The sequence below is a fragment of the Enhydra lutris genome, unplaced genomic scaffold, assembly GCF_002288905.1.
Source record: "Enhydra lutris kenyoni isolate GAN:26980312 unplaced genomic scaffold, ASM228890v2 scaffoldscaffold77, whole genome shotgun sequence".
NCBI classification, from domain to species: Eukaryota; Metazoa; Chordata; class Mammalia; order Carnivora; family Mustelidae; genus Enhydra; species Enhydra lutris.
Window position 1 is genome coordinate 5,651,955 of NW_019154161.1, and position 271,071 is coordinate 5,923,025.

Below are 271,071 nucleotides of genomic sequence, written 5' to 3' on the forward strand. Positions count from 1 at the left end.
TGGCTCAGTGGGTTAAAGTCTCTGCCTTTGGCTCAGGTCATGATCTCAGCATCCTGGGATCAAGTCCCACATCTGGCTCTCTGCTTGGCATGGAGCCTGATTCCCCCTCTCTGCCTGCCTCTATCCCTACTTGTGAACTCTCTCTCTCTCTCTCTCTCTCTGTCAAATATATAAATAAAATCTTTAAAAAGAAAAAAGAAAGAATTGGGTGCTTAAAAAAAAAAAAGAGTTGGGTGCTTAACCCACAGAGCCATCCAGGTGCCCCTAATTCTGAGATATTTGATGTCCCTTCCAGCTATCATAAATCTTATCATTAAAAAATACTTTTTGGGGCACCTGGGTGGCTCAGTGGGTTAAAGCCTCTGCCTTCGGCTCGGGTCATGGTCTCAGGGTCCTGGGATCGAGCCCCGCATCGGGTTCTCTCTGCTCAGCGGGGAGCCTGCTTCCCCCTCTCTCTCTGCCTGCCTCCCTACTTGTGATCTCTCTCTGTCAAATAAATAAATAAAATCTTTAAAAAAATACTTTTTAATGGTTCATTACAGGTATAGAAGTAAAAAAAATCCGAGGCGCCTGGGTGGCTCAGTGGGTTAAAGCCTCTGCCTTTGGCTCAGGTCATGATCCCAGCGTCCTGGGATGGAGCCCTGCATCGGGCTCTCTGCTCTGCGGAGAGCCTGCTTCCTCCTCTCTCTGCCTGCCTCCCTGCCTGCTTGTGATCTCTCTCTCTGTCAAATAAATAAATAAAATCTTAAAAAAGGGGGGGCATCTGGGGGGCTCAGTCAGTTAAGCATCTGCCTTCAGCTCAGGTCATGATCTCAAGGTCCTGGGATGGAGTTCTGCATTGGCCTCCCTGATCAGTGGGGAGCCTGATTCTCCCTCTGCCTGCCAATCCCCCTGCTTGTGCACACTCTGACAAAAAAAATAAATAAAAATCTTTAAAAAATAAATGGACCTCAAATTAACAACCATAACTCAAGGAACTAAACAAAGAAGAACAAATGAATTCAAAGCTAAGAGAAGTGGGTGCCTGGGTGGCTCAGTCGTTAAGCATCTGCCTTTGGCTCAGGTCATAATCCCAGGGTCCGGACATCAAGCTCCGCATCAGTCTCCCTGCTCAGTGGGAGGTCTGCTTCTCCCTCTCCCACTCCCCGTTTGTGTTCCCTCTCTCGCTGTGTTTCTCTCTGTCAAATAAATAAATAAAATCTTTTTTTTTTTAGATTTTATTTTTATTTATTTGACAGAGAGAGAGCACAAGCAGGGGGAGCAGCAGGCAGAGGGAGGAGTAGACTCCCTGCTCAGCAGGGAGCCTGATGTAGGACTTGATCCCAGGACCCTGGGATCATGACCTGAGCAGAAGGCAGTTGCTTAACCACCTGAGCCACCTGGGCGCCCCAAAGAAACAAATTCTAAAAAAAAAAAAAAAAAACAAAAGAAAAAAAAAAAAAAGATTAGAGCAGAGAAAAACAAAGAATAGAAAAATAATAAAGCCAATCAATGAAACCAAATGTTGGTTATTTGAAAATTGACCCTTATCTACATTGACTAAGAAACGAAGAGAAAACACTGAAATCTTAAAACTCAGAAACGAAGATGGGACATTTCTACTGATTCTGCAGAAACAAAAGAATGATAAGTGAGCACTATGAACAGCAACAAACTGGACAATCTAGATGAAACGGACAAACTCCTAGTAACATGAAACCTACCATGCTTGTATCACGAAGAAACAGAAAACTCAAGTAGAACTCTAACTAGCAAGGAGATTGAATCTGTAGTCAAAAACTTCCCAAGAAAGAAAATCCCCGGACAGCTGGCTTTACTGATACATTCTACCAAACTTTAAAAGAAGTAACCCCAAACCTTCGCAAACTCTTCCCAAAAACTGAAGAGGAGTGGAAAACTTCCTAACTTATTCTGAGGCCAGCATTGCCCGGATACCAAAGCCAGACAGACTCTATAAGAAAACAGATCCACAGACCAATACTCCTTGTAAACACTGATACATACATACAATGGAATATTCTTCAGCCTTAAAAAGGAAGGGAATTGTGGCACGTGCTACAAGATGGATGGATTTTGAAAATGTGCTAAATGAAATAAGCCAGGCACAAAAGGGCAGATACGGTATGATCCCACTTACACGAGGTACCGAGAGTAGTCAAATGCATAGAGACAGAAAGTGGTGTGGTGGTTTCTAGGAGCTGGGGGTAAGGAGGAATGGGGAATTGTTGTTCAATGAGAAAAACACTTCAGCGTGGGACATTAAGAAGCTTCTGGGGAGGGATGGTGGTGATGGTTTCATGACAGTGTGAATGTACCCAATGCCACTGAACCACACCATTAAATACAGTCAAATTGTAAAATTCACATGACATACATTTAGCGCAGAGCCCATCACGGGGCTTGATCTTACGACCCTGAGATCATGACCTGAGCTGAAATCAAGACTCAGATGCTTAACCAACTGACCCACCAAGGTGCCCCAGCATGTGACTCTTAATCTCAAGGTGGTGAGTTCAAGCCCCACATAGGCATGGAGCCTCCTTGAAAATAAAAAAAGAAAGAAAGAAAACATAAAGAAAATAAAAGCAAAGAAGTTCCTATACTTGTCACAGCATGGATGAAATTGGAAACATTATGCTAAGTGAAATGAGCCAGACAGAAAAGGAAAAGTAGTCTACAATTCCACCTGTTTGAGGTATCCAGAATCAGCAAGTTCACAGACACAGAAGGTAGACTACAGGCTACCCAGGGTCGGGAGTAGGGAAGAATGGGGGTTACCGTTTACTAGGTCCAGAGTTTCTGTTTGGGATAAGAAAGCTCTAGAAATAGAGAGTGATGATGTCCAGGCAACACTGTGAATGTACTTCATGCCGCTCGGTTGCACACTTTAAAACTGTTAAAAAGGATAACTTTTAGGAGCGCCTGGGTGGCTCAGTGGGTTAAGCCTCTGCCTTTGGCTCAGGTTATGATCCCAGGGTCCTGGAATCGAGCCCCGCATAGGGCTCTCTGCTCAGCAGGGAGCCTGCTTCCCCCTCTCTCTCTGCCTGCCTCTCTGCCTACTTGTGATCTCTGTCAAATAAATAAATAAAATCTTTTTTTAAAATGATAACTTTTATGTTATACATCTCTTATCACGATTAAAAAAAACTATGCTAATATTTCCATGATCTTGGTCACTTGGGGACCTGTTTACCTTGACCTATTTCTTTTGTTTCCAATCATGATGTTTCTTCTATTATTCTTGATTTTGCCGAGTTGTTGGGTGTTTAGTATAAAGAAACGCATTGGTAATTTGAGGCTCTGGGCTGTATCCTTTTTTTCTGTAAAGACGGGGTTTCTGCCGTGCGCATGTGCGTTTGGCTTCTTCCCGGCGGCTAAACTAGGGGGCGCTAACGTATCATATCCCCTTAATCCTCTCGGGATGGAGATCGTTTGAAACCCGGCTTCAGTTCTGAGAAACCTAGTGTGTTTCCGCTTTACCCTAACTCTTGAGACTCAGGGTCCTAACCAAAGCCTTGGGTATTTTCCAAAGCTTTGAACTCCAGTATTTGTGTAGCACTGACAATATGTTGAAAGTTCTGGTTCGCTTCTTAAACGCTCAGCCTCCTGGAAGGGAAATGTTGCTCCAAATGTCAGATTTGCCTTTCTTGGATTCTTTCGTCCCTCCAATCTTGGTGCTGCGAATCTTCGTTGCTTTTGTAGTTCTGAGATGTCTCCAGTGTTTTGTTTTGTTAAACAACTTTTTTAAAAATCATTTTCTTTTTAAAGTTTATTTATTTATTTAAGTAAATCTCGAAATCCAGTGTGGGGCTCAAACTCATGATCGTGAGATCAAAAGTCACACCCTGTACCAACGGAGCCAGCAAGGGGCTCCGAGACAGTTATTTGTAAAATATCTTATCCAGGGGCACCTGAGCGGCACAGTCGGTTGAGTGGCTGACTCCTAGTTTCAGCTCAGGCCATGATCTCAGGGTTGTGGGATTGAGCCCCGCGTTGGGCTCTGTGCACATTGTGGAGTCTGCTTGAGATTTTCTTTCCCTCTCTCTGCCCCTCCTATTCATGCCCTCTCTCTTAAATTAATAACTTAATATTTTATTTAAAAAAAAAAAGATTTTAGGGGCACCTGGGTGGCTCAGTGGGTTAAAGCCTCTGCCTTTGGCTCAGGTCATGATCCCAGGGTCCTGGGATTGAGCCCCGCATCGGGGCTCTCTGCTCAGTGGGGAGCCTGCTTCCCCCCGCCCCCGCCTGCCTCTCTGCCTAGTTGTGATCTCTCTCTCTCTCTGTGTCAAATAAATAAATAATCTTTTTAAAAAAGGATTTTATTTATTTATTCATGAGAGAGAGAGAGGCAGAGGCAGAGGCAGAAGCAGGCTCCCTGTAGAGCAGGGAACCTAATGCAGGACTCAATCCCAGGACCATGGGATCCTGGCCTGGGTCAAAGGCAGACACTTAACTGACTGAGCCACCCAGGTGCTCCAATAAATAAATCTTTAAAAAATATATTTTATCCAGCCTTCCTAACTGTTCTCATTTGCATGGTTAGTCTCAAACAACTTCCTCTAATTCCAGAAGGAGAATACACAGCTAGCCTCTTTCTGAATTTTATAAAATAAGGGTATGCATTACTTCTGAAATAATATTTAAAATTAAAAAATTTAAAACCGTGTTGATCTTCTGTTTGGTCTATATCTGACAGTAGCAGCCAATGCTTATAGAGCATACAACCTAGGTTTATGTGCATTATTTCATCCCATTGTCAAAACAGCAAAAACATTTATTCCCATTTTATAGCTCTGAAACTGAGGCTAAGAGAAATGAAGTCATTTACCAAAGTCACATAATTGATAGAAAACAAGGCTGAAATATCTCCACCCATACATCGTTTATCAGGAGGCTACTGGAGGATATGCTCCAACAACACGAGGGCAAAAACCAAAGACTGCTGTGGTATTTCATATGACACATGAAAACAGGGCCTCCTAGGAAAGAGAGAAGGGGAGGTCCCAGGATTTGCAGCACAGAAGGTAACCAGTCTGGACAGAAGCAAGATGGAAGGCAATGACTAACTCCAAGGAGAATAAAAAGTTGTTAAAGGAAAAGATCGGGCGCCTGGGTGGCTCAGTGGGTTGGGCTGCTGCCTTCAGCTCAGGTCATGATCTCGGGGTCCTGGGATCGAGTCCCGATTCGGGCTCTCTGCTTAGCAGGGAGCCTGCTTCCCTCTCTCTCTCTCTCTCTGCCTGCCTCTCTACTTGTGATCTCTCTCTGTCAAATAAATGAATAAAAATCTTTAAAAAAAAAAAAAAAAAGGAAAAGATCATCACAGTCCACCATGGGACTTGGCCATGGACAGCATTTTCATATGCAAACACTGCGTTATGTGATGCAGCCACATCTGTGAAATACACCGGGGGATGGGAAGCTGGGGAGGGTGTGTGTTTGTGGTGTGGGCACAGGTGTCTGTGAACAGAAAATAGTCCTTATCTTCCGTTGTGGGTAATCACTAATGTGGCTAAAACTGACAAATCAAGATGTATACTATAAACATATCAGTGCTAGGGCGCCTGGGTGGCTCAGTGGGTTAAGCCTCTGCCTTCGGCTCAGGTCATGATTCCAGGGTCCTGGGATCGAGCCCCACATCAGGCTCTCTGCCCAGCGGGGAGCCTGCTTCTCCCTCTCTGCCTGCCTCTCTGCCTACTTCTGCCTACTAGTGATTTCTCTCTCTGTCAAATAAATAAATAAATAATCTTAAAAAAAAAAAAAATCAGTTCTAGTGGGTAGAGGCCAGGGATCCTACAATGCACAGACAGCCCCCAGAACAAGGAGTCATTGGTCCCGAATGTCAGTAGGACAAATGTTGAGAAACTCTGCTCTCCGGAACAGGAAATGAGAAAGGGGAATGCTGTGTTCATTAACAACCCTTGGAACTATTTGACTCTTTAAAATTTTGATTTAAAAAAAAATAACAACAGGGGCGCCTGGGTGGCTCAGTGGGTTGGGCCTCTGCCTTTGGCTCAGGTCATGGTGTCTGGGTCCTGGGATCGAGCCCCACATCCGGCTCTCTGTTCGGCGAGGAGCCTGCTTCCCCCTCTCTCTCTCTGCCTGCCTCTCTGTCTACTTGTGATCTCTCTCTCTCTCTCTGCCAAATAAATAAATAAAAATATTTTAAATAAAAAAAAAAAAATAACAACAAAAATAGTGGTGCCTAACTGGCTCAGTCGGTATGGGGAATTATGTGTACAGGTGATTAGGAGAAAAGAAGCCATGCAAGAATGATCCCAAATAAAAACCTAGAAAATCACACACTCCAAATGTTGGGTGGGTACTCGTTTTTCGCATGGGGGTCATCGCCCCCCTGAAAGTTAGCACCAAGGAATGTAAAAGGGCGGAACCAGACTCAGCTTGAACAGTTGTGCTGGTTGGACACTGCACAAGGGTGCTCCATGGAAAGGGACTTCCTCTGCGCCCTGGACATCGCACAATTGTGATGCTTTTTAAAACAATTTTCCAGCGGAAGGCAACAGAGGACCTAGTTCTGACAAAGCCAGAGGACTGCGTGGGTTTTCCAACAGAGGGCAGCAGCGTAAGCAAGAGGAGCTGGGCACTCGCTCTGGCGGTCTCACACAGGAGCAGTTTTTCCAGCCGGTGTATACCGCACACTCTTCACTGGGGGAGAGAGAACAGATAGCCTGTGTCACTCCACCAGTCTCAGGGAGACCGGGTAGGGGCAGAGGGAAGGCGACCACAAGAGGGCTCTGGGTCAGGGTGACAAGGAGGTAGGTAAGGGCAGGGCTCCTCGGACTGGGCATGGAGACATACCCAATTCCCCAATCTCCAGGTCCTTCAGTCCTGCCTCAGTGGCCCCACAGATCCCCAAACCCTGGATAAAGTCGGCCTGGAGGACGGATCCTGCAACAAAGCCGCTCTGGGGAGGGGGCCAAGGGAGCCAGGCCTTTTGCTGGAATCCAGTTGCACCCCAGCGTCCATCCCACCCCATTCCCGGTTCAACCCCACCCATGTGCCCATCCCCCTACCCACCTGCCCTTCCCTGGTCCGGATGCGGGACACACACACACACACACACACACACACACACACACACACACCCCTCCTCTCCATGCTTCTGCCATAGCCACGCCCCAGGCCATGCCCCCATACAGCCCCATCCTGCCCCCCCCTTCCAGAACTTTCCCAGCCCCTCTGGCTCTTGCACCTGACTCCTCTGCCTGTGGCTCCAGCTCACTCAGGTTTCTCCTGATAAGGCGGATGTGCAGACCTCATTCATTTATTCACCAATTCCACAAATCCACTGTGCTGAGTATTGCACAGGGTCCTCGGCGCTGTGGACACAGAGGAGAGCAAAACAGAAAAGCCAACACCTGCCGGCTTGCAGTGTTCTCGGGAAGAGTATTCTAGGAAGACAGAACAGCACGTGCAAAGGCCCTGGTGCAAAGGCTGGCAGTTTACAGAACAGCATGGAATCCAGTGCACCCTGGGCAGTGCTGCTGGTTGTACAGCAGTTCAGCCAGGAGGGCAAGGGACCAGATCATGGGGCCTCAAGTGCCCAGGAAAGGCTTTCACTGTCCTTCTCAGTGATGTAAGAATCCAGTAATTTGTGTTCCTTCCTTCCCTCCATTGTACATTTATTCCAGATATGCCTGCTCTTTGCTGGGTGGTGTCCCTTCCACCTTCCACTCAGCAACCAGAGGGCTCTTTCCAAAGCACAGATATGCCCCCGCCTCTCCTCTCCTGCTCAGAACCTGCTTTGACTCCCCAGGGCCCTTGGGACAAAACCATGCTCCCCACCCTGGCCCTGAGTGGCCTGGCTCCTTCCTGAGTCTTCAGCTGTACCTTCTCGCCTCCCCTAGAGCAGACAACTCATCTAGCCCCAAAAGCGACCCCTGAAATTTCCTGCCTCTGGGCCTTTGCTCATACTGCCCCTTCTGCCCTCAACACCCTTCCCCTCCAAAGAGACCTGACCCTCTCAGCCTGCATGTTTGAGGGCGACAGAGGATGTGGGACTGAGTGTCCATCAGCTTTGGAGGGAGGCTGGACACAATGATCTCAACAGCTCCATGCACTTCAGAGGTCGATGCTGTGTGATGGTGTGAAGGGTGTTCATTCACTCAACAAACACTTGCCCAGCATCTTTGTGCCTGGCCCTGGACTGGGGGGCAGTGGCCAAGATACCGCTCTGCCCTGCCGGGGCTCAGGGTGCCATGGTGGGACAGATGCCTTTTGCACTCACGTGGCTGCTGTTGGGGCCCTGATCTGACAACACCAATGACAAGAGTTTGGCCAACACACAATTTGTTAGAAAAACTTGACCTCCAGATTTTCTGCTCATGCTGAGTAAAAGCCACACCACTTACAATGGCCTCCGATGTGACCTGGCTCCTCATTTCCTGTTTGCAGATGCTATTTTCCCCCCGCTGTTCTTAGTGTTTATTATTCTTAGTGTAAATATACACAACATGAAATTTACCGCCTTAACTCTATTCAGGGGTGCAATTCTGCTACATTAATATATTCAGTGTTGTGTCATCACCACTATTCGGTTCCAGAAATATTCCATCGTCCCAAACAGAACCTCTGGGCCCATTAAACAGTTATTCTCCATTCTTCCTTCCCCCAGTCCCTGATAACCCCTCTTCGGCTTTCTGTCTCAATGACTTTGCCAATTCTAGATGTCTCATGTGAGAGAAATCATACGTCATCTGTCCTTTAATGTCTGGCTTATTCGCTTAGTGTAGTGTTTTCATTTGTTCCTGTTGTGGAATGTTCCAGAACTCCACTCCCTTTTAAGGCTGGATACAATTTCCTTGTATGGCTAGACCCCGTTTTATTTTTCCATTCATCTGTTGCTGGACATTGGGTTGTTTTCCCCTTTTTGGCCACCGTATTCAAAGCTACTATGAACATTCGTGGGCAAGCATCCGTTTGAGCCCCTGGTTCCAATTGTTCTGAGGCAAAGACCTCAACATGGAGTTCCTGGACCATATGGTCCTTTTATATTTAACTGAGGAACCCCCACACTCTTCTCCACAGCGGCTGTGCCGTTTTACATTCGCTCCACAACGCTTGAGGGGTGCAATTTCTCCACATCCTTGCCAACATTTGTTATTTTTCTGGTGTTGTTTTTCTTAATAACCATCCTGGAGGGTGTGAAGTGGTATCCCGTTGTGCTTTTTTTTTTTTTTTAAGACTTTATTTTTAAGTAATCTCTCCACCAACCTCAGGGCTTGAACTCAGGACCTCAAGATCAAGAGTTTTGTGCTCCACTGACTGAGCCAGCCAGGTGCCCCTCCCACTGTGCTTGGATTTTGCGTTTCCCTAATGAACATCTTTTCATGGGCTTATTGGCCATTTGTACATCTTCTTTGGAGAAATGTCCATTCAAGTCTTTTGGCAATATTTGAGTTGATTTTTTGTTGTTGTTGGGTTGTAGAAGTTCTTTATATAGTCTGGATACTAATCCCCTACCATATATATGATTTGTGAATACTTTCTTCCGTTCTGTGGGTTGCCTTTTCACTCTGCTGATAGTGTCCTTTGATGAACAAAAGTGTCTAATTTTGATAAAGGCCAATGTATCTATTTATTGCCTGCGCTTTTGGTGTCCTATCTGTGAAATCCTTGCAAAATCCAATGTCATGATGATCTCCCCCTGTGTTTTCTTCCTTATAGTTTTTTTTAAAGATTTTATTTATTTATTTGCCAGAGAGAGAGAGAAAGAGAGCGAGTGAGAGCACACAAGCAGGCAGAGTGGCAGGCAGAGGCAGAGAGAGAAGCAGGCTCCCCGAGGAGCAAGAAGCCTGATGCAGGACTCGATCCCAGGACCCTGGGATCATGACCTGAACCAAAGGCAGTGCCTTAACCAACTGAGCCACCCAGATGTCCCTCCTAACAGTTTTTTTAAAGCTATGATTGTCCTCTCATCTTCACAATGATTGATCTAACAATTGTGTGGTTTTAGCTCTCCCCTTAGGTCTTGGACTAGTTTTAACTTTTGGACATCGTATAAGGTAAGGGACCAACCCTCCCTTTTTTAGGGGGACATGTGAATACCCAGCGTTTTCAGTCCCATTTGCCAAAAAGACCATCCTTTCCCTACTGAATGCTCTTGACACCCCTGCTGAAATAACTGACCTTTTTTTTTTTTTAAACAATTGACCACTGTTAAAAAACAGACATTTTTTTTCTGATACTCCCATGTATGTGAAATTAGAAATTAATAAATCTGGGGGTGCCTGAATGGCTCAGTCCATTAAGCATTAGACTCTCAGTTTTGGCTCAGGTTATGATCTCATGGGTCATGAGATCGAGCCCTGCATCAGGTTCCGTACTCAGTGGGGAGTCTGCTGGAAGATTCTCTCTAATACAGAAATCTTTAAAAAAATAAAAATTACTAAATTCATACACCTTTTCTCCTGTGAATCTGCCCATTGTCAGCTTATTTGCAGACCCAGCCACTGAACATAGGAGAGGCCTTCTCTCTCCTGTAGGATCTGGCAATGGGGAGCAGGTGTCACTGGCTGGAACCTTCCGCTCAATCCAGAGGCTGCATTGCAGAGTCCCTGGGGCCTGGCGAGGCAGACAGGGTGAGGATTCTTCTCGGTCTCCTGGCTCTCCACAAGCCAAGTCATACAAAGCTCTGCCGATTTCTTCCCTTCTGAAACTGCCAGGAGCTGAGAACACACGTTTGTGAACCAGCTCTTCGGAGCGGGGGGAGCAGCCCTTGTGATTTTTGTTGGGGTGCTGCTGCTTGTGTCCAATCCCTTCCCTTCCAGATATGGCCACTGTGCTCCTTCCTCTGTGTCTGTCGCTGGTGCCGTTACTCACAGGGAGCATCCCAGGGCAGGACAAAGGCACGGGTCCTGCCGCCTTGATGCTCAAGCCGGCTTCACAGCCCGGCAAGTCCGCGGTTCTCGCCAGCCTGCTGTGGGTCGCCAGTCAAAAAACCAAACTGGAGGAGATGAGCCAGACTCTAACCCCTGGGAATGCTCTGTCTGGTTTCCGCTGGCGCAGGTTGTCTGCTCGTGTTGAGTGGCTAGCCAGCAGGCTAGGGACCCGAGATGCCAAGTGACATGCGGGATTTCAGACAGTGCCAGGCCTCAGGGGACTTCATCTCAGTAAGGGGTCCCAGTCCCCAAGGGGCTGTGTCGTCTCTACTCTCGTCCTGTCAGTGCTGGGTAAGTCCCATCTCAGCATCACCTACCCATTGTCCCAGATGACTACAAGTGACTCATTTTTGCAGGAGACCGAAGACACGAATAAATGCCTTTTTTTTTTTTCTTTTAATCCCCTGTGGCAGTGACACTCTGCTCCCCTGGTCATCTTCTGGGGTGGCCTTTTCGATCTTGGCAACTATGTCTTCTGCACCCATCCTGGGGATGCCTCTTGTTTTCCTGCTGAACATTCATTCTGACTCAGGAAAGTTAATTCTGGGTCTTTCCACGGAAGGCCTTACTGGGTTGAGTCGTTATTGGACCTGGTGTACCTCTGACGAGCCTACTTGTCAACGGCCACAGAGGGAGCCTTTGATTTGGAAAAACTTGCATGTTGGGAAAAGATTTTGGCGAGCGTTCATCTTCAGCAAATGCCTTATCAGTACCTTTAAAAAGAAAGCCACAGGCCCATCCTGGAGCCACTTGATGCCCCCGACATCAGGAAATCAAGATTTAATACTTAACCTAACCGCAGTTTGAACCCCCTCAGAAACGTAGCCTTAACCAGACCCAAGAGGGAATGGAGGCGATCCCCGGAGACCCCTGCCCCCTTAGGAAGATGACCTTGACTGAGCCAAGCCGTCTAGTAAAACCTTCCTCCCTTCATTCCTTTCTCCCCACCCTTCCTCCTCCTCCTCTTCTTTTTTCCTTCTTTTTTCTCCTTCTCCCCCTCCTTTTACTTCTTTTTCTCCTCCCCCGCTTCCTCCTCCTCCTCCTTATTTTACGCCCGCTCTCTGCCTTTATAAACCTTTCCTTTCCTTCAGCTCAGTGGAGCGCCCCTCTGCTTGCTGGACAGAATGCTGCCTGATTCACGAAACATTTAATACAGGCAATTACACCGCCAAGTTTCCTGGGTGGAATTTTGTTTTTTAAAAGTACCTAAGACTGAACTGAAAGGAGGACACCACAGAGCACTGGGGCTGGCCTTAGGGGCTCCTTTAACAAGATTAAATAACAGAAATCTAAACCAGATTTAGAACAAAAATTATGAGCCACGTTCATGGTAAATTCCCCTCCTCCATTCTTCGTATGCCCCTTTACCCCTAACACCCTGTCCCCTGGGTTTGACTCTCGCACCTGCCTCTTCCAAATCTGGCCTCACCTCTTCAGCAAATTCTTTTATTTTTTTTTAAATTTTATTTATTTATTCATTTGACAGAGACATAGCAAGAGAGGGGACACAAGGAGGGAGAGTGGGAGAGGGAGGAAGCAGGCTTCCCGCCGAGCAAGGAGCCCGATGTGGGGCTCGATCCCAGGACCCTGGGATCATGACCCAAGCTGAAGGCAGACGCCTAAGGACTTAGCCACCCAGGCACCCCCAGCAAATTCTTTTAATCCCTAAAATTCCTCTGACTTATCCAGAAAATCCCTCAAGCACCCAGAAGCCAGCATGAACTTTCCTTTCCCTGCAAGTATTTCCGAAAGCATTCTGGCCTGATGTCCGGGCCCAGGGGACGCAGGTTATTCCTGAAAGCGCCAGTGGAGAGGAAGATAGTTTGGAAGAGGCTCCGGGAACATGGTTCTTGCTGCCGCTGCTGACTCTTCCTACTTCCCAGGGCTCCATAATCGAAAACCATCAGCTTTAGGCCTTCCCATGCGATGCCCTTCCTGAAGGCATCATTGAGCATAGCTTTTAGTCCCTGGACAGCAGCAGACCTTTTAAAGTACGAGAGCCCCTTTCCTCCCACTGTCGGAAGACGCCACCTAACCTGGAAAGTTGGAGAGATTCGTGGTCGTTTGTAACCCGCTCTTTGGGAGCTTGACTGGCTTTTACGGGGTGTCCTTCTGGGGGCACTTCCTTACGGGGTGTAAAAAACCCATGATTAGTCTGTGGTTATAGGCCAAGACCTCCTGGAGAAAACTCCCCACCCTGGGGAAACAGAGGCCCAGAGCCCCTCTCAGCCCTCCTCCAGGTGAGCAGGAAGTGACACAGGTGGGCGCCCTGGGGCAAGGCCCGAGGACTGATTCTAGAGGCCTTTCCCCCCCAAAGGTGAGCCTGGCCGGGGGTTCAGTTGTGGACCCCCAGAAGGCCAGCCCCCCCAGCCTTTGCAGACATGTTATACAGGCTTCTCAGAAACACTGTGTTACACTTAGAAACCCAACACAGGCATTGTCTTGTTTCGGCTTTCGCTGGAAATCTTGCCCCTGTTATAAGGAGGCAAATCCAAACTAGCGTGGCTGGCCAGGCCGGACCATCTCCACCATCTCTCAGGGCTGTTACAGACGCTGCTTCTCGATTCTTTGAAAACAGCTTGCAGGGGAGCAGGAAGAAAAAGGAATTAAAAGTCAGCGGTGCTGGCCTGGCAGGTTGCGTCCTCAGAAAAACAGAAGTTGGCCCCAGGAGCGACTCAAAGTTCACCCGTGTCTCCTGTCAACTGCAGAGCCTCACCTACTTGGGTCAAGACCACTGCGGATATGGCAAGAAGCCAAGGTCAAGGGGCGCCTGGGTGGTTCAGGTCAGGATCCCAGAGTCCTGCTCAGCGGGGAATCTGCTTCTCCCTCTCCTTCTGCCCGCCCCTCCCTCCTGCTCATGCTCCCTCCCTCTCTTCTTCTTGGCCGAGGCCAAGGCACTGGGCAAACAACATCCTGCACTGGAAACAAAAGGAAGCTTAACTAACGATGTTCAGGGACCCCAGCGCCCTCGGAGAGTCCATGCTCCCCCTTCTGTGGGCCAAGCACAGTCCCACCCCAGCCCCTGCTACTTAACTTAGATGGGAGCTGGGTTTCTTGATGGGCGCTGGTGCAACTTCTTCTACTGCTGGCCGGGGGCACTCATGTCCAGCCTCCACCTCGAATTTCAGCCACGCCGGCAAAGTCTCCGGACAACCTGTTGCATTGCCTCCCTCGGGCCCCCTGAGATGCTCGGGCCTTCCTTACGCCCCACCAGGCCTTGGTGGTCTTTCCGTCTCCTCACCCTGCAAATCATCTTTCTGGTAGAGCTGTGTTCCATAAATGCAATGGCACCATATATTATAATAAATACGGTTATCAGTCCTGCCCTCACACAGAGCCTCCAACCTCCTACTTCTCCCTGATAGAGGCCCAGGTAAACTCCTCTGAAGAGGTCTCAGCCTTAAAATAGGTCCCAGTTGGGGGTGGGAGGCTGGCTCAATCGGTAGAGCACGTGACTCTTTTGATCTGGGAGTTGTGTTCAGTCCCACTTGGGGGGTAGGGATTACTTAAAAATAAAATCTTGGGGGGAAAATATAAATTTAAATAAATAATAAAATAAATTCTTAGGGGGTGAAAAGGTCAGGACTAGTCTATGGGCGTCATACACAAACAGCTGGAGGACTGCTAAGTGCAGAACCCAGGCAGCCTTGCCTGGGGAAGAAATGAAGCTTTCTCACGGGGGACCGTCTCCCTGCTCCTCCCCCCTCTCCCTCTCCCCAACCACGTGTACAGAATAAGGAACTGACCCCACAAGACTATTAGAACACGATGTCCTGATCTTTACTTCTTCGCCCGGTGGTACCCCAATCTCGCCTATGAAAAAGGAAGGAATATTTGATCCAGGAGAGAATCAAATCTACCAGTTATAAGACCAAAGAGCCAGGAATGGGCGACATTCCGGGGACCCTGTGGCCCGGATCCCAGCCACCATCGTCACCTGGATCCTTGCCAGAGCAGCTCTCTTCCCAGCCCGCTGCCTCCCAGCTTGAGATTTCTCTTTGCGTCCACGTTAGGAGGGGGATGCCGGAACATGGCCTTGCATCCCCTGGGGGTGCTGTGAGCGCTCCCCCGGATTTTCCCAATTCTTTAAAGCTGCCTTAGACTTTGTAGCCTTTACCCCAGCCTTCACCTCCCTTGTTCAATATAGATACACATTTTTAAAAGATTTTTATTTATTTATTTGACAGAGATCACAAGTAGACAGAGAGAGAGAGAGGGGAGGAAGCAGGCTTCCCACTGAGCAGGGAGCCCAATGTGGGGCTCCATCCCAGGACCCCGAGATCATGACCCGAGCCAAAGCCAGAGGCTTTAACTCACTGAGCCACCCAGGCGCCCCTAGATAAGTATTTTATGTATTTTAGAGTATTTTATGTATTTTATAGATAGGGAGAGAGGCGGCGGGGGAGAAGCAGAGGGAAAGGCAGAAGCAGGCTTGGCGCTGAGCTGCTGCTGAGGGGCTCGATCCCACCACCCTGAGATCATAACCCGAGCAGAAATCAAGAACTGGACGCTCCACCGACTGAGCCCCCGGTGCCCCCCTTTGTTCCATGTACTGATGACCTCGTACCCTGCAATCAAGACCAGGCAGGTTGACTTTAGACCCCCTTGTCCTCCTCACTGCACTAGCTGAACGAGGCCATCACGCCTCCAGACCTGACCTTTGGTGGGCACAAACCGCTGTCACCTGCTTCGGCCCCGAGATGTCTCAGAGCGCTCAAAAACTCACCCCCAAATTCTGTCCATCCCTCTCCCCATAACAAAACAGCTGCTTTGCAACTCTCCAGGGGCAGCTCGGGACTGCCGCCCCCGGAAGGCTATGTTTGCTGCCCCTGCCAAACCTTTATGTGCCCTCCTCCCAGATGCTACTCACTGCCCATTTACCGGCCCTTGGTGGCAGGGACCACCTTTGAAACTTGAAAATGAGCCTCGTTCACAGCCCCAGCTCTCAGCCTCCCTGTGACAAACCTTTTCACCTAGGCTACTGGGAGGCTGGTGGAAGGGCGGCGGGTGCTCTTGGACAAGCTTCTCCCGGGTGTGTCCTGAGCCAACGTCTCGTGTCGGACCCCGTGGCATCAGGCACAGCCCAGGCCTGCCAGCGGCAACCCTGACAAAGCGGGGAATCCCCCCGTAGAGTCTCTGTCGCCTCTATGCTCCCGAGGCAGCGCCTGCCCTCTTTCAAGTTCACGGGACTCAACACCCTCCGCTCCGCTGGCAGACCACGGGTGACCCATGGCCTCACCATCATCTTCCCGGGCTGTGACCCTGACACCCAGCTCTCTCCTATCCCTCCCAGCTGGGGTTCCCTGTTCCGTCCACACTTGCCAATGGTACCAAGGGTCTCCGGGCCACCACAGGACCTCTTAGCCCTGCACAGACCCCCTAGACCTGCTTCTATTTCGGGAGGGCTCCTGCAGACGAACTGGCAGGACAGCAGAGCTGGCCCGGCACAGTCACCCTGCACAGAGGACTGGAAGCAGAGAGCTACTCTCTGACCCTCCCGGCGCTTAGCCCAGAGCTCTCCCTGAAGCTCACACAGCGGAAGCAGAGAAAACGGCCACCGTCCACACCAACTCCGGCTGCGTTTTCAGAGTCTGCCATGCTGTCGGCACATGTGGAAATCCCACGGATGCTTTTTTTTTTTTTTTTTTTAAGATTTCATTTATTTGAGAGAGAGCGAGCACAAGGAGGCGGAGGGACAGAGGGAGAGGGAGAGGCAGCCTTCCCACTGAGCTGGGAGCCGGGCGCGGGACTCAATCCCAGGACCCCAGGACCAATGACCTGAGCTGAAGGCAGAGGCTTAACCGACTGAGCCACCCATGTGCCCCAATCCCACAGATTCTTTCTTTTTTTTTTTTTCTAATTTTATTTATTTTTAAATCCCACAGATTCTTAATCTCTGCTGGGACTCCCATTGCCAGTGGGAATAGTAACGCCGCCCTCTTGCAGGCTAGTCCCCTCCCTTCTACTGTGCCCTGGGAAGCCTGGACTGAGGACCCTGAACACTGTATCTCCAGGGAAGGACAGAGTCGATAAGGCGGCTAAACTCACAGTCAGGCAAATGCCGTGAGATCTGAACCAAACGGATGCCAAAGGGTGCTGAGCAATTAGCGGTCGGATTACGCGCTGGCCCCTATGGCCCTGTTTCTTTTGACCTTCTGGCGTGCACCGACCAGTGGCAGATCCCAGGACCCGTGTGCCAATAACAAACAGCAAAGGAGCTGCAGAGGAGCTGTTCTGCTGTCGCAGCCACATTTCTGACATCATTTCCTGGTGCACCTTTTGTGAATTGCACCAAATTCCCAGGGGAGAGCAGCATGCTCGGGTAACCCCGCAGGGCCCACGCTGCCCTTTGAGGCGTTCCAAATGGATCCCACAGATAGACCTCTGGCCTTAGGCTTATCTTACCCCCATCTGCTGGCTGTCTGCACACTTAGCACACAAACGGGACCCTTGCTTTCTTCCAGATTCTCCAAGGGGAGATCTGGGGAAGGGAAGCAGCCACCCAGACTAGCTCATCACATTATCCTCAGGTGTGCTTTGCAGTTTTCGATCGTGTCCTGAAATCTGGGTGACCTGAACCTGCTCTATCTCACCACGAGGCCACTTAGGGATGGGTCCCCTGGCTTCAGCCAGAGCTCACCTTCAGTTGGTTTCTATGCTGGGGGTTTCCTGGCCTGTTCCGCAGCGGTAAATCTATAGCCCGGTCAAGCGGGTGGTGGCAAAGTCCTCGAGGAAACATTCCCTCCACCCGGAGCCTAAGCGGAGATGGGCAAGCTTCCTGGGTGTGCCTCGATGGTATCAATCAGCCTTTTTTCTACCACAGGCTCTCATGGGAGGTGGATCTCTGAGGGACCGAGTTTTACGTAGGGGTCTCTGCTTCCCTCTGATTAGCCTGGCCCAGGGTCTGGCAGCCATGAAATTCCAAGGCCCTGGGTCTCTGCTATGGACAAATATTGTCAGGGCCCCCAGTCTGAAGCTCCTTCTGCAGTTTGGGCTGAGGAGACTTCCCATGCTCTCTTCTGAGCTCCACTGCACATTTAGAGGATGTTTATTTTATTTTTAGAGATTTTATTTATTTGAGAGTGAGCGAGCACGAGTGGAGGGGCAGAGGGAGAGGGAGATGCAGGCTCCCCGCTGAACAGGGAACCCTATATGGGACTCGGTCCCAGGACCCTGGGATCGTGGCCTGAGCCAAAGGCAGACACTTATCTGACTGAACCACCCAGGCGTCCTAGTTAATTTCTAAACCAGCATTTCTGGGTATTTTTCCCCGAGGCAGGCACCCTACAGAAGCACAGTCCAACAATCTCCTTCACGAAACACATACTCGGTGGCACCATTCTCTGCTTGTTTGATAGAAGCTGAGTCCTCACCTGGTTTAAAAGCCCAGCCTAGGGGCGCCTGGGTGGCTCAGTGGGTTAAAGCCTCTGCTTTTGGTTCAGGTCATGATCCCAGGGTCCTGAGATCAAGCCCCGCATTGGGCTCTCTGCTCAGCAGGGAGCCTGCTTCCCTTCCTCTCTCTCTGCCTGCTTGTGATCTCTCTGTCAAAAAAAAAAAAAAAAAAAAAAAGCCCAGCCTCATCTGGCCTCTGCCGGGAACACCACTCACCCCACCTACTTGCCACCCCTGCCCTACTGCTCTCTCCAACAGAACACGGCCACCTTCTTCTGTTAAATAGGTTATGCTCCCTTCTGACTCAGGGGCTTTGCACATGCTGTCCCCCCCTTCCCCCTCCCTGGAAACTCTTCTCCACTCAACCCAGTTTCACCTGTTTACAGCATCAGGGCTCAGCTCAAACTCACGCATCACTTCCTTGGCAAAGCCACGTGTCCTCCCCCCATCTGCCCAGACAAGGTCAGAGAGATCTCGGCTCTGCCCTCACACAACTCTTCAGGGCACCCAACATGGTGCCAGAAAAATCACAGCTCAAGTGTACACTGCAATTATGAAAACTACCCATTTATTTAGGAGACTATTTTATTAATGTCTGTCTCCCCCAGTGGGCTGTAAGCTCTGTGAGGGCCTGGGCTGGCTGCTGCCCCCCCCCCCCCACCCAGTGCCTAGCACAGGACAAGGCGCAGAGCAAATGCTCGGTAACTGTGTGCTGAGTTAACAGAATGTGAGTAAATGCAGAACCCAGGCAAAAAAAAACTAGGGGGTCCCGATTTCCTGGCTAAAGCCTTACCTTTAATAGGCCCGGTAGGAGAGATCTCCCAGGGCCCCCATTCTCAGAGAAATCTTCAACAAACCTACCCCGCTTAGGTGGGGAGACAAGACAAATTCTCCATAGCAGTAAGTGTTTTGAGTTTTAATGAGACGGCATAGAGCACCCTTCTTTACTTCTCTATGGGGGCGGGGCTCAGATCTCAGCTTTGGGTTGGGATTACAAAGTGCGGGAGGCAGATAAATGTGAATGGGACTTAGGGGCCAGGGCTGGGGACAGAAGAAAGGGCAGAGAGTCTGCTAACCCCAGACCCTGAGCTGAGCCAGAAATCCAAGTCCCTGTAGCCTCCAGCCGCCAACCTTGGGAACAGACACTTTGTGTGTGTGGTCCTTATCTGCCAATCGGGGTCAGAAAGCACCAAGAAGATCCATCAGGCCCTGAGTGCCACTGCCAGCCCGGAGAGTCAAGAGGAGACCCATGTTGCATCTAGAACTTGGACACAAAATGCCACCTTGGCTAGGAGGGTGGGGACGACATAACAACTTGGTCTAGTGGGACTGCTGAAGGTGCTCTCTTGGGCCTGGAAAATTGGGAGGACTCCCTTGGGTCAGGAAGGGGCCTCACCTTCCACCGGATGAAGGAAACCATGGGTGGGTGTCTGTAAAGCTCATCATCCGGTACGTAGTATAAGCAGAAGGAGGAAGGCAAAAGACACAAAACTGATCCTAAAGCTACAGCTGGGCTCAGGAAAGGGGATGGGGCCCAGGAGAGGAACTAAGCCCAGGGACTGCAAGCGAGGAGACAGCAGAACCAGGACCAGGAGATGGAACGTGGGCCAAGGCCCAGCCAGTGGAGGCGGGGGGGAGTAGGAGGGTACAAAATTTCAGAGGTGCATCTAGGACCAGAGGCAGAGCCAAGGGAGTGAAGGAGGATGCACCAGATTCTGGGGCTCCTGCGGGAAGCAAGAACCGGCCCCTGAGTAGAACCCAAAGTCAAGAAAGGCAGAGCACAAAGAGAGGTGAGACCCCACGACGCAGAAAGATCAAGAACTACTGGTTACCAGGGGCTGGAGCCAAGCCTCAGGGACAGGCTTGGAACCAGGGAACAGACAGGGCCGGGGGCTGGGGGTTGGAACCAGATGCTAAAGTCAGGGTAGAACCGCACAATATTACCACTCCCATCCCGTACCCCCAACCACGCGGCATTATCCAGGGGGCGAGGCTCGCCTGGAGGGTGACAGCAAGATGCGCAGGGGAGCTACACAGGGTACAGGACCAGGTCCCAGAGGCCTTGAGGACTACCCCCAGGGCGCAGTGTCAGGCGGGTAGTGGCTTCCCGCTAGGCCCTCTGTCCCGGGTCTTGCTCAGGTTCGGTCCCCGGAACGCCGCGGATATCGGGCAGCAGGCGGCAGCCGGCCACGATGTCCAGCCGCTCGGCCAGCGCGCAGAGGTCTCCCCGAGCCAGGCGCACGCTGTGGGCCGCCGCCAACCCTGCCGCCTGGGCGGCCGCGAGCCTACTGGCCAGGGCGGCCACGTCGCGGCCAGCGCGACGGTACACGCCGCTCACCGCGGCCGCCACGTCGTGATCCAGCCGCGCCTGGCTTTCGGCCAGCCGGAGCTGCAGCAGCGAGCGCGCAGGGGCCGGCGCCGGGGTCTCCTCCGCGCCCCAAGCCTCCCCGGCCGTATCCCGCTGCACCACCAGCGCAGGCAGGTCCCCCGGCGCGGCGGTCGGCTCCGGCTCCGAGTCCGAGTCGGTTTCCGCGGCTTCCCCGGCCACCCGCAGCCCCGTGGGGCGGCCACGCGTCGGGCCCGAGGGACCCAGGTACAGCTCCTCCTCCGACGAGGACGCAGAGAGCTCCGAGTCCGTCTCGGCCGCCTCCCCCGGCACTACCGTCTCGGGCCTCCGCGGCGGCCTCCGCCGACGACCCTGGGACGCCATGGCGCCGAACTAGGGAGAAGAGGGGCGAAGGGACCGCATGAGAGGCGTCTGGCGGTGGTTAAAAGGCGCAGGTTCCGGATTCCCAACCCCTTCACTGACTGGCCGAACGCTTTGGGGCCATCTGCGTTCCCTGCCTGGGCCCCAGCTTCCTCTTCTGCAAACGGGCTCATCATCCCTGCTGCCAGACATAATGGACCCGCCACCCTTTCTGTGCACTGACGGGGAAACTGAGGACCAGACAGATGCAGGCTCCGAGGCCGGAGCTCCCAGAAGCCCAACCCCAGCTCTTTCCGATTCTGCCTCCTAGCAGAGGCCACACCCTCCACACCTTCCTCCGAGCCCGGGTCAGATCCGGAAGCACACGGGCTCCCCAGCTGCTCAGGGACCAGCGCCAGGGTCATAGGAAGGGTGACAGCCCCGCTGGACTCCGGGGAGGGTGCACGAGTGGGGGCGCGGGGGCGCGGGGGCGCGGTATCACCGAACACCTTACCTGGTTACCGAAGCTCCGAGCCTGCAGGATCCGCAGCGAAGCCGAAGCGCGCTGTCTCTACCGAATTAGGAGCGGCCATGGCGGCCAAACACGTGAACCGCTCCAGGAAAGCAAACCCCCAAAACCAGCTGTGTGGTTGGGGGGGTGGGGAAGTGAAGAGTCACGTGAGTATAGGTAGGACCAATAGGAAACCATCTGGGCGGGTGCTTCCAGATTCTGCTGCTCGGCGAGTGGGCGAATAGAAATTTTGAAAAGCGAGGTTCGTCTCAGGTTACCAGCGATTCGGCCAATGGAAACGCTCGGCAACCCGGAAATAGACGGGAGACGAAGGAGAAGGGCGGAGATGCTGTCACGTGTGGCCAATGAAAAGAGGCCCTCCTTCTAAGCCTCTCGGGTTCACGCGCGCACCATGTGAGCCCGGTAGGCGGGGCTAGCTTGAAACACCAATGGAGGCGGGGGTGGGCGGGCTCGCACCTGGTGCAGGAGGCGGGGCTTGCCCAGCCAGGCCAATGAGAGCGCGAAGCGCTGGACGGTCGTTGGGCGCGAGGCCGGCGCATGGCGGACGCGGCGCTGTTCGAGTTTCTGCATACCGAGATGGTGGCGGAGCTGTGGGCGCACCACTCGGACCCTGGCCCTGGGGTGAGCGCCGGGCCCCGGGGGGGGAGGAGACGCGGGCCGCGGCGGAAAGCGCGGATCGAGGCCCTGGGGAGCGCCGAGGGCGGGTCAACGGCCCGGGTCGAGCCCCGCCCCCGCCCCTGCCTCGCTGGGCGCAGGCTCGCTCCTCCATGAAGCGAGCGAGGCATCTCCGGCTAAAGCTTACCTCAAGGCCTAGCACAGAGTCAGCAGGCAGTAATTATAATAATTACTACTGTTGGACGTGTACCAAAGACTTACTGCCTGGGTTGAATCCCGCCTGCTCCACTAACTAGGTGTGGGAGCCAGTGACTCAATCCCCTGCGTGCCTCAGTTTCCTCATTATTAAATGGGCATTATAACAGCACCTCAGCCTCAGAGAGGGACATGTACTCTTCCAACAAACACTTATTAGGCGCCTATTGTATTCCAGGCACTGTTTCCCTGTCCTTGCGAAACTTATAGGGGAGTCAAACAAAAATACGCCACTACCTAGTGAGAAGTTCCCTAGAGAAAACTTTCATAGAGGAGCGCCTGGGTGGTTCAGTCCATCACGCCTCTGCCTTTGGCTCAGGTCATGATCCCAGGGTCCTGGAGTCAATTCCCACTTTGGGTTCGCTGCTCAGCGGGCAGCCTACTTCCCCCTCTGCCGCTCCTGGGTATGCTTGTGCTCTCTGCTTGTGCTCTCACTCACTCTCTTTCAAGTAAATAAGTAAAATCTGAAAAAAACAAAACAAAACAAAAACAAACTTCCGTAGAGTCATGAAAAGAATAGGGATGGTGGAGGAAAGCCTTTCAAGGAACAGACTGTAGGAAGTTAGCCCTGTGGTTAAGGCAGGGTGGGGGGTGAGTGGAGCACATTCCAGAAGGAAAGGAACAACAGGTGCAAAGCCCGGAGGTAGTAGCGTGCTTGGCATTTCGGAAGTTGGTTCTTCTGTGGAATAAAATGACTCAAACTTTAAAGCCCTTAGGGTGATGTCAAAGCACCTAATCCGCCCCCAGAACCTGGGAGCTCCTGTTACAAAATCTGTTACCAAAAAGAAAGGGTGGGGGAGAGAGTAAGGTGCTTGAGAAGTGATCGCCGTGATGAGTTTTATTTTCGTTATTATTCTTAGCATGATCATCGTCATCCATATGCAGGACATTTTACCTCGCTTAGATTTTTTGGTTTAGGAGCCCCAAGGAGGGTGTTGGTTCTCAACAGTTTCCAGTTCATTCATTCCTTCCGCACACTTTGTCTCTAACTTACCAAGTGTCAGGCCCTGTGGGAGGCTCTGGGAATTCCTCAGTGAAACCTACAAAACTCCCGGCCCTCCTGGAGTTGCGGGGGGTGGGGTGGCACTAAGATAAATGAATAAAGTCTAGTATGTTGAGGAAATGCCATGAGAAAGATAGAGCATGGGATAGGGAGTGCCCATTGGCATGTGTGTTGGGGGGGTGCTGGTTTGCAGTGTTGAGGTACCCCATCCAGCCTGATTTTCAAGCCAGAAACTCTGGTATCCCCGACATCAGCCTTTTCTCCCTCACCAGCAGCCCCCAAGCGGGCCCTGCCCATTCTCTTAAAACGTGTGTGCCACTTCTCCCCACCCCTGCCCTGGAGTCCAGGCCCCTCTTTGCCCCTGTACCAGCCTCCTCCCTTCTCCCTCAGCTCATTTCACCTGCTGTATCTTCACTGCATTCACATGGATTAATCCTTTGGACCTTGGCTCAAAGGCTTCCTTGGGGAAGCCTTCCCGGAGGCCCCAGCTCAAATCAGGTGTCCTTGGGACGTTCTTACAGCCCCTTCCCATGTGTCCTTGGCAGCCCTATCATGCCCAAGTATGTATCTAAATTATGGGTCCACATGAGCCTTCGATTCACATCCGTCCTCCCCCCACCATCCAGACCGTGCACTGTGTAGGCTCGGACAAGGTCTGCATTGATCACCACACAGTAGGTCTTGTGCACACAGTAGGTCCTCAGCATGGGTTTGTTGAAGTGGACGCAACCCCCTTTGTTGGAAGGCTTGGGGTGGGGTTTGTGACGATAAGAGTGCCTACCACAAATGAATGTTTCCTGTGCACGCTCCTGGGCTTCCCACTCCCGATTTTCATTTGATCTTCCTCCTGACCCACAGAGGTCAGCACAATCCTCCCCGCTTTGTAGGCTTCAAAGCTTGAGAAACCGAGGCTTTGATGGACAGGAGTGCTGGCTCTCAAGTGGCAGAGTCAGGAATGCAACCAGGCCTCCCACCTCCAAAGCCCGCGTTGTAAACTTGGGCCCCTTCCCTGGCACTCTCCGGGAGCATTTTAATGGGTTTCTGTGGTCAAGCAAGTGTGGGAAGTGCCACGTTACTCAGCAGTGCTCACCATGGGCTTTCAAAGCATACAAACGGGCCCAGGACCCAGCTGCCCCTGGGAGTCCCATGCTGGGGTCCTGCCCCAGAGCTCCCCCCAGTGCTTCCGGGGTGCAGCCAGGGGCGAGGTCCGCAGCAGCTCCCCCCACGTGCCTGCCACCTGGGAGCCCCATTTTCAGGGCCATATCAGGAGCACTGCTGTTTAGGGCTCCCGGGTGGCTCAGTCGGTTGAGTATCTGCCTTCAGCTTAGGTCATGGTCATGATCCCAGGGTCCTGGGATCGAGCCCCACATTGGGCTCTCTGCTCAGCAGGGAGCCTGCTTCCTCCTCTCTCTCTCCCTGCCTCTTTGCCTACTTGTGATCTCTGTCTGTCAAATAAATAAATAAAATCTTTTTAAAAAAAGAGAGAGAGAGAGAACTGCTGTTTGCTTAGCCCTGTCTCTTCCACTCCTGGTCCCTCCTCTCTCTTCCTCTTTCTGTTCCTTCTCTTTGGTCCAACAGGTCTCCTGTCTGAACCGAATGCAGGCCTCCTTGTTGGGTACTTCTGGTGTCCCCAGCACCGTATTCTGTTGGATTTAGTCCTCAGAACGGACTTGCAAGGTAGACACTACTGTCCCATTTTACAGAGGGTGTCCTTCCCTGCAGGGGTGGGGGGCAGGGGCGAGAATCCGAGGGGAACATCAGGATGCAGGCTTCGGGCTCTGAAGCTTGCCTGTGGCTTCCAGTCTACCCCCCCCCCACCAGCTGCCAAGTTCCTTGAGCACAGGCATGGTGGCTTGTTCCTCTGTCCCCAGACACACATGCCCAGGAGTCTTGGAGATTTCCATGTCCTGCCTGGTGGTCATCTGTGGCTGCTGAAAGGATTTTTCTGGACGGTTACAGGTGGAGGGCAAGACTAGCCAGAGGAGTCAGGAGGTCAAAGAGACTCTGTTATCTCAGCAGGAAAACCCCAGGGAGGAGCGGGCAGTGGTTTCTCCACCTCAGCAGCTTTAAAGATAAGGAAACCGGAGGAGTTCATTCCTCTGCAGAGCAGAGAGTGTCAGTCAGCTATGACCGGGAGCTCTGGCAGGCAGCCCGGGAGCAGACCTGCTGGGGCCGAACCTTCCCCGACCCAAGCCCAGCTGGTGCCTGTGCCAGCCTGGGCAGCTGTCAGGTGCAGCCCCCGGCCTCATCAAGAGCCAGAGGACCGCCCCCCCCCCCCCCCCCCCCGTCCCAGTCCTGGCAGAGTGGATCCCCAGGACAGAGCCCTGGAGAGGGCGCCGTGCACTTGAGGCCAGGGAGCTAGCCATGGGAGCTCAGGCTTTGTCCCTAGAGGAGCCATGGAAGGTTTAAGCTGAGGGCCGCGGGGTGCAGCCCTACTTTCCAGAACGGCTTCCCAGGCCACGCGAATGAGCCTGAAGGGACATGCGGCAGGCAGGCTGCGGCAGGGGCCTGGGGCCCAGGCAGGTGCTCAGCCTGGGGTGGGAGGAATCAAGTCTGGGGGTGCTTTAGGAGTGTTGGGGGGGGAGAAGGCAGGACCTGGGGGTGTCTGGGACCACCTGGGTGGATGCAGGAGGTGAGTCCAGGCCCACAGGGTGGGCGGCATGCTCATTCTTACTCATTCACTCTCCACGCTTCTGGGGCCATGCGCCTGGGGAAGTGAGGACGTGCCCTCTACCCATGCTCCTCTTAAGGCAGGAGCCCAGGCAGCTCGTCCCGCAGGCCCCCCAGCTGGGCCTGCACTGATCACTGAGGGCCAGGGCAGTGGAAGAGACCGGAAGGAGCCTGGCACGCCGCCCACCCCCAGTCCTGGATGCTCTTTGCGAGCCCAGGGCTCAGTTTGCTTGTTTCCTTGTCGTTGTCGTCATCGTCCTCCTCCTCCTCCTCCTCCTCAGGGCTTGGGCCTCCCTACAGGGAGCACCCTCTTCTCTTACTGTCTCTGTGATCCTTCTTCCACACGATTCCAACGCGTCTTCTTGGCCCTCGGATGAGCATTGGATGGCCTGGGTCCCTTCCATAGGACTTAGAACTTCTGTGCCAGTGTGACAGCCTGGGAGGCTTCATCCCCCTTACAGATGTGTCTGTCTGTCCACTCCCTTTGTTATTTTCACTACTGTACATCCCATTTCCCAGGGCTGCCCCTGTGGCTGCCGGTTCCTCCCAGCTGGGGGGCCGCTAGGAGGGCCTTCTGGAAGGGGCTTCCCTCTGTTCCTGCATCTTGTTTCCTTTCAGTGGGCTGTTGTGCAAACTCATTTGATGTTGGGAGGGAGGGTGGTGGGAGCCCAGAACGGCTCTGGCTCTGGCTCTGGCTCTGGGCTGGGCAGGGAGGAGGAGAGTCCCGCCCAGGCTTCGTGAGAATGATAAGCCTCTAATCCCTGAAGAGCTTTTGTAGGGACTGGGGGAGGCAGGCGGGGATAGAGCCTTGGGGCTTCCCCTCCCTTCCTCCTCCACCCTTTCCCCTGTCACCTGCTCATCCTCCGCCCCTCCCTTTTCTTCTGTTCGTCCCCATCGCCTGGATCTTTCCAGTTCAGCACCTACTGCCCTGGCCCTTACGTGGCCAGAGTCCGGCGGTGCCACGACTGTTGCCCAGTGTGGGTCACACCACCTTTGTGAGGTAGGGCCTGCCATCAGACCCATTTCACACATGGGGAAACTGAGGCTCGGGGCCATGAGATAGCTTGCCCAAGGTCAGTAAGCAGCGGAGCCGGCCCTTGAACCCAGGCAGTCTGAAGTTCACCGAAAGGAAACCTTTCCAGACCGCCCCCCACCCCTGGAGCTCCCTGGCCCGACTGAGGACCCTGCTGAGTCCTGGGCTGTCTGCTGAGGGCTGCTGTCCTGGCTGCGACCCGGGCTTGCGATGCCACCCCACCCCCTTCCCGCTTTGCCCGCCCCCCCACCCCAGGAGCATTCAGACTGGGGCTTTTCTCCTGGCGATGTCCCCACCTGGGCTGAAGCCACTAACACCATTAGTTCCCACGTGGTTGGGGCAGAATGGTGTGCCCTCTCCCACAGCGCCCCCCCCGCCTGGTCTGCAACCCCCCCACCCCCATCCCCATCTGTCAACGCTGTCTCCCACCCTCAAGGCCAGAGCCGCACCCCCATCCCTCTCCCTGCCTCCTTGCCTTGGTACACAGCCTCTGCTGGGCGTTCCCTCCCCTTCCCTGCCCCCTCCTCTGAGAGGCACCCCAGGGACCCCCTCCTGGGGGAGCTGGCTCTGCCCCACTCTGCACTGCCCTGTTCCCATCACCTGGGCACCTGTCACCCCCCACACACACCTCAGGCACAGTGGCCAGCCCCTGGGGGCCACCAGGAAATGTCTGTGGAATGAATGAGAGTCTCCACGTGCCAGGCAGTCCTCAAGGACGCAGATGTGCTTGCTCAGAGAGGAGGCTGGGCCTGCCTCTTTGAGGTGCTCACCTCCAGAAGGGAGGGGACACGGGAGTGCGGCCACCCTGCCACCTGGCAGAGAAGGCTGGCTGAGGGCGTGGCAGGCAGCATTCTGGGTGCTGAATAAGTCAGCCCACGGGACAGAGCCCCTCCTTCCTGGGGCTTTCCTCCCACCCCAGGCTGGTCACTGAGATTGACAGATGCAGAGGCGGTGAGTGACAGGGACAGAAACATTTGCTGAGCCCAGCTGGGAGCACTTGGCCCACATTTAATGCTCACGAGGACACTGGGAGGGAGGCAGCATGGCTAACACTGTCCTCTCTGTCCCAGGGAGGAGGCAGGGGCACAGGGCCCATGTCCCCCTCACTGTCTCTCATGCCAGAGGCGTGCCAGCAAGGGACCAGAGGGCTGGCAGGAAGCCAGCAGGAAGCTGTGTCCTCACCAGGTCCGGTCCCCACAGGAGGAGCACGGAATGGCGGGCAAGGGCCTAGGAGCTGGGAAGCCTGGCCGAGAAGAGGGCCACCTTGCTCGAGGACACAGGCAACCTCTGCTTGGGCCTCCGTACTCCCAGCACTTCCTCCCGAGGTGGGCCACAGCCCTGGCCTCCAGCCAGGGGTGTCGTCCTGGCCACCCCCTGGCCCCTGCCCATCTAGGTTTGGGAGCCAGCCCTGCCTGGGTTTAAAAGGTGCAAGGTAGCCTCAGGTGCCTGTCACCAAGCTCCTCCAAGCCCAGGTTTCCAGGTGTGAACTATGACCTCCCTTACAGTGTGGTTCAGATTAAACCAGAGGTATGTACAAAGCAGCTGGTGCCGGTGCATGCTCGAATCCCCACTTGTCACTTTGTTGGGCTGCTGAGTGGCCCCTGCATGCCGAGGCCACCACTGACGGTGGACGGCCAGCCTGGGTCCCCACAGAGCTGGGTCCCCCTCCACAGACGGCCCAGGATGGGGACAGGGGACCTAACCTGGGCCAGAGGAGGGGAGAAGGGCAGCCTCCGGGTGTTGGGACAGGGCCCTGTGAGTGAGCGGAGAGGTACCTCTCTTGGACTAAGGGAGGCTGTCCCTGGGGGCAGGGCAGAGGGCAGCAGAGGGACAGCTGGGTCCCGGAAGGCCCTCGAGGCCTGCTGAGGAGGCCAGGACAGCGTCTCAGAGCTGGATCTAGCTGGACAGATCCTGTCCACCACTGGCATGGCTGTGCTAATGGCATGTCTGACCCAGAAGGGCTCAGGCCTGGGGACTGCTGCCCCCCCCCCCCCCCCCCCCCCCCCGCGGCCCTTTGAGGAGCAGGATGCTTCCCTCCCTGTGCTGTCCTGGTGGTTCTGATGCCTCCCCGCTCCGTCCTCTTCAGGACACCCAGAGGAAATACACACACGACTACTCTCCTTGGGGCTTGCCATCAGCCCTCACGGGTGCCCGGACACTACCTACAGCCCGCCTGCTGTCCCCTCCTCCTGTGGGCCCCTGGCCTGCCTTCCCTGAGCACCGAGGGCGCATCTCCTGGCCCGAGCCCCTGTGGGGCCCTCCCAGGGTTCCTGGCGGATGTGTTCAGGCATGACAATCACAATCAATTTTGAGAGCTTCTTGCTGGCCGGGCCAGGGGGGCTGTGCCCCGCCCTATGGCTCCTTGCTGCGGCCGCGTGCCTGCAGCCATACAGGCCCCTTCGCGGGTCACCTGGAGCCCTGGCCCGGGGTGACTGGTGGGCCGCCTACCCACAGGGTGCTCTGAGGACTGGAGATGCTCTGATAAGTGGCGGGTGTTCTCAGTGACAAGCATGCTGAGGCTGTGACTGGGAACACCCCCATTTTTCCTGAGGCAAGGGGGCTCTGGTCTCTAGAGCTAATGGCATCTGCGGGGGCATTTTGAGGGACTGAAGGCATCCGAAGGCCTGGACCTGCCCTGGAAGGCGCTCCCTCCTGGCTCTCCTCAGCCCCGAGCGGGCAGGGGTGGGCACACTGGTCTTAGAGGACCCTCTGCGGCTGCTATCCCGGGTGGCTCCCGGGTGGAGGTGGCCACGGGCCCCTGAGCCTCTCTTCCCTGACCTTTTAGGGACAGAAGATGAGCCTGTGTGTCCTAGAGGGCATGGGCTTCCGTGTGGGCCAGGCCCTGGGAGAGAGGTGAGAGCCGGCGCCTGCTGCCCTTGGCCAGAGGCAGGCAGGAGCGGAGGTCGAGTCCCTTCCTGGGCCTGGGTGGTGAGGGTGGTGTTGCTCCAGAGGGGACCCCGGCTGGGCTTCCTCCCTCTTCCTCACCCTGGGCTCCCCATCCCGGCCCCTCCTGGCCCCACAGCATCGGCCGGGCCCAAGCAGCTGCCCCTGCCCTCCAGGCTGCCCCAGGAGACGCTGGCCTTCAGGGAGGAGCTGGACGTCCTCAAGTTCCTGTGCAAAGACCTGTGGGTGGCCGTGTTCCAAAAGCAGATGGACAGCCTCCGTACCAATCACCAGGTGTGCTGCGCGCGCCCGGGCCCAGCTTCTCGACTGCTGGTGGAACCTGACACCGAGAGGAGGCAGGAGGAGAGCCCCCCGAGGGAGGGCACAACAGGCCGGCAGTCACTGGCAGGTGGGGGGGGGTGTGAGTGGGAGTGGCAGGCTGCCCTGAGCCCACTGGCAAGAGCCAGGTTTCCTGATTGGCAACACCACCCCTCTCAGGACCTCTGCCCAGTCTTCTGAGGGAACCCAGGAGGCTGCAATGTGGGGGGTGGGGGTGGTCACAGCTGTTTCCAGAATGTCCACAAGCCTCCCAGGAGGGGCAGCAAGTAGGCTCCTCCGTGGTTGGCAGCATCTCTCCAGGCATGACAGTGGGTCTCAAGCTGGTCCGAGTCCCCTCTAGGTGCCTGCGCTGCGCCAGGCCCGGCCTGCAGATTCTCCCTGAAGCCCCAGTCCCGGGAGGAAGGTCCTGGTCCGCTGTTTCCTCCAGAATTCAGGCTGCTAGAGGGCAAGACCCACACACCCCATGGGGGGATCCCTGGCCCAGCTCAGGAAGCCCCTGGGCCCTTCTGGAGCTTGGAAGGATGAGGCCCACGATGATGGGTTCGGAGGCCCGGGTCCTTCCAGACCGCAGCCCCACGGGGCAAGGGGCTCTGGGTCCTGACCTTCTGTCCCCCAGTACAAATGCACAGGCAACCCCAACCCTCACTGGGTTCTTCTCTGTCCCCAGGGGACCTACGTCCTACAGGATAACAGCTTCCCCCTCCTCATCCGGATGGCCTCGGGCCTGCAGTATCTGGAGGAAGCACCCAAGGTAGGGAAGGCACTTGGACTTGACCTCCCCCTATTTCCTCAGCACCCCTCCCCCGCGAAAGTGGGCCTCTCCTCAGGCCGAGGGGCTGGCCCATGGCCCAGGACCCCAGGGAGGAGCTGCCCCCACCGTGGAGCCCCGGCCTGGGTGTTGGCCTCCCCGCTTCCCTGGGTAACGTGTCCCCCCAACCCCGTCCCCAGTTCTTGACCTTCACCTGCGGCCTTCTGCGAGGCACCCTCAGCACCCTGGGCATCAAGAGCCTGGTCACCGCCTCCGTGGCATCCCTGCCCACCTGTGAGTCATCGGGGAGGGGCCCTCCCTGTCCTTCCGGTGAAGTGGGGCTCTGGAACTTTCCTCTCCCTGCTCCCCCGGCTCTGGGAGGCGGGGCCAGGCTGCTGAGAGCTTAAGTCAGCCCATCTGCACCCTTGGCCCTGTGATGCCCCCTCTGCACCCCCAGCCTACTTCCCTAGGTGTAGCAGCCCTGGAGCAGAGAACCTCCAAAGGACGAAAAGCTGGTCTAGTGGTTGTGAACGTTATTCTGGGTGGACATGACGGAAGTCAGCCTGCTTGATGCTCGCTGGGGGTCCCCAAAGGGCAGTCAGGGCCCGTGGATTGCAGCCGGCCTGGCGGGGTGTCCTCCTGACCCCCAGGCGCCTCCATCGGACTAGCTGAAGCTTCATACCTCCCTCGGACCATCCTGCCCTCTGCTCTTCCCCACACACACACCCCCGCCCTGAGGTGTCTGTTCCTCTGCTGGTCCCCCTGGCCAACTCAGGGCGGGGGACCTGAGGCCAAGTGGGCAGGACCTGAGCAGCACTGTGCCCCGGAAGCCGGGCCCCTCCCCAGCAGCCTGCATGCTTGACCTTCCTGCTTCTCAGCACCCACACGGTGATAGGATGCGGGCCAGGTGGGCGGGGAGCAGCAACCCCTTGGACCACCCCGAGGCCCAGCGCAAGGCCACCCAGTCTGCTGGTGCGGGGCCGGGAGGCGCAGCTCTGAGCCGCTCTGAGCCGTGCTCTCTGCCTAGTCCCCCACATCCCAGCCTTGAGCTGAAGCCCGCCCTTCTCTTCCAGGTAAGTTCCAGGTGGTGATCCAGAAAACCTGAGGAGCGCCCCCGCCTGCAGCCCACCCCGCTGAGCCTCACAGCCCCCGCTGGCCCGGGGACCTCGGAGCCCCACCTTTGGGGGTGGCCAGAGGGCTCGCGCTGGGGACCCCGGGCTCTAGGGGTGATGGACAAGTGGGAGGGGGGATGGTGCAGGGGGCCAACCACTCTAGGGTATCACATGTGCTCCCCAGGCGGGTATCACAGAGAGGTCGGGGTGTCCTGGGAACGAGGTGGCCCAAGTTGGGGCCAGTGTGAAGGGATCCCTACGTTGGGCCCCTTGCTCTGCATGGCAGCTGTCCAGTAAAGGTTCTGTGTGTGGAACCAGATGTGAAGTGAAGGTGGGGGGGGTCACCCTGAGTGCTGCGGGGGAGGGGCATCTGTGAAGTGACTTTCACAGGTCCTGCAGGGGTTGGGGGGGCAGAGCCCCCTGCATGGCTCCCCACCCCTTATTCCCGTCCCTTGCAGGCCCCTTGCCGTTAGGTCTGCCTAAGCCCTGGTGCTCCACCTCCTGCCCTGCACCGCTGGTGGGGGAGGGTGGCCCCGGCAGCCCTGCCTGCCTCAACAAGTCTGGGGCCGTCCTGGCCCTCTTCCTGGGGAGCGGGGCTGAGGCCACCCAGAGCGTGGGCAGGGGCAGGCCTGGGGCTACCAGAACCAACAGAGAGGGGGACATGGGCCAGACACCCTGGGAGAAAGAATCTCCTTGCTTAAAACCCCACCGGTGGGTGCGGGCTCCCCATACCTCGAGTCCTGTGAAGACAGCCCGTCTGGCCCCAGCCCAGAAAGCTGCACCCCACATTTGCTGCCCTCCCCCCACTCCCCAGACTCCTGCCCCCTCTGAGGCACCCAGTTACCCCCCTCGACCTCTGCTGACCACCACCCCTCTCTGCGCCCACAGCCCCCGAGGGGGGGTCCCCTTAGACAGCTTCTTCCTGCCCTGTGTGTTTCCTTAGGTTCCAACGCACTTCTTGGGTCCCTCCGGGTCTCTCTGCCCAGTACAGAGCCTGGCAGACGTTTCCCCGATGAACTGGTCATTCGGCTAAACTGTGGGCAGGTGGACGGGGGCGCAGAGGGTCGGCACTCTCCTGCCCTCAGGAAGCTCTGGGCTCGTCCTGGAGTTTCCCCCACACACTCAGCCCTCACTCAGACATACTAGTCCTGCGCCCCGCTTGGCGGGACTGCTGCAGGGTGGGAGGGGGTGGGCAGAGTTCCCAGCTGGGGGAGGGCAGGGAGGAAACCTTCCCAGGTGAAGCAGCTTGAAGACCTGGGGAGGAGAGACGGGACTGGCCCCCAGCAGACGGAAGGATGCTTGGCTCTGGCTGCAGGGGGCAGGGTCTAGTCACCCAGACCCCTAGAGGGACATCCTGCTGGCCCTGATGGGGTCCCTTTTCTCTTGTCCCGGGCGCTCTTTGGTGGTAGCCTGTCCCATCCCCACCAGCTCACCCAGCTCCCCTGGCAGTGCCTGTTCCCCCCGTCGTGCCAGCAACTGAAGGGACACGGGTCTGGAGAGCAGACCCCACACCCCACGCACAATGGAAAGACCCTCTTACTTAGCCCTGCCCCTGCTCTCAGTGCTCTGAGAACAATCTGCGGGGCATCCAGGGCCTCACGCGCCCGCTGCACAAACCCCAGCTTCCAGAACGCCCGCTGTGCCTCCACGGGACTGAGACAAGGAACTTCAGCTCTTGGGAACCTCAGTTTCCTCATCTGTAAGGGGCATCACAGCCACCCTGCCGGGGTGTGGTGAGGAAGGGGCTAACTAGGGGGCAGGTGCATAAACCATGTGCAGTCCCTGGTAAGCCTTCACCCGCATGCCAGCGTCCTCCTAGGAGAAGCATCTAGAGCCGCCCGGTAAATGGGTCAGTCCGTGCCAGCGCACGTTAGCTGCGGGCGTTCCTAAGTGCCTGGTGCTGTGCTCAGCGGACTCCTCCTGACAACTACAGGACAGTGGTTGTCCCTGGCCACTCAGCAATGAGGAAGCTGGGGCTCAGAGAGGTGAAGTCACTTGCTTGAAGTCACACAGCTGGGCCCTGGAGGAACTGGCATTCGAACCCAGGATTGTTTTCCTCTTTCAGCCCTGGACTCTTAATCCCTGTGCCGGCTTCCCCCCAGCCCCCCGCCCCGCCACTGCCCCCAAGTCCCGTGGCCCCAGGGGTAGAGTCTGAGGACACATGCCCCCTGCCGGCTGGCCACCTCCCTCCTTTACCTGTGGTACCATGCCCAGGGGGCAGCCCCCAGTCCTCGAGAGCTGAGTGCGAGCAGGCAGGGCAGACGCTCCAGGGACGATGGGGACGGGGCGGGGACAGGGCGGGCAAACCGGTCGGGCGGCTGGCACCAGCGGGGCCTCTCTCCAGTGGGGCCTGTGCCGGTGAGGCTGGCGCAGCAGCTCAGCAGGGCCGGCGGGGAGCTGGGGCCAAGAGGCTGCCATCAGGTAGGTCCGGGGGACCCTGGGCGAGGGGTGGGCGGGCAGGGGGCCCCAACCCTCACTGAGCCCCAACTCCTCACCTTTCCTCTGCCCCTCAGCGTCGCTTGCCTCCCCCCTCCCCCAGCATCCTTCTCTCGCTTCTGCTTTCGACTCTTCACAGTTTCAGCCCGTGCGCCCTGTCTCGCCCTGAGTCTGCTAAGGCTCTACCCCATGTGCCCCATCCTGATTGAATGTGTTCCCCCCCGGAATTCCCCTCCCCACTCCCGCCCTCGTTCAGGCCCTAAATGCACCAGCCCCGAAATTTCAGTCACTCGGTGGCGATGGTGGCGGCTCGGGGTCTCCCTGCTCTCCCCGCGCTGGTTACGCGTCCTGTCCTGCGGCGCCAGCCCACACCTCCCACAGTGCACCCCCCAATACCTAGTGGTCCCCTAAGTTTACTCCACCACCCCTGGGCTCCCTGTGTTTCCCCACATCTGCTTGGCACCTCCATTGTCCAGGCCTCTTGGAAACTCCCAGGGGCTCTCAAACACCCAATCACCCACCTGGGAAATCTCACACACCCTGAATTAGCCCCCCAGCACCCCCATAACCCTTCTCCGTTCTCCCCCATCTAGCTGCGCTGGGGGTCCTGGCCACTCACTTTTACTCTGAAGAGCACCGCCACCCCACCTGGTGACCCAGGACCCCAACATCAGGGACGGGGTCTCTCACCTGTCCCAGGTCACATCCCGGGGGTGGGCTCTATCCGGCCGGCACCCGTGCGGGGCACTGAGTCCACCCTCACCCTCCCCTGGAGCAGGTGCCCGCCGCCGCTGCCATGCACAAACACTACACCGTCCGCTTCGCCAAGGGCGCCCTGCCCCTTCGGACCCCCACTGAGGGCTACTTCTTGGACCCAGAGTTGGGGCAGCAAAAAGGTAGGGTTTCAGTCCTTGCAGGGAGTGTGGCCTGTGAGTGGGGGGCTGCTGAGGGGATGGTCGAGCAGAAAGGGAACCTCAGGCCCCAGGCGAGAGGAGCTCCCGGCACTCCCCACATAAAGGGGTCGTGGTGGGGGGCGTGCAGGCCCCAGGGAGCCCGCACGTGTGACCCCAGATGGGAATGTCAGCAGGGGGCCCACCCAGCCTAGCCTCCCCGTCGCCGCATGGGTAAGATGCCCCTACCCCAAATCGCGGGGCCTGTGAGGGCTTCACCCCAACCTGGGGGGGGTGTGGAGAGAGAGCAAGCTCCCCCCACTGCTGAGTGTGTATGAGTGGGGGGACAGTTTCCAGGGGGTGGTGACCACAGGTGCTCCTACTGGGGGGGTGAGGGGTGCTGACAGTTACCTCCCATGGGGCCAGTTCAGCCTCTTGAGGTCCCCGCCTCCCAGGGAAGCCCCTCCTTCCCACCAGCCTTGCCCAATTCTGGGTACGAGGCCCACCCCCTTCAGTCCCCACCCTGTCCCCTCTCCATGGCCACCTCCCATCACCCCAGACTCCTCTGGACCTACCAGGCCAGTTCCTGATGGGTTCCTTTCTGCCCGCCCCCAACTGGAGGGACACCCCCCTCAAGGACTCCAAGGCATTTTTCCCACTCCAGCCCCTCACCTGGCTAAGCCCAGGCCTCTGCCCCTCTCCTCTGCAGCCCCAACAGAGCACAGAGACTGCCCCCCAACCCATATCTCCTCATTTTCTCTGATTTCTCTGGGGCCTCTGTGGAGGGACCAGCCCCAGCCTCCCCTTGAAGCCTCGGACCTGGTTCCTGCCAGTGCCCCCCAGGGGTCAGGGACCCAGGCCCAGTCACCCCCACTTCCTTCCTTCCAGGATGCCGTCACCAGTGGTGCCATGACCCAGCGGCCCTTCGCGCCCACGGGCCCTGTCGGCTGCCCCCACAGGTGTGCTGGCAGCTGGCCTACCACAGCCACCGGGGGGGTGTCAGCGGCTGCCGCCAGGGCCTGCCTCCCAGCCCCCTGCGGCAGCGGCTCTGCTCCGGTCCAGGGGCCCGGAAGGGGCCACCTGCAACCGCTGCGGCCTCCAGGCAGCCGGCCAACGCCCCCCAGCTGCCCCCTGAGCCCACCATCTCGCCCCCCGCGGCACCTGCCATGGCCAGCAGCGGCCCGGCCCCACGCTCTGCAGCTGGCACCCTCCTGGAGCCCAGCAGACACCCCCCCCCCCCCCCCCCGCCTGCCCCCGCGGCCTGTGGCCCCTTCACCTACAGCTCTGGTGCTCACCCAGCCTTCCCCTGGGCTCTGTCCCCGCTGCCTCTCTACCCGCCCGGGCCTCTGGCCCCTCGGCCTGCCCTCCTCGCTCTGCTCCCTGTCTGGGAGGGTGCTTGCCCTTGACTCTGGGCCCCCTGGGCAGCTGCCTCTGTTTCACCTGTTGCTTTACCTGTCCAAAGCTGCCAGGCCAGGTGTGTCCCTGGTGCCTCGTCCTGGGCTAGCGGGTGGGTCCGGGCCCAGGCTGTTTCCCTCTGCTGACAGCCTGACTCTGCTTTCTCTCTGCCTGGTCCGCCCCGCCCTGAACCCCCAGTCCAGGGGACCAGAGAGGACTTGGGGCAGGGTGGGTGACAGCAGCAAGCTTGCTGGCCAGCTCGGGGATGGGAGAGAGGGGCAGCGGTGGGGGAGTGGCCTAGGGGCTGGAAAGAACGATGTGGCAAGGGCGAGGGATCTCTTTACTCACTCACTCACTCACTCATTCATCCATCTATCTGTCCCGTGACTAGGTATTGGACGTGTGGGGGGGGGGTGCTGGGGACTGCAGGGAGCAGGGCAGCACCTGCTGTCTCCACAGAGCGCTGCGGGGAGGTGGGTGCAGGAAGCCAGAATTTTAGTGTGTCACCCAGTGATAACTACGCTGGGGGCAAACAGCAGCAGAGGTAAGGGCATGACAGGGTTTGCAAATTACATCGGGTCACCGATCAGGCAAGCTGCCGTTAGGGCAACATTTGAGCAAAGTCGCGGCAGGATGGGCCTGCTCCTGGGACCGGGACCGTGAAAAGGTCCGCGTGTGGGGAGGGCCAGATGGGGCCGTACCCCGGGGACCCTTGTGAGGGCTGGGGCTTTGGGCCCTGGGGTAAGTGGGAGCCACGAGGAACGTGAGCTGGCATGGGATCTAACAGGAGTGTGGAGCATGGGAAGCAGGAGTTGTGGGGGGAGGTGCTAGTAGCGGGGCGTGGGGCCACATGGCTGGTTTCCAGGTCTGCCTTGAAAGGAGAGCAACCGTTGAACAGGGACTCGGGCTCCAGGTCAGGTGGCCCCTCATCCCTGCAGGCTCTGGGCTCCGCTGTCCATTTTAGATGCAGAAGCAGAGCCCCAGTGAGGTGAGGTCACCCAGCCACCAGGAAGAGTGGGGTCAGAGCTGCCCAGGGGCCACCCCCACTTGGCCGATCTTGCTGGGCCCTCCTGCTGCCCTCCGTGCCTCCAGGCCAGGCCCTGACCCTCCAGGAGGGAGGGATCCCCCAGCCCCCCAGGCCCCTGGGGATGTCAGGTGTATTATCCCCAACACGAACCAGGAGGCTGGCCCAGGGCTGCCCAGAGCTGAGCCCTTCCTTTTTGGTGCCCCAATTCCATTCAAAGAAGTAGCATTTGGTGGGGGGCCCCCGGGGAGGGGGCAGGATGTCCTCAGCCGAGTGGACACTGTGAGGCTTGGTGCGTGGTACAAGGACTTCAACTTGAATTTGCTCCCTAAACAGTCATTCCAGACCATGGCACTGACCAAGGGCCCACCCCAGGCCTGACCCTTTGGCATCCATGCTGCCTGGTGTCTCTGTACCTCCTCTTCATAGGGAAGGACTGAGGCTCTCGGGGCTCATGCAGAAAAGGGGGCATAGCCAGGCCCAAGAGGCGGGTCTGCCTGGGCTCGGGGCGGATGAGAGGCAGTCGGCATGGGGTTATAGAGAGGGAGTGAGGTCAGGGCCGAGGGATGGACAGGAAGCAGAGAGGAGCCGGGGTTGTCTGCCCTGGAGTCAGGCTAGCAACGCAGGCAGGAACTGACACGAGAAACTTCTGGGGCGTGCCAAGAGGCACTTTAAGCATCTGAGGGCTTCAAGTCCCAAGAGAGGCCCATGGGAAATTTCCAGGGGAACCATGGGTTGGAGGCTGAACCTAGTGACCTAGGGCCGGCCCGATCAGCCCAAATCCCTTGGGCCTCTCTGTGCTGGGGGTCAGTGGGCAGTCTAGCCTCCCAGCCTTGACCTGGTGGATCTGGGGTCAGCTCCTCCTGGGGTGCTCAGAGGGACACATCAGACCCCAGAGAAGGGAGTTGCGTGGCTACTGCCCCAGAAACCTCCGTCTGCAGGCAGAGGGGTACCGGCGGAGGGAGGGGCTGAGGGTGGGCTCTGTGGCGGGCGGGCGGGAGGAGGGTGGTGCTTGGCCAGCCTCGCTGACTCAGTTTCCCCTCCTTCCCCCTTCCCCAACCTGGCCCTCAGATATCCTGACAGAAGATGATGTCTACTGCAGCTGTCTGGCCAAGACACTCTGCCACGTGCCTGTCCCTGTGACCGTGGGTTTCTACGCCCCCTTTGGCTGCCGCCTGCACATGATGCTGGACAAGATCACTGGTGAGGCTCTGTGTGTACTGGGGGAAGTGGGAGTAAGGGAAACGGAGGCCCTGGTTCCTGCCCAGCTTCAGGCTACCCCCAGTCCTGCTCACTCCCGAGGCCAGCTGGGTCCCAGTCCAGATGCCTGTAAGTCAGTTTTAACCAGGTTCCTCCTGATGCCCACAGCCTCTGTCTCCATGTCACTGCTCATTTCCTCTCTGGCCTCCTGGGCAACAGTCCCATCCCCTCCCCTGCCAGATCCATGCCAAGGAATCACCCAGACCCACATCTTTTCAGCACTGGCCCAGGGCCCGGTGCCCACAGGAGCCCCAGCAGGTAGAGGTTAACCCATCACACGGGCCGAAAGGTGGCCAGGGTCCAGAGCAGCTCGGACCTGGTTTAAGCTTTGCTCAGACCCCAGCCCCGACTGTGGCCAGAGCACCTACCAAACAAGCCTCCATCTGCTCCTGTGTTGTCACAGAGCGATAAACAGCGTCCCGGGACAAAACTCCCGGTTATAAGGCAAAAGCAAACAGCATTCTGGACCTCCTCCTCCAGTGCTAGGCGTTTCCATTCATTCATTCACTCAATAGCAGATGGACCCTGCCCCAGCCTCTCGTGATCCATCCTTCAGACATTCCCCAACCCTTCCTTGGTGCCCAGAGTACACAGGATGACCAAGAGCCCTGCCCTTCCTGGCCTCACAGGCCAGAGAGGAAGACAAACCTGGCCCCAGAGAGTGATGACCCACTGGGTGGGGGAGCCCAGGAGGCACCTGACCCAGCCTGGGGATCAGGGAGGGCTTCCTGGAGGAGGAGGAGGAGCATTAAGCCAGGAAGATCAGACACAGGCTGATCTGGGCAGCAGACTCTGCTGCCCAGCCTTTCGCTTCCTCAGCCCCTCGCACGCATGCTTTCCTTCCTTTGAGGCTTCCTCCCTCACCCCTTCGGTCCTTTCTCCTCCCGGAGCACTGCTTTTGCCCACCTCGGACCTCGGGCCCGCCCCCAGACCTGCCCCTTCCCCCGCCGCCGCCGCCGGAGCTTCCGTGCCGGCCCGGCCCCGCGCCGCCCCGCCGGTCGCTCCGTGCCGCGCGCGCCCTAACCCCCCCCCTTCCCTCCCCGCAGCGCTGATGCAGCAGGAGGCGGCCCAGCGGGAGGCAGAGGAGCTGCGGCGCGTGCGGTGGCAGCCGCGGCCCGTGCGCGGCTGGGGCTTCCCGCGGCTGCTCTGGTACCTGGTGTTCCTGCAGCCTGTCATCACCGAGCTGCACCTGCGCCGCAAGAACGTCAAGTTCCTCTTCATCCGCTTCAGCGCCTGGCAGTACGCGGGCACGGACAAGCTGTGGGCTGGCCTGGTGACCACGCTGTGCGAGGGCATCCGCCACCACTACGGCGCGCTGCCCTTCAGCGTGTACTCGGTGCTGGGCAACAAGCCGGCCGCCACGCCGGGCTTCTGCCAGCGCGAGTGGCACTGCCGGCGCCGCGTGTGCCTGGCGCTGCTGGCGCTGCTGGCGGCGCTCAGCCTCGGCGTGGGCCTGCTCTACCTGTCGGTGGGCGCCCGCGCCCCGAGCCATGGCGCCGCCGGCGGCAGCCTGCTGCGGGTGTTCGGCGGCGCGGCCACCACGCTGTCGGGCTCGGGGCTGCTCATGGCCGTGTACTCGGTGGGCAAGCACCTGTTCGTGAGCCAGCGCAAGAAGATCGAGCGGCTTGTGTCGCGCGAGAAGTTCGGCAGCCAGCTGGGCTTCATGTGCGAGGTGAAGAAGGAGGTGGAGCTGCTCACGGACTTCCTGTGCTTCCTGGAGATCTACCAGCGGCGGCGGCTGCGCGTCGTGCTCGAGGTCACCGGGCTGGACACGTGCTACCCGGAGCGCGTGGTGGGCGTGCTCAACGCCATCAACACGCTGCTGTCCGACAGCCACGCGCCCTTCATCTTCATCCTGGTGGTGGACCCCAGCATCCTGGCCGCGTGCCTCGAGAGCGCCGGCTCCATGAAGGGCACGGCGGACAACGGCTACCTCTTCCTCAACCGCACCGTCACGCTGCCCTTCTCCGTGCCCATCATGGGCCGCCGCACCAAGCTGCAGTTCCTGCACGACGCTGTGCAGAGCCGCGACGACCTGCTCTACCGCGAGATGACGCGCAAGCTGCGGCCGGGCGGCGCGGGGGGCGGCGGGGGTGGCAGGGGCGGCCGCGGCGAGGGCGCGCAGCTCCTGGCCGTGGAGACGCAGGCGGCTAGCGAGCGCGCGCAGAGCCGCATAGACGCCCAGGCTGCGCGCCGCATCCAGGAGGCGCTCTTCTGCCTGCACGACGAGCGCGACTGCCTCTATGAGTACGTGCCCGACAACGTGGTGTCCATGCGGCGCATCGTCAACACCGTGCCCATCACCGTGCGCCTGCTGCAGCAGCAGGACGGGGACTTCGCGGGCCCCACGCCGCGACAGGCCGTGGCTTGGGTCGTGCTGGCCAACCAGTGGCCGTGCCGCCTCAGCTGGGTGTTGCAGTGCCTGGAGGACCGGCAGCAGGCGGGGGGCGCGCCCGAGGCCAGAGCGCGCCTCTGGAACGTGTTCTGCGACAACAGCCGCGAGCTGCACTCCATGACCAAGGCGTTGCAGAACGTGCTGGACTTGGACGGTGACCCCGAGCTTTTCGAACGCTTCCTGGGCTCCGACTTCCCTTTCACCGTGGCCGAGGCACAGACCCTGCTGCGCTGCACCGTGAATCTGGACCACTCCATCCGCCGCCGCATGGGCCTCATCCGGGCGGTCAGTGCGCTCAAGCCGCCCAGCCCGCCCAAGTCCCCGGCCCACGACGGCCCCCGCGATGCCGGCGGAGCCAACCATGCCCCCGGGGCCAACCATGCCCCCGGGGCCTTCCAGTCAGGTCAGGGCTCTGGGCATGTGCCAGCGCACGCTGGCGAAGCCCACCAGCCCTGGGACCAGGGGCATGGAGGCAAGCCAAGACCTGTGGCCTGAGAACCCTTACAGCCCAGGTGGGCCTTGAAAGAGTTCCCCAGGAGCAGCGGGAGGGAACCGCTGCTCCATCTGCCCGGAAGAGGGGGCAAGGGGGTCTGCAGGGAGGCCAGTGGTGGCCACCCCCACCCCCTCCGGGTGAACCTGTGAGCCACAGAGAGCTGTTTGTGGTTGCAGCGAACAGAGCCAGCATCGGAGAGCTAGCGCCAGAGGACCAGTGAAGAACCCCGGGTTCAAGTGCAATAAATGGAGATGTGAAAGCCCCTGTTGGTCTCCGTGTCCTGGGCTTCCTGCCCCATCCTGCCAAGCCCTGTCACCCCTAGGGAGTCGGGCAGCCTTAGCAGGCGGTCTCATTGCTGGCCTCCCCGGTGGCAGGAGGCGTTGCGGGGGTGGTGGGTGAGGCCACTGAGGCAGGGGAAGACGGATGTGCTGGGTTGACTCAGGCAATGGAGAGCGCCTAGGCCTCAGGGGATCTAGGTCCTTGTCCCCACGCCCTGGCCTGCCCCAGTGCAGGGAGGGCAGGAGCTGGCATTTCTGAGGGTGGTGTCCCGGTGACCTCAGCAGGTTGCTCCACTCAAGGGGTGGCTCCGGTCTGGTGTGATGAATTAATTAGGGCTCACTGACAGCTCTGCTCCACGGGCCAGGGATGGCCTCCAAGCGGACCCAGGGCGGAGAGCTGGCCTGTGACTTCCGTGGGGGCGGCCAGCTTAGCTGCATGGCCAAGCCGGTGGGACAAACCTGCACCCACCCGGAGAGGTTCTCCAATGGCAGCGGGGGGCCTGCCCAAGAACAATGCCCTTCAGAGACACGTGGTCCCCGTGACAGGTTGGTGTCTACAGGCGTCCTACTGGGGCCGGTTAAGTCCCTTCCCTTTGGCCTCCCTTCAGCCCATTTGGCTCGGGCTTCCGTTTCTCACCACCTCCAGTCCAGGCCGACAGACTAGCAGCAGGCGTAGGCAGGTGCTAACTAGCCAGCAGACGGCTGTGGGCCAGGAGCATGGCTGTGGACCCCAGGCCCCCGGGAGGAGCGTGGAAATACCATCTCCCACGCTGCGGCACCGAGATCTTTACATCTAGCCCAGTCACAGAATGGACGCAGTGTCTTCACAAGCTCCAGGGCTGTCTGGGTGGCTTAGCACAGAAATGTGTTCTCTCTGTTCCAAGGCCTGACGTCTGAAAATGTGTCGGCAGGGCCACATGCCCATGGAAACGTGGAGCATCTACGGCCTCTGGGGGCAAAAGCTGGGGCCTAGTCCCCCTGAGCCGTGGCGGCTCATCTCCATCGCACCCTGGGAGCCTAGGCCTGATGCTAGAAGGTATCTGGGGGGTTGCTTCCCTCTGGAGAAACAGGACTGTGAACTGTTTGAGAGGGGAGGTACAGGGGCACAGACACAGCCAAAAAATTGCGGGGGAGTGCACCGGGGCAGGGAGCGTGGTGGGAAATGTGGCTTTTGCCTTCCCGGCCTCCCTGCTTTCCCCTCGCATGAGCCCTGCAGATGGTCCTGGGAGCTGGCTGGCCCCTGCCCTCCCAGCTCCTTGGGCTCACAGCTCCCGCAGGGGGTACTCCCCCACCCCTCAACCTTGCAGATCGGCACAAGCAGAGAGCAGGCAAGTGTGGTGAACCCAGCTCTGGTTTATTAGAAAAGGTGTGAACAGAGTTGCACCAACAGGAGTAGCCCCCCCCCCCCCCCCCCCCCTCCCCCCCCCCCCCCCCCCCCCCCCCCACGGGTTGTAGTGCCTCTCAGGGCGCAGCTTCAAGGGGCCTGGACAGCAGGGTCTCTAGAACCCTGGCTGCTCCCCACCCCAGCTCCCTGATAGATTTATTGCACTTAAGAGAAAGAAAGCTCTGATCCTCTGCTCCCAGCTCCCCCCCACCCCACCCCCAGCCCTGGCCCTCACCCTGCCTGGGGCTGCTCTACCAATTTCCACCACCACCGCTCACCGCCCCTCCCTTGTCATGCCTCCTGCCTGGCCCTGCACCCAGGGACACCGGGGGCCATCCCACCACCACCCAGGACTCCTGCCCTCCACGGGGCAAGCCTGGCCAAACAGGCCATCTGGAAAAGGCGTCCAGCCTTGTGGCTGATGTCCTCGGAGAGAGCGCTCCTCCCATCCCCCCAGCCCAGAGCCTTCGAGTGCTGGACACAGAGATAGTGCTTAAGACAGGGCAGGGAGGCCAATCCCTGCGGCTCCTGCGCTCTGTGTAGTGTTGCTGTGGGGGGCAGGGGTCCCCAGAAAGGCCCCCCACACCCCTGGTGGCCCAGGCCTCAGGAAGGCTGGGGCTGGGGATGAGGATGAGCAGATTCTCATGGCTCTGGCCTCAGCTCATCGAAGACTGACCGGAAAAAAGGAACTTGGGGAGAAGAGGGGGGAGGGCCTGTCAGAGCCAGGGGCTCTACTGCCAGCCCCCAGAACCCCTGCCCTCTGGCTCTTGTCCCCACCTCACCTAAAGTGTCACAGTGTCTCCTGCCCAGATTCCTGACTGGCTTCCAGAAGCAGCTCCTCGAGCTCCTTCTCGTTCTTGGAGCAGCTCAGTTCTGTGATGGGAGAAGGGGCGACCAACCTCCAGTCAGGCAGGCGGGGATGGGGGGACCCCAGGACATCCCCACCAGCCCTGCCCAAGTCTGACCCTCAGGGCAGCACAAGGCCTGGGTACCACTGAGACCGTCAGACTCCAGTCAGCACATCTTGCCTGTTCCGTCCCAGGGGAAGCAAGGTGGGGGCCGAAGATCAAGTCCTCCTCGTTCTCACCCATTCCCAGGGAACACTGAAGCCCACCGAGGGGCAGGTGCTTGCCTGGGGTCACACCGCACCCAGGGCCCACTGTCACCCTGCCCTGGAGCCCCAACTCACCATGTTCCAGGCCACAGCTGCCCACCTTGGCCTCAGGTCCCGGGGGTGGCTCTGGGGGCAGTGCGAGGGCAAACTCAGGCTTCAGGCCGTTGGGCAGCGGTGACCCTGACTGAGGCAGCTCCAGCTGTGACTGAGGCTCCAACACCCCTGGGTCCCGAGTGCCGACGGCCTCAGCCCGTGGCAGGGCAGGTGAGGTGGGCGGGGGGGATAAAGCAGGTGGGGAGGGAGGACAAGCAGGAGCAGGGGGGGAAAGAGGGACGGGGGGAACCGGGGGCTCTGCCCTCTCGGGAGGACTCTCCACCCGAGTCACCACAAACACTTTGTGGCCCCGGCCTGGGCTGGACACAGAAATACGCTGCTCGGTGGGGGAGGAGGGGCTGCCTGGGGGGCTCCTGTCCCCAGAGCCCAGGGAGTCCGAGGGGGGCACCAGGGCGGGGCAGGGGGCCTCAGCCCTCTCCCCATCCTCTTCCTCCCCATCCTCCTCCTCGGAGTCTGAGTCTGAGTCTGAGTCCGGCCTGGCACCAGGGCCCGTGGCCCCGTTCTCCTGGGCCCTGGTGGTGGGCTCGTCCCCGGGCTCCTCGTCGGGCTGGGGCTCGGTGACGGTGATCTCAGGCATGGAGGCGGAGAGCTGCAGCCGCTGCTCCTTCTCCTCCTGCTCGCGCGCCAGCATGAAGTTCTGCTTGCAGCCGTTCTGGATCTCTGCGAGCAGCGCCTTCTGCGTCTCGATGAAACTCTTCACCTGCAGGTGGAGTGGGCCTGGCTCGGGCTCTGGACAGCCCGTCCCTGTGCTGGAGCCCATGTTCGCCCTGGGCCGGCCTGCACCCCCGCTCCCCCTGACCCCAGAGGCTTCGGGGGAAGATCCCACTCAGCTCACCGCCTCTTTCTTGGGCTCACGGTCGAGGTCGAGGCGCAGCAGTGAGTGGTTCACCTTGAGGGCCAAGGACAGTGCCATGAGCCCGCCTGTCTTGATCTCGTTCTCCCGAAGGTCCAGTCTCAGGAGGCGGGGGCTCTCAGCGATGAACTCTGCCACGGCCACCGCGCCTGGGAGGGGGACCGCAGGGGCTGGCCACGGGCTAGCCGCCCACCAAGCCCACCTGCACTGTTCCCCCCACCCGGCCCCACGCCCTACCCTCGCACGTGAGCTTGGTGGAGGTCAGGCCAAGGCGCAGCACGCTGCGGTTGCTGATGAGGCCGTTCTTGAGGTTCCGCACGCCCTCGTTCCCGATGGGGTTGTGGCCCAGGTTCAGTGTCTCCAGGCTGTGTGTGTGAGGCTGGAGGGGGCGGCGCGTGAGAGTAAGGAAAGGCCCAGAAGGCCGATCAGGAAAGACACAAACCCGAGCACTCCCTCTCGGGCAGCGCCACCCCGACAGTCCTGCTTAAGGCCAGATGCTCGTGGACTCGTCACCCCAGGGCCAGCTGCCCTGTCCACCCCCCCAGCCCAGGCCCGGCCAGCATCCCGAGGGCTCAGGGCACACACCTCCCGTTGGTCATTCTTAACGTAGATGTGAGTCTTTGTAGTCTGTGAGCTTGCTTTAAATACCATGTATTTAGGTAAAAAGATGTAAAATGTGCTGAAGGCTTCCAGAAAATTTAACTTTCTATGCAAAACATTTTCACCCTGTGTGCAGTGTGACACTAGGCCATGGTGCCAGACGTGGGAAGACAAGGATAAAGTGAGAAAGGCTACTTCCCTTAGGACAGAGAGGCTGGGGAAGCTGAGGGAGGGCACCCAGTGCCAAAAGGAGGCCTGCAAAGGGTCCCTGCAGTGTAAGGTGAGCGCGAGGGAGGCAGAGGATGGCGCTCTCCCCCTCCCCGCCCGACTCACCAGCGTCACGCCCAGGAAGGCCATGCCAGTGTGCGTCAGCTGGTTGTTCCACAGCACCAGGGTCTCTAGCCCCTTCTTCTGCTCCTTGAGGCCCTCGCAGATGTAGGCCAGACCTGGAGAGGGCCCGTGGGCAAGTGCCCGCTGTGGTCCGAGCACTTCTCCAGGGGACAGTGGTGTGGGAACCACTGCCACCCGAGGAGCATGCAGATCCTACCCCCACCACTCTGGCCCCAGCCACCTCCTGCCTCGGTCCAACACCCACGGCTCCCTGGTGCCCAGGCCCAGAACATCCCTCCGTCTGCTTCAGATCTCTGCTCGACATCAGCCTGCACAACACTCCCCAGCCAGCTCAGCTGCCACTGCTGCTTCTGTTCTCTCCAGAGCACATCTCACAGGTGGCATATTCTATTAATTTATCTTGCAACGTCTCTCCCAAGGGCAGAGATCTCTGTCTCTACAGGCCCAGCACGTGCTAGGTGCTCAGTAAACGTGGAGTCTGGGCCTGGCCATCCTGGAGGAAGGGACTGGCCTGGACGCCCTAGGCTGTCCCTGAGCCCTCTCCTCACACTGAGGCCTGGAGACCTGTTCAACAGGGAACCAGGAGGAAACTGGAGCTCCTACCACCAGCTATTTCCTTTCCCTTCCCGTTTACCCTTTAACCCATCGCGGCTTCCCCTACCCCAAACATCAATTATCTAGGCTCTTTCCCACCTCAGGGCCTTTGTACTTGCTATCCACTCTGCCTGGATTCTTTTCCCAGGCGTTTTTTTGTTTATTTATTTGTTTTCTTCCAAGATTAATTTATTGGAGAAAGAAAGTGGGGTGGAGCAGGGGAGAGGGAGAGAATCTTAAGCAAGTTCCATGCTGAGCACGAAGCCTGACATGGGGAACCTGAGCCAAAACCAAGAGTCGGCAGCTTCAACTACGCCACCCAGATGCCCCTTCCCAGGCTTTTAAAAGGCCTGGTTTCATTCTCGTCCTCCTCACTGCCACCCAGAGCCAAAACCAAGAGTCGGCAGCTTCAACTACGCCACCCAGATGCCCCTTCCCAGGCTTTTAAAAGGCCTGGTTTCATTCTCGTCCTCCTCACTGCCACCCAGAGGTGACCTCCCTGCACCATCTTAGCCTCTACCTGACCCTCTGTCCCAACAACCTTGTTTCCTTCAGCACACTCTTTCCAGAGGGTATTATTTTCATGATCTCTTCAACACCTCACTTCCTCCTGCAGATTCTCACTGGCCTGCACCTCCTCTAGGACGCCCTCCCTGGGCTCCCACAGCCCAGCCCTAGCCCAGTTGGAGTTGTCACCGCCTGGGAATGGTCTATCCTCCCTCCTGGACTGTGAGCCCCATGAGGGCAGGGCCGCAATCGTCCTGGCCACCACCATGTCTCCAGCACTGTGGGGCCCCCGGCTGGGCACAGCGGGTGCTCGGCGGCTGGAGTGGGGTGGGCGTGGGCAGGCCGCTCACGCACCTGAGTCCAGCACATGGTTGTTCCGGAGATCCAGGATCTGCAGGGAGGAGTTGAACTTGAGCAGGTTGCCCAGCTGGGCCGAGTCCTGCAGGCCGTTGAGCTTGTTATCGGCCAAGTAGAGCTCCCGAAGATTGACGTTCATCTTCAGTGCCGTGGCTGGGGGGGCGGTGCGGGAGGAGCACGGTGACTGGCCGAGCCCCAGCCCGCGGCACGTCACTGCGCCACCTCCCTGGGTCCCGGAGCTCACCAAGCAGCATGAGGGGCCGCCCCGACAGGCTGGCATTCTCCAGATGCAGCACTGCCAAGCTGCTGCGGATACGCAGGGCGCGGGCCACAAAGGGCGCGGAGTGGTCCAGCAGGGGCGTGTTTCGGGCGTCCAAGTACTGCAGGCAGCTCGTCTGCTGGGGCGGGTCAGGGCTGGGACAGGCTGGCCCAGCCCTCCTGGGCCCCAGGGGACCTCCCAAGTCCCACCCCACGTCCCACCGAGCGGCAAGCAGGGCAACTGTGTCTGTGAGGGACGGCCCGGCCTGGGGTCCTGCCTGTGAGCAGGCAGGGCTAGTAACAGCTGGGCTCCCAGACTCCCCTGCGGCAGATGTCGTGGACATGGCGGTGGGAGGGGGGCAGCCACAGCCACCCCCCCAGGGATAGGTTACAGCAAGTGAAGGAAGAGAAAGATGCTTGAAGGGAGAAAAGGAGCCAGGGTTGGCCTGAGACAGGGCACACCTTAGCACGGGGACAACAGACTATACTGAGGGCTCAGGAAACCAGGCCCTAAGGGACACGTGTCGTGCGAAAGCTCCTGGACCCCCTGTGGCTGAGCCCCATCTACCCCGGGGAGGCCACAGACGAGAGGCGCCCACCTTGCGCATCATGTGGGCAGCGGCCTGCCAGCCCCGGGTGCCAATGTGCTTGTTGAAGGAGATGTTGAGGTGGGTGGCTGACTCGTAGTACTCAATCATGTCAAAGAGGGCCGAAGCACCCTGGGGGCCGAGGCAATGGGGGTTTAATTACTTTTTAAGAAGGTTTTATTTATTTATTTGAAAACCAGAGAGAGAGCCCAGCAGGGGGAATGGCAGAGGAAGAAAAAGCAGACTCCCCACGGAGCAGGAAGCCCAATGCGGGGCTCAATCCCAGGACCCTGGGATCATGACCTGAGCCAAAGGCAGATGCTTAACTGACCGGGCCACCCAGGGGCCCCGACAACGAGGTTTAGACTCAGGCTGAGGCAGACCCAGGGGGCCCAGCAACTAAGGGATCGGGAGGGCCCTGATGCTGTCCCAGCACCTCTGGGTTCCAGGAACCATCTTCGCCCTTCCTGCTGCAGGCCATCTGCCTTCTCTTACTTGTCACCCCACCCCCGCCAGCAGGCAGACCCATACACCCCAGAACCAGGATGGGCCCCTGGCGTGCCCGGGCCTCAGTTCTCCAGGACCCCACCCCTTGGGTCTCCTGGTGGTCTCCAAGTCTGGGGTGGTGAGGACACCTGGGCCTAAACGGAGAGGCTGTTTTCTGTAAGTTTCTCAAACTCTCCCTTACAGGTGCTGTGATCTCTAGCGGGGGGGTCCTGAAAAGCTTTCTGGTGGCCACACCCCTCCCTCGCTCCCACCAAGGCCCAGCTCCCCAAGTCCCTCCCTGCCTCTGAGGTGGGTCTATGAGACCCCTTTACTGGGCCCTGCCCCAGAACCCCAATATTGACCACATCCACTCTGGTCACACCGGCTGTCTCCTCATCTTGTCCTTCCAGAGACCCTGCCCAGCCTGTGTCCTGCAGGGCCCCCTCCCGCTAAACCTCTAAGGGGCCAGGGATGGGTCATGGCAGTGGCAGGGTCTGCTCACATCCTCATCCAGGTTCGTCTGCTCCAGATCCACGACCCTGAACTGCAGCCTCTTGAAGACCTCTTCCAGGGCCTCGCAGGTCTTGTAGTCGAGCTTCTCACCTGGCACGAGATGGAGTGTATCTCTATGCATGCTTGTGTGCCTGGGGGGGGTGGCTGGAAACGGGGGCTCCAGGCGGAGGGAAGAAGGGAGGGCTCACTGCACCCGCCTCCCCTCAGGGAGGGCACCCACACCTCTCAGGACCCCCACTGCCCCTGGCTAAGCAGCTCTCATGGCAGCACCTGCCGGCCCACACCCACCTCGGGAAGGCTCTGGCCCTGCCCACTACCCAGGGGTCCTGGCCTCTGTCCAGACACGCACCTTTCAGGTCCAGACAGTCGATGCGGTGTCCGAGGTCTGTGAACTCCTGAGAAAACAGAGGGGTCAGTGCTGAAGGCAGGAAGGCACCCTCCAGAGCCAGGCTGGACCCTGACCGTGGGAAAGGCGGGGGTCCGATCTGGCTCCGTAGGCAGTGTTTGGGGGCAGGGGCGGCACGCAGGGCCTCACAGAGTGGGGCGTTCTGTACCCACAGGCCAAATGGAGCATTCTAGGCAGGAAGGAGCCACCAGCACAAAGGCCGTGGAGCAGGAACGAAGGTGAGGGGGGCTGGCAGGCCTGCGGTGCTGGGTGGGCGCCAGGCCCCACACAGAGAGCACTCAGTGAAGAGGGGCGAAGGCAGATGCTGCCCGGCCCCACCCCCCACGGGGTGCCAGGTTCTCTTCTCTGGGCTCCACACACTCACCTGTGTGGAATGTGCTGGGACAAAGCCGCGAACACACATGGCCACGGGCCAGCCCCACCCAAGTCCATGTGCTGGTGAGGGACAGGCTGGTCTGATCTGGCTCGAGGGCCCCCGGATCGACACTCCTGGCGACCACGCTTTCCCTGAAGCTGCCCACAGCTCCTCCTGGGCATTCCCGCCCCCACCCCAAGAACCCTTCACCTCAGGGGCAGAGCCAGGTGGCAAGCATGACTGCTCAGAGCAGTGCCATCTGAGGAACCGACAACCCTAGAAACAAGCAACCTCGGAACGTTCTGGAATGACCCATTCGGAGGGAAGGCACTAAGGTGGTGCTTTACCAACACACCCAGGCCAGGCAGGCAGCAGTAAAGGCACCCGTGGGACACAGCGTCAGGGGACACACCACGGGCACAGCAGCACCCGTTCCGCAGACACAGAACCTGTCTTCGGGTGTGTGTGCTTCTGGACGGCGAGCTGCCCCCTAACAGACGCACAGGCAGGGCCAGAGGATGAATACCTCAAGCTGTCAACAGCGGGACACCCGGGAAATGGGGCTTGAGTAAAAAATGAGAAGTAGATTCTGCTTTTTATGCCTGTAGTATTTTAACTTTAAAAAAATTAGACAATGGATACAGAACATACAGAGATCATAAGGAATAGGTGTGTATATGGCTTTTCCCCAGGGAACAGAATTTCTCTGGGGAGTGACAGACACCTGAAATTCTCACTTTATATCATTCCACACAGTTTAAATACTCATGAAAAGCCTGATCGCTTCTAAGACTGAACAGAGGATTTTCAAGGATGTGTTTATGCGGGCCCTGGGCTAGGTGGCCAGTGGGTGCTCTGTGCACCCTCCCCTGCTAAGGGCCGGCCCCAGAGGTCTGGGGGCTGTGGCATGGTGGGGGTGTTGGGGGACTGCCTCTCCCCTCCCCCGCCCCGCTCTGAGTGCAACCCACCCCCCTGCCCCCGCCGGGTACCTGGAGCTGCCGGAGGAGCTTGGGGATCTGTCTGCAGTTCAGCTTCTGGCAGGCTTGCTTGTAGGCACTGATGACCTCATCCACGGTCACATTCTGGGCTGCAGGCACAGAGGACCCAGGCCTGTGATGCTCCGCACCTGGGCCCCCTTTGCCCCCTGCTCCCCACACCAAGCCTCCAAAACAAAACCCCTTCCGATGACCCACTGAGTTCTGTCCTCCCATGAGGGCCCCTCGCTGCCACTGCTGCCCTGTGGAGGTAGCCCCAGGGCCCCCAAATGAGTCAGCCCTTCCCAAACACCTCCCCACGGCTCCTCGAGCAGCTCTGCACACTGAGCACACAGCTAACATCACACAGTTCTGCTTGTCAGTTGTCTCCCCCACTAGATGGGGAGGGCACGGCTGAGTCTATCCTGGTCACCACCCTGTCCCAACAACACTGGCCAGCCAGGGTGTTCAATCCACGGGGTTTTTTCTTTTTTTTTTTTTTGGATGAGAGAATGTTTCTTCTGTACTTGGATGCTATGACGAAGCTGAGCCCAGAGAGGTGAAGGCCCTGGCCCAAGGTCACACAGCTGGTAAGTGGCAGAGTGGGGAACTGAACTCTGCTCTTAACTGTGATGGACGTGGCCTCAGACTCCCCCCACCGGCCCCAGAGCTACTCAGCGTGGGGCCTCCAGTCTGGGGGACAATGCAGCCGTCAGAGGACAGGGGGCACAGCCTGGGAGCCCTGGGTAGCAGGCGGTGCTCACAGAAGGAATGGATGCAGCCCAGACCCAGCGGCCGAACGGCACAGGCCCCGGAGGCCCAGGCCCCGCCCCCAGGCTCCAGGCAAGGCCCGCTTGTCTGTTTGCGCGGATCCGCCTTCTGTGGATGTTCCGCAGAAACAGAGATAAACAGTATGTGGCCTTTTATGGCTAGCCTCTTTCACAGAGCACAAGGATTTTGAGTTTTGGCCCCTTTACAAGGCTGCACAGTAAAAGTCTGATGTATATGTTTTGTTTATCTGTTCACTGGAGAAGACATTCGTACTGTTTCCAGTGTATGTCTACGAATACTGGATTCTGCCTCAGGACAACGGGGAGAACAGGAAGGAAGGGGAGGGACAGAGTTCCGCTAGGACTGAGAAAGCTCTTGGCGTCAGCAGGATGGAGTAGGCATGGGGAAGACAGGGCAGGCAAGGAATGGAGCAGGAAGAGGGCCTTCTGCATGACCTCAGCCTCCCCTCACTCTGCTGCCATCCTGGCCTGGCCTTTGGGAGCCAGCGGGAGCTCCTCGAGAAACTTCCAGGTAAGCATCTCCCAGGGGACTCTCCCTCCTGATCGCATCAAGCACTACCCTGTTTTCTAGGGGAGGAAGCCGAGGTCCAGGGAAGGAGAGCTGCCTCCCTGAGGCTGGGCAGCTGGTACAGGGCAGAGTCCCGCACTCGGCTCCAGAGCTTTCTCTCCACGGTGCCAGAAGAAAGAACTGAACAGAGACCCCAGCTTCCCCCCTCGCCTCCTTCCTGAGTGGAGCTGCAGGTGACCAGCAGCCTCCTGGGTGCCAGCTGCCCTCCTGCAGACCCAGCGAGGGAGTGTTGTGAGGTGCGCGCATGCGCCTGGGGGCCCCCAGCGAGGGAGCTGGCCCTGGAAGGCAGCCCCCGTGCTCGGGCAGGTGCCCCGCAGAGTCCAGCCACGCTGGGTCCGCTGGTCCCATGGGTGCCACACAGAGAAATGACTTCTCTGCTTCCACTAAGTGAACTGAAATGAAATGCAGCTCTTCCTTCTTATTAACGTGGTTAACACAGAGAGAGAGAGAGAAAGGAGAGGAGAGGAAAGGAGAGGAGAGGAGAGGAGAGGAGAGGAGAGGAGAGGAGAGGAGAGGAGAAGAGAAGCAGTGGTTAGCAGACCCTGAGACTCGTCAACAGGGATGGCAGGTGCTTCCACATCATGTGACGGTTTCTGCACGTGTGTCCGTGCGTCACCACCCTGGAGATGGCAGTCATCAGAGCCGCTGCTCCAGTCTGCTCTTCCCCGTGCCAGTGAGGAAGATGAGAAACACTGGGCTGCAATTAAAAACATTTTTTTAGTTGTTTCTGATATCCTTTCTAAGCCTACTTTATTTTTTGCCTTTAAAATTCATAACTTCAGGGGTGCCTGGGCGGCACAGTTGGTTAAGCGTCCAGCTCAGGTCGTGGTCTCGGGGTCGTGGGATCAAGCCCCGCATCCGCCTCAGCACTCTGCACAGAGTCGGCTTGAGACTCTCTCTCCTTCTGCCTCTTTCTAAGAAATAAATCAATCTTTAAAAAAATAAATAAAATCTTAAAAAAAAAATCACTCCAAGGGGCACCTGATGGCCTCAGTTGGTATAGCAAGTGACTCTTGATCTCGGGGTGGTGAGTTCAAGCCCCATGTTGGGCACAGAGCTTAGTTTAAAAAAACAAAAAACAAAAAACACAAAAAAAACCCCGCACACAAAATCATCACTCTGAGAAAGGGTGAGGCTCCCCTGGGCAAGCTCACTTCAAGAAAGGCCCCTGGGCCAAGGCTGGATTGGCCTGGTCGTGTAAGATGGGAAGGGAGGGCCTGGGCACGCGGGGAGCCGTCACTAGCAGTTCTCAGCATCCTACAGCCTACAGGAAATAAGACTTCTAAGGAAGCTCTCAAGCTGCAATCAATCCTTTAGGTGTTCAGTTCTGATGTCCCTTCCTCCAGGAAGCTCTCCCTGACTGTCCAGGCTCCCGAAGTTGCCTGAGATCCAGCATCCCAGCCCTGCCTGCTGGGTCGGTCTCTGTTCTGAAGTCCAGGATCTCTAACCTGGCCAGCTCTACACCCAACCACAGCTGCTGTCCGGCCACGCCTTCAGCCAGGCGTCCGTGGGGTCTGAAGGCAGCACAGCCTCACACAAGGTCACAGCCAGAGCTCACAGAGGTCTCATCAGCCCAGCTGTTTACAGAAAGCGAAACAGAACTGGGATCAGGAAGAGTGGACATATTCCCAGAAGTGGGAGAGCCACTAAGGCCCAGAGTGACTTAGCGCCCCCTGGTGACACGAGTAACAACTGCAGGTTTGTCACTATGAGGCAGACACTTTTGAGAGGGGACAGCACTGGGGAAAGACACCAAAGGCACAAGAGTGGGGGTAGGGGGGATTATCAGCCAGCCCACAGAAGCCTGAGGGCACCCCCGACCCGCCCTGATGACCCCAACAGCAGCGTCAAGTGGCTCGGCAGTGGCCTCACAGTAATACGTTACAGGTAATATGATACGTATACAGGCTTCATATATGTATTTTTTTTTTTAAGATTTTATTTATTTATTTGACAGACAAAGATCACAAGTAGGCAGAGAGGCAGGCAGAGAGAGAGGAGGAAGCAGGCTCCCTGCTGAGCAGAGAGCCTGATGTGGGGCACGATCCCAGGACGCTGAGATCATGACCTGAGCTGAAGGCAGAGGCTTAACCCACTGAGCCACCCAGGTGCCCCCATACATGTATTAACAAAAGAAACTACCATACTGCATGGGAATGAGATGAAATGTATTCAAGGAAAACAAAACTGACCCTATTTTTAAAAAACCAGTAAGGAAACGGCAGCACAGGTGGTCCCAAGAAATACCATGCAGCGTTCAGACAGCGCTCACGCTGTGCCGGGCCCCATGCCGGGCTCTTCATGAGCCAGCAGAACCCCAGCACCCGCCCCTCCGCACATATGTTCGTTCGTGATGCTGCAGCAAAATGGGGAGAACACGGTGAAGGTCTGAGGTCTGTGGAGTGAGAGAGACAAAGCTCCCCAGACCCAGCGTGGGGCCTCCCGCCTGGGGTCATCCACCCTGGGGCTTCCACACAGGCCTCACCACCACCAGGAAGCAGCTCCCTTCTGGCCTCGCAGCTGCCAGTGCCAGAGGCTGCGGAGGAGTGAGGGCGCGGCTGCTGTCTGAAGTGACCGTGCCTGAATCCTCGCTGCCCCCTTCCCCATCCTCTTGGGTGGGGCACCCAGCGCTCCCTATCAGAGACCCAGGGGCTTGCAAAGTGGGTAAGAACACGGGCTCTGGAGCCAGAATGCCTGGGGTTGGATCCTGACTCCTAATTTAATTACAAAGCGATTTCACCTCTGTGCCTCCATCGCCTCATCCCTAAAATGGGGCGAGGGTGACTGACTCCTCGGCTACCTGTGCTGAGTACGACTCCATCCCTGACCGGCACTCAGCATCCTCACGGGTGCACAGGCACCACCAGCCCCTATGGCCATGTTTCCCCCCACCCCCACTGGAAGGCAGGGACCCAGAAGACACCTGTCCATGATGGAATGGCTGGCAAGGCCGGATGGACACGCATGTGCGGGAGCAGGGGGACACGTGTGCGTGCGTGCGTGTGTGAGGTCAGGGCTCAAACGTGTTCACTCAACTCCCAAGTCCAATGCCCTGAAGGTCCCACTCAAGCAGGGGCTGGAGTTCAAGTGGCTGTCAGCGAGGAGGGGACCGTGGCGAGTGAGGGAGAGCGTGGGCCTGCCTGGCAGGGCAGGTGGACCCAGAGGTTGGCCCGGCAAGGCTGTGATCAACAATCCCAACCACCGCCTCCCCTCTGAGAGGGACACCTGTGGGGTCCCGGAGATGGGATGGGAGGGTGCTTGCTGAGCAGCCGCACGGCACCGGGTCTGACCGAGCAGGAGGCGCGACTAGACCAAGAATGCGGAGGGCGGCGGGCCCTGCTTCCCGACACTGGCACTCACTCTGCGGGAGGCACGATGCTGAGGATTTTCCAGGCACGGGTTCTCTCTGCCAGCTCGGAGACCCAAAGCTGGCAGAGTCACGACTCCATTTTCTAAGAAGGGGAGGCCAGCTCAGCTCAGAGAGGTCAAGTCTGTGTGAGGTCCCGGAGCCAGGAGAGGCGGGACTGGAACACATGGCCAGACCCGCGTTGGTCTGACACGGGAGCATGGCTTCTCACACTACTCTGGCCTGAGAAGGAAGGGATCAGGAGAACAGGCAGACGGCGGGGGCCCAGACTCTGGGTGGGGCACGGTGTAAGCTCTGGGAAGGGACCCTGCCAGGGGCGGCAGTCAGTGGGTGGGACCTTCCGCAGAGGGGAGGCTCTGCAGCTTGCCAGTCTCCCAGGAAGTGGCGGTGAGGCCCGAAGAGGCTGCATCCCGCTCCCAGCTGCGCTGGCCCTCACAAAGGGAGGGAGAGAAACCCGATGACTGGCATCGGGTGACAGGCAGAGCAACATCTGTCTCTGGTTGGGGCTCTTGTCTGCACACAGGTGACGCAAGGAGAGGCTGGGCACCAGGGGCGGCAATGACTCAGGCCATCCCTGCCAGCCTGGAGCTGGTGGGAGAGAGAAGACACAGTCATCCCAGTGGGAGTCAAAAACCAGGAAGCAACAGTGTGGGGGGAGAGGGAAGGGGCGAGGGACCCCGCTCTCCCCTCTGCGGCTTCATATGGATAAGACAGCTACAGAGCAGTGGGTAGTACCTCCGAGGAGAGGCAGGGGTAACAGGGTGGGAGCAGGCCCGGCAGGATCCAGGGCACCAGGAGGTAGTGCATGGGGGAGGCAGGGGTGGGAAGTGAGGACTCTGCTCTCTGCCTGGGACAGGAGCCCGCAGCGTTGGCGCAGGGCAGTGACAAGAGCTACTCAAGGCCTGGGGAGGATTCTATTCTGCAGGAATGGGGTCTCCTGGAGACCTGGGCTGGGAGCCCACTGTGTCCAGTAACAAGAAGCCTGTCAGGGGGGACACCAGAGGAGACAAGTGACTTTTAAGAGCATGGGGCAGCCCAGAGCCAGGGGCCTGGGTTCTAATCCCTTCCTAATCCCCCCACTAGCTCACAGCATGTAGCTGTGACCTCCCAGGGCCAGCCCACCGCATGAGCAGGGCCTACCTTGGGAGCCTGCCCGCCTTGCTCTTCCTACCCCACGAGGGAGAGGCATGATCACATCCACCCACTCGACAGACAGGAAACCAAGAATCTTGTGGCAGGTGGGTGGCCTGGCCCCAGCAGGATGGCAGCTCTCCATGCGGGGCCCAGGAATCGGGCTTAGGGGCTCTCTCCCACATGACTCCCCAGGCTTTGGTGCTCTCACGGCATGAGGTCTGTGGAACGCCATCCTGCCCTAAACCAGGCCACTCTGGGCTCACTGGTTTGGAGCATGAGGCTGGCTCAGAGGGGACCTGGCTGGTGTTTAAGGCCCAGAGAGGCCTACCAAGCCACAGTTGCCCTGTGGACGTGGTCAGGCAGACTTTGTGTCAGTCACACAACCTGTCCTTGCAGGGACAGCTGCCTTGGCCTTGACGCCGGTCAAAGTATGGAATGCCTGCTTCCATGGCCTCCCTCCCAATGGCATCCGGGAACCCCAGTGGGACCATCCACATGACCGCCACTTCCCACCGGCCTCCACAAAGGTTCCGGCGGGGGACAGCAGTCTGTCCACAGCCCCTGTCACAGTGACGGGCTGAGGCTGCCCTCATGGAACCAGCCATAGCCAGTCACGGGGCCACCCTGGAGCTGTCAAGAAAGAAGAGCTCTCCTCGCAGGGGTGGGGCCGAGGTCACCTCTCATTTCTGGAGCTGCTGGTGGCCATCCTGGTGTCCACCCCCCCCAGCCAACCAAGAGGAAAGGTGAGCTCAGACGTTTGAGACCCTGGACCCAGCCAGACCTGAAGCCTGACTATTGAGGATTCCTCAGGTCCATATCCCACAAATCCTCTCCTTCTCCTTCAGCCCCGGAGTTCAGCTTCTACCGGGAGGAGCCCAGCCAAGGTGCCATCTTACCCCGGATTCAGCAAACACCTCCCGAGGCCCACCACACGCCAAGCTGTGTGCTGCACTGGAAGACGGGGACAGCTCTGACCTGGCCCCCACCCTCTGGGGGCTCTTGCTGCGGGGTAGAGGCAGGTACGCCCCAGGAGGGCAATGCAAAGGCCCCACACTAAGCTAAGATGAGACAGTCCGGAGGGAGCCAGCATTCACAGGCCCCCTTTAAGCCTCGTCCATGGCCCTTGCTTTCCTCCTGGACACTGTACTCCAGCCACACCCCCAACTCTTTCTCTCTCAGAAGACCCAGTGCTTCCACACACCTCATATCCTCCCTCCCCTCCCTCAGGTGGGTGAACTCTCAGCACAGATGTTCCCTCCTCCAGGAAGCCCTCCTTGACCCGCGGGCTGGGTCAGGCTCCCTTTTCTAGGCTTCCCCATCTCAGCCCTGCCTGTTCTAAGCTGTCACTGTCTGGAGACAGGCCTGTCTCCCTCCATTGGACTGAAAGCCCTGGGAAGCCAGGCCAGGGGTGTGGTCCAGACTGTTTCCCCAACACTGCCCAGCATGGAGGCCAGGCACAGAGAAGACACCAAGAAGGTGGGGGAGGGCAGTGACAGATACATGGAGGAGCTCACATCTGGCTGCTGTGCTGGGCCTCAGAGTACACAGGGTGCTCTGAGCAGGAGCGGCCCACCTGTCCCGTGGGGAGAGACTACTGTGGAGGCGTGGACTACAGCCTCCTGAACCAGGAAGCCTGGAGGCGGGTGAGGGGTGCCAGGGCCAAAGCCCCGCCAGCAACCACTCATTTTGTGACAGCACGCTCCTTGCCCAGAACAGCGGGAACTGCCCTTCGGTTCAGCCGCTCCCCTGCCAGGCGCTCCACCAGACACCAGGCGCGGAGCTGTTCATCCTCGTGATGACCCTGCAGAGCGGAGAGCTCAGCGCGCTGCCTGCCACACAGAGCAGGAGCCCTCTCGGGACACTAAATGCTCTCCTAACATCACAAAGTGGGGAGGAGGCAGAGGAACAGTCAAAGGCAGGCAGGAGTGTCGTCCCCCACCGTCTGACCCTGGTGCCCTGAGGTCCTCAGGCCCTCAGCTACAAGCTAGACCAATGGCTTTGGGGGCCTAGAAATGCAGCCTTCTCTAATGTGAGGTCAGGGAGGCTGCCAGGAAGATTCATCTGTCCCTCTAGGGTTGCCGGGATCTGAAGAGCCAATCCTGTCCCTTAGCAGCCAGCCACCCTCCGGGGCCCCCTGTGGTGCCTGCTGCGACCCGAGGGGCTGCAGTGGCAGCATGAGACGCACAGGTGTGAGGCCAGCCTGGGGTGCTCTCATCCCGGGAGAGCCCTCTCCCCTCCAACTCCTGCCCCAATAAGTAGCCACCGATCCCCTGGCCCTATCCCAGAGCCTTCCTGCATGGTCAGGGAGACAGAGCCAACAGCAATCACAGAGGAGCCTCACAGGCCATAACAGAGGGTAGGGAGGAAACATGGAGGCAGGGAGGATGGGCAGACAGGGATCTGCCGGAAGGGAACACCTAGAAAAGTCTCAGAAAGGGCTTGAAGAGTGAGACAGCAGGGAGAAAAGCATCCTGGGCAGAGGGAATTTCAAGAACAGGTCCAGGCATAAAGACTGCACAATGCACCTGGGCAGTGAGCCACATGATCAGGAGGGCCTAGGGTGTGTGAGAGGAGGTGGGGGGCACCCATGGAGGGGCTTGGTCACCAAGCATGGAATAAAGGTGTCATCCTAGAGCTGTGGGTGGCAAAGTCTACACACAGAAGAAGAAGGAGAGCAGAACTGGCCCAGTAGTCAAGGCCCCTACTCAATCTTTGTCAGTGACAGAGCCATCTGTTCATAAGGCCTCAGGGCCTTTGCACCTGCTGCCCCTGTGCCTAGAGTGCTCTTCCACCTTCTATCTCCATGGCTCTGTCCCTTCCTCCCTGCCTGCTTGAGGGTCTCTGCTCCAACATCACCTCCTCAGAGGCCTTCCCTGACCACCCTAGATAAACAGTCCCCTTTGCCACTGTCCATCCCTGTATCCTGCTGTTTTCTGTGTGGCACTTCTCACGACCTAACAAAGCTTTATACTCTATTTGTTTGCTTACGAGACAATAAGGATTTTACTGCTCCTGCTCCCTGAAGTTCCCCAGGAGGGTACGCATGGGGCACACTGTAGGTGCACAATAAGCATTTGGTGCTGGAACAAATGAACAGAGATAGGCCAAAGGGTGAGTTTCTAGATTCAAAAGAACAGGAGTCTGAGTCCCCAGTTCCATTCAGGCCAGCTGGGTGGACTCAGGGAAGGTTCCCTCTCTCTCGGGGACCACACGGAGGTGGTGAGGACACAGCTGTGATGAGCTCATGGATGGGCACATGCTTAGCCCCAAGCTGACCAGGGCAAATGCCCTCCAAGCGCTTTCATCAGGCACCTCGTTCCTTCCTGCACTCCTGAAATGCCACACACACCCCTCCCACAGCCTGGGCTGCCCCAAAGGTGGGGCAGGGGGGCCACAGGGGGCAGAGCAACGCAAAGGCTCCTGGAGCCCGACACAGGGAGGAGGCGGCACCCGAGCCCGCCACCCCTCCCTCTGCCATGTGGCCTCTGTCCCCTCGGAGCCAGGCATCTCACAGTGCCCAGGGGCACACAGAGCTGCCCGGCTCCCACCTCCAACCCCCTCCCCATGCCCCTCTGGGCGCACGGGCAGTCTGGGGAACCTCTCTGGGGCTCCGAGGAGCCAGCATCTTGCCCCTACTCCCAGACTGATTTACAAGCCTGACTCGTTCGTGCCTCCCAATAGCCCCGGGAAGCTTTCCAGAAGAGGTCTGGAGGTGGGAAGTGACTCGCCCAAGGATGCTTTTCCAGCTGAAAGCAGAGGGAGGCTCTGGCCTTCATCTGCCGGTCCCCATGCCTGCCTTCCTGACCGCTGGGCTGGCTGGGCTGTGGGCTCTGACCTACGTCTCCAGGCCAGCTGCCAGCACCACCTCATGTGAGCTGTTCCCCAGAGCAGAACACTGAGTTTCAAAACTCTTCAACACTCCGTGATCTCAGAATAAGGGAAGATACAAATGAAACAAAAGTAAGCCAACACCATTTCTTACCTACCAGACAGACTAACATCGCCACGCTGGACAGCGCATACTGGTGCCGCTGGGAGGCAGGCGTGTCCTCAGGCGGCTGCAGAATATGTAGACTGGTGGCAGCCCTTCTGCATGCGGCCTGCCAATACCAGTCAGAATTCCAAAATCCAAACGCATGTACCCTGTGACCCCACCGTTCCACCCCTCGAGACGCAGTCTCCAGAGACCCTTGCAAAGGTGCAAAGGTGCAAAGTCATACACCTCTCAGGGGCAGTTGGTGCCTGCAGAACGGGACCGACAGCACCAGCCGTCAACAGGGGAGCAGCGCACAAAGGCCCAGGCCACTCGGTCACCAGAACGCTCTGCGGCCAGAGAGAATGAGGACACTTGCTCTGAGCCAACAGGGAACAATGGCCAAGATACACTCAATGAAAAAAAGCTAAGTGCAGAAGAGTGTGCTTGTGAATGCTACCTTTTATGAAAAGAGAAAATAAAACTCTGTGTGCACTGTTAGAAAGAAAACTAACACGGGGGCGCCGGGCTGGCTCAGTCGGTGCAGCGTGAGACTCTTGATCTCAGGGGTCGTGAGTTAAAGCCCCATGTCGGGTGCAGTGATTACTTTAAAACAAACAAACAAATAAACAAACAAACAGCCTAACACAAAAATGGAGCAGCAAGTAAAGCGGCTCGGGAATCCGGGAATGAAGGCGCCCTGCCCCTTCACTGGGCCCCCTGGCTGCCCACAAAGCCACAGTAGAAAGTCAAATGCGCCCTTGCCCTCGTCAGTTACAACCCCTGACGGCCTGGGCTCTGAAGCCACTGTCCCTGGAGGACGACCCCCTATCCTGCCAGCTGGGGAGCTCCTTCCAGGACATGGCATAGGTCAGCATACTGGAAGGGACTCCAGGGGACAGCGCTGGGTGCCAAGAGGCCTGGACACACAGTGGCCTGGGGACACAGCCCAGACAGAGGGAAGGAGAGCAGCTGCTTCCGCTAGTGGGTAGAGGGCCAGGGCGGGGGGGGGACTTCTGGCAGCTCTTCGGAAAAACCTCTGCCTGTGACTCCCCAAGGCAATCGAAGGCACAGTGGTCATGAGAGAGTCTTCCCAGTGAACAATCATTCAAGATTCCTCCATCCCCATCAGCCTTTCAGTAACCCAGAGCGACCAGGGGAGCGAGCAGGTCATGCTGCAGCCACCAGAAGGGCACCTTCTCCAGCAGAGCGCGCCCTTCCCACTGATTCGCGCTCCCCGAGTCCAGCGACCTCGCCAGAATGCATGCTGAATGCCATGGCTCACTCTGAGGGCAAAGTCTCCCCTTCTCCCCAGGGACCCAGAGGACAAAGGGGAGCGCACCGCAACTGCACTGGACAGGAGACAGCCTCAGCTTGTGGGTGATTTGTGCTCTTCCCTAGCCCCTCCTGGGAGGCAAGTGGCTCTTCTCCAGGCTGCCTGTGCCTGTGGCAGGCCAGCTGCAGGGGGCAGGCTGGGCGGGGCTGGCACAGCAGCAAGGAAGGGGCAGGGCCCTGGGAGAAGCTGCCCACTCCAGTGAAGGGCACAGATGGCAGGTGTCAAGGGCCTGCCCCACTCCGCCCACCCCCTATCCTGACCTTCCAAGCCACTTGGCCCAACTGAATGAAGATCCTGTTACAGAAACACGTGAGATCAGAGGACGCCAGCAGCCTTCCAAGTCTCCTGGGGCAGAGGAAGGAGGCAGATCACAGGACTCACCTCAGGACCCCTACAGAGCCTCACACACAGCAGGAGCTTCATAAGGCCAGGGGTGCTCTTGGATGAAGGGGCAGGTCAAGGCCCCAGTCCCTGGGTCCCCAGGGGCACCGGGCACACTGAACACCCATGTCCCAGCTGTATGACAGGCAACTTCTAATTCTAAATCATTACTACCGACTACAGCCAACAATATAGCATTTTACACATCTTACTCCATTTACCGCTCTCAATAACCCTCTGAGATGGACTACCCCTATTTTTCAAATGGGTAACTGAGGCAGGGGAAGATTAAGAAGCTTGCCCATGGTCACAGAGCCAAGAAAGGGAGGGGGTAGGATTCAAGCCCAACAGTCTGGCTCCACAGCCCTTGCTTTTAATACACTTTGCCACCTTGCTGATCACAAGCACGGCTCAGGGTGCAGATACCCCTCCCCCACCCTTTCCAGAAGAGGAAACTGAGGCTGGGTGGGGGATGCCACACACACAGCTAGGACAGAGAGGACCATGCAGGAGGGCCTGCTTTCACAGCTCAGTTCATCAGGCGTGGGGTAGGGGTGATGCAGGCCCATGGGACAGGGGTGACATTCAGTGTCCTTAAGCAGGCCAGGTACCTCCCCCATTGGCCTTACTCTCTTCTTCTCTATTCCAGCCCTTGGCTCATTTCCGTCCACAAGCTTCTGTCAGCCTATAAGGGCCCCACTGGCTGCTTGGCTGACTTGTCTCTCTCACCTCCCCTCTGGACAGTGAGCCTGTGAGGCACGGCCGGGTCTGTCTTGACCGCTGCTGTGTCCCTGGCACAGAACTCAGTACTTTTTTAATGATACGGCGACCACCGAGAAAACACATCCAATCTCATGGAGAGCAGAGGCTAACGACTCCCCCAAAACACAAGTGCCCATGACTGCTGCACTAACCCGCATTCTGCTGGGATATATGTGGGGGTCCTCTGTAGCCTCCGAGAGCCCCCTGCTGGAAGGGGCTCCCCGAGGGGATGTGTGCATCTGAGGACACTGGTGATTTGCCACCTTCTCACCACACGGAACAGTTACAGCCTGGTGGCTGAGGGCATGGCCTAGGCACCCTTCTCCTGGACCTTCTCCCTGCCCCCACAAGGAGACATGGGCCCTCTCAGGCACCACTGGACAGGAAGGATGTGGATTTTTGCTAAGCCCACATGAACCGCCCGGGGCAGGCACCTGGACCGCTCGGCCCCGTCCTGGCCACCCGGAAGGCCAGGCTTCTTTGGCCCGTAGCCAGATAAAAAGATAAATAAATCAAAGTGCATGTGGCCCAGGCAGCGGATACCAGTCCTGGTTCTTGCTGGCTTTCAGAACCTCTGGGGCCTGGCAGAGGGCCCCATGTCCTCCCAATGGACACAGCTCCAAGTGAATTCTGGCCCTGACACCTTAAACAGCCCCCAGCTGTCCCAGGAGAGGGCACTAATCTCTTGATGGTTGAGTCTCCTCATCTGGAAAATGGAGCCAATGAGACCGAGATACACATCCAACGAGACCAAGACACACACACTAGAAGAGGCTTCTAGAAGCAACCACTGAGATCACATGCGTAAAACGTCTGGCTACAGGGTTAGTTGCTACTTGGTAAACAGGGGCCGCCGTCATCACTGGGCCAGGGCCTGACACCTCGGCAACAGCTCAGAGCAGGGGCCCCATGAGCAAAGGGCAAACAAATCCAGCAGCTCCAGCCAGAGGCTCACGGCGCGCCTGCCTCCACACTCGCTGCCTCCACCTGTCCCCTGCCACCCGGCCGGGAAACATCAGTGACACACGCTCCCACCGGCCCACAGGCAAGTATTTACCCAGGGCTAGGCTCCCCGGGGCGCTAAAGTGAAGACTCGGAGACAAGTGAGCACCAACAGAGTGGCCAGAAAGCAGGAACAGGGACAGAGGAGGTGTTGGACCCACTTGGGCTCACTGCCTCCCACTCACGTGTGCCTGTGGTGCTGGGGATCACACAGCTCTGTTCCTCAGTCTACCTGTCTGTAAAAGGGAGCTGCTGCTTCTGATCTCACAGCTTTTCATGAGGAGGCAGGTGCGCCTGGAGGGCAGCACAGGGCCGGAGAAGCCAGGCCCACAGGGCGGGCCCCCAGGTGAGCTGGACTTACCCTCTGCGTCTCAGGGTCCTCCCTCATCTGTGAAATGGGACCACAGTTCTATCTCCCTCATAGGATATGGGAAGGAGAGAATGAGCCATAGCACAGAGAGCACTCAGCATCCCGCAGGTCCCCCCCAACCCCAGGGTGCTCTGCAGACACCACAAACACCACGAGCACCAAGTACAACCAGCTATCCCACTTCTGCGTCTGTACCCTCCAAATTCCTGCTCACAACCCAGGTGTCAGGTACCAGAAAGTCCACAGCTACATCGGTTTGTAATACGGAAAAGCAGAATCAGCACAATGGACAATCTGAGGGATGGTCAGATGGTGGAAGATTCTAGAGCACCTACATGGATGAAACTGGGAAACTCGGAAACCTGATCTTGAGGAGAAAAGCAAGACCCAGGAGTCCACTCACTATGCAACACCATTTTTATAAAACTTGAAAACAAGCAAAATGAAACACCGTAATTTTCAGTGTGTCACTCACACACACACACACACACACACACACACACACACACACACACAGAGTAAAACTTAAAAAAGGGAAGCCCAGCTGGCTCAGTCAGAGGAGCACGTGACTCTTGATCTTGGGGTTGTGAGTTTGAGCCCCACATTGGGTGTGGAGCTTATTTAAAAATAGAATCCTAAACAAAACAAAACAAAACAAAACAACAACAACAAAAAAACAAACCCCACAAGACATGCCAGTCATAACCTTCAGCCATTCCGGATAGTCATCTCGGAGCTCCGTGCCCCCCGGCCCACCCAGGAGAGGAGAGTCAACGGCAATGTTCTCATCCCTAAACTGGAAGGTAGCCTAAGAGGTCCTCGTTACATTACCGTTTAACACTTACGTATATATTACATGCATAGTTCATATGCCTGGAAAAGAATTTAATAACACTAATTTAAGAAGCAGAGGGAGGGAGAAGAACGCAGCAGCAGAGGGAATAGCGCTCGCAGAAACTCTGCGGAGACAAGAGCTGATGGTGCCTCTGAGGAACTGAAGGTCACTGTGAGGGTCAAATGAAGCAAACGGGCAAGGAACCCAGCACAGGGCTGGGGGCCCAACGTGCCTGAGAAAGGGTGCAAGTCACCCAGTGGCTCAAGGCTTCTCGTCACTGCCACCCACTGAAATCCCAGGTAGGCTATGGGCCAAGCTTGGTGAAGGGGGCCTCTGAGAAAGTGGGTGCCCATCAGGGGATGACCAGCGCTGCCAGGACCAAGCAGGCTATTTTAGGCTGCCCGCCTCAGGCTTCCGGTCAGGGGCACCAGATGGCCAGCTGGATGCGGAGGCACTGGGGGAGTCTGAGTTTAGAATTAAAATCAAGTTACTGTGAGCGGTTTACTGGTCCAGCAAAGGCTCCAGGGATGGAAACTGGGTGCCCGGAACTTCTCGTTGCCCAACCTGAGTTTCTCTTATCTAGAGAAGGTGAGCAACACCGCTTACCTTCATGAGGTCTGTCTGGTAACTAAAGGATATATTTATTCCTCAATTTTCTACCAAATGACGTAGGCTGGGCAGACGAAGGAGAACAAAACATTCCGATCCCTGCCCCCAGGGAGTAACCGCTAGGAAGACAGACAAATACACATACAATTAAAAACAGCAACTTAGGGGTGTCTGGGTGGCTCAGTAGGTTAAGCCTCTGCCTTCAGCTAAGGTCATGATCTCAGGACCCTGAGATCGAGCCCCGCATCGGGCTCTCTGCTCAGCGGGGAGCCTGCTTCCCTCTCTCTCTGCCTGCCCCTCTGCCTACTTGTGATCTCTCTCTCTCTGTCAAATAAATAAATAAAATCTTAAAAAAAAAAACCAAACAGCAACTTATTAGAAAAAAACACTCTTGCAGGAAAAATAGGGGCATGCACACTTAGACCGAAGGAGGAGCTAGGACAAACCTTTAAGAGAAAAGAACGTATCAGCTGAAATCTAAAAGATGAGCAAGAGAGGGAGATTCATTCCTTCAAATACTTCTCTAGTGCCTATTCTGGGCCAGGCCCTGTTCTAGATGCCAGGTCTGCCAGAGTGAACGCAACCGTCACACATTCCCTCCCAAGCCGCTTACATCGGGGCATGGCAGGGAGTGGGGGTGTGGGGGGTGTGCAGAAGACAATGAGCAGATGTAAACGAACAGCACGCCAAAGTTGGAGAAACCCTCCCAAGGCAGAGGAGAGAGGCAGCGCAGAGGTCTAGCATGTGGAGCAAAACCAAGGGACTGGGGTGAGGGGGATGGCGTGAGACGAGGCAGGAGCTGTGAGCGGGAACCACATGCCATGGGGCCAGGAAATGGTATTCCACAGGGATCGGGGAGCTGCTCAGGGGTGATGGCATATGATAAAAAGGCCCCGCACCTGTGCGGTGCTGACAACACAGCGGCCCTGGCTGCAGGAGGAGCTGGACTCTCAGCTTCTGGGACTTGCTGAGCCGAGCCCCTGCCACTGTGGCGGACTGGATGTGTCCAGGGACCAAGACAGGGCTGTTCTGACTTCCGTCACCTTCTGCAAAGGCACATGACCCCGGGAAGCGACTGATGGCTCCAGGTCACAAAATGAAGGTCCCCACCAGCTTCACCAGATCCGTCAGCCTGGTGCTCAGCAAACAGTGGCGGTGGTTGTGTTTACAGGGACCCTCTTTATAGTGGCCCCGGGCTGGTTGCCACGAAAGCACCCTCCTCTCACGCTGCACAGCCCCAAGGACTCAGACTGATACCCCCTGGTCCACTCGCAGACCTGGCGGCCAGAGCTCCTCCTCTCAGAGGCACTCCAGCTGGGACGGATGCCCTGCAAGCAGACTCAGTGAAAGAGCAAGGGAGACAAGGATTCTTTTTAAGAAGGAAAGAGGGGCTCCTGGCTGGCAGTGGGTAGAGCATGCAACTCTTCATCTCCGGGTTATGAGTTCAAGCCCCACGTTGGGTGTAGAGATGACTTAAAACTTAAAATCTCTTAAAAAAAAAAAAAAAAAAAAAAAGACAGCACCTGGATGGCTCAGAGGTTGGGGCTCTGCCTTTGGCTCGGTCATGATCTCAGGGTGCTGGGATCTACGCCCGCATCGGGCTCTCTGCTCAGCGGGGAGCCTGCTTCCCCCTCTCTCTGCCTGCCTCTCTGCCTACTTGTGACCTCTCTCTGTCAAATAAATAAATAAATCTTTAAAAAAAGAGAGAGCGAGAGAGAAGGAAAGAGGTGTCCTGCTCTGCTCCCTACCCTTTCCTTCAAGGCCGATGACACATGAGGAAAAATACACACCAGTGAGATAAAATTCTAAAGAGCCAATGACTTTCAACAGGGAAGGAGTCCTTACAAAAGGTTCCAAAACAAAAATGGGCAAAGAGCATGAAGAAGGAACTCCCAAAGAATGTAACAAGGTAACAATAAATAGGTTTAACTACCAAAGGGATGCCCATTAAAACAAGATACCACTGGGGCGCCTGGGTGGCCAGCTCGGCTGGGCACCCTGACTCTCGATTTTGGCTCAGGTTGTGAGATCAAACCCTGTGGCAGGTTCCACGCACAGGCTGGAGCTTGCTTAAGATTCTCTCTCTCTCTGCCCCTGCCTCCCCCCCACTCTCGATCTCTCAAAACCCCCCCAAAAACAAACAAACAAAAAAAGGGCTCCTGGGTGGTTCAGTCGTTGGGCGTTTGCCTTCAGCTCCGGTCATGATTCCGGGGTCCTGGGATCTAGCCCTGCATTGGGCTCCCTGATCAGCGGGAAGCCTGCTTCTCCCTCTCCCACTCCCCCTGCCTGTGTTCCCTCTCTCACTGTCTCCCTCTGTGTCAAATAAATAAATAAAATCTTAAAAAAAAAAAAAAAAAAGACACCATCTTGGCATCAAAATACCCCAATGCAAATATTATTCATTCATTCATCCAAAAAAGAAAATCAAGAGGATAAAACCAAATTCTGTCACTCGGGATGAGGCACACATGGTACGTCATCGAAGGCTGCAACTGCTCCTACCCTCTGACCTGGTAAAACCACCTTCTAAGAATTTCTTCTGAGAAAGCTCCCCATAGCGAACATGAAGATTTATGGACAAGGATAAACATCACTGCATTATTTATGCTACTGAAAATGGGAAAGGACCCAAATGCTCAGCAATGTGGAAATGGCTACAAGTAATTACAATGGCCCAATGATGTATTTTAATCCTGCTTTTTAAAAAATGAGAAAATGAAGTGAAAACGAGCTATTCAAACGGATACAGAGTATCCTCCCAGTTTTATTTTTATCTATCCGTGGCAGTGCATCCAGCCACAGAAAAGAGATGGAAAGGAAACGTTCTGGCATTTAATGCTGAAAACATTCCAGGTGGTGCAAATAATTTCCCCAATAGGACTCTTGCATCTAGAATATATATGGAACTCTTACAACTCAGTAATAAAAAGACAAACAATCCAATTTTAAAACGGGCAAAGGATCCGAACAGACATCTCTCCAAAGGAGATATGCAAGTGCCTGATAAGCCCGTGAGAAGATGTTAGACATGATGAGCCATCAAGGGAAATGCAAATCAAAACCACAGTGAGATGCCACTTCATACCCTCTGCGGGGGAGGGGCTAGAAGCAAGGGGACAGATGCTGGGGCGCCTGGATGGCTCAGTCACTGGAGCAGGAGACTCCTGATCACTCCTGAACTCAGGGCTGGATTCTGAGCCCCATGTTGGGAGTAGAAGAAAAGCAGCAGCAGACATTAACCAGGATGTGGAGAAATCGGAAACTTCACACGCTATGAAGGGGACAGCAAGTGTGGCAGTGGCTCTAATGGTTAAACAGAGCCGCTGCGTGACCCGGCGATTTCATTCCTGGAGAAAAGGAAACACACATGCACACAAAAACTTGTCCCTTAGCATTAACTGCATTACTGTTCATCACAGCCAGGAAGTGGAAACGCCCCAAATGTGCACCGACAGATGAAGAGAAACTGAATGGGACGCAGCCACACAGCGGACCGTTCTTCCGTGGTGAGGGACGAGGTTCTGACAGGCCACAATGCGGCTGAGCTCCGAAAACATCAGGCGAAATGAAAAGAGCCAGACACAAAAGGCTGCGGAGTGCGTGATGCCATTTGTGTGAAATGTCCGGAATCTAAACAGACAGCAGATCGGCTGTCGCCTGAGTCGGAGAAGGTGGCGGCTAAGGGGTGCAGGGTTTCTATGGCGGGGGGGGGGGGGGGCGGCAGGGGGAATGAAATGTTCTAAAATCGACTGTGATGATAGATGTACAACTCTGTGAAGCACTGAAAGCCTTTAAATGGGTGAAATATGTGTGAATTACAGCTCAATCGAGCCCTTAAAAAATTCCAGATGGTGAAATTAACAAGTAATTTTTTATTTTCTTCATTAGACTTCCCAAGTTCGTTTTGTTTTTTACGATATACATACCTCACCTTTAAAGGCAGGGGATCAAGGGAACGACCCTCTCCTTAGTGACAACGGTCATCAGCTGCCAGGGTGACCGCACAGCCCTCTCCCTGACTCCCCCAACCAGTTCCACAACAGAAAAGGAGAGAACCAAGACCCTGGCAGCCAACCAGCTCACGGGGCTCCATGCTGGGCCAGGGATGGGGAGGCTCCATTTGCCCAGAGCACAAGTCCTTTCTCTAAATACCAACTTCACACCGCCAGTTGGCGGGATCCAGGCGCACAAGGCAGGTCTCCCTGACTGCCTCCAGGATGAGCCACTCTGCCCCTCAAAGCTACAGAGGTGGCGGAGGAGAGCAGCAGGAACCCTGTCCTGAGCTCCAACCACTTCCCTCCGGCTTGTTGCCTGATCTATAGAGCAAGGAGGTCACCCCCCCACACACACACCCCCGACGATCTGTACTCGGGGGATGGGGAAGGGGCCTGCGCTAGCCCTGGATTCTGTCTGGGTGGTTAGTGAGCACAGGCGTTTGGACCCAACTACTGGCGGTAGCGCAGTACATCAGGCGCCTGCCTTCAGATGCCTGTTCCACAGACAGTCAGGCTGCTGTCGGACCTGGCAGCTCTGAGCAGGGCTCCACAAGGGCATCCTGTTGGGGTCCTGCCCATACTTTCTGCCCCACCCCCAACTCCATCCTAATGCTATGACATTCCCTGAGCATCCGCTCTGTACCTGAGACACAGCAGGGACTGAGAAAGCCTTGGCCCCGCCCCAGCTCACAGTCTACGGGGGAAGACAGACCATCACCAGACAGGGAGGACCCAGAGCCGGCAGGGCCAGGATGGGGAGCCCAGAAGAACACAGCACTGCAGATCCTGAGGGCTGAGCCCAGGCCCAGCAAGGAAGGAGGCTCCCCAAGGGAACACAGCACTTCCTGGTATTTTGAGCAAAGTGGGGAGAGCTGGATCAGGAAGCAAGGACCCCACCCAGGGAAGAAGGGAGTTACAGAGCAAAGAGTAAGATGGAGGCCTGAGCTGGGCTGCTGCCTGCCACTGACATCCTCACCTTCCTCCTGTGACACCTTGTTGTTGGAGGGACAGGGAACAGGGTCGCCTGCCACACAGGTGGAAAGGCAGACCAGTTACCAGAACCTGGGCTCTCTTAGCTCCATGCCATGATTTGGTTCCCTCAGTGCTGGGGGTGATCTATGTAGAGAGATGGGGAAACACACACAGTGGGAAAGGACCTCAGACACCACCTGGCTACACAGAAAGGGCAGTGCCTTGGCCTACAACACACAGCAAGTCAACGGCGAACCGGCTTCTCCTGCGCTCTACCGGGCCGGCCAGCTCTGGGGTCTGCCAAACCTGGCAGGGGACACAAGACGCACCCACCCCTCTTCATACTTCCTTTTCTGGACCCTGGGCTACAAGAGGGCAGGGCCTGTCTAGTACCCAAGACCCCCACCACATATTGTTTCCTTCTCCACCCGCCAAACAAGCTCTTGCTCAGAGCCAGGCACAGTGCCACATGGTGTGGGCGCCAGGGGATAGAGGAGAACCAAACCAACCCCGCCATGCCTCGGTGCTGCTCACAGTCTAGGGGGAAACAGAGATTATCAGCAGGCCTACAGATCAACAGACCACCTGACGGGGGACTCAGACGGCCAGGAACAAAGGACAAACTAGAACCGGGACAGCAAGGCCAACATTCCAGGATAGGAGGTGGGAAGTTCCTCGCACGTTCTGCGAATTGAGAAAAAGCAGCCACTCCTGAACCCAGCAGCCACTCCTAAACCCACTGATCACAGTCGTGGTCAGTGAAGGTGGCAGGGGCCAGGCTTCCAAAGCCGGTGCAGGGACTCCGGACTGGGGGGTACATGTCAGAGAGCATGACTTGAAGCAAGAGAGGAACGAGGTCAGCCCTCCTGAGCGTGCAGGGGGAGTGTGAGAGAGCAGGGGCAGCAGTCAGAACCCCTCTACCTGGCGCCCCACAGGCACGGTGTGTGTGCCCGTGAGGAATGAGCACACAAGTGGGTGAACAAATGATCCCTCCACAGGCATCTTCCTCCCCTGACGCTCTTCAGGGCCCCCGCCTCTCTGAGGCCCCAGTGACTGGGTTTCAAGGGCTTTGAGGCACCCATACTGGGGGCACTTGTTAGCAGATCCACTTTGCCTGGGTCCCTAAGATGCCCTGGTGTGCGCAGGGGTGTGCCTCCTCTGAGGAGCCACAGGGACAAGATGTGGTTCCCCGTGGAGCATCTGAGTCCGGGGGCCGGGGGGGAGAGGGACCCGAACAAGTAACAACAGCCCAAGGCATGACAGGAACCTGGACGAGCGCAACAGCGCTCTGTCTGGGGACCAAGGAGGACCGTGCCAAGGAGGTGACATCTGAGCCAGCCGGGGAGTCGGTCAGGAACGGCAGGGGCCTGGCTAGGGGCACACCAAGCAAAGGAACTCGGTGTCCCTGGGTCGGGAAGGAGGGCACCCCAGCAGGCTCAGAGGTGTGGACTCCATCCTCCGGTTATGAAGCGGCCCTCAGAGGCTTTCTGGGAACACAGCAGAGGATGAGGATGATTTCTGGTTTGAACATGGCTCCCCCTTCTCCACCCCATAACTTGGCTTTTGCCTTCCAGCTGTTTCAAAGATAATATGAGTAGATGCGTGAGAAGAGCTGAGACCTGCTAAGAGCCCTGTGAGAGTGAGAGCGAGCTGCGATGATCACCACTGCCATGGTCCAGGGCCATGACCCCTCCACTGGGTCACCTCCCCGGTGTTTGCCTTCACCTCCTGGCAGCCCCTCCCAGCCACCCTGTTGCTTCAAGGAAAAGAATGCCAGCTACTCCGCCAGGACATGGCTGATGACAGCTGGCCAGAGACTGAGAGCAGAAAGACTCAGGGGTAGGTGTAACGGTGACAAAAAGTCTGACCCCAGTGGGCTCCAGAAGGGGCCCGCCTACCAGGCCAGGGAGGACATCCCAGCTGGGACCCAGCAAGACATCCCGGAGCAAAAGACCGCGCGGCTGGGGACCCAGGCTTCTGCTGGAAAGGAAGAGGGCGCCAGCAAGTCACATGGGCTGAGCGGCTGTCGGAAGACACCTCCCCAGTGCCACCCCCACTGGGACAACAGCTCAGCGCCTGCTGCAGAGTAAGGAAGCGGGAGAGGATAACTTCAGAGCGCCTACTGTGCACCTCCAGCCCCCACAATCCAACCGATGGGACAGCCTGCGCAGTGCCAGGCACCGCAAAGGGTTCTGAGGATGGTGAGGGGAGTCAAACTGAGATGGGCCCCGCCTTCATGGAGCTGTATTCCAAATGCGGGGAGACATAACCAGAGCACGACGACATCCAGCCTCTGAACCCCTTCCTGGAACCGGGGACCCCTCTGCCTCTCCCACACTCATGCCGGGCTCCAGCCTCCTGAGCCCCTCCAGCATGGAGTGCTGCCCCAAATCTCTCCCAGCCGCCAGAGGGGCCGCAGGCTCCGTCACATGAGCAGCACCCAGGGTCAGGACGCACCCAGGGTCAGGACGGGCAGTGCCAGCGTCCGTCCAGGAGCTGCCTGACGCTGGGCTGTGCTGCCGGCTGGAAAGCCCTGGGCCTTGGCTCTGTTCCCGGGGAGTCTGAAAGCTCTGAGATAGACTTGCCTGCCAAAATGGCTTCACCAATGGGGACAGCGTGGCACAGGGATGTTTCGGGACATGCCCACATCCACACAGCTGAACCCACACCTGGGCCTGTCATGGGGAGGGGGAACTGTCCTCCTGCTTTTACAGAGAAGGGAGCCTGGGCAGGCGCACACCAAGGGCATGACCTCATTCTACTTAACCAAATCTTTACTGACGGTCTATAACAGGCAGTCGCTGTGCCAGTCACTTTCCAAGTACGGAAAAACCTAATCCTCAATCCCCAATCAAATGGGGACACTGACACAGAGAAGTTGAGCGATTCACCGAGGGGCAGAGCTAGACTGACCGAGTGGGCTCCAAAGCCTGACCTGGGAGGCCTCTCGGACTGCTACCATTTCACGTTTTGGGAAACAAGGCCCACTCCGTGGTCTCCAAATGCAGGCCCTTGGGCCACATGCGTTCTGGATTCAAAACTTTCTGGAGTTTTTTTAGAAGAGGAATAGGATAGCTCTATCATGCTAAGACCCCAGCAGGGTCTGGGACAGCTTTTAAAACTTCCTGGATCTGGGAAATGTGGGGTCTGAAGGGACTGTGCAGGTGAAGCCACCTGCTGAGGCCACACAGGGGAGGTGGCACAGGTGTCTGAATGCGCAGCCCAGAAGCTGCCCACCACCCCACCCAACGGCAGGATGAACTGACTGGGGGGGGCGGGGATGTGTGCTCGGAGATCCAGGAAGAGAATGGAAATGGGGGAAAACTGTCACGGAAACACCAGTAATGGCAAAACCTTTGGGGGACAGGGGAAGTTCAGATAAAGCCGACAAGTGTATCAATGAAGTAAAATGTTAGCTATCAGCCAACGCAGGGCCACCTCCCTGGTCTCTAAGCCTCAGTTTCACCCCCTTCACACGACCCAGAAAGTTCTGCTAAAAATACCAGGCATGCCCATTCTTAAAACCCTCTGAGGGCTCCCCACAGCCCTGAGGCTAACACCGCCCATGAGGCCCCAGCTGAGTGGTCTCTTTCCTGCCTCGTCCTCCTCACCTCTGACCCTCCTGCCTCCACCTCCAGGAACACTGGCTGCTTTTCCCGTTTCTCAGATGTGCCTGGCTCACTGCCCTTGGTGCCTACTTCCAGTCACCGCTCACCTGGCCGACTCCTGTGATTTCACGGCCTCAGACAGCCTTTACTCCAGGAAGCTCCCTTTGCCCACCTGCCTGCCCAAGGACACCTGTGAGCACTTCCTGGTCAGAGTCCTGGGCACCTTGTTTGATTGGAATTGTTCACCGTGGGTCTCCCTTATTCGTCTGTGACCTCCAGCGGGGCAAGGAGTGGGCCTGTCTCACTCCCTGCCCCCTAACACCTGGCATGGTCATGCCGTGCTAAATGAACGGACGGCCATGGGGTAACCGAGTCACATACTCAGCAAGTAGGTACTGAGCACCTACCAAGGACCAGACACCGTGCGGCACGGGGAGAACTCGGGCCAGGGGTCAGAACAAGGACCTGATGCTGAGGACAGGGGAGCCGCATGGACTTCCCAGGACTCTGGAGCCGCCAAGTGCCACAGCGAACCCCCGTCATGAGTTGTCACGTGGCCTGGGTCCTTCACTCGGTCGGTTTCTCATCCCGGCACCACTGCTAGAACCGCCATCCCCACTTCATAAAGGCTTCTGGGTTTCAAACAAAAAACCCGTACGGCCACAGAACTGAACACAGCAGCACGCCAGAGATCATGTTGCCAGTACACGGGGGTTAAGAGCATAGGACTGTCTGCCCTGAAGCCCCATTCTGCCGCCTACGGGCTCTGTGACCTCAGGTTAGTCACATCACTTCTCTGTGCCTCAACTTCCTCACCTGCAAATGGAAGGACAGCCCCTACCTCCCGGGCTGGTGGTAAGAGGTAACTGAGACAAGATACTTGGCTGCATGGGGGCATGTGGCAGGCCGTGGGGGGTGACCAGTAAGGTCATCTGAAGAGCAGGGATTTCCACCCAGGGCCCTCGACGCGCTACCACAGCAGGCTGCCTCCCCAGCTCAAGTTTCTGCAGTTACTTCAAGTCAGACAAGTCAGTCTGCCCCAGACCAGTCTGGGAGGACAACCCCAGCCACCCCGAACCCAGGGCTGAAAGACAGTGTCGGGACTGAGTACTACTGAATGGGCTGAGCCCTGACCAGAAGGACAGCAAAACCTAGCCAGCCGTTGGAGCCACCTGGGGAGCTTTCTAGAAACACAGATTCCTGGCCCCCATTTCCAGAGGGCTGCCTCAGTCATAGCTAGACCAGCCTGGGGCATCTGGCTCCATGGTTCCTAACTTTCGGAGCATGAGACGAAGGAGAGCCACGCACGGGTGACTTGTTCCCAGACACAGGCTCACGTGCACTTCCCCTGACTCACTCACTCAAGGCCTAGCTACTGCCTCCTGGCCGCTAAGTCTGCGTGCTCTTTCTGGGGGCTCACAGTGGACGCCAAAGCCAGCTTGCAGATCTCTGAGGAAGAGCCCCCGGCACAGACTGCATTACCCCGAAAGCTGTCTCCCAAATACCACCGCCACTGGTTATTAGATGTGAGACAGCCTCACTCCTCTAACATTGATCCAGTGCCCGGGCCCTCCTGTGCGCCAGACTGAGGTCACAGAGGTGACTCGCACACAGTCTTTGCCCTTGAAGAGGGAAATATGACACGAACACAAATAAAAAGTTGGAGGTGGAAAGGAGAAGGGAGGGCAGTCCGCCTGAGTTTTGAGTGTGCAAAGGGCCAGCCTGGCACTGTGGCACTCCCAGCCCAGCACCCGGGAGCACAGAGGGCTAGGCGGTGGAGTCCATGCTCCAGATGGGACTAAGGCTCAGGGAGGAGGTGTAACTTGTCTAAGGTCATCGGCTGTTGTCCAGAGAGGCTACCGCTTAAAGTCTAGAATCTGGGTGCCCCTGCAGCCTCTCAGGCTAGTGGGCCAAGACAGGCTGACTTAGTTTCAGCTCAGAGAGGTCGGGCAACTTGCCCAGGGTCACCCAGCTTGTAACAGATGGGATCAGGCCTGGAGCCTGAGGTCTTTCCCAGGCCTGGTCAGGGTCGGGACAGCAGGGTTCTGACGGGGGAGAGGCTGGGGAGAAAGAGGAGTGCAAACACACAACAGAGACAGGAAGCTGGTGGGGCCTGGCAATGGCAGGAAAAACGAGGGAGACATCTGATGAGCATGCACTATGGACTCTGTGATCTCACTTAATCCGCCCGGTCACCCTACGCGGAGGTACCATTGTCAGCTGTGTTCCAGAGACAGAAAAATCTCGGGCAGGGAGAACAATCGCCCAAAGTCACACGGCCGGTTATATGCCAACGCCGGCCGCAGGGTGTGAAGTTGGGCCCAGAGGGAAATCTGGGCAAAAGCATCAAAAGCTGCTCCCTCATGACCCCACCACCTGCTCTCCAGCAACACCGCCACTCAGGCTAAACCGAGCTGAGTCCCTCTCTCTCCCTCTCTTTTTTTAGCTTATTTATTTATTTTAACCTCTACGTCCAACATGGGGCTCGAACTCATGACTCCAAAATTAAGAATCACACTCTCCACCAACGGAGCCAGCCAAGAACCCCTTGAGCTGAGTCTTTTAACGTAGGGCCTTTTTCTACCACTGACAGGTGCATTCCTACCTGTCAAACCAGTTTCAACAACTAAATCTACAACACAGATTTCAATGAGAACCAACAGTAAAGCATGTCCCTCCTCTTTGATCCCCATTTGAGAACACCATGGCCAATGTCCCCACCGACCCTTCCAACCCCCAAACTAAGGTGGCCAGAGGTGGCCTCATCTTTGGAGCCCCCTCACCCTGTGGACATGTCACGGGAGGAGTTTCCTGGTGGGCAAAACTGCCCCCCCTCACACTGCAGCAGGACTGACTCTCCTGAGCCAGAGGTCCGGGAGTGGGGGAATGAGTCATTGGCCGGACTGGAGGGAGGGCAGATGAGCCTCCCACAGCGTGGCCAGTGTCACGTGTGGGAGTGTCAGTGACAGGTGGCTCTCTGCCACCTGTCTTGCAGAGCCCACATCTCCTCCCCACACGGCCTTCGTGGGACTGGGAAGATGAGCTGAGGCTTGGGTCATTCCTGCAGTTCGGTCTGGAAGGGTCTCTGGCACAAGTCCCCCAGGAGAGCTGGGACTGCAGGGCCTGCCACCAGGGGCTGCGGTGCACCCAGCCAGTCCCTCCTCCCCAGTGCCCACTTCTGCCCCCGGGGACAGTGGAGCCCACAGGTGGCCAGGCCAGCAGCTCTGAGGCAGCGTCTCCCGCTCCCAGTTTCCAACCCCCCCCCCCCCCCCCCCGCCCGCCCAAGCTCCACTTCCCATCCCTGAACAACTGGCTTGTGGAGGAGGCCCTGCCCAGCCAGGTGCATCCCATCTGCTCAGACGGCCTGGGTGGTCAGCAGGGCAGGGATCAGGACTTCACAGATGAGGAAACAAACAAGCTCAGCAAGAACAAGGGCCTTGCTGGAGGCCCCGGCACACGCCGCCGGGGCTGGCCGGAAGCACGCTCTGGCTGCACAGGTCCCACGAGCAGCCTGCTGTTGTCCCTTCCAGAATAGCTGCACACAGGCACCCCTGGCACTCATTCCACCATGATCACCTTGTGCCCTCTGAGAGGCTGAGGAAGTGGAAATGAGGACGGACAGCATCTGCTCTCCTGTTTCAGTGGGGGAGAGACCCCAAGCATGAAAATGAGCATGAGAAGTAACAGCAGAGCCACTAGCGCCCCAAGGAAAATAAGGGCTGGGGGCGGGCGGGCAGAGACACTATGTGAGATGGGAGCCAGGCAAGGCCCCTCTGAGCACTAGGTTGCGTTGCGCCTCCAGAGGCCTGGGACCCCTCCCCCATGCCAAATCGTCTCACCTGCAAGGATCCCCAACACGTGACCTCAGGCAGGGGCTGATGGGGCTCTCGCCCTCAGGCAGACACCCCCAGAGGCTCCTCCCCAGCTGGGCCACCACTCCAGTCTGGGCCTGGCCCAGCTTTCCTCCCTGAATGCTTACCTGTGCTGGGGCCCCCGATTCCTCTAGTTCGGGGGCACTCCTGCACCTCCTGGCTCAAGCAACCTCCCCATCTCTATGATGGAAGAGCAGCTTCCGAGTGACCTCTCTCCCATGAGACCAGCCAACTTTCCCCGCACCCTCGACCTCGGGGTCACATCCCCACAGCAGGCCCCACAGTGACTCCTCCACACCTCCATCAGTGACCTTCCCACCAGGTCCACAGGTCGAATGACACCCCCTGTGCTTTCCCACAGCTTGAAGACCAAGTCCAACATATCTCCCACCCCTCCTCTAAGCCCAGCTAAGTTCTCCCTGCAGGCCCCAGCGAAGACCCTTCGGCCTCCCAACCAGGTAACCACCTTGGCCCAACTTTCTGTCCCTGGCAGGACTCCACCTTCCCTCGTCCCAACCCAGGCAGAAACTCACTGTCCTCCCCAAGCACAGAGGCTAGCCACCTGCCCCCTTGGCATTGACGAGCCTTCCAATGCCCTGTCCTGCAAATCCCCCTGTCTAAATTCACCAACGTCACCCATGATCCCTCCCCTGCTTGGGGACCAGGATCCCCCAACTCCTTCACTGCCAGTCCAAGCCCCCAGCCCCTCTCCAGAGCCAAGAGAGACCCACTCTGCCAGCCCGGAAACTGATTTCTCAACTTCTCCGTGTCACCACCGCTCTAACTCAGACCCACGGACTCCTCCGGACCAGTCCCTGCTGTCCCTCTTTAAATTTCCAGAAAGGCGAGACTCCTCCAGCCTGTAAGCTATTACCATCTCCCCCTACCGGGGAAGACCAATCAGCAACCGTCCCCTCAGCTCCTCCCAGCCAGACTCCAAGGGACCCCTCTTTCTTGACATTCTTCCCTCCCCTCAAACTCCTTCACCGCCTGGGTAAGAGCAGCTGCTATTTCTGTGGCAAGAATTTACAAGGACTATTTTATTTAATCCTCACAACTACCCTGCGGTAGAAATTAGCACCTCCATTTGCAGAGAAAGAAACAGGAGGCACAGGGAGGAAAAACAGCTTACTCAAAATCAAACAGCTGGTTACACACAGCTGTTCCTCTTCTGGGAACCTGCACACCAGAAACTTGCCCCCAGCCCTGCCCCCGACCCTGTGCCAACTCTCCCCCTGCCCCCCCCATGGCCCTCCAGCCCACAAACTGCTCTTCTTCCCTTCTGCTTGTCCCAGGCACACAAACTGACCACCATCTCTGTCCCTCTCCTGAAGGCCTGGGAAGCAGAAACATCCAGGTCCCAAGCATATGAGTGGACCCCTCTAGACGGGCCCCTAAAATGACTAATATCACCAACATCACCCTGAAAATGACCAACAATAACTGCAACTTCACGAAAGCTCATCCTGGCCAATTACTTTTCATACACACCTGTATTTAGCCCTCCCTTAAAGCCTTTGGAGAAGTATTACCACCCACTTCACAGTCAGGAAAAACTGAGACTCCGAGGAGTTAAGACAAGAAGCCTGAGGTCACGAAGTGGGTAAATGGGAGTCAGGATCTGACCTGGAACATCTGCTCTCCACCATCCTACTCAGCCCAGCTAGGTCTTTCTCTCCTCCGCTCTCAACTCCCAGAACTGGGTACCATGCTATGGCCAGGACCTTGTATGACTCTTCCCCTCCCCCAGCCCAAGTCCTCCAACCCAAAAGTGACATCCATCCAGAGCCCAGGGCCCAAATGTGGCTAGCTCTCGACGCCAACAATCATAAATTGCCTCTTTAATGAGAACTCGCCAAACTGGCACTTATGACAGACTACCTATGTGCTCAGCTTCCAGTTATCATGTTTCCCACTCTCACAAAAAAGCCACAATTTCTCCACCGCACAGACTAGCAATAGTGCCGCCTCCTTCCTGGGGCCAAGTCACTTTTCAAGTGACCAACTTCTACTGAGCCAGGACCAATATGTGACCCCTCTCTTCGTGAGCTCCACCCTGGCAAGACAGATCTCTCCAGCACAGAAACAGACTCAATGGGGGCACCCATCTACTGAGTGACTCTCCAACTTTGGCCCTATAGGTAAAACACACACACTTCTCGACTTGCCCTTTCAGCTCCAACACGAATCTGACCTTCAGGGGACCCAGATCTGCCGACCTGCTCCCTCTCCCAACACCTCAAGCCAGCAAACTTCTTCAGGCACTCACCTTCTGGCGACCAATTCCCCATCTCTTTCTCAGGAAAAAAAAATTTTTTTTAAAGAGACCCTTCTATATCCAAGCCCCAAAGCTCCTTGATGACTGATACTGCTTTGCTTCCCTATTGGGGAAAAGAAAAGGAGGCCTGCAGTAACTTTTCTTTTTAATATCAAGATCTAACACCTCCTCGGACTATCTCACCCACCTCCAAAGTGACCATCCCCTCTGCTCCTTTCCTGGGAGTTTGTTTACTCTGACTCCCTTTTCCCAACCCTAGGATTTACCAGCTCCTCCGCAGCCATAGGCCAAGCTGGTTTATTCCTCTTCCTCCTTTCAGCCAAAAAAGTGAGCAACAGGACTACCTCTTGTGCCAAGGTTTGCACACCAGCAACTTAACCTCTTTCCATCCCTATGAGCCCATCAAGCTCCACTTGGCCTTTCAACGCCAATGCTGACCCATTCTTCCCTCGCTGGCTGCTCTCTCTATCGCTGTTGGGGCGCGGGGGGGGGGGTGGTTAGGAACTCAAACACTACCGCCCCACCAATCTCCCATGCCTCCAAACTTTAATTGCTTATCGTCTTAATTCCTAAAACGACCATCTTCGGCGTTGGAGAAGAGGGGGTGCGGGGGGACCAAAAAAAAAAAAAAAAAAAAACAGCTACTTTTCACCTTCCCAACCCAAAAGGCACCTCGTCTCTAACATCCTGCAGCTCTAAACTGACGACAGTCCCCTTAAATCATCATTAGGTGCAATTTAATGAGCACCACCTCCGTGCCGGGCGCTGCACTGACTCCAGGTCCGCCACGAGCCCGCCCCCGCGCCCCGGCGGTAGCTACCGTGTCTCCAGGGGTCTTTGGGTTCCACCGCTCCGGACACGATATCCTCGTCGGAGGGAAACGTGACGCGCTTGGCCGCAGCCTTGAGGCGCCCGTCGGCGGGGGACGATGCGGGGCTGGGAGATGGGGCCTCGGCGGGGGCCTCCTCGGCGTCGCCGTCCGCGCCCGCCCCGGGCGGCGCCTCCTGCGGCGGGATCTCCATCGCCGCCGCCGCCGCCGCCTCCTCACGGGGGCCCCGGGGACATGTCCCGGACCCCGGGCTTGTGTCTCCGGGCCCGCCCGCCGTCCCGGGGCATGGGCTCCGCCGCTGCTTCAGGCGCCGCCTCCGACCGCTCTCCTGGTCGTCGTAGTCGTCGCCGCCGGGAGCTCGAGCGCGCCTCCCCCGAGCCTCGCGCGCGCCTGCTCGTTCGCGGCCGCACTTTCGTTAAGAGCCGGTGCGCACGTCGCGGACTAAGGAAAGCGGAAAATCAATTTAAGCTATCTGCAGGTAGGGTTGTCTCGCGGGTTGCTGAAACCGGTAACAAGAGGCAGAAAGAGCCACGGGAAAAAGAAACGTGAGCAGTGAATCGGCAGAGCCGGAACTGCAGAATACGAGGGGCGGGGCGAGATGGACGCCGTCTCCCGGAGCAGCGCGCAAGCGCGAACCTGAACCGCCTCCACCCCGCCTCCCCGCCTCAATCTAGATATCTAACGTTCACGCTCGCACACATTCGTCACGAGCTCGGGCCACGGAGCGGGGAATGGAGTTGATAAAAATAAAAACATCTGCTTGGCGGGGCTAGGCCAGCTGATAGGGAGAGAGGCATAGGGACAGAGAACTTGAAAGGAAAAGCGATATCAGGCGTACTGAATATATGGATGCTGACAGACGTATCCTCTGCCTGGAGACGAAACCTGTGCCTCTTTGCTACTTATTCTCCAGGCCTCCATTTGTAAACAGCAATTTCATCAATAGTTCTCTGTATCCGTTGAGTGAAATACAATTTAAATTAAAAGACTAAAATAAATATGAGCCCATGAGGAGTATCACAGTCCTGATTAAAAAAAAAAAAAAAATTGAAGAGGAAAGAAATTCCAAAACCCAGAGACGAATCTGCCAACGAAAATAATCGGGCGATGGAGCGGGGAGATCACCAAGTACGGAGCGAACGGGCGAGAGCCCAGGCCCCCGACCTCCCCTCAATTCAATCACTTAATATTCGCCTCCGCACTTTCGCGAGGCTTTCCTAGCAAGTCCGTCGGCGGGGAGCGGAGCTAAGACTAAAAGGGAGGGGGGTTTCGGGGAGGAGCGAGCGACGTCGTTGCCAAGGCAACTCGAGAGCTAGTCCGCGGACTCGCTGGAGGCGGCGTCGCGAACGGACCTATGGGAGCTGAGGCTCTCCGCCTGCTCCCTTCAGCATCTTCAGCCGCCGCACTTTCGCGACTGCAGACGAACAAAGCGAATCTTTATTTAATGGGATCTTCGCTTGCATTCTAAAGTTGATGGGACTACAAAGGGGGCTGCAATTACTTTTTTAAAGCGAATGTGCTGAAAGACGCTAGTGACGGGGATAAGGGCAGCGAATGATCCGGATGGCCACACAGCTGGAGCGACACAGAAAGAGGGTGAAGCTTCACCCCAAGCACTAGTCCTCATCCTGGCCTCAGTGGCGCCGCCGCACAGGGTCCGACGCCTTCCGGAGAGGACGGGGAAGCCGTCTCTAGAGTGAGGTCCACACCGCTCCAGGGCCAGGCGACCAGGTAACCCGGTGCGAGCCGCGCCCCTGCCTGGGAACACTCCCGCCTACCCGAAAAGGAAATCGCGTCCAAATGTCCCAAACCTGGCTTTCGGGTAGTTCCAGCCATTCCCGGACCAAGCCAATCTCCGCCTTCATCCGAGTTCCTCTCAGCCCCGTGATGTATCCTCTTCTTGGCCCAGATCCACCAGATTCAGACCTTGGCTAGCCTAGCCACCCTTCCACTTCCTAAATCTGGCTCCATCCCCGTGTGCTACACTTTAAAACAAACAAACAAACAAACAAAAACAGGAGGCGAATCTTCCTGGGATAATTGGTTCTTTAGTAGGAGGGGAGTATCTTCAGGGTGGCTGAACTTTGCAGCTTCAAGAAACAATTTCCCACTCTGCCATTTGCCTTCCACGCCCAATCCTCAATCTTCGGGAACTGGCAAGAGGCCCTATTCTAGAGTTTAGAGTTCTTTGAGGTAGAGCATCCAGTCAATGGGCTCTAGAACTACTAGGATTGCAAAATTTTACCGACTACACCCTGGAGGTCCCAAGAAGCCAAAGTTGCTTGGAGGTTGGCTCAGAATTCCAAGGGAGTTCCAAACTCTGTGTGCCCCACGCCACGACCATGTGGCAGGTCTGGGGCCCCATGGCTAGGCCCAAAGCCAAAAGGTGAAGCCAGTAGCATCTTCATGGCTTGAAGGTGTACGCAATAATGTCACTACACCGCAGCAGGGCCTCAGCCTGCACACCTATGGGCGTCTGCAGCTGTGACACGTAGAAGTTGGCCACGTCCAGGTCAGTGGCTCCGAAGTGGGCAGTCACGTGCACGCCCTCGTGCAGTGTGAAGCTCACCTGGTGACCCACCATGGCCAGCAGGCTGCGGAGGTAGCGCTCCCGGAGCGCCGCTCGTGCCTGCTGTTCCTGGGATTCCCGAGACTCTTGAACTCCTGCAGACTCTGGGGTTTCGGGACCCTCTGGCATCCGGGGGGCCCTGCGTCCATCTGGGGCAAAGCCTCGGCTCAGGCCATCCGGGCCCCGGGGGAGCCGGAGCACAGGCACAGGGATGGTCAGTGGAGTCTGCATTATCCTGGCTGAAGGGTAAGGAAAGCAAGAAGCCATTACACAGGGAGTGGGCGACGGTAACAAGAGGCGTCTGTCTACCCCACCTCGGCTCAACTTGTCCAAAACCCAGTTCCGGATTCTCCTCCTCCACGCTGTCCCCTCCCTCCGCCGATTACCGCCTCTCCAGGAGCTGCTACCACCATTCTCGAGGTCCACGAGAGCAGGAGCTTTTGACTCCTTTTTTTTTTTTTTTTAAGATTTTACTTATTTATTTGACCGACAGAGATCACGAGGCGGCAGAGAGGCAGAGAGAGAGGGAGAAGCAGGCTCCCCGCTGAGCAGAGAGCCCGATGCGGGGCTTGATCCCAGGACCCCGGGATCATGACCTGAGTCGAAGGCAGAGGCTTTAACCCACTGAGCCACCCAGGTGCCCCTTGACTGCTTTGATCACTTTTATTCCTACTCCCTGGCAATAAATATTTGCTGAAAGAACCAAATCCGGCCTCCTCTCGTCTCTCACACACAGCCCATCCAATCTATAGAGAAATGCTCTCTCCCACATACACTCCCAATCACACGGGAGCAGGCTTACAATGGCTTCCGGGGGCCAGCTCTGAAAAGTTATGAACATTACCATAACAACAGTTACACAGGTCACCTGGCTGCTCAGTAGGCAGAGGCTGGGATTCTTGATCACAGGGTTGTAGGTTCGAGGCCCACATTGGGTGTAGAGATTACTTAAAAATAAAATCTTAGGGGCGCCTGGGTGGCTTAGTTGGTTAAGCAATTGCCTTCGGCTCAGGTCATGATCCTGGGCTCCTGGGATCGAGTCCCACATCGGGCTCCCTGCTCAGCAGGGAGTCTGCTTCTCCTGCTGACCTCTCTCCTCATGCTCTCTCTCTCTCTCTCAAATAAATAAATAAAATCTTTAAAAAATTTTTCTCTTAAAAAAATAAAATCTTAGAAATAAAATAGACGAAAAATGATAGTTGCAGATTATAACCCACTGAAAAAAACAGAAATCCATGAGTCCATTGAAGGAGCTAAAATCCAATGGATGCTGAAATTTGTAGATGAGTGCTGGGCAAGGGCCAGCGTAGCCACAGTCTTAAAGTACTTCCCCAGAAAATATTTATTTGTTGTAAAGAGTAAACAATAAGTTTGTAAGTGAGGAAACTGGTGGACACGACCTTAACTTAGACATCAAAGCCATCATGTGCAGTAGTGGGACAAATGGACCCCCTGGGCCTCCTGACGTGGCACCATTTCTGTGGTATTCCTGCCAAAAATGGATTACCTAAATCTCATTGTGAGGAAACTCAAATTGAGGGACATTCTATAAAAAAGAGCCTGCTGGGCGCCTGGGTGGCTCAGTCATTAAGCATCTGCCTCCCGCTCAGGTCATGATCCCGGCGTTCTGGGATTGAGCCCTGCATCGGGCTCCCTGCTCAGCTGGCAGCCTGATTCTCTCTCTGCCTCTCCCCCTGCTTGTGCTCCCTCTCTCTCTGTGACAAACAAAATCTCTGAAGTGCATTCTCTTTGCCCTTTAAAAAAAAAAAAAAATCAAGGTCATAAAAGGCAAAGAAAGCCTGAGGAGGAAATATGTATCTAACTGACCCTTGAACAACTTGGGAGTTAGAGCTCCAGCCCCCCACACGACTGAAAAACCAGGTATAACTTGTAATTCCCCAAGACCTAACTACTGGTAGCCTGCTGTTGACTGGAAGCCTTATTGATAACATAAAGAGCTGATTAACACATATTTGGTACGTTGTACGTATTACATGCTCTATTCTTACATTAAGGTAAGCTAGAGAAAAGCAAACTTTATGAAGAAAATCCTAAGGAAGAGAAAATACATTTACAGCATTGTACTGTATTTATGGAAAAAAATCCGTGTATAAGGGGACCGATGCAGTCCAAACCGGTATTGTTCAAGGATCAATTGTTGTTTTTATATTCTGAGCCTAACGCTCGTCTCTCCACTGCCCACATCTTGGTCCAGCCACTGTCGCTTCCTGCTTGGACGAATGAAGTCACCTCCTCCCTGAGCTCCTCGCTTCCACCTTCACTGTCTCCTTACCCCCGAGTCTATCCCCACCCACACAGCCAGAGGGACCTGCTCAATACCTGACACCCACCATCGAACACCGGAGCCCGGTCACGCCCATCCTCTGCTGAGAGCTCGCCCCTGGCTTCCACCTGGCAGAGTCAAAGCCAAAGTCCTCACCACAGCCCTCAGCAGCCCCATGAGCTCCAGACCCTGCCAGCAGGCCATGTTCAAGTCCTACCCCCCTCCCTTCCGGCCCTCCTCAGCTTCCCTGTCCTCTGTAGCAAATGGTACTCTTCTGACATATGGTGTATTTACTGTTCTGCTTATGGCCTTTGTCCCCTGCTAGATGCCTGCCTCCCCCATGGGCAGCGGCCTTGCTTTTTGTCTTCTGCTGTACCCTCAGCTCCTGGAACCCTGTGGGGCAGGGACAGAGACACCTGGCCCTTTAAACATCACTCCTGCTTGAAGGAATGCAGTGGAGCCCTGAGCTCCTAGGCCAGCTTCGCTGGGGGACCTCAAGCTGAGAGGCAGTTTCCTCTTCCCTTATAAGGAGAAACGGCACCTAGAGCCTCTCAGCGTGTCATTAGGATGAGCGACAGGCTCCTGCAGGACTGGGGGCCTGACTCAAGGTAGCTTCTCTATAAAGTTGAGTTACAATTGTTATTATTACTATTGCTGTGTGACTGGGGTTAAGTTGCTTAACCAGTCTGTGCCTCGGTTTCCCCATCAGTGAAATACGGGCGGTAAGAAGACCAGCCCCACAGGGCTGGCCTGGGGACTAAAGGCACAATCACACAGGGTTCAGCAAAGGCTTGGAACACATTAAGCACCACTATGATGGGGGCTGCATACAGGGAGATGCCGGTTCTGTGAGCAAGAGAGACAGGGAGAGAGGGACCCAGGTTTCAGGCAGCTGAAACCGTGGCTCAGTCCTCTCTAAAGTGATGACAGATTTTAGGCACCCGTGTCCCACCCCGGGCCACTCACAGTAAGAGGGAGACTGAGATGATCCTTTTCCTCGTTAGGCGATTCCTGTCTCTGCAGCTCACCCGTGGGCTCCTGGCAAGGAAGGACCCTGCAGGGAAATGGGCCACAGCAGTAGATGAGGGTTTCTCAACCTCAGCATCATTGATATTTGCGACAGGGCCCTCTTTGTCCTGCTGTGGGGGGCTGTTAGGTGCAGAAGTGTGAGATTTTAGCAACAGCCCTGGCCTCTGGCCACAAGACGCCTGTAGCATCCCCTACCCCAAGCCGTGACTCCCAAAATTGTCTCCCACTGGTGAATGGTACGGTATAAGAATTACATCTCAATAAAGCCTTTTTTTTTTTTTGGATTTTATTTTTCAGGGGATGCCTGAGTGGCTCAGTCGGTTAAGTGTCTGCCTTTGGCTTGGGTCATGATCCCAGAGTCCTGGGATGGAGCCCAGCATCAGGCTCCTTGCTCATCAGGGAGCCTGCTTCTCCCTCTGCCTGGACTCCCCCTGCACACACGCTCCCTCGCTCTCTCTGTTCTGACAAATAAATAAATAAATACTCTTTAAAAAAATAAGAGGTTTTTTTTTTTAAATAATCTCTACATCTAGTATGCAGCTCAAACTTATAACCCCAAGATCAAGATTTCCATGCTGTACTGACTAAGCCAGCCAGGCACCCCATAAAGCCCTTTTTTTTAAGTTCTCCATATATTGGGGTGTCTGGCTGGCTCGGTCAATAGCAGGAAATTCTTGATCTCAGGGTCATAAATTCCAGCCCCATACTAGGGGTAGAGATTACATAAAATAAAATGAAATAGAATGGAATAATAAAATAAAATAGGTAAAGTGGCTGGATGCCTGGGTAGATCAGCCGGTTAAGCCTCTGCCTTCAGGGCCGCCTGGGTGGCTCAGTGGGTTGAGGCTTCTACGTTCGGCTCAGGTCACAATCCCAGGGTCTTGGGATCGAGCCCTGCATCAGGCTGTCTGCTCAGCAGGAAGTCTGCTTCCCCCCCTCTCTCTGCCTACTTGTGATCTCTGTCAAATAAATAAACAAAATCTTAAAAAAAAAAAAAAAAATCCTCTGCCTCCAGCTCAGGTCATAATCTCAGAGTCCTGAGATCAAACTCCACATCAGGCCCTGCTCAGTGGGGAGTCTGCTTCTCCCTCTCCCTCTGCTTCTCCCCCTTGCTTGTGTTCTATCTCTCTCTCTCTCTCAGATAAATAAAAATCTTAAAAAAAAAAATAGGTAGGGGTCGGGGCGCCTTGGTGGCTCAGTGGATTAAGCCTCTGCTTTCAGCTCAGGTCATGATCTCAGGGTCCTGGGATCGAGCTCTGCGTCAGGCTCTCTGCTCAGCAGGGAGCCTGCTTCTCCCTCTCTCTCTGCCTGCCTCTCTGCCTACTTGTGATCTCTATCCATCAAATAAATAAATAAGTATCTTAAAAAAAAAAAAAAAGGTAGGGACACCTGGGTGGCTCAATTAGTTAAGCGTCTGCTTTCGGCTCGGGTCATGATCCCAGGGTCCTGGAATCAAGTCCCAGATTGGGCTCCCTGCTCTGCGGGGAGCCTGCTTCTCCCTCTGCCTCTCTTTCTCTCTGTCTCTCAAGAATAAATAAATAAAATCTTTTAAAAAATAGGTAAAGTGACAAAGGTTATGTATGCTTTACCCCAATAATTTTTTTTTTTTACTTCAGTGTATATATTCAAAAAAATGATTTCTACCAAAAAAAAAAAAAAAAGGCGGTGGGGTGGGGCACCCGTGTGGCTCAGTCGGTTAAGTGACTGCCTTCAGCTCAGGCCATGATCCTGGAGTCCCAGGATCCAGTCTGCATGGGGCTCCCTGCTCAGCAGGGAGTCTGCTTCTCCCTTAATTAAAAAAAAGAACAAAAACAAACCCAAAAAACTCTCCATACATGGCCCAATGTCCTTGGGAGGAACAAAATAAAAAACGTGTCTAGTTGAGAACCACTAGTGTAGACAAACAGGTGGGAGGGCAGATAAACACGGCTATTCAACTCCTGAACACAGTCACAACCCCACAGACAACCAGGGAAATGCAAATTAAAGCTCCAATGCTAGAAGACCCTTCACTTCCCAGGTGGGGTAAGACGCAAGGCTGATGAGGCAAGGTGTCTGTGCAGCTGTGGAGAAGCACCTTTGGTCCCTTTGGACTAAGGGCGTAAATCAGGGTCACAGAGGGCCAATGACGGTTTCTGTGAACACTGCAAAGGCTGCTGGTCCTTCAGCCCCTGGAAGAGCCCAGGGGAGGGGCCTTTGAACTGTCGACCTCTTTATGACTTTCACAGTCCTTTCACAAAATATTACTAGTCAAAGTAATATTTTTTTCTAAGATTTTATTTAATTCCGGTCATCTTTAGACCCAACATGAGGTTGGAACTCACAACCCAGAGATCAAGAATCCCAGTGCTCTACCGACTGAGCCAGCCAGGGGCGTCATCAAAGTAATTTTTAAATTCTAATTTCGAGAAGGAAGGGGCATACTGTAATGCTCCTATCTCTCTCGAAAAATGTTAGATTCTGGGGCGCCTGGGTGGCTCAGTTGTCGGTAAAGTGTCTGCCTTTGGCTCGGGTCGTAATTCCTAGGGTCCTGGGTCCTGGGATGGAGCCCCCGCTCAGTGGGGAGCCTGCTTCTCCCTCTCCCCTGCCACCCTCCCCATCCCCGCTTGCGCTCCCTCTCACTCTTGCTCTCTCAAATAAATAAATTATTTAAAAAAAAAATATTAGATTCCCAGGGCACCTGGCTGGGTCATTTGGTAGAGTTTGCACAACTCTTGATCTCAGGGTGGTGGGTGGAGACTACTTAAAATAAAATTTAAAGAAATAAAAATAAGAATGTCAGATTTCCCCTCGGGAATGTGAACTTCCTCTCCCATCCTTATCCACTCCCCAAACTTTCTGTACCAGCCCAGACCTTTCCTAGGGACGAGCTGCCAAGCCCTACAGTGGTGGTCAGATGGGATCCTTACTGGAAGTTAGCAAATTTCCTCTGTAAAGGGCCCAACAGTAAATACTTCAGGTTTTGTGGCCCACAGGGTCTGTCACAACTGCTCAACGCTGCCACAGTGGCAAGAAAGCAGCCATGGCCAGATACGTAAACAATGAACGTGGCCCTTCTTAAAACCTTACTTACCAGGAGGGACGCTGCAATTTGAATTCCATACAATTTCATGCACCCACACAGATTTCTTAAAATTTTCCAAGCACTTAGAAGTGTAAGACCCGCTCTTAGCTGGTGGGCCAGGCCAGACCAGGAGGCAGGCCACAGCTTACCCCGCCCGCGGCACAGAGGACGAAGGTGTGGATTCAGGGAGCCCGGTGGTTCTTCGGCCTCCCAGATTCACTACGAAGGATCTGGGCTGGTGACTGCGACTCTATAGGCAGCCTTCAGGCTCCGGTTCCTCATCTGTGAAATGAAGGAGGAAAGAAAAGAAAAAACTGACCTCCTAAGGTTTCCAGGAGAGGGGATCATCTTTCAGAGTGATCAGGCAAAGGACATCCCACGGTGTCCCGGACCCCTCCTCGCTTTCTCTTCCATCCATCCGTACAGCCCCTCAGCTCCACCTTCTAAGTCATATCCAGAACCCAGCAACTTTTCACGCTCTGCCCCACTCTGCTTCCTCTCCAGTCTGGTTCCGCCACCATCCCTAGTCACCTGGACTCTACCAGTCTCCTCCCCATCGGGCCCCCAGCTTCTACCTTCACCGTTCCCTGCGCAGACACAGCTATCAGAGAGATCCTGTTAGAACTAAGTCCCAACACACCCCTCCTTGGCTCAGACCCCCCCCTAGGGCTCCTACCTCCCCCAAGAGCAAAAAGCCCAAGTCCTTCCAGTGGCTACAAGACCCCTCTGACCTCGTATCCTGCCCCTCCACTCTTGCTCAGTCCACCAGTCTTTGAACATATCAAGAACACTCCTGGGGTGCCTGGGTGGCTCAGTGGCTTAAGCCTCTGCCTTCGGCTCAGGTCATGACCTCAGGGTCCTGGGATCAAGCCCCGAGTTGGGCTCTCTGCTCAGTGGGGAGCCTGCTTCCCCCCTCTCTCTCTGCCTGCCTCTCTGCCTACTTGTGATCTCTCCCTCTCTGTCAAATAAATAAGTAAAATCTTTAAAAAAAAAAGAACACTCTTGCCTAGAACCCTCTTCCAGATGGGAGTTTTATACATTTCCGGATCCAGGACTCATCTTCCCCTGCTCACTGCACTCAGGTCATTGCTCAAATGTCACCTTTATGGGGGGGGGGGACAGTAGCCCCTTCACCCTGCATTCTCCCGTCCGCATAGTACTATCCCCTCCTGACAATATGCACGCACTTGTTTACCTGCGTACTGTCGGTCTGCCACAGGACACAGGACTTTGAAAGGCCATGTCTGGTGATTTCACAACCCCATCCCAGCCCCACCCCTGAGCCAGGCAAACAGGGGGAGCTCAGTCAATCTTTGTTGAAGGAACGAAAAGATTCACCCATCCACGTTATCCAAGTGCCTGCTCAGTGCCCCGCCCACCTGACTTGTCTTTAGAGGATGCTGACCCGGAGTGGGCCGGGCTGGAAGGAAGGAGGCTGGGGGCCCTCAGGTATCCAGAGGGGGCACCAGCCCAGCCTAGGGGCGAGAGAGCGAGCTGGCCAGGAAGTCTGTTGCATTTGAGCACAGACCCAAATGGTATAAGGGACGGAGTCACGTAGAGATCTGGGGGGAAAGGTGTTCCCGTCAGTGGGAACAGCAAATGCAAAGCCCGTGGCAGGGAGGCCAACGTGGAGGAGGCAGGAGGCCGGAGCAGGGGCGGATCGTGCAGGAAAGGGCCTTGAAGAAGGAGGTGAGGACCTGGCTCTCTACTCTGAGTGAGGAAGGACAGATAGGACGGGACTTGGATTTTCACATGATCCCTCTGCCTGCTGCACGGGGACAGTGGATTGTGAGGGACACCGAGGGAGAAGCAGGGAGCCCGGTGAGGAAGCCACTGCAGTGGCCCAGGTAGGCAGAGGATGACGGTGCCTGGGACAGGTTGAGGGCCACGCAGGTGGGGAAAAGTGGTCAGATAAGAATTTATTTTGAAGGTTGAGAGCCCTCACTACTTGCTGTTGGACTGAGGGGAGGACCAAGACAGACTCTCAGCGTTTTCCCTGATGGGAAAGACCACAGTAAATGGGATTTATGGGATATATACATTTTCTTCTTTGAGTTTTTGGTTTAATCCCAGTTAGTTAATACACACTGTGATATTAGTTTCAGGTGTACAATATACGTTTTCTTTATTTGATTACTACCACTGCGAATGGGACTCAAGGATATACACATTTTTTAACCTATCGGACCACTGCAATCCCAAGTTTGGTCAAGAATCATCAGCCCCCAGGGCTCTCCTGCAACCTAGGTTAACACTTGAGTGATTTAAAAGAAACGCCCTACTCTCTAGGGCTGGTACTACATAAAGGATCGTTAGGAATTAATCAAGTGGCCACGAATGATGTTAAATCCCTGGATAAAACAAAAAAGCAAGGGTGAACCAGCGTACAGACCTGCTTTCTCCATTAGGGGAGAACAAATGGAGATTTGGTTAGCCCGAGAGATCCCCATTTTCCAGGGGAGGAAACTGGGACTGGGAAATGACAAATCATTTACTGGAGTGAGCTGGCTGAGCGGCAGGAAAAAGGGAGCAAAGCCAGGTTGGTCTGACAAGGGATCCGGCCATGTCCTTAGACAGCACTGAAGGGCCACCGGAGGTTTCAGAACCAAGGTGTGATCCGGTAAGAAACTGGTTTAGGAAAGGTCCTGCAGGGTGTGTTCAAGAAGGCAAAACCAGGCATTATCCATGCTCCCTGGTGATCAGGCTCCAGAATTCTTAATCTTTTCAGTTTCCAAGCCAAGGATTTCCCCCCCAGAAGATTTCAGAAAAATGTCCAAACCCATCCCCCACGACTTGAAAAACGATTTGCATAGCTAAAGACTCCAGAGCTCATCACTTGGGTCGTGGGCGAGGGCAGCAGATTTGCAGACCTCCCTTCCTGGGGCCTCTGGGCTGACTTCCAAGGAAAAGGCAATGGATCCGTTCAGTGGACGCTTCGCTAACTAACCCTTCCGTTACCAGGGCAGGAAACTAGCTAGGTTAGCAGGTTCACAGCGAAGACCCCCGACCCCGGCGAATGAACCAAGGGGCTGACGAGTCCACACAACCAGCCCCCACCCCCAGCTCCCGCACGGAGTCCCTCCTCTCCCCTCTGCCCCCTGCGCGGGTCAGTTCCCTTTCAATTCCGCCCTGGCCACCCACCGCTAGCCCTTTCTTATACTAAGTAGGTTCTCCCGGCCCCCGGGCGTCCATTCCCCACTCCGCCCGCGCTGGGTGTCCTCCCAGCTCAGATCGGGCGAGCGATTCCGTCCCACCACGGCGGGGCGTCAGGACTGCAGCCGCGGTCACTGCCCTGACCGTTGTCTCATCCTCTTCCCGGGAGAGGCGGGCCGGGGGCGGGGGGGTGGGGGAGGCACTGCGCGCTGCCCCGGCTCCTAGCCCCGAAGACCCGAGCGCGGGAACGTGCCGGGATCCGAGTACGGGTGCCGGCGCTCCGGGCGGGGTGGAGGGACCGGAAGGTCCTCCACGGCCGGTGTGGCAGGCGCGGACCTGCCCCTTTCCCGCCACTCCCGGCTCCGCACGCGGACGGGAGCTCCCGCCCCGCCACCAACACCCCGCACTCACCCAGGTCCGCGGCTACTGGCGCTCGCACTTCCGCCGGCGCCCAGGCTGCAGAGGCCCGGGTGGGCCGAGAGCCGCCCAGCCTGGGTTCCGCCCGCGCCGCCGCCCCAGCCCCAAGCCCCAAGCCCCACGTGGTGGCGGGCGGGCTCTCGCGCTCGGAAGCGGGCTCTGCTCGGCGTCCCACTCCGCCTGCGGCCTGGCCCCACGCTGCCCTCGGAGCCGCCCGCCGACGAGGTGGGGCCTGTCTGGGATGCCCGCTTCACGGAAGAAGAAACCGAGGTGCAAAGAGGTGCAGAGAAGACTTCCTCCCGGCTGAGTTAAGCGCGGCGCTTGGTGTTTGCCCCCCCACCCCCCTACACGTGCACACTCTTACCCTTCACCTGCCGTCCAGACCCCAGCCCCCCTTTCCTTGAAACGCCGCGCAGCCACACGGCGGGAAAGAGGCTTGGGAGAGCTGCTGCTGGGATGGAACCAAGGGGTGGTGGTTCTGTCCGGCACACCTCCCTGCAGCACCCCCGTTTTACAAAGGAGGAAACAGGCCTTGAAGGATGGAATGTCTGGCCTGAAGGGCTTGGGAGCCTCGTTCATCTGGGCTCAGACAGAATTCCCTTCTGCCACACTTTTTCAGTAAGGCGGAGGCTTCGTGGACCTCTCCACCCCACCAGATGCCCTGGCACACAGGCCCTCTGCCATACCTATGGAAGACTGTGCCAGATGCCCGGGTGGCTTAGTGGGTTAAGAGTCTGCCTTTGGCTCAGGTCAGGATCCCAGAGTCCTGGGATTGAGTCCCATGTGGGGCTTTCTGCTCAGTGGGAGTCAGCTTCTCCCTCTCTTTCTGGCTCTCTTGCTCGCTCTCAAATAAATGTCTTTAAAAAAAAAAAAAAAAAAGGAAAGAAAAACTGCAGAGCAGGAGCTCAATACAAATCTGTTAACTGAACTATGCAGGAGCAGGGCCCTGTGGACAAGGCTGACTTGGCTCCTGCCTGCTTAGAACCTATATTTTAGAAGGGCCGGTAGGGGCACATACAGGGTCTCCAGGAGCAAATACATCAACAAGATCCTTCAGGGCTTGTGATGAGTGATATAGAAGTTATAAAATAAGGGTCATGGTGGCCGTGAAGAAGTACCGTACCCTTAGGTATCAGACAGGGAAGCCGAGGGCCAGGGAAGAAGCGAGGACAGATGGAGGTCACGGTCCGAGGCCTCCAGCAGGGTGGGGCTACATTAGATACAGTGGTCAGGGAGGTCCTCTGCTCTCTGGAGGACAATTGAGCTCAGCCCTGAATAACAATATGAGGAACCTTCTGGCCTGGAGCAGTACTCTGGGGAGATTAGCATGTGAAATTCACTCAGAGCTGGGCCAGGGACGCCAGGGAGGACAGACCCTGGCCCTGACCTCAGGGGGCTTGTGTGGGATGGGGGTGGGGAGGAAGGGAGGACAGTCGACAGATAGGTCTACGTTCTGATGTGGCTGGTGCCAGGAAGAAGAAGAAACTCGTCAGGGTTGGAGGGTGGGGCTGGGTGTCGATGCCACTTCAAACAGTGATCAGAGTGAGCTGCTTTGTGGAGGGAAGTTCAAGGAGGCCTGAGCGGGGCCGCGGAGGTGGGGGGGCAGTGAGACAGTTGCCTGTTTGGTTTGAATGGTGATTCCAGAGCAGAGATCTATAGGGTCACAACCCTCCTCGCCTTAAACCACTCAAGGCTCTGGTCTCAGGAAACCCAAGACCTTAAAGCGATCATAAGACCCTCTAGGGTCTGACCTCATTTTCTCAGAAAACTCAAATCACCCACGCCTCTCCCCATGCCCAACCCCCTTCCTTGTTATTCTAGAACGCGCAAGGCCGGTCTCAGTTCCACCAGGCTCTGCTCTGGAGAGAAGGGACCCTCCCGACCCCACCCCAGCAACCCCGTCCCTTTGCAGCCCCTCCTAGCTTTATTTTGCCCCACTGCGCTTGTCATCCTGGGAGGCACTTACGTTTTGCAGTCACCTTGAGAATCTGTCTCCCCGACAAAGAAACTGCCTGAGGCCGGGGATTATTACTTTCTGTCTTGTTCCCTGCGATATCCTCCGTGCTTAGAACAGAACCCAGTGCACAGTAAATGCTCAATAAATGTTGGCTCACAGAATTTTTATTGTAATGCATTTAATGAAACCGTCCGGATTACTCATAGGCGCCTAGCGAAAAACGTGGCCCCTACTGTTTTTCTCTCTCGGGGGTGGGTGTGGGCACCCTGTGCCTCAGTTACACCGGCCCCAAGGCCGGATCAGGAATAGCTGTTTGCGCGTGTACTCGCGTGGCCTCGGCGTAATTAAGGTTCGGTCCCTAAGAAAATGCAGTGGTCTCGGCTTTGATGGAGTTTGGCAGCGGCCCGGGGCCCCTGTGGGGGCCGCCCCGTACTCTCCCGTCAGGCCCCGCCCCGGTGGGCGGAGCCACGGGCCGGGCCAGCACGTGTAAGAGTTCGCGGCCGGTCTCCGCAGTCACTCACCTGAGCGCATCGGACTGAGCGCGCACCGCCCGCGCGTCCTCCGCCCGCCAGCCCGCCAGCCCGCCAGCCCGCCCGGCGCTCGACCCATGTCCCGCCGCAAGGCCGGCTGCACGCCCCGCCGAGTAGACCCCGCGCCCGCCTCCAACACAGACGACGAGATGGAGATGCCGGACCTCGTCATCGAAGTGAAGCCCGAGCCAGACGCGCGGCCCCTACAGGCCCCGGGGCTTGGGCCCTTCTCCCCGAAGGAAGTGCCCGCGTCGGGGCGGTTCGACGGCGAACCCCGCCACTCCCCCGGCCCCGCGCCCGCCGGGAGCCCTCTCCACTCCCTGGGCGCGCGGAACCAGTGGGCGCTGTGGACGCCACTGAGCCTCAGCCCTCGCGGTGAGCGCCCTCTACCCCTGCCCCGCCTCTCTCCCCCTTCCCTCGGGGGGTTGGGGGGTGGGACGCCCTCCCTCGGGCGCCGACCGCCGACCCCTTGACCCTGCCTCATTTGTGTTGCGTGCTCCCGGCCTCCAGCCCCCATTCTGACCTTCGGGTTTTCCCTCTCCCTCGGAACCCCCAGGCCCCATCGTGGCCCCACCCCACGCTTACCACCCGCTTCCTCCCAGCAGACCGCCAGCCCTGGACCGACAAACACCCGGATCTGTTGACCTGCGGCCGTTGCCTGCAGACCTTTCCGTTGGAGGCCATCACTGCTTTCATGGACCACAAGAAGGTGGACTGTCAGCTTTTCAAAGGGCCCAGCCCCTGCCAGGGCTCAGGTGAGTCAAGCGGGGATGCAGTCCCCCTCTCAAGTTCAAGGGCCCGGTTTCCTGTGGGAGCAGGAGCTGAGCTGGACAGGCGGGGCAGTGAGCACTACTTCCCCTTTCTCGCTCCCCATCGGGTGTAGCCTAGGCGTGGCCAGGGCCTGCCCTGTCCTAGGGCTGGGACTAGTTGGGGGGGGGGGCGGGGGCTGGGCCTCTCGGAGGGCCGCCCACAGGGTGTGGCCAGCCCCTGAAGACTGGTCTGGGGATTTGCCACACTCACACACCCCCCCCAATCTGGTTTCACTTCTCCTTCCCCTTGGCCAGAAATAACTGGCCAGGTGGCTGGACCCGTGTGGCAGTAGGGGGACCTCTGGGGAGGGCAACAACCTGGGGGAGGGGAAGCTGAGGCCAGCTGGAAGTGTAGCATGGCCACCCCATCCCACCTCTTGATAACTTTGGATTCCAGGCGCTGGTGCGCTTGCTCAGAGCCAGGGAAGGGGCCTCTGGCTTCCCTCTCAGAGGGAATCTCCCAGCCCTGCACACTGGGAAGCCCCTGGTTTGGGCCAGGTCCTGGGTGTCTGGACACCTGGGTTCCTTCTCTTGGGAGGGAACCAAAGCCCTTGACCTGATACTAGACTCATGGTGAGCTTCTGGTCATCAGAGGCTGAGGCGCCTCTGAACCTGCACATTTCCACCCCCTGGCCCATGTGGTCTAGGATATTTGATAGATGGAATTATATTCAGGCCCGGGCTGGAGGCTGGAAGGTCCTGTAGTAGGGGAGGGAAAGGAGGGACTGTGAATTAGCTGTAGACTTGAAGCAGCTGGTGATCTGGTGGCCCAGGGAGGGGCGTTGGTGGAATCACTGAACACCCCAGGTACTTGGACTTGGAGCAGTGTGGGCACACCTCAGCCCTCTGGGCTCAGCTCATGTTTACTGAGGGCTGACATGGACCGGAACTCTCAGCTCTTCTCCATTTGAGGTCGCAACAACCCTAAAAGGAAGAGGATCCCCAGGATCCCCATATTCTGACGAGTAAGAAAACTGAGGGCCAGAGAGAAGGGTTTCTCGCCCAAGGTCACACAGCTAGGGAGCTGGAGAACCAGCTGGAAGTCAGGCTGGGCTGGCACTCTCCAGCTGTCTTCTGAGCTCCTGACCCTGGCTGGTGATGCTTCAGGAAAGCCGCCCCCGTCCCAGACGGTCTAGAATTTGGAAACTCAAGGCAAACACTTTACTGGTAGTACCTGGAGAGTCTAGAGAAAACATCCAATTTGGAGGGTTCTTACTTTCGGGTGCATGAGGAGGGAGGGGGACCTCACTGCCCCACCCCGACCTCTAGGTGGCTGCTTTGCCTTCTCCCCACTTAGGCCTCGGCCCCATCTTCTACATAAGGCAGGGAATAGGAGACCACCCGTGAAATCCATGAACTTGGAGCCTGGTGCAGAAACCCACTCAGTAATCATCCCAACAGTCTTTTTTGAAAATCTGTCTCACCCTCCCCAGGTTTCTGCATTGAAACCCCAGCTCTGCCCTTCTAAGCTTGTGACCTCGGAGAAGTGTATCTGCCTCAGTTCTCCCATCTGGAAGACAGAGGTCTTGTTTCTTGTCTAGGTGGGAAGTTGAGTGGGGGTGGGGCATGGCCCGCCCCCAGCACCCAGAATTCCAGGTCTCCAGTAAGGCCTTCCTGACCCTTTCCCCCATAGAAAATAGCACTCCTCCCATCCCTCGCTCTGCTTTCCTTTTTCTTCTGGAAGACTCTCAGACACCGAGAATCCCCAGGTCGTCGTCATCCACTCCACAGATTTTCCTTGTCTGTCCGTCCACGTCTGCCCCTCGGCTTCTGAGGATAGGGAGTTTCTGTCTTCCTGCAGTGCCTTCTCAGCCCCTGAAACAGGGCCTTCCCTGCAGAAGGCGACCAACTGGCAGGTGTGAGTGGCACCCCCGGCTTTCCTCCATCTCCCTAACACCGGCCCTTCTCTCTGCAGAGCACAAGGACCCCAAGGCCTTGAGCTGCTTCCGCTGTGGGAGACAGTTCACGGGGGCCTGGAAGCTGCTGCGCCACGCCCAGTGGGACCACGGACTGTCCATCTACCAGACGGAGCCCGCGGCCCCCGAGGCCCCGCTGCTGGGCCTGGCGGAGGTGGCCGCCGCCGTGTCGGCGGTCGTGGGGCCCGACGCGGAGGCCCAGAGCCCGCGGGGGAGCGTCCTCCCCCGGCGGAGCCCCACCTGTCCTGTGTGCGCCAAGACCCTCAGTTCCTTCAGTAATCTCAAGGTGCACATGCGTTCGCATACTGGAGAGCGGCCATACGCCTGCGACCAGTGTCCCTACACCTGCACCCAGAGCAGCAAGCTCAACCGCCACAAGAAGACACACCGGCAGCCACTGCCCCAGAGCCCCTGCAGGGCCGCTGCTGGCGGGGAGCAGGCCTCCGCCGCTGCCCCTCCGGAGCCAGCTGCGCACGCCGCTGCCCCGGCCAGCACCCTCCCGTGCAGCAGTGGGGAAGGCGCCGGGGCTGCGGCCACTGCGGGCGTCCAGGAGCCCGGGGCCCCTGGCGGCGGGGCCAGCTGGGGGCCTGCCCCCAAGGAACAGAGAACCGAGCCTGCCAAGAGCCAGCTGTCCCCCAAGAAGATGCCCAAGCCACTGGGCAAGAGCCGAGGGCCCGGGGGCAGCTGCGAGTTCTGCGGGAAGCACTTCAGCAACAGCAGCAACCTGACGGTGCACCGGCGCTCGCACACCGGCGAGCGGCCCTACGCCTGCGAGCTCTGCTCCTACGCCTGTGCGCAGAGCAGCAAGCTGAACCGCCACCGCCGCATGCACGGCCCCGGGCCTGGCAGCACCCGCTTCGAGTGTCCCCACTGCTGCGTGCCCTTCGGCCTGCGCGCCACCCTGGACAAACACCTGCGCCAGAAGCACCCTGGGGCGGGCGGAGAGGCCTGAGCTGTCAGAGCGCCCTCCGTGCTGCTCCCGGGACCACCGGGACCGCCGCTGGGCACCCTCCCTGGCCTTCCTCTGCTGCAAGTAAATTCTCCTGCCTGGTTACACACGTGTTTGGACTCTGGCTTTCTTGGGGTGTCTGAGGTGGGGCGGGTGGCTTCCCTCCTTGGGGTGGACGGCTGGACAGACCGGTTTCGAGAGGGGGAGGGGAAAGGCCAGCTCCCAGCGCCCCGGGCACAGCAGGACTGGCACAGAAAGCCGTGCTCCCGGTTCCCAGTGTGGGCGAGGCCAGGGCAGGGGCCGAGGCGAGGGTGGGGAGAAGCCTGGACCTGTCACCAGAGGCCCCTGGGCAAAGTCCTGGCCCGGCCTCTACATGCTGGGTGCTGGGCCCTTCCTGGCTAAGCCCAGAGTGGGCCCCTGCCTTCGCTGAGCTATGGCAGGAACGGTGCTGCTGACCCAGGAGCCACCACCCTGACACCCACGTTGGGGCAGGACTTGCCACAGAGGCTCCTAGTGTTGGCTCCCATGCCGGAGCCAGCTCCCTCCCCAGCTGCCTCTGCTGGCCAGACCACACAGATGACACCGAGCCCAGGTCAAGGGAATTAAATAACGAGTGATTTTATTTCATTAGAGATCAAACCAGCAGCATCACAGCCTGAGCCCTCACCCCCCCCATCCCCCTGCCCCCCACACTTCTGCCTAATGTCGATAATGGGGACTTCGAGATCGGGACCTTGAGCGCCTGCAGAGAGAAAGAGGGGCCCCGTGAGGGCTGGGAGGAAGCAGCCACATGGTATGCACACACCCCACAAGCTTGTGACCCCTGGGACGTTGGCGATGGGGGAGCGTGCTGCAGAGGGAGGGACATTAACAAGGGTTGAGGCTCCAGCCTGTGCAACAGGAGGGCTGCCGGGTGGAGATGGAAGAATCAGGGCAGGGACAAGGTCGTCTTCCAGGGAGCTGGGCCTGCTGGCTTACCTTCGGGAAGAGCTGTATTCTCGACCTGGAAAATTAAGAGAACAAAGCCAATGCTCAGGGACCAGGCCCCCGGGGCTGCCTCTGGCTGAGGAGACACCTGTGCCTCCAGCCAGTCCCCTCCCCTCAGCACCCGAGGGCCCCACTCCGCAAGGAGCACTGCTTCTAAAGCCTGCCGTTCCCTGCGTCTAAGCCATCACATTGGTGCGCGTGTCTTAAGAATTCTAACCCACGGAAAACCACGGCGGAAAATGCACCAGGTTTCCTGCAGCCCGATTTCGGAGTCTAGCACTCCTGGCCAAGTGGCCGTAGGGATACTCACTGTAACGGGGGGAGGGTGAGCGGCTCTGTCGGCTGTACTGGCGTTCCCATTCTTCTCGCTCCTTCTCTCTACGTTCCCGCTCCCTGCAGGGGGAAAGGGAGGCAGCCCAGGAGCAGGCGTGAGCACGTGAGAACACTGAACTGAAGGGCGCGGCTGGGTTGCCTGGCCAGAGCAGGTGCTTCCAACATCCCGGCCCAAGTAGCAGAGGAAAGCTGCAGGCAGACAGTGCTGCTGTCCTTGCTCGGACACGAGAGCACTGGGCTCAGAGGAATACCGGCTGGGGAGAGTGGGACAGATCTCAGCCAGCTTCGCTTTGAAAGGAGTGCTGAACAGACATGGGACTGAGCTGGAAAGTTCAACCTTCACCCATCACACTCAGGTAGTCTCAAACACAGGGACCCACTAAGTGCTTCATCGGCCTTTGTCAGGATGCCCGGGACTTGTGACCCCAAGGGCTGTATTTACTGGGCCCCCTGTGTTTTCCTGACCTGGATCCACCTGAATCCACCCAACAGCCTGTGAGCTGGGACAACTATTCCATCCCCATTTAGCAAAAGAGCAAACTGAGGTGCAGACACGAAAAAGCTCGTGGTTAGTGGAGGCAGGCTCAGAATCCAGCTCCGACTGACCACAGTGCTGAGTCCCCGGGGCGCCCTGCTTCCCCAGCTGATGGAGGCAGGCCGCACCCTGAGGCCCAGCACATGATGGGTGTGCGCCGAACACAGTGATGAGACAAGCAGCAGCCTGCAAACATGCGGGGCCCTGCGGAGGAAGCCAGGCAGCAGGGACCCCAGGAGAGGAAGAGGAAGGAGCCTCGGCTCAGAGGAATGAAGCTGCTCGTGAGCTCATGAGGACTGACAAGCAAGCCGCTGGAGACATGGCCGTGCTGCTGACAGATGGGCCCTCCTCGCCAGCACTGAGCACTCAGGTCTCTACTTCTGCCCACCGGCCCTGCACAGGCCTGCGCTCTCGGAGCAGGCACGCCCCAGCTACCCTGCTAGGTCGTCACCAAGGTCTGTCCCGGCTGCAAAGGATGAAGTGAGGCCTGAGAGGGCCGGTGCCCACCCTGGGGGCCCACGGTCACAGAAAGGCAGAGCCGGGACCGGACCCCACGGCTGCCTGGTCTAGGATGCAAGCCCGACCCCTGTGTAGTTAAGAGCCGAAAAACAGAAGGGGAGCAGGTAGAAGCTGTCACGGGGCTGGCCTGCTGAACACCACCTCTGATCTGGGGGCTGGGCGCACAGCAGCAACCTCGCAGTCTGACCTGCCCGCTCGTCCCCTCTCAGGCGACATCACCCACAAGCAAGGAAACAAAGCAGGGCATGCCAGGTGGAGGTCAGCGTTCTGAAAAAAACACGGCAGGCTGGGAGGATGGCGGGGCGTGGGGTGCTACTCCAGACAGGATGGTTGGGGGGGACCCCTCAACGAGAGAAGCCAGAGAGGAGAACGCAAAGGCCCCGTGCATCCCGGCCAGCACAGTGGGAGGAGCCATGGCAGCCAAAGCCAGCAGGCTAGCAAGGCCAAACGGGCACTCGGACCTTTTCCCACATGAGGGCTGGGACAGGCAGCAGGGCTAGGAGCGAGGTGGTGGGGGAAAGGAGGGCAGTCCAAAAGTGGGGGGCTGCGGCCCAGATATGGGAACCATGATGGTCTTACTTCATGCGGATCTTGCGGGCCATGGCTCGAAGCTCGTCTTCCCGCTCCTGTTGGGCGGATGTGGCCATGAGGGCGGGCAGGCTGGCACCCGGCCCCACGCCCAGCCCTCACTGCCACCCTTACCTGCCGCTCATGCTCCTGCTGGATCATCTTCTCCTGGGCTGCCTTCTTATCCGCCTTGACTGTGGGGAAGGAGGAACGTCATGGTGGCCGAGGGGTACCCCCAAAAGTACCCCCCCTTCAAAGACAGCAAGACTGAACCCAGAGAGACCAACCAGACGGCCATAGCACTTAGCAGGGGAGCACCAGAAGGGCATGCACAGTGAGTACCCCCCAGAGTGCCACTGTGCGGACGCCTGCCTGGCCGGGAGCGGGCGAGGCCCCCAGGCTAGGCTGGTGGGCAGAGGCGCGGAGACCAGGGACGGGGTGAGGCAGGGAGACATACACTGCCTGTTCAGCGCTTTCTGCATCCTCAGCTTCAGCTTCTCCTGTGGTGTCAGCTTGGGCTGGGGAAGGGGGAGAAGAGGCGGGAGAGGGGGTGGGTGTCCGGAGCTCCTACCACCCACCTCATCCAAGAACCTGGGACTTGCGGGGACATGTGGGTAGCAAGAATTGGCTGCAGACACCCCCCATAAGCGTCTGGGAGGCCTGGGGACAGCTGGAGCCCCAGTGGACAGTGAGGAGGTGAGGAGGACACAGACCTCACAGGTCAGAGGATTCCCGGCCCGCTTCAACCCCAGGGCTGGATCTCCCGGCCCCCCCCCCGGTCCCCCCTGCAGGCCCACCGGGCCCAGCTCTCGGGCACTGCTGCTGGCGGGAATTAGACGGGCGAGTTCCAAATTCTTACTGACTTTGGCAGCTCCTGTCTCTTTACCAGCGGCAGGTTCGGTCCTGGGAGGAAGAAAGGGTGGCTGCCACCTCAGACCCCAAGCCACTTCACCACCGCCCACAGGGAGGGATCATGTCCCTCTCGGATCCCTCAGGACGGGGCCGTGTCCCCTCAGACCCCCCAGGGGCACAGCAATGCCCCCTCAGACATCCCGAGGCAGGACCAAGCTCTCTTCCAAGAGCAGAGCAGAGCTCAGCCACCTTCCCCGAGGCTGCCCGCTCTCTTCCTGCAGCCCTGCCCCAGCTCACTTTTTCAGCTTCTCGCCCACAGCGGGGGACGCTGCCGGCCTGGTCAGCTTCTCCCTCGGGGGCGATGGCGAGCGGCTCTGGCTGCGGCTGCGGCTGCGGCTGGGGCTGCGGCTGCGGCTACGGCTGGGGCTGGGGCTGCGGCTACGGCTCAGGCTGCGGCTGCGGGACGGGCTGAGGGACCAGCTGCTGCGGCTGCGGCTACTGCTGTGGTGCCGGGGACCCCGGCCGCCCCGCCGGTACCGGTCCCCGGAGCGGGAGCGGCTCCTGGGGGCATGGCAGGGCGTGGGGAGCCATGAGGAGCTGGAGACCCCCTCCACACACCCCCAGCCTGGCTCAGAAACTACAGCCCTCCCCTTGGGCCCTGCGGAAGCTCCGGGTGTGACCACCCATGTGCTCCCCGGCTGCTCCCTGGCCTCGATCTGTATCTACACGGAGCCCACCCTCCAGATACAACCACCCGGAGACAGCTCCTGCTTCTCACTCGGGAGACACACACTCCCCTGCTCCCCTGGGATGTGACCCGGCTGACAAGCGCTCCTTTTATACACACAGTGCCCAGCTCCAGGCTCCCAGGGGCTGTGACCTCACTCACACCCCCAGCACACTCCTCACCTTGCTGGGGTCCAGTGGGGACCACACCCTTGCCCACTCTTTCCACCCATCTACAGCACAGACCCATGAGACCCAGTTGGGGCACATGCAGTCCCATCTTCTCTCTGTTTGGGATGCTGGGCACTTCTTGGCAAGGGCTCACCCCCAGGCTGATGTTCGAGATGGGGCCAGGCCCCCTCCCGTGCCCAGCCTTTCTCCTGTGGTAGCCCTGTGTCAGGCTACAAAGAACAAGCCGGAAGCCAAGTCTAGGCCACACACACATTCTACTGGGGCTAACCAAGTTTTTAGAAAACTCAAATTTGTGGGCAACGTTGACAAAATGAACTACCTTTTAAAAACTGACTCTCAACTTCTCTTGAGAAAACAAGCCAGGACAACACCAGGCCTGCCACTGCACAACCGACAACCTGACTAGAGGGGACACGTGTGCCCCAGTCCATCCAGGCCCACCTGGTCCCTTTATTTTACCTGCCAGGCCCTGTAGGAACTGACGCTGAGACGCAGGCCACAAGACAAAAGACAAGGCTGGTAGCAGTGGCACCCGCCCAACACTAGGCCCTGTACCCAGCACTCACGTGCATCACTTGTCACACCTTCACAACGACTCCACAAAGGGAACGCTATCCTTCCTTTACACGGGAACAACCAGGAAGTTTCTGAGCAGGGCCAGGATTTGAAGCCAGGCTCACCCACTGAGACGCACCGACATGAGGCAGCTCCGATCCCACCAAGGGAGAGCCCAGGAAGGCCGCTCCGCTCCTCAGGGAACTCGCTTCCTACCCTGTCTGCAGCATCTCTCTACCGCAGAGGGAGCAACCCAGCCCTGGAGGCCAGCCAGGTCCCCACTACAAGCCCCAGGACACCCTGGAGTGTCCACATACCTCTCTACACCTGGCCCCAGGGAACCGCGCACCCCCACCCCGAGGGAGGACCAGCTCAGTCCCCTGAGAACGTAGCTGTGCTCCAGCCCTCATCACCACATGGGAGGAGTGGGTGGGGGCACATCTCCCCTCCAAACTGAATGCTTCCTCACACACTGGCAGTGGCCCATTCCCCTCCCTTAGAGCCAGGTCTGACTGACCCGGGGCTGTGCCCTCCCCCAGACCCCCCACACATCAGCGCCACACACCTGCTTCTGCGCCGGGGCCCATAACCACCGCGCCGGGCAGGCGAGCGCGAGTACCGGTGTCCATCTCGGGAGCCCCCGCCAGAGTGCCGCCGGCCACGGCTCCGGGAGCGCGAATAGCGCCGGGAACGGGACCGAGAGCGAGACCAGGACCGGGAGCGGGAGCGCGCATGGCGGCCTGAGCGGTAGTAGCCCCCGCCTCGGCGGGAGCGGGAGCTGGAACGGGAGCTGGAGCGGGAGCTGGAGGTCCTCGAGGCGGAAGAGGAGGAGGAGGAGGAAGAGGAGGAGCGGCGGCTGCAGGCGGGGCACGGAGGGCCGGTCAGCACGGGCCTGGGCCAGGGCCCCCCACTGCCCCGTGTCCCCCCCCATGGTGGCCCGGGCGTAGGGCAGGCAGCGTGAGCGTTACCGACCGGGCGCTGGCATTACGTCCCGGTGCGGGGCCGCCGGGCTGGGGGGGTGCGGGGGGCTTCCCTGTGGTGGCCCCTGATGCGGCTGCTGCCGCTGCGGCCGCAGCTGCCTCCTCATCGCTGCCCCCAAAACTGGTGATGAACGTGATCTTCTCCTCACGGCCTGGGGTCGGGGAGCGGGAACGGGAGCGGGACTCGGAGCTGGACTCAGAGGGTGACCTACGGAGCAGGGAAGAGAGGACTCAGCTGCCCGGCTCTCTGGGAGTCCACAGGCTGACACGCATGGTGCAGAGCCCCACAAATGAGCACTGTTGGACACTCAGCACCAACACACCTGGCCGAAGGGCAGAAAGGAACCCAGCTATGCAAGGGCTTAACTCAGCCACGGAGCCTCCGCAAAATATGCAAGAAAGAGAGCGACAACGAGTTGTACTGATTTCGTGTTAACTATTAAAGAATAAGGAGCAGGGGTGCCTGGGTGGCTCAGTGGGTGAAGCCTCTGCCTTCAGCTTAGGTCGTGATCTCAGGGTCCTGGGATCAAGCCCCGCATCAGGCTCTCTGCTCGGCGGGGAGCCTGCTTCCCCCCTGGCTCTCTGCCTGCCTCTCTGCCTCTCTGTTAAATAAATAATTAAATCTTTAAAAAGTATATATATAATAAAAAAGGATGAGCAGATCTGCAGATTTAACCTGGGAGGATCACTTCAACATAGACGTCCATCAAGCAATTCTACACCGTTAAGCGCGGCACAATCCCGTTGTTATAAAAAGAAAGTACCCATGTCCTCGGATTGAGTGTCTACCTGCACTGACCTTGTACCCAGAGGTACCTGTCTCGTCTCCTGTCCTCCCAAGAGCCCAGAGAGGCAGGTCCCTCCCACCGCATTCTAAAGAGGGTACCGGGGTTAGGCTGACGTCTGTCCCTCTTCAAGGCCCACGCCCCATCACTCCCACAGCCCAGAGACACCTGTGTGCGAGGCCGGGCCCTCGTGTGCAGAGTCTCTCGCTGCTTATTTCTGGGAGTTTAGATCAAAAACACTTCTGATTTCTCTAACAGACCTTTTTGCCACGCTTGGTCATTTTTAATACATGACTACATTTTGTTTAATTCAGAAAAAAAAAAAATAAGGTTCATATTTAAAGAAAAAAACACTGGGAAAGCAGAATAACATTGTGGAAATCAGAATAACGATCCAGACCCACAAATGACAGCGGGTGCTGAGAACCACTGCCCCCGCCCCAGCCCTGCCCCTCCACCAGGTTTGCTGGCTGCCCCTCCTTGGGCGCTGGGAACTCACCGCTTATAGGGATCGTAGGTGGGGCTGTCTCGGCGGGCATAGCTATGGAAAGAAGAGCAGAGTAGGACAAACAGGGGCTTGGGATCCAAGTGGGTATAGAACCCAAGTGGGTTCCATTCACCCAACCAAGGAGCCCAAGGGCAGATACTGGGCACTGTGAGTAGGGGGCTGCTAGCCAGGTTTTAGGCCCTGCCTTGATCCCTCTGCCTACCCACCTCTGATCTGTGCAAAGCAGGGACCTTGGCCACACCCCACAAACAATGTCCTGGGCCCCTCCCGACCCTGGGCAACAGAGACTCCAGCAGCCTGAGTCCTGCTTGGGCTCTAAACCCCAGACGGCAGCATCCCTCCTGCCACTCCAAGTCCCTGGTCCTGCAACCTGGATCCCAGCTCGTTCATGAGAGCGATGGTAAAACCAGAAGCACCACGGTGTCTCAGATGCTCACTACGTGCCGGGCACTGAACGCTTCACTTCTATGAACATAGCCACTTTTCATGACAACTCTCCGGGGTCATTCACAGCTCAGAGCTCAGGAAACCGAGGCCCAAAACAGAAGAATCACTTGCCCAGCGTCACACAGCTCATAAATCAAAGAGCTGGGCTCCCCAGCCAGGCCCTGCGGCCCCAAGCCCACACCTTTATGTGCTACACTGACTGTACCCCCACCAGGAGGAGGACGATGCCAACAACCAGTGAAGCTTTCCCGGACCCCACACCAGGCTGCTTAAGGCCCACAGCTACCCTCAGGGACTCTCCCTGCCCGGAGGCGGGGGAGCAAAGAGGCATGAGTTTGCACTCAGCCTCCGGGGCTGACAGGCAGAGGCAGGCTCGTCTGGAGGCCGCTTGACCTGGGCAGACTCTGTGCCACACCAGGCCATCTCCTCCCAACCTGCTCCAGATCTCAAAGTGGACACTGGTGCGCCCCAATCCTTGGAGATCACAGTGCTTTTTCCAAAAGAGAAAACTGAAACTCGAGGGAAGTTACTTGCCCCAAATCTGACAAGGACATGGCCCAGGAGGAGAACCAGGAAGGACTTCAGGGACAGGGCTGTTCCCCTTGACTCTGCCCTCTAGTCTTCAGCTACCCCACACCAACTCCCCACTGGTGCCTGGGACACCTGGCAAGAGTCCAAGTCCAGAAGGGTGAGGGGAGTGGCTGGCAGGGCAGGGTGTCCACAAGGCCATCCCTACCCTAAACCTTCCCCGTTTCCTGCCCTACCATGAAGACTCTGTTCGCAAGTCCAAGCCTAACCCTAAAGAGTCTCCTTGAACCCCAGCCCCTCCCCCAGGGCCCTGAGTGAGGCTGGAAGGGCAGGGGCGGAGGGGAGAGCTCACTCTACCTGGGTGGGCTGATCTTCCGGCCCCTCAGTCGCTTCTCCCGGAACTCCCTCCGCTGGCGCCGGGAGCGGCGGCCCTGGAGGAGGGTGGACACCCTGCTGGTGAGGGACGTGCCTCCCTGAGCCACACTCGCCCCACTCCCCACGCCGGCCCAGCCCTCACCGAGTACATGGCCTTCTCTTCCTCAAGGGCCTTGGCATGCTTGATAGCCTCTGCCTCCTCCTTGTCTTTCCGGAGCATCCTGTAGAGGAAGGGGGTGGTCACAACGGACAGGGAGCAGGCCACAGGCAGAACTGTCGCCGGAAGGCAGAGATCCCATGCCATCCTGGGGTCTCTCCTTCGTTCAGTGCTACTACTGAGCAGCTACTGCATGCAGGCGCTACTGTGCGGACTGGGGATTCATTACTGAAAACAAAAATCCTGGCCCTCGTGGGCCTACGTTCTGGAAGAAGATAACGACCCAGGCAACATGACAAATAGTAAGTTAAACACTGAACACCTGGCCGGGAAGATACACTGCAGATGGGGGAAGGAGGACCAGGGGACGGGTGGAGCTGCAGCTTGCCACGAGAAGGTCAGGGGACTGAGGAGAAACCACAGGGAAGAAGCAACACAGATGCCAGCAGAGCCACCGCGGCAGGCAGCGGTGGGGAAGTCTGAGGGCAGAGAGGAGGCTCAGGAGGGAGGAGGCACAGAGGCAGAGCTGCGGGGGCAGAGCGTGCGGGCTGAGCAGAGGAACAGACAGCACCTCGTGGCCGAGGTAAGGACTCCGGCTGCCCTAGTGCCAGGGCCCTCATGGAGGGTTCTGGGTTCAGATGGGATCCTCCAGATTCACACTGGACACCCTGTCCGCTGGGGCGGCTGTATAGGATCTGCACAAGGTAGGCCCAGGGAATGGGCCGGTGAATGGAGCCTCCTCTCCACCAGGGGGTGCTGTCCACCAGGCCCAGGAGCCCCGGGAACTCTTAGGGGTCAGAGGGCCACAGGACAGACACATGGAGCTGGGCTCAGCCTGTTTGTGCAGAGGCAAAGCCTGGTGCTCAGCACCCATCCCAGGAGCTCAGGCGCCCGTGTGTGTGAAGCACTCGTGCTGAGGAGGGAGGCGGCCGTCCACAGCAGGGTTAACGACAGACGCCAGGCCCTGAGCGTGGAGGAGCGCCAGCCGGCAGGCCTCACCTGACGAAGTCGCCGTCGGCCATGCCGTAGGTGGTGGCCTGCTTGTTGAGATCCGCCACCTGTTCCTGGTTCAGTTCGTCCACATCCACCTCCACGTCTGCACCAAGAGAAATGCTGTCAGAGGCCAAAGCCGAGCGAGAGGACCAGGGAGAAGGGGCAGCGCCCCGGGAGATGGGGGCACAGGGGAGATGCCCACGAGACTGGAGGCCTCTACAGGCAGGGAACGAGTCAGCTCATCTTGGAATCCCCGGGCTGGCACGGGGCTTGGCCGGAGGGGAGCACGACCAACAGCAGGGGCGGTGGGGGGGGGGGGTGGGGGCAGAGAAGATGTGACGAATGAGGGCCCAAGTGAGCATCAGGATGGACAGGCAAGACCAGTGGACTGAGCGATGTACGATGTGCGGATGGGGACAGATTGAGGGGCGGGTGAGGGTGGGCAGGAGGTGGGGGGGGTGGTCACAGGTGTTCAGGACCTAGATGCACTATGAGTAAGTGGAAGGCGGAATGGACACCTTCCAGATGTGTGATAAGCAGCAGTGGGCTGACAGGAGGCGGGGAAGACAGGAGGATGGCTGGAGCCGTGGGTATTTGGGTGGGGGGAGAATGGCAGTGCGGGGGGGATGATTCTGCAACTGAATGAACACTTGCTCTCCAGAGGAGACAGAAAAAGAGGAAGACAGAAAGGCTGACCCAAGCAGAAGAGAACGGAGACAGAACCCAGGTGGGGACAATATCATAAGAGCAGTATCCTAGAAATGAGAGAGGAGAGATACAGAGAGGGAGGCCGGCACAGAGGAGCACACGAGTGAGGACCGGGAGGACGGCAGAGGCTGGAGTGCCCCAGAGCAGGGACGGGAGAGACGGGGCTCGTCAGTTTGGGGCGCCCCACAGAGGGTGAGGAACGAGACACGAAAACGCTGCCCAGGGACTGCGGGGTTGGGGAGGGCAGAGAGGGGACCCCACCGATGTCGGGGATGACCTCATCTTCGTCCGAGTTGCTCTCCTCCTCGGCTGGTGACTCCTCCTCCTCCGGCTTCTCCGCCGCCTTCTCTACCTCGGCCACGGTGCTGTCTTCATAGGTGTAGCCAATGGAGGCCTTCTTCTCCGCCAGCCTGGGGCGGGGGAGCCCATGAGCCAGGAGGGCCCCAGGGAGGATGCAGCCCAGAGCCAAGACTTGAGAGCACATGGACTCCCCGAGCTCTAGCCTCTCGAGGTCGCCCTTGCCCCGGCCCCTCACACATGCTCTCCCTCCGCCTAGAGCCTTCTGCACCTGCCTCGCACTGGCCCCTCCATCTTCCTCTAAGCTCCAGCTCCAGGGTCTCCAGGAAGCTGTCCCCCTAGGCAGGGTCAAGCATCATCCTGAGCTCCTTAGCCGCACCCACATGGAGTCATGACCGTCCGGGGACAGATCTCTTCCCCTGGCAGACTGAGCTCAAGAGGGCAAGACACAGAATTATCCTGGGTAACAGTACGGCCCAGCTTTGCCCAGAACAGACGAGCGGCCTCAGGCACGCATGTGGCTAAATTAATTTAGTCAACGTTCCCAGACGTCCCTCAAGTGCCAGCCTCGTCCTGAAAGTGGGCTCACGGGTAGGCATCAGTCATCGAGAAGCTTCCACGGCATCCGTGCAAACCCCAGATGAAGGAGGGCAACAAGAGCTCAGGCTCACAAAGGGGAAGGCTGGGCAGCAGGAGGGAAGCAGTCATGTTCCAGCACTACTACGGACAGGAGGGCTGAGCACCGCCCCAGAGGAGGACAGGGCCACCCCGGCAGAAGGAACAAAGAGAGAAAGGAGACTGCCCACCAGGGACCTCGCTGAGCCAGAGGCGGCTCCACCTACAGGCCTGTCACCCCCCCACTGCTATTCCTCCAGGGACACAGCCCTGAGACGCCCCCTCTCCAGAGTGACGCCGCCTGCAGATGAGCCCACGCAGGGCGGGCATAGGACAGGCGACCCACAAGTTCCATCCACTGCTGGAATGGGGGTTGCCAGCTAGCCACACTGCAGCTCAGCAAGGGGGTCCTCACAGGCAGGATGCAAACCCGGGCCTGGGTCACCCCAGGGCTGGCTCGACCAACTTCACCTCCTACCGTACCCCAAGCTAGAAATGCAACGCAGAGGCTTCTTGGGAAATCCTCTCCCTCGGCCACCACTTCCTCCTCTAAGTGTTTATTAAGTGAGCACCTACTATGGACCACACGCTGGTCCGGACTATGGGAAAGCTGAGGTGGATAAGCTGGAGGAGGCTGTGCCCTGGCGGGGCTCACTGTCCCCCTGCCTCCCCCTATGCCCTCATGCCCCCAGACGTCAACTCACTTCTTCTTCTCATCCTCACTGGGTCTCTGGAGGCCTCCGTACAGCTCGTCAATGTAGATCTGGTACAGACACTGCTCCTCCGAGACTGCAGCAAGGGGAGAGGCAGGGGGGTCAGAGTGGGGGCGGAGGCAGTGACACAAGAAGGCAGTGAGGGGTAGGAGGGCAGATACAACCCCAGTTCAGCCAGGCGCAGAGTCACTGGCGGGCACAGCACTACAGACGGCGTGCGGAGGACACAGCAACCACAGGAGGACCCTCCGCACGGCCTCGGTGACTGGCGGGGGCGGGGGGGGCCGGGGAGCAGGTAAGTTCTCTCTGGCTTGTTTCCTTTCTGTAAACGGGGAGCCCTGGAAGAGCGAGCTCTTGGCACAGGAGCAACACGACTATTAACCCCGTAAGGGAGGCCTCTGGTCAGACGCTTCAGACCTGCAAACTTCTCCTGAGCGCCGGATGTCACCGGGACTGCAGGGGCCCCTCCACCACAGGCCTCTCTGTGACTCAGATTAAACTACACGTGTTTGAAGCCATCTGGGCTCTCGTTTACCCACAATCTAACATGGGGAGCTCGACGCTGTATCCGAGCCTTCCCTGATCTTCCCTGCAATGAAACGCATGGGCCTGACTGGCCGCGGGGCCTCGGGCAAGTCCCCTTCCCTCTGCGGGTCTCGGCTTTTCCATCTGTGAAGTCAGGCTGAGGGGCTGGGCGGGGAGCACCGTGCCTTGCTCCCGCAGCACCCCCTACACCCCCCACAACTCCGGCCGGGGCATACAGAGCCTGGGAGAGGGCCCAGCTGGCCCGTCTCACACCAGCTGCCTCTTTCTCCCTGCTCCAGCCCCACAGGCTGCCTGTGCCCATCCTCCCACCGGCCTCTTCTGCGGCCCCCCTCTCCTCACAAGAGCGCCTCCCCACTCTTTCCCCGACCCCAGCCTCCGTCAAGCACCTCAGAGAAGAGCCCACCATCTGTGAGAACGCCACCTCAGTCTGCGATCGCCAGCCATGCTGGTGACTGTGTGGCAGCTGCCCTCTCCCCAGTGAGCCCACCGACCCCGGGAAGGGGGGAGCCCATCACACCACAGGCGCTCAGAAGCGGCGGCAAGGAACGAATGCGGAGTCAGACGGAACTTAGGAAACCCCTGGCTCCGTGGCCAAGAACCCCTGTAGGCCTGGGTGAAGGCAAGAACAGCACCGATAGCAAAGACGACAAACTTCCCTGATTCTAACACCTGGCTGGTTGCTAGGATTTTGGCACGCTGTGGTATCAGAGATGCCAAGACAGTCATCTTCGAAACAGAGAGACGCGGGAACTGCAAATGGCTGACCGTGCCAGGCTCAGGGCCGGAGATTCACGCGCCCTCTCGCCGGACCTTTACAACCATCCCGGGGGACAGAAACCATCATGACCACCCTTCTCTGGGAGGACAGCGAGACCCACCAGGCTAAGGGCCTCATGTGGCCCATCTTCTCTTTGACTCAACAGGGAAACCCTGGGAAGGGAAGTCTCAGTTCTCAGGACTGAGCTAAAGCTCGGAGCTGTCCATCAGGAGGCAGCAGTGGTTAAGGGTGGGGTGAGAATCCCAGATCCTCAGACACGATGTTCCCACCAACTCCTGAGCCTCAATGCCCCCATCCATAAAATGGGTGCGACCACTAGAGGCTGTGCAGATGTGACGAGATATTTAACACCGACAAAAAGGTCCAGGTCTGTCAGGTTCTGAAACTCCCTGGGCAAGCCCAGAGTGGGGAAAACTGTGAGCCTCCGTTTTCTCATTTGCGAAGCAACACGGTGACGGCTCAGAGAACACTAACCCGTACAAACGCTTGGCACACTGCCAAACTCTAAATATTCCTGAACAATTCCTAAAAGAAATTTCCTCTTCAGAAATGACATTCTGACCCAAACAGGCTGGGGGAAACATGCAGAGGGAAAGAGTGTGTTCCTGCTATCTTCCCTAACTTTTTAGGACAAAAGGCCAGAGAGGCAGAGGGTGTGGGATACGGAAGTGACCTCCGCAGGACCATCTCACTCAGGAGACACACCTGTACTGGTCCAGAGATGGAGGCCTGAGAGGAAAAGAGCGGGGAGCAAACCCCAGGTCCCGTAGGAGAAAGCACTGGAGTAAAAGCGGTCTCCCCACATCCACGGACGCCCAACCCACTCGCCACGCCCCAGCTCACTCACTGCCAGCGAAGTCGTTCTGCACCAGGCCTCGGTAGCGCTCGTAGTTACATTTCCGCTCATCTGACTCCTGTTCTGGGGAGCTTGTGGGGATGTCAAGGTCTTGAGATCAGAGGAAAAGGGGAGGCCCCACCGCAAGCCAGCAGGAGTGGGGGAGGAGGAGCCTGGCTCAGGCTGGGAGGCCCCCCGCTGACACACCTCCTTCCCAGGAAGGGGATAGACAAGCAAAGGCTTGGGAAAAGGGGCGGGCAGCAGGCAGCTCAGGCTGCCTGGCAAGGATTAGAGGGGCTCTTACATGGTGGTAAGCAGCGGGGGCGTGTAGTCGGGGATGTGATCAAGGTGGGCGCGGACATCGAAGCGGTCAATCATGTTGTTGGTGTCCCCCTGCCAGGGCATCCTGAAATGGGGAGCAAGGAGTTGAAGTTCCCCAGTGCCCACACCTGTTCCCTGTCACCCCAAGCTTGGGAGCCCGGCCCTCAGTTCCCTGTGATTTTCCAGGCCATGGGCCCCAACCTCACCCTTGACTTCTCAGTTTCTTATGTCACTAATCCCCCTGAGTCCACATTCAGGCTCCTGGCCTGAACAGGAAACTTGGGGCCCTATTTCTCAGAACCAAGCAGAAGTGGGAAACTCAAACCAGATCCCAGGGCCACTTGCTAAGCCCTGGTCACCCCGAAGCATCCCCTCTGCCAACACACTTGCCACCTCATCTGGGCCTGCGGTCCCAGCCCCGCCCGCTCCCATCTAAGTCCCCTGAGCACCCGTGCACGCTGCATCCCGACCCCTGCCCGCCCTCCCTGACCACTGTCAGCTCCTCACGCAGGTCAAGCCTTCCTTGCCCGAGTCCCCACACGGCTCTCCACACCCCAGCCCCTCCTGGCCTCCAACCCTGAGACACAGACACCATCCCGGCCTTCTTCTTGGCCTCACATGTTGACGGGGCTCTCGGCGGCCAGGGCGACTGCGGAGTCCAGGTGCACCTTGCATGCTCGGCCGTGCACCTGCAGGAACTGCGCTGGGTCCTTCTTCTGCGGGAAGAGACAAGGTAGATGTCACCACCACGCTGAGCTCCAGCCCTGGAGCTCAACCCAGCTCAGCAGCGAGCTGACCACTGACTGTCAAGTGGGCTGGGCCTCAGAGGTAAACTAACCTGCAGGGGGGTGGCCACACTCACTGGGGCCACCTCAGCTCTAGGAACGGGGGACCTTGAGATGGTGCAGAAAGGCTCTGAGCTCTGGCCCAACCTTCTGTACAGCCGTACCAAGATCTTCTGCCCCCAAAATATGATCCCCCAAATCTTCACCTCCTCACCCCAACCCCAAGTCACTCATTCGGAGCCACGCGTGAGCCCTCTGGCTTAGCCCAGCCTCTAAAACACCGGGCCCACGTGAGCACATTTTAAGATGATCAGGATCATTAACGATCAGAGAAATGCCAACGGGAACCACGAGACACCACTTCACACTCACGAGGACAGCAAAAACCGAAAAGGACAGCAAAAACCGAAAAGGACAGACGTTAACAGTGTTGACAGGAACGTGAAGAAGCTGAGTTCTTCAATGGTTAAACAAAGAACCACCCTAAGACCCAGCAATTCCACTCCTAGGGATACACCCGCCAGAACCGAAAACAGATATTCAAATACTTGTACTCGGATACTCAAGCAGCACGACTCACCATGGCTGAAAGATGGAAACAATCACGTGGCCATCAATGGATGGCCGATGACCCAAACGAGCCAGTTTTAGACCCCGGAACCTTGTCAATAACAAGAAGTGAGGAACTGACACATGCTACAACAGGGACGGACCATGGAAATGGTTCTCAGTGAAAGCAGTCAGTCACAGAGGGCCCCGTGCTGTATGACTCCATTTCTGAGAATCGTCCAGAACAGGCAAATCCAGAGAGACAGAAAGTAGAGGGATGAGTGCCTGGCCAGGGCTGGAAAGTTGGGGGGACTGACTGCTAATGGGAATGGAGTTCTTTTTAGGGTTATGGAAATTTTCTAAAATTGGGCTGTGGTGATGGATGCACATGCTGTGAATATTCTGAAAACCCCAGAATCATACATTAGGTGAACGATATCTCAATAAAGCTGTTAAGAGGGGCGCCTGGGTGGCTCAGTGGCTGAGCCTCTGCCTTCCACTCAGGTCATGATCTCATCCTGGGATCGAGCCCCGCATCAGGCTCTCTGCTCAGCAGGGAGCCTGCTTCCCACTCTCTCTACCTGCCTCTCTGTCTACTTGTGGTTTCTCTGTCAAATAAATAAATAAAATCTTTTTTTTTTAAGATTTTATTTATTTATTTGACAGACAGAGATCATAAGTAGGCAGAGAGGCAGGCAGAGAGAGGAGGAAGCAGGCTCCCTGCTGAGCAGAGAGCCCGATGCGGGGCTCGATCCCAGGACCCCGGGACCATGACCTGAGCCGAAGGCAGAGGCTTTAACCCACTGAGCCACCCAGGCACCCCTAAAATCTTTTTTTTTTAAAGATATTATTTATTTATTTGGCAGAGAGAGAGAGAGAGAGAGCACAAGTAAGCAGAGGGGGAGGGAGAACCAGGATCTCTGCTGAGCAGAGAGCCCTATGCGGGACTCCATCCCAGGACCCTGGAATTATGACCCGAGCCAAAGGCAGCCACCAACTGAGCCACCCAGGCGCCCCAATAAATAAAATCTTTAAAAAAAATAAAGCTGCTAAGAAGGCCCCAACATAGAGGACAATGTTCCCTGAGTCTATGCTCCTCCAGCCCAAGCCCTTGCGTGCAGCTCACAATTCCAGGCGCGTCAGAAATGGATGAAATCCACCACCAGTGCTCCCACGGCTGAGCTTTCTGAGTCCCAGACCCTGGCTGGGCTCCTGCTGCGGGCCACATCAGAGGAACCCACAAAAGCCACAGGGACTGCTGCCGTCCACTGAAAGCTGGCCAAGCCGCAGGCAAGGCCTCCCCGGGGTCCAGGGCCTCCTCCCCACGCCCTAGTCCGGCCGGCCTGTCCTCTCGTCCAGGCCATTTGGCAGCCTCCTCTGGGCTCCCTGCTGCCAGCCCGCCCTCCGCAGTTCATCTCCCACACAGGGCCTGGGCAGGGGGGTTTCTGCTAAAACCTGTCAGGCCGCATCGCTCTCTGACTCCTCTCTCCCAGCTCTGCCCCAGGAGCACCGGCCTCCACGCCACTCCAGGGCCACTGCACTCATGCTCCACTCGGAACCTCTGTGCTCACTCCTCCCCTGGCCTGCAAAGCTCAGGCAGGTGGCTGCCCTCTGGCTTATTTCAGATCTCTTTCTAGAACCTTCCTCACCAACTCTTAAGTAGCTCCCTGCACAAGCCCATACTTACTCCCAATCTCTCCTTAACCCCACCTGCTCTCTTCACAACACCCGCCACCACCCCATTTCCCATCTTCCATTCATTTATCCGTCATCCCTCACCCTAGAATATAACTTCCACAGACAGGGATCGCCGCTCTCTGCTCACCACTGTACCCCCCGTGCCTGGAGCAGACCCGCCCCATAGCAGGCGCTCGGGAACACGGGCTGAAGGGAAGAGAGAATGAACCCTGACAGATGAGGAGCCTGAGCCCCGCCCCAAACACACCAGCATCAAGTTGCCAAAACCCCACACGTCCTCAATGCCTCCCCCACCCACCAGCAAAGAGAAGAGGACAGGCACAGAGGACCACAGCTAACGCCGTGTCCCTCCCGCACTCACCAGGCCCTGGGCTGTTCCCACTCAGCTGAGGAGGATCCGCCCAAGGCCACAGGGTCCAGCAGGGGCGGTGCTGTGGGAATCCAACTGCTTGTCCCACACCTCACTTCCCTCCCTCAGCCCCATGAACAGCCCTTGGCCAAGACTCCCTCAGGCCCCTGGGGCCGCGGCGGCCCAATGCCTAGGTTCCACGGCTATCGGGGGACATTTCTTGCAATACGGACACTGCCTGGTACAGGGAAACCACTGGCCGTGCCAGCAACTGCAGGAAGGAAAACATATCAGGCTAGGAGTAAAAATCCATGTCCAGGGCCTAGCTCTGCTGGAAGATTCTGGAAAAGCCAATGAACTGTCCTAAAAGCCAGGCCCTGACCTGTTTTTTTGTAAATTTTCTCAAACTTCTCAAGCACAGGACAAAGGTGATCAGTGTTCCTGAAGAGGAAACTGAGCAGTGTGGCCCACTTGCTTGGCCAGCAACACACACCATTAGGATTTGAACCCAAATGGGCCTGACCCCCATAGGAATCCATTGTTTGTTTATTTTCAGTAATTTTTTTTTTAACTTTGGTGAAAGGTATATGATAGAAAATCTACTATGTTAACTACTTTTTTTTGAAAAAGATCTTATTTAAGGGCGCCTGCGTGGCTCAGTTGTTAAAGGTCTGTCTTTGGCTCAGGTCATGATCCCAGGGTCCTGTGATCGAGCCCCCTGCATCAGGCTCCCTGCTCAGCGGGAAGCCTGCTTCTCTCTCTCCCACTCCCCTGCTTGTGTTCCCTCTCACAGTCTCTCTCTCTGTCAAATAAATAAAGAAAGAAATAGATTTTATTTGATTATCTAATAGAGCATGGGCAGAGGCAGGAGCAGATTCCCTGCTAAGCAGGGAGCCCCACGCGGGGTTCGAACCCAGGACCCCGGGATCACGACCTGAGCTGAAAGCAGATGTTCAACGGACCGCCTAAGCCCCCCAGGCACCCCATACGTTCGCCACTGCTAAGGGTACCATAGGGTCGCATCAAGGTACATGCACCCTGCCGGGCGGCCGATTTCTAGAACTTCTCCGTCTTGCAAAACTGAAACTCCACAGCCAGTGAAGGACTACCCTTTTCTCCTCCCCCACCCCAGCAACCACCCTTCTATTTCCTGTTCCTAAGGGCACGACTACTTCAGATACCTCCTATATGCAGTATCTTGCATCATCATTTTTTTTTTTTTTTGGTGCCATGCCATCACTGGGCATGATGTCTCCACTGCTCCTCCACGTGGCAGCATGTGACAGGATACCTTTTTCCGAGGCTGAACAATATCCCACAGTACAGACAAACCACCTCGTCTGCCCCTTCCTTCAGTCGATGAGCAGTTAGGTTGTTTCCCCATCTTGGCTAGTTTGAGTAACAGGGCAGGGAACACGGGGTGTACAAATACCTCTGCGACACCCGAAGTCCGCTCTTAACCACTGGCCTATCCTGCCTCCAGGATCAGACGGAGTCAGGGGAGTTCACAGACTCTTTCATTCATTCATTTGACTGATAAACAGGCACCCACATGCTAGGCCCCATGCTAGGGCCACGGCAGTGACGGACACAGCCCCAGCCCTACTCTCAGCGCTCACAGTCCAGGGCTGGGAACAGACCCCCCCCCCACCCTGGATAGTGACGACCCAGAGTGGGCAGTGCTGCGATGGGAGAGCCCAGGGGAATGCCTGACTCAGGCTGGGCAGTGGTGGGGGTGGGGGGGGTGGGTCAGCCTGGGGTTTTCTCGAGGACAGGCTTGAACTGAGAACTATTTACTGCCCATTTTCTTATCAACAGGAAATTGTTTCTTTATCCAAACCACTGATTAAAGAAGAAAGTTGACAAGGGCAACGACAGAACCAGGCTTAGCCAGGGGAGAGAGCTGGCACCAAGGACAAATCAGGAGGAGGGAAGCCAGCCTTGTGCGGACCACCCATTCAGCCTGCCCTGAACTACCTCGGCTTCTCCAACGCTCGCCCCACAGCCTCCTCTCCCGTCAAGACGACGACGAGGCCCATGTGAGCCACCCCATCCCCTCCTCAAAGCAGCCTTCAGCCACTGCCAGCAGCCTGACAGCTCCGCTCTGCATGCTGCTCACGCGCCTGCACGGGGACAGCGGCGGCTTGCACGGGCCCACACCACACAGCGCCCCACAGACACCGCTCTTGTTCTTGACAGTCCTCCCTGTCATCCAGTGAGAGGGGCTCATGATCACCACTGTCCCGAGGGGGAAAATAAAGCTCAGGGGGCTCCCAGCTACCAAGAACAAGAGCCAGAGTGCCCCAGCTCCAGCCCTCTTTCCTCCACACCACACAGATTCCCGCTTTACCCGGTACGAAGAACTTCAGTGGCAACCAGAGCCAGCATTCACAGAGCAAGTCACCCCGGACAGGCCTACGCTGAGGTTGGATGTGCCCCATCTCATCGAGCCGCCCTGCGAGGGAGGCGCGCAGCCCCCACCATCTAAGGCAGACCAGGAGCTGGCAACCAACCTCTATTTCCCCTCCCTCAACAGTAACACGCTCCTGATATGTGTGGCACAAGGCCACCCAGGATAAAGCCTATGCCTCTCAGGCGCCTTTGTACCCATACGTGAGCCTGGGACCACTTTCTGGCCAGTGGGATGAGTGGAAGTGTTAGATGCAAACATCTAGAAACTTTCTTAAATCCGGCATGAGGGGCGCCTGGGTGGTTCAGTTGTCAAGTGTCTGCCTTCGGCTCAGGACATGATCCCAGAGTCCTGGGATTGAGCCCCACATCTAGCCTCCTACTCAGCGGGAAGCCTGCTTCTCCCCCTCTCACTCCCTCTACTTGTGTTCCCTCTCTTGCTGTCTCTCTGTCAAATAAATAAATAAAATCTTAAGAAAACAAAAACCAAAAACAAAAACTGGCATGAGCACTTGGATGGAAGGCAGAGACAGTGGCTGGAGTCTGAGCAGCCCTCTTAGCCCTCCAACACAAGTAAGGGAGCCCACGTTCAGCCAAACAACAAAATGGTCCTTGAGCAGAGCCAGCTATTTCAGGGCCTTCAGGGGGAAAAGAAAGAAACTTTTATCTCCCCAGCCAAACCTGACTCTTCGGGATACATCATTTCACATGCAAAAAAGGAAACGGGCTCTGGCACACAGTCACTCCCCCAAGGTCACACTGTACGTAAGCAGAAGAGCTGGAATTTGAACAAAGAGCCCTAGGACTCAAACTCTGAGGACTGAAGCATTTTACTATTTTGCCTCCAGCCTGTGTCACTTTGGACAAGTCACTGCAACTTTCAGAACTTCTGTTTTTGCAACAGAAAGCCCAGGTGAAGTGCCAGAAGAGGTCAGGGTTCAGAGAGTCTGGGTGAGAATGCCGGCTATGCTCTCTTGCTACATGACTGCAGACCAGGACTTTCCGAGCCTCAGTTCGCTCATCTGTAAAACGGACGTCAATAAGAACCACACCCAAGGCTGCCGTGAGGCTGTGGTGAAGAGTAAACGCCTGGCAAGCACCTGGCACAGAACGGTCAACACATAAATGCTCAGTACCACTGGCCGATTTCCTCAGCACCATCATTAACACGGAGACCAGTCACAACCTCTCAAGGCCGCTCGAAGGCCTCCGAAGTCCCAAAGAAGTGGGCACTGGGTCCAGCTCACCATGAGCCCTCATTATAGCTCACGGCAGCCCTTTCCTCCTAGACACTGTTTCCCTGGCCCACGCTGGGGCCTCAACTAGGACGGGCCCGGACCCGGGCCCTGCCCTCACGGTCATGGTACAGTTTTCTCAACACCACCAGAGTGGGGCTCGCCTTGAGCCCAGTGGTTCCTTTCTAGGTGACAGAGGGCAAGTGAGATGCTCTCAGAGATTCGTTTCCTATAGTAATAGCAGCCTCTGTTTCACTGGGGACTCTCGGGATTCCAAGAAACCACGCATCTAAAACTCTTCTCACAGAGCCAGGTGCCTGGAAGGAGCAATTAAAACGGTAACCGCTACTACACTATTAGTTTACTCATTTACTCTTTCAAAATGTATTTGTTGGCCCCAAGCTTAGGATGCAAAGATGACCTGAATACTAGTCCCCAGTCTTAAAGAACTAGATATATGTGTATTAAATTCCAAAGGAGAAGAACAGGGAGCTGTAATGGCATTTATATGGGACACCTGACTGAGTATGGGGGATGACGGAAGACTTCCTTGAGGACTGAGATCTGACTGAGATGAGCAGTCGTAGTTACCCAGGTATGGGAAGAGCTCACGCAAAGGCCCTGTGCCTATGTAATTCTGAGAGCTAAACTCATACTCTTTATCCATCTTTTGCATTAGAGAAAGTCACTCTAGATAACAAGGAGGCTAGATGCGGGGGAGGGGTGAGTAGTGCGTGTGTGTGCAGTGCAAAAAGCCAGACCACGTCGAGGCTTGAAGGATGTGTTGAAGAGCCTGGGCTTTCTATTGAGGGCATTAGGGAGCCATGGAGGAGTTCAGAGCAAGGAAAGGACAGGGTCAGCCTTGTGCTTTAGAAAAAACCTCCCTAGCCCTGCTGAAGAGGACGGATTGGAGAGGGGCAGGAATGAAGGCCAGGAGATCAGGTAGGAGGCCAAAGCAGTGATACAGCAGTAAATAGGAACACCTATATTAATACCATCTAGCAAGAAAATTGAACCTGGTACACTAGTGCCATTTCCAGCTGAGGTCTCAAGTAGGAGTTAAAGAGGTGAGGGGAGACATGACAGGCACAATGCCCTATGGTGACAGGGATGGGGAAAAAGGGCCAAGGGAGCTACCCAAGGATGACACTGAGAGGCTGGTAGTGGTCAGGTCAACAAGGGCCTTTTAGGTCACAGGATGGAGTATGGTCTTCTCTCTAAAAGCAACTGAAGCATCAAAGAGGAAAGGAAAGTGGTCACAGTCCCCTTAAATGAATACTGATGGCACTCCAACACGGTGCCAAGCCAAACCTCAAGAACAGCTAAGCTTTTCTGGGCACTGCAAATACAACAGGAAGACAGACAACCTTCAGGAGGCGGTCAGTCTTCTATCTGGACTGCTCTGTTACAAAACTTCCCTCCTTCCTGCTAACACCAGCTCTGTACTCTGAGGCCACACCAAACAAGACAGTAGCCTAGAACCAAGAGAATGCCTCTGGTTTTTACCCATGGGTATGCTCAAGAACTGAATACTCTCCTGAGGAAAGCTGGGCTCTTGTCTGGGCATGTTTCCAAGCCCAAACCCCACCAGGATGACCTCCAGGGAAGGTCCCACCCCAGATCAAGGCCAGTTACTCACGATCTTTTCATAGTACTCCCGCCGCCGCTCTGCCCTCTTCTTGTAGTCAACCATCATGCCTCGAAGCTTCCGCTCATGCTTCCGAGCCTCGTGCCACATCGTGGTGAGGCCAAGCTGGGGGCCTCAACCTGGGGGATGAGAGGGGAGTGTCAGATGGGTTGTAAAAACCATATAGGCAGAATCAAAGTCACCTAACTAAGCTGGTGACAGAGCCCATCCCGAACACCAGCTTCAGGGAAGGGAAGTGAGGCTGAAGAACTGTGTGCCAAATGCCGAAGCGTATTCCTGACAACTCTGATCCAGTACCTTGGGCTTCTGAAACCCACCCCCACCCAGGATATTCTGGAGTGAGGAGTATCCCTGGGAAAGGAGTGTCCTGGATTCAGGGCACTAGACTCAAGGATGAAAGCTTTTGGAATGTTAGGAGTGAGTGAGTGAAGTAAGGTCCCGAGGCAGGTCCTAAGCAGGTGGGGCTGTAGTTCAAGTCAGGGAGAAGAGCGGAACTGGGGATACCCGTGTGGGTAAGGAACGAATGCAAGTGAAGGGAACAGAGCAGTGGTATGGGGCGGAGGAGGAGGAATGGGGGGAGGGTGGAGATGGAGGGCAGGTGAAGGGCGTGGACGGAAGACGACAATGCTTGGGGGAGCTGGGGGAACATGGGGAGGTGCTGTAAATAAAGATCAGAGAAATCTGAATGGCGGGGGCGGGGGGGGGATGGTGCGGTGAGAAACCGAGTAGAGAATCAGGGAGGCGGAGCTGGCAAGACAGGAGGGGGTGGGCTGTGCTCAGGGGCAAGGCTTGCGGACAGGGGCGGAGCCCTGGGGTTTGGACTGGGATCCCGGGCCGGGTGTGGGCCTCGAGGTTCGGGCTAAGGGTTTTGACAAGGGGGCGGGCCCTGTGGTAAGCGGCTGGGTCCGATGCGGCGAGTTTGGGCCCACCGCGGGGGCAGGGGCGCACGGCCTAACGCGCCGCAGGCCGGAGGGGTTGCGGGGCCAGCGGCCCTCGGGGCTGGGGCTCCGCAGAGGCTCAAAGCAGCTCGGGGAAAGGCCGAGGCTACGGCGAAGCTGTGCTGACGCCCGCCCGAAAGCCAGGAAGGTCTGGGCCCGCTGCTTGCACTCACCGGCTCGTCGCCGCCTCCCACCGCTGCGCTCGCGCGCGGCCCGCACCGGAAGCGGAAGTAGGAGGCGAAGGGGAGGGGCGGAACGTGGCGAAGCGCGCTTCCGCCGACGCGAAGGGCGGGCCCTGGAGGGGAGGGGCGGGGTCTGGAGGATGCGATTAGGAGAGGCGGAGCCGAGGAGGTCACCGAGGTTTCGTGCGTGTGGGCCCTGGAGTTTACCCAGCGGAGAAGAGACAAGACTCCCAAGGCTCAAAAACTCATCTTTATTGGGAAGACTCAGAACAAACAACCTTTACCCCCCACCTTCAAGCTCGGGGGAGGAAAGCCGAGGATCTGCACCTTTCTCCCATATGTACACTCCAGAATCCGCCTGGAGAAGGTGCCCCCACTCGTGGGGACTGAGGCAGCTTTACAAGCTGGTGCATGGGAGGCAAGCCCCTTTTCCTCTCCGGACTCGGTTTTCCCATTTGTAAAATGGGCTCAGGGGAAACCGGTGCTGTGGAGCTTCTCACCAGCGCTGAAGATGTCCCATTCAGAAGAATGAGGAGGTTGGAAGACCGACCAACGGTGGCCCAAGGGGACGGAGGTGCTGGACATCCTGGCTGGGTTTGCACGGCCCCTTCCACCTCCCTCCCTCCCCACCTAGCGCCTCTCCTCCAGCGCCTCGGGGCTACGTAGCCTCCGGCCCCGGAGACAGGAGGCCTCCCCCAAAGCCCACCTCCCGGTACTGGTTGGGGAACATGTTGCTGCCCACAAGGCTGGCCGTGCCCCCGTCCCCGGGGCCTGGGGCCTGGTATGAGTCCAGTGTCATTGGCTCGGGGCCGGAAGGATCTCCAACTGCAGGCCCTGCAGCCCCATTGCCCGTGACAGCGCTGATGAGTGGCGGCGCAGGGGGCAGCATGTCCAGCATGGTGAAAAGTGTGGGGGCCGTGGCATCATCATAGGCAAAGCCGTCGTCCAGAAGGTCTGGCCCACCGGGGGGCTCCAGGCCGGGGAGGGACACGGTGCCAGAGAAGAAGTCTGTGTCCGGCAGCAGGGCTGACGGCGGGAGGAACGGGCCTGCATGAATGGAGAAAAGAAGTAGGATGCCTTTAGCGGCAACTTCAGGGGCTAACTCCAACAAGCAGTAACTCCAGTGCCCTGACAGTACTAAATGCATTATCACTGTGGCCTCCTTTAATCCCAAGGAGAACCCCAGGGTAGGAACTATCACCATCCTCCTTTAATGAGCAAACTGAGGCAAAATAATTTAGTCACACATAGCTGGCCAGTTGTAGCACCAGAGTTCCAAACATGCTCCAGCAGGAATGGGAAGTTTTTCCAAAAACTTAATAAGTTGAAGAGGCTCTAAAGTCCCTCCTCCTCCAAATTATAGAGACCACCCCAAAAATGAAATCCCCACACACCGGAGACCCAAATGAGAAGTCACCAGGCCCCAAACCGGAAGGTAAAATTATGTGGAGGTGTTAAAATATATAGAGGAGAGTCTTTCTCTGAGATAAGACAAACCTCACCAGCGAAGGCGTCTTATGCTTATCTCAGAAAGAGACCCAGGGCAACTGGGTCTCTTCTCCAGGGACTCTATTTCCCAGCCTCCCTTAGAGCTAAATGTGGTCATGTGACTAAGCTCCTTGCTGGAACACAGGCCTGAAGGCTGGAACTTTGGCAGCCATCTTGGACCAGGAGATGGAAACTATGAGTTGAAAATGGCAGAAGCGTGCTTGGGTCTCTGATGATCATAACAGCCTCTAAACCATCCCAGGACTATCTACCTCTGTTTACCTGAGAGAAGTAAAAGTCTAGCCTGTTGAAGCCCCTGTTAATTTGGGGTTTGCAATGAATACAGCTAAACATGACCGTAACAAACGCAGGTGGCATTCTTATCTGTCAAGTTCCTAAGATCTCCTGAGCACTAACTCTGTGCTAGCCACTATGCTAACTAACTGTGTGATATGACCTCACTAAATTCTAAAAAGGACCCTAAGAGGTAAGGTTTCCATCTGAGAGATGAGATCCCAAAGAGATCCCACAGTGGCAAAATTCAGGCCTCAGAATCCAAACTCAGTCTAATTCCAGAGGGCATGTTCCTAACCATTATGCTATCATGCCAGAGCAGCTTTGTCCCAAGGATTGGGGAGGGGGACCTTTAAGCACTGGAAAGTTGGGGTGATGGAGGAGGTAGATGAATGGCAGATGGCTAATGGGGAGAGGCTTTGGGAATAGGGGATGGAAGGCTGGCAAAGCAGGCTAGGATTGGTGGTTGCTATGGGTGGGGCTCTGAGCAGTGGTTACCAGGGGCAGTGGGTGGGGGAACAACGGGTGATCGCTGAAACCTCCAGGGTGGGACTGGCTGGAGTGGTCCAGGCTCTTCAGACTCTGAGCGGTTGGCTGTCGGAGGTCAGTGGGAGAGCTGGGCGCCCTGGGGTAGCTGGGTTCTTAGGGGGAGTGTTCTTAGAGCCAGTGGTCAGTCAGTGGGGAGGCTTCTGATCGCAGCCAGATAGGGCTGCAGTTCCCAGGAAGTGGAGGCTGGCGTGTGAGTTGAGAAGAAGGCACAAGGAGAACATACCAGAGGGTGGTTGGGCTAGAGACAGGCTCTGGATTAAGGTTGGCTGGCTCTGCCAACCCATCCCGTTTATCTACCATCCACTCCCTGCTACCTGCTCTACGTAGTGTTTCATCACTCGTCTGTACAGCTGCCCGGGTACAGCTCCCTGCTTCACCGCACATGCGGCGACCTCAGCTGAGAAACTTCACCTTTCTGGGCCTCAGTTTCTTCACCAGTAAAATGGGGGGGGGGTATGATACGATTTCGATTCAATGAGTAGACCTATACAACGCACTTACGTGCCGGTGATATGGTGTCTGTAAAAATAAATGCATTAAAATCTGAAAGGCCAATGAGGAAGGTCTATGGTGAAACTTTTCAGGGGAGCAGCTGAGGCTCGGAGAGGTAGAGCAACTTGGTGGGGGTCACACAGCCAGTGAACAGCCCGGCAGAGATCAGAGCCTCCTGATGGTATCCAGAGCTGTTCTTCTTTCTACTTCACGCTGCTTTCTACTCATGCTTTCTGCCTGAGATGTCAGTTCCTGACCTTAGGGGAGTTTTTGGGGAGCTCCCAAAGAGGCCAAAAGCAGGGCTGCAGCTCATACTCATCCCACTTCAGAGAGCAGGAGCTTGCCCTCGGCGGGGACCCACCTGCGCTGTGACCCACCTGAGCTGGGGTTGGGCAGGAAATGATCCAGGAAGGCTGGCTTTTTCTTCCGCCGTTTGCTCTCGATGCCATGGGGGTCTGAGGGAAGGCAGAGATGAGGACCCCTGGACCTTCACGGCCCTTCCTCCCCAGACTAGGGCTTAGCCATCCCCTCCCAAGAACCAGGAGATGGGTGTGGAAAGGGGCAGAGGGGACACACCCGAGCTCTTCAGCTCCCCGAGGACATCAGGTATCCCCCGTTTCCGCTTCTTGTCCACGCCATAACTGTCTGTTCAGGAGATAACAGGGGCGATGTTATCCATCAACAATAATAATTAAGACTTAATTGTAGAGATTGCTTAGGAAGTCATTGAGCTGTTCTAGTTCTTGGCCAACTGATGCAAATAGATATCCACATCTTAATCAGAATGCAACCCAAATCCACTTCTGTGTTGTTCCTGGGACACTGCAGCATGATCCTGCCTCAGGACCTTTGCACTTGCTACTCCAGCTGCTTGAAATCCTATTTCCGAACTCCCATTACTTCCCCTGGAGTACTGCTTAGTCAACCCCACATTCTCAGCTCAACCGTCCCCTCCTCCAGGAAGCCCTCCCTAACCTCAAAGCCTGTGTCAAATGCCCCCTCTGAGCAATCTAAGTCCCCTGAGCAATTCCATCCCCACTATAGGACTGTGAGACTTATGAGAGTGGGGCTGGGGCCATCTTGGGTCACTGCAGTGTCCTAGAACCACCCAGTACAGGGTCGGGCATGAGCAGGCATGCTGAGGGAAGAAATAATCAAATACTCCCCAAATGCCATCAGATAGGTACTATTACTTCCACTTTGTGCAAGAGGAGACTGAGGTTCAGGGAGAGACCAAGGACACACAACCAGTAAGAGGGGGAGCCAGGAACCGAACCCTAGTCAGTGCAGTCACGAGGCTGTGTTTTACTTCTGCCTCTTCTTCCCCTGTCCCCTCTAGGCCAAAGACCTGGCCTCTGGGCAGCGGGTCACCCTGATTGCTGTGGTTACCATGGTCCCGAGGCAGGTACGTGAAGGGCAGAGGCTCACTGCAGACCCCGTCAGTAAGCCGCTGCAGAAAGACGTTCACGGTCACAGGCTCAACGATTTCCAGGTCCTCATAGGGTGGTGTCTTGAACACAATGGCAATCTGGCGGTGCACATCGGCCTGGGAGAAGTCAGCCCGGCCTTCCCAGGAGGCCCTGCTAAACACCACCGATATATCCTCTGGCGGGAAAGTGGGGACATCAGCTGAGCCAGGACGCTGGCCTACCAGGCCCCCAACTCAGTCAGCCTCCCCCCAAATCAATACTGATATTCTCTTAAAAAAAAAAAAAAATATATATATATATATATATATGAAGTTTAAATACATTTGATTTTAAGAGAGCTCCATGCCCAACATGGGGCTTGAACTCACAACTCCAAGATCAAAACTTGCACGTTCTACCAACTGAAACAGCAAGGCACCCCCAATGTTGATATTCTTTTTTTTTTAAGATTTTATTTATTTATTTGACAGATAGAGATCACAAGTAGGCAGAGAGGCAGGCAGAGAGAGAGAGGAAGAGAAGCAGGCTCCCTGCTGAGCAGAGAGCCCGATGTGGGGCTCGATCCCAGGACCCTGGAATCATGACCTGAGCTGAAGGTAGAGGCTTTAACCCACTGAGCCACCCAGGTGCCCCCAATGTTGATATTCTTAACACTAAAACTAATCAGAGGGGCACCAGGGTGGCTCAGTTGGTTAAGCATCTGACTCTTGGTTTTGGCTCAGGCCATAATCTCAGGGTCATGAGATGGAGCCCCCCATTGGACTCCATGCCCAGCAGGGAGTCTGCTTAGAATTTTCTTCCTTTCCCTCTGCCCCTCCCCAACTCAAGTGCATGTGTGCATGCACTCGCTCTCTCTAAAATAAATATTTTTTAAGATTTTATTTATTTTATTTTAGAGAGAAAGAAAGAATGCGTGCGCATGGGCGCCTGGGTGACTCAGTGGGTTAAGCCTCAGCCTTCAGCTCAGGTCATAATCTCAGGGTCCTGGGATTGAGCCCCACGTCCGGCTCTCTGCTCAGCAGGGAGCCTGCTTCCCCCTCTCTCTGCCTGCCTCTACCTACTTGTGATCTCTCTCTGTATCAAATAAAGAAATAAATAAAAAAAAATGTGTGCGCCAAGCAGGAGGAGGGGCAGAGGGACAGGAAGAGAGCCTCAAGCAGACTGCCCACTGGACACGAAGCCCAATGGGGGCTCCATCTCATGACCCTGAGATCATGACCTGGGCTGAAACCAAGAGTCATATGCTTAACCGACTGAGCCACTCAAGTGCCCCTCTAAAATAAATAAATCTTAAAAAAATTAATTAATTAAACTAATCATAGCAGCAGCTAACCTCTTGTTGAGCACCCACTGTGTGCCAGTCACTAAGTATTTTATATAGTTTTATATATTATCTCATTCAAACCTTTTACTAACCTGAGAGGCAGGTAGAGTTAATAACCTCACCACGTCAGATGTTCCCCACCATCAGATTTAGTGATTCACTAAGGGGACTCATGGGACTCAGCATATAGTCATACTCATGCTATGATTTACTTTGGCAAAAAGATACTAGTAACCTCAGTAAAGGAAAGGATGCCTGCATGAGCTTCCAAGAGGCCTCTCCCCGTGGAGTCACAGAGAACACGCTAATCCCCCGCCCCCCAGTAGCAAACTATGACCACACATGGGAAACGCTAGCTATCAGGGAAGCTCACTGGAGACTCAGTTCCCAGAGTTTTTATTGGCGGCTGATTATATAGGCACTCTCTGCCTGGCATATATCAAAATTCCAGGTTTCCAGAAGCAGAGCCGGTGTTCAGCGCAAACCACGTTGCCCATATAAACAGTTTAAGCACCATGAGTCCCTCTCATCAGTCAGGGGATAGTGGGAGTCCTCTCAAAATCCAAGTTCTCAAAAGCCAGCCAAGAGTCAACCTTGTAAGCAGGCCTTTCAAAGGATAACAGTCTCAGACCCGCTATATTAACTCTTTGACATGCCCATTTTAAACATGTGGAAACTGAGGCATGAAAGAGGAGAGAGACTTACCCAAGGTCACACAGCTGGTAGCAGAATAGTCAGGATGCAGTATACTATTCTGCCTGTTATTTCTTTTTCTTGTCTTATTGCATTGCCTCTCATCACACTAATTTCATCTACAGAGGCTTTATATATATCACACATACACAGATTGCCTCTAAGTCACACAACAATCTTATGAAAAAAAGTACCTTTAGGAAACCCATTATATAGAGGACAAAGCAAAGGCACAGAGACATGAAGGCACTTGTCCAAGGTCACAAAGCCAATATGTGGTGGAGCCAAGATGGGAATCCAGGTGGGCTAGAGCTCCTCGCCACCAGATCCTAAGGGCTTGGGGAAATAACCTAATATCTCTGTGTCTAGTTTCCTCACCTAAACAGAAACAAAGTCAGCACACCTATCTCACAGGCTTGCTAGAAGGATTAACGGAATCACTCCAAGTAAAGGTGCTCAGCCCACGTTAAGTATGATTGCTTTTATTAGGATTATGCAAAGTCCTAGCTTCAGGCTTGGCACTCAGAAATTCTCAGTATATACTAATTCTTTGCAGTGTAGTTCTTGGGTAAGTGAGATCCTGTCTCATCCTAACACCAACTCATAAAGGGTAAGGAAACAGAGGCTTGGGGTGGTGAAGTCACCAGCCCAAGGCTGGCCAATGAACAAAAAAATGGAACAGGACTCACAGCTGCTTCTAGTTGTTCACACACATGTGGAACAGCTTCCCTGCCCTCCCCCCAGCTCCCAGGATCCTAACAATCTTCTTGGCATTCCTCAGATCTTGGCTGAAATATCACCTCCTCTGGGAAGCCTTCCAAGATGCCCAGCTCCTACCTGGTCTTCCTACTGTTTTAGTGTTTCTGTCCAGTCTTCGTGCTCAGTCTTCTTCCCTCTCAGCAGAACTCACACTTGTAATTCATGTTTCTTTCCCTACCCCTGCCCCCCACACTAAACTGGGAGCCCTGTGAGAGCAGAGCCCGGGCTCATCTCTGTCATCACCGTGTCGCAGCACTGCCTAACACAAGGGCCCAGCACAGAGGAACCACTCACCCTCCAGGTGCTCATTCACTCAAAATTTTATAAGAATCTCTCTCCCACTCCTGGGCATATATCCAAGAGGACTGAAGACAGGTGATCAAACAAAAACTTACACACGAATGTACGAATGCTTGTAGCAACACTTCATGACAGCCAAAAGATGGAAACCACCCAAATGTCCACCAACTTATGAATGGATAAACAAATCCAATATCCATACGATGGAGTATCATCCCACCATAAAAAGGAATGATGCACTGATCTGTACTATCACGTGAAAGAAGCCAGCCACGCAAGGCCACCTAGTGTAGGATTCCATTTACATGAAATGCCCAGAAGAGGCAAATCCGCAGGCAGAAACAGATCAGTGGTTGCCAGGGGCTAGAGGAGGGAAGATGGTGGCGTGACTGTTTATACAGCAGAATGGAGTTCGGGGTTTCTCTCTGGATGATGAAAACGTTCTGGAACTAGGAAGTTAGCTGTGCTACAACACTGCGAGTGTACTAATGCCACTGAATTTTACACTTTAAAATGTTTTTTTTTTTTATTTTTAAAGAGTGGAACTTGTGGCCCCCCCAAAAAACGAACAAGTAAAAACATCTTTTCTCTGTAAAAAGAAATGTTTTTTTCCCTGAGAACTTCATGGGTGCTTGACCTTGGACTGAGTAGTTTGGGGGACACAATGGCTCCCAAGACAGTCCTGCCCTATACATGCCAGTAGGGGGAGACAGATGTTAACTATAGAATCAGAGAGCATAAGAAAGGATGGGAAGGGGTTCCTGAGGCTGAGATAGGTTCTCCCGTTCTGCTCCCCTCTTGTCCCATTGGCCTTGCCATTGGCCTCCAACGATGAGACCTGCTACCACCCCAGGGCCTATGCACTTGCTGCTCCCTCCACAGCATCTCCTTACACAGTCTTCTCTGGCCCCACTGGGTAAAATTGTGCCCACAACCCCCCCAGCCATTCTTCCCTATCCCCTTCCTCAGAATTATTTTTCTCCAAATACTACTTTTCTCCATCTTCCTGAAGCTTTTTCAACTCTCTTTCTCTTTTATTTTTCCTCCCAGAAGAATGATTAGGAGCACAGACCACCTGCATTCAAATTCTGTCTCTTCCTGCCTAGCTGTGTGACCTGGTGCAGGTTACTTAACCTTTCTGTGCCTTAGTTTCCTTCTCTCTAAAAGAGAGGTAATAATTGGATCTACCTTATAGAACTGTTAGGCAATCATACGAGCTAACGAGTGAAGCGTAGAAAGTGCTTTTAACAGAGCTTGGCACGCAGGAAAAGGAAGAGACATGTTAGATCTCTTAGGTTAGATCATTAGGTGGTGACATTATTCATAACAGAGTCATAGAATAAAAAATGGAGAGGATACAGAAAAGATATATACAGTAAGAGGGAAAGCTCTCTCCAGCCAGGCAATGCTTGTGTGCACCTACTATTGGCTTTTTGCTTTTGCCAGCACTGGGCTTGAATGCACAACCCTGAGGTCAAGACCTGAGCTGCGACCAAGAGTCAGAGGTGTAACCGACTGAGCTGCAGAGGTGCCCACACCTATTTTTTTAAAACCCTATTTGAAGAAGGGACATTCGAATAGACATGAATGGAGGAGATACTTCTCCAGTCTCCATTTTCTTCATCGGTAGCCCTCATCCAGCCCCCATTAAGAATTTATTTACAGGACTCCAAGATTTTAAGGTCAGGGTCCCGGGAGTCGGTGGTAGGGAGCACAGCCTGGCACCCAGCACGGCCAGCACACACAGCTCTGCGTCTTTGTACGTGAACCAGTGAGTGAGCAGCTCCGTGAGTGAATGAACTGATGGGCTGTTTGCAGTCTGACTCCCAAACCAGAGTTCTGGATCTTTCCACTGCACCACCCCCGTTAACCTCATGCTCCCACCTCTGGGCTTCCTGGCTCCCCCATGCAGGGCAAGCCATTCTATGGTATTCCGCCCATGCGCTGTCCCAGGTCCCTCACCTTTCTGCACCTTGTCACACAGCAGGTAGAGCTCCTCGCCACCCGTGCACGGCCCGCTCTCCTTGTTGATTCGGCAAATCCGCAGCTCTGACGTGTTTGTGGACTCTGCAAGTGCCAGAATTAGTGGTATATAAGAAAGGACGAGAATTCAGTCATCAAACCCTCAGCAGGTACCCCGTGGGTGCCCACCGGGCGCCATGCAGAGATGAGAAATGGAGAAGCCGGGGGCGGGGGCGTCTGATCCACCTGGGACCCGGTCCGGGGAGAGAAAGACGATGCTCAGACAGACGAGTTGATGGACAGTCGGGAGTCCTCCAGGCTGAGGGCCCAAAGGGAAGCCATCAGCCCTCAGAGGAGAGTTGGTGGGGTCAGGGGTCAAGACCATTCGTAGACGAGGATTAATGGCCTGAAATCCATAGTGGAGACCCGTGGTTTTCACCCGTCTAGCAATCCCAGACCATCTTCTGTCAACAGCCCCTCTAGTTCCCTTCTGGGAAACCGCCTCCCCGTCCCATTTCAGTCCTGGGGACTGGATAGGGCAGAACCCACTCCCTAGCTCAGCAGTGATCACATGCCCCAAACCTGGCCAATTAGAGCATTGCCTCCACCTGACCATAGCTGATTGGTCACAGAGGAGCACATGACCCAAACCAGGCCAACGAGAAACAGCCCTGAGACTCTAGCCAAAAATACTGGGTAAAGGAAACTCTCTTTGGGCATGGGGAAGAGGTTCCAAGCTGGTAAGATATAAGCCTAGAGCTGCATACAGTCATTTTGTCCCCACCATGGATGGGCTGTGCCAAAAATGACTCTAACTTGAAGAAGTATAGCTGAAAGATGGAAAAAGATCCTTAATGACATCATTGAGCACCTAGATACAGCCAGACCTGAAGCACTTTACTACCTCAGACCCTTTAAGTTAATGGAACAAACAAACTGGTTTGGTTTTTTTTTTCTCCTTCAGCTCTTTTGAATTGGAATTCTGTCATTTGCACCCACCTGACTGGATTAATTTCTCTTCCCATTTTGATACTTGTGGCAGTCACTGCAGATGCTAAAACCTAACAGCCATTCCCAATCTCCTCTTTCATACCCATATCCCTCTGTAGAAGATGGAAACCCTAAATATTTGCTTTCCCAGACTCCCCTGCAACTAGGGGCCACCATGAGACCAAGTTCTGGCCAATGAGACATAAGCAGAAGTCTACTGGGGGAGAGGGGAGATTCTGGTGAATACATTATATTCTGTATAAAAGAGAAAATTATTACTACTCATGTTGCCTCTTCCCTAGACTTGCCTAGTGTAGTGGTACAGATTGTGCACTCTACAATATGAGAAGGCCTCGTTTCCATAGACCACCTAATAAATGCTGACCACTGGACTTGGGCAGTGCACAGCCTGCACTCCATACAGCCTGTTTGTCCATGCCATTGTACGTGGGCCTTTCCAGGACCTGTGGCCAACAATAACCCTGATACGCCCCGCACCCCAGACTCACTCTTGTCATAGACAGGCTCAGAGAGCACGGGGTCCATGCGGCGCATCTGTCCTTGCTGGTCCCTGTATGAGGCCTGGAAGCAGATCCTCACGACATTCATGTCTACCTCCTGATGGTTCTTCAGGGAGCCAGCTATAGGAGAGATATGGGGATGCTGAGGGTGGGGGAGGGAGACTCTGGCGGGGAGACGACAGACAATGAAGGGAGGGGGTTGGGGAGATAGTGGATACTGGAGAAGGGAGAAGCGGGGGAAATGGGGTGGCAGAGGGCACGAAGGGGTTCAGGAGGACAAGACAGTCAGGCTGGTTTCAGGGCCTCACCATTGTAAGGGTCGATGCCCAGCTGAATCTTGCGCTCGATGGCGGCCTCAATCTCCTTCTTCCTCACACACTGGATGCCCAGATTGTTAAAGCTTGAACGGGGAGTGGGGAGGAATGGGTGAAGGGAGGCAGTCATGAAGAGGCAGGTTTAGCCCTAACTCCAGCAGAGAGGCTGCCTCGGGGCTCACAGTCTCAGGGGCCCCAGCATTGGGAGGGGCCTGGGGTTTCGACCTCTCAGAAGTGTTGGGGAGTCTTGAGAGCACTTGGGGGTGCCCTTCATCTTTACTGCACGAAAACATGGGGCTGCCTCCTCTAGAATGAGAAAGCGGCAAAGGAAACATCACTGCGATGCCAACTTTTAAAAAGCCCATCAACACAGCAAGGATCAAAACATCTGAGAACGCTCCCTACTGGGGAAGTTGTGAAGAATCAAGCACTCTCACCCATGGTGGGTGGGACTGTTAACGTAATCAGCAATTACACTGAGGACAATATGGCGGCATTCATTCATTCCACAATATTTCTTGAGCACCTACTGGGTGCTCGACAGCGTGTGGGGGGACCCAGGGGGGACACAGCAGGGAACAAGAGAGACAAAATCCCTCCTCTCATGGACCTTACATCTTTGCTAAATTTTTAAATCACAGAAAGTTTACAGTGAGAGTTAATCACTGAAGTTAGAGCCAGTGAGTTTGCCTCTAGGAATTGATCCTAGAGTAGAAATGATATATATGTAAAGCCACGCATTTAGTAATAGGGCCACAGGAGCACAGAACTATCCTGAGGGCCCATTACTAGGGGGCTTGTTCAAGTAATGGTGTACAGCTGTATATTGGAATACTATGAAGCCAAGAAAAAGGATGAGCTCAAAATGCTTATAGGAATGATCTCCAAGATATACTAGAACTTAAAAACGAGGTACAAATGTCTGCTACCATTTGTAAGGGGAGAAAAAAATAGACATGCATAGCATATTTTTAATTGCCTACAGGAAGGACCACTGATAGCTGCATGATCAAAGGTGGAAGGAAATTTGTTTTTCACTGTACAGTCTTTCTGAACCTTTTATTTTTTTATTTATCAAAAACATATAAATTATCAAGCGAGAGAATGATCTTGCAGTGAAGTCAGGTCTGGAGTCAAATACCCGCTCTGCCATTCCTCCAAGTCTCAGTTTCCGCCTCGACAAAATGGGCATAACTACAACTGTGTGTGAAGGTGGGTGCAGCAGGGCCCCAGGCCCAGGCACGCCCCTCCACCCCGCTGCCGGGCCCAGCCTTGGTCTCCCCACCGAGGAAATGCAGTGGGGAGAATCTGGCCAAGCGGCCCCTTGCCCTAAGGTCTCCCTGGGCACCTCCGTGACCTGGGGTGAAGGGTTGGGGGGGGAATCAGGGGTCGAGTACCTGTGCCGAGGGCTGACATGAGGCCGTAGCCTCACCCTGCAGACGCCGTCGGTGCAGTCTTTCCCCACGAGGCTGTGGGGGTGGACTCGGTGAGGCCAGTCCTTCCACACCAGGCAGGCGGTCACCTCCACCTCCCGAAGCCCTCCACAATCCCGGAGCTGCAGGGAGACAGGTGCATTTTTGGAGTCCCCTGGCAGACACCTGCACCCATCCAAACTCCCTGGGGCCTCCTTCAATAGCTCTCCAAGCTTCTCCCCCAGGATGATGGAAGGGGGTTTGCTTAAGACCCTTCTGAGATCCTAAACCAAAGGCTTCTCTGGCTGCTGGTCTGGGGCCTCATAACATGAGAGCTGCCCCGCCGATATGCTTTCTCTGGTCACTATGAGTTTTGTTTTGTTTTTTAAAGATTTTATTTATTTATCTGACACAGACAGACACAGTGAGAGAGGGAACACAAGCCAGGTGAGCGGAGAGGGAGAAGCAGGGAGCCCGATACGGGGCTCGATCCCAGGACCCTGAGATAACTGGAGCTGAAGGCAGATGCTTAATGACTGAGCCACTCGGGCGTCCCAGCCACTATGAGTTTTTAAAACCTTGGATGCACACAGGGTCTTTGAGTACTGCCCACAGAGAACTTACTAATGACTGGGGAAGGAAAGCACCTTCACAGCGGAAAACCCACTGGACACCACCTAAATCAGGTGACCAAGGGCAGCATCACCAATACTGGGCCCAGATGACCTGGGGAGTCTGACGGGGTGCCCTGGGAAGGCACGACCTCACTTCTGTGACAGCCCTCCAGGAGTATGTCACCTGAATCTCACCGTGATTCCTCAAATGAGCCCAAATCACGGGTCATCAGGTGAAAAAAAATCAGTGTTGCAAAAGACAATAAAAAGATGGGCATCATATTTCGGTGAAAATCGAACAAATAATATCTTTTGACCTGGCTGGTAACCACATGGTGTATACGTATACAAAAATGTAGAGAGCTGTACACGTAAGATTTGATCAATTGCAACTTGATTTAAAAAAAAAAAAGTGCGTGTTGGGGGGAGACCAGAGAGACATGACAACCGAATGCAATGTAGGCTCCTTAACCGGATCCTGGATTGAGGAGGAAGAAGCCACTGGATATTTGGGGGACAACTAGGAAATGTAACACATTGGATGATACAATGGGATATCGTTAGTTTTCCTGAGGATACTAATAATATTGTCACCACGTGGAAGCTTATTTGCAGGAGGTGCCCACTATCCTACTATCCCGCTATCCCACTATCCCGCTATCCCACTATCCCACAGGGAAGTAATGTGATATTGATGACACACGTGCAAATAGTTTATCAAAAACAAGGTGTGCGCGTATCTGTACGTGCACACGCATGCGTTTGGACAGAGGTGTGTGACAGAGACAGCGAAGGTAGCAAAACGACAATTGGCGGATACAGGTTAAGGGCACACATGTGCTCATTATACTGTTCTTCCCGTTTTTGTTTTTGTTTTTTTTAAAGATTTTTGTTTATTTATTTGACAGAGATCACAAGTAGGCAGAGAGGCAGGCAGAGAGAGAGAGAGGAGGAAGCAGTTTCCCTGCTTGAGCAGAGAGCCCGATGTGGGGCTTGATCCCAGGACTCTGGGATCATGACCCGAGCTGAAGGCAGAGGCTTCAACCCACTGAGCCACCCAGGCGCCCCCCGTTTTTTTTTTTAATTAAAAAATGTTTCGTCCAAACTCATTAAACTGGATGCATTAAGTATGTGCAATTTTGCATATACACAAGATAGCTCAAGAAAACTTTTTTTTTAAACTACAAAAAGAGATGACATTTTTGTTCAAATTTGGGAAAAATTTGGAGCCTGCACTTAAAAAGTATGAGACAGGGACGCCTGGGTGGTGTCCAGTCCTCTAAGCCTCCCACTCTTGGTTTCATCTCAGGTCGGGATCTCGGGGTCATAGGATCAAGCCCGCCTTGTCCTCCCTGCTTAGCTCTGAGTCTGCTAAAGTTTCTCTCTCCCTCTCTCTCTCTCTCAAATAAATAAATAAATAAATCTTTAAAAAAAGGGGGGGGTGCTCCCGGGTGACTTAGTCCATTAAACGTCTGCCTTCAGCTCAGGTCATGATCCCAGGGTCCTGGGATCCAGCCCTGTGTCATGCTCCCTGCTCAGCTGGGGGCCTGCTTCTCCTTCCATCCCCCAATCCCCCATCATTCTCTCTCTCTCTCAAATAAATTAAAATCTTTAAAAAATAAAAATAGAAAGTATGAAACATCCTGTTATTCCAGATTTCCGATTCTATTTTTTTTTTAAGATTTTATTTATTTGGGTGGCTCAGCTTATTAAGCATCTGCCTTTGGCTCAACCAAGCCCCGGGTCTCGGGTTCTTCACTCAGCAGGGAGCCTGCTTCTCCTTATTCCTCTGCTTCTCTCTCTTTCTCTGTCTCTCATGAATAAATAAATAAAATTTATAATAAAAAATTTTTATTTATTTGTCAGAGAAAGAGGGAGAGAGAGAGCCCAAGCAGGGTGAGTGGGACACAGAGAGAGAGGTTGAAGCAGGCTCCCCGTTGAGCAAGGAGCCCAGTGTGGGACTCAATCCCAGGACCCTGGGATCATGGCCTGAGCTGAAGGCAGCTGCCTAAACGAAAGAGCCATCCAGACGTCCCATCCAGATTCTCTTTAAAAAATAAAGTTATTCTTTATTTTATTTAAAAAATAAAGTTATTATCTCTTTAAAAAATAAAGCACCTGGGGCAGGAATTTATGCCACGAGCAGGAACAGATAGAAACCAGACCCAGCCCAGATCCACCTGGCTTTTCTGGGTTCCCCACAGGGACCTGTTGGCATCAAAGATCCTGTAAAGCCCTTCTAAAAGGGCTTTTAGAAGTTCTTCTAAAAAAGAATTTCTAAAGCCCTTGCCTACGCACAGACAAATAAGTAAACCAAAAAACAACAGATGAGTGCATCTCTGTGGGGGAGTATCGCCCTCTAGGGGGCATTTTGGATATTGGGGGGGTGATTTGGGTTGACACAGGGATGGGGACCCAGAGCCCACAGCAGGCAGGACCCGGGACAAGAGATGCCACACAGCGTGCAATACCAGGGACAGTCCCACACAAGTCCTGCAAGACTTCCGATCATCCCACCAACACTCACATCGGGGACAAACCTGTTTAAAATGATCAGAGCCAAGATCCTAGCCATTTTACATACATAGTCCTTTTACCCATAATTTTAAAAAAGATTTTTATTTATTTATTTGACAGAGAGAGTATGTGTGAGCACAAGCAGTGGGAGCAGCAGGCAGAGAGAGAGAGAGAGAGAGGGAGGAGGCTCCCCGCTGAGAATGCAGGACTCCATCCCAAGACCCTGGGATCATGACCTGAGACGAAGGCAGATGCTTAACCGACGGAGCCACCCAGGTGCCCCCTCTTTTGTCCCATAATTTAAAAATACACTGAATTTTCCAGGACTGGGGCCATCGTGTTAATTGAGGGAAGACTGGATTTTGTATACACTAAGGGTTGTTCGCAGCTTTGGAAGATCCCATCACCAACCGTAACCCTGGCCATACAGCATTTGATTCATTAAATAACCCCCTCCCCACGGGTTAGGCTGTCTATGGGACCCCTGCATTCACGAGGTCCCAAGCAACTGCCATTTTTATTAAGATTCCCTGGGGCCATGTCGGAGCATTTACACATTGAAATAAAGATGCTTATTATGCTGTATTATTTTCCTTTCATTTCATATTAAAGTTAGGGCATGATCGGGGCGCCTGGGTGGCTCAGTGGGTTAAGCCTCTGCCTTCAGCTCAGGTCATGATCTCAGGGTCCTGGGATCGAGCCCCACATCGGGCTCTCTGCTCAGCAGGGAGCCTGCTTCCTCCTCTCTCTCTCGCTCTCTCTCTCTCTGCCTGCCTTTCTGCCTAATTGCGATCTCTGTCTGTCAAATAAATAAATAAATCTTTTAAAAAAATAAAGTTAGGGCATGATGGATTTGGGATGATTATGAGTAGCCGGATGTCATATTGTCTATAAATTTCACTGAGTCAGATGGGGTTAAAGCTATTCATTTAACCACCTCCCCACTGCACTGTTAGGAGATTAAGAAAAGCTCAGAGTCAACAGTCTCAGAACTCATGAGAACCACAGGGCTGAAACCTTCTCATCTCTAAGACGTCACACAAGGTCTTAGAATAAGCCAGACCTGGTACCAAATCCAGGATAGAGGACAGGCCATCTGCATGATAAACCTCCCTGTTCCATCCTGATCTGTAGAATGGGTATTATTAAGTACCCGGCATACAGGAGTGCTTAGGAATTACTACAGCAAACTTGCTGGGTGCCCCTGAGCAAGTAACTTCCCCTCTCTGAGCCTCAGTCTGCCGCTCTGAAAGATGGGAATAAAAATCCTGAATCCACAACCAGAGCTGGGTCATCCCCTATTGTTAGATATTTCCTGTTCTAACTCCTGGAAATCAAAACTGACACCGAGCCAGAAAAGCTACCTGGAAAGACATAGAAATAACGTGGTGGGGAAAACACAGCCTCAGAGCATCACCCCATAGTAAGTTGCTCATTACAGAGGAAAGCTGTGTCCTTATAACGAAGAGCGGGGCACTTGCTCTTACGGGCTAAAATGCAGCCTCCTGCAACTCATAGGTTAAAGCCGTAAACCTCAGGACCTCAGAATGTGGCTGAATTTGGAGACAGAGTCTTTAAAGAGGTGATTAAGTTCGTGAGGCTATTAGGATGGGCTCTATCCAATCTTCCCGGGGTCCTTATAAGAAGAGGTCATCTGGACACACAAAGAGACACCAGACAAGTGAGAACACAGCAATAGGGAGGCCGTCTGCAAGACAAGGAGAGAGACCTTGGAGGAAACCAGATCTGCTGGCACCTTGATCTTGGCCCTCCAGGCTCCGGAGCGCTAAGACAATACATTTGTGTGGTCCAAGGCACCCAGCCTGGGGCCGTTCGTTATGGCTGCGGGAGAGACTGACACATCGCCTTGACCATGGAATCTGACTCCGCATCACTGAGAGTGGGACTGACTGCCGGCCCGTGTCTCCTGATGTGAGACACCGAGGCCACAGCATCATCACCGGGGTGTCGCCCCAAAAACACACAACCTGATCTCATCCGGAAATGGCCAACAAACACGGAACGTAGGACAGTTGACAAAGCGTCAATCCTGTCCTCCCGCAAATGTCCACATCCCCAAACCCAAAGTCAGATGGAGAAATGAACTCAGGTCGGAAGACACAAAAGACATCTGTCTTCATCCATGCGGGTTGCTACACACAAATCCCATGAACCTGGAGGGCACGTAAGTGACAACAATCCCTCCCTCACAGTTCTGGAGGGTGGAAGTTGAGATGAGGGTGCCGGTGCGGTCGGGGTCTAGGTAAGGCTTCCTGCTAGAAGGGGCCCTCGAGCTCTCTGGAGTCCCTTTTACAAAATCATCCATCCCTGTCTTGACAGCTCTGCCCTCATGACCTCAGCACTCCCCAGGGGCCCTCCCTTCTAAGGCCATTACACTGGGGGCTAGGACTGCAATGGATGCATATTAGGGGGACACAAACACTCAGACCATGGCAAGAACTGCCAGCTAAACGCAGCATGTGATCCTGGACCAAATATTAAACAAGTGACCAACAAGAATAACAGCTCTCAAGCATATTTGGAGGGTGTGGTGCATGGCTGGCTCAGTGGGTGGGGCGTGTGACTCTCGATCTCAGGGTCTTGAGTTCAAGCCCCACGTTGGGTGTAGAGATTACTTAAAAATAAAATATTTAGGGGAACCTGGATGTCTCAGTGGGTTAAAGCCTCTGCCTTCGGCTCGGGTCATGATCTCAGGGTCCTGGGATTGAGCCCCGTATTGGGCTCTCTGCTCTGTGGGGAGCCTGCTTCTCTCTCTCCCACTCCCCCTGCTTGTGTTCCCTCTCTTGTTGTCTCTGTGTCAAATAAATAAATAAAATCTTTAAGAAAGAAAGAAAAAAAAAAGAAAGAAAGGGAGAAAGGAAGAAAGAAAAAGAATATTTGGGGGATTAGAATATGGATTTCATAACAGATAATATCCTTGGAGAATTAAGCTTCTAGAGTGTGGTGATGGCATTTATGATTATACAGCTCCTACACTGTAGGAAAACATTCTTGTTTTTGAGGGACACAAACTGAAATATTCTGGGCGAAGTATCATCCTCTCTCCAACCAACTTTCAAATCTTCCTCTATAAATGTCTGTACAAAGGGAGAGAAAGACATGAAGCAAATAAGCCAACAGGCTTGTTTGCTGTACTATTCTTGTCTATTGCTCGTAGGTTTTAAATTTTTCCAAAGAAAAAGTTGAAAAAAAAAATCCCCTGTCAGGGGCGCCTGGGTGGCTCAGTCAGTTGAACATCTACCTTCCGCTCAGGTCACGATCTCAGGGTCCTGGGATCAAGCCCTGCATCAGGCTCCCTGTTCCCTCTGCCCCTCCCCACCTCTCTCTCACTCTTTCTCTCTCTGTCTCAAATAAATAAATAAAATCTTTTTAAAAAATCCCCTGTCAGGGGCGCCTGGGTGGCTCAGTGGGTTAAACTGAGTGCCTTCAGCTCAGGTCATGATCCCAGGGTCCTGGGATCGAGCCCCACATCAGGCTCTCTGCTCAGCAGGGAGCCTGCTTCCTCCTCACTCTCTGCCTGCCTCTCTGCCTACTTGTGCTCTCTCTCTCTAATAAATAAATAAAAACTTTTAAAAAAATCCCCTGTCAATTGGAAAAATAAACAAAATCCTTAAAGACCTTAAAGAAGGGCCCATGAAAATGCCCCTCGAGGCATCACACTTCCCTAGTCCTGAGAATCCGGTAAACCATTCAAAGTAAACCATTCTTTTAACCAGAACATTCTGCCCTGCATGCTGCTTTTGGCCACAATGTCTGGAGCCAAATCAAATAATAACTACCTCGCTGAGTAAAGAGGGAGCCTCCCCTCCGGTGCTGGTCCACCTTCCTGGTTTCCTCGGAGCATCCTGTGGGAGCGGGAACTCCAACCCCATTTTACAGATGAGGAAACTGAGGCCAGCAGAAGCACTGAACTAGCCTCAATTCATACAGCTGGTACGACTAAAAGCCACATCTTTCTGACTCTGAAATCTGTATTTGTAACCACTATGTCGACTGCTTCCTGGAGGGTGGGGGAAGGACGGGGCTGCTCTTTCAACACCCAAATAAACCTATGAGGACAAAGCCCATCAAGGGAGAGGAGGAGGGAAGCAGGAGACCTTATATGAAAGAGTTTGGACCTGGGGAGGGTGGTCAGGGAAGGCTTCCTGGAGACGGGCTGAAGCCTCACGGTGACCAGGCTTCAGGAGGAGAGCACGGAAGGCAGGAGGAAAAGCATGGGCAAAGGCCCAGTGGCTAGAGGGTGGCCAGTGAGGAGGGGCTGGGTGCGAACTGGCAGCAGGATCAGAGAGTGAGAGCCTCAGAGGCGCAGGGAGGAGCTTGGGCTTCCTCCTGAGGGCACTAGGGAGCCAAGAGAGGATTCTGAGCAGGGGAGAAGAACAGATGTATAACTCAGCAGGGCCCCTCTGGCCGCCTGGTGGGGGAAACTCAGAGGACACTGGGAGCTGATGGCCACGGAGTAGCTTGGGCCGGAAGCCAGGGCTCGTGGAATGATTAGTACACAATTCAGACTCAATAAACACTTGGGCAAAGATCCAGAAGCACACGAAGGCTCCATATCGGGGAGGCGCAAGGAACCAGGTGTCTCAGACACCAGCTAGGAGAAACAGTTGTGGGTACAAACTGCTCACAGAGGGCAATTTGGCAATATCTCTCAAATTACCTTTGACCAGCTGTTTCGCTTCCAGAAGTTACTTGCGTGACACGAGGGAAATAATAGATGAACCAAGTCGTTCTCTACAGGTTTGCTCAAAACAGGCAATGGGAAGCAACCTAAATGCCCAGTAACGGGGGACCTGCCCAGCGGGCTCACACCTACCCGTGCAACGGGGCTCAGTGAAAGAGAAGGGGACAGCTTTAGACCCGCTGAGGTTAGCTGTGCTCCAAAATACATTCTTTGTATTTTTTAGATTTTTTATTATTATTATTTATTTATTTATTATTTTTAGAAGATTTTATTTATTTATTTGTCAGAGAGAGAGAGAGAGAGAGTGAGCACAAGCAGTGGGAGCAGGAGGCAGAGGGAGAAGCAGGTTCCCCACTGAGCAAGGAGCCCAATGCGTGACCTTGCATCCTAGCCATGACCTGGGCTGAAGGCAGACGCTTAACCAACTGAGCCACCCAGGCATCCCAGATTTTTTTTTTAAGTGATCTCCAGGGGTGCCTGGGTGGCTCAGTGGGTTAAAGCCTCTGCCTTTGGCTCAGGTCATGATTTCAGGGTCCTGGGATCAAGCCCCGAATCAGGCTCTCTGCTCAGCAGGGAGCCTGCTTCCTTTCCTCTCTCTGCCTGCCTCTCTGCCTACTTGTGATCTCTGTCAAATAAATAAATAAAATCTTAAAAAAAAATAAAAATAAAGTAATCTCTACACTCAATGTGGGGCTCAAACTCACAACTCTGAGATCAGGAGTTGTGCGCTCTCCAGACTGAGCCAGCCAGGAGCCCCTTCAAGATACATTTTTAAGCAAAAAAAGACCACCGTGCAAAATAGTATATAGATTACACTCCTCTCCATGTACAAAGGGGGGACTGTACATACGTATGTACACATGTCCCTACAGAACCATAAACGACTCCCAGAAGGATGCATGAGATATTGATAAGAAGGGTCACCTCTGGGGGTGCCTGGGGATGTAGCTGGCTGGGCGTCTGACACTTGGTTTCAGCTCATGCCATGATCTCAGGGTTGTGGGATCAAGTCCCACTTTGGGCTAATACTCAGTGTGGAGTCTGCTTGAGTTTCTCTCTCTCTCCCTCTGCTCTTCCCCTCACCCCCGGCAGGTGCCTATATGTATGTGCTCTTTCTCTCTCTCAAATAAATAAATAAATCTTTTTTTTTTTTTTTTTAAGGGTCACTGGGGCACCTGGGTGGCTCTGTCAGTTAAACACCTCCCTTTGGTTCAGGTCATGATCCTGGGGTCCTGGGATTGAGTCCCGCATTGCGCTCCATGCTCAGCCGGGAGCCTGCTTCTCCCTCTTCCCCTCCCTCTGCTTGTGCTCCTTCTGTCTGTCCAATAAATAAAATCTTAAAAAAAAAAAAAAAAAAGAAAAGGTCACCTCTGTGGGGGTGGCGCGGGGAACCTGGGGCCTGGGGACAGGAGTGGTGGACTTTTGTTCAGTTTAATTTAAATTCTGTTAATACATATGAATTAAATTAATTGACATCCTGGAAAGTTTCGAGCCATCTGACTCAAAACTATAAAGCAAAATAAAGATGCGTGTAGTGAAAAACCTTACCTGCACCTTATCCATTCAGCACTACCCCAACCCCAAAAAGTCATGACTTTTTTTCCCCCTTCCAGAGTTTCTGGAGGCACATACCAGCAAATACAAATACAGAATCTTACTTTTCCCCCATTTTAACGCCGAAGGTAGTATAATCCCCTACGAAGGGTTCTGTGCCTCGATTTTTTTGTTTGTTTGTTTGTTTATTAATATATCTTGGAGATGGTTCCACATCAGTACCTGGGGGACAGCTTCATTTAAAAATCTCTCCGTGTGCACCGAATGCATTTGTTTATCGGCACACACACACAGATAGTTTTCGTGGTTGCGCAGGATTCCAGTGTGTGCGTAGATGTGCACAGGTTACCCCACCAGCTGCTGAGTAACTCTACAGTTTCCAACTCTTTACATAACAAGGCTGCGGGGGATCTCTTGCACACCCCTCTTTTTGCCCAAAGGCTGGCATATCCACATCGCCAATTTCCTCGAAGCAGAATGGCCAGACCTATGAGTCACGATGGCAATAATCCTAACCCCAGTTCATCTCTCCTGAGCACATACCATGCTGGAGGCCCTTGGCACGTGTCATTAACTCATTCACGCCTCCTGACAACCCCCGATGGTTAGTTGTTGTTATTTTTATTATTATTATTATCCCATTTTGTAGAGAAGGAAACTGAGGCAAAGAGGGACCAAATAACCACTCCAAGGCTGCCCTGCTGGTAAATGGCAGAACAGGGATTCAAACCCCGCCACTCCAATTACTCTGGCCTCCCTTGTGGGCCAGGAGACTAGCTACCCTGCCTTTTAGGGCAATGATAATTTTGATCAATACTGCCAATGCCCAGAAGGACGCCTTTCTTGGAATGTCCTTTGGAACCCGAGGCGAGTGAGAGTATGAACCGCTCCAACAACAGCAACGGCAATAATGATAACCACTGTGAAATACACGAACAATGCAGGCGCGCGAATCTCGGCGGGGGGGGGGGGGGGGGGGGGGGGGGGGGGGGGGAGCCGGGAGGCGCGAGACCCCGCCCCGGGCCTCACCTCGATGGCGGGCAGCGTCTTGCTGGCCTCGGTGCTGCTCTCCCCGAGGATGCTGCCGGCTGAGCGGCCCTCGCACTCGTAGCGGAAGCGCATGCCGCGCTGCTTGGGCTGCTCGGTGATGACCAGGTGCGGCCGCGGCCCGGGACCCGGGGCCGGGGGCACGGGCCGCCCCAGGGGGCAGCCCCAGGGCGACGGCGTGGCGGGGGGCGGGGGCGCCGCGGGGCCCAGGGTGACGGTGCTCAGGGAGGCCACCCCGCGAGGCACGAGGCGCGGCAGCCCCTCGCCCGGGCCCGGCGGCGCCCCCTCCAGGCCGAAGCCGTTCTCCTTGATGTACTCGTCGATGATCTCTGCGGGAGAAGCAAAAACTGGGGGTGACGCTGATGATAGAAGGAAAGGCCTGATGACCGCCCCCCCAAGACCTGTGCTGCCCCACCTTTCCCCATCCACTCATTTCTTCGCGACATCTTCCTTGTGGGCCGAGTGTGGGCAGCGGGTGCAGTGGGGGGGCTCGGCTCCCAACTCCAAAAAAGCCCCTACCCTGCTTGCGAACAGTTCCCCAGTTCTCGAGGCCAGAAACCCGGCGGTCTGGGTTCTCCTCCTGCACCCTCATGTCCACTCCCCTCCCTAACAGTGCCTGAAATCATGTCTCCATCCCCTCTCACCTGGATAAAGGTAGGGCCAGGTAACAGGTGTCCCTGTCCCTGCTTCTCCCCCACCCCGGGGTGGGGGGGGTTTAATAACAACAACCCCCCAAGCTGTTCCCACCTCAGAAAGCAGCACACCCGTCCACCAAGTACCCAAGCTAGAAGCCCGCATAGCTGCTTGTGATCCCACATCTGTCCCCATCCTTGAACCTCTTCTGCCTCTTACCTCAAATACATGTTACACTCCCACCGCTGCTCCCCACACCCCCGGCTCCATTCTGGTCCACGCTCACCATCTTCCCTCTGAACCACTGCTCCTGTTCCCCCTCTGGCCTCCTCCATGTCCCCCACACACAGCCAGACACAGCTTAGGTCAGACCCTGTCCCCACTCCACTCAGACACCTCCCATGGCTCCCATCTCCCCTAAGACTCAAAGTCAACAACCTCTCCATATAACACCTTCCCCAAACTCGATTCATCTCAGGAAAACAAAAACAAAAACAAAAACAAAACCCACACCCTTGACCCCCTGCCACAGAGTCTTGTGTGGACTGGCCCCCTCCTGTCCTGGGCCTTCAGCCTCCTGCCAACAAACCCCCCACCCACCTCTCGCCCTGCTCCAGTCGCTTTTCTGTTGCTTGCTCCCAGCAAGGCCTGGCCCTCTTTGGGGGTGCTGTGCCTACTCTCTGTCTGCCTATTCCGTCTTTCCCCCCATTCAACCCACTCTGGCCCCTCGTCCTTCAGGTCTCAGCTCAAATGTCACCTATTCTGAAAGGCCTACCTAGTGTGTGTCTTCCCAGGCCATCGGCTCCTCTTCCCGTTATCTCCTTCATAGCCTCAGCCCGATCTGACATGATCTTGTTCATTTACTCCCTTTCCTACTATCGCCCCCACCAGAGGGTCAGCTCACAGGAGGGTAGGGACCTCATTTGGTTCGCGGCTGAATTTGGTGCCTGGCACACAGGGCATGCTCCATAGAGTTCACTGAGAAAACGACCCAGTGCTTGCGGTAATGGTAACACTAAGGGCAGCTGATGTGGGGAGGCTTTTCTAAGGATCAAGTACTGCTGGAAGTTTGGGAACAGAAACATTAAAGTCCCCAACAGTTCTACCCAACAGCAAAGAAGGCCCAGATCCCGCCCTGTGAGCACTAGGACATCTCGCCAACCCCCACCCCTTCCCCCAGACCTGCCCTGTTATACTTACCCAGTTCATCTGTGAAAGGAAGAGAAAGAGAAAGAGTAAGGTGAGGTCCAGAAAGCGGTCAAGACTTTCATCTTTTAAGACAGATTCCCCAACCCCATCCCCTGGAGGCCTGGAACCCTCCCCCTTTCTCTCTTCCTCCATCCTGGGAAACTGGTCTCTGGCTCGCTGGGGTGCCAAACCCCAACCCCGATTGCACCCTCTTGGGCTACCCTCCCTTCAGCTCGCAATATTGGGGCCCTAGGGTCAGGGGACCTTCAAGCGCCTTCTTAAAAAAACATTGAGGCCAGGAATTCAAAGGCATCATTGAGGACCCAGGGAAGCCAAGGATCTTATGACCAGGAAAAAAAATTAAACAGCTAAGATTCTAAAGGCTGGGAAAGTCCCTCATCACCTCCTTGGGAAAGCTCAGTCTTGAAAGGGGCCACGGAGAAACCGAAACAAACCTCCCGTCATTCTATAGACAGGACGATGGGAAGGCCAGAGCGAGCAGGCCGGCCTGGGGTCACACAGCGAGACAGGGCAGGCGGGGGCCAGAGCCCCTCTCAGGGTCATCTGCCCCAGCCGCTGGCCACAGACAGATCAATGCCAGCCTGCCCTGCTCCCAGGCCTGTCCTCCTCCTCCACTCTCGGGGAGTGGCTCCTGGCAGCCAGACCTTTGCTCCTCGGAAAGCAGTTTTCCTGCTCTCCTTATCTCCTGTGATCTGTGAAGTCAGCAGGGTAGGGAAGATACCCTGACTGGGTACCTGGGGACACTGAGGCTGGGACAGAAGAAGGGACAGGCTGTAGATCCCTGGCAGGGCCAACCTCCGGTCACTAAACTTGGGAAAAACTCTTAGGCGTCCATGCTGGATGACCTGTGGGCCCGAAGAGGAGTTAGACTTTGCCCAGGTTGCAGGGGGAAACCAAGCCCTGGGCAGCAGTGGCCTGAGGTTTGGACTACCTCGGTTCAAATCCTGGCTGTGCAACTTCCTAACTGGAGGGCCCTGAGCCCCTCCACTTAACCCCTTTTTGCCTTGGTTTCTCCATCTGTAATGCCTCATTGGGCTGCTGTGAAAATTAAATGAGCTAATACGTGGGAAGCACTTGGAACTGCTTAGAATAGTAAGCCCTGCATAAATGCTGGCTGCCAGCAGATCAAGTGTTGGGGGACATTCTTTTATGGACTTGGGTGACCAACCCGCCCTCCCTCTCTAGACCTCAGGTTCCCATCTCTAAAATGAAGAGGGTAGTGGACCTGCTTTCAGAGCACGGAGTATAGAGTCACACAGATGCTGGTTGGAATCCTACCTGTCACACACTCACTATGTAGCCTCGGGCAAGTCTCTCAACCTCTCTGAATCTTTCTCAAATGAGGTCTGAGCTCCCATCTCAAGGTGTGAACATGAGGATTCCGAATCCCACAGGTAAACTGCTTAGCACCATGGCTGACTGCCCTAGCCCCTCCATAAAGCTTAGTTAAGAGCATTATTATCTAAAAATCCCCTTCTGGGGGTGCTTGGGTGGCTCAGTCGGTTGAGCAGCTGACTCTTGATTTCTGCTCAGGTCATGGTCCCCGGGGGGACCTGGAATCCAACCAGCCTGACTCAGGCTCACTGCTTGGCAAACAGTCTGCCAGAGGATTCTCTCTCCCTCTCCTTCTGCTTTTTCTCTCTCTCTCTCTCAAACAAATAAATAAATCTTTGGGGGAAAAAAATCCTCTTTCAGCCAGCAAACATTGGGAACTTCTCCTTATTTAGGATTCAACTCAAATAACACTCCATCCCACCCTGACCTCCCACACAGATGTGCCACCATCCAGGGACAGCCAGGATGGGCTGCACGCAGGCAGAACACCAGCCATGTTTTTCCTGCCTCAGGGCCTTAGCACAACCTGCTCTCTGCCAGAATGTTCTTCCTCCAGTTCTTTACAAGGCATCCTCCCCCCTCTTCCTCCTTCAGGTCCCTGCTCAAATGTTACCTACTAGATAGGTCTACCCTGACCACTTTATCTAAGACAGCCCCCTGGTCCCTAAGATAGCTCCAGTCATTCACAGTTACATACCTTTGTTTTATCATTTCATTGGCACTGGTTAGGATTTGGCATGACTTTATGTTATGGGACTCTTATCTGTCCCCACCGTATATCCAGGGTACCCTACGTGTCTAGCCCATCAGAATGAGGGAGATGTTTCCCTTCCACTCAGTCACAGCATTTAGTTTTCCCATCCTTACCCTGCTGTTAGATTTCACTGACCCCGAGACTTCTTCAGAGCCTTTGTCACATTTGGTAATCCCACATTTAATTTACTGCCTAAGTGCCTGGCCTCCACATCCAGGTAAGGAACCCATGAGGGAGGAGTTAGGCTGTTTCAGGCATTGCCGGATCCCCAGTACTGCCCAGCACAGGACGAGGTACAGAACAGGCGTTCAATAAATATTTATTGAAGAGATGACATCACAAATGACTCTCAATTGAAACCAGAGATCTTGGGCCAGAAAAAACCTCATCCTTGTTCCTGCCCAGAACCAGTGCGTGGGCAGTACCTGTCCCCAGCACCATGCCCCACCTTTCCCCATTGTCCACACTCTCAGACCTGTTAGAGAACAGGCAGAGCCTCCTCCATGGCCAGGCCAGCTGCTAGGGTCCATCCCAGGATTCTACCTCCAGACCAAGGCCCAGCCCCAGCCCACTAGGGGCTGAGTCTTCATGGTAACAGGACTCAGTTCCTGCCCTCCTAATCCCACCAGATTTACAAGAGAGAGGATGTTGTCATTTGGCCATGATTTTACATTTTCTTGGGCAGCACCAAATCTTGGACGACACTGGCTGAGGGACCTTCCCGAGTAGTGGTTCTGAGCATCTTTTGGGAACTTGCCAGAAATGCAAACTCTCGGGGCCGATCCTAGACCTACTGAATCAGAAACTCTAGAGGTAGGGCCCAACAATCTGTTTTAACAAGTTCCCTGGGTGACTCCAGTGCACACAAAGGTTTAAGAACCACTGTTATAGGCAGTCTGATAATAGTAATAGTAATCATCATCATCATCATCATAACAGCTGTGAACAGTTAATGCTTATTGAGACTTTACTGTGTGCCAGACATTGCTTTGAAAGTCAGCCTGTATCAGCTCATTGAATCCTCTCAATCCCCCGACAAAGGGAGGCACTGATATTATGTCCACTGTACAGATGAGGAAAACTGAGGCCCAGAGAAGTGATTTGCAGGCATTCACAGAGCGAGAAGGTGGCAGCATTGGCAGGTCATTTTTAACCCTCTGCACTACCATGGCCAGTCTATAAAGAGGACTCCTCTTACAGGGCGAATAGGTGGTTAGCTTTACCTGTCCAGCTCCTAACCACCCAGGAAGTAGGGGCACCTGGGGCCCCCATCTCAACCCGCAGGGACAAACACAGGTGGTCGGAGGAAAGCTGAGGTGGCCCTGGGTGAAACCCCAGACAGAGGTGTACCCAAAGCCGCCTCCACAGGATTCCCCCCTCCCCCGTCCTGAGCGCGCGGGTGGGCCGGAACTGTGGTGGGCTGCTCACCCGTGGTCCTGGAAACGGCGAGCGAGAGCGAGGAGAGGTCCGCGGACCCTGCAGCAGGGAGGGAGGCAAGTCTCAGGAGGCGATGGAGATGCAGCGGGAGGACCCGAGAGTCTCCTAGGCCCCACCCCGTTCCTCTCCTGGCCCCGCCCCCTCGGATCAGGCACCCCCCACCTCCTCACCCTTAACGCCCGCAGGATCTGGCCTTGCTTCCTTCTCTAACTTATGGACCGGATCCCTAGTTTCTGTCATTCTCCCCAGCCTGCATCTCACTCAGGCCGCCGGCTCCTCTTCCTTAAGGTCGGGTCTGGAGGGGCCCTTCTCAACCTCAGTTACGAAAGCCCCCACCCCGTCCTTTCTCTCAGGGTCAACCCTACCCCTTCACTTTTTCAGTGTCACCCCGTCCCCTTCTCCCTCTCAGACCCTGCCCCTCCTCTCCTGAAGCTAGCCCCACTCCCCCTTTCTTCTCCAAGTCAGGCCCCGCCCTTCTTTTTTCGGAACAAGCCCTCCCCCTTCTCCCTGCCAGAGTTAGGCCCCCCCCCTTACCCTGAGTAGGACCCTGCTTCCTTCTTAGAGTTAGGCTCCGCCCCCTTCTCGCTTTCATAGTCAGTCCCCGCCCCCTTCGGTGAGCCAAGGCCCGCAGTCTCGCCCACTCTGAGTCTGGCCCCTCTCTCGTCTCCCCCTTCTCCGAGGCTGGCCACGCCCCCACTCCACAGAAGCGGCTCCCGCCCCGCCTTCTCTGAGTCAGGCCCCGCCCCCATCTCGCGGAGTCGGGCCCGCCCCCTCCTTTGCCTCAGGGTCAGGCCCCGCCCCCTTCTCACTCTGTAGTGGGACGCCTCCCTCTTACCTTGGGCTGGACCCCGTCACTATCCTCTGCCCCCTTCCTTCCCTCTGATATAGTGTCCCTGGAACCCTCAGCCTCATCCCCCAAAGCCCCTAGACTCCTGTAGGAACCCCCAGACTACTCCGGGCCCCCAGAACCCCCGCATTTCCAGCCCCGCCCCAGACTTCTCTCCCGAACCCGGGTCCCGCTTACCCAAGGCTCCCAGCTCCGGCGCAGCGGACGGTCTGGCGACGCGGCGACTCGGCATGGCCCGACCAGTGGGGACGGACGGCCCGGAGGCCGGCCCAGATCAAAACACACACGCGGGCAGGCCGGGCGGCCAGGGGGCACGGTCCGGAGGACGATCGCGGGTCGAACGAGCGGCGCAGGGGCTGGGGCCGCAGGCCGGGTTGGACGCGCGGCGCCCGGGGCTGCGGGGGGCGCCGGGCCGGGCCGGGCGGGCGGCGGGCGGGGGCGGGGCGGCGGAATTCCCCGGCGCCGCCGGCCTGCGAGCCCATTGGCCCGCACCCCACCGTGACGTCACGCTAGGGGGAACGGGAAAACCCCCACGCGTCACGTGGCCCCGGGGGCGGGGCCGGCCGGGAAGGGGAGGCCGGGCGCTCGGGAGGGGTTGGACTCGTGCCGCTGCCCATTGCTTTGGCGGAGACAACTGAGGCTTGCTTGGGGCCACTCACGTCGTACCCATGGAACAAGTCGGGAAACTGAGGCCCGTCCCCCAGGTCTGCCAGCGGGAGCTGAGCCTGCTGTTTCCCTGGCTGTAAGGGAAGCTTTGGGATCAGGAGGTTGCCAGGGCTCCAGCTGTCATTGCTAGTAATGATCTTTAGGAAAACCAGTCTCTCTATGCCTCAGTCTCTTCAACTGTAAATTGGGGTTGAAGATACTTAAACGTTTATGGCTAGGATGCTAGTTTTAGGTTTTGTCTGCTTTGTTCCTTGCTCTAACCCTAGTGCCTAGGACAGTTCCTGGAACACAGTAGGTGTCCAATAACTTGGACGCCCAGCACCCTCAGACCACAGAGAGCCAAGGTTTGACATCTTGTGGCTGCTTCCCTAAAAATGTCCACCTCCTCTCTCCACGCATGACCACACTCATGGGTTCATTCCGCATGCACGTATTGAGCACCTGTCATGTGCCAGGGCCTGCACTGGGCACCAGGACAGGGCAGTCACCAAGCCAGGCTAGCTGTCTGCTTATGAGAAGCAGTCTCAAAGCTGCAGTCTCAAAGTGTGGCCCTCAGCCCTTCAGGGGATGCATAAAGCTCACACCCAAGCTGGAGAACTACTGCCGTATGGCAAAATATTGAGCAAACTTTTTCCACAACAAGTGGCCAAAGAAAGCACAGAAACAATGAGTGTGGCCGTGTTCAAATACGACGAGATTTTATGGACACTGAAATCTGGACTTTGTATCAAATTTTTATGTCAAAGGAAATAGTTTTGAGGTTTTTTTTTTTTTTTCCAACCACTTAAACGTAAAAATCACACAAATATTAGAAAAAGCTGGATTCGGCCTGCAGGCTGTAGTCTTGCTTTGGACAAGAGCACTGCAAGAGAAGTGACAATGTGAGGGTCCAGAATCAGGAAACGTAGGTCTTCCACTTACCAGCCATGTGACCTCAGGCAAGTGACTTCATCTCTCTGAGCCTCGGTTTCCCCGTCTGTAAAATGGGTCTTGTCATAAGATGGTTGTGAGGATTAACTGAGATACTAAAAATAGAGGACACTTGCATATAGTTCTTACATGTGCTGAGTACTATTCCAAAAGCCAGGGACACAGCAAAGAACCCAAGAAACAAAAGCCCCTGCCATCACATGGAACTTAAATTCAAGGTGGGTGAGACAAATGGAAAGAGAAGCAAATATATACATAAGTCTGGTGGTGATGACGGCATTACAGAATAAAGCAGGATATATGGATTGGGTCTGGAGGATATGGTTTGGGGGAGGATGTTCAGGGAGGATCTGAGATGACGCTGAGTGGAGTTGAAATGATGAAGGCTCTATGTGGCTATCCAGGGAAGTGTGTGAGGCACAGGGGAGAGCAAGTGCAAAGGACCTGAGGTGGGAACATGCATGGCCCGCTCAGAGAACAAAAAGGAGGCTGAGAAGTAGTGGGCCAGAGGATAGAATGCCGGCCTGTCAGGGGTTGGAGACTCTGAATAACATTACATTTGATAAATGAAGCAAACCACAAACAATCCTTAGACTAGAGTTTGGCTCTGGTAAGGAACATCGAATTGCGGCTCCTATAATAGGACCCGGATCCCACTTGATGCCCCCCTGTCCCTTGCAAACATCGGGCCTCACCACTGTTTACTGGGTGAATAACTGGAGGGACAGTTCAGAAATCCTCAGCACTCGGGGCTTCTGCTGGGCTTTGAGCCCTGTGAGGGCAGGCCTAGGCTGTCTTGGTCCCTGCTGTGTAAGCAGACGCCCCCACTGCCCACCAGCTTGGGGCAACGTGTAGGGGAGGGGCTCAGGAATAATTTGTGGAGTGACTGCATGTCAGTTTTGCTGCCAGTGTGTAAATGCAGGCCTCATCAAGGTCCACACTTCTGGATGTGTATGTTTTTGAAAGTCAGGAGTGTACAAACGTGCTCGGCAAACATTCCCAGAGGACAGAGCAATGACTAAGACAGCTCTGGCTCTGTCCTCACAAGGCTCAGTCCAGCAGAGAATAACCTGCCTCCAGGCAGTGATGACCCGTAACGGACAGGGCTGGGGTGTGAGAGCTCAGGGAGCTGGGGGGTCCCAGATGAGGTGGTCAGGGAGGGCTTCCTGGAAGAAGAGACATTGGAACCACAATGTGGAGGACACATAGGATAAGGTAAAGTTATGTGCCCAAGGTGTCCCAGGTAAGGGGAGAGCGGAGTCTAGAGCCAGAAGGTAAGCGATCACGTCAAGTTAAAATAAGGGAGATGCACTAGGCTGTAGGGGTTGAGGGGATGGGCTGTAGGCCCATCCCCTCAAGGTCTCGCTCATTAGTTAGGGGCCTGGCCTCTTCTCCCAAGGGTACTGGGAACCATGGTAGATTCTGGGCAGAGGCCCAGTAGGGTCAGATTTGTGCTTTAGAAAACCCTCTGGCTGCTGAGCGAATCAGAGGGGCAGGACTGGGACAGGAGAAGAGGGAACAGCCTGGACCAGGTGGTCTCAGGTGAAGAAGTGAGGCTCCTGAGGGATGAGGGTGCGGGTTACAGCTGAGGGGCTTTGCCAAAGTCTTGGGCGTGTGCCTGGAGGGGGAGCCCAGTGAGTCCAGGGGGCCTGAGAGCCTCCCTGGTTCCTGGAGTCGCAGGACAGAAGCCCAGCAGGGCACTGGCTGGCAACTGTGAAATAAGGCAGAGCAGGGGAGGGAGCAGAGTGGGTCCCTGGCTACCTGAGGCGAGGAGGAGCCCACTGTCCTATGTGTGTACACGTGGGGCTCGGGGCTGTGTGTGTGCTAATGCCTCCTCGGAGCTCCTGGATTCCCTGCCGGGCTCTGCGGGGCGGGGTGGCAGCTGGGCCCTGGTGTGGTCCTCAGCCCCGGGGCCTCCTCTCCCAACAGTGTTGATGAGGCCACCTCCCAGAACAGTAAATCTGGAAACACGGGGCCCCAGCCCCTCGGAACACAGGGACACCCAGAGACCTATGTCCCATCTATAAAGTGGGCGAACAGTCCCAGCACCCAGGTAGTTGGGAAGACACGCGTGCCATGCACTAAGGTCTTGGCCAGGTCCTCAGGGCAGGCAGCCCCGAGGATGCTCAGGTTGCCCCAACAGGTCGAGAGCTCTACAGCCAGGTACACCCCTCTGCCTAAGGATTTGCCCCGATACCCCTACTGTACCCTGGCCAGAGAGCTCATAGGCCCAGAGAAGCAAGGTTTATGTGTCCAGTGTGTGGGGCCCGCTGAACAAGTCATTCTGACGGGAAATGATCAGCACAGCGGGTGTCTACTCGTGAGGCCAGGAGACAATCAGTGGGCACAGGCAGGGCTCTGAGCCACGGCCGGCCAGACACAGCCTCATTGTACAAGAAGGCCCCAGCGCACAGCTTCACATTTGCAAAATGGGGACAGTTACAGAAGCCCCCCAGAAGGCTACTGGGAGGGAGAGAAGGGTAAGAAGGGCCTGGCCCCGACGGTCCCTGTCTCCCACTTTACTGTGTCCTGCAACCTGCAGGTCTCCCTCGCAAACCCAATGAGAGCCACCCCCAGCCCGGGTGAAGCTACCCCCCGGGGGCTGGAGAGGAAGGCAGGCACAAGGGGGGTTGCTGAGTTTAAGTTAAACACCCATATGAATTTATTAAATCCAGACTGTGTTAAAGGGCGGTGGTCTGGGAGGAGGGGCGTGGCCAGGGGACAAGGGACAAGATGACAAATGGCCGTGGGCATCCCACATAGGGGCCCCAGCCGCTCCCCCGCCGGGCCCCCCAACCTGGGCAACGCCACATCGCTTCACCATGATTCCCAATGGTGCTGGGCAGGCAGGGTGAGATGGCGAGAAACACAGAGGAACGTACGGACAGACGGCGCCTCCACAGACAACGTGCCCTGGCCTGCCCCGGCCCCTGCGACACACGCTGGGCTCCGGCCCGAGGGGGGCCTCCCGCCGCCCTGGCCCGATCTGTCCAGGGAAAGGGCGACAGGGAGGGGAGGCGAAGGGGGCCAGGGCAGCAGGGGGAGGGGTGATGGTCACCAGGAGCCGGAGCGGAAGAGGACGACCAGGGGCGGCTAATCCCTTTTCTTGTCCTCTGCTGGCTTTGGAGGGGCTTCCTGGGGCTCGCTGGTGGAGCTGGCCCCTGGGGTGGGCTTGGCGGGCAGGGGCGTAGAGGCCTCCTCCCTGGCGGCGGCGGCGGTTGTGGTGGGGGCCGGGGCGGGTGGGGGTGGAAGGGCCCCTGCTACTGCTGCGGCTGCCGTCGGGGCCTCGCCACTCATGCCAAACTCATTCACCCGCGTGGGGTCGACGCGGTAGATCCACCGTTGGTAGAGGTAGATGAAGAAGACCACATCTGGGGGCAGGGTGAGGGGGGCTGTGTGAAGGGAAGGGGCCCGCCCGGCAGCCCCGGACTGAGCCCCGAGGCCAGAGCAGGCGCCCCCCTCGCCCCGCAGCCCTCACCGTCCCGCAGGCAGCCTATCCGGTACATGACGGGCATCTTGATGACAAAGGCAAACAGGTCGTCGATGAAGGTGTTGAGGGCCTTGTAGGTAAGCATGCGCCAGGGCAGGTGGGCCACGGATTTGAGCTTATAGTTGATGAAGAGCTGCGGGGTCATGGTGATGAAGCCTGCGGTGATGATGGCAGGAGCCCCATGAGCAGAGGAAGGGGTGCCCTGACCCCCAACCTCTCTGACTGCACATCCGGTCTCTGTCCCTGTACTGTCCTCTGGCTGCCCTGCCCGCCCAGCCGCTCCCGTGCCCAGGCACATCTTACCGCAGCTTCTTCACCAGCCCCCCGGGCATCTTTTGGGCCTCAATGTGCATACCATCTCCCAAGAGAGGTCTCCCCACCCCCTTAACTTTAGCCCCTCGTGGCACTTGCCATGTGCTGCAACATGCCTGTCCGCTCGTCTACTCTGAAGGGGCCCCGAGGACAATGACTGAAACGCACTATGCATGGCCTCATGGAAGTCCTCCCCAGCCCACTAGGCCGAGCACCCCCCCGAGGCTCCTCACGTGCCACCCCTGCCCACCCGGGGTCGTCCCCGTCTGGGGATGAGTCTCTCCCGCATGGGACCAGGAGCACGAGGAGGGCAGGGCCCGGCTGACAGGACCCAGCTGGCCCCCTGCGTGACCCAGTGTGGACCGGGGAACGTGTGCTGCTGAATCTGGCCCACGCAGGAGGGCCGAGCACGGCGGGGGGCTGCTCACCGAAGGTCAGCAGGAAGCCATAGAGCATGCTGAGCACCCAGGAGTACCAGCCCTTGTGCTCCAAGTACAGGAGGCTGTAGACCGCGTAGCAGCCCAGGAGCGGGAAGAGGATCCATGACAGGTACCGGAACGCCATCTGTGGGGCACAGGGCGGGGCTGGAACCCCTGCTTCCCACCCTCACCCACCCACACCTAGACTGGCAGGCCAGACCAGGGGAATTTCCAGGTGGCCCTGGGAACTCTGGACTTGGACAGGAAGTATACACAGCAGGCCCGGAACCCTGGAGGGTGTGACCCAGGCCATAAAGAATGGACGGGCTCAGCAGTCGGCAGGCAGATGCCTTGGACCCCACCCACTGCCCCTCTCCTGGTCTGGGGTGTGTGGGTGCTTGGAGACCCTCCCGGGGGTCCACTGTGGGGGACACTCACATCATCATATACTTTGGTCGAAGACTCGATGTACGTGGACTTGTCTTTGAATGTTGGGCGGGGAAAGAGTCCTGCCACTTTGTGCTCCCGGTCCAGCTGCAGATAGGGAGGGAGGCCGTGGTCAGCTGCCACCCTGGCTCACATTCCCACGCCAGCTCAAGCCCCTGCCCTTCCTCACTGTTCCCAGTTCCCCTGCCCCACGAGTGACCCAAAAAATCCCCTGGTGCGAAAATCCCCTTGGTCCTGGGAGTGCGACAGGCATTGGGAAACCCCCAGGGGCCAGCTCCAGGGTCTGGCTGGGGCAGACAACCCCCATTCCAAGCCCCCGGCGGCCCCCACAACAGCACAGTGGCCCGGCCTTACCCGGACGTCCATGACCTTGGTGATCTTCCAGAGGTCGATGAGGACCCCGATGAAGACGCTGACCTGGACCACGAAGTTGGTCTCGTTGTCCAGGATATAGAGAAGGACCACGAAAGACTGGAAAACGCCGAAGAAGACAGAGCGCACGGACAGGCCCTCCAGAGATTGCCGGCTGTTCCAAAACTGGATATCTGCGCAAGGGTTGGGGTGAAGCCGAGCTGGGGCACCTCCGAGTCCCTCCCACAGCTCCCTCAGGTCCCGTCCTCCTCAGAACCCCAACATGGCGCTGGGTCTGCCAAGGGGGTGGGGTGCACACCACCATCCCCTTCCATGAAGAAGGCGCCACCCAGAGCAGTCGACAGGATGGTGGCTGCAAGGACAGGGACAGGGACGGTTGCCCCTGCCATGTCCTGTGCTTGCCACACGCCAGAAGCAGAGGCTGGTCAAGGAAGCCCCGTTCCTCAGGTTGCAGAGCCCGCCCTGGCAGGATCTGGATGTGAGCCAGGTGCGCACAACCCCAGAACCAGGCTGTCCACCTGGTGCCATGCTCCCCTGGACAGGAGGCTCTGGGACGTGCACTTTGAGACCAGCTCCTCCAGCCCACCATTTTGAAATCCAGAAGGACCTCAGACACTCCTGGGGTGCAGATAAGGTCCTAACGTCTGGTCCCCAACCAGACCTCCTTCCTGTGCCCCTGGTGGACCCCCACCCACAGGGCCAGGCAATCCCTCTCTGAGTCCTGGCCTCCTGTGGGCCAAAGCGGGTACCAGCGCTGTCCAACTCCCGCAGCCACGGTGGCCAGCCCACCACAATGCCTGCCTTGAGGAAGTAGAGCCAGGCCCAGGGTCACACAGGGCTGGCTCTGTGACGCGTGCAAGGCCGCCCACCCACTCTGATTCCTATTCCAGAGATCTGACACACTCAGCAGGCTTGCCCCACCCCCCATCAGACCATCAGGCCCTGAGGAGACCTCAGGGGGACACTCCTAGAGCCCCCCTCAAGTCCTGACTGGGAAGAATGGATCTGGAGATGGAGTTCTGTTGGAGGCTGGTAGATATGAGTCCCACCTCAGACCAGGGAGGCAACAAGCACAGGGTGTAAAGGCACCAGCAGCCCAGGCCCCCGCTGGGTGACCTCGGGTGAGGGACCGTACCCTCTGTGCCCTTGTCTCTCAGGAGGAAGTGGGACTACAGGCGACCTGGCTGGAAGTCAGCAGGCGTGGCCAGGCACAGCTAACAACACCCCCCCTCCCGGTGGGCGGCACCGCCTACTGTCCAGTTTGGATGTTAACAACTTCTGGAAGGTGATGCTCAATCGCGGCAACATTGTCTTAATAACGCGTACACCCATGAGGGCTGCTCCTCACACACGCTGTAGCGCAACAGGCCTCCCACAGACCCGTGCCTCTCGAGGGAAGGACGCAGTGGACCACACAGGCTTAGAGGGGGAAAGTGGGTGTTGGAGCCCCCTCCTGGGTCCCAATTCTGGCTCTGTCACTTGGGACCTGTGAGACTGTGGGCAAGTTACCCACCCTCTCTGAGTCTCCGCTTCCTCACCTGCAAGCACAGAAGCAATGACAGGCTTCCTCGCGGGGCCAGGGCCATGGGGACGCCACAAGCTGACCCACGAGGGTGCTAAGAACAATGCCTGGCACTTGGCCAGGCCCCCCTCAAATGCTGGCCATCAGCACTGCTGGCCTCTGCAACCTAGGGGCCTTTTGGGGACAGGGCTGTCACCACCCCACTCAGGTGGGCCCCATGCACTCAACCTTGAGGGGCCTCCCCCAAAGAAAAGCCTGCTGTGCAGGGCAGCAGGAGAGGCTCGGGGGCTTCCCTGGTTGATCGCAGCCTCGGAGTTCCCCAGCCCTGCTTCCTGGTGGCGCCATCCCAGACTCTGCCAGAGCAGCAGGCCAGCTCCTTCCCTGGCGCCACACCCGCAGGATGGGAGTTTCTGGGCTGGGAGTTTCAGGGCCATTACCTTCCCCAGCTCCTCAGGCCTCTGGAGAGTGGGGCTGAGAGACCCCACATAGAGGGCAAGCCCCACCCCCCACCCTCCTATCCCCAGCCCCCCATGGCCTCCCATTGGCCCCAGGGTCCCACCCTACCGTTCTTGAAGGCCAGGAACTCAAAGACACTGTGCACAATGGACACGATGATGGTGAGCGCCAACAGGTAGGGGTTGGTCTCTAGGAGCGCGACCTGGAGGTGGGGGTGGGGGGCGAGGCCTGTGAGCACGGCTGTGCCCTTGCCCAGAGCTGACCACTGCGCACCTTCATTAGCCAGCCCCATTCTCCTTCCCCTGGATCCCAGAGGCCCTGAGCCCTGGGGCTGCCCCAGGGAAGGAAAGAGCATGCCAGTCAGTAGGACAGAGGGTGAGGATAGGCAGAGGGGCACGGAGGGCCAGGCGAGTGCTGTGCAGACAGGCAGGGGTGGGGGGGGGGGGGGGGGGGCGGTGGAGAGACTGACGGGGCGAGAGGCAGGGTGACCGAGACAGATGAAGGGACAGCCAGGGTGAGGACTGGAAACGCAGCCCCAAAAACAAGCTCAGGGAGACACAGACGAGTCACCAGATCACAGTCACAGGCCAATAGAAAGGTGGGAACAGAAGATATTCAAGGACGCAGCAAGAGAGAGCAGAGACTCGGAGTCAGAGCCCAGGGTCAAGGAGACAGGCTGGGGTGGGGACAGGGATGCAGCTCCAGACCTGAAGGCCTGGCTCAGCCGACAGAAAAGCCATGACAAGGATGATAAGGAGGTCCCCAGAAAGCCTCAGAGACAGGACCGCCAGAGCCAGCCGGGGCCTGCTGTGGGGAGGGGGCCCGGGAGGTTGTGAAACTGGGCAGGGAGGTTGGGCTGGAGGTCCCCAGGCTGCTGGCGGGCCACTTCCCCTTCCCCTCGTGCAGCCCAGAAGGGGCTGGAAAGCCCCCATCCAGCCTCACCTTCACTGAGTCCTGCTCCTCATCTGACTGCTCATACAGCTCATCCCCCAGGAAGTTCCAGGGCGACTTGGTGCTCTGGGCGGCATAGAGCTGCCAGCGCCAGAGCGAGAGCGGGCAGAAGGAGACGCGGAGCGGCAGGCTGGCCAGGCTCTCGTTGATGGGATAGTAGTCCTTCTGCAAGTTCCAGTAGTCGTTGAAGTAGATGATAGGGTAGTAGTCCCCGCTCACAGCATCGAACTTCACATCTGCGGGCACATGGGGCAGGGGCACCGCTCAGCGGGGCTGGAGGCCGCTGGCACCCAAGAGGGTGGAGACATCCCTTGGGCCCCCAAGGCCAAAGGTGGCAGATTCAGATGTCCCTGGGGACCTCTGACAGAGACCAGAAAACAGGGGATGCCTCTCAGCTACACCATAGGGAGCTGAAGAGCTGCTTGACCTCCATGGAGGGGACAGGGTAGAGAGGGCAGGACAGGCCCCACCTGAAAGGGCTGTCTATGGCTCAGCTCCAACCCACGGCTGCCCTGCGATGGCCACATATTAGGGTTTTGTAAGAGAAGTCAGGAATCCAGGTTTCTCAGGGACGCTGTCCTGACTTCCAAAGTCGGCCACAGCTCATGGGCCAGGTGAGACTTGCCAGAGGATGGGTTTGGGTGCCCGGGGGTCAGTGTGGAGGTCACCGGGAAGTACGGGGGGGAGGAGAAACAGAGGAGTGCCGGGGGGGGGGCAGGGGGGGGATAGGCAGGGACCCCGGGGGGGGGTAGGGACCAGGGCAGATCGCATTGGGAGTCAGGGCTGGGGCCCGGGGGTGGGGGGGACTCACACTGGTCCAGAGGCGGTGGCACGCTGCCCTTCACCCACGGCGTGTGGTCGTCCACGATGTTGATGGTGATGTTGGGATGCCAGTGGGAGATCACCTCCACGGGCCCGTAGTCCTCAGCCCTCTGAGGGAAGATGGGGTGAGGCGGGGTTGGGGGAGGGAGGCCTCCGAGGCACCTTCCCGCTTCTCCCTGCAGGCTCCCGTGACATTACAACAGCAGAAGGGCAACCCCCACAGTGATGGTTGCCCCACAGCGACAGCTAGCCAAGGGCTTACCCCAGATGATCCCCAGGCCAGCCTCCACAGCATCTCCCCATGCCCTCCCCCCAGCCACCTAACACAGCAGGACACTGAGGCCCAAGGATGTGGACAGGGTCACATGCCAGGCTGCGAAGCCCGGCCTCATGACAGCATGGATGTGGGACCCACATGCCACCTGTGCTTGGGGGCCACACCTCCCGTCCCGTCCCTCCCCTCGCCATGGAGAAAGGAAGGATCTCAGTGCCAGCACAGGCTCACACCCCAGCGCCCCCAGCCTGCCACGTAGGATTCCTGCTCTGGGCTCACTATCAGCCCCCAGCTCTGGGCCGGACTGAGCCTGGGCTCTGGGGCCCACCGCATCCTGGATGTGACACTTGGGCCAAGTCTCCTTGTCTGAAGATGGAACAGTGACGGGACCTTCTTGCTGGGGCTGGTGGGAAGCACCTAAGCGCCTGCTGCGTGGCTGCTGGCTGCCACGCCCTCGCCCAGAGCCGCCCCAGATTCCCACCCAGCTTCCCGAGAGGAGAATGCACCCCTGCCGGTGAGGCAGCCTGACTCAGCCTCCACAGCGGCTCTGCTCCATGGCAGCGCCCAAGGGGGACCCCGGGGACTGGCTGCAGGGCTGTGAAGGGCCCAGATGCTTGCCCAAGGCCCCGCGGCCCCGCTCACATTCACCTTGATCATTTCTGGGTCGGCTTCTGTCTCTCCCGTCAACAGGTTCTTGGTTTTCTGGAATCGCCGGCGCTTGTATTTGTTGATCACTGTGGGAGGGAGGCGGAAGCAAGAGGGCAGGCAGGAGAGCTGGCACCAGCCACTCGCTCGTCTCCTGGCTGCCCTCTTGCACCCCAAAACAAGGGGAGAGCAACGGGGCCGGAGAGCCTGAGCAGCCCTCTCGGACCCCACCCATCCGTTTCACCACCTTGGCAGGGACACCAACACCCACCCAACTGCCCCAGGCAAAAACCTGGCGTCTCCTCTCTCCAGAATCTGCTCCAAACGTTCCATTGGCCGTTCCAGGGACAAACCGCAGCACGCGTCTCACCTCCAGCCACTCCTCCAACCAACGGGGCCCCACTGTGGGCCAGCCACGGGGTCCCCCTCCCGACGGCCACAGTCCTCACCAGACTGCTGGTGGCCGCTCTTGTCCCCATGACCTGCTCTCCATACAAACAACCATTCTCTTAAACAAAGTGTCTGCTCACGTCCTGCTGCTCCAGAAGCCCAGAAGGCTCCCGCTCCCCAAGCAGGGCATCTGCGATGCTCACCATGGCCCCACTGACCACTTTCCTTCTTTGCCCACCTCGTTCCTCCAATCTGCCAGCCCTGGGCCTTTGGAGGTGTGGCTCCATCTCCCTGGCACGAATCCACCATGGCCAGAACCTTCCCGGTGGGCTCCTTCAAAGCCCTCTGGTCCCTGGTGAACTGCTCCTCTTCTGCAGGCTTCCCTGCCCGTCCCACTCACCATTTCCATCTCCCTCACCACTTTTTTTTTTAAAGATTTTATTTATTTAGGGGCGCCTGGGTGGCTCAGTGGGTTAAAAGCCTCTGCCTTCAGCTCGGGTCATGATCCCAGGGTCCTGGGATCGAGCCCCGCATCGGGCTCTCTGCTTGGCCAGGAGCCTGCTTCCTCCTCTCTCTCTGCCTGCCTCTGCCTACTTGTGATCTCTGTCAAATAAATAAAATTAAAAAAAAAAAAAGATTTTATTTATTTGACAGACAGTGATCACAAGCAGGCAGAGAGGCAGGCAGAGAGAGAGGAGGAAACAGGCTTCCTGCTGAGCAGAGAGCCTGATGCGGGGCTCGATCCCAGAATCCTGAGATCACGACCTGAGCAGAGGCTTAACCCACTGAGCCACCCAGGTGCCCCTTCCCTCACCACTTTTTATCCCGGACCCAAGTTCGCCTCCCCATCAGCTGGCTTGTCTGCTCTCTGCCTGCTCCAGTCTGTGAACCCCACGACTGACAAACAGAACCCATGAATAACAGAACTGCGGACAGCTCTGGACAAGGCCCAAGCCACCAATGTGAGAAATACTGCACAGTGACTCCCGAGCCAGGAGCGGGCCGCACTTCCTCTTGTGGGGGCCAGGTGGGCTACGGGCTCCCCGCCACCCTGCCAACCAACACCTGCCAGGAAAAGGAGGCCAGTACTTGCTTACGTCCCATCTCCCCGCCACCACCCTGGCCTGGTACTTTTCAGCTCTTCCTTACGCTAAGATGAACCAAGGCCTCTGGGGCCGGGAGAGGTGGGGAAATGGGAAAGGGAGCTGGCCAGGAGCAGGGGCTCCGGGGTCACATCCTGGCTCTGTCTCCCTGAGGGAAGCTGGTGAGTAGGTCACTTCCCTGAGCTTTAGTCCCTCCTCTGGGGAGGGGGGCTCAAAGCACCACCCCCTCTTGGCAGGACCACTGTGAAGAGCACAGCCAGGCAGCGTCTCTGCCCGTCTCTGCCCGTCACACTTCCGCAAACCACAGGGCCCAGATCCCTCCCACCAACCCCCAACCCCGAACCAGGACTCGGGGCTTTTGGAGTCTATGGATGAGCTCAAGTTAAAAAATGCTTCCGGGAATTGGGCCTCAGTTTCAGCCCAGGGCATGCTGCTCTTTCTTGTTAACATGAATGCTACCCCCCACTTCTACCATGTTTGTTCATGCGAGACCCTGCCCCCACCTCCGGGGAGCACAGGAAACATCAGAGGGTGGGCATCCTGGAGGAAACCTTGCAGGGGGACGCACTCTGCTGCCGTTCCACACCTGGGAGAGGCTGTCCGGGGAAGGGAGGAGCTGTGCGCAGCCAAGCCCCAGGAGCAGAGAGGCTTTGGCTCAAGTGGAAAACATTCTACAACTGGGGAGCATTCAGACTGGACTATAACATGAGGTGGACCTGGTTTCTGTCAGGGGGAAGAATCGCCTTTTCTCGGAGTTACAGCTTCTAGAACCGTACCAGCCAGTAAAGTCGTGGCCCCATGAGGCTACGGACACTGATCACGTGGCTAGTCCAAACCAAGATCTGCTGTGAGGGCAAAACATATAGTGGACTTCGAAGCTTAATGCAAAGAAGAATGTAAGGTATCTCGCTAATTTTTTACACTGATTACATGTTGAAATGACAACATGTTGACTTCAATGGCCACTAACTAGAGTGCATAATGGATGTGCGGGGCTGGCGTTGTATCTATGGGACCATGCTGCTCTAGGCACTGACTACGGGCCCTTTGGGGAGAAACGGGGCTTCTCTGATCCCATACTCTCGTTCTTCCCTCTGGACTCGGTGTGTGGCCAGCTACGAGTCTCTTCACGTCTTGCTCCAAGAGGTCCCAGCTGAGAAACGGGAGGAGGAGGCCTGCAGGATCCTAGTGGGCTTTTCGGGTCCAGGGGCTGCAGATCCTCCTTTGCAGACCACGTCAACATGTGTCACACTGACCGTGAATGTGACCTCAACCACGCCTTGCTACAGACCATGCTCACCAAAGGCCGAACCACAGAAGAGAACAGTGGCATCGACCGGGGGCACATGGGATGCCAGGGAGCAGCCGCTCCCCTGGGTCATGGCCAAGGCAACCTCTGAGGCATCAGGCACATTTAAGCAGGATCCCCGCGCCACGCTGCTCACGGGACCGTGGCTGTGGAGACTACCCGTGCAAACCACACTCGGCTGTGCTCGCCTCTGCCTACAGACCCCGCCAATGGAAGCCAGCTGGGCAGATCACCCCAGAGATCACAGCCCACAGACACGCTCATAGAAGAGGGCTTGGCACACACAGGGGACTTTTCCAGACCAGCCGTGGAGGCTGATACAGGTTCACCAACTGTTTGTTTTGTCCACTACAGAGGACAATGAAAAAATTATCATCCTTTGAGATATTTTTATATCCCCCAAATTAGGGAAGGCCTAACCCACCCGAGCAGAGCCACCTCTATCGCGGCCCCGCACAGAAACAGCCAGAGGAATGGCAACTAAATCCCCAGGCGCAAGGAAACAAAAGCAAGGCGGGCATACGGGATTCATGGCAGGGCAACGGGAACTTTCTGAAGGAACCGCTGATTGAGTCTCTAGGTCTGCTGAAACTCAAGCATGGAGAGACCCCCCAGGGCTGCCAGTCAGGAGACAGTGGACTAAGGGACAAAGAGGGAGGAAAAGCACATGACCACGACTGATCCAAACGAGAAGCTGGACTGGAAGGGGAAAAGGACTCCAATGCCAATAAGCCACGTGCTCCAAAGCACCTAAACACTGAATATTTAGCTCCTCAAAATCGCCTTCCTGGGTTGGGGTTCTCTCTTCCAAAGGGGGAAGTCCAGAGAAAATACGTCAAACTGAAAAACCAAGCAACTGCAGTATGGGCTGGTCCGGGGGAGCTCCGGAGGTTACGCAGCAGAGAAACAGCGAGGGAGCTTGAGGGCGGTGGCTGTGGGGGGTGGGGCGGCAGCGGGGAGGCGAGGGGTGAACAGAAGACTGAGGACTTGCACAGTCTTGTTGAATTACTTGAATTCTGAACCACGGCTGTGCAAGAACAGATGAAACGGAATGCAATGCTCTGGGCAGAGAAAACCCCTGGTCGCTGCTGGGCCACGTCAGAGGTCGCAAACGGTTCGCCCTGACCCAAGGCTTCCTGGGGTCACTCACAGTCCCTGGGGTTTGTGCTCACAGTTGGGATGGCCGAGGGGCCAGCCAGAGAGAGAAGGGCGGACCTCGTCTGGCTACACGGCCCTCACAGTGCCCTCACACGGGACCTGCCGAACGGGCCACCTGGGAGCCAGGCTCCTCCGCACAAGGCCCCCCAATGGCGGCACATTTGCGCAGCTTGTGTTCGCGCGGTCCGGGGTACACAGACGCATTTACAGACCTCACACTGGATCTAGCAGGGCCGAGGCCCTCCTGTCTGCCCTGCTCACTCCTTCTGTTGTTCCTTCACAGACCATCCTTGAGTATCTGCTCTGACCAGGCCCAGCAGCGAACATGAGCCAGCCCCGCTCTTCTAGAAACACAGTCCCCTGCCCCTCAACAGTCCCTTTCTCTGCCTGCTCTTTGCCTCCTCTCCCGTCCACGCATAGGTGTCCACAGAGGCACAGAGGGTAGATGGGGCTCGAGCCCAGCCCACCAACCCCAGCCTCCCTGGGCCAGGGCCTCCCACCTGCCCTGGTGGGCCTGGCACTGGGTGGGGTGAGGGGTGGGGTCCCCACCGCACAGCAGGGGTGCTTACTCCGTGACATGTGGACCGTGGCGAGCCGGCGGTAGAGGGCCTTCTGCCGGGGGTCTGGGTGGAAGCCACTCTTGGTGAAGTAGACATGGATGTAGATGGAGCCATTCTGCTGCACGCTCTGCAAGGCGGGCCAACAGGGAGAAAGGACACGCTGAAGCCCCTCCCGGTGCCAGGCCCCACAGCCTCACCACCCCGGGCTCCCCGGGACTGAGCGCTTGGGTGGGCCGTGGAGCTGAGCGACTGAGCAAACTGCTCACGTCAGACCCGCTGAGACTGGAGTCCCAGAAGGAGCACACGCTGGCTGTGGGAACCCTAGGCTCCACCTTGCCCAGCCGGGCCTCCACGCCTGCCTGTGCCCTGCAGGTAAGCAGCGCTGGGAAGACTATCCGAGAGCACCCAGAAGGTCGATAAACGCCAGTAATCACCCCACTTGACAGTAAAATGAAGGCCAGGGCCCCACTCCAGGCACTTCAGGTGGTCCCTACCAAACCCAGCACGCTCACATTTGTGCAACTGACGCACATAAGCCTGACACTTTGCATGGTGTGACGACCCCTGTTTTCTAGACGAGGCCACAGGCCTCACGCAGGGATTATGTAACATGGTGAATGAGTGGATATGAACCTAGCCTGTGGGCTCCTGTGCGGCTCTGCCTCTCCCCATCTGTGTCCCCCGCTCTGCCTGTGCCTGTCACCTACTATCTCCCCGGGACCAGGACTAGTCTCACCTCCACCTGTTACAGATGAGGAAAGCCAAGAGGGTGGCCACTTGCCAGAGGCCCCGAGGGGACGGCCAAGGCCGATTGGAGGCCTCCATCGGAGCTCTGTTCAGAACTTGGATTTACTTGTCCCCTTCACTTCCCTGCCTTTTAAACATACCTCTGTGCTCATCATATTTTGTATATTTTACTGTTTTAACACCTTGGGACGCTGTGTGTGGAGGGGTGATGGGGTGAGGGGAGGGAGGAGGGGTTCTTAGCTGGCTGGGGAGACTTGCCCCTTCCAGGGTTCTGAATTCCTAGAAACAACTCACCTGCCTTTGAACATATCTTTCAAATGCAAACCAGCCAATCCCAAGCCCACACTCCACCTACTCTCTTGATCTAAAACCTCGTATACACTAAGCTTCCCTAAATCACCCAGGACAGGGTACATGCAGCTGGAGACCACCCCTCTAGCTGACAGCCCACTGACATCTGACATCCAAAGGAGCCAGTCCTAAGCTGTTACCCCTGCCTGCCTTGCTTTTCCCACAGAAACCCCGGGAAAGGCTCTGGCTGGGCTCCACCCCCCACCCTCCTGCCCTTTCACTTCTGACCAAACCTGGTGCTTCCCCTGTGGCTCTGCATGGGAAATGCAAATAGTGAATTAAAATCAGCCACAAAGGGGCGCCTGGGTGGCTCAGTGGGTTAAGGCCTCTATCTTAGGCTCAGGTCATGATCCCAGGGTTCTGGGATCGAGCCCCACATCGGGCTTTCTGCTCGACGGGGAGCCTGCTTCCTCCTCTCTCTCTGCCTGCGTCTCTGCCTACTTGTGATCTCTGTCAAAAAAAAAAAAAAATCTTAAAAAAAAAATAAAATAAAATCAGCCACAAAGCTGGAAAGGGGGGATAGAACGGCATGCTTGGGAACGGCTTCCACCAACCAACTTGCTGCCCTTCCTGGGATCGCATCTCAGGGAGGGCTCTGGAGGCTGGCCAGAAGTCTCGGTGGAACCACTCCGGGCAGAGTTATCCCACCTGCCTCAGAAAGATGGGAGCCCAGACCCTGCTTCCAGGCACCCAGATGGAGCAGACACGCCCCCTGCCCCAGAGGCCGAGAAGACCTGCTGGGGAGAAGTGAATGAGAGGGTAGCCCCAAAGAGATATCAACACCCACTGATTCATCACATTCACTGACTGGTGTATTTGCTGATGTACTGGTCCCATGCTGAGCAGAGCTGGGGACACAACAGTGATCAAACCAGCTCTGGGAGTGACAACCCAGAGTGCACAGGCCTAGATGCAGAAGCCCAGAGAGGAACCACTGCCTGAGCTTGACTGTCAAGGAAGGCTTCCTGGAGGAAGCAGGATTTGAGCCTGGAGATGCCAGAGTCCAGAGCACCTGAGTTCAAATCTCTCACAAGATCTCTGACCTTATATGTCACCCAAGCTCTCTGTACTTCAGTTTCCTTATCAGTCAGTCAAACAGAGAGGATAGGGGCCACTTCCTAAGGCAGCAGGGAGGTTCCCACCGGTCGGCCTAGCTTGATGCCCTACACAGTAAGTGCTCCATCAGTATTAACTACTACTTTCAAACAGGGCTGCCTGGTCCACCCCCAAGGTCAGTTCCTAATCCTTTCCTGGTTTAAAGCACAGGTTTACACGCCCTTGGAGGTAGCTGGGAGGATCCGAGGCCAATTCCAACCCTATTTATATTTTTCAGATGGGGAGCCCAAGGCCCAGAGACCTCCGGGGCCTCCCTGTGGTCACACAGCATGGGAACGGCAGCAGCGCCAGGCTCAGAGCCTGAACTCAAGCTGCAGGACCAGGAGCCGGTTCAAGAAGAGGCCCTCCAGCAGGAGCAGCACAGCCCTGGAGCCCAAGCCCGGGAGCCGCCCGCACCTGTGGGATGTCGAGCTCGGCGAAGTGCTCGTAGCAGCCGTCAGAGTTCTCGCCACTAGTCCAGTCGCCGTACACGAGGTCGTGCTGCTCCCAGAAGAGCGCTGACGTGGCATTAAAGTCTGTAAAGTGCTCGTGCTCGGAGATGTACACGTGCAGGTTCTGCGGGCAGGGGAGCAGGGCAGGGAGGGAGCTCAGGGCGGCTGCTGAGGGCCTCGGACGGCGGCCGAAGAGCGAGTAGACCAAGAGCCGGGGCAGCGGTCAGCACACTCAGATGACCAACTGTGCGTGGGCAGTGAAGAGGGGGCCGGGGAAGAACAGCAGCCCGGGCGGAGAACCCAGTGTCTCTTCCCTCCAGCCCCCACCACGGCTGTCCTGGTCTGAGTCTGTGGCATCCGTGAGCAAAAGAACACCAGAAGGATGACCGGCCTGCCAGTCAGAACTCGGGCTCGGCACCTGATGGGCTCGGTCGGTAGGGCATGCAAGCTGAATTAGAGCCCCATTATTTTTACTTTAAAGACAGCAAAACAAAGGTAGAATTTTTGGGGTCAGAGGGATCAAGTCTCCTTGAAAGGTCTTCTCCCTTCTCTTAGAGCCTGCTTGGTCAGAGCTCTGCAGGCTCACAGAGAACGCCCAGCAGAGAGCTGCGAGGGTGTTAACGGACTCCAGAAAAGCTGGGGGAATGGAGAGCCAGCCCTCAGCGCCCTCTCTTCTCAGGCACCCGTGGCCGTCTCTGAACAGAGCCCTGAAGGCCCGCGGACAGCCCCTCTGAGCAGTGGTTGCCCCCGCTAACTGGCATGCTGTGCAGTCGGGGTTCCCAGAGCTGCAGAGAAGCGAGAGGCAGGAGAAGTCTCGATTACTGGGGTCTGGGCACTCACTGCGGGGGCTACTGAACCCCAAGCCCCGGCCCCTTGGGACCCGGCAGGACAGCATGCGCCTCCCTCTTCTCGCTCTTGGGGGCTGCTCTGCCCAGCTTGCCACTCTCTCTCTCCCCAACTCCTTCCCTTCCCGTCCCTGCACACCTCCCTGGGCAACTTGTTTTCTTCTTCTCCCTGTGCAACTTTAAAGACCTGAACGTACTTTGGAAATAAATTACGTGAGGATGCCATTAGACAGTTTTTTAACAACTGAGTGACCCCTTTTCTGTCCCTCTTCCCCACAAACCTGAAGAAAGAATTTACTTTCTCCTTGGGGTGCTGCTAGAGCAACACTGGTCTCAGGGGCTAAGGACGGATCCGGAGCTCCTCAAGCCCGGACCTGTGCCCAGCTGACAGCAACCAGGGACCGGTCCATCCCAATGGCCCATGTCACCCTCTCACACCCTCCCCTACACAACTGTCTCCCGAGTCTGGCCTCCCAGCCAGCGGTTACCATTAAAGTGTCTTTGGGGAACAGGTTGCGGCTGGCGACACGAGGGGCTCCTCCGGGGCCCGCCTGGTCCTGAGGGGCCGGCCCTCGGCGGAACCAGCTGCTGATGACCCAGATGATGAAGATCCTGCGGAGGCGAGCAGAGCGGACGGTGAGGCCCAACCCTTTTCTTTCCAGCGTGGGCCCACACGACCTCCTTCTGACACAGCACACGCTGGGGGCCTAACCCGGGGCTGGTGACCAAGGAGGGAGGGCCCCTAAGAAGGCAGTCACCGGGCAGGTGAGAAGACAAGATGCCCCCAACACCATGCCTGGGGTGCCGCCCCCGATTCCACACAGACCCCCGCCCTGTGAGTCCCCCGGCAGCCCCCGGTGGTCACAGGGCTGCAAGACTCAGACCTTCCAACCTTAGACCTAGGAAACCTAGTATGCCAAACCCCGGGGAATCCCAAAGTCAGAGAACGCTAACAATCTGGAATCTCAGCATTTTAGAGGCGCAGCACCTTTGAGAGCAACGTTTTAGGACTTCAAATCAACTGAATGCTTGAGAAGGGGGCTAGGAAGTAAAGGGTTAGTCCCAATTTGTGGTTAATACTGGCCTAGGCTATTCAGACCAACACTGCTGTTGAAAACAATCAACTGGGGCGCCTGGGTGGCTCAGTGGGTTAAGCCGCTGCCTTCGGCTCAGGTCATGATCTCAGAGTCCTGGGATCGAGCCCCACATCGGGCTCTCTGCTCAGCAGGGAGCCTGCTTCCTCCTCTCTCTCTGCCTGCCTCTCTGCCTGCTTGTGAGCTCTCTGTCAAATAAATAAATAAAAATCTTTAAAAAAAAAAAAAGAAAAGAAAAGAAAACAATCAACTGGATGGGACGCCTGGGGGTTGCAGTCGGTTAACAGTCTATCTTCGGCTCAGGTCATGATCCCGGGGTCCTGGAATCGAGCCCCACATCGGGCTCCCTGCTTTTCTCTCTCCCTCTACCTGCCGCTCTGCCTACTTATGCACACCTGCATGCTCTCTCTCTCTCTGTCGAAATAAATCAGTAAAAAAATCTTAAAAAAAAAAAAAAAAAAGGAAACAACCAAGTAGAAAAACTTAGTAAAAATGAATATACTAAGAACATATCAACATTTATATATCCGGCTATAATAAGATTATATTCCGCTCACATATGTTCTCATGTACGTTCTTTATCAAGTTTACACATGAGTATACGTAAGTACGTATTCTTAAAAACACTAAATAGACAAGACTATAGATTTACCAGGTAAAAACTGAAGGGAATATTGGAACAAAAAAAGTAGAAAGAAGTTTCTTTTTTGTGTCTGAGGACATTTGCTAGTGTGTTGATGGGTAACAGAAATGTTAGCCGAGGGCCCATACCAGGTAACTAGAGAGCTACCATACAAGAAGCTAAGACCCCACGTGGTACCACACCCAGGACCAGGGGAGGCAGGCAGGGCCTAGTCCTCCCCGGGAGGCACCAGGTAGTCACAGCCAGAGCCTTGAACCTGGTGCGAGGAGACCCCAGATGGATGCTGCCAGCCTTGCTTAGAGCTAGGAGTGGACACAGGGTGAAGTCCTGGCCAATAAGACGTAAACACCATGTATTGTGCTGGCTTTGGAAAAGTGTCCTTAAAGAGACAGAGCATGCCTCCGTGATTCCTTCTTCCCTCCTAGAAGGCAGATGTGATGGCTGGATCTTCAGCAGCCATCTTAGGCCATGCAGCTAAGGGGTAAAACCCAGCGAAGGTCGAACAAAAAGCAGGAAAGAATCTGGGTTGCAGAAGACTGCAGAATCCTGGTCTAAGTCCAGAACAGTACATGAAGAGAAATAAAAAACTGCTATTGCGTTAATTCAGGTCACTCAGACACACGCTGCTATGTAATTATTAAATGAGATGAATACTTATTAATTACCATGAGAAGCAATACAGCAGAGGTTGAGCGCTCGGCCTCTAAGCTGCTATACGTGGACCTGAAGCCCAGCTCTGCCTCCTGTCAACTGTGTGACCTCAGGCAAGACTCTTAACCTCTCCAGAGCTCCGTTTCCTCCCCAGTTAAAATGGGAATAATGACACCATCTACCTCATGGGGTTGTTCGTAAGCATTAAATATGTGGATGGCTATCTGTGTCTCTATCTAAGTACACACACATATGCACCCGTGATAAGTATGCGCCGTCTAGAAAGAAGCCTGGTACACACTCATAAGTACTTTCGAAGTGTTTCATCACAGGAAGACGCAGACAAACTCTCCGGAATGGAAAAATACTACAAGGGAATTCTAGTGTAGGTGGGTCCCAAACCACACGGAGGGGCAGGATCAGGCACAGGGACTCATCTTGGCCTGTAGAAGCTCTGGAGCCCTGGGGTCTGGGGTCTCAGGGGCCATGGCCCTGCTGAGCCATCTGCTGCCTCCCCAAGGAGTCCCTGATGCACACGGCTGAGGAAGGTCTGGAACTGGTAATCTCGGGGGAACCCTCCACCTCTGAGAGAGGCTCCCATTTTAGTACATATGCCAAGGGAGGGTGTGGGAGCAAGGACACCCACTGGCAGCCTGGCCTTGGCTTAGTGTGTGGCCTGGGAAGTCCCACTCCCTCTGGGCTTCTGGGTCCCATGTGTAAAACGAGGCTGACTGGACCAGATGTCTTTTAGGGATTCCAGATCCCCAGTTCCCTGAAGAGCACCTGTGTGTATCTACAGGCCCCCAGTTTTGTGGATCCTCTCAGACGGCACATGGCCACATGCCTCCATCCACACATTCCAGGCCAGGAAGCCCTACCCTCTGACAACAGGCCTATAGAGGAACTGGCACTCCCCTAATGCTTTCAACTTCCTGGCTCAGCAAAAAAAAGAGACTTTCGATCTTCTGTCCCACCCCACCTAGGATACTCCTACGTTCCCGGGCTCAGAAAGATGTTAAATAGATAAAAAGACAGAATGAACACTCTCCCATCTCATCCATTTTCCCACCCGGTTCCCGTCCCATCCCCCATGCCAGGTAACCAGGGGTGTACCATGGAGAGGTGGTGAATCCCAGACTCCACCCTCTCTCCCCCAAAAAGGCCATTCTCACGCAATCTACTCGAAGCTTTGGAGAATTCCCAGGCCCCTGAAAACAAACCCTGAACCCCGCTTTCAGAGTGCCAGACAAGACGGTCTCCGGGCCCCCAGCCAGGCGGATGCTCAGTGCGGCCTGGTTCGAAGGGAGGAAATGAGCCTCCGCTGGAACTGTATTAAAAATGTCTATCAGAAGGAAGTGCCCTTATGTACTGATGTGGAAAGATTTCTAAGATATACTGTTAATGAGACAAAATCAAGGTGCAGAACTGTGTAAAACAGGCTGCTCTTATGTAAAAGTGAAGGGAAAGATAAAAATAATCTTTATCCGCAGCTGCTTGGAGCATGGGGAAAAAAAAAAAAGAAAGAAAGAAATGAAACTGATAGGTAAGAAAACTCCAGGTGCTTACTGGACACGGCGGGGGAGAGTAGAACAGAGAAGGGAGAGGGAACAGAGGCTCCGCCGTGGAAGAAGGTCGGGACACGTCAGGCACAGCGCCCAAGAGCCCGGGCGGAACACTGAGGAATTTCGCGTCCTGGGTGGCGCCACTGGAGGACGCTGGGCCGGAGGGCATGGCCCACACTGAAGCGTGAGGATGGACTGCATCTGGGATGGTGGGCTGCTGTCCTTTTTTCCTCCAGCTGTTTCTCTTTGTAATTTTCTAAGGTTTTTTTTTTTAACATCAACAACAAAAGTGATCCTGGCCAATTCTGAGCAGATACCGGAGCCTCATAGCATCCCTTCGTGACCTGCGAGCTAACTGGCAGGATTCTGAACTCCAGATGGAAACTCAGACACAAGAGGGACCATCAGCCAACCTGCACACACGGTTCGGAGGTAGGGGGACTGAGACGTCGGAACAGACCTGCGCTCCTACTCGACGTTGGACTCTAGCAGCCACTTCCGCGGCACCCCCCTCCCCCATTTCTGGAGCTGATCCTCCACCGCGGCACCCCCCTCCCCCATTTCTGGAGCTGATCCTCCAGTGTGGACAAGCAGGCTGTTCTCGGTTTTTCCCTCTTCTGAACAACTGTCTGTGAGCATCCACCTACAATCTCACTGGAGGCGAACGGCACGTGCGTGCTCATGGGACGGTCCCCGATCCACGACACTTCTCTGTTACTTTCTTCTTTCTATGCATCTGTATTCTTTGATTTTACTCTCTACGATAAGTGTGTATTATTCATCAATTTATAAGTTTAGGGGGGGAAAAAAACAAACGAGTAAGACAGCCTAGAGGAGAAACATAGTTGGCCACCCAAACCATCCTCCTCTTCCTCGGGAACAAAATTCCTGCTTTCAGCAGGGTGAGAGGTTTCCCAGAATAAAGACCACGTCTCCCAGGCTCCCTGGTGGCAGGCTACGGCCACGTGAGGCCATCCTAGCCAAGAGGAGGGCTCCTTTAAACAACTCGGCTGCGCAAGGATATGGAGGAAAAGGAACCCTCTTGCTCCGCTGGTGGGAATGGAGATGGAGGCAGCCACTGTGCACAACAGCACAGAGGGTCCCCCAAAAATTAAAAACAGAACTACCCTAGAGCCAGCAACAGCGCTACCAGGTATTCACCCAAAGAACACAGAAATACTGATTCGAAGGGATACATGCACCCTGATGTTTACAGCAGCATCTACAACAGCGAAATTCGGGAAGTAGCCCAGGTGTCCACCGTCTAATGGATGAATGGACAAAGAGGTGATGCGTGCATGTAAGCGCGTGCTGGAATATTACTCAGCCATAAAAAAGAACGAAAGCTGGCCCTATGCCAAACACGGATGGAGCTAGGGTACAAGGCTAAGCAAATTAAGTCAGAGGACAAATACCACGTGATTTCACTCCTCTGTGGCATTTAAGAAACAAAACAAACAGGTAAAGGCAAAAACAAAAAGAGAGGGAGGAAGAGAGACAAACCAAGAAACAGACCCTTCATTACACAGGATGCACGCTGGTTAGCAGAGGGGAGGTGGGTGTCAGATGGGAGAAACAGGTGGTGGGGTCGAAGGTCACAGGTGCACGAGCACACCTGTGATGAGCACCGGCTGGTGGATGGAACTGGCGAGTCACTGTAAGATACATCTGGAACGAATACTCTGCAGGTTAACTAACGGGAATGAATGAATGAATGAATGAATGAATGAATGAATGAATGAATTTATCTTTAAAGGTTTTTATTTATTCGACAGGCATAGATCGCAAGTAGGCAAAGAGGCAGGCAGAGAGAGGGGGAAGCAGGCTCCCCACCGGGCAAACAGCCCGATGCAGGGCTTGACCCCAGGCTCGACCCCAGGACCCTGAGACCATGACCTGAGCTGAAGGCAGAGGCTTAACCCACTGAGCCACCCACATGCCCCAACTAACTGGAATTTAAATAAAATCTTAATAAACAAACAAACAACTCTGCCAAGAAATTCTTCATAACTAAGGAGAGAAAAAATCTGGGGTGCCTGGGAGGCTCAGTCATTAAGCATCTGCCTTTGGCTCAGGGTCCTGGGATTGAGGCCCACATCGGGCTCCCTGCTCAGCGGGAAGCCTGCTTTTCCCTCTCCTGCTCGCCCTGCTTGTGTTCCCTTTCCCTCTGTCAAATAAATAAATAAAATCTTTAAAAGAAAAAAAGAAAAGCCTGCTTAAACACACAGCCTGTCTCTTGAAAACATTTCGCTAAAATACATCTCTGGACAGACAAAGAAATGTCCATTTTGCAGATGGGCAAAAAAGGCCCAGAGCAGAGAAGGGAACTGTCACTAGGTCCAGGCCAGCAGAGGCAGAACTCAGCCTCATGTATAGCTCCCCACCCCCATCCAGCATCTCCCCAGGGCCTCGGTCAGGGGCCGAGCTTCCAGAAGGCATGCCCTGTGCTTCCACGACCCAGGAAAGAACCATCTGAACGCATACATACAAAGATCACCAACACCCAGGCACGAATGCACAGCCTGTAGGACTTCAGTTATATGAGGTAAGTAGAACAGTCAAGTTCATAGCGACAGAAAGTAGACTGGTGGGTGCCAGGGGCTGGAGGGAAGGCAAGCGGAGGGTAAGTGCTTAATGGACATAGTTTCAGTTTGGGGAGATGAGAAAGTTCTGGAGATGGAGCAGTGGTGATGGTTGCACAATTGTGCACTTAAAAACAGGTTTTAAAATGGAAGGTTTTATGTAATGTACGTGTTGTGGCTAAACTGTGTGTGTGCGCCCCTGTTCCCTCCCCCTGACCCCCGTCCCAGGCCAATTCATATGCTGAAGTCCTAACCCTGAGCACTTCAGTGACTGTGTTTATATTATTTAAAGAGGTGATTAAAGCTAAGTGTGGCCACTAGGGCGGGCTGGTGTCCTTTTAAGAGACTAGGACACAGACACACACAGTGGAAGGCCATGTAGGGACACAGGAAATGGCCATCTACAGGCCAAGGACAGAGGCCTCAGAAGAAACCAGACATGCTGACACCTTGATCTCAGACTTGTAGCCTCCAGAACCGTGAGGAAATAAATTTCTGTAGCTTAAGTCGCCCTACCCCTGCCCCTAGCCTGAGCCATTTGTTACAGCAGCCCTAGCAAATTAATATGTATTTTAGGGACCCCCGGCTGGCTGAGTTGGTAGAGGATGGGACCCTTGACCTTGGGGTCATGGGTTCAAGCCCCACATTGGGTGTAGAGAGTACTTAAAAATAAAATCTTAAAACAAGGGGCGCCTGGGTGGCTCAGTGGGTTAAAGCCTCTGCCTTCGGCTCAGGTCATGATCCCAGGGTCCTGGGATCGAGCCCCGCGTCGGGCTCTCTGCTTGGCAGGGAGCCTGCTTCCCTTTCTCTCTCTCTGCCTGCCTCTCTGCCTACTTGTGATCTGTCTGTCAAATAAATAAATAAATAATCTTAAAAAAAAAAAAATCTTAAAACAAAACAAAACAAACAAAATCCCACAACAGTGTATTTTACCACAACAAGAAAACTCTGTCATATTAAAAAAAAAGAAACAGATCTCCACTGACAGGGTGCTGGTCCATCCCAGTGACTTTTTCCTCTTCTTCTTCAAACTTTCCTTACTTGATTTTTTTTTTTCCAGTGAATAAAACCAACCGCTACCCGCTCACCTGAACAGCACGCCTTTGATGACCTGCCAGGCGTTGGGTGCCGGCTGGGGTGGTGGGTTCTGTGGCTGGGTCTCCGCCGGCGGGTCCCTCCCGATGCTGCCATTGCTGGTCACCTGCAGGAAACAAGAGACGCACGTCAGGAAGGAAGATGCCACCTGAGGCATGGGGGCAGTCTGAGGCCCCACTGCGTGCCAAGGCCCAGCACAGGGCTAAGCACACAGAGCAGGTGCCTTGATCAGTAACCGGAGAATGGAGAGTAAAGTCACCCAGGAAGGGTGGTGGATCTTATTCCTTCAAGACAAAAACACTCCCCCAAAACCAGCTCTGTGCTGGGGACACAGAAGTGACCGAGACAGCCTTGTGCTGCCCTCCTTGGGATCACAGTCCAGTCGGGGAGCCCAAGAGTCCCCAGACAAGGATGATCCAGAGTGGACAGGGCGGGGATATAGGATCCTAGCAGGGACATCTGTTCCAGCCTGGAGGTCAAGGAGGACTTCCTGGAGGAAGGGACCATTGGAGCTGAGGCCTAAAATACCTAACAAGGGGACACCACAGAGGAGGCAGCAAGTACAGAAAGGAAGGGGAGAGACATGGTCTGGTGGTGAGGACGGTCCACACTGCTCCCTGAAGCTAGAGCCCAGGATGCAAGGTGTCTACTGGGAATAATGCAGAAGGGTGACCAGGGCCAGGTTCTGTAAGCCTTGGGTTTGTCTGAGAGGTGCTTCCCTGGGCAAACAGGGCCTTCTCTGTGGCCAGCCCTGTGCAGGACCCATCCCTCCAGGGGCTCCTAACTAGTAGGAAACAGACACAGATAAACACAGAAACACAGCCAGAGTGTGAGCCACGACAGAAGTCCGTGCCACAAACAGCACACACTGCCCTGGGGGCCAGAACCATGAGCATCTCCAATCAGCAGCCATGCAAATGGAGGCTCAGGGAGGCTCACCCACTTGTCTGTTACTCAGGAAGGAAAAGGGAAGCATGATGATGAGGAGGCAGGGAGGCCAGGGAGGTCAGGCAGGGCTTCCCAGAAGAAGAACCTTCACTCAAGAAACAGAAGCTCAGAAGCAAAGAATTTCATGATGTCAGGAAGGGCCTGAGATGGGGAGGTTCTTCCTGCCCCTCTCCTTGCACCTGCTGCTTCCTAATCCTGTCCTCTTCCTCCTCCCAGCTCTGTCCCCTCACCCCTCAGCCTTCAAGAGGCAGGACCAGGACGGTCATGGTCACCATTGGGCAGAAGCACCACCCAGCACAGAGCAGGAGCTCTGTGGAATCAACATGTGCTCCCTGAAGGGCTTGCCCCCCCGAACCCAGGTCCAGGCCTCCACTGCCTACCCTCCCCCAACCACGGCCCGGAGCCCACTCCTTCTGGCATTTGTCATCCCGTCCCCTTCACCAGCAAGAGCTCATCTCTGTATCTCCCAACGTGAGGGACACCACCATGGTAAAAGGTGGGGGCTCTGGGGTCCCGCAGTTCCTGGCTGTGAGATCTTGGGCACGTCACTTCCTCTCCCCCACCCAAGAAGGTTGTAAAAACACTGGTGTGTTAGAGACAGAAAATATTTCCTTTTGGGGCGCCTGGGTGGCTCAGTGGGTTAAAGCCTCTGCCTTCGACTCAGGTCATGATCCCAGGGTCCTGGGAGAGCCACATCGGGCTCTCTGCTCAGCGGTGAGCCTGCTTCCTCCTCTCTCTCTGCCTGCCTCTCTGACTACTTGTGATCTCTGTCAAATAAATAAATAAAATCTTTAAAAAAAAAAATTTCCTTTGTGTGTGGACAAAAAGAGTTCCTGAGCACCTGAGCACCTGTATGCCAGGCTCTGTGCTAGGCAGTGGCCAGAGAGCTCCGGGCCCTGCCCTCCTGGAGCTCAGGGTTGAGGGAAACACCCCATGGAACTGTCAACAGGATCATTCAAACTGGTAAACGGGAGGAAAAGTGCCCTGGAGAAAAGATGCAGGGGCAAAGAATGGCTCCTGGGGTGGGGACGGGGAGCCACTTTGGATCAGGTAGTCGGACACCTGCCTGAGGAGCTATTTTTGACATCTGGGTGAAGAGCGTGCTGGAAGAGGGACAAATTCAGGGAAGCAGTTGCTGGGGGAGCAGGCAAGGTCAGAGACAGGCACAGGGCCCCCTCATTCAGGGCTGGCCTTGCTCCTGGGAGGACCAGGGACCAAGAAAGAGCTTCCAGCAGGTCTGAGCTGATTCCCATCAAGCAACAGAAGCTGAGGCCAGGCCGGGATTTGAACCCACCTCTGGTTGACCCTGAGGTCTGTTCTTACCCGCACTGGCAGACAAGCTGGCTGGAGACCCTCCCACAGAAACATAAATGGAAACTGCAGAGAGACGGCACTTCACTATGCTGGCCACAATCAAAAATGATAGACAATCACGAGTGTTGGCGAAGCTGGATGGGCTGTATACTACTGGTGGGGAAACAAGAACTGCAACTTTGAAAAATACAGCAGAGAACTAAAAAGTAAAATGTGCAGGACGCCTGGGAGGCTCAGTCAGTTAAGCGTCTGACTTCGGCTCAGGTCGTGATCCCAGAGTTCCGGGATCGAGCCCCACATCAGGCTCCTCGCTCAGCGGAGAAAATGCTTCTCCGTCTGCCCCTCCCCCTGCTTGTGCTCTCTCTCTCTCTCCCCCAAATAATATTTTTTTTAAATTTTTAATAAAATAAAAATAAAAAGTGAAATGGGCACCTGCCATACAAACTAGCAGCCCCACTCCTAGGTCTCCACCCAAGAGAAAGGAGAACTGTACACATGCACAAAAGCTTATGCACAAATGCTCACGGGGGCATTGTTGGTAATAGCCAGAAACAACCCTGATGCCCCTTGATGAATGAAGAGGGTGTAGCCATACAATGGAAAGCTACTCGGTAATAAAAAGGAGCTCTGCTGGGGACAGAGTGGCTGCAAAAGGGAACTGGAAGGTTCTGAGGGGATGGGGACCGGATGATGGTGAGTGGCAACGGTTGTTCAGCGTGACCACAGTAAACGCCACTGGTCTCCGTACTGGTGACAGGTGAATGTTGTGTGATCTGTTACACTTCAAAAGAAAGAGAACTCTCCTGTGGCTTCCACTTCCCTTGGAGTAAAGGCAAAATCTTCAGGTTGCCTCCCAAGTCTTGGCCTCATCTGGCCCCCTCCCTGCCTCTCTACGCTCACCCCTCTCCCCTCATTCACTGGCTTCAGCCACATGGCTTCCTCACTGTTCCTTCATACAGCCAGGCACCTGTCGCCTCAGGGCCTTTGCACTGGCTGTTCCCTTTATCTGAGAGGTTCCCACCCCTCCATATCTGCCTGCCTCCCTCCCTCATCTCCTTCAAGTTTTTGTTCATACATTGCCTCCTCAGAGGCCCCTGGGTGGCCTATCAGTTAAGCAACTGACTTTTGGGTTTCAGCTTAGTTTATGATCTCAGGGTCATGCCACCCAGCCCCATGTTGGGTTCTATGCTGAGCAGAGCCTGCTGAAGTTTCTCTCTCCCTCCCTCTGCCCCTTCCCAAGTTAGCTCTCGCGCTTGCTCTCTCAAATAAATAAATAAGTCTTAAAAAAAAAAAAGTCACCTCCTCAGAGAGGCCTTCCCAGACTACCTTGTTTAAATTGCAACCCTCTTAGCCACCCCTCACTTCTTATCCCCTTCCCCAGCTTTACTCTGTCTATGGCACTTATCAATATCCGACCCACTATATATATTTCTTTTTTATCTTATTCACTGTTTTCTTGTCCATTTTTCTATCCCCACTGCCCAGTCCTTAAATAGAACATGAGCTCCAAGAGGGCAGGGGCTGTTCTGTTCACAGCTGTAGCCCCACCTTCAGCATGGGGCCTTGCATGGAGTGGGGACTCAGTATACATGAGCTGAAGGAATGAAGGGCAGGGCTGAGGGCCCTGTGTTGGAGACCCTGGGTGGAGAAGCAGGCTGGCAGGAGCATGGACTGCTGAGGGCCCCACAGGCCTGGGGAAGGTATGGTGGCTATGGACACAGTACTGTCTAAGCCACAGTTCCTCCTCTGGGACCCGCATGTCCAGTCTCACACACAATCCACAGAACTACTGGCTAAGGGGCCCAGAAGCAACCGAGACCATGAGGCTGGGCTGGGAGTATGAAGACAGGCTTTCCAGCACATCCTCACTGACTGCCATGATCCACCATAGGAATTCCAGCCCAGCCCAGCCTCTGCCTCAACATCTGTTGATTCCACAAACACAGGGCACCTGCTCTGTGCTCTATGCCCAAGCTGGGCCATGCAGGGGACAAGAGGTTGACCATGACAGACCTGGTTCTGCCCTCCAAGGGCTCCCAGTCCAGGGGAAGAGACAGGCAGATGATATAACCCAGAGTGGGCAAGGCTGGGACAGGAGAGCCCATGGTGCCGTGGGAGCCCTGATCCAGTCTTAGAGGGTCAGAGAGGGCTTCCTAGAGGAGGAGACATCTGAGATGTACAGAACGAGTAAGGATCAACCAGATAAAGAAGGGAGAAGAAGATGCAAAGGCAATAAAGAGAAAGCAAGGGACACCTGGGTGGCTCAGTCATTAAGCATCTGCCTTCAGCTCAGGTCATGATCCCAGGGTCCTGGGATTGAGCCCTGCATTAGGCTTCCTGCTCCGCCAGAGGCCCGCTTCTCCCTCTCCCACTCCCCCTGCTTGTGCTCCCTCTCTCACTGTGTCTCTTTCTGTCAAATAAATAAAATCTAAAAAATTTTTTATTAATGTATATCAAAGAGAAAGAGAGAGAAAGAAACAAGGCACGCTGCTGGAAATAAAAGAGCTTCACAGTGGGTGACACTCCTCTCACCCAGTGGTTCTCAAGCAGAGGTGATCTTGCAACTGGGACATTTCGCAGTGCTTGGGACATCTCTGACTACCACAACTGCAAAGAGGTAAGCGTGCCACTGACATCTAGCATGCAGAGGTCACAGATGCTGCTCAACAGGCTGCCGTGCACGGGACAGCCCCCCACGACAAAAAATTAACCAACCCAAAATGTCAATAAATGCTAAGGCTGAAAAACCCTAGTCTAGTCTGAAGAAAATTCAAGATCACACAAGGCCTCGATCTACGAAAGAATTTATACTTTACCCTGAGGGCAGAGGAATAAGTCTTGAAAGGTTTGAAGCAGAGGTGGGACAAGAGAAAATCAGGGGGTCCCTGGAAGCCCGGCAATCGGAGCAACCTGAACCCTAGCCTCTCTGATCCACTCCTCCATCCAGTAATGGACAGAAACTCAGAGCGGGGGGAGACCTTCCTTCAGTGAGACCGGGAAATCCCTGATGCCAAGGAACAGAGTGTTCATTCTAGAGCTAACTCAACAAATACTTCCTGAGGATGTCCCCAGGCCAGGCCCTGGTTACAGATGCTAAACCAAGCACGTTGGGCTCTATCACACAAATCTCATCCTGGGGTACTCCCTAGGTGCTATTTTATGCCCCTCGTCTGAGCTCCCTTGGTCCCTGGCACAGACTTTTGCCACAACCCCAGTCATTCAGGATTATAACTCTCTACTTGTCAGTCTTCTCTCCCACTCCACAGATGGCAGGGACGTGGCTGGAACCATCTTTGTGACCCATCACATGGCTGACCATCCTGTGCAACCCCTTCACTTACCACTGGAGAAATGAAGGCCCAAAGAAGGCAAGGAACTTGTCCAAGGTCACATAGAAAGTCAGCTTCATTCTTCCCTCTCAACCTGCATTCGTCTCCCCTGTGCTGCCTCCCACATGTCAGTGACATCCCAGTGGGTGGGTCGACAGCACCTTACTGTCACTCCATCCATTCCCTACATGCCTGAAAGATGGATGCCTGAACTAGTATGTTCTGCAGCTTTGGTTTACTTGAGGCAGCAATGGATCAGAAGTCCTCAGTACCTAGACTAACTCCCCCATAGGATTAGTTTATGCTGTAAGCACACCCATCCCAGTCCTGACCACCCTGGGTCAACAATGTCCGGTCACTTCTACACGGAATGGATCCCAAACTCAACCTGGGTGACCTTCTGCAAGCGCTTTAGTCTCATTCTTCCTGGGACTCCCGTCTGTAAAGTGGGACTGTCGGCCTTCACATCCCGTGCCCTTACCCACGATGATTACTTGACTTCCCTAGAGCTGGGAAACTCCCACTTAGTCAGTCGTTGCCCATATCCCAGGCACTACAAGGGAGACCCTAAACGCCAGACCACTTTAGGGACGGTCTTGGAGTCTGGAATCGCAGAGTAGAGAACCAGGGCGCTTGGGTTTAAGTCTGCGCCCCTCCGCGCCACTGTCTCCCGGCTCCAGCAAAGAGCCTGGTGGCCGCCCAGCGCGAGCGTGCAGAGGACCCGGCGTGCAACAGGGCCCCGCTCCCCGCACTGTCCGGCCTCCAGGACTGCCCGGCCCCACCTGGGCCCGGTACTCAAGGTCCCTCTGGGCAAGGAGCCCAAACTGCACCAGGTCCCGCGAAAAGGGGCAAGACACGCCCCGTGGGAGGCCCCCCGGGTTGGGAAGAACCCCTCAGGCCCCTCTCGGCCTCCGTACCTGACCGGAGCCGCCTCCCCCGGCCGCAACCACGGCGCTGCCGGCCCCGTCCGCCTCCTGCGCCGCCGCCATCTTCCCGCTCCGGGTCCCCGCCCCCGCCGCCAGCCCCGCCCCGTCCCCGACGGCGCCAGCTCGATCGCGCGAGATTTCACACTTGCCGGAGCTGCCAGCTACCGTATCCGGCAGGAGCGCGTAAGCCACGCCTCTCGAGAGAGCCGCTTCCGGCTAAGAAAGAACCAGCTCGGCCACCGTACTCTGCCGTACGTTGGTTTTTACCTAGTAGACTTTCTCCCTGCTTTGAACTTCCGGACTTTCTCGGCGGGCGTAGGAGCTTCTCAGAGGCTCCATTCCCTTTGCTTTCTCGGGTAAATTCGAGTCTTCCATCTATGTGAGCGTTGTAGGCCATCCTGCCCGCCTCGCCGATTCTCCGAGGCCTTTCCGTTTCCGTGTTTCTTGAGCTTTCCCGGCCACCGTAACGCCTCAAAACGATCTGCTTAATGCGCGCCCCTCCTGTGTTGATTGAACCTCCGCGGCCACCGTACCCAGACTCAGGGGGCGGGCCTTTGGCCAATGTCGTAGCCTTTAGACACCTCTTCCCAAAGCAATCCTTTCTTTCAAGTACCCTTAGGTTGGAGTTTTCCCGTGCATTCAGAATTAGTATTTCAGGGTTCTCCCAGCCGCCAGCCCCTCCCCAAGCTTTCGGGTCACCTAGTTTAGCCTGCATGCGCGTTCCGGGGCAAATTCTGCAACTCGGACTCGGCTTCAAGGGCTCTGTGAACTTCATACTTTTTCTTAGCTATATATCTTTGTACTGTTCAAGCCGGGACACGTGTTGCAAGACCCCTGGCCTGGGGAGGGTGGTATGGAGGATCAGGAAAAAATGTATCAGCGGCTGCTAAGCCTTATGTATGAATTGAGTGGAGGTGTGACCTGGGTTTAAACTGTGGTTGTGCTACTGGCCTTCTAAATGATCCTGGACCAGGGACATACCTCTTTGGGCCTCAGTTTCTACCTCTTCTTGTTAAACGCATTTCACTCCCGGTTTTGCCCCGCCGGGGTTTTGGAAAGACCTAGTGAGATCCCGAATGTAAACAGCACCCACCCACCCAGCCCCACCTCACTCTTAGCAGGTGATCAATATCTTGCACTGTTATTACTGACCTTAACAGATTACCTGAAAGGGAGAGCAGGCTTTGCACTAGGATTGTCCAATTATTTATTTCTCATTTTATTATCTAGTCCCTCCACTTTCCTCTTGGTCCCAGCTAGGCAGTAACAGCACCTCCTCCAGGAAACCCTCCCTGGCCCCAGGCTGTGCGAGCACCGCCTCCCGGTCTTCCCGTTCCCTGCCCACTTTCTGTCACTACTGTCAGTGACGGGTGTGGCATGTCTTGCCCTGGATGGGGGAAGCCAAGGACTGTCACGCTCACTGCTCTGCCTCCCGCACTGCCCCAGGGGATGATTCCTAAGTGAAGCGATGAAACTGCAGAAGGTTGATGACCTATATACCTCATGTTGAGGACCAACACAAGGGCAAGAAGTTACCTTAGAGAATGTCTTTCCCAGTCCACTTCACTCGCAGATAATAAGAGCGGCAAGAAACGGTCTGTGAAATATGTATGCCCAGTTGGTTAAGCGTCTGCCCTCAGCTCGGATCATGATCCCAGGGTCCTGGGACGGAGGCCCTGTTTTGGCGGCCCGCCCCTCTGGCCCCCCCCACCTTGTGCTGTCTCTCTCGCCGCTCTCTCAAATAAATAAATAGAAATTTAGAAAAAATTGTAGGCCCAGTTTTGTTTTTTTTTTTTAAGATTTTATTTACGGGGCGCCTGGGTGGCTCAGTGGGTTAGAGACTCTGCCTTCGGTTGGGGTCATGATCCCGGGCTCCTGGGATCAAGCCCCGCATCGGGCTCTCTGCTCAGTGCAGAGCCTGCTTCTCTTCCCCTCTCTCTGCCTACTTGTGATCTCTGTCTGTCAGATAAATAAAATCTTAAAAAAAAAAAAAGATTTATTGATTTGACAGAAAGAGAGATCACAAGCAGGCAGAGAGAGAGGGGGAAGCATGATCCCTGCTAAGCAGAGAGCCCAATTGTGGGGCTCGATCCCAGGACCCTGAAATCATGACCTGAGCTGAAGGCAGAGGCTTAACCCACTGAGCCACCCAGGCGCCCCATAGGCCCAGTTTTTAAGTCTAGGGAAGAAATGAACGTATTGATTCAAGTCCACCAGACAAAAGCAAGTTTCAGATTTGTGGGCCTTTTTTTTTTTAAATACAAAATTACAGGCACCTGGGTGGCTCAGTGGGTTGGGCCTCTGCCTTTGGCTCAGGTCGTGATCCCTTCAGGGTCCTGGGATTGAGCCCCGCCTCGGGCTCTCTGCTTAGCAGGGATCATGCTTCCCCGTCTCTCTGCCTGCCTCTCTGCCTACTTGTGATCGCTCGCTCTCTGTCAAATAAATGAATAAAATCTTTAAAAAAAAAAAAAGTACAAAATTACCTGCACAAGCTTAAATAGAGGATCACAGAAAGCTAAGGCAAATGAGGGGATTTAAAACATAATCTCCGGGGCGCCTGGGTGGCTCAGTGGGTTAAGCCTCTGCCTTCGGCTCGGGTCATGATCTCAGGGTCCTGGGATCGAGGCCCGCATCGGGCTCTCTGCTCGGCAGGGAGCCTGCTTCCTCCTCTCTGCCTGCCTCTCTGCCTACTTGTGATCTCTCTCTCTTTCTCTCTCTGTCAAATAAATAAATAAATAAAATCTTTTAAAAAAAAAATAAAACATAATCTCCAAGGGAGTCTGGGTGGCTTGGTTGGGCGTCTGCCTTCAGTTCAGGTCATGATCCCAGGATCCTGGGATCGAGCCCCAGGTCGGGCTCCCATCTGCTTCTCCCTCTGCCAGCTGCTCCCCCTGCTTGTGCTGTCACTCTCTCTCTGACAAATAAATAAAATCTTAAAATTAAAAAAAAAGAAACATAATCTCCAGCTTCACTGTAACCCCATCTCTGCTTTCAACTCTAGATACAAAATGCTCAGGTCTGCCCTCTTCTCTCATAAACTGTGGAGTCCCGATCTGTGGGAGCATGGTCTCTCAGCTAGACTGTGACCTTAGGACCCGTGCAAAGTCCTCCCTCTTGTCTGTTGAGTGACCAAATAAATTCTTCCATTTCTAACTGCTAAGTAGCTCACAGACACTCTGTCCTCCACTAGGGGACGCCCAACACCAACCAGAGGCTGCGATGGCAGGTTCTAAGGGAGGAAAGGACTGGAGCCCTATACTTTGGGGTCCTGAGGAAAAAGGCTTGGGGGTCCAGACTCCTGAGTCTGAGGGAGAAGAAGTCTGGGGTCCCAGACTCCTGAGTTCTGGGGGAAGAGGCATCTGAGGGCCTGGCCTCTGGGGTCCTAGGGTGAGTGGGACTGGGGTGGAGGCCTGAGAAAGGAAGGAGGAATCTGGGAAGGGTACCAGGATTGGTTGGAAGCAGAACTGGCCTGGGCAGTGGTTTGATTTGGCTTGAGTCCGTGGGAAACAAGTGGACAGAGCAGGGATTGTTCTTCTAGGGTCCCCCCCCCTCCCCATCACCCCCTGGGTTTGGCAGCCTCAGCTCTTCCCAGGCCCTGGGGGACTTGGGGGCATTTCCCACAGCTCCTCCCCAAGGCCCCTGTTTTCTGCTAGACTCCTAGCTGCCCATCCTCAAGAAGAGGGAAACTGCTCTGAGAGTGCTGAGAGGCCGGCTGGAGGTTAATGCCAAGCAGATTAGGAAAAACACAGACCCTGGATCCTCAGAGGCCAACAGCCCCACCCCTGGACTTGGGGGTCCCAGGACCACCGTCTACTCCCTCAGAACCCAGAAGTCCAGGCCCTTAGCCCTCTACCCACCCAGCACTGCTCTCTCCGACTGTACGGCCTCTTCTCTTCCTTGCACACCCTGTGCTTTTTGCCTGCAATTCCCTACTGCCCAGATACCATTTCCCAATCACTAACCGACCAAGCCAGTCCCCCGCTCCCCTCCCCCCACCACCCAGCAACAACAGCCCCAACCACACTCCACTGCATCCCCTGGGACCAGCCCAGCCAGGTTTTCTAGGGGGCCCTCCCTCATCCGAGGGGACAGCACCCAGGCCTTGATCTCTTCACTTCTTTTCTTCATCGCACAAATTGCTGTCTGAAGTCATCTTCTCCCTTGGTCGTCTGGCTCAGCCCTCTGCCTCCCCGCCCCTTCCCACCCCACAGTCGCTCTGGCACTCGGGCTCCGGGCTCCGTTGGTGGCCTCAAGACAGAACAGAGCTCCTTCCTGATCCTGAATGAGAGCTCAGATGTCACTACTGTTGCTAACAAGGGGAGAGAGCAGCTAACAAGGCACAGCACACAGCCGTAATCACTAAACCTACATGGAATTGGGCCCAGACCCAATCAATAGCTTTTTAAAGGGCCACAGAAAGCAGGACTGTCTTTTCCCCCCGCAGTGTCTCCTGGCCCTAGCAGGATCTCAATAAATCTTGGACATGTCGGACAAGTGTATAAGAATTGTCACAGAGCATCGCTTTTGTAGACCGATCCTCTTGGGTCCCAGACCACCTTGGCTCTGATTTCCCATGCTCAGTAGTGGCCTCCGGGCACCAGTCTCCCCTCTGACACAGGACCATGGGACACCTCACTAGGATGCACATTTAAAGGACCTGTCCAGGGCCTGGATATTGCCAGAGGCCGCTGGAAGTTAGCTGTGTTCCTGGTTTGTCATTTTACAGAGGAGAAGCCCAGACCTTGGGGAAGGACAGTCTCTAATTTTGCTGTTACGATTATTCCTTGTTATTATTTACTTGTTATTCCCACTGACCAAGTTAGGCCTCCATATGTCCAATGGGCATTCAATAACCATTGGATGGACAGAATCAGTGGCCATCTTGGTCTTAGAAAAGCAACCACATGGAATAAAATAAATGGCTTTGTACATTAATTTATTTGTAAGAAGACAGACTAGTGTTGGGAGCAGGATGCTGACAGCTGCTGAGAAGTGGGGGGCAGGGCAGAGGAGCCAAGGGGTTGTGGGGTCTGGACTCTCCCTTCCCCCCTGGTCGGGGCCCCAGCTGCTACTGGTCTCCCTTCAGCATAGAAAGTAACTGGTCACTGAAAATCCCTGCGTAAGTGCTCATAGCTGCTGTGCTTTTGGTGTATAGGTCCCTGGGGAGAAAGGACAGATGCTCAGAGTGGGGAGGAGGCTGGGAGTACCCCGAGTCTAGGGGAGAAACAGACTGGGGGGCCCAGAATTATATGTCCTGTGGGAAAAGGTGGCTGGAACCCAAACTCTTGGATCCCTAGGGAGGACGGGGCTGGGATCTCAGAATCCGGGGTTCGGGCAGGACTGGGGGCCAGGACTCCCGGTTCCCAGTGGGGGCGGGTTGATACCTGATTTTCTCATCCATGGTGGTCAGGTATGTCTTCTCGTACAGCTCCTGGGCGGCCGATCTGGCTGTCCCCCAGTAGCTATAGAGTGATTCTTGTAACTGAGCGAGCAGGGCAGGGCTGGCGGCTTCATCTTGCTGGGGCATGTGGGTCCCCCTGACCTCTGCAGGGGGGAGCGCGTTAGGAGAGCTGAGGAGCCTGCTGCAGGGGGCAACGAGGCAGGGAAGGAGAGGGACAAGGGCCAGGCGAGGACTGGACTGGGAAGACGCTTAGAGCTCATCTCGTCCCCCTCACAAACCCCTCGTCTGTCCCCTGCCAAACACACTCACCACATCCCAAGACTAGGAGGACAAGAACCAGAACCAGGAGGTATCGGGTGCCCATAGCTTCAGAAGACCTGGAACGCTGAGAAGGCTGTGGGGCAGGGTCGTCAGTGACATCTAGGTCTCCCCCCCTACCCGGCCCCACGCTGAGTCTAGCTGCCAGTGCCTGTGCTTGGGGCTCATTGTCTAACATTTTATGATTCTCATGATTTTCACACCTTCGTTCTAACATCCCTTCATTCCCTCGAGAAGCCTTTCTTGAGCACCTAACCGCGTGTGCCAAGCAAGGCCCTGGGCCCCTGCTGTGAACTCAGGCGACAGCCCTGCCCTTCCTCAGCCCACATGAGAGAGAAATACAATCAGTGGTATTAAATGAGGAAAATGTACAGCGTGTCCTCAACTGGGGGACACGCTGTGGGGGAGGGGATAAGTACTCCAGACGGGGGAGGCCGTGTCACATGCGTGGCCTAGGAAAGGGTGACATCCCACTGAGACCCAGTGGGTATGGGGATGCACCTCATACACTCAGGGGGCCGTTTCTGATGCCCCAGGCCCTGTTCTGCATGCCTTGTCTGTCTGCACTCCCCACCGCCCTGCCCCGTGGTGACAGAAGCGCTCAGCTCAGCGATGACAGTGCCCAGAGGCCTTATTGTCTCCTGCAATTTGGAGATGAGGCTGAGATCCAACCCCGAGGGGCATCGGCACAGGGGAAACGGTCTAAGATTCTAAATCCCGCCCTTCCAACAGAGGAATCTAACGTCGGGACTCTGTGGGGTTTCTGACTGCATATTATCTCTGCCCCCTCCCTGCTGACCCTTCCCCATTTCCGTCCTGGTCCCTCTTACCTGGCTCTGGCAGGCTGTCCTCACCAGCTCCAAGCGGGCAGAGAAGGGCTTTATAGCTCTTGTGGTCCACCTCCCTGTCCACAGCCACCACCCTCACCTTGTCCCTAGGCCAAAGTCCGAGCCAACAGGGCCACTGAGGGGGCGGTGCGGGGCAGAGAGGGCAGTGACTGTCCCCAGGGTCAAGCCACAGGGGGCCCCCCACTCTGAAAACTCACTCCTGAGAGAGACAGGCTGGGTGGAGGGCTGTGAAGAGTTAGGGGTTCTGGGCACCCACCAGGGAAGGGGGCTGGGGTTTCCCTCACGTAGGAAGCAAAGGCAGAGCTTGGAATGACAGGTGGCTGTGGGGACCTGCTGACCGCATCCACACTCCAGCCTTCCCCCTCAACCCCAAACTCGGCTGTCTGAGGTCTCCTTCCCCCCACAAGCCCGCAGGGGTGGGTCTCAGGGCTGGGAGAAGAGAGTGATCCCCCTGACTCCTTCCCCTCAGGGCCCTACCACCACCGTCCCTCCCTGGCCAGGTGTCACGTCCTCTACTCTAGAACTGCTGGGGGCGGCCACAGTGGGAAGGGACAGGGACAGGGACACAAGAGAAGTATGTCTTTATTGTGGCGGCGGCAGAAACTTTAATTCTAGTCCCCATCCCCACAGAGAAGCCGGGGGCACAGGCTGTGGGCCCGGTTCAGAAGGCTGTCTTTGCTGCTGCGGAGCCAGGCCTGGGAGCGGACGCTCAGGTCCTTCAGATGGTCGTCGTAGTAGGTCTTCACAAAGCCCTGGAAGGCCTCCGGTCCCCTGCAGGAGAGGGGACATAACGGCTGAGACCCCAGCCACCCCCAAGACTTCTGCTGTCCCATTCAGCCCTCTTCCTTCAGACCTAGGAGTGCCTGCTCTCGACTCTTACTCTCCGCTCTTCTCAGACCCAGAGGTCACAGGCTTACTTCACTCAGAACCCCAGAGTTCCGGCCCTGCCCCTCCTCCCTCTGACCCAGGTTCTCCTTCTAACCTAGAGGTCCAGACTCTCAGCCCCTCCTCCCTCAGACCCAGAGGTCCAAGCCTCCGGCCTCTCCTCGCTCAGACCCAAGAGTCCAGACCCCTAGCCTCTCCTCACTCAGACCCAGGAGTCCAGGGCCCTGGGCCCCTCCTCCCTCAGACCTAGGGGTCCAGGCCCCCAGCGTCTCCTCCGTCAGACCCAGGAGTCCTGCCCCCAGCCCCACCTCCCTCAGACCTGAGAGTCCACCCACCCCCCAAGCACAGGGGCACACACTCACCAGAACCACTGCCACTTCTCTCTGGTCCTGGTCACCAGCACCTTCACCTTGTCAGGCAGCAGGCTCCAAGAACCACTCGCTAGCCCCGGTTGGGGGCTTGGGGATTCTGTGGGCATGGCTTGCTGGCGGGCTAGGCGGAACCAGAGGGCCACATGGGTGGGCTGGGACCTGAGAATCCTTCCTCCTGCTTTCCCCTCTGTGCTCACCATCACTGTCCCCCCTGGTGGCCCAAGGGCAGCCCCTTGACACCCGCCACTGCTGCCTTTCACCCTCTGTGCCTGCGGCCCCTTCAGTCACCCCTCTGTCTGCCCGTGGTGTCCCCCTCAGTTTTGTAACCCCCCCTTGGCCCCAGCCCTCTTCTGATGCCTACTTTACTACCTGAGCTTGCTGTCCCCCCTCGGGTATCCCACGACCCCCACACTGTCTGAACCACCTCTGCAGACAGCCGAGAGAGAGCACAGGAAGACTGCCCACCCCCAAGGATGGAGGCTGGTAGGGCTGTGCTGTTTGTTCCTCCCCAGGGGGCCAGGGGTCCTGCCTCAGATCGCACTTGACCTCCTCGGACACACCTGCCTGTCCAGCACTCTCACGCCTACTGGGCAAAGTGTCGTCACCTGCAGATCCCAGTCTTCATGCAGACACACACGATCATGCACGTACAGAAGCACCCATAGGACCTGCGAGGTTCTTTAGCCAATGACTGAACCTCTTCTGTACTCAGTTTTCCCTTCTGCAGAATGGGATAATGAGAGGCCCTACCTCAGGGATCCTGGGAGAACTCAGAGTTAACCACACATGAGGCAGTTGGGAGGACGCCTTGCACACTGGAGTGTTAAAATTTTACATGCACGTGCAGAATGCAGACAGGTTCACATACCAACACATAGACACCCTCATGTCATCTACACACTCATAACTTCTGCATGAAAACGTGTGCACGCCAACCTACATAGGTATGTTCGCCAGCACGCGCATTTACCGTGACGTTCTATTCTTGTGCAAATACCCACACCAAGGCACGTCCCCCACCCCGGTCATTTGCACCAGCCCCACGTGCACACCTCTCACGCGGCCACCAGAAATGCACACCCATCTGCACACGATGAAACACACAAGCTCCCTACCCATGCGTCTGCCAGCCTGCACACCCCACACAAACCTGTATCCACACCTCCTCACCCACAACACAGGCCAGGACAAGAACACAGAAGCAGAAGGAGGGCAGGGCCTGGGGCCTGAGTCCAGGAGGCAACATTTCTGGGGGTTCTTGTTCCTCTGTTCCTCTTCCGTGCTCAGCCCTCCTGGCCAGGGGAGGGGGAGGCTGTGCCGCAGGGCAGAGAGCAGAGCCCTCCCCTGGCTGCCTCCCCACGCCCCTTGGCAGGGACTTCAGAGACAGGGGCCCAGGTGACAGTGACAAGCAGAGGCCTTACCCACCCCTGCCGGCCTCCCTCCTTCCTACCCTCCTAGGACTCTGGCCTGACAGGGGAAGACGGAAGGCTCTCCGGCCTCCTACAGTGACTGGTGTTCAAATCCTCCGTCCACCTCACCTGCTGGCCCCTATCTCTGGCCTCAGTTCCCTCCTCTGAAAAATGGGCCTACAATCCATACTTGAGGCAGGATTTTTTTTTTTTTAAGATTTTATTTATCTATTTCACAGAGAGAGATCACAAGCAGGCAGAGAGGCAGGCAGAGAGAGAGATAGAGGAGAAAGCAGGTTCTCCGCTGAGCAGAGAGCCCGATGCGGGACTTGATCCCAGGACCCTGAGATCATGACCTGAGCCGAAGGCAGAGGCTCAACCCACTGAGCCACCCAGGCACCCCTTGAGGCAGGATTTTGACTGAATGAAGTGATATAAGGAAACGTCTTAATGAGAAGCATGGTCATGGTGGGGCTCACAGATCATGGCTGTTTACGATGATTTTCTTTTTTTTTTTTTTTTTAAGATTTTATTTATTTATTTGTCAGAGAGAGAGCACAAGCAGGCAAAGTGGTAGGCAGAGGCAGAGAGAGAAGCAGGCTCCCCACTGAGCAAGGAGCCCTATGTGGGACTCGATCCCAGGACCCTGAGATCATGACCTGAACCGAAGGCAGAGGCTTAACCCACTAAGCCACCCAGGCGCCCCGGGATCCTATATTTTTATGCGGTGAATAGGACAACTGCAACTTGGCCACAGCCTGAGCAACTTATCTGATAGTCCCCCCACCTTTTGTATTAATTATTTGTTTGAGAGAGAGAGAGAGCGAGAGAGAGAGCACCAGCATGAGCAGGGGGAAGGGCAGAGGCAGAGGGAGAAGCAGACTCCCCGCTGAGCACGGAGCCCCACTGGGGGCTCCAACCCACGACCTCAGGGATCGTGACCTGAGATGAAGGCAGACACATAACAACTGAGCCACCCGGGCACCCCTGTGTCTAATTTATAAGTTAAACTTTATCATAGGTGTGTACGGACAGGAAAAAACCCAGTAGGTCCAGGGTTTGGCACTCTCTGTGGTTTTGGGCATCCCCTGAGGGTCTTGGAATGCCTCCCCTCCCCCCCAGATAAGGGGCAGCTTCCAACAGAATGCTGCTCCCCCGGGGCCCCAGCCCAGGCTCCAGCACGCAGTAGGTGTGCAACAAAGTGCCCTGCAGCTCCCTGCCAACAATAATGAGCAAAATGAAACCTCTGGGGCGGGGGGATGAAATGTCCGGGAGCTTCTGTTTGGAATGATGAGAAAGTTCCAGAAATGGATGGTGACGATGGTGGCACAACCTTGGGAACATCCCTAATGGCACTGAAGCATACCCCTAGAACAGTAACAGGGGAAGGAGGGAGGCCGGCAGGGGTGGGTAAGGCCTCTGCTTGTCACTGTGACCTGGGCCCCTGTCTCTGAAGTCCCTGCCAAGGGGCGTGGGGAGGCAGCCAGGGGAGGGCTCTGCTCTCTGCCCTGCGGCACAGCCTCCCCCTCCCCTGGCCAGGAGAGCTGAGCACAGAGGAGGAACAGAGGAACAAGAGCCCCCAGAAATGTTGCCTCCTGGACTTAGGTCCCAGTACATTTTATATTCTATATTTGACCGTAGAGAAAAGAAAAAGAAAAGCCCACCATGCATTGTGCGTAAGCACAAGGCACATGGGGTTCCGGAGCCTGCTTCCACATCCCCCTGCTGTATGACCTGGTGCAAGTCACTTAACCTCTCTGGGCCTGTTTTCTCTGTCCATGTCTGGGAGTCATGGACCAGCTGCCCTGGAGAGTAGAGGAGACTGTTTATGTAAATTGTAGTGGGCAGCACCAGATACCCCGCAGAGGTGCTCAGTCAAGGTCAGAGGCTATTTATTAAACTTGAGTTTTCGTCCTTTTTTTTTTTTTTAAGATTTTATTTATTTGAGAGAGAACAAGGGTGAGAGGGAGAGGGAGCACAGCTGGCGGGGGAGGGAGAAGGAGAAGCAGGTTCTCCACTGAGCAGGGAGACTGATGCAGGTCTCCATCCCAGGACCCTGGGATCATGACCTGAGCCGAAGGCAGACACTCAATTGACTGTGGTCCCCGGGTGCCCCAAGCTTGTGTTTTCTGAGCACATATTCTGCACTAGGCACCACAGTTGGTGGTGGTTTGGTGCCTTAACTCAATGAATGGTCCAGGCATCTTCATCATTCCCATTTTACAGATGAAAACACAGAGGCTTGGGGGTGGGGGGGTGAGGCCACTGACTAATGGCTCCTCAACCAGCAAGTGGTGAATTTGAACCCGGCTCCCTCACCGCTAGCCAAGTTAGGACAACCCCTGCGGCCCCTCCTCACCTGGGTCCTAGAGGTCAAGAGGGAGGTTGGAGCCGGGCTGGCAGCAGTATGGGCCTAGGGGAGGTCACTGACCCCTGCCCCCGGCTCCAAGGTCAGTGTGGGCTGTTTGCTGTTTGCAATGTTTGTCCATCCTGGGGACAGGAACAGGCTGAAGTTTGTTCAGGGTGGACCTCAGAGTCAGTTGAATAACAACTGGGAGTGGGTGATGGGAGCAGAGAGAAAGGTCACAAGAGGGGAGTGGGGGTGGGAGGGGTGGGCTCTGAGACCCCAGTGCATGTATCTGGGGGCAGAGAGCATCTCAGAGCCTGCAGCTCTGTGTCAGAGACCACCAGACACCAAAAGCACTTTCCCCCAGTCCAGACCCCCTCCCCTCACTCCTGAATCCTGGAACCCACCTCCCTTCCAGCTCTCCTGGGCCCCCACCTCCCTTCTCTGCATCCCTGGGTTATGGCAGGAATGTCTGGGGCCCAAGAGAGGTTGAAATGTCCCCTCCTTTATCTCTTCTTTCTGCTTTCTGTCTTGAGAGTTCTGTTTTCCTTCATTGTTAAGACACAGAGATATTGGGGCGCCCGGGTGGCTCAGTAGGTTAAGCCCGTCTGACTCTTGATCTCAGTGTTGTGAGTTAAGCCCGCCCAGCTTGGAGCCTTACTTAAAAACAAAACAAAAAACCAGAGATATTTGCATACCATAAAATTCACCCTTTTAAAGTGTACAATCCAATGTGTGTGTGGGTTTTTTTTTTTTTTTAGCATATTTGCAAAGTTGTGCAACCATCACCACCATCTGATTCCAGAACATTTCCATCACCCTGAAAAGAAACCCCCATACCCGTTAGTTAGCCCATCAGGGTCACTCCCTTTGCTTTCTTCCCCCTGGCTCAGCAGGGCCACCACTGATCCCCTTCTTGTTTCTATGGATTTCCCTCTTCTGGATGTCAGTTGATTGGAATCATACCCTCCATGGCCTCTTGCGGGTGGCTTCTTCACTAAGCAGGAAGCCCAAAGCAGGACTCAGTCCCAGGACCCTGAGATCATGACCTGAGCCGAAGGCAGAAGCTTAACCCTGTGAGCCACCCAGGCGCCCCTCTTTTTGACAACTTCTGAATCGTCTTTTGGGTTTTGGGTGCTGTGTCCCCTCCTCCAGGGAGTCCTCCCTGACCAGCTAGGCTGAGCCAGGTGCCCACAGGGAGTACCCCATCCCTGCCCTGCCTGCTGTGTGGAGTGTGCGCCATGGGTGGGGCTGTCTGGATGGGCCACCTCTGCTCCCCAAGTGCATGTTTCTACATGCACATCTGGGGCTCTCCTGCTGTTTTTGTTCTTGGTGTGTTCCAGGCTATTTGCTCTGTGAGGTCCTGGAGATATGTTTGTAACCGAGCAGAACAAACACATTGGCTCTAAATATAAAGTATAAAAAGAAAATCTTAAAATGAGGGGCGCCTGGGTGGCTCAGTGGGTTAAAGCCTCTGCCTTCGGCTCAGGTCATGATCCCAGGGTCCTGGGATCGAGTCCCGCATCGGGCTCTCTGCTCTGCAGGGAGCCTGCTTCCTCCTCTCTCTCTGCCTGCTTCTCTGCCTACTTGTGATCTTTGTCTGTCAAATAAGTAAATAAATAAAATCTTTAAAAAAAAAAAAAGGACCTATTAAAAAAAAAAGAAAATCTTAAAATGAGAATGAATGAGGGGCGTCTGGGTGGCTCTGTGGGTTAAGCCTCTGCCTTTGGCTCAGGTCATGATCTCAGGGTCCTGGGACTGAGCCCTGCGTTGGGCTCTCTGCTCAGCGGGGGGCCTGCTTCCCTTCCTCTCTCTCTGCCTGCCGCTCTGCCTACTTGTGATCTCTCTCTCTGTCAAATAAATAAAATCTTTAAAAACAATGAGAATGAATGAGTTCACCAGCGGGTAATGAATGGGAATCATGCGTCTACATGTAAGCTGGTCCATGGAAATGTTTGTTCACCTTCCAGAAGTATTGCCTGAGCTCTTACTGCGTGCCCGGCACTGTTCTGGACACTCGGCGGCCCTGCAGGAGACAAGACAGCCTCCATGAACTTGACATCCCAGCAGCAGGAGACATAGGCAGGAAACAAATAAGCAAATAGACATATATTAGAGGGTAGCACCTACTGGAAAGAAAGGCAGATACGGAAATGGGAGAGTGATGGGAAAGCCGTGTGGGGAACACAATAGAGACCCCAAGGAAGTGAGAAGGCAGCCAGGCAGCTATCTGGACATCTGGTGGAAGAGCATTCCAGGCAGGGGGATAGCAAATGCAAAGGCCTTGGGGTCGGCTCCTGCCCAATGTGTCAGAGGAGCCTGAGGAGTTGGACGTGAGGGAGGGGGAGAGGACACAGAAGTGATGGGGCCGGGTAGTACGAGCTGGTAGACTCTGATACCATCTTCGGGTTTTCCTCTGAGGCTGGAGGGAGGGGTCTGAGCAGAGGAAGGGGCGTGATGTGACTTGTGTTTTAATAGGATCCTTTTGGCAGCCAAGTGGGAAGGGAGTGTAAGGAGCTTGGGGGACTGATTTGGGGGGGACGGGGCACTGAGTACAGAGACTTACATTTATTTATTTCCCACCTTTGTTCCCCACCCTCATGCCTCGGGCATCTCTCGGATGGGCTCAGAGCTGTCCTCAGACAGGAAGAGCTCAAAGCCACAAGCTTGTTCCCCAGGCATGTGTTCTCAGTTTACACCGATGGCGCCACCCTATGTGCCTTCTACTGTTTCTTTTTCTTTCTTTTTTAAATATTTTATTTATTTATTTGTCAGAGAGAGAGGGCACAAGCGGAGGGAGTGGTAGGCAGAGGGAGAAGGAGAAGCAGGGAGCTCAGCAGGGAGCCCAATGCAGGGCTTGATCTCAGGACCCTGGGATCATGACTTGAGCCCAAAGCAGATGCTTAACAGACTGAGCCACCCAGGCACCTATAGGGGTATTTTAATATGCTGGGGATGATGCTGGCGAGGCCCAGGGCCAGGTGTGTGTGTGTGTGTGTGAGAGAGAGAGAGAGAGAGAGAGAGAGAGAGAGAGAGATTACAGCCAACATGTCTGACCGGTGACTCAGGAACAAGGAAAGTGGAGTAAGGATGTGGCCCCTGGAACTGTTCCCCTCTACCCCTAGCCTACACTCAAATCCTAGCTCTACCTGTTTTTGGCTGTGTGACATCATATAAGTGACTTGAGACTTCTGTGTCTCAGTTTCTTTGTCAAATAGGGCTAGTGACAGCACCTACCTCAGAGGAGTTTTGTGAAAATGTAATGTTTAGGGGCACCTGGGTGTCTCAGCCGGTTGACCGTCTGTCTTTGGATCTGGCGGTGATCTCTGGGTCTTGGATCAATCCCCACCTCAGGGTCTCTATTCAACGGGGAGTCTGCTTCTCCCTCTCCTTCTCCCTCTGTGCTCTTTCTCTCTCTTAAATAAATAAATAAAATCTTTTAAAACAATATAATGTTTAGGTGTTTTTTTCCAATTGAGAATAATTATTCCACCGAGTAGTACGGAGATCCTGCAGTGCGCCCAGTCCCTTGAGGGACTGTGCCTGGGGACAGTGGTGATGACAACCCCAGCCCTGTCCTCCTGGGGCTCACAGTCCAGTGGTAAAACTGCCCCATCCCTAGTCAGTGATGACCCAGCCTGGGGGCTAAGGAGAGCTTCCTGGAGGAGGGGACGTCAAAGCTTCCTTGGAGGGTGGGGACTGTTTAGATAGATCTCTTCCAGAGCTTTAGCCCAGATCCTACCCTTGCTCCTTCCACATCCCTCTTTATTATCCATTTTAAGAATAATAAACACCTGCTGCGTGCACGATGATGAACCCCCCAGGTCCCACACCTTGGGCAACCTGGCCAGGGAAGAATATAGCATAGCAGTAAACTCAGGCTGGGGGTCCAATGCAGCTCTCCCCTTCCTGACAAGTGACTTCACCTCTCAGGGCCTCAATGCCCTCACAGAATTAACAGGGCCCCGCTCCCAAATTTCTCATGAGGATTTTTTTTGAGACCATGAAGTTCAAAGTCCTTGGCGCAGGTCAAGTAGACAATCCTAATACACTTGCCTCCTTGCCTCTCTCCCCAATCCACCATGTCCCACCCTGAGCCCCCTCCTCACAGCAAAGAACTCAGAATTCTCCACGGGATTTTTATTGGAGGGTGGGGATGGGTTTGGGCAGCACGAAGTCCTCGGCAGGAGCCAGGATACAGGAAATTTTGGAGCCCCCTCCGGGGCACAGAGCCCAGAGGAGGGGGGCAACTCTCCTGGGGTTCAGGAGAAGGCAGTTTTAAGCCGCTCCTTCACTTTGTTGTAAGTCTCAGAAAACCAGGTCCTGCAGGGAGAGACAGACAAGGAGTCACAGTGTTTCATCTTCCCTCAGGGGGCCCAGATCCTGCCTCCTTACCAGCCTCCCCCATCATCCCCCCCGCCCCCCAGGAAGGAGCATGGCTCCCATATCTGTGGGATTGGAAGGAGGCCTGGGCTGGGTTTCCCAGACCGACCAGAGCTCTTTGAAGTCAGAAGGCTCCACCGTGGCCCAACTTTGAAGGCTTGCTATCTCTTAGCCTGCTCTGGCCTAGCTGTCCCCTGCTTATTCAAGGGCCCTCTGTTGCCTCCTTGTCTTTGCCTAGGCTGTCCCTCTGGCCTGGATTATGTACATATCTTCCTGGCTCAGGCAGAGAACATTCTTTCCATGTTTCTAGGCCTGGCTGGATTTTCCTAATCACTCAGATCTCTTTTTTTTTTTTGTAAGTAAGACAACCGGGCCTCATGGGGGCTTGAACTCACGACCCCGAGATCAAAACCTGAGCTGAGATCAAGAGTCTGAAGCTTAACTGACTGAGCCATCCAGGCGCTCCGAAGCGCCCTTTAAATGGAGATAGGAAAGGGGGTGCCTGGCTGGCTTAGTCAGTGAAGCAAGCGACTCTTGATCTTGGGGTTATGAGTTCAAGCCCCACACTGGTTGTTTACACCTCCGTCTGTTGTCTTCTCCGTGCTCAGCCCTCTCTGGGCTCATCTCCTGGACACTCACTGGTTTACAATCTGTTCCCTGTGGGCTGGGACTTCATCTCATTTATCACTATTATTCCCCACCCTGGAACAACCCTAGACTAAGTCGCGAAATGGAGTTGGCTGAACTAGCCTGCTGGTGTTTACCATGAGCCAGGCATTACGCAAATCCCCTAGTTTGCTTCTCCTCAGAATCACCCATTTCACAGGTGAAGAAAAAGGCTCCTCCACATCCAGCCCAAGATCACGCAAAGAGTGGTGAATCTTTGTGGGCCTGTGGACCTGGGTCTGATGGGCTCCCAAGCTCGGCCGGTCTTTCACCACCACGCAGGATGGGAGTCAGGAGTCTGTCCCCCACATCTGAGCACCCTTGGATACAGCTGTGACCACAGGGAAGCTGTCTGCCTCTCCAGGCCTCAGTTTCCCCAATCTGTTAGTGATCTACCCCAGCCCACCCAAGCCCTGGGAAGGTTCCTAACCGGGTCTTCGCAGGAATGTCGCTCTGCTTGATGGTCTCAATGGCAGCCCGGGCCTTGTCCTCCAGGGTGTTACCAAACTCCTTCAGCTTATCCGGGATGCGCTCGAAAGTGCTGGAGATTTCGGGGGCCGCCTGGGCGGGGGCTGGGCCTGCCCAGAAGACCCGCAGGGGTACAAAAATTTCAGTATTGGGAGCCCTTGGGATGACATTTCAGGGGTGGGAAAGGGGATCCTTGAAAGTGATTCTTGGAGGTCACTGTGTTAGACTCGGAGGTGTTAGACTCGGAGGCGTTAGACTCGGAGGCGGGGATAGAGTACTAACGCGACCAGATGGAGCTCAGGCTCCGGGGAATTAGCTTACTCTCAGCCCTGCCTTCCCCCTCCCCTTTCCAGGCTGTAAAAGCAAGACAGCCAATCCTGGAGGTGCCAGTCCATACATCATCGGTTGCTAGGGCTTGCCACGGCAGATTAGCCACCGGCGGGACCGCCCCTTAGAGAGCCCTCACCCACCTGGCGCGGTTGCGGGTGGAATGATTGGTGAGAGAGAGAGGAAAACCAGGGCCCAGAAGAGGCCCCAGAGCTCTCGAGGGTCCTCCAAGCTCGGCCTGCAAGCTCGGGGCCAGCCTCAGGTTTCCAAAGCTCAAAATCCCAGATTCTCCTATCTCACTTTTACCTTCCAAAACCATCGCCAGAACCACCACCAAAACCGGGAGCGACAGGAAGAGCCTCATGGTTGGGCCGGAGGGGCACTCTGGAAGCAGAAGCAGGTGGGGGGCGGGGAGTAATTAGTGACCCCCCCTTCTCCCTCCCCGGAGTTCCCTCCACCCCCTTTCTAGTGCTCTTGGAGGGGCAACCCTCCGGGGTATCGAGCACCGACCTGATCAGTCGCAGGCGAGCACGGGTGGGAGGTGCTGTCCCGACCCAGGCCTTTATCGGGCTGGGGAGGGGGCGGGGCAGGTTAATCCCTCCCCTTAAGCCTCTGGCAGATGGCCTAACCCCTGTGCCCACCCACGTTTTCCTCTTTCCAGCGCCGGACTGGCGAGGGTTGATGGGTCAGGTGGGCGTAGGCACAGCCCTTGGGTTTAAAGCCTCTTGCTGGTCACACCTGCACCTCCAAATCTGCCCGTTGGTGGATCTCAGCCTGCCGGTAGTCCCTTTCCCACAGGAGGGGACTGCCTTTAGTCTCTCCTCATGGCCATCTTCCCTCGGGGGTCTCTCCTGCAGAACACCCTTCTCCAGGCCAGGGTGGGAGTGGGTGTCTCTCAGGCACTCAGTAACTCTGTAACTCAGTTCACGGGAACTCCTCAGGCCTCCTCTTCCACCCCCTCCCTTCTTAGCAAGCCACTTCAGCAGGAACAACTTCCTCCAGGACTCGAGGGCCACTTACTCTGCCCCCCACATTCCTAGCCCCTTGCCACTATCAGTCTCACTTTCAGATCAGCCCTCAAGCCCCCGCCCCGCCCCCTCCCTGCATCAGGGAGGTGGAGCTCTGGGGTCTTCATTCCACAGCCCCCCCCCCCCCCCCCCCCCCGCAGCGTATGGCCTCCATCCATCCCGCCAGGCCCCTCTTTGCCCTCTGCTCTCCCACTCTGCGAGCTTCCGGGCCCCCTGGTAAACACTCCATCTGCCCTTACCCCTTCTGGCCCCTCCTGGCACCAGCCCTCCCCGCCCTTGGTCTCCTCCCACCACATCCGTCCCTCAGGGCTGGAGTCCAATGCTTCTCCCCTTCTTCTGGCTGCCTTTGACCGCCAGTGATCCCTGGCAGCTGTGGGGAGGGCGGCCCTGGCCTCAGACTTGAGGTTGGCTGGCCTTGTGCCCCCACAACCACGTGTCAGCCCGGGGGGTAGGGGGGATGGTTGTGAAAGGGACGCACAGACATGACCCTGGCAGGATTGCGACAACCTTTTGGCCAGCTCAGTGCATCTAGTCCCCGTCAGCCCCCCAGCTGCCTTCCCAGACATCTGCTTCCCCTGCGAGCCTAGCATTCCCCAGACATCCACCCAAAGGTCTGCTCCCCTTCCTCCCCCACCCCACCAGAATTTTATAACAACTTTGCTTTTCCAGTCTCCTCCTCATTCTAGCTATGGGGGTTTCCATTTACAGATGGGGAAACTGAGGCACAGCCAAGCACATTCAATGGCTTAGCCAGGGGCTAAGTCCTGGGGCGGGGTGGTGGTGGTGGTGGTGGTGGTATTCTCTGTTCCTCCACTTTCTGGACTCTAGGCTGTCTCTCTAAACCTCTGTGGGGTGTCAGCCTCTGGCCTACAGCACCCCTGCCAGCCTCTGTTCTCCCAAAACTCTTTCTCCAGCCTTTGCCATCATCTCTAGACTTGTCTTCATGAGAATTCAAAATTCAGCTCTTCAAGGGGGAGACATGGCTGAGGCCAGCCCCCACCATTGCCATCTGTGGCTCAGAGGACTTGGCCCCAACTCCAGGGCACACAGTGAATCAGGAGCACACTTGGCTGGGACTAGGTCCCCCGTTTCTGAGCCCACTGACCCTTCTCCTCACCCAGGCTGGGTGAGTCATCTGGGGCATGGGGACGAGAGCCTGCCTCCACAAGGGCACTCATGGGAGCTGGAAAAGCTGGGAGTGCAGAGTAGGCAGGAGCCACACAGTTGAGCACGCAGGCTGGGCCTGGGAGGTACAAGTTCAAGCCCCAGCCTGTCCCCTGGGCTGGGAACCCTGCTCCCCTCCTCTGAGAATTGAGGGGGTGGGAGAGAATGCCAGTGGGCATCTCCGGGGCCCAGTCCTTACTGCTGCAGTGTCAACCAACTGGCTCCCAACAGCCGACCCCAGGACTCTACCTGGGGGGTGGGGCGGTGCAGCCCCTCATGGGGGATGGGGGTGGGAGTGGGGGGAGATGGGCAGCCACCTTTTCTCCAGCCAGGATCCAGCACCCAGTAGGCTTGTTGGATAGACATCAGCCACCCAGCTGGAAGGCAGAGGGAAGGAGGATGAGGGGGCAAGGGGCAGGGAAACACACTTCCGATGAAGACACCTGTAAACCCAGAGGGAAGGTGAAGGCCAGAGAGGGCCCAAGTAGGACAGAGGGTGGAGAGGACAAACTCAGATAGGAGGAGAAGGGAAACAAGAAACAGGCAAAGCCAGGGGCTGTGAAAACTTTAGGAGAAAGAGTTCAAAGAGGTCAGGGGTAGGGGCTGGGGGAAACGGGAAGCCAGAAAAATGAAGACTCAGGCAGAGAAGGCCGGGCATCCAGAAGACGGCAAATCAGGTAAGACGGGAGCCACAAGAGAGCCTTAAAACTGACAGCAGTGGCTTTGGGGTCCCAGCTCCACCGAGGTGGTACCCCGGAGCTGAGCAAGCCCACCCCCAATCCCCGTACTCAGGGGTGACCACCGTATCTACTCCAGGGATGGATCTGGTCTCGAACCACGTCTCAGAGCCCGAAGGGACAGAGAAGGTAGAGAAGAGCGAGCAAGCACTGCTGAGCAGAGACAGAGCAAAAAGGGAGACTCTGAAAGGGACAGAAGGGAGCCAACGGACAGCAGAGGGGACAGGACAGAGCTGCGTGGCCAGCGTGGGGCGGAAAGAGAAACCGAGGCGCCAAGTCGGGAGAAATCACACACGGACGTCCATCAAGTGCGGTGGGGTTGGTCAATCTTTATTAAGCGAGGGCCCTCCCGCAGGACAGCGGGGGCGGGGCCAGGGGAGTAGGGGTGCGGGCAGGGGCGGGGCACACCACGCGGCGCGGGAGGGGCCCACTCAGTGTGTCTCCACCGGCGGGGCGGTGGTGGGGCTGGTGCCCATGGCCGCCTGCACCTTCTCCACCAGCCCAGCCCACTGGCGTTGCATGTCTTCCACCAGGGGCTCGAACCAGCTCTTGAGGCGGGCCTGGAAGGCCTCGGCCTGCTGGCGCATCTGGTTGGCCTGCTCCTCCATCTTGGCCCGCACCTCCTCCATCTGCTCGCGCACCTCCTCCAGCCGCCCGCGCAGCTGCTGGCCCAGGGCGTCGGCCCGCTCTCGCAGCGGCTGGGTGGCCAGGGCCCCCAAGTTGGCGTGCCGCGTGCGGGCCTGCTCCAGCAGCGGCCAGAGGCGCTCGCGGATGGTGCTCACGCTGCGCTCGGCGCCCTCGCGCACTCCGGAGCGGTACACGGCCAGGCGCTTCTGCAGGTCCTCGGCGTCCCGCAGCATCCGCTTGCGCAGCTTGCGCAAGTGGGAGGCGAAGCGCGCCCTTAGCTCCTCGGTGCTCTGGCCCAGCATGGCCTGCACCTCGCCGCGGTACTGTGTCAGGCGGTTGCACACGTCCTCCATGTCCGAGCGCAGCCGGGCCTGCGCCGCCTGCAGCTCCTTGGCCACGCGGGCCTGTGTCTCCGAGGCCATGGGGCCCAGCTGCTCCTCCATCTCCGCCCTGTAGGCTTTCACCTCCTTCATGGTCTCCTCCATCAGCACCCTGGGGGCAGAGAGGGCAGGAGCGTGTGTGTACGGAGGGTGGGAGAGAGAAGCAGGAAAACCCAGGAGGGGTGAGGGAGGGGAGGCAAGATGGGGACAGGGCCAGGGCAGAAGCAGAGATGAAACGGAAGGGTGCGACAACGGGTGGCCAGAGGCAGGGAGGGTCCATCAAGCCAGAAGCTCGAAATGTAAAAGAGGAAGACATGACATGACCAGAGATGCCAAAGAGTTGGTGGCAGGGACACAAAGAAACCCAGAGCGGGGATGGCCGGGGGTCCAGAAGGCATTGGCCTCTGGGAGTGGCAGGGGCACTCACGTCAGCTCCTGGGTGACCTGGTTGCTGAGGACGTCCTCCTGCACCTGGTCAGACAGCGTCTGCACCCAGCGTAGGTAATCCCAGAAGCGGGCCAGTGCTAGCTCCCAGGGCTGACCAGCCTGCCACCTGCCCTCAGGCTCCAGCTCCTGCTCCAGCTTCGGTTCCTGCTCCAGCTTCGGTTCCTTCTCCAGCTCCGGCTCCCCCTCCAGTGGGGACTCTGGCTTCACATTGGCCCAGCATCCTGCACAGAATCAAGTTCACAGCCATCACCCCCACCAGGCACAGAGTAGCTGGTACACAGCAGGTGCTCCATAAATGCTCCCAGGCTTCTTTAGAGCACTGGAAGGCAGGGAGCAGGCCGGGAGGGGTATATATTGAGGGTCTGTGCTGCTGCATGCAGAACCCATGCTGTGAAGAGAACTAGTCACAGCGGACACCAATCTGGAGCTCTCTCTCTGCCCGACAACAGTGCATCAGGAACTGTTTTAAGGGTGGGGAAACTGAGGCCCAGAGAGAGTAAAAGAAGCCGCTCAGAGCCAGTGGATGTGAGGCCTCGCACCTGGGCCTCCTTCAAGACAACGACATACCAGCAGGAGGAGGGACCCAGGGATGGAAGCAGGGTATAGGTGTGCATGGGAGGGGCAAGGGCAGAGACCAGAGCAAGCCCCGCCCACATACCTGCCAGGAGCGTGACCACCAGCACGGCCCACAGAACCTTCATCTTCCAGCCTGCGATGGGTCGGGTTGAGTAAGACACGTCAATCAGCAGCCAGCCAGCCAGCAGGGACCCCTCCCACCAGGAGCCCCAACCTCCCAACACGCCCTCCGCCCCAGGATCTGCATCAGCCTAATCCCATCACAAACATTCACCAAACCGTCCCCCCATTGTTTATTTAACTCCCTCATTGTCTTGTCTTATCTCCCCATCCTCAGGTCGGCCTCCGTGGCCCAAATTCCATCCGCCTCTTGGAGGGCTCAAATTCCACTTACCCTGCCCCGAGTTCCCTGGGAGCCCCAACAGTGGCTTATAAATTCTGGCCTCACATTCCTCATTCTCCCTTCACATCCTGAGCCCCAGCTTCACATCCAAATGTCACCTTCCACCTACCGGCTAATTGAATTCTCATTGAAAAGTCCTCTCCAAAAGATAAGTGCTCTCTCTGGCCGCCGCCCCTGCCCCCGCATCTCCCACTAATGGAGATCTGAGGGGGATCCAGGAGGTGTTCAATAAATGACACTGACCATTCGTGGATTCTTGATATGGCTTACCAGGTTCTGCTCCTCCCATCCCACCTTCTTCCAGCCAAGACCCTGTGCTGCACTCCTTGCCTAGGTCCGACCCCAGCTTCCCTCCTCATTCCCCATGACCCTGGGGTAGGACCGTCCCCTCGCCCCAGCCCGTCCTTCACACTAGCCCTCAGCAGGTCTCTGTGCCCTCAACTCTGTTTCTCACCGGCTCTCCGAGAACCTCCTCCTTCGCCTCTGCTTGGGCTGAGTAGAACTCAGGGATTCCAGACTCGTCCAATTATACTGTTCCCCCCGCCCCGCCCACTCCTCTTGGGCGGCAGCGAGCTGGGCCAGCCCCCAGTCACGAGGTGGGCTGTCCCCCCCCTTCACACAGCAGGCAGGGGGAAGGAGGTGGGGGTTGGAGGCCGTGTGATGACCCCCCCACGGCTCCCCCGAAGGGAGGTGACATTTTACCCAGTAACTCAGGCACCTTCCTCCGTCTGGGGGGCTAGGAACACCAGGGAAAGGAAGCGCCCATTCCCCTCCTTTCTCTTTTCCTGTGGATGGATAAATAAAGTTTGGAATGGGGGCTGGGGGCCGAAATCCTGGGTCAGAGGAAAAGAGAAGGCTGAGGGGCTTGGATTCCTGGGTTCTGAGGGGCGATGGCTAGGAGTCCAGACTTCTTGGACTTAGGGAGAAGGGCTCCAGAGGTCCACACAGACGGAACAGGAGGGGTGGGGACTGTGTAAACCTGGGTTTTGGTTCTCGCTCGCTCTCTTTTTTTTTAGATTTTAATTTATTTGACAGCCAGAGGGAATAGAAACAGGGGGAGTGGGAGAGGCAAAAGCAGGCTTCCTGCCGAGCAGGGAGCCCAATGAAGGGCTCGAGGATTCTGGGATCATGACCCGAACTGAAGGCAGACGCTTGACGACTGACCCACCCAGGTGTCCCTCCTCGTTCCCTCTTTGGCTGTGACCTTGGGCATAGGTGAGCCGCTCTCTGAGCTCCCCTGCCCGTTTGCAGAATGAAGATCCCAGCCCTTCTCCCTAACCAACATTGTAGATCCCAGCCTTCTGGACTGCGGACTCTGGAACGAAACAGTCTGGCCCTAAATCGGGGCTCTGCCAACTGCATGACCTTGGGCAAATGATCAAGGCTATCTGACCACCCTACTTCTTGGTCCACAAGAAAACGGTCACACTTACACCACCATCCAGTGATGCAAGCCGCTGTGCGTACAAAATCCCGAGAGCTGTTACTGGCACGACCTGCTCTGATTGGCCCCAGGAGCACTGTCACCTTCCCAGCCACTGGGTTATCTTCCCAGGCAGGCTGGTGAGTCCCAGCTGTCCCACCGGGAAGCCTAGCTTCAGCTGAGGGGGTGGGGAGGGGGGAGAGGCCACACAGGAGAGGAGGGCCAGGCTTCATTCCTGCTCCCCGGAGGGTGTGGCAGTGCTGGGTCCCACGGGGTGGCTTCTCTGGGTCACCTCTGTTCAAGGGCCGCCCTCCCCAAACCCCGTGTGTGTGCGCGCGCCAGGCAGGGTTTCTGTTCCTGTCTGAAGTCAGGGGTGGGAGAGTTTACTGAACACTGGGTGGACAAAACCCACACCTCTACCTCCCCCCCACCTATGTGATCAAGAAGTCTGTAGCCAGCCCAGGGTCGGACTCCAGCGCCTCTCCCGGGGCCCAGAAGTCCAGAAGCCCTTTGCCTCCTCAGGCAGAGTTAACAGGCTCTGAGATCTTTCCAGGTGCTGCGATCCTTGTGAGGCTTCTGAGGGCTCTGGCTTTCTGTCACAAAGAGGTACTAATACATTGTCCTCTGCCTCTTTTGGAACCCGAAAAGCCCACGGGAGTCCCAACTTGCACCCGGATTCCTGCAATGGACACATCACCCCTGCTCCTGTAGCTGGCAGGGAATCTTCTGACAGCCTCTCCGGCCTGGCCAAGCTGGGGTGTGAGCACAAGACCCAGCCCTGCTGGTGAGGAAGGGCCTGTGATGTCCCAGCTGAAGTCACCCGAGTCACAGGGAGGATGTGTGAGCTCAGGCCAGGCTGGACTTCCTGGCCCCGCCCTGCAGCGCCCCCTGCTGGCCCCTGTGAGGTCTGTCTGTATGGACTGGGGAAAGGGGGGGCTGACACACACAGCAAAACAGATGCCACCCAGTTCACTTTTTTCATGTATATTTTTTGTTGGTTTTTTTTTTTTTCTGTAAAATGTCCCAGTTCTTCCATAACTTATAAACATGATTTATACTGAGGGATGGGTGGGAAAGTGGGCGGAGGCGGACTGACCGGGGATGGGGAAGCTCTTCTTACTGCCCCCGCAGGGCCAGGCCCAGGGCCCTTTGTGGGGACTGGGATGCCCCAACACCTCCCTGAGGTTGTCTGGCCGCCTCTGCCCCTGGTGCTCAGAATCTGGCATGCCCCTCGATTCTGGAATCCCCTCCAGGACTCCAGGCCCACTGGGCACCCTGCCCCTAGTGCTCCGAATCCTGGAGCGCCCGTGGTTCCAGAATTCCCCCCCTCAGCTGCTGGGGTGATGGGTCCCCTCCTTTCCACTGCCCCCCCTGACCCCCGAGGAGGGAGGGAAGGGAGGGGGAGGAGGGCTCAGGTCTCCCCTCCATGGCAGGGGGAGGGGGAGGTGGGATCTGAAGGAGGAAGGGTGGACGGTCAGGGCCAGGAGGGGCTCAGCCGATGGTGAGACCAAAGCCGCACTGGAACTTGTTCTTTCGGTGATTCAGGAAGGCCCCGAGGGCCAATGTCAGGGGCAGGGGCGGGAGCTTCTTCTCCAGTGTGGCGCCCACGACCCAGTTGCTGTCCACGGAGCCTGCGGGGAGACAGCTGTGTTGCGAGCCAGCTTCCTGCCCCGTCCCTGCTCCAGGCCACCTTGGATACCCACCAGCCAGACTACTGGCTTCTAGACCTCTGACCACACCTGGAAACCTCTTCCTGAACCCCAAGTTCTCTGGCCCTGGGAGCAACTGGCTTCACCATCCTCCCTCCCCTAGCACGACGACCCCTCCTGCCCCGAAGCCCTCGGCCACACCACAGGCCCCTCCCATCCCGATCCTGACCACACCAGGTCTTCACTCTCTGGGAATGAGTCTGTCACACCCCCAACCCGGAGCCTTGGGAGGACAGGGCCTGGCCTGGGCACACGGCAGGTGCTCAGCATCTGCGGAACAGACACCCCCCCCCCCCCCAGGAGTCCTGTGCCAGACAGGGGTGTGGGGCCTCGGGAGCAGAGGAGCAGCAGAACTGAGACCCAAACCCAGCCTCCGACGCCACCAGGCTGACCGCAGAGACACAGACGGAGAGGCCGGCATGGAAGGTCAGCTTCAGAGGCAAGTAAGTCCCCGGGGCCTCCTTGCTGCCTGCAGGGGCCCTGCCCGAGGCTGCTTGGAGGCGGCTTCCTGGGCCACCCTTCACACACTGCCAACCTGAGAACTGCTGAGGTCCAAGAAGAAAGGCTCGGAACTTATCATCAGACTCGGAGCCGGCCCGGCGGGGGGCTGTGATGGTGCACTGGGGGAGCCCGTCTCTACTCTGGGCAGAGGCGTGGGGTGGCCTGGGGGCCCCCTGAGCTCCTCCCACTTGTGAAAAAATGAAAAGGAGGAGCAAGTGTGGGGCAGGAGAGGGTCAGTGGCGGGGCGAGGAGTGGGTGTGGTGGGTGCCAAGCCCAGGGCCGGGCACCCGCCTTCTCAACAAGCATCCCCCCAGAAGGGGCGGCACGCACCCCTCCACCACCTGCTTAGGCCTACATGCACACTCTGGGCCGAGTCACCTGACACCTCCTTGTTTCCAAGCGGGGAAACCAAGGCCTGTACCTTTGAAGAGCAGGTTGGCCTTGGGCAGGTCCAGCTGGTACCCGAAGGAGACACTGGTGTCCTGCATCCTTGTGCTGGCCTCGAACTCCACACCCACCTGCAGCTGGAGGGGCCATGGTGGCGTGCAATAGTCAGTGTCCCCGGCCGGACCCCCGGGGTCACGCTGGGTTGGGGGGAAGCGGAGCCCTGACCGCCCATGCCCACACAGCATGCCCTCACCACGGGTCCCCGACCTGGCTCACCTGGTCACTGGCTTTGTGGTAGTAGGTGGCATGCATGCCCGCCTGGCCCAGTGTTACCGTCGCCAACCAGTTGTTCACTGTGACAGAGCGGGCGGAAGGGAGGGGACGGGTGCAGGTGACCAAGGGGGCTTGGGGCACATGGAAGCCAGGACCCTGGCCCCCGGCCCCGCCCCCCGGCCCCCCGGCTCACATGTGTACTTCCCAGCTAGAGACATGACAGTGCCTTCCTCCCCGGGCCGCCGGTGGTAGACGAGCTCCCCACCCAGGGCCAGACATGGCGTGATGCTCTGGAGGTAGTGGGCCACGAGGATTCCTGCAGGTGAGATGGGGCGGGAGGGGGCGTCACATCGGCTTGGTGGTCAGGTTCTGTGGAGCCAGACTCCTGCTCCAGGTAGCCCTCCAGGTGCGTCCCTGCTGGGGGCTCAGGGACTACCCCTCAGGCCTCCCAGGCCCCACGAGGCGGGCATTCACTTGGCACCATCTGAAGAGGCTAAGAGAGTGAGTCACTGACCCGCTGTCGCAAGATTACGCCAGGGGCAGAATCTGGGCTTCTTCACCTCTCGAGCCGGGGTTCTGAACCCCTCTGCCGCTGGGGAGAGGCTGGAGGGCAGGGCTGTGATGAGCACACCTCCAGGGGCCAGACAGCCTGGGTTCCAACCCCAGCCCCACCACTGGCTGACGGAGTAATGGCAGGCCGCTGGGGTCACTTCTCTGCGAACGGGACTACCTCCCGAGATGGCACTGGAGTCTCACAGAGTGACTAAGGCGCAGGGCAGTGTCCGGTGCTCCGGGATTGCTAGGACTGGCCACGCTGAGGCCTACAGCTGGCCCCACCACCCCCACCTCCTGGCAGCGGGGACAGCCCCAAGGCCACCTGGGAGTGGCTAACAAGTGACTGCCCGCTGCTGGGCTGAAGTCCTGGAGCCCAGGGTCTGACGTGTTCATGCCTAGAGTCTCTGCAGCCCAGGAGAGAAGACACCACGAATGCGAGCTACAGGAGAACCGGGAGGGAGAGAGTCGGAGACGCAGAGGGAGTGATGATGAAGGAAAAAACGAGGGAATTACGTGGAGAAGTGGAAACAGAATCAGAGAGGGAGGGAGAGAAGGCTGGAAGATTCCCAGGGGAAACTAAGAGGACATAGTCGGGCTGAGGTCATGAGCCAGCGAGGAAGAGGATGGAGGAAAGGGGAAGGCAGGGCAGGGACACAGAGGAACAGGGGAAGAGCTGAGAGCAGAGGCTCTGAGGGGCAAGGGGAGAGCCGGGACACTGGGACAGGGACAGGACAGAGCGGGAACGGGTGCACAGGGTCAGAGGCCTCTCCCATTCCAGATGGAGGCTGCCATGGGGCTGGGGAGGCTGAGGGTTCATGGTCGTGGCTCTGGTGCTGTGTCTTCTGGGGAAGGTGCGGCCAGGAGCCCCCTTTGGGCTTCTGCGAGCCTTGTTGTGCATTCCCTCCCCGCTAGGGCAGGAGTCTGGGGTCAGTCCAGCCAGCCAGCAGCGAGGCCACTCTTGGCCTGCCCCAGGCTGGGCTTGTCCCCTCATTCAGTGCAGGGGAAACGTGGCCCCTGAGGGAAGAGGAACTGTCTGTGCTCCCAGAGAGACTGGGGCTTCGACTCAGGGCCCCCACCTCTCGGCTCTGGTACCTACTGGGACTCAGAGTTGGGGGACCCCTGAACCTCCCTCCGATCTCCTGGTCTGCCTCGCTCTCTCCAAGCTATCACACCTGCAACAGAGGGATCCTATTCATGCACACGCCTCACGCCCCATTCTCCTCCTGCTCAGAATCTGCCATGGCTCCCCAGTGCCCAGGAGACCCAGCCGCAGGGTCCTTCCTGCATGGCTAGGCCCCAGCTTCAAACCCGAGCCCCTCTCTCTTTCCATGACACAGCCAGCCATGTCCCCTTGGGCAGCTCGAACACGAGGAGCTCCCTCTTCCCTGTGCATGCGCTGTCCCTCCCGCCCGGCATGTCCTCTCCCCTGCTCAGTCCGGCCAACTACGTATTCACACCTCAGTGTTTCTTGGATTTGGCTACTTCTCTCCAGCATGCCCCTGGTGAGGAGCTGCGGTCGCCATGGGACCAGGGCAGTCATCCCCCCACCACCCTGAACTCCCTGCATTCACCTTCCCTCTGCCCTGCAACCGGCGGGGTGACAGAGGCCACGGAGAGTCTGAAAACTGGGGTCAGAACGTGCTCTCCACTGCCTGCCCCTCTCCTGCTCCCCATGGAACCTGGCTTGTTTCCCTGGCTCACCCCCTTCTCCCTGCTCCCCAAGCACATTCCCCGGGCCCCTTCCCCTGGGGGCTGCCCTGCTTGTAGCTCCTCACAGTCCTCCCTCCTTCCTGTACCCGCAGTCCCTGAACCCAGCTGTCCCTCCCACTTGTGTCCACACCCAGTCGTCCTCGTCGTCCCTGCCTCCCCCCGACGCCCGGGGGCTCCCCGAGAGGGCCTGCACTTCTCAAGTGGGGGCCATTCTGCGGCGTGGGGAGTGGCCACGAAGGACCTCACGAGTCCGAAACCCTGGTCAGTGGGAAGCCTGCTTTTCCCTCTCCCTCTGCTCCTCCCCTTAATTCTCTCTCTCAAGCAAATAAATAAATAAAATGTAAGAAAAGCTAGAATAAAATGCGCCCTCCCAAGAGGGCTGTCTCAAGTCACTGGCTGGGCACACGCTAGCTTCTCAGGAGGTGCCCGAGGCCACAGTGGGGGAACCGAGAAGGAATACAAGCCCTTGGGTTAGGCCATGATTGGCAATCCAGCTTCTGGGTTTCCTGGTTGTGTGAGCCCGGGCGCCTGACTCCACTCCGGGCCTCCTTTTCCTCACCTGTGAAATGGGGGACAGGAAAAGGGACAGCCCCTGCCCGCTGCAGGACACGGCGCTCCAACACAGGGGGAACCCCAACTGTGCACCCGGCCTTACGCTGAGGGCTGAAGACGGATTCTCCCGCTCCGGTCCTGTGCCGGAGGGGTCTCCGCTTTGGTGCCCCTGTGACAGATGATGTTATCAGCGTCATCAGAGAAAATGAAAAGAACTTAAGAGATGAAAAACGTCCCCGGTGGCCTTGGCCTCCGGGGAAGAGGTCCTTGGGCCTCGGGGTCCCCGAGGCCAGTGCTGGGAAGCAGGGGACGATGCCCGTGAGTGCACATGGGGGTGGGGGTGCCCAGGGCCAGAGAAAAGCCCGGATTCCGGAGTCTGACCCGCTGCGCGTCCTTGGGAAGCGCGCGTCCCCTCTTTGGGTCTCAGCAGGAGGAGGGCGATGGCAGCACCTACCTCACAGGGCTGTTGACAGAATCCAACAAGCCGTTCTCCTCACTGCTCTACTCCCAGTGCCTAGAATGGCTGAAGGAAAGGACGCGCATCACACGCCTAGGGCCCTGACCGCAGGCAGGAAGCAACACACGGGACATGCCACTACCACTACTTGCTCTCTCATCCGTGATTTTCTCAGTGCCTGCTCTGTTCCTGGCACGGTTCCAGGCACTTGGCGCACGGTGGCAAGTGAGACAGGCAAGTTCCTGTCCCGGAAGGGCTGTCACCCTAGTGTGGGAGGCAGGTGATCAGAGCAAGGACATCCCCGGGAGGGGGAAGCACTGCGAAGCCCCGGTGGGGTGTGGGGCGACGGGAAACGACGTGATGCTGACCGTGCACTGCTTTCCTCGTGGAAGAAGTGAGCTGTGCCCTGAAACTACTCACTCAGCCACGTCAAGACCAGAGAGGAACTCCAAGCAGCAGGGACGGCATGGGGATAGGTCATGGGGGAGAAAAAAAGCAGCGGTTCCAGAAAGCCTCAGGAAAGCTCATGTGGCCCAGCTGCAGGGAGCACGTGAGCAGAAGGGGGACGACGATGTCAGGCTGGCAGGGACATAACACGTTTCTTCCTGAGGTTCCTCATGCCCCCGTGGGACCTGTGGGTGCAGCCTCGCCTGTGATGCCCTGCATGCCCAGCTCCCTCCAGCCCCTGGACTTGGCGGGATGGCCCTTCCCTCTCTCCTCACCCCTTCTGGCTGCTGCCCTCCTCCCTGCCAGGGTAGCCCCTTCTCTTCCTTGGGGTGGAGGGCTCAGAGCCCATACCGCCCCTGAGGATCCCCAGCCTCCAGCAGGCAGAACCGAGGGCTCTCCCTGGGATTTGGGCTTCCTGCCTTCACAAAGCCACTGAGTGCCGAAGAGCTGGCCCTCCAAGGCTGAGCAAATGGCAGCAGGACAGACATGAATGCAGGAACCCACACTCCCATCCTTCCTGTCCGTCGTTCAAGCCCGGACCTGTGGGGTCATCCCGACTCCTCTCGTTCACCTCCCACACCCAATCACCAGCCAACCCCATGGGCTCCGCTTTCAAAGTGGATGCGCCTGACCACTCCTCGCCCCTCCACTGACCCCAAGATAGAGTCCCTCACAGTTTGCTCTCTGCGGGGCAGCACGGTGGGTCCTGTTAGAAGCCAAGTCAGCTCCTGTCTCTCTCACGCTCGCAATCCTCCACGTGGCTCCTGACTCATCCAGAGTCAAGGGTCAAGTGCTACAGAACCTCAGCTGCTTTGGGCCTTTCACCCCTGTAACTTCCAACTCTCCCCCTCTGCCACCCCCTTCTGGCAATCCAATCAAGGGCCCTACCTCAGGGCCTTTGCATTGGCTGCTGCCAAAAAGCTGAAGAGCTCTTTCCCCACAAAACCTGCTTGGCACCTATCCTCAACTCTTTGATCTTTTATCAGATATCACCTATGCTGGGAGGCTTTCTCTGAAGACCCCACGCACCCCTACCAAAGCCCTCAACTTTCCCAGCCCCCATGACCGGACGTCCTTTTTTTTAAATGCCTGTGTCCATGTGCTCTGGAATGGAAGCGCCCAGAAAACAAGCTGAATGCTCCTTGGTTTCTCTCCCGTCGTCCTTGGTGCGTGGAATGTACAAAATGCACGCCCCAGCAACTCTCATGCTGAATGTCGAGAAATCAAAGACAAACAGCCAGAGAACCACCCCCCCCCAAAAAAAACAAAAAACAAAAAAGGGGAACCAAGAAGAGACTAGACGGACAGGCGCAAGTCAGGCGGTCCCTGTCTACACCAACCCAAACAGGAACTTTCCTTGTCAGCTTCCGTCTTGGACTCAGACTACCTGCCCGAACTGCACATGGACCCCCACCACCCAACCCCAGGGATCCCTGCACTGAAAGCACCCCAGAGCCCCACAAGTAACAGAAGTAGCCCACATTCCCCTGGGACCCGTTACAGGCCCCCTGCCCCCTGAAGTCTGTCACACAAAAGAACGTAAGTAACCTGTTCCAACAGCCTAGTGAGGTAGCCCAACATCACAGACAAGGAAACCAAGGCCCCCCGGGGGCGAGGGCACTCGCATACAGCTGCCGTGAAGCCAGGGGCTAGAGCTAGCTTTGAAACCGACTTGCTTGGTCCCCGTGCTATCCTGCCCAGTGTTTCAAAATCACTCCTGCCCCTGACCGTTTCTAGATGGTAGAAAAGGAGGTCTGGAGAAGGGAATGGATTCGCCGGGAAAGCTGGAATGAGACCAGACTCCCTCCATGCCCTGTGCCTCTTACCTGAACCCACCAGGACGTCTGGATTCCCCAGAGTGACGGCTGCTGTGAAGTCTGAACCCCGGTACTCCCCGTCCACCTGCCAGTTCACGAACTTTGACTGCTGGGTCTGTAGTGGGGGAGGGAGAGTGTAGAGGGCTGCTGGGTGCTCGGGGCGGCGTGGGGAGCAGCTGACTTGGCTCCCACTCACCTGGATGGCCATCTTGGACCGGAGGCCAGGGCCCAGCTGGTGAATGACCTGAGCGTTGAGGCTGCCGCTGTTGTCCATGTCACCCACCAGCACGGGGAATGCCTGTGGCACAGAGGCAATGTCAGAAGTCAGAGGCCTAGCATTATCAAAACGCTACTGTGTGCTGACCCTAGGTGAGAAGCCTAGCGTCAGAAAACCTCAGACTAAGGTCCCCTCCTCCAGGAAGCCCTCCTTGATCACCTAGGCTTAGTCAGGTGCCTCTCTGGGCTCCCCCCGACCCCACGCATTTCAGTCCTGGTTACCCTGGACTGTCACTCTCTGGGGACAGGTCTGTTCCCTTTCACTACTAGACTGTGAACCCCAGGGCCGTTTCAGCCACTGCTCTGTCCCCACACTGCCCAGCACAGGGCTGGGCACAGAATGGAGTACAATGAAGGCTTGTGGAATAAACGAATTTACTGAATGGCAATAGTTGGTATAAGCAGAGATCTAATTCAGTCCCGTCTCCTTCCACACCTCTGGTTTCACCTGCATTCCCTAACAGCCTCTGCATGGCAGCCTGAGGGATGGTCCTAGCGCATAAATCTGGTCATGCCTTTCCCGGTCCAAATGTTTCCATGGCTCTCCACTGCCCCCTAGAGAAAGTCCAAATGCCCTGTTTGGTATTCAAAGCCCTGCCTGATCTACAGTTCAGCCCCGCCCACTCTGGGTCATCCCGGTCTGGTGAACCCAGCTCTGACCCAGCACAGGGCTGGGCAGAGAGCGGTGCTTCAGGATGAGAGTGACCATGCTCCAAAGCATTTTCGAGAAACAGTCCCCACTTCCCAACACCCCTAGCAGCTCAACCTTTTCTCTGCCTGGTGCTTGGCTACATATTGGTTAGAAGAAGATACAATGAACAAATGTCAAAAGGAACCTCACCTCTGTGGGACTCAGCTGCTTTGTTCCCACGTACGTGACCCCGAAGTGGTAGTTGGACTCCCCAATTGTGCTGAGGGCTACTGTGTGGTTCACCTGGGGGAGGAGGGAAGGCTGTGGGGAGGAGTCTGTGGGCCACCCCCCAATAAGCCCAAATGAACCTGCCCCCAGCAAAGCTCCCTTCCAGCCTAGGATGGGGATACTTGCCAACCTGGCTTCCCCACCGTGGAGAAAGGCAGCTCTGGGTAGGGCAGGGGGTAAGAATGGGAGGTTCAGCCTGACTAGATTAGACGCTCGAAGAAAAGATAAGCTGGAGACAAGGCTACCTACCCGTACTTCACTCCTGCCTGGTGGAGGGGCATCCCTGGGTTCTGGGTCCTAAACACTTCCACTGGACCCAATGAGCAGTCAGACTGGCATTGTCTCTGAGTCTTTTCAGGTGCCAAAGAGCCTAGCCCTTTAAGGGGGATTGAGGTTGTATGTGTAGGTGCAGGGAGATGGCTAGGATGACCTCTGGAGAGTACGGGCACCCGGAAGGCTCACCTGGAAATGGTTACTCAACCCTTTGTTGACTGTGAGCTTGACACCTTCCATCTGAATGGGAAATAGCTCTGAAGAAGAGAAATGCTGTCACTCTCCACACACACCCCAAGGCAAACACGCCAACTCTCATCACTTCCTTCCCTACCATCCCAGCTCTCCTCCTTCCAGGGACCCACAAGCAAAACATCCCACAAAGCACCCAACCAATAAAAAGACAGTCTAAGCTAATACTCAGGACCAGGACCAGAACCAGGGCCTTTCTTTGCCTGCATCCAAATCCCAGTGCCACCGCTTACTACCCAGGTGACCCAAGGCAAGTCACTTTAACTCTCTATGTTAAACTTGTCCCCTGTAAGATGTCATGTGTAAGCTCACCACATGGAAACATTGCAAGGATTTAATGAGTTAACATATACTGAATGCCAGAACACTGCTCAATAAGTCATCTCTACTTCTGCTATCATAATTGTTCCAAGATCCAGAAGTCTTGGGTTCACCCCCCCAACCCCGGCCCCGGCACTGGACCCTTGCTGACACTGTGACCTTGGGTCTCAGTTTCCTTCTCGATCACATAAGAAGGCTGGCTTGGCTAATCCCCGGGGTTCCCTGAAGTCTCCAGCGCTTTGCTCTGCAGCTCTGGCACTTCATCCTGAGGTTCCACCATCCGATCCCATCGTTCTATGTCCCAAGTCCAACGTTCCACCATTCGATCCTAACGTCAACGCCTAACGCTCTGTTACATGTTTCCAATGGTCGGTGCCAATTCCCAAGGTCCTCTAAGTGCTCTCCCTCCCCCCCGAGATCCGGGCCCTCACACCCCCGCCAGGTCTGTCGCCCCTCACCCTTGCACTTCCGGTGGCACTCCTCGAACGTGCCGGGGTTGGGCAGGCAGCCGCAGGCCCCATCGTCCGCGGTCCCTGCGGCGCTGCCGGCCGCAGCACCGGGGGTCCGTTCCGAACCTCGACCCGCGCCAGCCCCAGCACCCAGACCGCCGCCGAGCGGCGGTAGCGTGAAGCCGGGAGGAGAAGGCGGAGGCGGCGGCAGTCCCACGAGGGCGGGCGCGGGAGGCGGCGGCGGCCCTGCGGGCGGCGAGCTAGCGGCCAAGACGTTCCCCATGGTCGCCTGCAAGGGGGAAAGGTCAGAGGGCGAAGGTCAGGTTCCGCGCGCTCCGGTTCCAGTCCCAGCCAAACCCCGCTCAGCTCCGGGCCCCGGTTCTCACTGGCGGCAGCGCCTGCACCCGGCCTGGGCTCCGCTCCCACCCCGTGCGCCACGCGCAACCGAACCCGCTGCTGCCGCCACCCCCACCGTTGCCCCACCCCGCCTAACCCATTGGTTCGGCACGCTCTGGGATCCGCCCACTGGCTTCAAGGCTTGGCCTTGCAATTGGAGTCATGGCTGGGAGTCCCACCCCACCTCTTTGGGACGTCCTTTTCTATTGGCTCCCTCACAGGCCGGTCAAGGCACACTTCCCCGCCTTTCCAATTGGCCCGCAGAGACCGCATCTATTGGCTCGCAACGCCGCGGGTTCCAGTGTTCTCCCGCCATTGGTCTGCGCTGCGCACTTTGAAACGCCCACTGACTCGTCGCCTCCGCCCCTCTCCAGAGGGCGTCCCTTCTTTCGACTCCGCCCCGCGGCAATATTGCCACTGTAATTGGTCAGCTTGGATCCTTGAAGCATTCTGATTGGCTCTGGCGGGTACAGGAGGCCGATCCTGGTGACGTAATCGGTCTGGTACGTTCATTGGCTAATATGCCAGGGTCGAGGGACACGGGTAAAGATGCGTTGCGCGGCAGAGGGGGCTAGGCAGCAAGGTCAGGCCCCTCGTCCCACCAGGCACCGCGGCAGAGCGGCAGGCCCCTAGTCCAGAGCCGGCGACCGAAGACCGGAAGTGCTGGACCTTCCCACAGTGCCTCGGGAGAATTCTAACCGGTTACGTGAACGCTGTCCTGCTTCTTCTTACCCACAATGCCCCTTAGCTATTTAACGCGACAGTTGTCGTAGACCCACCCCTTCTGTTACCCATCATGCCTTCTGCTCTCCGCCTCCACTTGCGTCACTGCGGCTTCTATCTTTGGCCCATTCATTCCTGTCCTATTACCCAGCATGCCTCTGCGCCATTCATTTCAGCTTCATTTCCTGAACTACCTTTAGCCCATTTCTGCCTGTTCACTTTCATCATCCTTCTAGCGCTTCTTTAATTAGCCATCATGTTTTGGGTCCATTACCCATCATGCCTGCCGGCCCTGTTTCTCTATTATCCCTCTGCCTTTGGCTCACTCATTCGGTTCTATTACCCATAATGCCCTGAGCTGCTATTACATTATTCGTAATTTTGCCTTTGGCCTATACTTACTTGCCACTTATCCTTTAAACCTGAGTCCCTCAGACGGAATTACTGCCATTTCTATCTTTGTTCCGTTCATTTCCGTCCGTCACCCATTAGACTGCCGTTCCTTGTCAACCACCCTGCCCTGGACTCCTCCCCCTCTCCTTCTGTTACCCATCATTACGTTTTGGGTTTACGCGTTTTCGCTCATTATCCCCTCACTTAATTATTATTATTTTTAAAATATCTTTGGGCCTTTTGTTTTTTGCCTGTAACCCATCTTGACTTCTAGCCTCCTGATTTCCTTCAGCTCTAGGTGCCCTATTTGTTTCTCATGTCCCACTCCCATCCCCTTCACATCCCACAGAAAACAAGTTGACATCTGGTCAAAGTATAAACTCAGATTTTGTAGGAAATGCTGTATTACAAAAACAGTATTATATCCCTAGCATCCACCCCCCGCCCCCGCCCCGGCCAGTCTCCCTGCTGGGAGATGTTTGGGTCCCATCCCACTGGGAAGAGTAAAAGGACTCAGTAGTCTTCAAAGTAACAGCAACTTCTTCCAAGGCTGGGGCCGGAAAGGCACACCGCATGAAACCTAACCCATCTAGTCCTGGGATGAGGCTTAATTCCCTGTAGACAGGAATTGGGGTAGTGGGGGCTCAGGGAAGGGTCTGGACCCTGAGACTCCTGCCTGCAGGAGGGAGGAGATGGGGAAGCTCTGCCTTGGGGTGGGGGATCCCTTCCCTCTTGTCTTTGGGGAACAGACAGGGTAGGGAGGGGGTGAGTGGTGCTCTGCTGCCTGGAGGGCTCAGGTCTGAGCAGCAGGGTACCCCCAACACCTACCCCAGCAGAACTATTGGGATTTTACTGCCTGAGGACAACTCGGAGGTCTGGGGTCTTCTTTGGGATTTGGGGGGAGTCCGGAGATGATGGGACATGAGAGGTATGATCTAAGGTCACAGTCTTAGGAGACCTTGGGTCAGAGGTTGTGCAGAAACATACTCCCCCGCCCCCATGTGAGATAAGGTTACCAGGTTTCTGTTGTCATGGCCAGTTTCTCTGGGTCAGAGATCATGGATTAGAGGTCATAGTGGAGCCACCAAGGCAGAAGTCACAGATGAGATGCATTTTTGTGTGTTAACTGACCATGGCCTGGCCAGAGGTCAGGGAGCACTAGATCCCTGATCTAGATCCCAGAAAGTGAAGGGCTCAAAAGTGAGAGGTGAGAGGCCAGGGCCATGGCAGCTCACACATACATGGCCCGGGACATGACAAAGCCTTTGCTCTGGTAGGAATCAGAGGGGCTGGAGTAGGACAGGGCATCATAGATGGGGTTGATTTTATCTAGATAGTCTTCCTCCTCCTCATCATCATCCTCTAAGTCCAGGGAAACCCCCTCCATGACAGGTGGCCCAGGAGGCACCAGGATGGGGGAACCCAGGCCCGTGGCCCCAAGGAGCAGGGGCCCTGACCGTTCTTCCAAGGTGGGCAGCTCATGGTATCGAGGCATATCCTGGGGGCAGGGAGGGAAAAAGAGTCCAAGGTCATCTCCTGTGCAGTATACAGAATCCCAGCCTGCCCTTTGACCCCCCAAATCCTGACCATCTCTTTATGCCAGCCAGTCCTGACTTCATCCCTTGTTCGGCTGGGTGGAAATTGCACTGGAGCAATCATATGGCTTGTCTCCAGCTTAAAGCCCAGAGCCTGTCAGTCCTGGGCCTCTCCTTTGTCTTTTGATCGCTGACCACAAGACTTTCTCCATGAAGCTTTGACTTCAATCTTGACCTCAACTACTTAAACTTAAGCCCTGAAGAGCTCCTTAAACCTTCATTTGTCTCAGCTTCAGTATCTGACCCCTGACATCCAAGAGACCACAGAGGGGAATGACAATTGGTTTTGTCTCATCTCCAGGCACGGTATCTGGCAAATGTAGATGTTCAACCAGTCTTCACTAAGTGACTTTAACCTCATGTCCTTGGACTTTTTCAACCATGACCTCCCCCACTGAATCCCAAACATATCTCCCTGCTCTAAGCTCTGAGTAGAGATACAGCACTGGCCTTGAGTTGTGACCTTTAGTGATGGACCTTTTATGTCAGAAGCTGATCCCTGGCCCTTAAGCCCAAACCCCGAACCCTCCCTGAATTCCCACCTGCTCAGCACATGAGACGCCAGCATCAAAGTAGGGGGTCTTGAGTGGGCTGTGCTCTGAGGCCCCAAGAGTGAAAAGCTGGGAGGGCTGCAAGGAAGAAAGAGGGGCAGGTCAGGACCCTCTCACAGCTGGCCTCTCCCCAGAAGTCCACCCTCCTATCCCTGGCCTCAGTGGGAAAAGGTGCGGGTGTGGAGGTGGGGGCAGCTTGGGCTCCTGGGGAAGTGCTTACCATCTCAGGCTCCTCCAGCTTCGCCTTGGGGGTTGGTGGCTTGTATGAGGGAGGCCCTTCCAGACTGTTGGGTAGGAGGAAGGTCAAGTGGAGTCTCAGACCCGAGAAGCCCTCCTATCCCAGGATCACTGCAGATGCCCTTCCCTCTGCCCGATCTCTCTGCTGCCCCCCTCCCCAACAGCCCCCCTTGCCCAGCTAACTCTTATTCATCCCATGAATTTCTCTTCTTCCAGGAAGCCTCCCTGATTCTCCAGGAGGATTAGGGACTCCTGATATATGGTTCTATCTAGCTGTTCTTCTCTCTTGGGGCACTTATGGAGTTTGTATTTGAAACATTATTTCTGATATCATTCAATAACTATGCCACTGTGAGCAAAGTGAGGAAAGAATGAGATCTGTGTCCTCAACAGTGTTCTCAGAACTCCCTGTGAGGAAGTCAGAAAGTATTTGTTTAAAAAATGAATGAGGGGTGCCTGGGTGGTACAGCTGGATAACCGTCCAGCTCTTGGTTTTGGCTTGGATCATGATCTTGGAGTTGTGGGATCAAGTCCTGTGTGGGGGTCTGTGCTCAGTGTGGAGTCTGGGATTTTCCCTCTCCCTCTGCCCCTCCTGCTCATGTTCTCTCTCTCTCAGATAAGTAAATCTTTGTTTAAAAAAATGGATGAATAAATGAAAGCTGCAGAAACTTCCTTGTGAATCAGAATCACTCAGGGAGCTACAGATTTCAAGCCCTTCCTGCAAAAGTTCTGATTCAGGGGCACCTGGGTGACTCAGTCATTAAGCGTCTGCCTTTGGCTCAGGTCATGATCCTGGGGTCCTGGGATTGAGCCCCACATCGGGTTCCCTGCTCCCCAGGAAGCCTGCTTCTCCCTCTCCTGCTTCCCCTGCTTATGTTCCCTCTCTCACTCTCTCTGTCTCTGTCAAATAAATAAATAAATAAAATCTTAAAAAAAAAAAAAAGTTCTGATTCAGTAGGTTTAGTGTAAGCCCAGGAATCTACATTTTTAACAAGTGTCCCTACCCTTACTACACACACACACACACCCTGGACTATTACTTCAGAATCATTTTGGTCCCAAAATGCTCACTTGTTGGAAGAACTTCAGCAAGTGATTCTGGCTCTCTGGACCTGTTTCCTCTTCGAAGAGGGTATCATGGGTTCCCTATGAGAATTTCGTTTCTGTGATGTATTTACGTGTGTAAACACTTTTAAAAAATGTTTGCCTCATCATTGCATTCCTAACCTCTGGCATCTGGCCCTGAATGGTTACTTTCTTAATATTCACTGAATCAATGAACACATGTGAGGCCTCATTGAGGTCACACACATAAAATGCATTTCACCAAGCCTGGCACATAACAAGTGCTCTGCACAGAGAAGTGTGGTTAGTTCTCTTCCAATATCCAGGCACTCCCATTCTCAGATTGAGATTTTATTTTATTTATTTTTTTTTAAAGATTTTATTTATTTATTTGACAGAGAGAGATCACAAGTAGAGAGGCAGGCAGAGAGAGAGGGGGAAGCAGGCTCCCTGCCGAGCAGGGAGAACCTGACGCGGGGCTCGATCCCAGGACCCTGAGATCATGACCTGAGCTGAAGGCAGAGGCTTTAACCCACTGAGCCACCCAGGAACCCCTCAGATTGAGATTTTAGCAGGGCACATGGCCGCCCTGGGTAAAGACTACATTTCCCAGCTTCCCCTGAAGCTGATATACCATGTGAACAGGTTCTGGCTGATGGAAAGTGAGGCAAAGTGATGGGTTCCCTTATAGGGCAGGTCACTGCCCTCTATTTGTCTTTCCCCCAGGCAGGAATAGGGGCTTTGAGGTCAGGAGGCTGTATCTGGTTGTCAAGTATATAGACAGTGCTAGAAGAATGGGAAGCCATCTTGGAATGCTTAGGGAAGGGAAGGTTGAAGAAGGTGGCAGGAGCCTGGGCTCTGATGACATCACAGAGCAGAGCTGTCATACCCACACTTTACAGGAGACAGAAAGAAACTCTCCTCTCCACCCCACTTAAGTCACAGTGATCTGGGGTCGCTCCCCTCGCCCCACCCCTTGGGTTCCCAGATTCTGGGACCCCTCCTCCACCCAGTTCTTGGGGCCCATCACTCACTCATCCTCCTCCTCTGCCCCCTGTAGCCTCTGCTCTTTCCGCTGCTGCCGACAGATGAGGATGCCTGTGGCGACCACAGCGGTAGCAATGATGGCAGCAATGATGCCCCCAATGATGCCACCCGTGGCCCCTGCGCCTGCTGTGTTGGGGGTCTCTGCAAGAAGAGGGACAGTGTCAGGGGGTCTCCAGGAGAAAGCCACAGCTCCTTATTCTGTAAGTCATCACCCACCTGCCTGCCTCCTCTCCCTGGTTCTTACTGAGCATTTGTTGCGTGCCAGCGTCGAATAAAACATCTGCAAGTCCCTGTTCCCACAGGAACATCTGTTTTAGCTGGGTAGGGAGACCAAGGGCACAGAGACGAACACAACAGCTAACACGCCAGGTGGCAGTAAGGGATTGAGGGTAAAAACAAACACAGAGTGGGGAAGGTGGTAAGGAAATGACAGAGCGGGGGACCCCAAGGGTCATCAGAGAGAGACTTACTATGGGGCGACATTTGAGCAAAGGCCTGAAGGGACGGTAGGGGGTGAGCCAGGAGGAAATGAGAACATTCCAGGCAGAGGAAAACAGCCAGTGCAAAAGCCCTGAGGAAGAAGCCTTGTGTTACTTTGAAGGAGCAGCAAGACCACCACAGGGCCAGAGAAGATGGGGTGGGGGGAGGAGGGAAGGGAGGTGACCCAGCAGAGCTAAGAGACGCAGAATGGTGGGTATTCTGGAATCGGGATCAGAACCCTTAATTCATTACAGGGAATGGAGTCACCCTGGGCAGGGGATGTGGTTCTGCCAACCTAACAGGAGAAGGAATCGAGAGAAGCTATGCCCCCCTGGGTCTCTCGGTTGGAGTCCTTCTCTGTCCCTGATGTCACCTGTTTACTTGTCAGTTTCCACGGCCACTGCGAGCTCCAAGGGGCACGGTCTGGCACCTGGTTGGTGTTTGCCAGATGTGCGTGAAGGGGACCGGCGCTTCAGGATCCACCCCATGCCAGACTGTCCAAATTCCCATTTTGGGGAGGAGGCATGGGGGACCCGAGGTGGGGGACAAGACCATAAACAACCAGAGGAAACTGCACATGTTCGCAAGCCCCGCCCACAGGCTCCACCCTCGTCAGCCCCATTGCTCAGTTGCCCAGAGGAAGAATGTCTGGGTCGCATTTCCACAACTTCCTGCTCCGCAGCCTGGCGGCCTCGGGAGGGCTTCAGAGCTGGCGGGATGATGGTAACTGCTGCTCACTCAGTCCACACAGTGCCATCCTGAAAGTACTGTTATTCCTGTTTTTATTGCCGGCGCGCCCGGTGGGGAGGTGGGATGTGGGAGGGCGGGGCTATGTCTGCCTGAGTCACCTCTGTGTCCCTGGCAGAGTAAGTGGAAATCAATACTGGTGGGAAATGGACGCCCCAAGCCCCACCTGGCGGCTCAGTGCGGGCATTCCGGGCGCATCCTCCGCGGCGGGGCTCGGGACAGCAGAGGTGACTGGGACCGAACCTGGCCCCTCCCACTCTCCCACCTTTCCCAGGCTCCTCCTAGTTGGAGGAGCGGGGAGAGGGATACAGAGCTGCAGCTCCTCCCTTGGAATCACTGAAAACCCGTTGCGACCTGGACAAGAGGAAGAAGGCTGAGAAAGGCCACGGTTCAGTGTCATCAAGATGGGACTTTTCTGGTTCCTTTAATACCTCCACCTGCCCCGTATCCTCAGGGCCCAGAGAACAAAGGGGGCCTCCCTCCCTCCTGAGATCCTCAGCAACCGCAGAAGGTCAAGTTTGAGCTCTGGCCCCTCCCCACAAGGGCAAACCAGTCCAGGTTCCCTGTCTGTTCTGGGGAGCTCTGGGCTCTCACCAGTTTGGCTATTCTCCCCACCCCCACCCCTGGCAGAAAGGCAGCCACAGTCCTGGAGAACCCCCTCAAGTCCAACTTTCCTAGCCTCTGAGCCCAGAAGCCAGCGACCCACATTCCGGGTAGCACTGGCCTTGAGGGGTCTCAGGCATCCAGTATGTCCTTGAACAATCCAAGTAGTCAGAGCCCCCCTCCCCTCCCTTGGCCCCCGAAGTCTAGTCCCCATCAGGCTCCCACCCCCGGGACCTAGTAGTCCCTGTCCCACCCCCAGTGAGGGGGTCTGACGTATTACAAGACACCCCCGATGTTTTCCTCCAAGGCGTTTATTAACTCCTGAGCGTCATGGGGCCGGGGCAGGTCAGAGCCAAAAACAAGTTCTCTGTGTGTGTGTTGGGGGGGGTTCCTCTCTAGGTCCCCATGACCGAGCTCCCCCGGGGCCTCCCCTTCCCCATGCAGCCCTGGAGACAGAAGTCCAGTGTGTGATTCCAGCTCCCTCCCAAACCCCGGGAAGTGGGAGGTGGCATCTGAGCTCCAGTGTCGTCCAGAAAAACGAGTCCAACCAGTCTGGAACCCTTTGGCTGGTGTGGCTGGCTGTGTCTCTGTCTCTGTCTCTGTCTGTCTCGGGGTCACACGTAAATTGCCCGCCGTGAAATGAGGGAGCCGTCCAGCTGGGACTCCATGTCGTCCTCGAGAGCCTTGGGTGGAGGCAACATGAGACCTTCCTCTGCCTTCTCCTCCTCTTCCTCCTCGTCCTCCTCCTCTTTGCCATCCGGCTTCAGGGGGCCAGGGGCGGCTGGCGTCCAGAAGACGGGGCCCCCATTCCCAAACACCTGAGTTTTTGGATCGTAGGCTCCTCCTCCACTGCTCTCTCCTCCTCCTCCTCCTCCTCCAGGGCTCTTCCTCCTCCTCCTCACCCTCAGCAAGATGAAGGCCAAGGACCCCCCAGCCAGAAGTAGTAGCACCAGCAGTGTCCCCCCCACGGCCCCCCACACCACTGGACCCACGTCTCGGGGCGAGGCCCGGGGTGTGTCTGAGGAGAGAGAAGGAGGGGTGAGAGAGAGAGAGAAAAGGGAGACACGAGGTCAAGAGGACACATCTGTGGTGGGGGGTCGGGGGGCAGAGGACACAATAGGGGCAGCGACGGGAAAATTGGGGAGGTGACTCTGGGCAGAAGACAGGCGAGGTGGAGGGAAGGTAGAACCTGTCCACTCTGGGCTACACACACTGGGCACTTTGGATGGGGGTGTGAGGGGGGTTGCCAACTGGTGGCCCCCAGATGTGTTTCCTGATACCTGCACAGGGTTTTTCAAAAATTAAACTTGCTAACATTGCAGAAACTAGGTGATTTCACCTCCCACCCCCCCCAAAAAAATCCAGATTTCTTTTAGGGAAAAAGAAACTCAGATCAGGCCACAGCAAGTTCTCGTCTCTGCCCGGCAAAGGGCAGTAGCTGTGTGAAGGCGGCTGCGAGGGTCGGAACAGGGGTTCCGCGCCCAGCCACAGGGTCACTGGCCAGGACCCCAGAGGCATCTGAGTTTGCGACCTGCTTTGGACAGGCCTGGACAGGGGGGATCCTCACAAAAGCTCTGAGGTTAGGGTCATGGAATCTTGGGTGGATTGAGCCAGGAAAAGGCCGAGCTGGATTGGGGGTCAAGACTGTCAGATTCCAGGGCGCCTGGGTGGCTCAGCGGGTTAAGCCGCTGCCTTCGGCTCAGGTCATAATCTCAGGGTCCTGGGATCGAGCCCCGCATCGGGCTCTCTGCTCAGTGGGGAGCCTGCTTCTTCCTCTCTCTCTGCCTGCCTCTCTGCCTACTTGTGATCTCTCTCTAAAAAAAAAAAAAAAAAAATCTTAAAAAAAAAAAAAAAAAAGACTGTCAGATTCCAAAGCCCGGTGGACTTGAGAGAAGGAGGAAAGAAGGGGGAGGGTGCTCCTGAGAAACCCTGTACCCCTTGGAAGTGGCTGGGAGCACCTGGTCTAGGCCATGTGGCCTGCCTCCTGGCTGGGCCATGTCCCCAATTGTGGAACATGGGGGCTCATAAAGCCCACTGTCTCGAACTGGGCTAGTGTTCCTGGCAGTGGGCCAGCAGCTGGGAGGGGAAGGGTCTGGAAGTGGAGAAGGAAGCCAGGGACTGCTAAGAGTGCAGGAGGGGGGCAGGGACAAGGGGTCCGGGGTCTAGGCCCCACACCAGGAATAGACATTGATACAGTTTAAACCTAGAACCATTTTACACATGCCCCTTCCCCCACCCCTGCATGCAGGGCTGCAGATGGGGAGAAATCAGGGGGTGGGGAACCCACTTAAACCTAAACCCCTCTTACCCACACCCTGCACATAGGAGGGGCTGGGACCCAGGCTCCCGAGGGCCCCTGTTTCTCCGGGTGTTTCTTTTAAGAGCGGCATTTTCAGGGACACCTGGGTGGCTCAGTGGGTTAAGCCTCTGCCTTCCGCTCAGGTCATGATCTCAGGGTCCTGGGATGGAGCCCCACATGAGGCTCTCTGCTCAAAGGGAGCCTGTTTCCCCCTCTCTCTGCCTGCCTCTCTGCCTACTTGTGATCTCTCTGTGTCCAAAAAAAAAAAAAAAAAAAAAAAAAGTGGCATTTTCAAATAGAGCCCCAACCGTGAGCTGTCAAACCCATTTAGCAATTCATAAGGAGCAGTTAAAAAAAAAAAAAAAAAAGTAGACTAGAAAAAGTGTCTCCCAAGTAGGAATGATAAGTACTATCTTGTGAAACTTTTTTTTTTTTTTTTTGTCTGCCATATCCTCTATACTGGTACACTGGTTAGAGGCGTGCAACAGTTTTCTTACTGAGAACGCCCATCAGTGACGTCCAGGAACCTGTTTCGGCGCAGGATGGAATGTTTATCTGGGTTTCTGCAGGTGGTATTTTGGAGCGGGTGGGTGTGTTCATGAGTCTGTGGGTCAAAAGTTCTCCCGTCTCCCCGAGGCACCGTCTCGCCTGTGGCACAGCCTGTGTGCCTACCGTTGTGCTTACGCGAACCCAGAACGGCGTGGCTGTAACCGCACGTCTGGGTCTGGGCGTGTGCGGGAGTGCAAGGTGACCCTGAGACCCTCTAGATGCGACTCAAGGGCTGAGAGTGAGGGGCGCCTGGGGGGGCTCAGTCGGTTGGGCATCTGCCCTCCGCTTGGGTCAGGATCCCGGGGTCCTGGGATCATGTCCCGCATCGGGCTCCCTGCGGAGACGGGGTGTCTTCCCACAGGGCTGAGTCTCTCCCTGCAGGGTGAGTGTGAAGGGCTTAACTTTGAGGCTGGTGTGTTCTCTTGGAGGGGGTGGTTTCCGGCAGGGGACGTCCCTGGGATTTCTGTGTGTTTTAAGGGACTGTGGGGGGTGATCGCATGTTTGTGGGTGTGTATTCCTTCAGTGACCCTCAGGTATGACTGCATCTGTATTTTCAAGGCTCCGCCCCTTACAGGGGTGTCCTGATTACTGTGCCTGGGGAGACCAGGTTCTCGGGTGTGGATCTGGGGTAGAGGTTCAGGGGCAGGCTTTCCAGTAGGGCCTTGGTGGGGTGGGCGGAGCCGGCCCTCCCCTGGGTGTGTCTTCCAGGGCGGGGCTGAGTCTAGTTCACCACTGTCTCCCCAACATCAAGGGGGATGCTGGCAAAAAGGAACTCTCAACAAATATTTGTGAGATGACGATGTGTTGAAAGCAGCAGGGTTTCTGGGGAGTTTCTGAGGGCGTGCGCCTCAGGGAACGTCTCTGAGGTTCTTTGTCAGTATCTGTGCGAGAGGGACAGTTTCTGCATGTGAAACTGTTGGGGTTTCTCCCCATGGTGGGCATATCTGCGTGATAGTGTCTGGGACAGTATAACTTCCTGGGACAGTGGGTCTGAGCGGGGGCGCCGTGTATCTATGGTGCATGTCAGAATTCCTGAGAGGGATCTGTTTCCATTTGTTTCTAGGGGTGTGCGTGTTTGTGTGTGTGTGTGTGTGTGTGTGTGTGTGTGGTATGAGATTATGTCTCAGGAAAGGGATCCGTTTCTGTGTCTGGCCGTGGCGCCTGTCTCCAGGTGTGTGGGGGTACTCACACTTATGTGTCCTCACATTTATGTGTGTCTGTCTTTGGTCATGTTTCTGAGCACACCGCCCCGCCCCCGGACCCACCAAGGCACTATTCCCTGTGTTGTGTGTTTGCACAGGTGTGCTGCATGAATGGGTGTGCCGGGAGGGTGTTTCTAAGAATGGTACACGTGGCATCCTGGGGGACTCTGGGCTGGGGTCGCCTGGCTTTGTTTGGTGTATGCCTCTGCTCTTGTGGGGTGCATGTCTTGGTGACGGTGGGTCTGAGTGTGCGGGTTGTTTTAGATGGGTTTCTGTTTTGATTCTGAGGCCATCTCAGGGCAGAGTATGTCTCTGGAGATGTGGGTCCTGCTTACTAAGACATGAAAGGGCCTCTGTTCCCAGCTCAGGGGACCCCGTGTCTGTGTCTCGGGGCACATGGCCTCCCTCCCCGTCTACAGTTGTGATTCCTACCCCATTTCCATCTGCCAGTGCCTCAGGCCTAGTTGGCCTTGTTCTTTTCTGCTCCTGTCTTGGGGCCCATCTGAGTTTGAGGTCATTATCAGGGAGACTGACGAGAACTTTCGACCCAGAGACACATCGGCCGCCATTTCCAAAACACCCTCTAGAAACACAAATCCTCCAACACACGCGAAAACTGATTTCCTGATGTGACTTGACTAGCACTCACGGTAAGAAATCAGTATTCAAATGCGTCTGTTTGTGTCTGTCTAGCTGTGTGACATGTGTCTCTCCAACTGGATCCCAGGGCGATGCCTCTGGGTCTCCTCCTGGAATCTCTTTCCAGGTCTCTAGTTTCTAGAAAGCCCCCAGCAGAGGCCTCATCCTCCTGATTCTTCCTCCAGTGCCTATCCTGTCGTCCCGATCCAGATCCCACGTGGGGACAAGACAGAAAAGCCACACGGACCTCCTTTCTCATTGGCAAGGCGGGTCTGAATCTTTCCCCAGGCCGGCGGCACAGCCTCCCTCAACGCGGCCCCGGAACCCCAAAGGGAGAAACACTTGGGGAGCGGACCACCTCCAAGACCTGCTCACCTCGCACGAGGACCACCTGTTCAGCACGACCCGTGCCCACGGCGTTGGTGACTGTGCAGATGAATGTGGTGTTGACCAGTCTGTCCACTGAGTGGATGATCAGCTGGGGGCCCTGGGCTATTGCTGAGGCTGGGAAGATGCCTGCTGTCCTGGAAGGTGCAGGGGTCACCGGAGGGGGACATCAGGGGAGCACAGGCCTGGTCCCTGATGACACAGCCTTCAAGATCCAAGCTCCAGGGACATAAATGCTAATGCTCAGGACCCTACACGGCCACCGCTCTCCTGGAGAACTCATGGGCTCAGGTCCCTGATGCACTTCCCTCAGATCCAGGGGTCCAGACCCCCAGCTGCCTCTTCTTTCAGACCCAGGAGTCCAGACCCCCAGCCCCTTCTCCCTCAGACCCAGGAGCCTAAGGCCCCTAGCCCCTCCTCCCTCAGACTCAGGGGTCCAGACCCCGGCCCCTCCTCAGACTCAGGACCTGACTCCCTCAGACCAAGGACCCAGGGGCCCAGGTCCACCCAGGACTCACGTGCTCCAGTCATAGCCTGTGGGCTCTGGTTTGCTGCGGACGTCACAGCTCAGGGTGGCCTCGCTGCGGCCTAGGTACCAGTTGTCGTCGTAGCCGGAGATGGAGACCTCAGGGGGGTCTGGAGGAAATAGGGGAACTAGCTCAGGGACAGGGAGACTCCCAGAAGAGGGGAGAGGTCAGCAGAGAGATGGAAATCCTGAAGAAATGAACTGGGTTGGCAGGAGGCAGACCTATGTCCCAAGTGGGACAAATCAGTTCCGGCTATGTCTCCGTCCAGGGATGCCACCTGGGTCATCTGGAGGGAGTTACTGTTCCACGAAGGCAGTGCCTGTTATTCCTGTCACACCCGGAGCAGATAAAGGAAGTGGTTTAACCAAAGGCAGTGTCTGGGGAGCTAGCGTGCAGAGTGCTGAGCTGGGGGCTAGGGTGTGTTTGGCCAAGGCGGAGAAGAGCCAGCTGAGTTACTCTCCCGCTGCTCTGTGGGGTAACACTGGGGGGTGTGGGTGTGGGCGGTTTTTGCAGTTTGCCAATTTCCTCGGTATAAATACTCCCCAGTGGTCAATTTCAAGCTGTCCCTACAACTTCCCTGGATGTGGAATTGGGACGAAATGCATAAAACTGGCCCTTGCGAACCCATTCCAGCTCACCCACTGATCATGGTGGGAAGGAGAGAGCCTCATGAAGCCAGCGGAGGCAATGAGGGGACACGCGGGAGCCAGTATAGACAAGAGGCAGGAAGGCGGTGCCGACTTTGGCCTGGGGGGGGCTAATGCAGACAACACTCGGGGAGGGTGTAGACAGTACCCTAGGGAAGCCAGTGTAGACGATACTGGGGACGCAATCACAGCCCAATGCACTCACAGCGCACGGAGAGGGTCACAGGCAGCAGGATCGGCTCCTCGAAGCTCTCATGCTCTACTTTGCAGGTGACCTTGACACCGTCTGCGCGGCTCAAGGGCACCAACGTGAACCGGCTGGTGACAGTGACTGTGCCGGGCACGGGCCCCGACATCTGGGTCTCTTTGGTCTCCCCATCCAGGGGTGAGAACCAGGAGATTCGAGCGGGTGGGCGGCCACCCTCAGAGACACAGCGGGCCACAGGCACGGGTTCCAGGCTGAGCGTGACCTCCTGCGTTTCGGCGTGGTTCTGGGGCTGTGCTGGGGAGAGCAACGGAGGGGGTACGTCACTCTTCACCTGTGGTCCTTCCACGGACACCTCTGCAATGGGGCTGAGCCAGGAAGCCCCAAGTGCTGGGGGCTCAAACCCCACTTCTTCTGCTTAGCAGGTGCATGGCCTTGGGCAAACCATTTCCCAGCCCTGTACCTCAGCTTCCTCCTCTGTAAAGTGGGGAGAACTAAAATGCCCACCCCAGAGGGTTGTCGGGTAGATTAAACAGATAGGTAAAACCCTTGGGATGGTGACTGACGCTCCCTATGCTGTGTGTGCTGTGACATTATTCTGTCCGTCCTCCTCTGCCAGAAAAGCAGAGACAGCATCCAAGAGCCTGAGATTTTCTTTTTTTTTCTTCAAAAAAAGCCAAAGCAGGATAATGCAGTTCAAAGGTCCAGCTCAAAAGACCTCCTACTTCTTCCCTGTAACTGCCAGGAGATGGGGGTGCCGGAAGTGGGATAAAGGTTGTGGAGTTTCCCAAAGCTGGAAATTTTTTGCCCTTTTCACCCATCTTCCTGGAAACCATGGAAAGATACTGGGAGGAAAACAATAAAACGTCCATGAGGAATAACCCACAGGTAGAACCGGACTGTCCCGAGTTTCTGCGTCATGGCCCCGGGTGCCTTGTGGATCTCACTGGGTTTCTCCAGAGTTCATCGATGTGGTACAGCCCTCTCCTCCTTCCCTCCCTTTCCCTCCTTTTCTCCCCTGACTGCCAGAGCCTCCGATGGGCCTCCCCACATGCTCCCTGGTTGCCCAGCCACCTGTCCTCTGACCACTCCGGGCATGTGCCCCACACCTCCCTCAGTCCCTGCAGCACCCACTGCAAGGTGTTGGTGACCGTGTGCCTGGAAGGGTCTGGGCCTTCCTTCTCCTTGACTTGCTCTTCCTCCTCCTCCAGATCCAGGCTTCACTTCCTCAAGGGAACTTCCCTGACATCTGACTCTCCCTTTTAGGGGCTCTCACGTCACCTGCTACTCTGGGAAAGCAGAGCTTTGGCTGTTCTGATCCGTGTTCTGCCCTAGGGGATAGCTAGTGAGAGGCAGGTGCTCTCTACGCAACTATTGTACAGAACGCATGATGATGGGGCGCCTGGGTGGCTCAGTGGGTTAAAGCATCTGCCTTCAGCTCAGGTCATGATCCCAGGGTCCTGGGATCGAGCACCGCATCGGGGCGGGGAGGGGGGGGGTCTCTGCTCAGCAGGGAGCCTGCTTCCTCCTCTCTCTCTGCCTGCTTGTGATCTCTGTCTGTCAAATAAATAAATAAAATCTTAAAAAAAAAGATTTTCTCTTTAAAAAAAAAAAAAAGAACACATGATGACACAGGGAGAGACCTTTGCAAGTGGTGGAGATCTGTGCTTTGAACTATGCAAAACAACTGGGGTTTCAGGCTCCATTAAAAAGGGAAGCCTTTGGGGCGCTTGGATGGCTCAGTCATTAAGCGTCTGCCTTTGGCTCAGGTCATGACCCCGGGTCCTGGGATGGAGCCCCACATCATCAGGCTCTCTGCTCAGCAGGGAGCCTGCTTCTCCCTCTCCCACTTCCCCTGCCTGTGTTCCCTCTCTCTCTCTCTCTCTCTCTCTTTTTTTTAAGATTTTATTGATTTATTTGACAGAGAGAGATCACCAGTAGGCAGAGCAGCAGGCAGAGAGAGGGGGAAGCAGGCTCCCCACCAAGCAGAGAGCCCGATGAGGGACTCCATTTCCATTCCTTTTGTTTGCTAATTTGATTATTCCCTGGCATTACCTCTAACTTATCTCCAAAGCCAGACATCTTCTTGCTACCCCAACGGCCTCCACCTTGGTCTAGTTGCCATTACCTCCCGCCCTGTGGTTCCCGAGCTTCCACCCTCGTCCCCAACATGCAGCCAGAAGGAGTCTGTGAAAACCAAACCCAGATCACATCTGTCCCCTGATCAGAACTTCCCATAGCTCCTGTTCTCTCAGGGCAAAAGCCAAAGTTTTCATGTGGTCCACGAGGCTGTCTGTGATCTGTGGCCCTCATCATCTTCTTGATCTTGTCCCCTCCTACTTTGCCTTTATTTACAAGCCTCTGGCCACACTGACTTCCTTGCTCTTCCTCAAATGCACCCTGCCACAGGGCCTTGGCACTTGCCATGCCCTCTGCCTGGAATTCTCTTCCCTTACTTAACCCTACAGGGCTCCCTCATCTCTTTCTAGTTTTTGTTCAGATTTCACCAGGCCTCCCTAGCCAACATTGTAGCCTGCCCCCTGCCCCCCGCCCTCCGGCTTCCAACGCGCCTACATCCACCTGACCCACTCCTATTTTTCTTATGATGTTATTTACTCTCTGGCACCCCCTTATTGAAGTAGAAGCCCCAGCAGGGCTGGGAGCTCTGCCTTATTCACTGCTTCATGCCCAGAGCCTAGGATACTGTTTGGCACCTAGAAGGTGCTCAGTCTATATTTCTGAAAGCCTTGGGAACTGCCGTGTCCTCAACTTGCAGGATAGAGTCTGACACGCAGTAGGCGCTTAACAGGTATTTGCTAACTGAGCGAGGACCACAGGGAAAGTCAATATCATGCTAAAGCCCAGAGAGAAACGGATCCTTGAAGCGGGGATTTCCCGTTCCCTGACCCCCCGCACTGCTCACCTATGGCTTTGAGCCAGGTCACCCCCCGACTGGTGCCACTGGGGAAGGTGGCAAACTCGCAAGTGTAGTTGCCCTCGTCGTCCACTGTCAGTCCCCGGAGGGCCAGCGTGGCGTCTCGCAGATCCATCTCGGTGCCCTGCCTGGTCCCTGCACTCTGCCCGGCAGTGACAAAGGACAGCCGCTCTTCACCAGGTTTTGGGCTGCGGAAGCTGGGGCCGTAGGAGGGGTGGAAGGCAGCCACACTCTTGCTGACCCCGGCCGCGTCTACATGCAGCCAGGTCACCTGTGACACTCGGACTTCCGGTCCTGGAGGCAGCAGGTGGCATGGCAGCTGCACGGTGCTGCCCAGGTAGCCCCGCACCTCGGGTGGCACTCGAACTTGGACATCCTGGGCTCCTGGAGAGAAAAGAGAAAGAGACTGGTGGCAGGGGGAAGGACTCAGACACCTCCAGGCTAGTCGGGGCCATCATGGAGGGGCTCCCCTGGGAAATGCAGACACCAAATGCCATGCAGGAGCCTTTGTGGGGTCCCCATTCCAAAAGGGCCATCCAGGAAACATATTTTTTTTTTAAAGATTTTATTTATTTATTTGACAGATAGAGATCACAAGTAGGCAGAGAGGCAGGCAGAGGAGGGGGGGGAAGCAGGCTCCCCGCTAAGCAGAGAGCCCAATGCGGGGCTCGATCCCAGGACCCTGAGACCATGACCTGAGCCGAAGGCAGAGGCTTTAACCCACTGAGCCACCCAGGCGCCCCCAGTAAACATATTTTGAGGAAAACTAGGGATACGGGAATCTGGACTAAATTATGGGCTGCTTTGGAATGTTCGCTGATATTCTTCTTTTTTTTTTTCAAGATTCTATTTATTTATTTGACAGAGAGAGAGAGAGAGAGAGAGATAGCAAGAGAGGGAATACAAGCAGGGGGAGTGGGAGAGGGAGAAGCAGGCTCCCTACTGAGCAGGGAGCCTGATGCAGGGCTTGATCCCAGGACTCTGGGATCATGACCCGAGCTAAAGGCAGACGCTTAACAACTGAGTCACCCAGGTGCCCCTGTTCACAAATATTCTTAAGCATGGTGGTTCAACCTTAGGCAGGTAGCATTCCTGTGTCTGCACCATCATGTCTGCAACATACTCTCAAATGGGTCAGCAAAACCAAAACCAGCTACAGAGAGAGCCATGAAGACAATGCGGCAAAATGTAATCTGCTGTGGAGTCTGGCGGGAGAGTGGGAGGCAGGCTCCTGAGCTCTTCTTCCCACTTACACCTGCTTGTATGTTTGCAAATTCCCGCTATAAAGTGTTTGGATGGAAAAAAAAAGTGGGGCGCCTGGGTGGCTCAGTGGGTTAAAGCCTCTGCCTTCGGCTCAGGTCATGATCTCAGGGTCCTGGGATCGAGCCCCGCATCAGGCTCTCTGCTCAATGGGGAGCCTGCTTCCTCCTCTCTCTCTCTCTGCCTGCCTCTCTGCCTACCTGTGATCTGTCAAACGAAAAAAAAAGTCTTGTAAAATGTTTAGAGAAAAAAAAGAATCCCCCTCAAAAATCAATCAATAAAAAAATAAATAAGCCAGACGCCTGGGGGCCTCAGTCGGGTTAGGCATCCACCTTCAGCTCAGGTCATGATCCCGGGGTCCTGGAAGCGAGTCCCTCATTGGGCTCCCTGCTCCGCGGGGAACCTGCTTCTCCCTCTCCCTCTGCCTTTCTCTGTCTCTCATGAATAAGTAAAATCTTTAAAAAAAAATAAATAAGCGTGTCACAAAATAAGTTTTTAAATATTTAAAGTGTGAGGGCAGCCTTCACTTTTTTCTGCACAGAGTTACACTTTCTCTCACCTTTCTAGAAAAACTACAGCTCTCTGAGCCCTTTTTTTTTTCTTTTAAGATTTTATTTATTTGGGGGAGAGAGAGAGAGAGAGAGCACAAGGAGGGGTCGGAACAGAGGGAGATGGAGAAGCAGGCTCCCAGCTGAGCAAGGAGCCTGATGTGGGGCTCAATCTCAGGACCCTGGGATCAAAACCTGAGCCGAAGGGAGATAGATGCTTAACCAACTAGGCCACCCAAACTGCCCCCCATCTTTTTTTTTTTTAGAGCTTTCTTGAGATATCATTCCCACTCACCCACTGAAAGTGTCCAATTCAATGACTTTTTAAAAACATTTTATTTATTTATTTGACAGACAAAGATCACAAGTAGGCAGAGAGGCAGGCAGAGAGAGAAGGGGAAGCAGGCTCCCCACTGAGCAGAGAGCCCGATGTGGGGCCCGATTCCAGGACCCTGAGACCATGACCCGAGCTGAAGGCAGAGGCTTTAACCCACTGAGCCACCCAGGCACCCCTCAATGACTTTTTGTATATTCACAAGAGTCATTGTATATAGTGTCTGTTGCTATAATCAATTTTATTTTTTTTAAAGATTTTATTTATTTATTTGACAGATCACAAGTAGGCAGAGAGGCAGGCAGAGAGAGAGAGAAGGGAGGAAGCAGGCTCCCCGCTGAGCAGAGAGCCTGATGCAGGGCTCGATCCCAGGATCTTGAGATCATGACCTGAGCCAAAGGCAGAAGCTTTAACCCACTGAGCCACCCAGGCGCCCCTATAATCAATTTTAGGACACAATTACACTTCCCCAAAGAAGCCCAGTGCCCATTATCAGTACTGATACCAGGCCTTTGTTCTCTTTTTTATAGCTGAATAATATTCCATTGTCCGGATGTACCATGTTCCCTTTATCCACGCATCAGTGGACAGACGCTGGGGTTGTTCCCACTTTTTGTCGATTATGAACAAAGCTGTTATGAACATGTACATACATGTTTTCGTGTGAATGTGTATTTTCTTTTTTCACTTATCTTTTGTTCTTTCTAAAAAGGTTTTGTTTATGTATGGGAGAAAAAGAGGGAGAGCATGAGAGAGCAGGGGGAAGGGCAGAGGGAGAGAGAGGCAGAGAATCTCAAGCAGATCCCCTGCTGAGAGTGGAGCCCGTGGGGCTCGATCCCAGGATCCTGAGATCATGACCTGAGCTGAAGGCAGAGGCTTAACCCACTGAGCCACCCAGGCGCCCTATTTTCTCACTTTTAGTAGAAAGCACGATGAAGAGGACTATGGGTCTGTTATGCGAGGTGGGAGGGCACAGGGACTGAGGGCACACTGCCTGGGTTCAAATCCTGACTCCGCCATGCCCTGCCTATGTGACTTTGGGCAAGTCATTTGACCTCTCTGTGCCTTGGTTTCCTCAGCTGTAAAATGAGGATAATCACAGGGCCCACCTCCCAGGGGTTATTACAAAGATTAAAGAATATTTGTGGAGCACTTAGCTCAGGGGCCACAGGAAACAGGAGATCAGTGTTTGTTGAATAAAGGCCGGCCGGGTAGGTATAATTACAAGTGGCACTTGACATTCAGTCTCGAGGCGGGTCAAGGGCACGTGCCCTGTCGCAAGGGGGGCAACAGCTGCCCAGCTGTCTTTGATGGAGATGGGGCGTAGGGAGTGTGCGGCCACCAGCCCCACATGGGAACCCAGGAAACATTAACAGGAGACCCTAATGATAGGGTCCCCAGCAGAAGGGAGTCCCACCAGCGGGGGCAGTCCCAGAAACTTCTGGAAAGAAGCCATCGGTCAAGACCACTGTGTAATGGATATACTGTCTCACAGAATTCCCACGCATGTCCCCGAACAGCCCGAGAGTTAATATTTTGGAAACGGGGCTTTCTCCCCTTTGGACAGGCCACGCTACTGGTTGTCATGGGTTTCCTGCTGGCTTGGTCCCTTTCCAGGTGGATGACCATATTTCTGAGCCTCAGTTCCTCCATCTGTAAAATGGGGATGTTCACGGTACCCTCCAGGGTCCCCTGTGAGAGTTCCACGGAACGAATTGCTCCCATTAGGGCTCTGTAGGGCCTGGGGCAGGTGAGTCAAACAGGCCGTTAGCTGCCCGCCACAGTCCAAATCTGGCTTTGCTTGTATTTTCTTTTGGCCCGCGCAGCACTGTTTCACGCATGAACTAGCACTCAGTAATCTACTAACCCACTGAAGGGCCTGGTGATTAATCAGGATGTGGGGCTCCTGCGGGTCCCCAGTGGGGTGGAGAGGAGGAAAGGCTGCCTCTTCCTTCAGGGGCCAGCGCCCTTCACCCACCTGGCCTCCAAAGGCACTGAGTGTGGGACAAAGGAACCTAAAGGCTCTGCCTCCTTCTAGCTGGGTGAGGAAGGACGGGCACTCTGTCAGGAGAAACCATCTGGCCTCGTGAGCTCTGGAGGGAGCCAAGTAGGGTGGGGCCAGTGAGTTAGGTTTTCTCCTTTGAGACAAGTGGGAGCCATGGAGGGTTCCTCAGCAGGAGAATGACTAGACTTAAACCAAGGGAACCTGAAGGGCAGGTGGAGCTGGACGGAAACCTGGCCAGCCAGCAAAAAGTCCTGACAAGGGCTCAAGAGAAGCCCTAGAGGTTGAGATGGAGACCGGGGGTGGGGCAGCAGGTTGACTCCTTGAGGGGGTCCATGCAACAAAGAGCAACTCAGCAAAGAGGTCCTGGGTGCCAGAGGGTCGGTACCCAAAGATGGGATGTCTGTTGTTCCCTGCTATACCCCCAGAGCCCACACCAGGGTATTGCATATAGTAGGTACTCAATGACCACCACCGAACAGGAGTGCCTGGGGGGCTCAGTCAGTTAAGCGTCTGCCTTGGGCTCAGGTCATGATCTCAGAGTCATAAGATCGAGCCCCACATTGGGCTCACCGCTCAGCAAGGAGTCTGCCTGAGATTCTTTCCCTCTGCCCCCTCCCCTGTGCATGCACGCGTACACACTCTCTCTCTCTCTCAAATAAATCTTTAAAAAATACATATATATACCACCAAACCAATGTCTGGCTCTGTGCTGGGTGTGGTGCTGCAGGACAAGTCAGGTGCTTGTTCTCCAAGAGCTGACAATGTGACAGGGAGGCAAATGTCGCACTAGTGGGCATCAGCATCAAGGATGCCACAAAGACTAAAGGTGGCAGGGAGTGTGGGTAAGAACCCAGAGCCGAGGCCTGACCCAGCCGAGGCAGGCCGGGAGGGCTTCCTGAAGGAGACCTGATTCCTTTTCCAGGGAATCTGAGCTCAGGCCCACGGAGCCCCTCCCCCAACTTTAGGCCCCTGTGTCCCTTTGGGGACCCAGATTTCCCATTCTAAGGGAGGCCTTGTGATTGTGGGATGCCTGTGCCTTCTGAGGGAGGTGGCCCTCCTGGATCTAGGGTCCTGTCTCAGCACTGCCCGCTTCAGAGCATTTAAAAAACCCACTCTTCGGGGCGCCTGGGTGGTTCAGTCAGTTAAGCATCTGCCTTGGGCTCAGGTCATGATCTCAGGGTCCTGCGATGGAGCCCTGCATCTGGCTCCCTGCTCAGCAGAGAGTCTGCTTGTGCTCACTCTCTCTCACTCAAATAAATAAAATCTTAAAACAAACAAACAAACCCGTCCCTTAACTTCTCATAGGGCAGGCTCCTGAGGCAGGTCTTTGGTCCCCAACTTTCTGCCCCAGAAGGCCCCGCGCCCCTCCCCCTGCTCAGCATTTCCTCTGTCTTCCAGCCTGGACTTTCATGACTCCCTGGAAAGTCACTAGGGGAGGGATTCTTTGTCCTGTTAGGCTCACAAGCTAAGCCCTCAGTGTCCACAACGGGGCCTGGCTCCAAGGGGATGATCCCTGTTGGCTGAACAAATGAGGTTCTAAAATCCTCTGGCTTGAAGAGCTGTAGCATCGGGTGTGGGGGGGCTCCCCGTGGGCTCCCCTCATTCGGGAAAGAAACTAAAGCCTTTAGGGCAGCCCAGGATTCCCCGAATCCTCCTTCTGGCCCTGTCTCCCACCCCCTGGGCTCTCCCCGCTCCCTCCCTCATTTCCTTCAGGTCTTTGCTGGGCCAAGTAACCCCCCCACCATCACGCTAATGATAATAACAAACCCCCACCCCCACCCCAGACCCAGCTTCCTTTTCCTCAAGGCACCTGATGTGTCTTTGCCATGAAACATCAGGGCCGGGAGACTGAGATCTTTGTTCACTCCTGTGGCTCTGGAGCCTAGAATGGTGCCTGGCACACTATAGGGGCTCCATAAATATGATGAATGAATGAATGAATGAATGAATGAGATGAAGGCAGAGAAACAGTGGTGTACCCGACTGCACAGGCTGAGGCTAAGTTAGGGCTTTGGGAGCCCTGGAGAGTTACATGTGGGGGGAGGGGGGAGGGGGCAGGGTTAGGTATGTGCCTCTGAAAGCGCCCTCAGAATGGGATGGGGCAGGGATGTTGGGGGGTTGGGGCCGTGAGGAAGAAGGCTCAGCCAGACGGAGTCAAGTTCAGAAGGTGGAAAGGCTGGGACCTGAGGCCGAGGGGCTGCAGGACTTAGGGGCACAGGGGTGGGTCAATGGAGGCATGGGAATTGAAGCCAGTGTGGGGGGGGGGATGGGATGGGGGGTCGGGGGGGTGCAGGGGGGGATGGGATGGGGGGTCGGGGGGTGCAGGGAGCCGGTAGCTGGCCTAGAATTAGAGTCTCAGTGTCCAGTGTGCTGCTGGGCGGTGCCGGAGCCCTGACCTTGGCTGGGATGTGGCCAGCACCACAGCGGGGGAGAGAATGGCCCAGGGAACACAGACCTCACTCAGCCTCCTTCATCAGCAAGCCAGACTAGTGACAGCTTCAACGCGGAGTCAGCGGGGTCCCCGGGCACACTTCCTCTCCCTGTGGCTAGGCCTTTGGGCTTACGGTAGCAGAGCAGGGGCTGCCTGGGGACAGTACGAGCCCAGCAGGAAACCGTGATGGACAGAGACACAGAGCCTGAAACCCTGAGATCTGGGGAAGGGTAGATCTAGGCAGAGAGGCGTGTGCATAGGGCTTACAGCACCCTAGAGGAGGAGTGGGCCAGAGGCCCTGACTCCTGGGCTCCTGCCTGGCTGGCTCCCCAGGGCTTGGCTCATCCCCTCTGCCCCATAAACACTGGGACCTGCCCTGCAGGGCGCGGCGGGACTCAGCAGGCCCTTGAAGGCCAGCGTGCTTGGAGCACTGGCCTCAGCTGCTACCTCAGCCACCTTGCTAATTAATTAATTGCATTAATCACAGTGCCCACCCCCACAGCGGACATCCGGAGCCGGTCTGGGGCGGGGTGGGGGGGTGGGGGGGTGGCGAGCAGCAGCAGCTGCGGCCAGGCCAGGACACGGGCTTTCTGGTTGTGCCCAGGACTTCTGCACCTGCCTCCTCTTCTCCCCGGGTCGTCTCTCAGATGGTGGTTATCACTCCCTTCCCCAGGCTGATATTTCCCTGCCTTTCTGCAGGGGCTCGACCACCCTGAAGCCCTCGTCTCTGGGGTCTGGTATTTCTGGGGTGAGTCTCTAGGATCACTCTTCCCGGCTGAGTCCCTTGGACAGAAAGAAGTGCTCATATACCCAGTCTACATGTGCCCCAAAAATGTTTCTGGCCACACAACTCTGGCCTCCCTCTTACAGGTCCTGTCCCTTTGATCTCTGAGTGAATGCCTACGTGCCTCCAACTCCTAGGTAGGGTCTCTGGCCTCTACCTCTGTCTCTCTCAGAGTCTCTGCCTCCCTTCCGCGTCTCTCACGTTCTCTCTGACAGCTGTACTGAGATGTAATTCCCATACCATCCAATCCACCCATTCGAACCGCACCGTTTAGCGCCGTCGGTCTACTCGGACCCTATATTCATATGCTACGTATCCGGTATATTTTGTATTTACAGACTGGGGACTCCATCAAACCGGAGCCCATCTCGGAACATTTTCACTAGCCAAAGAAGATCGCCCACATCCCTAGCTGTTCTCATATTCTCTTTCCTCTATGTCTGACATCTGAGAGCCCAGTCTCCGTGGGTCTGGGTCTCCTGCCTCTGGAATCTGGGTCCCTGCATTGACTCCGGGGGTCTCTAATCTCTCAGGATTTCTGAGGGTACATCTCTCAGGGTCTCTGGTCCTGGGACCTCCCTGCCTGCTAGATCTCCCCATCTCTGCCCATCTCCCTACATCTCTGATAATACTTTCCCCGTGCCTGGGCCATCTCGTGGGTCTCTCTTCTCCTCCCCCTCCTGCTCCATTTCTCAGCCTCACTGGGACATTAAAAATGTAACAGCGTCCCTGGTGGGGCGGAGGAGCTGGCTGGCATGCCTAACTCCCTGTCCCTCCCATGTCCACCACTCCCTGGGGCCCCCACATGCGGCTGGCCTTGAGGCTCTCCTGTGCCCTGACCTCCCTGGGTCAGGACATCGCCATCACTGATGGCTAGGGGCTTTAGGGCTCCCAGCCTGTCACCAAACCTGTGTCTCTCTCCTTAGGCAGTTCTTGCCTTTATTCTGCTGTCTCTGTCCACCCCCCCCCCCCTTTCTCTGTCCCCTCTCAGTAGCTTGCTGTCCCACCCCTGTGGGCTGTAATTCATTCTCTCCCATCTCTCGGTTCCATTCTAGTGTTTGTCTCTGATCCCAACCCTAAATTTGTTTCAGATGCACTCTCCATGGGCTTCTGTCCCCATCCCTGTATCTCTGCCCTCTCCGTGAGTGGCCCTCCCCTCTTCTTCTGCCCCCTCCCCCCTTCCAGCTCCTCCCTGTGAGCAGACCCACCCGCACTTCGCTCCCCAGTCCCCCTTTCCTAACAAGAAGAGACAGCAGGCCCGCCATCCCCTCTCCTCCCGTCCCCTCCACCACCGTGGGGCTGCCTGGCTGACGAGGATGAAGTGAAAGCTGGGGAGGACCCAGCTGGAGACCCAGGTGGTGCCCCCTCAGTCCTCGGAGGCCATGGAGGGGGAATGCGGAGGAGCCAGAGACAGGTAAAGAGAGATGGGTGGAAAGGAAAGGGAGAGAGCTCTGTGGGAGATGAGAGAGCCAGGGGACCAGAGAGAGGTGAGAAATGAAGTGGGGGGGGCAGGGAGAGAGGGAGGGAGGCAGAGAGAAAAGCAGGGAGTGTAGGCATAGGGATGAGGGGTCAGGAAAGGGGAAGGCCCTCCTCCCCAGGTGCTAAGAGCTTTCACATGGGATCAGCAGGAGATCTGAATCCTCCTAATGGCCCTTCAGAGAAGGGGTTAGGATCTGTTTTACAAAGTAGGAAATGGAGGCTTAGAGGCCCCCGGTGGAGCAGAGCCAAGAAAGGCTCTGAAGTCTGCATTCCAGGGGACGGGCTGTGGACCCTGGGAAAGAGGCTGGCCCTTTTGAAACCTCTGTGTCCCCATCTGCAAAATGGGAACAGGAATAGGATGTGCCTCCCAGGGAGATCTAGAATCCTCCAGGAGATCATGGATCACGTCAAAGCCTGGCTCAAGGTCAGGCGGGTTTTGAGCATTTCCCCGGAGCAGCAGGTCTGACCTCATCTCCCTACCTCTGACACTGAAGGGGAGGCAGTACCCAGCTCTGAGGAAAGGCTGGGAGACAACTCAGAGACATGCTGGGAAAAATAAGGTCAGAAGGGTAATAAGGGCTACCCCAAGACATCTCTCCCCACCCTCCCCGCCCCGCCTACACTTTCTGGGCAAACCCTTGGGAAACTCCAACATCCAGAGTTTCTAGTAGGGAATAAACAGCCCGGTCACCTGCAAGGGGCGGGGCCAAAACCTCCTTCACCTGTTTCCTCCCAGCCCCTCCCTCCTCTGAGAGCTGCGCCCTCCCTCAAGGGGGTTGAGGGGCACGGGAGGGGGCTGGTGGGCAGAGCGGAGGGAGAGGCGGGGGATTAGGGCGGCGGCTCCGCGCGTCACCCACCCCCCCCTCGCAGCGGCTCCAGGGACGAGGGCGCGACCAGAGAAAAGATAAGGTCCCGAAACCAGGGAGTCCGGAACCGGGAGTCGGGAGAGCGCCTGCCCCTCCCTCCCGGGTTCAGCCAAAGTGAAACCGGTAAAACTTCCCCAGGGACGTCCCAGCCGACGGCTCACAATGCGAGGGAAGGGTCCCAGCCTGTGCGACTCAGCTGCTCTTTCGGCCTGGGACCCCACCGACCGAGCTCCAGCTTTCCAGATAGAGCCTCTGGCCCTTGATTACATCTAGAAGCCAAGAACACGGTCCCCCGCCCACATTTTATAACTGGATTTCAGAAGACATTCCAATGTTCACAATTAAATCTGAGGTCCATGGGATAGAGCCTCTTCCACCCCCCCCCAACATTTTACCTAGGACTCGGGAGACAAAGCCCCTTGCTCACAACCTGGAACCAAGTTTGTGCCCTGTCTGCCCCCAATTTGACTAGGACCCAGGACATATAGTCCCTAGCCTTCATTCTGCCTGGGACTCAGGAGACGGAGCCCCCAGCCCCTAATTTTTCTGGAGCACAGGAGCCAGGCCCCAGCCCCTTGTTTTCTGGGCCCCAAGAGACAGAGCCTACATCTCCCTGAGGCCCAGGGTCGCCGGTACTCATCCTTGGCCCTCCAAGGGACCCAAAGTCCGAGCTCCCGGGGCCCTCTGGAGGACCTGGACATCTGGCCCCCCCTACCCTCAATTCTCCCAAGGCCTCAGACGCCCAGCCCTGGGAGAAGGAAAATGGGGGGATGGTCTTGTCTCCTCTTCGCGACCCTCCCGCTGGGGGAGGGGGGAGAAATTCCCCACATGCCTGAGGGGGTAAGCGGAGACGGAACCCCAGATCCGGTTGACAGCTCGGTGCGAGGTGGGGAGGGGGTCGCGAAGACTCGGATTTAACCCTTTTGGTGTTAGAATCTGAGGAAGGGGGAGGGGGTAACCGAGAAGTCCGGTGTAGGCTGGGGGAGTTGTAAAGAAGGGTGATGAGGGGAGAGGGCTGCAGAGAGGAAAGGGTCGGAGTCGGTAGGGGCCAGCGAGGAAGAGGGCTCCAGAGAGAGGGCTCGGTGAACTGGGGGTGGAGCGGGGAAGGTGCTCAGGCTCCCCCCACTCGAAAGGTGGGGAAGGGACTGGGTCCGCGCGGGGGGTGGGCGTCTGTGGTTTCTCACCGGTTTCCCGGAGCAGATGCAGCAGCAGCAGCAGCAGCAGCGGCAGGAGCGGCAGCGTCGGCGACGATCTCGACGGCGGGAGGGCTGCGGCCCGGGCCATGGGGGGGCCCGGGGAGGGACTGGGCCCGGGCGGGGCCCTGCGGGCCACTCCGTGAGCGCCGATCCGCTGGGCGGTAGAGCAGGTGCCTGAGGGGCTCCGGCTCTCGGCCGGTTCCCGCCCGGTCTACTCTCGCGGCTCTGCTCTCGGGGCCGGGCTCTCCCCGCTCGGTGCCCCCGGCCCCAGGCTTCTCTCCCGCAGCTCGGACTCGCTGACGTCACAGGACCCACCCCTTCCCTCCCCCATCCCCCCCGCGGAGCCGACCTTGGGCTCCGGCCCCACTGGCTCAAGCTGTCCCGCCCTCTCTGAGATTCCACGCTGGTCCTCCCTAGGATTCTACTCCCGCCCCGCCCAGCACTCTGCACCCGCCCCCTCCCAGGATTCTACACCTGCAGCTCCCGGGGATTCGATCTCGCCCCTCCACTAGAATTCTATCTCCGCCTCTCCTGGCGTTCAAACCCCGCCCCTTTGCCCTCCAGCAGGCCTCCTGCGCCCCGCCTCCCCCGATCGCCTGGTGGCTCCTTCAAGGTTCTGTCACGCCCCCTCCGGGGCTCAGGGCTGTCTCCGCCCCCTGAAGCCACGCCCCCACAGGCCCCTCCCACCCACTCTCCCGGCAGTAGGTCCAGCCTCTTCCCTGAAACTCAGTCCCGCCTGGACTCAGGCGGGCGCGAAGTTCTAGCCCCGCCCCCTTCGGCAGTAGCTGAGGCCTCATCGTCACACCTGCGTGAGGCACGTGGGTTGTCATAGGCCCGCCCCTCCTGGAGTCCCGCCCCCAGGCTGAGACCACCGCCCCTTTCCCCGCCACCAGACTTTCCCAGTTCTTGTCTCCCGCCCAGTATCTGTCTCCATCTGGGAGCGTCTCGGCGTATCCTGTCTCTTCCCAATCTCTGCCTCGGACTCTGGGCGTCGCTGCGCCATTCCTGTCCAGATTTCTCCGTCCCTCTCAGTGTCTCTGGCTCTGTGTCTCTCTCTCACCATCTTTGATCTCCTTCGTCCCTTTATTTCTCTGACTCTGGGTCTTTTAGTCCTCACGTCTCGGTGTCGCTTTGTGTTTCTGCTCTCTTTGTTCTTCTCTTCCCGTTCCTGTGTCACTTGGTTCCCGTGTCTCTTTCCAACCCCTTGACTCTGTCTCTGTCTCTATGTGTGCCCCTCGGTGTCCGTCGTTTCTCTCTGTCTCTTTATGTCTCTGTTCCTGACTCTCTTCTCTGTCTCTCGCTCCGCGCATCCCGTCCTCTCCTGCCTCGGGTCCTCACCTCTTCGTTACCGCAGCCTCCCGCCAGGGGGCGGCACAGACCGGCCCCGCGCTCCTCTGGCCCTGCGGGGCTGGGCTAGGGTCGGGCCGCCAGGCTCCGTCGGTCCCTCCCCTTGTCCTTGTCCCACTTCTCCGATCTTCCCAGCCTCCTCGCGTCTTTGTGTTTCTAGTTCTGACTCGGCCCCTTTGTCTCTCCCCGGCAGCGCCCGCTCCTCCCCACCCCCACCTACCTCTTCACATTCCTAGGGCTGACCGGGGGAGCTGATGAGGCCGCCCAGTGTGTTGGGGTGAGGGCGGGAAGCCGGAGGCTGGGGGAGGGGGAGGAGGATGCCACTGAGCGCCTGAAATCCACCCCCCCCCATTCCGGTTCCTCTAGGGCGAGGGTCTACCTCAACTGGGGGCAGATGCTTGAGAGCTTCTTGCCCCAGCAAGAGGACCCCCTAGACTTGCCCTCCCATTCTTTTCCTCACACACCTGAGCTTTCCTCCCCAAAGGGCAAGGTCTCCAATGGTAGGGATTCTTATTGGCCTGCCTTCAAGTATTGGTAATGATACTATTCATAAACATATTTACAATGTGCTGGGTACACATTTAGGTGCACTGTATATTAGCTCAAATAACCCACATGGGACCCTATGTAATAAGGGAACTGAGGCACAGAGAGATGAAATGACTTGGTCTAACAGTTACAAAATGGCAAATCCCAGACTGAGGCATCTTAGTAAATTCCTCACAAGAATCCACTGGAGAAGACATTATCGTGATCCCCGTTTCACCGAAAAGTACCCTGAGGCTCATTTGCCCCAAGTCACCCAGCAAGAAAGTAGCAAGCAGGGATTTGAACCCTGGCAGTCTGCACTCTTAGCCTTTCTACCCTACGTGCCCTCCAGATAATACATATCTTAGGCTTGGCACCAGCAGGACAAGTAGGTTCATAATAGACGTGATCTCTTTGTCCTTCTCTCCCCACTCTGGGGCCAGACTAGATGGCCAGCATCCCTGGGTTTTATGTCGCTTTGCTACTAATTTGCTTTGCACAGTCCTTGCCTCCCCTGCACACACACACCCCCCAAACATCCCTTTCTCCCTTGAACACGATGCCCAGTCCCCAGCGAGATTTCTTCCAGGAAGGCCCCCTAGCACCTGCTCGTTTCTGGACCTGTCAAGGGTGAGCTCAGCCTTCCTGGAAGTTCTTTGTGGAGCCCACAAGGGAAGCCCTAGGAGGGTAAGCTGGAGTTTAATGCCCCCTTCACATGAAGAAGGGGACGTGCATTAAGCTGAACGCTGCTCTGTTTGTTGACAAATGCCTGGGTGGGTCTCATGCCTGAAGAGTCAGCCTTGAGTGTTGAGAAGTCCCATGGCCCTTCACTGAAGAGCCATAACCACCCGGAGGTACAGGCACAAAGCCAAAGTCTTCCTTCTGAAGCTTTGGGGTTGGTGTCAAGTATTTACCTGCCTGGCAACCTGTCACCTCTTTTTATTCTCCCAGCAGTCCCCCCCACCCCACCCCACCACCAAGTTTTCCTACAAGGAATCCCTTACACTCGGTCCTTAAGGTCCACAGTGAGCCTGACCCTGTCCTGGCCAATCAGAGCATGTGATCGATCCCCTGACTACAGGGATTGGTTCATGGATGGGGGTGGGACCCATTCCTGTCCAATGGGGATTAGCCCTGAGACTTCAGACTTCTTGAATGACTAGGGAAAGGACACACTTTTTTTTTTTTTTTAAGATTTTATTTTTTAAGTAAACTCTACACTCAACGTGGGGTTCAAACCTATAACCAACCCTGAGATCAAGAGTTGTATGCCGTACCAACTGAGCCAGTCAGGCGCCCTGGGACACCGTTTTTTGTTGGGGGGTTGGTAAACTGGTAGGGTAGAAATCTGGCACTGGGGTGACTATTTTTCTTTTTTTAAGATTTTATTTATTATTTAGTCAGAGAGAGAGAGAGAGAGAGAGCAAGCACAGGCAGGCAAAGTGGCAGGCAGAGGCAGAGAGAGAAGCAGGCTCACCACTGAGCAAGGAGCCTGATGTGGGACTCAATCCCAGAACCTTGGGATCATGACCTGAGCCGAAGGCAGCAGCTCAACCGACTGAGCCACCCAGGCGTCCCTGCTGGGGTGACTCTTGAGAGAAGAAACCCTTGCCTGTGCTTAGAGGACAGCAGAATTGTGAAATGGAAGAGGACAGCTTTTTTTTTTTTTTTAAACATTTAATGTATTATTAGCCCCAGGGGAGGATAGCTTTCTGATGAGATTATTTGAGCCCCTAGATCCAGCTATGCCTGAAGATAGTCAGACTTTGGTCATCCTGGTTATATGAGTGAATAATTTTCCTTTTCACTTACACAAATTTTTGACTCCCCTCCCCCTTTTTTTTTGTCATTTGCCACCAAATATATCCTCACTAATGGAATCTATAGGAGTCCATAAGAGGCACAGATTCCTATAAAGTTCCCAGGGTAGGGAAATGGGAGTGAAAACTTCCTAGAATCCTTCAAGAGGTCCAGGCTTTGAAAGACAGGCAAGCTTCGTGACAATGGGGGAAATGGGGGAGGGCATTCCAGGAATAGTTAAGTCATGAAGGCACAAGGCGGGGACATGTGTGACAGAGGGAATGGTGGGTTATGAGTGAGGGGCAACATTTTAGGTCCTAAATGGTGAAGGGTGGCTCATGTTTTTGAGAGCAACAGGGAGCCACAGAATGCTGATAAAAAGTGGTAGTTTACTCCAAACTTGCTTTTACTTCTTGGAGACCCAGATCCTGCGGGCTCCCCCTTTCCCATTCCCCTAGACCCTTGGCCAAGGTGGGAGGGATTGGACTGAGGGCACAGGCTGCCATCTGTATGCAAATCGCCTGGAATGCCATACAGATGAGGGACCTTAAGCAAATGTATGCCCTCCTGGGAGGCAGGCCAGGACACTCCCCTCATTAACTCAGGGACCAGGTGCTGAGCATAGAGAACCCCTCCTCCCAGAGATCCCCTCTCTCCCCTCCCCCACCATTTGTTCACCCCCCCACCCCCAGGTCCCCAGATGCCCTCTCACCAATGTCTGCTCTTACAGTGATATCTCTCTCCACCTGGTCCCTTCCCTGGACCAAGGGACGCTATTTTGCTTTTCTCTCTGACTCTCCATTTTCCTTGGATGGTGATACTACTAATAATAAACACGTACTGAAAACATACTCCGTGCCAGGCTTTGTATAAACACTTTCCATGGTTATCTTATCGAATTCTCTCAACTGCTCTCTTGTGTCTGCTGTATTTTTTTAAAAAGCATAGTCACTTCTGCCATAGAGAAAACAAGAAAGCCACGTGAATCAGGAAGCGGAGAGATGAAACAAAGAGGATTTTTCTCAGAGGCAGCTCACAGGGCCTGGTAGACATGTTAAGAATGATCTGGACATAGATGGGAAGCATGGAAGGATTGTGCCATGCCGTTAAAAGCCACGGCCGCCAAGCATGTTATCAGCCAGCTACAGTCATGGCCAAGAGCATTTGCCCCTCCCCCCACTCCGTGGCCCTGGCACCTTTGGGGTGCAGAACCCCTTAGTTCACCCTCCACTGTGGGCATCAGAACCACACCATGGGGAGACAGGACTCGGGAGCCACATGTACCCCAAACTCAGGCAGTGGGGACCTGGCTCACTTGTGCCCTGATCTAAGTGGGTTAACCTGCTCCCTCTCTTTTCTTCAGCTTCTCTCATTTGTTTTAAACCGAGATTCAATAAACAGTGGAGTTTGGGCATCTTGATCAGACTGTGAGCTCTTCTTCTCTGGGGACCCCGCACATGTGGCTCAGTCCCCTACCAGGAGGCCCTCCCATAGCAGCTCGCCACTTTCTGCGTGACAGATCCCACTCTGTCCATTTTGTGGATAAGCAAACTGAGGACAGAGAAGCCGACGCACTTGCAGGAGATCCGAGGCAGAAAAGGTCTGAGCGCAGAGACCTCCGGGCGCACACACGCCTTCCAGCAGCCCCTCCACTGCCCAGGTGACTGCCCAAAGTCACACAGGCACCCCTTCTCAGCTGCTCCTTTCAACCTCTTTTCTTTCCCTTGCTGACTGTAGTGATCTTTGAGTCCCAGTTCTGTTTCTCTCTTTGTCCCTATTTGTCTGTCTCTGCCTCTCTTTCCCCAAATCTCTGTCTGTCTGACCCTAAGGGCTTCTGCAGTCCATCCCCGTCCCCCATCTCCCCCTCTTTCCATTCCACTCTCAAATCGCTCTCTTCCTCAACCTCATTAAGTCTCTCTAACTGGCCTCCGTCTTTTCTGCTCCGGAAACCCTTTTGTGGGTTCCTCCTAGTCACCCCTCCTTCCCTAGGGAATTCTCAGTGGCAGGAACCATGCCTTTCTCAGAGGGGCAGCTCCAGCCCTAATTCCATCCCCTCTGGCAGCTCAGAGAAAGCTTTTCCTCCGTCCTGCAGTTCCCACTTGGTCTCTGCAAGACAGGCTGGGGATTGCACTTAAGGGAACCGTACCCCACCCTTCAAGCAGGCACTGAACACCATTAGGGCCCTTGGGTCCTCTCTCTTCCACCCTTGGCCAGCAGAGTCTCTCCCTGCTCTCTTATCTCTTCCTCCATGACATCAGACTTCTCCCAGGTCTTGCAAGGGGGGTGGGGAGGGAGCATCACCTGCGCCCCCTTCTCCTCTCATCCTCCAGAAGAGGCTCTGGCCACAGCATGGTGTGATGTGACAGACAGCCTTTATTCCAGACTCCAGTGTCCACAGATGACGGGGCGGGGGTGGAGGGGCAGGGGTGGGGATCCAGTGTCAGACTATGCAGCAGGACGTCAGGTGGGGCGGGGGGACCAGCGATGCGGGCAGGAGGTAAAAATCGCCCTGGCCAGCCGACCCTCAGAGCCCTGGAGCCTTGTCTTGTCCCGGGCCAGGCCCTGGGCTTGGGTCCAGGAGCTATTCTGGGGCCTGGGAGAGTCACATTCCCTGGAGGAAGGTCCCCTCCTACCCACCCTCCCTCCCTCCGGCAAGCAGTGGCTGCTGTAGGTCCCTGCCCCGCCTGCAGAGGAAGGAAGGGAAGGGAGGGCCAGAGGGGGAAGAGGGAAGGTGGGGGCAGGCGGAGGCGTGGGCAGAGCTGGTTATCTGATGCTGACTCTCTGAGGTCAGGTCCAGCGGAGCCTCTCTGAGATCCTCCGGGCTCAGCACTGGGAGCAGAGGGAGAGGTTAGCCTGGGCCTGGGTCCCCCACATCCCCCGGCGCTCCCCCCACCCACAAGGTGCCTGGGTCCTCACCCACCTCATCTCCGAAGCCCCCGCTGCCATGCCTGGCTCCCCCAGAGGCACCTCCCATGAGAAGGCCCTTCTGTTCAGGCCGCTCTGACCCTGAGTGGCTCAGCTGTGGGTCTCCAGGTGGCCTGGGGGCAGGGGGAGGAGGTAGCATGTTGGAGGTGGACCTGCCTGGAGGCGGGGTTTGTTTGGGATGAGAATGGACTTGGGGGACAAGGTGGGAGTGGGATGGGGATGGGTTAGGTAACAGCATCCGGGTTGGGGATGGGTAGGGAGGATGCTGTCAGAGTTGGAGGTGGGGACTTAGCTGGGGATCAGCTCCAGGGATGGGTTTGGGGATGGCTACAGACTGGAGCGAACAGTGGCCATGTGATCAGGCCAGAGAGGACGGACGGAGAAGGAACTGGAGTAAGGAGTGGGAATGAGCAGGGGATGGAGAGATCCTGGGTCTGAGGAGGCAGCTGAGGGAGAACCTGGGGTTCAGGGTGAGGGTGGGGTGTGTTGGGGATTGGTGTTGAGGCTGGAGACACAGATGGGGATGGAGAGGACAGACGCGGACAGATTTGGGGTTGGTTATAAACCAGGTTTGGTGATGGGGATGAGGCTGGGGTTGCAAAGGAGACCGGGGCCTCAGATGGGCTGCAGCAGGGCTTGGAGATGGGGTCAAGGATGGTTCTGGGCTGGGCGTGGCTGTGGATTAGGTCTGAGGTTGGAGACGGGACTGCATTTCATTTGGCAATGGGGCTGGGGCTGGGATGTATTTGGGTCTGGGGTTGAGGATGGCATGTGGTTGGGGCTGGTCATGGGCTGGGTTTGGGCTTGAAGTGGGAGGTGACATCAGAGGTGGGTGGAGGGATGGGACGGGGTTACAGAGGTCAACTTCAAGGTTGCAGGCCACTCACAGGGCCCCCTTTTCCCCTCGCCGGCAGCAGCCGGGGCGAGCCTTGCGCCTCATGCAGTAGAAGGCAGCGACGACGAGAAGCAAGAGGCCCACGCTGACGGCCACGGCCATGACAGCCACGCCGGCCTGGGAAGTCTGGGGGGCCACTGCGGGGACAGGATGGGGGAGGAGGAGGGGTCAGCTGGCAGGGCTCTGTCGGACCCTGGGGCAGCCTTCTCCCACCCCTGCAGCTTCTCACCAGAGCCAAAGTGGAAGACATGCTGCTTCTTCCCGTGGGTGTTGGAGGCCTCGCAGGAGACGCCTTCTCTGCTCAGGGCACTGGTCACCTTCAGGGTCAGGGAGCTGCTCACCCAGCCCTGCCCAGTGAGGGCCGGTTCTGCTGGCTGTAGATGCTTGGGTTAACCCTGGCGCCTGGGATCAAGGGCTGAGTCGAGGGCAGAGGGGAAGATGTCCACCCCTCAGGAGGGGTGCAAAGCTGGGATCAGTGAGGGGGGCAGGGTCCCCCGAGGGGCCTGGGGAGGGGGCCTGGGTCCCAGGGAGCTCAGGGTGGACAGGATGGTCCCTTACGCTGCCACCCAATTGGCTCCAGCTGAGTTTGGGCTCCGGGTAACCGCGGGCAGAGCACACCAGCCTGACTTCATCTCCTTCCCTCCAGCCGCCCTCTGTCTGGGGCTGAGACTCTTCTGCGCTTAATTGAGGTGGCCCTGGAGGTGGAGCGGGGAGGGAGGGAAGAGCAGGAGATCCGCTGGAGAAGGGGAAGGAGGGGGAGAGAAAGAGAAGGAGAGAGGGGCAAGGACTAGCAGGCAGAGGGCCCAGCCCTTGGTTCTGGCACCCCCACTCCCATGGTCCCCATCCGGACCTGCCCCAGCCCAAACCTTGGACCAGCAGCTTGAAGCTCTGGGTACGGCTGAGGAGGGGGACCGTGGGCATGGAGGCCTCACAGACATAGGTGCCCGCTGAGTCGAAGGTGATGGAGCTCAGGGAGAGAGTGGGGCCGTTCCCCAGCGGGACGAAGTCCTGGCAGGGAGAGAACAGGGAGGCCAGGTGGGTGTGAGGATGGGGTCGAGGGAAGGGAGAGGGTGCGGGCCGAGGGTTCCAGGGCTGGGGGCTCCTTTCCCCTCTCACCTTGGTCCAGCGCAGGGCAGGGGTGGGCAGACCTTGCACGGAGCAGTTCACGGTTGTGCTGTTACCCAAGTGTAAGGAGAGCTCCTCCCCGGTGCTGAGCTCGAGGGGGTCCAGGTCTGGAGGAGGGGGGCAGACTGTCACCTTCCCCGGACCCTCTCCCATGCAGTTAGGGGCTCTCCAGGGCTTTTGGGGGTGCAGATATGAATGCACGACCCTAAGAAGAGCCTGTCAGCATTCCTCCTTGTTCTCCCCACTTCCACAAGCTTACCATGCTCCCGTCCAGCCCAAGTCTGGAGCCCAAATCTAACAGCAAACCTCATGGCCAATTCAACCACCTTCCTCCAGAGTGGACCGGGGAGGTGGGAGGTGTTCCTTCTCTGATTTGCCACCCAAACCCCATCACCCATCTTTCCATCCAGTTTTGTTTCCTCTGCCTCTGAAACCGACCTTCCCACTTCTCTCCATCTCTGACCTCCAGGACCAACAGCCTTGACTACTGTAGCCAGCTCCTCACTGGTCTCCCTGCTGGCCAGGATCCTGGGCCCCTCTATCCCCAGAGCTGCCAGACAGATCTTTCGAAAACACACACTGGTCAGCCCTGCTCTCTGCATAAAATCTTGCTGGGGCTCCCTCTATGCCCTTGGCATAGAGGCCAAATTCCTTGACAAAGCCTACAGGAGCCTGCCTGGTCTGACCTCTGCCTATGTCCTCATAGTTCAGTATGCCATGGTTGAGTCCTGTCCCAGGGCCTTTGCACTTGCTGATCCCTCTGCCTGGAAGCTCCTCTTCGGGCTCTTCGTGTTTCTGATTCCATTCTTTGGTTTCCTACTTAACTGAGAGGCTCCTCTGACCCCCTGTTGTGGACGCTCAGCTTTCCCCTCCACACTGAAGGATTTATTCCCCCAGCTGTTGAGAAGGATGTCAGCTGTCAGCCCTCAGCTGTCGGCCCTCTCTGGGAACTGCCTCAGCTGCACAGAGCCCCTCGCTCAAGGTCATGCCCCCTTTCTCGGGCGGCCCATGTGCAATGGCTGTTTGACATGGGAGTAGAAAGGTCCAGCCCCCTTGCCCCAACTGGGCACAATTATGAAGACCAGCTTTCAGATGCCCCTCAGGGCCAAATGAGACTTTTGCAGCCCTTCTTCTGCCTCTGTCCAGTCCTGCTTCCTTCCCTTCCTCAGCCTCCATAGATGTGGATCCCAAGGAAGATCCTATAAACTTCCTGCCTGCAGATCTCTAAGTCAGAATCTACTTCCCAGGACGGGACAGAGCCTGTAACATCCTCCGTCTAAAATAGTCCCCACTCACCCAGCCAATCTCTTATCCCCTCCCTCTGGGTTAGTCCCTCTAGCTGTCCCATCGCTACTCAAAGTGTCTTGTTCCCCATCTACCACCTGTCCCCCCGACCGGGCTGGGAAAAGAAGGTGGGGACTGAACTACGTTGTTCACAGCTGTCTCCCCGACCCCAGCCACAGGGTCAAGCCCCAGAAAAGGAGGCAGAAGGAGTGCCAAGGAGGGACAGACCCTTTGCCCAGGGCTCGGGTGCGAGCAGACTAAGAAGGTTTTCTAGAAGACTGGGACCCTGGAGACTTGGCTAGACGTGGAAAGTAGAAAGCAGGGGAGTGGACCTAGACATGAGGAGAGGAACTTGGCTGGGATGAGTAGAATGCCTGGGTGGGGAGAAGCGTCAGGCAGAGGTGAAGCCCCCAGGTTGGCCTAGAAGGCCGGGATGGATCACATGGGCTTTCTCCCAGGGGCACTGGGGAGTCATGGCAGGTTCGGAACAGGGGGCAGTCAGGTTTGTGCTTCGGAATGAGCTCTCTGGCTGCCTCCTGCGGGAGACCGGAGGGGGCTGGGGTAGGCCCCTGGGGGCGGAGGGGGCCATCGCGGACCAGGAAGGACCATGGAAACGGAGAGAAAGGGTTGGCGGCGGGGCTGCGGGATGAGGGCGAGGAGGCCGCTGGTGCTAGGGCCCCCCTGCCCATTCTCCCAGGACGCTCACAGGCCACGCGCAGCTCCGCGGTTTTGGAGAGCACTGCGTCCTCCGCAGCGTCGTAGTCCTCGACCCTGCAGCCGTAGGTCCCGCTCTGGCCCCGCTGAACCCCCTCCAGGGTCAAGTTCCCCTCAAGATTTGTTTTCAGCACGTTCTCCTGCTTGTCCTGGGTGACCAGGGATGAGGAAGCCGGCTCAGGAGCCGCCCCGGTCTGGCGGGGTCCGGCTAGGTTGGGGCCACCCGGGTCAGAGTCAGGCACCTTGTAGGTCAGGGTCCCCGAGTTAGTGTCCTACTAGGGTCAGGGCCCCCTCAAGTAATGGGGCAGAGACCCTGCTAGACCAGGGGTCCCCCAGGTCAGGTAGCAAGTTAGGACGCTCTCAAATAGGGGCTCAGAGGTCCTGCTAGCTACTGGGTCACCAGCCAGGTGCCCTGCTAAGCCAGGGGCCACCCAGGTGAAAGGTCAGAAGTTGGTGGAGGCCAATAGGTCAGAGGTCAGGGGCTGGGACTTCCAAAGGAACGATGGAGTGAGTCACCTGAAGGCGGAAAAATACGTATTCCATGCTGGGGTTGCCGTCCCCCCGGCAAAACAGCTGGACAGAGTCACCCTCGCGTACCCAGCCCTCGGTGGTGGACGGGCTGCCCACCCAGAAATCCACGTTCTCCGTGGGATCTAAGGGAAAGCGCAAGAGGGATGGTCGGGTCAGGACGGATTCATGATCAGGGTTAAGGGTAGGTCAGGTCAAGGGTAAGAGGCAGGTCTGGGTTAAGGGAAAGAGGTCAGTGTCGTAGCCAAGGGGCAGGCTGTGGTTGGTCAGAGGGCAGAGGTCATATCCTTAACAGCTCAGGTTCGCACTTAGTCTGACATCAGGGACCAGAGATCAGAAGTTGAGCTGAGAGAACAGGTCAAGGGTCAGAGGTCCCTGCGGGCGACAGGTCAGGGTGAGATTCCAAGACCCAATTCCATGGAGCAGTTTAGTCCTGAGACGCCACGGGGTTCAGGGTGCTGGAGGGGGAGCTAAGTCAGGGCGGGCTGCTGGTCAGCTAGGAGGGTCCAAGGTCGAGGGAGGTCAGGGCCCGCAGGGACTCACAGTGCAGGGTCAGGTGGAAGGCAGGGCTGTCCAGGCGGCCGCGTCGACCCATGGGCAGGTCGTAGCTCACGGAGCAGTGGAAGCTGGCGTCCCGGTGGTCCTTCCGGAGCCGCAGGTAGAGAGTGCTGGTGAGAGACTGCAGGCCCGAAGCCTCCCGGACCGTGCGGCTGGTCATGTAGCCCTCTGGGAGAGAGGGGGGAGGCGGTCAGCGCCGGCTGCCAGCCGGCTCCATCCCACGCCTAGCTGGGCTCCAGCGCCTGCTCACCTGCGTTCACCTCCATGGGCACCCGGAGCGGCTGCCCGTTCTGATACCACGTGATCTGGGGGGCGGGGTTCCCGTTGCGGCTGTTGCAGGTGGCGATCTAGGGCAGACACAGGCGTGGCCCTGGGCTCTGACCCAGGCCTCTGTAGCCTCTCTTTTTTCGGGACTTCTCCTCACTCAGGTATAGGAGTCTGGGTCCCCCCAGCCCAGGCCTCTCCCAGGACGCGGGAGTGCAAACCTCCCAGCGCTCTCCTCTCCCAGGACCCTGGAATCAGGGTCCCCACCCGAGGTACCTCCTGGGCAAAGTCTTCCACCACAGACAGGATCCCTTTGTTGGGGAAGACCTCCGTGGCCTCGGGTTTCGCTGTGGGGGAGATGTTACCATCAGGAGCCCCTTTCCGGGGCTCTCCCTTGCCCTCCCCTTCCGGGGTGCCGGCAGACACTCACCGAACATGCGGAGCTCCGTGGTGGCCTCGGTGCTCGCCGCGCCCGCCCTCACCACGCACACGTAGCTCTGCTCGTCTCCCACCTGGGCCTCGGTCAGCACCAGGTGGCCCCGGGAGTCCAGCTGGTATGGGGGGCTGCGGCCTCGGGAGTCGTGCACCCGGCCCTGGAGCTCGGAGCCCTGCTGCTGGGCTGAGGCCAGGCGGTGGCGGACCCCAGAGCGGTCTGCCTGTGGGCAGGGAGGGCCTCAGCGCGGAGCTGCCTGGCCTGCCCCTCCCCCTCTGTCCTGCAGGTCATGTCTCTCTTCTTGTCACCTCCCTCTGGTCTGGCTCTTATTCCTGGGCCCCGTGCGGTGGTCTCCTCTCTCTTGGTCCCTCATTCCCCATCCTGCTCTGCTCCTGTCTCTCCTCCTCTCTCTGCCTGTTCCTCGGCCTGTTATCTCCTCTTCTTTTCGTTCTCTTCCTTTAGTGCCCTCCCCACCCCACCCCATCCCTTGCTGTATCTTTGTCTGTTTCTCAATGTTCTCTCTCAGGAGCCTGTGCTCCCAAGGGGGAGATCTTCCTTCTAGTCCCAGCTGTGCCCAGAAGCCAGGAGACCTTGGAGAAACCTTCCGTTTGCTGGGCCTCAACTCCCCCACCTGTAAAATGGGAAGGCAGCTGGATGGAGCTCTTCGGTCCTTTGGGCTCAGATGAGGGAACGAATGTGTGCAGCCCTGCAGTGCCCTGACTCGCAGCCCCCTTGGCTGCCCTCTGGCCCCCAGCAGGCAGCACTCACCAGGAACCACTCCAGCACAAAATGGTCGTGGGCCGCCAAGGCAGAGCAGTTCAGGGCGACGGGCTCCCCCTTCATCACCTCCACCAGGGAGGACCCAGGCAAAGGCTCCTCAGCCTGGGCACCTGCAGAAGAGCCACTGAGCTCTCTCTGCCTTTGAGCCCCTCCTCCTTCAGACCCTGGAGTCAGGACTCCCAGCCCCCAGCCCCTCTTCCCTCAGACCCAGGAGTCAGGACTCCCAGCCCCTCCTCCCTCAGATCCTGGAGTTAGGACTCCCAGCCCCCAGCCCCTTCCTCCCTCAGACCCAGGAGTCCAGACCCCCAGCCCCTCTTCCTTCAAACCCAGGAATCCAGGCCTCCAGCTCCCTCATCCCTCGGACACAGTTCAGACCCTCAGCCCCTATCCCTCAGCCCTAGCTCCCACCTCCCTCCATCTCTCATGTCTACATCTCTGAGCTTGCAAATCCATCGGCATGTCTCTCCATCTCTCTATTCACAGAACTAAGAGCTCCTCCCCTGAGTCATGTAGGACCCTCTGTCCAATCCTCCTGGGTGGTGTTGGGGGGGACTGCACCTGTCCTTGTTCCTCCCACTAGACCAGCCGCCCCTCAAGGGCAGGGCCAGCACTGGCTCATCCCTTGGCCTCCAGCACCCTGCGCAGGGTCTGGCGCGGTGCCCGGGGTTGCTGTCTCTCCATCTCTGCCTGTGTGTCTCTCACTCTGGGTCTCCATCTCTAGGCCACAGTCTCTGCCCCTCTGTCGGCCTGGCGCTCCGTCTCCTCAGCCCCTGGGTCTCTTGTCATGAGTCAGGGGGCTGGGGCTGCGCCTGCAGCTGAGGTATGGGTGTGTGGGGGCGGTAAGGGGGGACAGGGCTGGGCAGGTTTCAGGAATGTGGGAGGGACAGGCTGGCCCAGACCTGCCCCACCTGGCGCCAGAGCCCCCTACCCGCCCCTTGGCCCCTCTGCCTCTTTGATGGAGCAGGGAAGGGGGTAAGGTGCTTCCCCTCCGAATAGGAGAGGGGCGAGGCCCAGGAGCCTGGATCCTGAAGCAAAAGGGAGCCAGGGTTGGGGGGGGCGGTGGTAGGCTGGAGTTCTGCCCCAGGATCCTGGCAGATAGAGCTTGTTCCCATTGGGGAAACCATGCTCTCTCACCCTCTGGGCTGGCATCCTGGCATCAGCTCTCACTTCTTAGAACCTCCCTTCCCTTCCCCGCCCAGCTTGACCAGCCCTGCCCCTGGGGACCCGCTATTCACCATGTTTGTGCCAGGGGCCTGGATTCCCAGGCACCCACCTCTGGCCCAGGCCTGTCCCAGGGGTGGGGGTGTGGGGCCAGGCTGGTGCCTGGGGCTAGTCTGAGTAACAGACAGGAGGACAGATGGAGAGATCTCTGTGCCCTGATCTCCCTGATCTCTCTGTCCCTCCGGTGCCAGCCCCTCTGGGCCTCCTCCCCTCCCACCACCACGCAGGTGTGTGGATTTATCTGGGGCCCCAGGAAAGGGGCACTGTCACTCAGAAACACTTCGTTCCACCAACACTGCCTAGGGCCAGTGTTCCAGCTCCTCCATGAGGGAGGTGGCTTCCTTAGGGTCTGGGCTCTGAATCTAGGCTGGGGGAACCCTCAAGAGCACGTGACTCACTGGGCTCTAGCCGTAGGGTCCCTGGCCCTCGCAAAACTTAAGAACCTTTCTGGGGATAGCCCTGGGGTTTGGGTCTCCTATGTCCTGGGTGAAGCCACTCCAGCCACTGGAGGCCTGGACCCCTGGGTCTGAGGGAGCAGGAGTCTCGGGACCCAGATTCCAGGCGCGGAGGGCCCTCACTCCTCGGTCCGGAGGGCAGAGCGGGCTGAGTTCCCGGGTGCTGTGTAATCCACTGCTCTGGGATGCCCAGCCCCTCTGCCTGGCTGTCCCCAGGTCTCACATTGGGAGGGGTATCCCCCATGCTCCTGTATCCCTTTTCCTCGGGGGGCGGGGGTCCCAGGTTTGGCTTCCTGGGGTCGATGAAATCCCCTTCCCCCTTCCCTTCCCGGGGTCCCCAGGGGCCGCCCCCAGTGGCGCCCTGCTTCTTGCCCGAGCCATACCTGGGTGCGCCCCCAGCAGGAGCGCGAGCACCAGCAGCCGCGGGGCCCTGCACGCCCGGGCCGGGCCGTCCCGGGGCTCCATGTTCGCGGTGGCGGCGGCGGCGGCGGCGGCGGTGGCTACGGGGCCGGGCTGCAGCGCGGCGGCCCCGGGGGCTGGGAGCGACCAGGCCCCGCCCCTAGAAGCCCCGCCCCGCCCCGCCCTCCCGGCCCCCCTTTGTCCCCGCCCCCCCCAAACCCGGGCGCCCCGCCAGGACCTCCCACTGCCCGGAGTGGACCTCCCAGCGCTCGGCCCCGGAGCGGGGCTCCCTCTGCCCCCAAGTCCTGGTCTGCCTGGCTCAGGCTGACCAGTGCCCCCGGCGGTGGCCTGACAGACCAGTCTAACCAGTGTCCTGAGCTGGGACCGCACCGCACCATGGACCCTCTCCCCCTCATTCTGACCGGGGGGCCATTAGGGGATGCACTGGCCTCTTCCAGTGGAACCGGTGGTTCCCGGCGTGACCAGCGGCTTGCCCTGTCCTCTCCCAGTACAACCAGTGGCGCCCAGCTTGATCACTGGCCTAGAACAGCTTCTCCCTGTATGCCTTGTGAGGCCCTCCCCTGTAGCCAGTGCTCAGGGCTGCTTTCCTGTCTGACCAGTGGCCTGGAACCCATCAATTCAATCTCTTAAATTTAATGGTCTTCAAACCTCAGTTCAGCCCTGGGCTCAGTGATGAGGGTGGGGGGCGGGGAGTGCGGTGGGGTGCTCTTTCCGTGGCTCTCCTTCTTCCTCGAGCCCTCCCTCATCCCCTCATCTGGAGAATCCCAGGAATGCCACCCCCCTTCCTCCCTTCCTCTCCCCTTCACTCCCTCCCAACCTTTGGGGAAAGGGGAGGAGAATCAGGCTGGAGGGAGCAGGTGAGTGGGGGAGGGAGAGCAGGCTAGGGCACCTGAGGCGGGTGGGGAGGAGCAGAGCCAGGGGTCCGAAGGAAGGGTCAGAAGGAAGGGTCACAGGTCAGATGGGGGGAGGGGTCACAGTTCCGACTGCTCAAGGCTTCTCACAAGCTGGGTCTGACTGGGACAAAATCCTCTGGGAGCGGGGGAGGGGAGAGATGTCACTGGTTATAGGGAGTAGCTAGTCCTGGACACTGGCCAGAATGGGGGTCACTGGTAAGATGGCTTTGACCATCGGGCTCAGAAGGAAGGCTTAGATTACATGTCAGCCTGAGAGTTATTGGTCACACTGGTCAAGGCTACTTGATTCATCAGTGATACAGGAAAGCAATTGTTATACTGGGAAAGAGAACCCTTTAGTATTAGCTACATCATCACCTCCTCCAGGATGCCTCCCTGCTCCCCTGGCTAGGTCAAAGGCCCCCTCTAGGTTCCCCTAACCCAGTCCTGCACATTTTGGGTCATACTGTCTGTGGATTAATCTCTCCCCGCACTGGACCGCGGGTCCATGGGGGCAGGGCTGCAGCTCTCTCTGTCGGTCACGGCTGTGTCCCCTGCATAAGGCCTGACATGGAGCAGGTGCTCAGGGAAAAGTTGCAGGGCTCAGGAGTCAGGAGCATGCAGGCTTCCTGGATCATCGTGGGACACATGGTACAGACTCACTCATGGACAAATACAACTCCAAGTGTTCCCGGGGACAAGTTCACACACTGCAACCCCGGACACCCACTCCCCAGTTCCTCTGGCTCCTGCTTGTACACCTACTTGCTTGGGCTGGACTCTGGTAGGCACCCTCTCCGCAGACACTCCCACTTCCACCTTCCTCAAGAATCCAAACAGCCAAGGTTCTGGGCGAAGGGGAAGGACTGTATGGAGTGTGCATGAAGGAAGGCATAAATACTAGCCACGGTCCCTCAAAGACTTGCAGAAACTAGTACTGTAACGTCATCTGCCCTTGTCCCTATAATTTATTCCCACAAAACAGCCAGAGGGATCCCGTTAAAGTGTGAATCAACCGACAGCACTCTTCTGCTCAGAGTCCTTCCAGGGCACCTCTCAGGAAAAGCTAAAATCTACTCCATGGCTCATAAGGTCCTCGATCTGGTCCTCATTACCTCCCTGACTCCATCTTTCTCTTCCCTTTGCCAGCTCTGTTCTTGCCACATCGGTCTCTTTGCTTCCTTGCTGTTCTGCAAAGTCAGGCATGCTCTGGGTTCTGGCCTCAGGACCTTTGCACTTCCTCTTCCCTCTGCTTAGACATTCTTCCCCACACAGCTCCCTCCCTTACTTGCTTCAACTCTCTTTTCCAACATCACCTCATCAGTTTTCCTTGACCATCTTATCTAAAATAGCGATTCCTGCTTTCCCAGCCATTTCTATTTTCCTTTCCCTACTACATTTCTCCTCTACAACACTTACCGGTGTCACACATTTATTTTTCATTGTTTGTCTTCTGCAAAATTTACCACTGTATGTCCAGCGCCTAGTATCGTCCTTGATATAAGCAGCAGAGTCAAGATCTGTGCAATAAATGAATTTCCCAATCCCATTCTTCCTGTCTCATGTGTATACACTTACACATTTTAATTAACAAGACTTAATTTCCTCGGTGGCTGCCCTGCCTATTGGCGGTTTCCTTTTCCATGGTTTGTTACCTTCGGTCAACAGTTGTCCGGAAGCAGATGATCTTCCTCCTGACGTATATTTCAGAAGGGCAAGAGTAGCCCAACGCTGGTGTCATGCCCCTCATTTCACCTTAACACGTAGGCATCTATTCTCCATCATTGCAAGAAGGGTGAGTCTAGGCATGGCTGGGTGGCTCAGTTGGTTAAGTGTCTTGCCTTCAGTTCGGGTCATGATCCCAGGGTCCTGGGTTCAAATCCCACATTGAGTTCCTTGCTCAGTGGGGAGCCTGCTTCTCCCTCTGCCTGCCTCTCCCTGCTTGTGCTCGCTCTCTCTCTCTCTCTCTGACAAATAAATAAAATATTTTTTTGAAGATTTTATTTATTTATTTGACAGAGAGAGACACAGTGAGAGAGGGAACACAAGCAGAGGGAGTGGGAGAAGCAGGCTTCCCCCACTGAGCAGGGAGCCCCAAGCGCGGCTCGATCTCAGGACCCTGGGATCATGACCAGAGCCGAAGTCAGACACCCAACGACCAAGCCACCCAGGCGTCCCAATAAATAAAATTTAAAAAAAAGAAGAAGGGTGAGTTGAGTACAAGAAGATATTTTGAGAAAGAGACCACATTCATGTAACTCTAATTACAGGATGTTGTTATAACTGTTCTATTTTATTATTGTTAATCTCTTACTCTACCTAACTTGTAAATTAAACTTTAACATAGGTATATACAGATATCCAAGTACTAAGCCCGTAGTCAAAAAATACAGTATACCTAGGGTTGGTTACCGTCTGTGGTTTTAGGCATCTGAGAGGGGTCTCGGAAGCTTCCCTGTGCGGATAAGGGGGACTACTGTACCTTTATCTCGTTACTTTACAGTGTGTGATGGTTGACTTTACAATGACTTCACAGCTTGGGGAATACGGGATCATGACCCATTTGGTGGGGAATGGTGATTCTGCGGTCATTCCAGATTTGCATCGGGAAAATGTAACTATTGAAAGCCCCTGTTGTCTCTTGGAGGGGGGAGGGCAGTGTGATTGCATTGAGCTGGACAACAGTTTACTGCACGCAGCAAAAGTTTAGATAAGACCTTTTTTTTTTTTTTTTTTAGTTTTCTCTTTATTTATTTTTAAGTAACATCCACACCCAGTGTGGGGCTCGAACTCAGGGTTGCTAGGTCAAGAGTCACATGTTCTTCCGACGGAGCCAGCCAGGCGCCCCTAACTCCTGCTGTACTTGGAATCAGGAACTAATAATGCCTAAGATTCAGGGACTGGTTGGTCTACGCCCTTGTGGAGCTGGGACACATTATTTTCCAAAGATGCCTGCAACGGTATTTCTCGTTCCATATGCTCCTTTTTTTTTTTTTTAAGATTTTATTTATTCATTTAATGAGGGGTTCCATCCCAGGACCCTGGGATCATGACCTGAGCCAAAGGCAGACGCTTAACGACTGAGCCACCCAGGCGCCCCTCCATATGCTCTTCTAACAATCTGATCTCGACACTCCCCAGGAAAGGGGGACCCTATGTCCCTTCCTCTTTTGTATCTATGCCATGCCATGGCTCTGACTCTTCATAGAGAGATCGTGGCAGAAGTGATGT

General features: G+C 56.3%; 16 protein-coding genes across 34 annotated transcripts; 3 read left to right on the forward strand and 13 right to left on the reverse strand.

The window, feature by feature from the left end:
- Positions 1–18,974: 18,974 nt before the first annotated feature.
- On the reverse strand, positions 18,975–21,581 carry LOC111160651 (biogenesis of lysosomal organelles complex 1 subunit 3). Its single transcript, XM_022523886.1, has 2 exons — positions 21,491–21,581; positions 18,975–21,009 (listed from the first exon to the last, which is right to left on the reverse strand). Exon 2 carries the CDS (start codon positions 20,998–21,000, stop codon positions 20,401–20,403), a length of 600 nt encoding a protein of 199 aa, XP_022379594.1. The 5' UTR covers positions 21,001–21,009; positions 21,491–21,581; the 3' UTR covers positions 18,975–20,400.
- Positions 21,582–21,624: 43 nt separating this feature from the next.
- Positions 21,625–35,312, forward strand: LOC111160653 (trafficking protein particle complex 6A). 3 transcript variants are annotated; one of them, XM_022523890.1, is made up of 7 exons: positions 22,031–22,149; positions 26,997–27,018; positions 29,870–29,937; positions 30,144–30,261; positions 30,974–31,057; positions 31,255–31,348; positions 32,128–35,312. In XM_022523890.1, exons 1-7 carry the CDS (start codon positions 22,046–22,048, stop codon positions 32,157–32,159), a joined length of 522 nt encoding a protein of 173 aa, XP_022379598.1. In that variant the 5' UTR covers positions 22,031–22,045; the 3' UTR covers positions 32,160–35,312. The 3 variants fall into 3 exon arrangements, with proteins under 3 accessions (XP_022379600.1, XP_022379599.1, XP_022379598.1); XM_022523892.1 differs by lacking the exons at positions 22,031–22,149; positions 26,997–27,018 and adding an exon at positions 21,625–21,664; XM_022523891.1 differs by lacking the exon at positions 26,997–27,018 and having other exon boundaries at positions 21,976–22,129.
- On the forward strand, positions 34,532–42,315 carry LOC111160652 (NTPase KAP family P-loop domain containing 1). Of its 2 annotated transcripts, XM_022523887.1 has the most exons (5): positions 34,532–34,587; positions 35,381–35,498; positions 36,381–36,779; positions 38,983–39,114; positions 40,218–42,315. In XM_022523887.1, the coding sequence occupies exons 2-5, from the start codon at positions 35,399–35,401 to the stop codon at positions 42,059–42,061; spliced, it is 2,475 nt and encodes an 824-aa protein (XP_022379595.1). In that variant the 5' UTR covers positions 34,532–34,587; positions 35,381–35,398; the 3' UTR covers positions 42,062–42,315. The 2 variants fall into 2 exon arrangements, with proteins under 2 accessions (XP_022379595.1, XP_022379597.1); XM_022523889.1 differs by lacking the exons at positions 34,532–34,587; positions 36,381–36,779 and having other exon boundaries at positions 35,317–35,498.
- Positions 42,316–43,679: 1,364 nt separating this feature from the next.
- On the reverse strand, positions 43,680–82,860 carry LOC111160752 (protein phosphatase 1 regulatory subunit 37). 2 transcript variants are annotated; one of them, XM_022524085.1, is made up of 13 exons: positions 82,464–82,860; positions 51,806–51,903; positions 50,405–50,450; positions 50,045–50,145; positions 49,069–49,188; positions 48,456–48,606; positions 48,209–48,364; positions 46,736–46,848; positions 46,040–46,181; positions 45,785–45,951; positions 44,911–45,649; positions 44,504–44,594; positions 43,680–44,410 (listed from the first exon to the last, which is right to left on the reverse strand). In XM_022524085.1, the coding sequence occupies exons 1-12, from the start codon at positions 82,663–82,665 to the stop codon at positions 44,512–44,514; spliced, it is 2,118 nt and encodes a 705-aa protein (XP_022379793.1). In that variant the 5' UTR covers positions 82,666–82,860; the 3' UTR covers positions 43,680–44,410; positions 44,504–44,511. The 2 variants fall into 2 exon arrangements, with proteins under 2 accessions (XP_022379793.1, XP_022379792.1); XM_022524084.1 differs by having other exon boundaries at positions 43,680–44,594.
- Positions 82,861–83,871: 1,011 nt separating this feature from the next.
- LOC111160685 (gem nuclear organelle associated protein 7) lies at positions 83,872–98,109 on the reverse strand. 9 transcript variants are annotated; one of them, XM_022523963.1, is made up of 5 exons: positions 98,061–98,109; positions 91,428–91,700; positions 88,292–88,379; positions 87,393–87,453; positions 83,872–85,280 (listed from the first exon to the last, which is right to left on the reverse strand). In XM_022523963.1, exons 2-5 carry the CDS (start codon positions 91,454–91,456, stop codon positions 84,877–84,879), a joined length of 582 nt encoding a protein of 193 aa, XP_022379671.1. In that variant the 5' UTR covers positions 91,457–91,700; positions 98,061–98,109; the 3' UTR covers positions 83,872–84,876. The 9 variants fall into 9 exon arrangements, with proteins under 9 accessions (XP_022379671.1, XP_022379674.1, XP_022379670.1 ...); XM_022523966.1 differs by lacking the exon at positions 98,061–98,109 and adding an exon at positions 95,675–95,691; XM_022523962.1 differs by lacking the exon at positions 98,061–98,109 and adding an exon at positions 94,983–95,039.
- LOC111160684 (zinc finger protein 296) lies at positions 97,156–101,254 on the forward strand. 2 transcript variants are annotated; one of them, XM_022523958.1, is made up of 3 exons: positions 97,156–97,850; positions 98,081–98,230; positions 100,200–101,254. In XM_022523958.1, exons 1-3 carry the CDS (start codon positions 97,553–97,555, stop codon positions 101,150–101,152), a joined length of 1,401 nt encoding a protein of 466 aa, XP_022379666.1. In that variant the 5' UTR covers positions 97,156–97,552; the 3' UTR covers positions 101,153–101,254. The 2 variants fall into 2 exon arrangements, with proteins under 2 accessions (XP_022379666.1, XP_022379668.1); XM_022523960.1 differs by having other exon boundaries at positions 97,524–97,847; positions 98,078–98,230.
- Positions 101,255–101,751: 497 nt separating this feature from the next.
- LOC111160624 (CLK4 associating serine/arginine rich protein) lies at positions 101,752–125,832 on the reverse strand. Of its 3 annotated transcripts, XM_022523841.1 has the most exons (21): positions 125,786–125,832; positions 124,666–124,793; positions 116,620–116,717; positions 115,985–116,086; positions 115,693–115,772; positions 113,513–113,597; positions 112,158–112,306; positions 111,195–111,291; positions 110,181–110,259; positions 110,021–110,094; positions 108,680–108,721; positions 107,388–107,603; positions 106,981–107,271; positions 105,240–105,503; positions 104,954–104,993; positions 104,548–104,608; positions 104,226–104,284; positions 104,103–104,149; positions 102,447–102,529; positions 102,128–102,152; positions 101,752–101,891 (listed from the first exon to the last, which is right to left on the reverse strand). In XM_022523841.1, exons 2-21 carry the CDS (start codon positions 124,762–124,764, stop codon positions 101,849–101,851), a joined length of 2,034 nt encoding a protein of 677 aa, XP_022379549.1. In that variant the 5' UTR covers positions 124,765–124,793; positions 125,786–125,832; the 3' UTR covers positions 101,752–101,848. The 3 variants fall into 3 exon arrangements, 2 of the variants coding, with proteins under 2 accessions (XP_022379549.1, XP_022379550.1); XR_002641498.1 differs by lacking the exon at positions 125,786–125,832 and having other exon boundaries at positions 101,797–101,891; positions 104,950–104,993; positions 124,666–125,450; XM_022523842.1 differs by lacking the exons at positions 115,985–116,086; positions 125,786–125,832 and having other exon boundaries at positions 115,693–115,759; positions 116,691–116,717; positions 124,666–125,420.
- Positions 125,833–126,025: 193 nt separating this feature from the next.
- Positions 126,026–155,364, reverse strand: LOC111160543 (RELB proto-oncogene, NF-kB subunit). Of its 3 annotated transcripts, XM_022523718.1 has the most exons (12): positions 155,152–155,364; positions 154,119–154,166; positions 150,593–150,601; positions 148,742–149,088; positions 138,308–138,465; positions 136,905–136,996; positions 136,585–136,716; positions 135,086–135,190; positions 130,007–130,222; positions 129,194–129,262; positions 128,995–129,072; positions 126,026–126,841 (listed from the first exon to the last, which is right to left on the reverse strand). In XM_022523718.1, the coding sequence occupies exons 1-12, from the start codon at positions 155,204–155,206 to the stop codon at positions 126,453–126,455; spliced, it is 1,698 nt and encodes a 565-aa protein (XP_022379426.1). In that variant the 5' UTR covers positions 155,207–155,364; the 3' UTR covers positions 126,026–126,452. The 3 variants fall into 3 exon arrangements, with proteins under 3 accessions (XP_022379426.1, XP_022379428.1, XP_022379427.1); XM_022523720.1 differs by lacking the exon at positions 130,007–130,222; XM_022523719.1 differs by lacking the exons at positions 150,593–150,601; positions 154,119–154,166; positions 155,152–155,364 and adding an exon at positions 150,168–150,553.
- Positions 155,365–159,208: 3,844 nt separating this feature from the next.
- LOC111160620 (CLPTM1, transmembrane protein) lies at positions 159,209–188,498 on the reverse strand. The gene is made up of 14 exons (XM_022523832.1): positions 188,426–188,498; positions 181,911–182,023; positions 174,779–174,902; positions 173,411–173,569; positions 170,810–170,927; positions 166,284–166,369; positions 165,351–165,471; positions 164,531–164,775; positions 163,697–163,790; positions 161,593–161,783; positions 161,230–161,325; positions 160,801–160,936; positions 160,049–160,216; positions 159,209–159,941 (listed from the first exon to the last, which is right to left on the reverse strand). Exons 1-14 carry the CDS (start codon positions 188,495–188,497, stop codon positions 159,664–159,666), a joined length of 2,001 nt encoding a protein of 666 aa, XP_022379540.1. The 5' UTR covers position 188,498; the 3' UTR covers positions 159,209–159,663.
- A 4,855-nt stretch (positions 188,499–193,353) lies between these two features.
- On the reverse strand, positions 193,354–194,403 carry LOC111160698 (apolipoprotein C2). Its single transcript, XM_022524006.1, has 4 exons — positions 194,357–194,403; positions 194,145–194,229; positions 193,819–193,978; positions 193,354–193,593 (listed from the first exon to the last, which is right to left on the reverse strand). The coding sequence occupies exons 2-4, from the start codon at positions 194,197–194,199 to the stop codon at positions 193,503–193,505; spliced, it is 306 nt and encodes a 101-aa protein (XP_022379714.1). The 5' UTR covers positions 194,200–194,229; positions 194,357–194,403; the 3' UTR covers positions 193,354–193,502.
- Positions 194,404–195,569: 1,166 nt separating this feature from the next.
- On the reverse strand, positions 195,570–197,544 carry LOC111160834 (apolipoprotein C4). Its single transcript, XM_022524194.1, has 3 exons — positions 197,428–197,544; positions 196,249–196,378; positions 195,570–195,772 (listed from the first exon to the last, which is right to left on the reverse strand). Exons 1-3 carry the CDS (start codon positions 197,501–197,503, stop codon positions 195,613–195,615), a joined length of 366 nt encoding a protein of 121 aa, XP_022379902.1. The 5' UTR covers positions 197,504–197,544; the 3' UTR covers positions 195,570–195,612.
- Positions 197,545–204,138: 6,594 nt separating this feature from the next.
- On the reverse strand, positions 204,139–206,423 carry LOC111160806 (apolipoprotein C1). Its single transcript, XM_022524160.1, has 4 exons — positions 206,368–206,423; positions 206,164–206,241; positions 205,493–205,640; positions 204,139–204,336 (listed from the first exon to the last, which is right to left on the reverse strand). Exons 2-4 carry the CDS (start codon positions 206,219–206,221, stop codon positions 204,276–204,278), a joined length of 267 nt encoding a protein of 88 aa, XP_022379868.1. The 5' UTR covers positions 206,222–206,241; positions 206,368–206,423; the 3' UTR covers positions 204,139–204,275.
- Positions 206,424–209,095: 2,672 nt separating this feature from the next.
- LOC111160621 (apolipoprotein E) lies at positions 209,096–211,737 on the reverse strand. The gene is made up of 4 exons (XM_022523833.1): positions 211,674–211,737; positions 210,899–210,949; positions 210,221–210,461; positions 209,096–209,905 (listed from the first exon to the last, which is right to left on the reverse strand). Exons 2-4 carry the CDS (start codon positions 210,939–210,941, stop codon positions 209,218–209,220), a joined length of 972 nt encoding a protein of 323 aa, XP_022379541.1. The 5' UTR covers positions 210,942–210,949; positions 211,674–211,737; the 3' UTR covers positions 209,096–209,217.
- Positions 211,738–213,627: 1,890 nt separating this feature from the next.
- Positions 213,628–224,009, reverse strand: LOC111160709 (translocase of outer mitochondrial membrane 40). Its single transcript, XM_022524021.1, has 10 exons — positions 223,927–224,009; positions 223,550–223,829; positions 222,708–222,775; positions 222,168–222,260; positions 221,247–221,348; positions 221,060–221,165; positions 215,706–215,828; positions 215,516–215,592; positions 215,274–215,376; positions 213,628–214,273 (listed from the first exon to the last, which is right to left on the reverse strand). Exons 2-10 carry the CDS (start codon positions 223,821–223,823, stop codon positions 214,134–214,136), a joined length of 1,086 nt encoding a protein of 361 aa, XP_022379729.1. The 5' UTR covers positions 223,824–223,829; positions 223,927–224,009; the 3' UTR covers positions 213,628–214,133.
- Positions 224,010–225,420: 1,411 nt separating this feature from the next.
- LOC111160672 (nectin cell adhesion molecule 2) lies at positions 225,421–251,952 on the reverse strand. Of its 2 annotated transcripts, XM_022523938.1 has the most exons (9): positions 251,659–251,952; positions 240,756–241,151; positions 237,833–238,129; positions 236,972–237,089; positions 236,442–236,590; positions 229,535–229,688; positions 227,419–227,482; positions 227,190–227,276; positions 225,421–226,550 (listed from the first exon to the last, which is right to left on the reverse strand). In XM_022523938.1, the coding sequence occupies exons 1-9, from the start codon at positions 251,756–251,758 to the stop codon at positions 226,284–226,286; spliced, it is 1,632 nt and encodes a 543-aa protein (XP_022379646.1). In that variant the 5' UTR covers positions 251,759–251,952; the 3' UTR covers positions 225,421–226,283. The 2 variants fall into 2 exon arrangements, with proteins under 2 accessions (XP_022379646.1, XP_022379647.1); XM_022523939.1 differs by lacking the exons at positions 225,421–226,550; positions 227,190–227,276; positions 227,419–227,482; positions 229,535–229,688 and adding an exon at positions 231,716–232,395.
- A 5,746-nt stretch (positions 251,953–257,698) lies between these two features.
- Positions 257,699–266,992, reverse strand: LOC111160687 (basal cell adhesion molecule (Lutheran blood group)). The gene is made up of 15 exons (XM_022523975.1): positions 266,911–266,992; positions 264,840–264,961; positions 264,069–264,294; positions 263,915–263,985; positions 263,625–263,721; positions 263,360–263,542; positions 262,805–262,941; positions 262,281–262,437; positions 260,282–260,397; positions 260,032–260,173; positions 259,724–259,860; positions 259,395–259,539; positions 259,158–259,302; positions 258,266–258,383; positions 257,699–258,174 (listed from the first exon to the last, which is right to left on the reverse strand). The coding sequence occupies exons 1-15, from the start codon at positions 266,990–266,992 to the stop codon at positions 258,169–258,171; spliced, it is 1,884 nt and encodes a 627-aa protein (XP_022379683.1). The 3' UTR covers positions 257,699–258,168.
- Positions 266,993–271,071: the final 4,079 nt, after the last annotated feature.

Bases quoted from the DNA above. Each gene is read 5' to 3' on its own strand.
- LOC111160687 (XM_022523975.1), bottom strand. From the start codon at position 266,992: ATGGAGCCCCGGGACGGCCCGGCCCGGGCGTGCAGGGCCCCGCGGCTG. The intron at 263,986-264,068 runs GTGAGTGTCTGC...TCTCCCCCACAG, and splicing joins CACGGAGCTCCGCATGTTCG to CGAAACCCGAGGCCACGGAG. The intron at 258,384-259,157 runs GTGAGTGGCCTG...CCCTGCCCCCAG, and splicing joins CGAGGGGAAAAGGGGGCCCT to GCCACCTGGAGACCCACAGC.
- LOC111160543 (XM_022523718.1), bottom strand. From the start codon at position 155,206: ATGCCGAGTCGCCGCGTCGCCAGACCGTCCGCTGCGCCGGAGCTGGGA. The intron at 154,167-155,151 runs GTAAGCGGGACC...TCCCTGCTGCAG, and splicing joins GCCGGAGCTGGGAGCCTTGG to GGTCCGCGGACCTCTCCTCG. The intron at 126,842-128,994 runs GTGGGTCACAGC...CCATTCATGCAG, and splicing joins CCTGCCCAACCCCAGCTCAG to GCCCGTTCCTCCCGCCGTCA.
- LOC111160652 (XM_022523887.1), top strand. From the start codon at position 35,399: ATGCACAAACACTACACCGTCCGCTTCGCCAAGGGCGCCCTGCCCCTT. The intron at 35,499-36,380 runs GTAGGGTTTCAG...CCTTCCTTCCAG, and splicing joins AGAGTTGGGGCAGCAAAAAG to GATGCCGTCACCAGTGGTGC. The intron at 36,780-38,982 runs GTGCTCACCCAG...CCTGGCCCTCAG, and splicing joins CCCCTTCACCTACAGCTCTG to ATATCCTGACAGAAGATGAT.
- LOC111160621 (XM_022523833.1), bottom strand. From the start codon at position 210,941: ATGAAGGTTCTGTGGGCCGTGCTGGTGGTCACGCTCCTGGCAG. The intron at 210,462-210,898 runs GTATGTGGGCGG...GATTCTGTGCAG, and splicing joins GGTGGTCACGCTCCTGGCAG to GATGCTGGGCCAATGTGAAG. The intron at 209,906-210,220 runs GTGAGTGCCCCT...CTCTGCCCCCAG, and splicing joins CAGGTCACCCAGGAGCTGAC to GGTGCTGATGGAGGAGACCA.
- LOC111160685 (XM_022523963.1), bottom strand. From the start codon at position 91,456: ATGGAATTCAAATTGCAGCGTCCCTCCTG. The intron at 87,454-88,291 runs GTGAGTGGCCCG...TGACTCTGCCAG, and splicing joins ATCTCAGTCTCCCTCTTACT to GTGGAAGCCAGGGGCGAGCT. The intron at 85,281-87,392 runs GTGGGTGTCAGG...CTTACCCTTCAG, and splicing joins CCGGGCTCCGGTGTTCGATG to CCAGGATAATGCAGACTCCA.
- LOC111160653 (XM_022523890.1), top strand. From the start codon at position 22,046: ATGGCGGACGCGGCGCTGTTCGAGTTTCTGCATACCGAGATGGTGGCG. The intron at 27,019-29,869 runs GTTGCCCAGTGT...CTGACCTTTTAG, and splicing joins AGTCCGGCGGTGCCACGACT to GGACAGAAGATGAGCCTGTG. The intron at 30,262-30,973 runs GTGTGCTGCGCG...CTCTGTCCCCAG, and splicing joins GCCTCCGTACCAATCACCAG to GGGACCTACGTCCTACAGGA.
- LOC111160752 (XM_022524085.1), bottom strand. From the start codon at position 82,665: ATGGAGATCCCGCCGCAGGAGGCGCCGCCCGGGGCGGGCGCGGACGGC. The intron at 51,904-82,463 runs GTAGCTACCGCC...CTGTGCCTGCAG, and splicing joins CAAAGACCCCTGGAGACACG to CCCAGAATGTGACCGTGGAT. The intron at 49,189-50,044 runs GTGAGCAGACCC...CTCGGCCCCCAG, and splicing joins AGACGAACCTGGATGAGGAT to GGTGCTTCGGCCCTCTTTGA.
- LOC111160620 (XM_022523832.1), bottom strand. From the start codon at position 188,497: ATGGCGGCGGCGCAGGAGGCGGACGGGGCCGGCAGCGCCGTGGTTGCG. The intron at 182,024-188,425 runs GTACGGAGGCCG...TGTTTCCTGCAG, and splicing joins GGGGAGGCGGCTCCGGTCAG to GTGACCAGCAATGGCAGCAT. The intron at 161,326-161,592 runs GTAAGGCCGGGC...CCCTATCTGCAG, and splicing joins CCAAGGTCATGGACGTCCGG to CTGGACCGGGAGCACAAAGT.
- LOC111160806 (XM_022524160.1), bottom strand. From the start codon at position 206,221: ATGAGGCTCTTCCTGTCGCTCCCGGTTTTGGTGGTGGTTCTGGCGATG. The intron at 205,641-206,163 runs GTAAAAGTGAGA...TCTTCTGGGCAG, and splicing joins TCTGGCGATGGTTTTGGAAG to GCCCAGCCCCCGCCCAGGCG. The intron at 204,337-205,492 runs GTTAGGAACCTT...CTCTCCCTGCAG, and splicing joins GACATTCCTGCGAAGACCCG to GACCTGGTTTTCTGAGACTT.
- LOC111160709 (XM_022524021.1), bottom strand. From the start codon at position 223,823: ATGGGGAACGTCTTGGCCGCTAGCTCGCCGCCCGCAGGGCCGCCGCCG. The intron at 221,166-221,246 runs GTGAGTGGGAGC...CCCCCACTACAG, and splicing joins GGTCCAAGATGGCCATCCAG to ACCCAGCAGTCAAAGTTCGT. The intron at 215,377-215,515 runs GTGAGCCAGGTC...TGGCCCCTCCAG, and splicing joins ACCACAAAGCCAGTGACCAG to CTGCAGGTGGGTGTGGAGTT.
- LOC111160624 (XM_022523841.1), bottom strand. From the start codon at position 124,764: ATGTGGCACGAGGCTCGGAAGCATGAGCGGAAGCTTCGAGGCATGATG. The intron at 115,773-115,984 runs GTAAGAGCCCCT...CATCCCCACAAG, and splicing joins CCCCCGCTGCTTACCACCAT to CTCCCCAGAACAGGAGTCAG. The intron at 105,504-106,980 runs GTGTGTGGCGCT...CCATGCCCCCAG, and splicing joins GGGCCCCGGCGCAGAAGCAG to GAGCCGCTCCCGCTCCGGGG.
- LOC111160651 (XM_022523886.1), bottom strand. From the start codon at position 21,000: ATGGCGTCCCAGGGTCGTCGGCGGAGGCCGCCGCGGAGGCCCGAGACG.
- LOC111160684 (XM_022523958.1), top strand. From the start codon at position 97,553: ATGTCCCGCCGCAAGGCCGGCTGCACGCCCCGCCGAGTAGACCCCGCG. The intron at 97,851-98,080 runs GTGAGCGCCCTC...TCCTCCCAGCAG, and splicing joins ACTGAGCCTCAGCCCTCGCG to ACCGCCAGCCCTGGACCGAC. The intron at 98,231-100,199 runs GTGAGTCAAGCG...TTCTCTCTGCAG, and splicing joins CAGCCCCTGCCAGGGCTCAG to AGCACAAGGACCCCAAGGCC.
- LOC111160672 (XM_022523938.1), bottom strand. From the start codon at position 251,758: ATGGCCCGGGCCGCAGCCCTCCCGCCGTCGAGATCGTCGCCGACGCTG. The intron at 241,152-251,658 runs GTGAGAAACCAC...TTTTCTCTCCAG, and splicing joins GCATCTGCTCCGGGAAACCG to GAGCCCAGGATGTCCAAGTT. The intron at 238,130-240,755 runs GTGAGCAGTGCG...TGCTCTCCCCAG, and splicing joins GACCTGGCTCAAAGCCATAG to CACAGCCCCAGAACCACGCC.
- LOC111160698 (XM_022524006.1), bottom strand. From the start codon at position 194,199: ATGGGCACCCGATACCTCCTGGTTCTGGTTCTTGTCCTCCTAGTCTTG. The intron at 193,979-194,144 runs GTGAGTGTGTTT...TCCCCCCTGCAG, and splicing joins CCTCCTAGTCTTGGGATGTG to AGGTCAGGGGGACCCACATG. The intron at 193,594-193,818 runs GTATCAACCCGC...CTTTCTCCCCAG, and splicing joins ACCATGGATGAGAAAATCAG to GGACCTATACACCAAAAGCA.
- LOC111160834 (XM_022524194.1), bottom strand. From the start codon at position 197,503: ATGTTGCCTCCTGGACTCAGGCCCCAGGCCCTGCCCTCCTTCTGCTTC. The intron at 196,379-197,427 runs GTGAGGAGGTGT...GGTTCCGCCTAG, and splicing joins TGTCCTGGCCTGTGTTGTGG to CCCGCCAGCAAGCCATGCCC. The intron at 195,773-196,248 runs GTGAGTGTGTGC...CCTCTCCTGCAG, and splicing joins GAGAAGTGGCAGTGGTTCTG to GGGACCGGAGGCCTTCCAGG.